This window comes from Crocodylus siamensis, chromosome 4 (assembly GCF_052110815.1).
Source record: "Crocodylus siamensis isolate JL-2025a chromosome 4, ASM5211081v1, whole genome shotgun sequence".
Lineage (NCBI taxonomy): Eukaryota > Metazoa > Chordata > Crocodylia > Crocodylidae > Crocodylus > Crocodylus siamensis.
The window spans coordinates 7380862-7669219 of record NC_143398.1 but is presented as its reverse complement, the minus strand read 5'-3'; the positions used below and the strand labels follow the sequence as shown (position 1 = coordinate 7669219).

The following is a 288358-nucleotide window of genomic DNA, read 5'->3' as shown; positions in this document are numbered from 1 at the left end:
GTGGGGGAAGGGGGGGGTTAAGTAGAGTGGCTTTTGGGAGCCACTCCAATTAAAACACCCACAGTGTCTTGTGTATTCAGCATCCTGCATTTCAAAATGTAAGTGTGGGTGCTTAAACTAAAGCTTGCTTAAAATGCCCTAGGCTAGGGACAGAGGTTACACATAAACTGGTCTAAGTGATTGGAAGCCAGTTCAAATCTGCAACACAATAGAAGTTCAATGCGCATAAACCGCTTTCAAAATGGCAGAAACCAGTTTAAAGATAAACCTGAACGGATGTAGTCTCAGACTTAACTGATTTAGTTTAAATCAGTTTACTGAACTTCTGTCCCAGATCCCCTTCAGATTCACGTTAATTTACAGTCCCTCAACATCCCAGGATGCTTTGCACCTCCCCTGCATACCTCACAGGGTGGCAGGCTAGCCTGGGCGAAAGATGTCTGCTCCAACCAAGGAGAAAGGCACGTTCTAGCACCCCCCAGCTTCTGGCCTGAGTCACGGCAGGCATGTGGCTGCATTTCTGGAATCAAGAGAGAAAGTTGATTCAATTGCTTAGTAGTTCAATCTACACAACTTAGAGTCCCAGGGTGGGCAAAATGCAGCCCGGGGGCTGGATGCGGCCCGCCCAGCCATTCTATTTAGAAAATTTATATTCATTTGCCCCTAGCTGCCTATCACGCAGCCCTCAATGGCTTGCCAAAACTTAGTACGTGGCCCTCCGCCCAAAATAACTGCCCACCCCTGGCTTAGGCTAACCTGTGAAGATTGAATTGATTCAGCCCCAGGATTTTTGACCATTTGTACTTAGCCCTACGGCGCCACTCTGGAAATGCTGCAAAGGCAATGGGAGGAAACGGGGTGGCGGGGGGAAGAGACAGACACACAATGCATATCAGCTTGGTGGCAAATGTGAAGCGCTGCAGAGTGTTTCATATGTACATCTGTCCATGCCCATACTCTACTCAGTATGCACTCATCATGTGCTATATCAGCCTCCATTAAGCTCCATACTGCCATAACTAAATTAACCAGTCAAAGCACCAGTATTAATGTAAAGTTACCTCAGATATCTAAAAAGATGCTGAAGTCACAGAATTGAATTCAGTACAGATATGCAAATACTTATCCAAAAGGAGTCTGAAGCATAACTAAAGCACAGCCCTGTGCTGAATGACTTTGCACATAAAATCAAAAAAAGAAGTAAAATCACATAAATCAAATTTGCTTCACGTACAATTAAGTAACCAACTTTCATAAATGGAAGTTTCTGAAAAGTAGTTTTTCAACCATCATAAACATTAGGCTCACATTCCTCACCAAAAATGGATTCCTTTTGTTTCTGAAGCAATGACAACATATTAACACTACCAAATTTCAAACTGAATATTAACTGTGCCCTGAAGACTTTATTTAAGTCATTAAATGCAAAGGTGAAGGCTTAATGCCTCTCACAGAATAAAAACAGGTTTACTATAATAGACTGAATGTATTTTTAATCTACTAACATGATTTTATCTAAAGCAGCTTATTAAATGTCCATTAAAGTGAGCAAAAAGACCTGCAATGACTTCAATGCTCAGTATAGCAATCAGCATTACATTCATAATCATCAATGAATGTAATCAGTCCTAAATTATCCTTATTTGCCTATTATTTTGTTACCATGATCAGACTCCTTCATGACAACAGGATAGCTATCAACCTAAGCAATGACTTGTAAACAGACGCCTTTTACTATTACAAGTCGAGCAAAGATGTGTAACTGTACAAACCCTCTTTTCCAGCTATTCATTGCTGATCGACTTCCACCCGGAGTCAGCATCCAATATCACTTAGACAGGAATCTCTTTAACATCAACCAGCTACATTTCAAATCCAGGATAACCAACAATTCCATTATTGATCCTCAAAATGCTGATGATTATATTGTATGTGCCCAAACATATGAAGAGCTCCAGCTCATTCCTGATTGCTTCTAAGAGACGTATGAAATGCTTGGACTCATGGTTAATCTCCCAAAAACCAAGACACTTTACCAACCCACCCCAAACCAACAAACTGCTCCTCCATACATTAAAGTTAGAAGATAGCTGTTAGAGAGAGCTGAGCATTTTCCCTACCTAGGTAGCCACCTTTCCCAAAAAGTAATCATAGACAACGATATTCAACACCAGATAAAACCCGTCAGTGCTGCCTTTGGACATCTTCAAAATCATGGTCTTCAATGTTCATGACATCAGGACCCACAAGCTTCTCATCTACCAGACTGCTGTTATCCCCACCCCGTTGTACAGATGTGAAATGTGGACAACATATCAGAAATACCTAAAAGTGTTGGAACATTACCATCAGTGATGTCTTCATAAAATCCTTCATATCAACTGGAAGGCCAGAAGAACAAACACCAGTGTTCTGACCCAAACAAATACACCAGTACTGACGCCACGCTTATACGGCACCAGCTCTGTTGAACAGAACACGTCATAAAGACGCCTGCTGTCCAACTCCACAATAGGTCCCGTTACTCCCAATTCACTGATAGTCACTGCCCTAGACGTGAGCAAAAGAAGAGACTCAAGGACACTCTGACAGCCAATCTGAAAAATGAAATATTAACATCAATACCTGGAAGACTCCAGCACTGAACTGTCCCCAGTGGCACAGTGCTACACTGCAGTGATCATTTTGAGTAAACTCATCTCACTATGGAGGTGGATATGTGAGAGGAACGGAAAACCTGTGACTAAACATCACCAAGATCTAATCCTTTCTCCTGGAACCATTTGCCATGTCTGCAGTTGAACCCCCGGCTCTTAGACCAGCCTCCTCAGCCATCTGCAGATTTCCCTGCTTAACAGAAGACCGTCATCCTCCTATCAAGAGACTAACAATCAATGACAATGGTGATGACCATTTGAGACATCAGCATAAGGACGACTACAAGCCAGCAGGTGTTGATTGGGATAGTGAATTTCTATAAGCATTTTAGAAAGCTGATCCATAAGAATACGATGTCAGTGGTTCAAAACTCACTTCAAGGTTTATACTAGCAGCAGACTGATACCCTGTAGAACTATACTACGATAACATCATCTGACAAAATGCATTCTCGATTTATGATGCCCAGCTACAAAGACATGGAACTATAGGAAAGAAAAGAGGAACTATATGAAAAAGATGACCTCCTTTAGCTCTCTTCGAGACCGCTGTGAGTGCTTTCTCGTTGTAACGGGACTGACTTACTATCTGAGTAGATCTAGTTTCCCGAGAACCACTTCAGATCTAAATCAAGAATGATAAACAGGACTTTGAAAGAATTTAAATATCTAGGTCACAAAATAATGCAGAATAATCCAGCTGAAGTAGTCACGCACCCTTTTGGGTGCCTAAATTCATTCTGAACCTACTTTGGCCACAAAAAATTACTAAATAACTGAGTTTAGGCTTCTACAAATATGAAGAAGCATCTCAATCTGACCACTAGGTCCCTAGCTCCCATCCAAGTTCAACCGTGATTAAAACAAGGAACAGGGACTATACCTAAACTCTGCCTAATTCCTCAGAGGAACTAATCCACTAGGCATCCTTTACAACCTACTTTAGATCATAGAGTTCAGCAAAAATGAAGGATCCACAATGGCTCAAAAACAGAAGAGTGAAGATGCATACTACCCTACTGCAGTGATTCTCAGCATTTTGACACAAACTACCCCTCATTAGACTCCAGGCACCTGCTGGAAGGCACCAGCTTTTAGCTTTCATTCTTTAATTGACTATGGAAAAATTATAAAGTAATTATTCTACTGCAGAAGAATTCAGAAAGACTGCAATAGGTTAAAATGTTTTTAACACTATGAATTCCTATATAAAATCTCTGGGGTTGTCTTGTAAATCATGTGTAAGCACCTGAACACCTAACAATACCAATACTGTGTGTCACCCTTAGACATATCTTGCAGCACCCCAAGGAACCTGACTTTACAAGCCTCTGGTTAGGGCATCTGTCTGGATGTAAGGAGGCCAGAGCTCTAGTCCTTGCTTCTAGAATTCTTTCTGTGTTTTAGTAAAGATGATTGCTAGATAAAATTAAGATAAGACCCCAGGAACCCAAGTCCTATTTAGGCACCCAGTTAACCCATCTGAATCTGACCCAAGATCCTGTGCCAAATTACATGCACTTCATTGACATCTGTCTAGCAGAAGTTAGGGCATACGACTTCTTAACTGAAAGCATTACCTCGGACTACCACAGACACTTGCCAGTCTAGTAGACCAATACCCAATTTGCCATTCTCCTTAATGATCCCGATCAAACATGCTACAGCAAAGTGGAGTCTTTCTGCTACAGAAATGTTCTGGGACAGGACTTTTTGATGAGGCATAGGTTTTGTAAGTCCTCTTCCACAAGACCTTTTCCTTTTATAAGACCTCTTCCAGAACTGCGTAGTTTTGTTGGGGAAAATAAGTGCCTTCAAATAGAACTAAGCTAAGTAAACTACTCTAATTTCTAATATAAATATATATATTATTCAGCGGTGGTCATCTTGGTGACCAAACCCTTGAGTTAATTCTTTATTCCCATAATATGTATTGACCATCTCTGGATATCATTCCGCACAAAATACTATCAACGCACCAGCATACCTTCTCAAACCAGCAATAATTTCTCTCTTTTTCAGTTGTGGTTGAAGAGTGCGACAAAAACAAACTCAACAATTTAAATCAGGTACTATAAATTAATAGACACGGCTTGAGCCCCATGGAATTACTTCTCTTGGTACTGGCATAATTCCACAAGATATCCATGCACTTTTCTAATATCATTTGTTCTGAGGCCATTAGAAGAGTCGCTTGACTGCCTGAATTGGAAAGTCTAATCGGATGATGAATTCAAGTAACTTTGCTTTCTTTCAACAAGCTATGCTACGCTAACACTCTCTAAGTTGTAAAGATTGATCCTGCTCTGACAAATGACAGCTTGATATGCTTTTACCATGGATTTATATCAGGTTTACAAAACACAGTTTTAGGCTGAAGATGGCTAAACAGAATAGTAAGCCAGTTTCCGGCCCTGACACTATCTCACGCTGTAAAACTGATCTCATGAGTAAGAATTCTGGATATGTGGCTAACCTAATGTAGAAATACTTGGTACTGAAATTATTTTTCAGTTATAAGCAAAAAACTAGGTTAACACTGAAAGAGCTACAGGATGCGTATTTCATAGTCATCACGAGCCAAATCCCTTTCTCTCCCCACTGTTCATTTGCAATCTCCAGTCTGCGATGAAGAGTCCATTCTGATAGACTTTCAATGACCAGTCTGAAAACTCATGACATTATGGGCACAACACAGTGAAAACCAACCTTTCACAAGAAACAGAGCTGAATCAATCAATCTTTCCAGCAGCTTTTTTAACAAATTATACAACTGTTCTTTTACCCTTCAACTCTTTGGAAAGAAAACGTCAAAATAAGTTTTAGGGGGTAGAATGAATTCTAATCCCTTGTACTCAACTGTTGTTTACTGAAATTAAAAGAGAGGGCATATCAGATGCTACACTACAGTTTCCAATGTTTTTACCAAATTGTTTTTCATTACACCAGTATAAATCCTGGAAACGCTACTGGCCTTGGAGATGTTTCAGAGTTACCAGCACAGCTGTATGTACAAAAACTCTCTCATCACTTACTACAAACTTTATAAGTATTTCCCCAACTCATCAAAATTCTTCAGTGGACCTGGGCATCCCTCTATATTGGAGAACCACTGGTTTAAAGAAAAGCAGGAGCAATGACCAAATCCCAACACTTTCTACTTCCATAAGAGTGCCCTCCCTCTCAGGAAGGACAGAGGCATGCTCCCTTTTTTCTTCTTTTCCTTCAACCAGATGAAGGAGATGAAATCCCACAAGGATAAGTGCAAAGTCCTGCACTTGGGACAGAATAATTGCATGAACAAACACAGACTGGGGAACAACTGGCTTGGCTGTCGTATGACAGATGACCCCAGCCAGGTGCTTGTCTACTCTCCTCTTAAAGACCCCCAAAGTAGGGGAGAGTACCACCTCCCTTGGAAGCCCATTCCAGATTTTTGCAAACTGCACTGTAAAGAAATTTTTCCTAACATCTAATTTAAATCTGCTCTCCATCACTTAATGGCCATTGTTCCTAGTAAACCCAAGGGGCGCCCTGGTAAACAGAGTATCCCCTATTTCTTGCTGCCCCCTCCTGATGAATTTGTAGACTGCTACAAGATCTCCTCTCAGCCTTCTTTTGCAGAGGCTGAAGGGATCCAGGTGCCTCAATCTCTCCTTATAGGTTCTTACCCACAGAAGTAGCCCTCCTCTGGACCCTCTCAAGGTTATCCACATCCCTCTTGAAGTATGGTGCGCAGAACTGGACGCAGTCCTCCAGCTGCGGTCTTAATAATGCCACATAAAGGGGAAGTATCACCTTCTTAGACCTGCTTGGGATGCACCTGCTATTCCATGAAAGAGTGAGGTTGACTTTGCTTAGCTTATCACTTCGTCCCACTGACGACTCATGTTCATTTTGGAGTCGACTATGACTCCAAGATGCCTTTCTGCTGCTGTGCTGCTGAGAAAGTCACCTCCCAGTCTGTAGGTGTGTTGGCGATTCTTTCTCCCTGGATGCAGCACTTTGCATTTATCTTTGTTAACCTGCATCCCATTCTGTTCAGCCCACATTTCCAACCTGTCCAAATCCACCTGAATCTGCTCCCTGCCCTCCAATGTGTTTATTTTTCCCCTTAATTTGGTATCACCTGTGAATTTGGACAGAGTGCTTTCCATGCCCTCATCCAAGTCCCTGATGGAGATATTGAAGAACTGAACCTTGAGAAACTCTACTGCCCACATTGGTCCAAGTCAAAAACAAAAATTGAACCTATTAAAAACCATGAGTTCATATCACTGTAGCAGCTTTAAAAATATGAGAGTGTGTTTTTTAACACACATCAAAAATATTCTGGAAAAGAGCTATTTTTGTTAAAAAATGAACAGCCTAACCTTTTGACAAAGGTAATTAAAGCATGAAACCAACTTAAATACATCCTGTAAGACATCCGAGAACTCTTCAAACAGTATCAGGAAGGTCAAGTTTGACAGGCATGAAAGCTCTGAAGTAAAAAGGACAAAGGGAGTGGGAAAATGTTTTTTAAAAAGCATGAAAATGAGCACAAGCCTTGATGTATAATAAATTACTGCAGGCCACTTTGAATACAGAGAACTAATGAAGTAGAGGGTGTTTTTTTGCAGTTTTTGTTTTAGTGAATACATTACCATTTTTTATCTTGGCCCCTGCTCCTGAAACAGCCTGCATCCTTCTGCATGACTTTCTCCTATATTAAATACCTTCTCAAATTTCACTTCCTTTAAGCTTTCCTTCAGTCACTAAACCCAGCTCTCACAGATTAACACTCATTGAATTATGATATACTCATATTTGTAAAGAAAATGTGAACCTGTAGCATAGCAATCACCAGTGCAAGCTTTAATTTCCCTGTTCCTTTATATCACGGTCTATCCACACCAGCTCTTACCAGCCCCACGATTTGTAATACATTTTTCATTTTCAGAGTACACATTTCTTAGGTCAAGGATTCAGACACATTATCTGTCTGCAAGGGCTTTGCAAACTAGTAGTGCTATATTGCAAGAGTCAGATTCTGCCTCCTTTTCATCAAGTTGCAACATCTTCCCCTAATAAGGTTAGGCAATGACTATTTATACCTACCTAGTTTATAAAGGTGCAGATCTACCCAGCAGTCTACTTAATTTCAGACTAACATGACAAACTAGGGCTATAAGAACATCTAAGAAAATATCTGCCTTATAAATTATTCTTAGCTGGATTATCTAGTACCAAAATCACAGGAAATTACTAGTTAAAATAGCAACTACTTGCATGTCTTGTCAAAGGAGCAAACGCACATTAGACTACAACATGTGACAAAAATCACATCAATCACCATACCAAATTGAGATTTTTATGTAGTCCAGTCTCCTGTCAGACAACAGACAGCATCAAATGCTTAAGCAGAAGCTGAAAAAACATTGTAATGAATTATTATGAAAAAACCTACACAAAGGGTACAGGTTTCTTCTTAATTACCATAAATACAGGATGGCACATGCCCCAAATCACTAGGGTGCTTCTGGTTCACTCACAGATGGTTCAAAATCAACAGAGCGCCAAACTTTGTAACAGGCAAGAATTTCGTCACTCCTTTTTACACTAATTTACTGTTCTGCATTGAAAAAAACAGGGTTACAAAAATACCTGAATCAACACATGAACTTTTGTTACACAATGTCCTAAAAACATTTAAATATCTGATATTTTTCAACTAGCTGGAAAACCGAGACAGAAAAAAGGTAAACAATCAGTTGCTCAATCCCATGGTCTGTGTGTCCTCCTAGTGATAGCTGTCTGAAATTGCAGCTTCCATGCTGTTCAAAGTCAATTCACTTCAACTTAACTACAAAACACTACCACTACTTTTGATTTAATTATACTTTGCTTATGGAAATGACAGCAACGGGACCCAGACCTGCACACCTTTGCTCATGGGAAGAACCACGGAAATTTCCAAACATTTAAAGTGCCTAATCCCCTTGTTTGCAAATTCTAACGCACTTCTTTTAAATTTAATGCATTCAACACTGGGGAGGAGTCCAAGCATCGTATTTTTAAATTTCAGCATTGTTGAAAGCAGGAGTGGGCACTTATTTGGGCCTGAGGGCCACACAGGGAGTTTTGATGAGCTGTCACGGGCCAGGTCAGCACTTCCCCCTGCTCCTCCGTCACCAACTCACCAAAACTTCCCTACAGGGGTTGGCGAGTGAGGAGCAGTGTCCAGGAGTGGGACAGGTATGATCTGCCCCCGGCACACCATGCCCTGTAGGGGGGCAGGGGGCATACGGGATGTGTGGAGGGGATGCACATGTGGGGCTAGGGGCTGCCGGGAGCCAGCCAAGGGTAAGGGAAGGGAGGGGTTGTTCAACTGCATGACTCCTGCTCAGAGCATGGAGCTTTAAACTCTGAAGGGTGTCCCACATACCCCCTTGCCAGACACCACCAGCAGTGTTACTGTCACCCTGAACGCTTCATAAAATTAAAAGCCGGAAAGGATCATTAGAGCATCTAGTACATCAGCCTGTATATCATAGGCCATTAATTTTTACTCAGGTACCGTAAATTAAACCTAAGTGTTTTAGATAAACTAATGAATGTCACTCCTGAAGCTGTGTTAAAGGCAGAGAACAGGAAAGATGATCTGGAACAAGCAATGCTCAAAGCATCAAAAACCTGATTATGCAAGATATGCCCAGGTGATCCCAGCAGGTGAATAATACCTTATCAAGGAGAGAGAGGCAGAAAAAAAAAAAAAAGATAGAATGAAGAAACAAAAAGGTCTCAGCCACTTTAACCCGGAGGAATTCCCTCCTGATCCCAATCTAGCAATCAACAGGACACTGAGCTTGTGGACCACATAAAGAGCTTGAGACTAAGCTTTCCTAGGGCCCTGTTTACATCCATAACCAATGTCTGATGCTTCAGTAAAAAGGCAAGAAACAGATTACATATAACCTAACCAATCATAAACTTTGAGGGAAAAATTCATTCTGACCCTAAGAAGTGACTAGATGAAGCCTGAAGCATGAGATTTGACTGCAATCATCGTCTTTAAAAGTATTGCAATTGTTAGGAGAAGGCTGAGGGCAATGCAGGTAACTTGTTATCCCCTTCCTTCCTAGGCCCTGGAGAAGAAAGGCAGATTCAAATGGTATTGTCTGCACCCCAGGCTAGCCACCTTTATAAGCTGGGGGCAGAACAACCAGGCCCCAGTCTGGCCCAGGCCAAGTAGCTTCAGTGGCTCATAAGCAGTAGGGGGCAGGGAAAGAGTTGCTTGCTCCCCCTGCCCCCCATTTTCCACCCCAGGGCTAAGCAACTGGGAGCTGCACCCACACCCCCACTGCTCCTCCCAACCCCGAGCTCCCCTGCTGGGGAGCGAGAGGCAGAAACAAGCAGCAGCAAGCAGCTGCCCAGCACTAGCAGGGTCACAGGGAGAGGCAAAGCCGTCCGGCTCAGCAGGCCAGACCACATAAGCCATACAAAGCTGAAGTGTGAGCTACGGGGATAAAAATCTGAAAGTTTACTCCTCCATGGACAAAGGTTAAGATTGAAGAAAGACCAATTAAAAAATATGCACAAGCTAGAGACAAACAATAAACTACCAGTAGTCTCATCATTAATAGACTGCTGCTGGCAATTTTCTTTACGTGTTCTACTAAAGCAGCCATCGCTGGCAGGACATCATCATGGATATGTCAAAAATTATTGTCTAACAACCATAAGACATTTTCACAAAAGTTTTCAAAAACATAACAGATGAACAAAACTAAAATTTGTTCATAAACTAGAAACTGTTTTTATTAATGCTTTTTTCCCCAAATTAGTCTTTCTGGAAGGCCTATCAAATCACCATGTATATTCCACGGTCATCAAATTTATGGCCAGACTGTACAGGGTATTGCTTACCAAATTCAGATTTGCCTGAAAACACCTCAAATTCTTATGTTTCTCATATATCCATTCACTTCTTCAAAAGCTGTTGCTTTACTTACACTGGCGAAAAAATTGCGATAGATTAGAAGGCAAAACATTATCTTTTAGCAGCTATGCTGGTTTAGGCCTATCATATTATGCTCTTCTAGATGTTTTATTATTAATGTTACTTATAGTTTCAATCATTAACCAAATAATGAACTAAACTTTAGTGATCTATAACTCCTAGGATCAACCTTCATACCTTCATGGTTTTTATATATAAATAAATGCACACACATATTATGTTGAAGCTATATCATGTTTTTTAAGCAGATCTAATAAATTACTGGGGCCTGACTCATGACTTTTGAATAGCTGGGACAGCTAATACTGCTTCTGTAAATCGAACGACATGCTAAAATAATCTCATTTACGAACTGTTCAATGCAATGGTGCTCAACCTTCCAGTCCCACAAACCAGTGGAGTGACATGGGTTTGCTCCATGAGCCGGACCCAGTGAGGGCTCAGTGCATAAGGTCAGTTTGAGGGTTCAATCTGATGCACTGGTATGGCTCCGTGTGCCAGATACGGCCTTGGAGCAACCCCAAAAGCCACAGAGCTCTGGAAGCCATGACAATTTAAGCTGCCACCACTCCCCCGCACCAAATCTCTGGACCCAAAAATTTGGGGAGCCCCTTGCATTAGATGACACGGCTCCATGAGCCAGGATTCTGTCCACAGGCTGGAAGTTGAGCACCACTGGTTTAGTGCCCACAGACATGTAAAGTAAAATTTCCCTGCAGTGCTTGGCCTGCAAATACAGCTTAGGTTCACTCTCATCTACCCTGCGTTACTGAAGTGATCTTGTCCTGCAGCAACAAAAGCAAAACCAAGATGGACAGACAGAGGCAAGAGGGAAAACAAAACAAAGCTGAGCTTTTCTAAGAAACACATTTTGAGCTTTACCACTTATGATGAGGTTTTCAGGAAATGGCTCATGCCGGAAGCCAGTGACCTCATAGTTCTTTATAAATATCACACAGTTGCAAAATGTAAGAGAACAATATTTCTTACCTCCACTATGCTGTAAAACTCATGCGTAACTAGGTTAACGCTACGCTACTTAATTCACTAGCTATCAAGATTCAAGTCTGAATAAAGTAATAAAATGTCTAGACATTTAGCATACATATCAGTAAAGCAGCACTAGTTGCGTCAGGCCCAGCACAAAAGCCAAAACACCAGTAAAATTCTTGATGGTAAAATTGTTTAAATTTTGAATTCGGAAGTGTATTGCTATATAGATTTGTAATTCCTAGCTTCTAAACCATTCGTTGCATGTCAATATACACAGAGCTCTACAGAAAATAATAAAGCACTCCAGGCCTTAAAGAGAACAAGGAGAATACAGACAAATGCTTGGTGCAGTATCTTGCAATTCCAACATACGACATCTTCTCATGACCTGGGAACAGATTTTCACATCAGGGAAAAGGGAACCACCCACTGTCTAGTTTTATTTATAGGTTTTCTCTCAGCTCCTATTCAATCCTGTCTGTCCCCCTGTGCCTACCTCCTCTGCCTCTTCCTTTTCATCACTACTTCCTTCTCTCTGAAGATAGAAAACAAATGGTAGTAGTAATGGGAGGGCCCAATTATTGTGCCAGATTCCATGAAATCCACAAAAATCACGATTTCATTTGGACCCTAGTAATAAGGCAACATATTTCTTCAACCGGTACAAAATGAACCAAAAAGGTTATGCAATTTTAAACATGGTTTTGTTAAATAATAAAGGCTATATACAAAAGTTTGCTATATAAAATAATTAAGACAGAATTTTCACAAGTTGCTTCAGTTTAAATTGAACTGGAAGATGAACCAAAATAGGCCTGCAACTCAGTTTACATGTTTCAGAAGGGCAAACTTAGATACAAAAGGACCTAGAGCTGGAAACTCAAAGATATGAATGTAGAGGAGATCTGGAATCCTTCAAGTCAAAGGTGCTTGAAATAAATATTCCAGATACTTTTTTTTGCAGGGAGGGGAAGAAACTCATACAAAAGGGTTGCAGAACTAAGAGTATGAAGAGCATGTTAAGAAAGATATTAGGAATAAGAGGGAAAGAATGGAACAAAGGACTAATCAGCAAAGAAAAGGTATGCCTTAGAAGTACTATAAGATAAAGAGAGAATTAATAAAAGAAAAGCTGAGTTAGGCCTGGAAAAGGATATTAAAACAAAAATCAAAGGTTCTTCATCCATATAAATAAAAAAAAAAATGAGGAAGAGGGGGCTGGGTAGAGATTAAACAAAATCTCTAGGAATGGCACAAAAAAAAAATAAATGAACACTTTGGCTCGGCTTTCAATAAAAACGTTGGTTTTGGACATGGGATCAAAGACAGTACGGTAACCAGGAATGAAGGTACAGAAAAAAGAAATTACCACAACTAAGGGGGAAGCAGAACTCAACAAGCTTAATGGATTTAAAACTGTAAAAAAACCTGATAATCTATCCCATAGTTCTAAAAGAACCGGCACATGAAACTAAACCTCAATTGACATTTTTAAAAGATCAATCAGGTTGAGATCGATTCATACACCTGAAGGTAAAAAAAAACAAAAAAAACAGAACCTAATAGGCCCACTGTATTTCAATATTATGCTAGATTTTAGAACAGATTTTGAATGAAAAAAATAAGTCAAAACATGGAAGTAAAAGGAACATGAGATACATCACAACACAGAGGGCACACCTACACATGCAGTTAATGTGCCTGAAAATTCAGGCTCATTAAAGCACTCCCCAGTGCATGTCTACACATGTACCCCCAGTGGGAGCAAACTGAACCCAACAGGGAGTAGCCCAGTCCAGGGCTGCTTCTGCCCCCTGCAGCAGCAGCCAGGAGGAGCTCCAGCTGCCCTGGGTGCCAACCATAGGCTACCAGGTGGCATGGGGGCTTAGCCTCAGCTCTGGAGGGCTGGGGGAGGGCGGAAGGTCAGGGGGCAGCTGTCCCGACCGGACAAGCAGCTGTCTCCCAGCCACGTGGAGATCGGGACCCATCCTTATCTCCACGTGGCTGGGAGAGCTGTCCCGGCTGCCAGGCAGCTGCCTCCCGACCATGTGGAGATCAGGACTCAGCCCAAGATCCACATGGCTGGGAAGCAGTGTCCCATCAAGCCGGGACAGCTGTCCCTGGCCCCAGTGGCCCGCTGCTGCCTAGGGTGACCAGGAGCAATTTGCTCCCACTCCATCTCTACAAGTGTGGTACAGCACATTAGTTAACACATCATTTTTCTAGTACCTGCATCTACAGGTGCTAGAAAATGGAGCATTAGACTAATATACTGAGCACTAATGGCTGTGCATGTGTAGATGGTGATGCTTTACTGCACATTAGATTAGACTAATGCTCAGTAAAGCATCTCGTGTAGACGCATCCAATTTTACCAAGGCTAGACTTTGCTAGACTAACCAGATATCTTTGGTAACTGATTTTTGAACAAAGAAATGAAGTCTCTCTCACCTATCAGGATTTCATTATCGCATACATCTTCCACGGGAAATTACTGGTTCAATTAGAGACAGTGGGGTTTAGTAAAATAACTCTGAGAGGTATAAGGAACAGATTAAAGGTGAGACAACAGTGGTCAGTGTTAAAAGAAGGATAAAGCTAATGGAAGATTAACAGTAGAGTTTCTCAAGAATCTGACTTGGAATCAGTGTTGTATTATATTTCATTAATAACCTTGACACAAAAAGTAGAAATGTGATCAAGTTTACTGATAAGACAAAGTTAGGAAGCAGTGTCAATACTTAAGAGGATCAGGATATACAGAAAAAACTAGATGGAAACATAATCGTACAAAGTTCAAGGTCACACACGATAAGAATTTCTGCTATGAGCCGCAGCTATTACATTGGAAATGAAAAAGAAAGAGAACAACCTGGCTGCACTAATCAATCACAAGATGACTACGAGCAACCCATGTGATACAGCCATGAAAAGGCAAACAAGATCTTCTGATTTACGAGAAGTATTTCCACAAGACACAGGAAAGCATTAATCCTTCTGTATGTAGCCCCAGTCAGACTCCATCTAAAAGGTAGTTTTGATCATCCATACTCAAGGAATATGATCTCAAAGTAGAACACATGCAAGGAGTAACTAGAGCGTCTCCCATGACATTCATACCAACCAGCAAAAGAAACACAACCTAGATCAGGGCTGCTCAACCCCCTAACCACAGACCATATTTGGCCCGTATAGCAAATATCCAGCCCACAGGACTCCCAACAGGTCCGGAAATTTGGCAGTCGAGAAGCCGTTGCAATTAACACTACCACCATCCCCCTGCTACCAAAATTTCAAGCTCTGCACAGTGGGATTACTCATTGCTGACACATAGCGGGTAAACATGCATCCCCTGAGATTGGCTGCACACCCAAGACTGGGGATATGATGCTTACCAGGGCAACAGTCGGGGTAACTAGAAATAATGGACAGAAGTTAAGAGACAGCAAATTCAGGCTAGACATCAGGAAAGAGTTCTTTACAGTGAGGGTCGCCAAAATATGGAATAGGCTTCCAAGGGAGGTGGCGTTGTCCCTTTCCTTGGAAATATTCAAAAGGAAATATTCATCTGGCCCCAGCGCTCTTTCCTGCCCAGGGCAGGGGGTCAGACTCGATGATCTAATAGGTCCCTTCTGACCCTAATAACTAGGAAACTATGAATTGTCACAGAATGGAATGAAATAGTGAGGCAATAATGCTACATTTGATCAGTACTGCATACGTAACAGTCTCGCAGCCTAACATGATCCTTCCGGCAGTGCGTGAGCACTAGAAACATACTCCAACCTGCTGAAATATGAAAGGGTGCATGTTTTGTTAGTGCCATGGTTCCCTATAAAACACAAATCTTTTGATTTCCCAATTTTGAAACGACACGTTTTATCAAGACCAACGAAACATGACTAGTTAAAGAATTTTAAATATGAATCAAATCGCTAACATGCCAATAAAATACAATGAATGATCAAACCATACCTCAGCTGAAGAGACATTTCTTTGTAGTGTTTACTTATGACCCCGACATGAAATCTGGAGTGACAACAGTATAATCTGCCATTTTAGTACATTCATTATCCCATCACACGGGGCACACATGTGGTACTGCTAAGTGTCTATGCTCCATTATATTAGGACACCTCAAACGATGACAAAAGATGCATACAAGAGAAGTTCAACTCCAAAAATTAGTTTTAATATAAGGAGAGGAACTGCTTCCCTTAACATCTGCATCAGTGTCAGTGAAACTTCACTGAAGTCCTGAATTATAATTGAATAATAGAAGGAATGGGTCCAATAATGTACAGGGTAGATAACCTAACAAGTATTTGAAATAGGGGGTTACATTTCAATAACGAACTAAACGTACCATATAATGACAATTTAATATGGCAGTTGGAATCCTTTAACCAAAAATAACCACAGTCACAAATGCATGAGAATGAATCATTAAAAAAGAAAAACAAAATATTTCCAGCATGTGAGCCAGATGACTGCTGGACCACATCATTTAATGGTAAAACACCTTCAAATGTTTTAAAATCTGTTCTTGTAAGTTCTTTAAAAGCCAACATTACCCTGGGCCAGCTCAGCCTAATGGCAGCACAATGAACCACCATGCAGGAGATTCAAGTTTGAGACTCCAGAGGATACTTTGCCTCTGCAAAAACACTGCAAGCAGCATTTCACTTTCTGAAGATAACTGGCAACTGTCTTCAAAAGCAACCAATGCCTCCTGTATCTCACACAGCCTGGAGCTAAGAAGAGTCTAGCAAATAAATGAACTCCGTAGAGCAGACAGTAGAGCCAAACACAGGTGTTTTGGGGGGTCTGAAGAGAAACAAATGGAATAACTGGAAAGACATGTAAATCTTGCCACCCTAATTAAGTTAGAGAAAGTCTCCTCAGCCCACCAGGAGAAAATGAATAGAAGAGACTCCCAAATGTAAACACTCTCCTCTTGTCCTCAGCCAACATGTTCATGAGCAGCTCACAAAATACAAACCACAACTCCCATAAATGTAACAGAGCTTCATACATGTTCTACACACATAAAAATAACGTTTCTCTGAAAGGTAAACACGGTCATTTTTTAATAATGATATCAAGCTTTGACAAATGCTCATTTAACCTGGTCTTCAACCCTTCCCACTTTCTCTTGGGAGCAAAATGCTATTGCAGAGTCCACACTGGAGTCAAACATTATTGAAAGCACCATCCAGCCCAGAGGTTCAGTAGAGATGCCTGGGCATGGAGATGGGTACTGTCCTTCAACCACCTTGACAGAGAAGGAATGCAGCGGCAGAATTTGACCCATCCTACAGAAAGGACAACTACCTTGTGCTACAGGAGAGATTTTTAAGGTGTGAACTACAATCTAATCCCTAAGGGAGACCCTAGAAAATCCTAAAATTTGTTTATTCTTTTTTAGAGGAGTCTCCACCCTCATCCTCATGCTTTTGAATAAAGAGCCTCCAAAACGGGGAACAGGCTCACAGTCTAATGCTAAGCCCCATCAGTGGCTGTGCTACATAAAGCACCATCAAGGAGCACCTGATGGCTTAAAATAGCATCTCCTAATGAAGACCTGCACAGAAGTAAAGGTGTTCACAAAAATACCCTGGTCCAAATTCTGCTCTGAGCTACACACTCTTCCCCCATTAACTTTGATGGCATCTACATAAGCATAGAAGTGTAGCTGGACTTTACAAAAAGAATAACAAAGCAGGTACCTCCATACCCCACAGAAAGATAACCTGATAAGCCGTTGTCTCTTTCCATCTGTAAAGACTGTAGAGTTTCTCTCAACTAAATAGGTAAATGTGTAAACCATACACGTACGCCTCAAGTCAGATCCCTTTCTATTTTGTTCCAGCATCCAAGTTTAAGGGTCCTCTGCACTCCAAATGCTTAGGCAGAGCTGCCGTGTCTGAATCTTACTCCATCTTTCTTTGGCACGTGCCTGTTCACAGAACTCTAATGACAATTCAACCATCAAATAATTCAAAAATTAAACCAGAGACACTTGGCTAAATGTGCATGGATGACGAGGCATGTTAGGTTTTGGCTACAAGGTACAAGATATATAGAGAAACTAGACAGTAGTCTAGTTCCTAGATCATAACTCATGAAAGACTGACTGCTTACATGCTACTGGCTCCCCCTTCGTGCTTCCATTTGTTGTTATCATCATCCAGGGTCTTCACTGTAAACAGCTGGAGCCCATGTATATGCCCATGGAAGCCATTGGAAATAAGAAAATAATTGACCTAGCCAGTGACACTGGGCACCACTGCTACCCCTGTGAGGAAGAGAAGAAACAGATGCTATCTTGGGAGCTGTTTTACCAATGCACTTGGAACTATAAAACCAGTAAAAATGGTTGTGGGGAAAAAGCAAGAACCTAGCCAGGCAATGTACAGTATGAGAGGAGGGCCAAGAGATTAGAAAACATGTATGGGACGGGGGGAAGGGCCCACCTGACAAAGAGCCACGTTGAGGAGAAAGAAAGAGAAGTGATACATGTCAGTGAGTTTTTGACCCAACATTTAAATGTATTTTTAATAAAAAGAGTTTTACGTGATAATGGAAATATTTCCGGGAGTGCCGATTCCCACCATAAGTGCATATAAAAAACAAGCCAACAAAACTACCATTCTCTTCCTGAACTGTTACACCCACACAATATTAGCTTTTAGCAGTACAGTCCTGTAACAGAGCTTCTGATTACATCCAGGAAAAGGCAATGGCACACAGAAGCAGCATGTAATAATACTTAAAAGATTCTTTAACAACTACTGTAAGATTTCATCCAATTCAAAATGCCACTGAGTTCTTTCCTAAAAGAAATTATAATATTTCAGAAGGATTTAAATCACCATTTGCCATTTGATATAATATTTTATTTGTGTTTGATTGGACTTAGATACTGTCCTAAGCCTTTCTGAGCACAGCAGGATAAAATTAAATAAATAAATAAATAAATACTTAAGTCAAATACAAACAACGTTTACCAGTACTATTTGAACACTTGCACTCTATTTATGCTTTGCCTAGTCCAGCTCACCTACACGCATGACCTTTTCTGGATGTTCCTAACCAAGGAAAGGTATGTAGTGAAATATGTTAATCTTCCTCTCCACAAACAACCTGAAAACACTGAACTTGGCATAATCACAAGATCCAGCTATGACCATAACAACAACAGCAACAACAACAACAACAGGACTCCTAGGTCATGGCCACACCTATTCCACAAACTTCCTGTGCAACCTCAGTTAAAGCACTGGAATTTCATGCTTCACTATCACCATCACAGAAAAAAAGAACAACAATTGCATCTACCTTGTGTGACTGGCTAATTAATATCTGTCATGCATTTAGAAACCCTTGGATGAAAGCAGTACAGAAAACAGAAGTATCACTGTTCTCTCCCCAAGCACAAGTGGTGAAAAGGTTGCAGAATGTGACCTACAGTTTTAGCATGCAGCAAAACCACAGCTCTTAATCAACCCTCCTACTCCCAATCAAAAGTCACTGCCCAATCCATTGAGGCACTATAACTGTGTACATCCCACAGCAAGGCCCACAGTGGCGAAAACGGCCACCATTTGCCACCCCCTGCCACCAAATACAGCAGCGGGCAAAGGGGAGGGGCAGGCACAGTCAGCATTTAGCTCCCAGAGTCCCAAAGCTGCGTCGGAGTACTGGCTCAGCAAAAGCCACCCTAATGGGCCACGGATTTCATGGTATATGTGCAGTGCAGCCAAAGAGGTGGAACGTTGCACCCCCAACTTGAACACATACATGGAAAAGACAGTCAAAGCAAAACCCTAAAAACACCAGATCACAAGCTCCACAATAAAGTTATACTGGTTCTGGAAAATGCAAGCAAGCTTCTTGTTCATTTCAGAAAGTGCAAAAGGAGCAGGTAGCAAACCTTTTTCTCCCCCTATTCTAAAAAAAACACATTTTCACAAAGACTCATTATGCTTCATGCTCTCTGTCTCATGTGATCTCACAGACATTTAAACCAGCTGGGCATTAGCAAGCCTCCAACCACATCCCAAACACTAGACAAAGATGCTCGGCTTCCAGAAGATGGCCAGTTTGGTGCTTAACCACCTAATCGTGGCCAGAGACAGAATTTCTATTTCATCTTATGAACCACCAAATTGCAGCTTGCAAACAACTCTGAACTATGTAACTGAAGTAGAGGAGCAATTCTATTATCTCCAGTCTCAAATGTTTCTGTGTTACAGGAACACGATTCCCCACCAAAGACATGCAGGCATCATTTTGTTCCTATAGTGGGGCACTTAAATACCCGAGAAAGTGGGAGTTACAGAATCACTTGTACCGGGCGATTTGTGCTCTGTTGCAAGCTGCCCAATGGTCATGCGCTAAGCAAAAAAGAATTCACCACCTTCCTTGTTCTGTGGATAAAAGTGATAACCAACTCAAGACTTTCACATATAATGGGTCAAAACAGGGTAATGTTTTCAAAGTAGATTTGCTATATATAAAAAAAGTCTTTCCTAGGGGCTGTGAGATTTTATCTTCTGCTTTACAAATGAACATTAGTAGAACTACTGCTAAAAGCTATTACAGCAATAATACATATACTACATTTTACTGTGTAGCACATACATAATGATGGTGTAGTTAGTCCATGCTGTAAATGAAAGACTGAAATATCAGAAAATGGGTACTTTTCACCTTTCAGAACGTCGTCATTGGTCATACTCCCCAGAAGACAACCTACATCATATAATATGGTCACATCATAACCTACAACCTACATCATATAATATGGAAAAGAATAAGTATGCATTTGGGCATCAAAAAGTCTTGCGTGTACCCTTGATGACACACTTCACTTCACCTTTCTATTCCTCTCATGTAATCCACTGTCCCATCCAATTTACAGGGCAAACCTTCAACTGAGTAAATGGTATTTACTCTGGCTGTCAATCTGTCCCGAAATATAACTATTTTTGTATAGCAACCTATATATGTGCACTCTTGGATTTATTTTTTTTAAGTGGGAATAGGGAGGCAGAAGAAAAGGGTGAACTAATTAAAATAATGAAAAACTTCCATATTTTTTTCCCTTTTCAGACCTTATTTAATAAAATGTGCTTATTTAATACTGACAAATGCAGTACATTCATACAGCTGTTCATAAAATTATGAATTATGCATAGTACCATAATTTAAACAACACATTTTGTATTTTAACTTTTTTATGTTTTAATAATAGCAAAGTCTTTTTGGTCTACTAAAAAAAAAACCTCGCAACAGCAGCTCTTCCCCATCTTTACCGAAAACGTTAATTTGTAAAATATATATTTAAATAAACAAAAATAGAAGTTGCTCTGAATTTCAAAGTCAAGAAAGACCAACTCTTCCTTTCCCCCCATATTTCTGTGTTTATAAAAAAATTTAGAAATGACTTCTCTACTGTCAATCTGTTTGTCTTCAGAGTTCATTTTCCTAATAAAAAGCACATATATAGGCAGCTGTATATAAATAGATCTTACATTATTGCCTAGTGCATCACCATTGATATTGTAACCCTCATTTCTACAGTTTGCAAGTGAGCAGGATTAAAGGTTTTCTTAATATTTTCAGGTGATACAGGCCCCAATTCTGCAAGTTCACATTGCAGCCTGGTGCCTGTTGAGGAGCTCATTAAAGGACTGGGGATATATAATATTTTCCATTCAAGAGCACAAAGCAGTTTACAAATATTCATGAATTAAATCTTGATACCACTGTAACCATGAAGTGCCAGAGCAGGAAGCGGATTCACAGAATGGTCAAGTCACAAACTGTGCCAACAGCAAAACTGGGAATCGCATCCAGCAGCCCCAATTCCCAGGCTCTTGTTATTGCTATTAGACAACAATGTCCCTTTACAGGCTGAACTGTGACAGCCTGGAAGAGGAGGAGAGGGCATGTTGCTGAGGTTGTTTATTAAAAGTCCTCACAAAACCTACAACCAAATTTCTATTTTTTTTTTTAATTTCAATGAAAACATTGCCAACCCCAACCATTCAAGCTTCTAGTTAGGCTCCAAAGAAATCATGAGACTGTCTTAGGATAAACAGTAGAGGAAGCTGTTTTTATTTGCCTTTAAGGCTTCACATTTTCAAGGCTTTTGATCCCATAGGGTTTTGTTGTTTTTTTTTTAGATAAAATATCCTACTTGGACATAATTGCACAACTCCAGAAATTCTCATTTTAAGGGGAAAAAAAGCCCCTCCAAACACTATAAAACTCACAATAAACTCAGAAGACTTGGCAATACAGTAACTCATACATAGCAGTACCAAAACTCTGTAAATTTTCATTGTTAAAGGTGAGAGAAAGACTGGAAACAAGACTTTCAACAGCAAATTTGATTTCTTACATTCTTTTAGTATGACCATGAAACAGGTCATAAACCAGACAGAATAAAATTCTAGTTCCACTTTTAATTGAAAAAGGTTTGATTATTTCCCACTACAAAACCAAAACATACTAGTAGTCTATTTTTCCCCTCGTTTTTGAGCTCTTCTAAACTACAAAAAATGTTTTTTTCAAACCAATAACACTGTGCAAGTCATTCATTACTAAAGTGAAACTTAGAGCATCTCTTACATAAGAGATAGACACTATTTACATAAAATGAGAAGAGAGCTGGCAAAATAACTCTCTTTTTCATAACCCTTTTTAATACGCATTGTATTTATCATCGTAACAGCTCCAAAGAACACAGTGTATGGTACACACTGTGCTTTGCTATGAACTAGAAGCCTAAAGTGGTAGTTTTTTTTCTAAGTTACAAAATGAAATATTTTTCCTCTTGCTGTCTAAGAAGATAAATGATCTCAGTAACAGTAAAGAATGCTAGGAAATGGGAACTAAAGGACACATTTAACAGTAAGAGCATCTCACCAACAAAAATGTAGAGGCGGCAATTTCCTCTTCCACCTAAGTTAATCAGTCTGCAGAGGCATCAGCATTACTACTATGCTGCATTCCTACCTTCCTTTCGCTCTGCTTAAATCTATAATAAATCAGTTCCCCTCTGTTAATAATGCAATTTAAGGTACATTTAGCGTTACCCATTTTCAGGGATGAAAGAAGACATCTACTGCTACGAAGCAAATCCACGACGCTGTTTAGGTGAATAAAAGACACCCGAGGGCATAATCTGTATTTATGTAATAACATAATTTGCAATAAAGCCACCTATTGCCTCCACAAAATCTCAGCTCTCTACACAACACTGACATCTGCCATGCCAATGCTCAAATCAATTCACCAACTCATTTCTAAACAATTCAAAATCATCTGTCTTGTTATGATAAGGCCCCGAGTCACTTCTTACTGACTTAGTTTTTACAGCGAGGCAACCCCACTCACTTCAAGAGAACAACATGTCATTCACAATGACATAAGGGAATTACAGCTCAGCCATGCAATATCCCATATACTGCCCTCGATACAATTACCTTGTGGGACTGAACCCTATGCTTATGAACTTGGTCCATAACCTGAATCATATCTAGCTCTTAATAAGCAATGTCATACTGGGCCACACCAATGGCCCATCTAGCCCTAGAGTCTGTCTCCGACAAGGGCAGAAATGGAAATAGGAGGGTACCGAACTGGATAACTCTATGGCCCCTACCACATTACACATACGACACAATACACTGGTGAACCGCATGACACATTTAGACCTGTGACACTGCAACGTGATTATCATGCAATAAACTGGCTTAATGATGCAATCCATTTAGACCAGCCACACATGCAAAGTAAAACAACCAGGCCACATGTGTGAAGTAATTAGCACACAATTAACTGGCGAATCCTGCAATAAATTTAGCTCATCCACTTGTGCAAAGCAATTGTCATACAATTAACTGGTTAATTGTGTGATATATTTAGACTGGCCACTTAGGCAAATCAATTATCGCAAAATTAATTGATGATTTGCACAATAAAATTTAGGTGCACCACCCATACAAAAACTGGCCACATGTGTCAAAAAATCATCACACAATTAACTGGTGAATCACATAACAAATTTAGACTGGCCATGGGTGCAAAGCAAAAATCATGCAATGAACTGGGTTAATTGTATAATAAATTTAGGCGGACCACACCTGCAAAGTAAGACCAGCCACACCTGCAAGTGATTATCAGACAATTAATTAGCTTAATAAAGGGATAAATTTAGAACAGCCACACCTGGAAAGCAATTATCAAACAATTAACTGGCAAATCCAAATAAATTTAAAAGTCCACACCTGCAAAGTAACTATCAACGCTCTAAAAATACCTGTCCAACCATAAAAAAAAAAAAAAGCCAACCAGCTACAAAACGAGTTCATGGAAATATGCAACCACTACAGAGCTGGTTTCTTCCCAGTTTTCACTTACATGTAGGCAGGGCCCTCCTGTCTCACCTCCCCAGTCTCTCCGGCATTACGACCGTACCCATCAGCATCCCAGTGTGTGCCCGGCTTCGGCTCTGGAGCTGCACCCCTCCATCAAGCCGTGATTTTCAGCCTTTTTTCATTTGCAGACCCCGCTGGAAATTTCAAATGGAGGTGCGGGCCCCGTCGGAAATTTCAACTAAAGGTGGGAGGTGCAGGCCCATTGGAAAGTTCAAATAAAAGCTACGAGGTGCAGACCCCACAGAAAAGTTCAAATAAAGGTGCTTCAAGTTGCAAGCACGGGTCTGCACGTACTGATGACTGATCGTCGCCATCTTTCCTGGACCCCCTCAGACCAAGTCGGCGGACCTGCATGGGTTCGTGGACCCAGCGGTGCCAACACTCAAGATCTTTGGGGCTGTTTTTAAAAGTCTATGTTTCAGGAATGTGAAAAACATAGCCTTTTCATATAATGATGATCTGTGCAATCTTCACTGAACTTCGGGAAGGTGAAAAGCACAGCTCTTAAGAGCTACGTTTTTCACGTTCCCAAAGCGCAGACTTGAAGAACCACCTCCAAAATCACCAACGCTGGCACCATGGCTGACCACAGGTTACCAGCCCCGCTCTGCCTCGCGCCGTTGCGCCTCCAACACACCCCAAGGGCCCAGCGGGCGCACGGCAGCACCCTGAGACGGGCTTTTTTTGCAGATTATGTCTCTTTTTTTTCACGGATTAAGTCTCTTTTTGGCAAGGGGGAGGAAAAAGATGGCTTTACAGGGCTGGGATGCAGGCGGGGCAGCTGCCCCCAAGTCCTCAGGGGCTGGAATGGAAATAAATGTGTTGGTGCTGGGAGCGGTTCAAGCCGGATTAGCCTGGCAGTGCCCCCTCCCGACATGCACCGGGGCCAGCCTTATGTAACGGCCCCAGCAGCCTCCCTGGCAGGGCAGGGCTGAGGGGAACAGCCGCCCCACCCCTTCCCCCCCGCGGGCGGTTGGTTCTTGGGGGCGGCGGTTGGGCGGGCCACGTGACATGACGTTAGCGCCCAGCCGGCGGCACGTGGCCGCGACCATAACAAACAGAAGGGGGCGGGGCCACGCGCCAGGCGGGGAGGGGCGGCGCGGAACAGCGCCGAGCGCGGATTGGCTGGCTGCGCGGCGGGGGCGGCGCCGGCCGCGACAGCGGTTGGTGCAGCGGGAGGCGGCGCCAATCGGGGCGGGGGGAAGCGGTGACGCGGAAGGGGAGGGGGGTTCCGCGTTGCTCCGGCAACCCCGCTGTTCCCTGCCCCCTTCCCTGAACACCCCGAGCCTGGCACCGCCCCCGCCTCTGCAACGCCCCCCCCCCGCCACCTGCCGGGTGCGCACCGCACACATGCACCGCAGCAACAACCCCCCGCCCTGTGCGTGCGGGGCCCAACCTGCCACACCCCCGCAACGCACGTCAACAGCGACACCCCGTGCGTGCGGGGTCCCCCAGCCCCGCACCCCTGTGCATCGGGATCCCCAATAACCCAGCCAGCCCCGCACCCCTATGCATGTGGGCCCCCCACACAGACACACTGGAACTTCGACTCCCCCAGCCCCACACCCCAGGGCATTGGGGCTCCCCCGAAACCCACTTCAGCATCACCCCCCTGCGCACGCAGGGTCCTCCTCAGCCCGACAACGCCCCCACCCCCCACACACACTTGAACTTCAACCCCCCCATGCATCAGGACACCCCTAAACTCAACCACGCCCCCCATAAAACACACTCAACATCACCCCCAGCCCATGCATGCAGCCCCCTGCACTTCCGCGTCGCCCCATCCCGTGCGTGCAGGGCCCCCTGAACCCAGCCACGTCCCCCCACGGCCACACTCGCACCCCCGTCCCGCGCCCGCAGGCTCCCCGCCCCGCCCCGCCCCTGCCCGCCGTGTGTCGCAGCTGTCATTTCGCAGCCCCGGGATCCCGGCCCGGCCCGCGCCCCGCGCCCCGGCCACCTACCCCGGGGCCGCCCCGCTCCCCGGCCCGGCCCGGCTCGGCGCCCCGGGGCAGCCCGGCGACGTGCGCATCCTCCCCGCAGGCCGGCGGCCCCGCGCGGGGGGGAGGGATGGATTTGGGATACGATGTTTTGCAGAAGCAGGGGAAAGGGAAAAAAAAAAAAAAAAAAAAGGAAAAGGAGGGCGCTCCACCCTCCCGCGAGCGGCGCGGCGGGGGGGCCGGGGCTTTGCAGTGTTTTTGCGACCCCCGGAGCGAGCCCCTCGCCGCGGGCGGGCGGCGGAGGATGAGCGGGAGAGGTGGGATCTGGGGCTGGAGCAACCCCCGCCTCCCCCGGCGCCTTTCCTCCTCCTCCGCCTCCTCCTCCGCTGTTTACCTCCAGTTTGAATTTTATCTGCGCAACATGAGCAGGAATGCGGACATGGAGGGGAAGCACGGGCGGCCGCCGCGGAGCAGCCATGTGGCAGCCGGCCACGCAGCCCAGCTCCCGGCCGCGCCGGCACGGCGCACTCCCCCCGGCCCGGCCCGGCCCGGCCGCGGCGCATCCCCCGCGGGGTCCGGGGCCGAGCCACCCAGCTGCGCTCGCGGGATGCCCGCTTTAGGACGTCCGCACGCCCCCCAAACCGCCCTCTGCCCCGGAGCAGCTCCCCAGCCCTATAAATAACTTACCTGCAGGCGCTCCCGGCAAATCCGCCAGCAAAGCAGGGCGGACCTTGCCCCCCACGCCCCCCTGCCCGCCGGGCGCAGGCAGGTGCAAGCCCATCCCGGCTGAGCTGGTTGCAAAAAAAAAAAAAAAGCAACAGAAGAAGAAAGTTCCTGCTCCCTAGCGCGGGGGGAGGGAGCTCCCGCACCCCCGGCCCCTCCGCGAGCCCCTCGCGCGGGCGGGCCGGGAGCCGCGCTCCGCAGCCGCGGCGCGAGCAGCCCTGGGCTCCCGCGACGCTTTTCTCGCTACAATGTTGTTTCATTATATCATGTCCATCATGTGACACCGAGAGGCCTCTCTATGGAAACTTAAAGGGGACTTTCACGTGACTGCAGCAACAGCCACAGCAACACCAGGACCGGCGGCGGCAGCAACACCAGCCCCGACCGCCCGGCGCGGCCCCGGAGGGGCTGGCAGCGGCCGGGGAGAAAGCAATGCCCGCATTGCAAAGGGAGGAAGAGCAGCGGCTCCTGATCATTAGGAAAGCCCCTGCACTGGAGACAGGACTGCGTGACGGTGCCTGCTTTCCCCCCTCAGCCTGCACCTCGAGCCACGCACTGCTGTAGCTCCTAATAAATGAATCCCGAATCACCTTGCCTTCTTGCGGCTTGCTCCGTCCTCCCGGGAGTCCCCAAGCTGCATCTGCCCTGGGCATTTGGTAGATGATCAGCCAGATTTCAATGCGGCTTTGAGCTCCTGCAGCTAGGCTGGGGCTTCAGTGCTGACACCACAGAAACTTGTTTGTGTCCCTAAAGCCAGGCACGCCGGGACCTGGAAGATCCCGGCGACGCCTCTGGGCCATTTTAAAGAGCAAGGTTCCTCGTGATGAAGAGCATCTTCTGAGCTGATGATATTTAAAAACTAGAGAGCCAGCTAAACCAGGAGAAACTCTGTGCCAGCAGATTGTGCAATGATAGGAGCTCTGCAGAGGCATTTGTGGCACGTTTGTATCTTGCTTGATACATAATATTTGGGGGGGGGAATAATATTGACAAATCTGCAAAATGGCTTAAAGTCCATCTATTTAACACGGGATTCTGCTGCCCCCACATCTGCTCTCCGGCTGCAGGCTGCGTGCTCCCCGGATCTGAAGGCGAGGGAGGCTGCCCGTAGGCCAGCCAGTTTGCAAGGGAGCATTTCTAAGGCTGCTGTTCTGACTTCGGTGCTGAAGCAGCCTTGCTGTGCCTGTGCCCCAGTGCTGGGGGATGGGCAGTGGATTTAAACAGCACTGGACCCACCAGATCCTTGCCACACGTTTCTGCACCGGGGGGCTTGGAGGAGCAGGGCTTCGCAGCACAAAAGGGGTGCAGAGGCCTGCATGAGCCCCCCGAATTCGGCCCCCACGACATCATGGGCCCAGGCTGAGTTTTAAATTAGCGCGCGCGTATGTAGGTCCGTGGGCTGCTTACAGTATTAACCTGCAGATGTGCAGGATGAATTGTGTGACCATTTCAACCCCAAATGACTGTAGGAAATAGTGAGTAAGCAGCACATAAATGAAGTCTCTTATGCCCTTAGCACATACTCAAAACTTTGAGGTGGCCTGCAGATTTCCAGGCAGTGACACATGCTTCTGTTTGCTGAATTTCAATGGATGACATAGATCCTGCACTTGTCGCAAGTAGCTGAGAATCTCTTCTCAAGTCATGTGGTGGTGGCTGAACAATACCCGCATACCCGCAGAAGTTTAGGGCTGGAAAGGGCCTCGTGAGATCCTGGGGGCCAGCCCCATCCAGACATGTGCAATGTAATTCTGAGTGACCGTGAAGCCCAACCTAATAACAGGTGCTCACAGACTTGGTATGGGTTGGGGGGGCTTCGTTTGCTTGCTGCAGAAACTGGGGAGCGGTGTTAACCGCTGCCTTCGTAATGTTTAGCGAAAGCGTGTTCTCAGCTGTAAGCAGCAGATTCTCTTCTCTTTTAGATGTCCTCTATTTTTCCCCCAAAGTTTCACCCTCTCCTACATGTTTGCTCATCTTTGGCTTCCACTCCAGTTTTCTCAGGCTGTCCCACACTCTTCTCAGCTTTGAGCTCCGATCTCTTCCAAGGTTTCCCTCTCCTCCTTTGCTCTGCTTTGCTTTGCTTTGCTCACCCTATTTATCTGCCTTCTGTTCCATACCTGGATCATTTTTAAAAGAGCAAGTGATTGGAGATGGGGGTTGCGAGACAAAATATTCTAGGAGCATTGCCAGAAACAATCTCTTTTAAGCTGCATCTGCTATTCTGCTGTGTCATGGGAAGAGAGGGACCTAGTCACAAGAACCAAGGGACATTTGAGGGTTGGGGAAAGAAACAGCAGCCTGGCAGAACCACTCGCCACAGCTCTGAGATCAGTGTCTGACAGAGCATCCGTAAGTGCCTCCAGCACTGGGTTTAGGACAGAAAGAGAAGGCACCGCTCCCGTTTTCGGCACTGCCAGTGAGATCTGCGTACGATGGCAGGAGCTGTGCAAGGAGTAGTGAAGCAGCAGCAGCAAATGACTCACAGCCTGGAAGACACATTGCCGCTTTATCTCACCCTATCAAGCCAAAGCTCTTTAGGTTACAGCTACGTGAAAAACAAAACACTGCATTTTGGTAAGAGGTTTTTTTTCACAAAACTTGTTTTGGATTCTTGCATTTAGGGGTTGGACCGAAGAAGAAGAGATGCTGCCTCACATCAAAAAATGTTGCTTGCTATAAAATCTTTGCAATCTTGGCACCTTCCTACTGAAGCCATTTCCTTCAGCTTGTGAAAAATACAAGATTTAAAAATGTCTCTCTGCTGCTCCTCCCCTCTCCAGTTTTTGGGGACAGAAGGAGCCCCAGACTATGCCATACTCTAAAGAAGGAAAGTTTTTAAAATAATTAAATCATACACATGAAGGAAATTTGGAAATTCCCACTTAAACGCACCCCTGGCAAAACATACCAACGGGTGAAGGACTTTCACCTGGCTTTAAAATGAATCCCAAACTGTGGTTTTAAAAAATGCTAAATATAATCTATTGCTATTGTGTTTTCTCAGCAGCTTCCTGTGGAACTGTATAAGCAGCGCCACCAGATTTGCGTTGTATCACCTGAATCTTTGGGCTGGATCCACACAGACAGACCCCTGCATCCGCCCAAAGGCCCATGTAAATTAACCGGGTCTCCAGCAAGCACACACTTTGACAGGGAACCAACATTGGGCCTGGGGCTTATGTGGCTCCACAAAGAAATAGCTAGAGGGAATCTAGCCAAATAAAGCCATTCTATAATTCCTAGCAATCAAGTTCACTTTTCAACATCAGAATCATAGAATCACAGAAAATGAGGGTTGGGAGGGATCTCTGGACATCACATCTAGTCCAACCCCCTGTTTCAAGCAGGACTAGCCCCAGCCAGGGTTTTGTTGAGCTGGGCGTTAAAAACCTCCAAGGATGGAGCTTCTGCCACCTCTCTGGGTAATCTGTTCTAGTGCTTCACCACCCTTTTAGTGACAAAGTTTTTCCACATATCCAGCTTCTTCCCTTGGTACAGGTTGAGCCTGTTGCTCCTTGTTCTGTCACCTGCCACCACTGAAGACAGTCCAGCTCCATCCTCTTTGCAACTCCCCTGCAGTGAGTTGAAGGCTGCTATTAAATTCCCCTTTTGTCTGATCTTCTGCAGACTAAATAAACCCAGTTCCCTCAGCCTTTCCTCAAATGTCACGTGCTCCAGCCCCCTCATCATTTTTGTTGCTCTCAGCTGGACTCTCTCCAACTTGTCCACATCCTTTCTGTAGCGGGGGCCCCAAAACTGGACACAGTACTCCAGATGTGGCCTCCTCAGTGCAGAATAGAGGGGAATAATTACTTCCCTTGATCTGCTGGCAAAGCTCTACTAATGCAGCCCAGGATGCCACTAGCCTTCTTGGCAACGAGGGCACACTGCTGGCTCATATTCAGCTTATTGTCCTCCATGACCCCCAGGTCCTTTTCTGCAGAGCTGCTGCCCAACCGCCAGCCTATACTGGTGCAAGGGGTTGTTCTGTCCTAAGTGCAGGACTTTGCACTTATCCTTGTCAAACCTCATGAGATTTCTTCTGGCTCAAACCTCCGATTTGTCTGGGTCACCCTGAATCCTAGTCCTACCCTCCAGCATATCTACTACACCCTCCAGCTTGGTGTCATCCACAGACTTGCTAAGGTTGCACTCCATCCCAACTTTCAGATTAATAAAGATGTCGAACAAAACCAGGCCCAGGACCAACGCCTGGGGCACTGCACTTGATCCTGGCTGCCAGCTAGACATTGAGCCATTGAGCCTGATACTCCAACCAGCTTTCTATCCACCTCACAGTCCATTGATCCAACCCATACTTTTTCAGCTTGCTTGCAAGAATGCTGTGGTAGACTGTATCAAAAGCCTTGCTAAAGTCAAGGTATATTATGTCCACTGCTTGCCGCTCACCCGCAGAGCCAGTTGTCTCATCATAGAAAGCAATCAGGTTGGTCAGGCATGACGTGCCCTTGGCCAGCTGTTCCTACTCACCTGCTTCTCCTCCAAGTGCTGAGAAATGGACTCTTTGAGGACCAGCTCCATGATTTTTCTGGTGACTAAAGTGAATCTGGTCTGTAGTTCCCTGGATCCTCTTTCTTCCATTTAGGCCTTATTTTTTTGTTTAACATTTGTTTAGCCTGGACAACGAAACTAAGCTTTGTTAGATTTGCTTCTCCTTCTGGTCTGTTTCTCTGTCTGGTTCCCAGGTACTAGCAAGGTGCAGTAAAATTTAGGTTTGTAGCACTGAAGTAAAATGCTCAATTGCAGAAAACCTGTTTGCAATACCATAGTGTTTTCCTTTTTTTTAATTCCATTCAATCTGTACTATTATTAATACTCTACTGTATAATTATCCAGACTGGCCCCAAAAGTACAACCAAACCGTGCGATTGATGCAATAGCTCAGGGCATTCAAAACGCTGGTTTCTAAAACACTGGCTGCTGGCAAGAAAAATAAGTAACGAAAACTTGTGTTGGCATGTAGAACAGTGTTTGTTGATCAGGTTTCTAAGGTGATGCAGCAGGAAATACTGAGCTGATGAAAAACGTCACAAAGCACAAAAATAAAATTTAGCAGCGAATCATCTACTGGTAAGGGAAAAATAATAGCTTAACTTTGTGGAAGAGCTTTGGTTCTCACTTTCAAAATGAATTGCACGTAGTTCCCAGCTGTGAGATTGTGAGTAACTTTAGGCAAGTGAGTGGTTCCCATCAATAAGTGTTTGTAGGAATGAGGCATATATCATTTAACAGGGGGAATTCTCCCCCCCACCCCCACCCCGGCACAAATTGCTGGGCTGTGGAGGCACTGTGCCTGGGATGGCAATGGGGCACAGTGCAGAAGGAGTGGCTGGAGGTGTCACCGCTTCGCGAAGGGAAAAGTCACCTATTTTTTTAAGGCCGTATTGAGAAGCCATTTCAAAACCAGTTTTCAGTAGGTAAAAAAATGATGTGACATCTGCCCTCAGCCACAAACCTCTGCCCACTGCCTGTACTGTGCTGGTGAACCTCCGTGCTGCTAGAGCCAGACCCCCTGCAGGATGCTGGCCAGGGGGAAAGCCGGGGGAAGGAGGGTGAGGAGTCTCCCTCGCTCCAGTCCCCCACTAGGCAGTGTCCAGGGCTCATGCCCCACTTACCCGCACGTCATTACATTACTCTGGGCTGGCTCGTATTTATACATGTAATGATGAGTCACTTATTAGATGGATGCTCCAGCAAGGTGATAATAGACTTACTTTCCCTGGATTCCCTAATAGAGCAGATTAGTGCAAAATTTCCTGAGTCATTTTCATTGTCTCTCCTGTGTCGTCAGCTAGGTCTGCTTCTTCTGTTGTTTGTATGCATCCTAAACCTGGCAACAGGTGAAAGGAAATTCTTTTTTCTAGGCAAGAACACATGATTATAACACTATAAAGTTGCCTGGGACATCATAGTGATCTGCAGGAGCAAATGCTGAAAATATTTAATTTTTTTTTCCCCTCTAGCTTCGATTTGATGGTGTCCCTTTAAAAAAAAAAGCCACAACTGGGTAGGGAGTTGTTTTTCAGTATTTCTTAAAGAAAGCAGAGCTTATAGCTCTGTGCTTTGTTAGTTTTGGCAGATTTGTATGTTTGATATGACAACAGGCAGAGTTTCCACGCTTCTGCCAAATATGGTCAATGTCTATATATTCAGCATTAAATATTCTTTACCCTCATTATGGTCTTAGCAATCCAGGATGGACAACCTAACTTTCCGGGGAACAGTTTCACAGCAACTGATACCACCGTGATGTGTCAAACAGATAACTAGTGTGTGAAACTACAGACTACAACAAAGATGTGTGCAAGCTTGGTAAACAATATAAACTGCATTTGCCATCCTCTCTCACATCCCATTTGTTCCTGCTGGCATCACAAATTGCATATGGTCAGCAAAACCATCGTATCTTAATGCAGCCTTGGAAACACAAAAGTATTCTGGCACTGCTGCTGCTAAGGCATTTGTTCTCCAGCGAGGTACTATACCCATGAACCTCTCCAGAATCAAAGCCATAGTTTTAATGCTAAGGCTGATTAAGGTATAAAATGAAAACTGGCCTCGACATCAAGGAGTCTGTTATTCATCATCATATGATTGTAGCATATAGACACCAACCCAGACTGTGATCCCATTGTGCGAGATATTGTACCTAGACTCAGAGACAGTCTCCACCCTGAGAAGTTTCCAATCTGAATAGACAACATAGACAAGATGGGCAGGGGAGGGTGGAGGACTAGCATATGCAAAGCACAAGTGTGAGCATTCGCACACATCATGCCAATGCCATGGATCTGGGAGAAAGGATACATGGGCTTGGGAGAGGGGAAGTGGACACAGATGGGGGAAAGGAAAGGAACCACACTGAAGAAGATAGGGGAGGAGGCAGAGAGGTGGGTGGTGGCAGGCTCAGTGAGACAACCGCGTAGGAGTACACAGTCAATCAGCACAGCAGGGAGAACGGGCCCGTGAAAAGCCAGGAAGAGAATCAGAAGACTTCATCAACACTTGCTCATCACCAGTCTGCCACTGCCTCTGAGCTTGTGTAGTGTTTCTGGTGGGCGCCTCCATGCAGTTTCTGTTGCTCCCAAACTCACATAGTTTGGGGTGAAAGAAGGGGAGCTCATGAACGTGGGTGCCCCCTACAACGCTGAAGCTTCCTGCAGTGTGGAGATACCCCATCTGGGTCTCATTCCTCCCTCTACCCGATATGTCTTGGCTGTACCTGCTGCAGCTGTTTCCAGGTTTGCTGTCAGCTAAGTCTCTGAGCAGAGTTGAACCACAGTTCAGCGCTCTGAATCTGGAGCAGGCCATGACTGGGTAGCGAAACTTGAAGCATTGCACACAATTCCCCCTTTCCTGCCTCTGGTTCCAAGGTGGGAATAATTTGTAGCCTTGTCATGGGTTAGATTTACCAACTGAGGCACCAGATACTTCACATCCGTCTGATAGCTTCCCACCCACCTTCCCTGCATCGTGCAGGTTGTATGAGCTGCAGCAGCCTCCGGTGTCCCACAGGTGTGGAGGCTCTACACACATTTGGTGCCAAATAAGGACCAGGCACAATCTGGCTTAGCAGAATTGGTCTTTGACCTAGCTTTGGACTAATGGCTCCTGAAACGGGGCCCCTACCACGTTACTAGAAGTGCAGGGGTGCTTGGTGCGTCCCCCCCATCCACCATGCCCTTGCATTTCCCCACCCTCCTTGCTCTCTCTTGGGTCTGCCGGGTCATCCCTTCCCTTTGAGGTGTCCTCCGACTACCTTGGATGTGGTTCACTTCCCCTTCAACATCCTTGCCCTTGTGCTCTCACCCCCTCTTCTTACACCCCTCCTCCCCCATGTTAAGTTGGTCAATGATGCTCATGTTTTCTGAGCGCTACTGCAGCTCAATCGGGCTAGGGACAGAAGTTACACATAAACCGATTTAAGTGATCCAAAACCGGTTTAAACCTGTAACAGAACAGAAACTTAATGCACATAAACCAATTTCAAAATGGCTGAAACTTGGATAAACCTGGCTGAATGTAGTATCAGACTTAACTGATTTAGGTCAAACTGGTTCATGAAACTTCTGTCCCAGACCCCTTCCTGGGTCAAGTTAAATCACAGTCCCTCAGCATCCCGGCATGTTTTGCAGCACTGGACTGTGCTGTCTGCTCCAGAGAGCAGGGCTGGCCCTCTCCCTCCGCTCCCTAGCTGATGAGGGGGGGCAAGCCTGACTGGGGATGCAGCCTGGTCTGCAGTGGGCACGACTGCCTTCCCAGGCAAACCCTGCCTGGGTTCTGGGGCCAGGGAGGAGGGTTAAACACCCCTTCCCCCACTCAAACTTAGTTCTGGCTGTGGCTGTGGACTACAAATCCCAGGGGACCTGGAAGCAGGAAGAGGAAGTGAAAAGGAACCCTGCAAAGTCCCGCTGTTGTGATTGTGGACAGCAATTCCCAGAGAGCTCAGGGACAGCAGGAAGAAGAAGCAGACACTCAGTCCATGCTGGCTACATGTCAGAGAGTCCCCCAGCTTCTGGCCTGAGCCACTGCAGTCATGTGGCTGCATTTTCTGAATCAAAGGTAAATGTCTATTCACTTCTGTTTCAATTTAATCGGTGCAGCTTCGACTAACCTGCAAAGACTGAATCAATTCAGCCTCGGGCCTTTTGACTGTCTGTACTTAGCCTTTGAAACTGGTTTGTGTCCAGTGAACTTCTGTTCTGTCACAGATTGAAACCAGTATCTGATTACTTAAATGTGTAACTTCTGTCTGTAACCTAGTAGGTTGAGGAGTTTGAAAAAGGATAGCCACCAAGTCCAAGTGCAGCCAGCCCCTGATGAGCCCAGGGTGGAAGTAGAGGAGTCAGGTGACCTGCACTACTCCTTATAAACTCAGGCCTCAGAGGCAGTCTGGCCATAGGAGTCCCGGCAGAAGGAGTTCCCGGCAGAGAGGCAGAGGAGCTAAACTCAGAGCCAGGGAGAAGTGGCTCCGGGAGGCAGCCAGGCGGACAAGACTGGCGATGTTGCATTGGGAACCAGGTAAGTTCCAGAACTTGTTTCTTCTTTCGGTTTTGGCTTAGAGAGTGCTGGCCCGGGGTGAGATGAACCTAAGGCAGAGCACTTTGGTTTTGAGTAGAGCTGACGCCCAGGATTGTGGGTGGTCCTCAACCTCATGGTCTGGACTGTTGTAGTAGGGGAGGTGGAGACTACAGAAAAGGGGGTGCTCATGAAGTACCTCAAACCTCCATGCAACTGGGATGTGATGCTTGAGAGTCTCCTCGCCCGGAGAGGCTTTCCCTCAACTTTATGTTCTATCAGGTCACGGCAGGCGAGAGTACAGACAGGGTAGAGCCCGTGGGCTAGTGGGAAGAAGTCCCAAAAAGTAGGTGCACCATGCCAACACCCTGAGCAGTTTACACTCCCTGCCTCTGTTTCCTCCCTGTAAAACAGGAATAATTTACCTACCTACCTACCAGGGCTGTGACAGGGTGGAGGAGTGCCTTATGGACTAACCGAATCGGAGATTTACAAGCTTTTTGTGAGTAACAGCTCATTTTGTCACCTGTTGGGAGGATTAGATAAGGTCTGCAAAGTACTTTGAAGCGGAAAGGTGTTGGCTCAGAACCAGCATGAGGACTGGCTGTTAGAGATGACTACAGATCTGGTATCGTATTTTATCTAGGGCTTCACCCTTGTCATAGAGCAAGGTTATGGGTCTTGTTTAGACACAGAACTCGGTTACTTCTGCTCCCACAGCAAAATCAGCTATCCCACAAACTAAAGAACAACCTGTTGGCTGTTTTGCCAGATGTAGTATCCATAGTCCTCACTCTAGTGTGCAGGGGGCTTTGGTACAGAAGCAGTGGACTCGGGCCAGGTCAACAGTGCTTCTAGGTACTGGGCTAAATGTTTCATATAAAGGAAGATGTGTATATAAAATCTGTACATGGGCAAACTCATGCAGAACCTGGCATTAAAGGCTTAATGACTGAAATTACTATAATGGGGTATGGGGTGGGGAGGGGGATAGCAACTTCACAGTTCCTCTAAATGCCATATAACCCCAGCACCCAGGGTAAGTTAACAGCAGGTGTCAATCTTAAAGATTTCCTCTCCTCACCCTCCATTTCCAGCTCCCAACATCAGCACTCACCATATCCTACTCTGCAGAGAGCTCCAGCATGCTCTGTTTGGGTGGTGTTACATTGTTCACAGAAGCCCATTGGAGCATACAGTCTAACTATTGGCAAAAATGCCTCCTTTTAATACAACATGCATTTCTGCAAAGTTGTCATTAACTTTGTGGCCCTTATAAATAAGGATATATTGAACCAAATCCAGCCCTTAAGCAAGTAGGCAGGAACATTAGCCTTATTTGTATCAGAGTTTACTTTGGTCCTCTTTTTTAGTGGACTAAAAGAATAGAATAATAATACTAAAATACTGGAAGGACTTGCTGTCTAATCTGCACTTAATGTGGCATCACCAGTATATTATTATTTATTATATGTTTATCTCTAAGGATGGGCTTGACGCTGTATAAAAATGTAAGCAACATGTCTCCATATGCCTACATTCAAGATATACACAGGATGGCCAGAAGGCACTGGCAATCCCAAAGAACAGAGGTGTAGAGACATGGGGGCGAAAGGGACCTCAAGAAGGCACGTAGTCTATCCAGTTGCATTGAGGCAGGTCTAAACTGTTGCTGATGGCTTGCAATTCCACTCCCTCCCCAGATAACTTTTTCCAGTGCCTAGCTATCCTTGTAGTTGGGACTTTTTTCCTAACATCTAACCTAAATCTCGTTAGTGACATTCTTTTTTCTTTTTCTGTCCCCAGTGGACATGGAAAACAATTGCTCATTGTTTTCTCTATAACAACCTTTACAGAATGGGGAGGGGGGAAATGGCCTCCAAGTCCTTTTTATTTTCTAGACCTAACAAACCATTTCTCTGAACTTTTCCTCAGAGGCCATGTTTTTTAAGTAGTTTCAGTACTCTCCATGGTGTCCTTTGGGCTCTCCCCACTTGTGTTATTGAGTTCTTAACCCGTGGGGCCCAAAGATGGACCCAGTTCTCCAGCTGCGGTCTCAGCAGCACCGAGCGGGGTACAGTAACTGCCTCCCATGTCATGAATACAGTGCCTCTGGTAATACGTTCCAGAATGGCATTTGCCTTTTTTACATGATTATGCCATTGACTCCTCTGCAATTTATGGTCCACTATAACCCCCAGATCTACTGCCAAGCAGCTGTGGTGGCTGTTCTTCATTTTAGATGAGTTCCTCCCATTTCCCCTTCCTAAATGTAGCACACATTGTACTTGCTTTTACTGAATTTTACCTTGATGATTTTGGACCATCTCTTCAAGATAACAAACTTCATATAACTGAAGGGAAGTTATAAAAAGGATGGAGATAAACTATTGTCTATGGCCAAGATGGATAGGATTAGGAGCAGGGTCTTAATTTGCAACAGGGGAAATGAAGGCTGACTATTAGGATGAATTTTCTCACTGGGAGGGTGTCTTAGATTTGAAACAGGCTTGTGGGATCTCAATCCTTGGGATATTTTAAGAGCAGGTTATACAGACATTTGACTGGGATGCTTTAGTCAGGAATGATCCTGCCTTGAGCAAGGGGTTGGACTAGATGACCTCATGCAGTCCTTTTCCACCTGATTCTTCCATGATGCTATGATCGGTCCAATTTATTATGATCACTTTTAAATTTCATTCTCCATAGTACTCGACTATTTCAGTTTGGTGTAAGCCAAACACTTTTATAAGTGTACTTGCAGGATCCTGAGGGAAGGAGGAGCAGAATAAAACCACTGGACTTCATAAAAGCAGACTTTAACAAAGCTAGTGAACTGACAGGCAGAATCCCATGGGAGACGCATCAAAAGGAAAAGAGTACTGGAGAGTTGGCTGTTCCTTAAAGAGACAGTTTTACGGCCACAACAGCATGCGATCTCTATGCAGCGGACAGATAGGAAGTGTAGCAAGGGACCTGCTGAGCTAAACCATGAGCCTCAATTACTAGAAACCTAAAAGGGACTCTCATGAAGAGAGGAAAGTTGGCCATATTACTAAGGTCAAGTGAAAGAGTACAGAACAAGCTGGCAGGGAGAAAAGTCATGAAGGCCAAGGCACAAACTGAAGTCCAACTAGCAAGGCGTATAAAAGGCAATGAAGAAATCAGCCTATAAATAAATAAGTAGGAGGCAGAGCAAGGAAAGTGAAAGTCTGTTACTGAATGGGAAGGGAAAGCAAATAATGGATGATGCAAAAAACCCCAAAGTGTTTAATGCCTCTGTTATTTCATTCTTTACAAAAAGAGCAACTATCAGCTGAAAGCACACTTAGCTCTAGGACGGAGGACTAGATATTCAGCTTAGAGTTGGGGCAGAACAGGTCAGAGATGATGTAGACAAACTGGATGTTTTTTAAATCGGCAGGGCCAGACAAGATGCAATTAAAGTACTCAAGAAATTTGCTGAGATAATTGCAGAGCCATTGGCTATGTGAGATGAGGTCGTAGAGGATTAGAAAAGGGCAAATATAGTGCTCATCTTAAAAAGAGAGAGAGAGAGATCCAGGGAATTGCAAATCAGTCGGTCTAACATTGGTATCTGGAAAGATACTGGTACACATAAGTAAGGAATCTATTTCTAAAGGCCCCTCTGGACATTCAGGCAAAGGCATGATAAGGATATGATGTATGATCCATTCACTTGCACCTCCTGCCACGCCACGTGTAATTGGGGCCCAGCATGAGATCCAGTCATGCCTTATTGCCAGTGCTGGGGGAGCCCGGGATCATGATTCTGGGCTCTTCCTGCACCAGCAAGTAGTAAGCTCCCCTGGCTGGGAGCCTCATCAGCTGATGTGGCCACGTGCTCAATGAATGGTGTGATAATAAACTTGCTGCTCTTTCTTATACTTTTTTATTTTTGTGGAATAACTTTGTGGCTTATCCCTTATTTTATCACACCATTGATTGAATGTGCAGCTGGGTCATAACTTAAGACACATAATTAATCAGTTAATCATGCCTTAAGTGTAACATGGAGATGGGGCCTAAGAGAGAGAATTATGCCTGACCAACCTGATTTCCTTCTATGGCAGGGTGGTGAGTTTTGTGCAGAGAGGGGGAGCAGTGGATGTGATACTCCTCAAATTGGGTAAGGCTTTTGACACCATCTCGCATGTTATCCTCACACGTGAAGTGCATAGCTATACTACTATAAAGTTGGTACATGTCTGAACATGGCTCTCTAATCAAAAAGTACTCATAAACACCTCAATGGAAAACTGGGAAGAATTATCCCTTGGGATCTGCAGGGTTCTATCCTGAATCTGGTACTGTTCAAAATCATCATTTAATAAGTTTATGGATATAATTCAGCGTTCCCTTCTTATATTGGTTGATAACACCAAACTGGAAAGGGTGACAAGCAATTTAGAGGACAAGGTTGGGAACCAAAGTAACATGGGTATATTAGGAAAATAGTCTGAAATAAATGGGATGAAATTCAGTAAGGACAAGTGCAAAATACTCTACTGGAGAGAGAGCACCTGCAAAAAAACAAACACAAGACTGAGACTGCATTGCTAAGCTGCAATACCACAGAAAAGGCCTGGTGTTATAGGGGATAGGAAGCCAAGCATGGATGTAGAATCGATCATCTACAATTGTTGTGAAAAAAAGGCTAATAAATTGGGATGTCTTAACATGCAAGTCATGGGAAGGAATTATTCCACTCTGTTTAACACTAGTAAAGCCTCACCTGCAGTACTGCATCCAGTTTTGGGCTCTGCACTTCAAGAAAGAAGTGGACAAAGTTGAGAGAATACAAAGGAGAACAAAAAAGCTTTATCAGACGTCCAGGAAAATGAGGAAAGGGGAATATTTTGGCTGGAGTTGAGAAGATTGAGAGGGAATTTAAAAACACTCTTCAAATGCAAAAAGGGTTGTTATACAGGATAGCAGTCAATTGCCTTCTACACTCATTGGGAACAGGACAAGAAATAATGGGCTTAAACTGGAACATGAGAGGTTTAAGTTAGATAATAGAAATAATTTCCTAACTATGAAGGTAACTAAGCTTGAGAACAGATAGCCTAGAGAGGTTGGGGGATCTATGCCACTGGGAGTGTTTTTGTTAAAGCACAAGTTAGACACATTTTTCTAGGATGGCTTAACCACAGATGATCCTGCCTCGAACGGGGGGGATTAGACTAGATGACCTCTTGAGGTCCCTTCCATCTAGTCTCTTATGATCCTATCTATCCCATTGCCCAAGTCATTATGGGAAATCTCTAATAGAATCAGATCATGGTGTAACAAAGTGCAAGGGCTCCTATTAGTTTAAGAGGAAAAGGGCAGCAAGGCAATACCTGCTGCCTGGTGCAGGCAGGGGAACAAAGGCCAGCTGCTAGAAAGCAAGCAGCCCAGAGGTAACGGGGGTAAGAGCTGTCAAGGGGAGAGTGGCTGTCTAGGAAGTAGGCCATACAGGGCTGAAGCCAAAATACAGCCTTGCAAGGGTCCAGGACCTGGTGGACTGAGTAGGCTAAAGCCAAGTGGCTCATGGGCTGAAGGCAGCAGCCCTGAAAGGGTCAGGAAACCAGTATAGGGCCAGAGGGGTTAGTGGGTTGAAGTAAAATAAGACCTGCAAAGCATAGGAGTAGCTATGGGGAAGGCTAGAGGCTGCCATTAGTGTCCTTAAGGTACGATTAGGACCTGGAGAGGCTATGACTGGTGCCCACAAGGCAAGATTAGTACCAGCAGAGCATTGGTGTTGCCAACTGGGCACAATAAGTGCCATTGGGGAACAGAAGAGTTTTTGTTCCTGGACTAGGAGTCCAGAGATGAGAGGACAGATGGGGAGCACCACCAGGATCACTCCAGGACTCTGGGATGGCCTCCAGATGTAAAATGACATTTGCGTCCAGGTGTGGTAGGTAAAATGGCGAGGGGGTACACCGAGAAGCTGGAGTGGGACGGGATGAGTGTGGTCACCATGGGGTACCACAGCCTCTGGGGCTGGCCTTGCTGCTCCAGGACATAACTCTGAAGGACTCCGCTTGAAATGTCCTCCCAGGTGGGCAGCAAATCGTGAACTAATGACTCTGAGTACACTTTCCTGTCAGTCATGGCTTATGATGACTTAATCTAGATAGTATTTCCCTAATTTGCTTATGAAAATGATGCCTGGAGCAGCATCAGAGAACCTACTAAAGTTCAGATGCATCACACCTACTACTTCCTCTTATCCCCTGGGCCAGTGCCACCATCAAAGAAATTAGATTGCCTTTACCAATATTGGTATTGACCAATCCCTATTGACTAGTTTTTTTATCTGCTCGGTATCCTGTAGATGCTTAATAATTTCTTACAGTATGTTTCTGATAATTGAACATGGGCAAAACTGTCTACAGTTTTCCCAGGATCTCTTTCTTTTTAACAACAGAAACTATATCTGCTTTTCTCTAGTCCCCTGGGAACTCACCAGTCCTTCCTGAGTTCACAAATATTACTGCTAACAGTTCACAGATTGCTTCCACTAGTTTTTGAAGTATTGTATTATAGGGTGAAGTTCACTAGGCCCTGCTGGCTTGAATACCTCTAACATATCCAAATAGTCTTTAACCTGGTTATATTCCCTATTCTGGCTTGTATCGCTACCACCTCCCTAACATGAATCATGCTCACTATCTGGTCACAATTTACCTCTCTTGTTAGGGCTAAAGGAAAGACTGAATATTTTCTATGCTCCCTTTGACTATTATGTAGCAAACTAATACCTTTCTTTGTCTTCTGCTTACTCATGATGTATTTATATTCCTTTTTTACATTGAGTTGTAGCTTAATTATTGCATCTTTAGCCTTTATTGATTCTTATCCCTCCCTATATGTGTGAACTATTCCTTTACATTCATCTTTAGATGCATACTTTTTTTGCATGGTCATGGTTTGGTTTTGATTTTTTTCAGATCTTTTCAGAGCTCCTGGTGAAGCCATATTTATTTATTTATTTATTCATTTATTTTTATACTTCCTGTCTTTCCCCCCTACTGGGTATTTTTGCCAATGGCCTTGAACATCTTTTGGTAAATGACATCTCTCCTAAACTCCATGTTCCCTTCGGAAGTCTTCCCGAGAGACCTCAATGACCAGTTCCCTAAGACTGTTGAAATCTACTTTTACAAGTCCATTGTCATTATTATTCTGCTGCTCCTTTCATAACCACCTTCACCGTAATTATATTCCATCTTCAGATTCGCAACAGTTTCTTCTCGGTTTGTCACAATCAGTCTAAAATGCATGGTTCCCCTTCCAGTAATTTCTTTCACCATGTGAAATAAATTTATCTTCTCGTTAAACAGTCAAAGTTATTCTATATCACTTTTTCCAGTAGATATACGGGTATCTGAAATCCCGTTTACTACCATGGGTGTCTTGTGTATGTTTTTGTTTATTGCTCAAAAAAGGCGTCATCCACTTCCTCCTTTTCATTAGGAAGTCTCGGGGGAAACCCCTTTAGAAACACCAGCTCTGTCTTTTCCTCATCTTATCACCTAGAGACATTCAACAAGCCCGCCTCTCATCTCTTCCTGGACTTCAAAGCAATTCTGTGCATCCCTGACAGACCATGCAACACCTCTTCCTTCTTTGCCCTGCCCATCCTTCCTGAACAAGCTATAACCTCTCTGTGCTGCTATTCCAGTCTTGCAATTCATCCCGTCAGCTTTTTCTGATGCCAATTAAGTGAAAGATTTGGTTATGTACTTAGACTTCTCTTCCTTTCTGTTGGGTGTTTTTTTTTTTCCCCCCCTCTCCATATTTCTGGCCTCTTGTGTATAGGCATCTCAAATGTTAGGCAGTTGGCCATATTATTTCTACTGTTGTTTCTGGTATGACTTGACTGCAATTCTCCAGTCCCTCCAAGTTCCTGCCCTTTGACCACGAGGATTTTGTTTTCCTTTTCACTGACATGTTCTTCTCTCAAACCAACCTACTAAGAGTAAGGAGGACTTTAAATAGGGTGGTGAATTGGCATCTTGGATGCTTTTCTCTTTCCTCAGCCGTCCTCTTTCATAGAAATAACTGCCAGTGGTGGAGGAAACCTAAAGCTCTTGTTACCATCTGGCATTCTCCTCTGGATAGCATCTGTCCCTGGCTGGATGGTTACCCTCCACCAAAAGGACTGAAGAGAACACCACTTGTGCTCCTGACTCCTTCCCCCCTTGCTCCTAAAACTGTATTTTTATATGCATTTTTATAGGTGGGGTTTTTTTTTGATTCATTCATTTTACTATTGGTTCTCTCCTTGTGTGGATTGCATAGGTGAATGCACTTCATTCTGGGCACCCCCGCAGTATAACATATACCAGCCACTCCAAAAAGAAGATTAAAAGTTTTGAGCACATTGTATAGGGAGACTGTCCCTCTAATCCTTGCCTTGTGAAGCACCCAGCACACAACTGGATTTTTTTGGACAAGACTTCTTTAGGTGACTTCTAAAGAAGTCAGATGACAAAACATAAGCAACACTGATCCTTGTAAGATATAGGACAGTAGTTGTCTTGCGTATAAGCGAGAAAAGAGATTTTGGTCATGCTGGGTTGTGAGTGACCAGATCTGGGGGTAAGGTGCCAACCAGGGTCTGATGGAGCAAGGAGAATCCAGAAACAAGCCAGATGAGAGATCCAGCAGGGATTAGAGTCAGAGAGCAAGCCGGGGGGGAACAGCAAAGCCGTCTACAGTCAGATTGGTCTGGGACAGAAGTCCCACAAACCAGTCTGACCTAAATTGGTTAAGTCTGATACTGTATGCAGTCAGATTTACCTTAAACCACCTTTGGCCATTTTGAAAGCAGTTTATGTGCACTGAACTTCTGCTCCATTACAGATTTAATAAACTGGTTTCTGATCACCTAAACTGGTTTATGTGCAACTTCTGGCCCTAGCCACTAAGTCTGCTGCCTAGACACTTCCTGTTCCTGTGCAGGGGTTTATATGGGGGAAAAAGAGGATCAGCTGATCCTAGGGTTGCCAACTCTGACTGAAGCTATTCCAGGAGATTCATTTTTATTTATTTTTTTATTCTTTATAATATCCTATTAAAATCTCCTGGATTGCTTTCAAGAGTCACTGGGACATTGATGCCAATTCTGGTAGACTCCCAGCCAATCTGGGAGGCGTGGCAGCCCTAGGTGATCCCAGCCACCCATAATAGTAACAGGGAGTATGAGGAGGGTTAGACCCTGCTTGAAGTTTCAGGCTAGTCTAGATCAGCCTGGTCTACCAGCTGTATGGTGGCAGACCAAGAGGAGTTGCTGTATTGACCAGGTGGAGGCCCCAGGTTTGAAGCTGTGGCCTGATGGGTATTATCCATTAATGACCAAGGTTTATTTGTGCTTATGACTTCATTAAACATGTGTATAGACTAGACTTGATTCTACAAGCCTCTGAACACTGTGACCCTATTGAACTTAAGAGCTTCTTGAACTTGGATGGGAATACTCATGACTTAATGCTTAACTCCTACTGGATGAGGGTCAAAGTGTTGAGCAACTTGCAGGATTGAGCCTCCAGAGAAGGCATGTTCATGCAGTGTGGTGTAAAAAATGTACATGGATGAGTTGGGGATGGTTGCATAGTTATGCTGTGCAACCAGGGTTGTCAACGCTCCATAAATTTACAGATGGTCTGTATTTAAAAAAAAAAAAAATCCTAATGTTGCTTATCTGCAAAATCCATAAAAAAAGTTTAATCCTCTAAAAAAAAAAAAAAAGAAGTCATGAGTTCATTTCAAGATTTGTCATCTGAATAAAGCTACATTCAAGCATCAATGCTGATCAGAGATAGCAGAGCAACATAACTTGGGATCTAAGTGGGTGTGCTGCCTGTCATCCTGCGGTGAACTGTCTGCCAGGGCTTTCTGGATCACTGGAGTCTCCATAGTTCCTTGTGGCCAGGAAGGAGCTGTGGGACTTGGCATGGGGAGAGGTGGTGCATGGGGCCCATGCTGAGATCGGGGAGTGAGGCTGGCAAAGGTAAGGCTGGGGGTCAGCATGGTGTGGGATGCAGTCAGGGGTATCAAGGTGTGGGTTGAGTAGAGAACTCCTAATGTGGGCAGAAGGATCTAAAAAACTTTGCTGCAGTTGCACAGAGCTGCCAACCTAAAAATGTTTTTTTTTTTTTGCTTATAGAAGAAATGTGTCAGTACAAAAGTTTGGTTGTCAGTAAAAAGTTTGGGGACTGTCAGTAAAAACAATTTCTTAGGCTGGTAACCCTGGGGTCAACCCAAGTGACCTAGCCAATAAAACTATCACACCATACTATTGCATGTTCTGCATATGGAAACACTTAAGAGTGTTTAGAAATAGTAGGACTAACTTTGACAAAAAAAGAATGACCCCAGTAAGTATGAGCTTGTTAGCCTTACTTTGTTCCCAAGCAAGATAACAGAAAGGCTCTTATGGGATGTAATCAACAAAGAATGAAAGGGTAGTGGTGAAATCAATACCACTGGACATTGTTTTATGGAAAACTGGTCTTGTCAAATTTGACTTTTTTTTTATGAACTCAAAGTTTGATTCATAAAGGTAGCTGTGTTGACATAATGTATTTAAACCTCTACAAGGCATTTGACATGGTCCAGCAGACAATTCTTATAAAAGTTAGCACTCCACAAAAATTACCCTAACTTAGATTAACAGCCGATAAGATCTCAACATGTAATTTTAAGTGGGAAACTAAGCATCCTAAATGGGTATTTCCAGCAAGGCCTCACACAGATTTTGTTCTAGGTTCATTGCTATTCATATCTTAATATTTCCTTGATCCGAAAGAAACTATAACATGTTGCTAATAAGGTTTGGAAGTGACAGAAAAAAAAATGGAGTGGGAAAAGATGGAGGCAGGCCAGTTGTCCAGAACAGATCTCTTGGGAAAGCGTACACTTTTTAACACAGCCTCTAGGACCAAACATACTTATCAGATGGGTAAAACAGATTAGATGACCAAGTGAATGGGAGTGAAGTGAGAATTATACCAAGCTCTGCAGTGACTCACGCTCAAAGGAGCCATCTACTTCTTTGCAGCAAAGTGAGGAGCTCAAGGAATGCTCCAAAAGGAAGAACTGGTTGGTTTTTTGTTTTTTGAAACCCAGGACCAGATTCCTGGAGACTGTCATAGGAAAGGGCACGTTACATTTTCCTCCACCAGTTAGTTCATACCCGTCAGTTCTAGAGAGATTCACAGAAACATGGGGCTGGAAGGGACCTTCAGAGGCCATCTAGTCCAGTCCCCTGCCTGAAGCAGGATCATCCTTATCCAAACCATCCCATACGGCCATAAGCTAAACCCTACATAAGACTACTGTCAACCCTGACACAACACAGACCCAGCACCTACACCTGCCACAGGTAAAGCAGGGGAACTACGGTAGCCAACGTCCTGCTTCTATGAAACGTTGTCCACACATGCTCAAGAGGTCCCAGGTAGAGGGCCACACCACAGCCTACAGAAAAAGGCAACCCCCCCACAGTCATTACCAATCTGACCAGGGGGTAAAATTCATTTCTGACCCCAAATATGGTGACCCCGAGTGGAGAGGGAGGGGCAGGACCCTGTAGGCAGGGAGCTCTGGCTTTGGTTCCAGCGGGAGCACTGGCACAGCACAAGCAAAGGAAGATGATGTTGCAGCTACCTTCCTCCACACGTCTTTTACTACTGCAAGATGAAGCTTTGCTGTGGCTGCAGCAGGCGCTATAGAAAATCAGCCCGTGACAGCTGCTGAAGGGAACGAACCCAAACAGCACACCCCTTTCCTTTTAGCCATGCATTATTTTTACCAAAATCAGAGCCAGCATTGGATCCATAGGCTCCTAAAGCAGAGGCCAAGTATGGGCCTATTCCTTCTCCCACCCACATTGAATGGCATGACGTAAATTAACTTACTAAGCTCCCAAGCACTTCCCCTGAAGCCCGCTCTGGCCTGCACTGCCCCTTTTTGATAGCCAGCAAAGCCCTAAACAGCCTATTCATATACCCCTGCTAGGCTTTGGTTCCTGTGTTTAAACCCAAGAAGAATCTGGCCCCTAGTGCTTTTCATGACGCAGAATAAACAGTTGGGAGGAGACTCGGCCTCAATGAGAAATGCTTTCCCATGATATGTTTTCATCTTGGCACATACACAGTTTATGATGAAAGGTTCCTAAAATAATTGTATTAGATGAGCTGTCTGCTCTCCATGAGCCGAAGCCAGCACAGCATGACATTTCAGAGATAAAATGTTGTGATGTTGTGGAGCACTCCCAGACCTACCCTGTCCTGCCTTCTCCTCTCTTGCCTGGAGGATTGGTAGTCTGTAAATGTGGAGCCAGACTCCCAAGGTACTTCCAAAATAATCATCTAGTACGTTCCAATTTTGGAAACCTCCAGGTATCTGCAAATCTATTTTTTCCCCCAGCAAATAAACTGACTTACAAGAAGCCACGTTAGAGATTCTTTCCCTCCCTGCAGTGAAAAATTAAGGTAAAAAGGTTTCCGGACTTTAGGGACGTTTCCAGTGGGAGATGATACTGCTCCATGTCCTTCAGAGAACTTGCTCCTGCCTGTAAGCACTACGGGGGATTATGCAATGTTAAACCAGATGAGGCCGGCATCAGCTTAGTTGCTGGACAGCTGAGCTGATCATCATATCCTGACAAGATGGATGGGTGACAGCAGCAGTTTCTTGGAATAGCATCCTAAGTGTGTTGCATTTCAGTTTTTCATTTCAGCTTTGACTCTTGCCTCTGCATTCCAGATGGGGAATTGGTTTACATTTTTAGATACCCAGGGCTTTTTTCCCCCCTTGCCAATAAAGAGACATTGACAGTTTGGACAAAGAATAAAATTGGGGGAGGGGGAGGGGAGAATAAACCCAACAACAACCATAACAGCAACCACCACCTTGGATTATTGAAACTTAGTTTACAAGGTGGAGGTAATGTTTCTTTCGCAAAGTGCTTTGCATTTTCAAAGATGACAAGAGAAGAGCTGAGTATTTTAAAAATAATGTGTTAACATTAGAATGACCTGTACCTTAATATTAGATACTATTACAATGATTAAATATGATATGTAGTCTATGAACTATGAATATAACTAATTCACTTGGGGATGGCTTCTGCCCTGTCCTGATGATAAATGCACCGGGTACATATTTGGGGGAAGGAGGGTGTGAGGGGCCTGCACTGCAATCCCGTCTCACCTGACCTCAGAGACTCAGAAGTGCAGGACTTGCTTTCTTTTTGTTCTCCTGAAGCTGCAGGAAGGAGTCGGCATCATGGCTCCATTCCCCCCACACAGCAGCCAGCCAAGCTGGCTGGCCTTGCTGGGGGAAGCCGTGATTACTAGAAACAAATGGGGCCTTTTATTGGTGCACTTGTTTCTGCAGCCTTCAAGCTTATTCTAGGTGCTTTGGGATTTGAAATTTTCAGAGCTGGTGCGGATAGTGAGAATTGATTATCCGACACCCTCAGATGGCTTGGGAAGTCTCAGCCTAGATGCCTATAACAACATGAGCCTTTGCCCCAAAGAGCTCAAGCTGACAACACAGAGGTGGGACTGCAGATAAAGGAATGGGATGGAGCAGGAAAAAGAAGATTCTCATTTGATTTTATTTCCTGTGAAGTGCAGAGTGTGACTCTCACTGCTTACATTATCATTTTATACCAGAACGGCACTCCTTGCTCCTTGTATGTTATATTCTAGCTGAGTTTGGTTTGCTTTCTCGTCGAACGCCAAGCAGTTCTCGCATCTTAGTGCAGCGGCCAGCAAAATGTGGGCCAGATGCGTCCTGCCAAGCCAGTCTATCCAGCCTGCGGGGCCCCTAAAAAATTTAGAAAATTAATATTTATATGCCCCTGGCTGCCTGTCATGCAGCCCTCAATGGCTTGCCAAAACTCAATAAGAGGCCCTCTGCCCGAAATAATTGCCTACCCCTGTTTAATGGACCATTGCAAGGCTGGAGGCTGATCCTGCTAACACTGACTGTCACCAGTATAGTACTTACTCCTGCAGTGGAGTCACTGGTCTTCCTCATGGCAGTCAGGACAACACCTGCTGCACCTGCCTGTCCTCTAGGATATTGCCCAATTTTAACGAGAAAGTTTGTTAGCAGCTCATCCTCTTCACAATTAACCGTCTCCAAAACACAGGGATATGCTATGCTGGTGGCTACTTGTTCGTTATCATTTTCCCAGCCCATTCTCACTTGATACCTTATAGGGTGTGCTAGTCCTGCTATACTGGCAACCCTAGCCAGTACCGTACCTAGACTCCTGGCAATCCTAGGCAAACTTTTAGTATCGGGCCCCCCTTTGCCAGAGATAGCGATAATAATAATCTGACAACAGAAATAAAATTACCATTTTTGGGCCCCCTTTCTGTCCAGGCCCCAGGGAGCCCCCCGGTTCGCCCATGCCTGTGTTTGGGTCTGACCCTAGCAAATTGCTGTAGTGGAGTATGTGCCTCCCGTGGCACAGCACAGCCCTGCAGACACTTGTTAGTTCTCCAGGGTCTTCCAATGACCTGACAAAGTCCAGAGCACCCATACTATGGCTCTTCTTCTAGAAACCCTGGTCTGTTGACCAAGTTCAGTCGGGAGCACCCACCTGCCCATCCAGCCTTAATAGCCGACTCCTGCTCCTTCCTCAGATCCTATGCCTGTGTACGGAGGGTGAGAGGCCCGGGCAGCTTTCCTGCTCCATGCTCTTGGGACAAACAAATCCCCAGTCCTCTTGTTGGGTGTCTTTCCTGAAAGCCCACTCCTTCTCTTTAGTCCTTAGCAGGTTTATGGCCTCACTTAGTAGGCAGATCCCTGCCGATGCATACCCTTAGGGCAGTGCTTATCAATCTTTTTAGATTCAAGGCACCTCTCAGGCTTCAGGCACCTTCAGAAAATGCTAGCTTTTCATTTGCACTCATTTTTTGACTACAGAATAATACTAGAGCAATTCTCCTGTTGCAAAGGACTCAGGAAGACCCCAGCAGGCAACACTATGGCTTCCTATTTGAAATCTCTGGGTTTATCTTGTGAATCTTGTTGTGAAACATTGCCTACATCGTGTGGCATCCCATGGCATCCCTGAAAAGATCTGAAGGCATCCCAAGATGCTACGGCCACAGCGTCCTGGTTGAGAATCACTGCCTTAGGGTAAATCCTCAGCTCGGTTGATAGCCATGCCTTCCTTCCAGGTATTCAGCCTCTTATCACCAGCTGTGGTAGATGGCTCCATTAGCCACAGCTGGGGAGGTACCAGCTCCACTCTTTAGCCCTTTAAAGGTCATCATACAGCGGAGTATGTGCAATCCATCCAACTGCTTAAGCAGAGATGCTGCTGACTTCGGCAAAAAAAGAGTTTGTTTGCTCATCTAGCTTAAACCAGCTCCCCAAACACAATGCACCAAGACATTTTCACTGCTATAATTGAGTCAAGACTAGGATTTTTTGCTGACATAACTTCAATGACAAAGCTTTTGAGTGCAGACCTAGCTTACGTCTGACAGCATCTCCTATTTTATGACAAGACAAGAGGCAGGTACAGGGCAAGTCTTTCGCTAGCCTCTGCTGCGGTGGTGAAGGCAGATGCAGAGAAAGCATTTATCTCCTCTGCAACATCCCTGTCCTCACTGATTGCTCCCTTTACTCTCTGATGGTCCAGCTCTCTTGCAGATTCCTGTTTCGGATATCTATAACAATTCTCGGCAATATTCTAGTGCCTCTTACTGCCTGCTCATCACATTTCTTCTTAGGTTTCCTAACATCCAGCTTACATTTTACCCGTCATAGCTTATGGCCTGCATTTCCTAATGGAACTAGTGATCTTGGGTGCCTCTATTACTCAGCATCCAGGCGCAACCTGATTTTCAAAGATCATTCATTTCTTTGGAAAATTTAGCATCATGTTTCTTTCAATTTGCTTACTAGTATTAGAATTCCATTAGGAAGGATACCTGCTTCCTTGAAGGATACCTGTAACAGGGGGCTTCTCTGGGCCAATTTGCCTTTGGCCCGCCCTCCTGTTTCTGGGCCAAGTGCCCACCCTTTTTTCCTGCCATGCCTTGTTGTTAATTAATTAATGCTCTTATTTAGGCGGGAGGCTGCCCATTTTTTGCCCCGATGCTATCTGCAGCTCTGTTGCTCCCCGACACTGCAGCCCAAGATTCGCAGATGGCATTTACAAATTCCTCTTTATGTTGGGGTCTCAGCTGCTGTGGGCTTACCCCTCCTCTCTCTAGTTAGGCCTGTCAGTCAAAAACCCACTAATCAGGGCTTGACTCCAAGGCTCTAGCTCTCAAAAACTCCCTTGGGCTCCTGGACCCTCTCTGGCGCTGGGGTCCCCGCACTGCAGTGCACCCCCAGCGAGGCCTCCTCCTTCCCCAATGGCCTCAGCCCAATCCGCCGGTAAGTAACATCCAACGCAAACCATAGGCTTCTATGGCCATATAATGGAAAAATCATAATAAAGAAATAAGAGAAGCAACATGCCTGCTTATTTTAGATGATCATGCTTCTGGTTCACAGTGTGGCTTATTCTTCCAAAAGAGGCTGCTGCTGTGGCGCCATGGTCATTGGGAGTCCCCCTCTCTGGCCTTCTCCACTCCCCTTTATAGGGGTCTGGCCTTCCCCTTCCTGTTACCTGACCGGTGGCAGGGCTTGAGCCTTAACCCCTTCTTGACCGGCCGGCCATCACTGGAAGGTCCTGGATTTAAAGGGACCACCCTGTTTCTTGGTAACAGGGCTAGGGTTCCCTGTTACAATACCTCAACATTTTACTATTTAACTGTGTGATGATTTTTCTTGTCTTTCTGCTTCTCTTTTTGCATATGGGTCTGATTGGCTTCCGTTACTGTTATAATTGCGCTGAGTCCAAGCATTTTAATTTCCTTACTGCTAGGGTCTAAGTAGCACCTGCTCTATATGCTAATCCCCATTTTCAAAGATTAAAGTCATACTGTCAAATGTTTTATATTACTTCTTTATATATTTTAATAGTTGTTTGTACCAGAAAATGTCTTGTGCAATCAAGCATTTAAATCAGGCTTTTTGCATTTGTCACAGTCAAGCTAAGTCAATGTAATAGGTTAAGTTGAAAAATCTATTCCTACAATTTGGATTTTCCTGGGTTTCTAAAAATAACACATAACAGAATAGCACCAAGTTCTGATATGGTGCAGTATACGAAATGGCTGAACCCACCAACAATAATTTTATTTTAACCCTTCTCTTCACTTTGAATAGAGGCACTGTGCTTGGATGAGTCCTTCAGATACCATGGTGGTGGGTGCAGTATGACAGCTAGAACAGAATAGACAATGGATAGTCTTCCTCCAAAAGGAATCAATGAAACTATAACGTTATACAATAAACCTTTATGGGAATAGGCTTATAAAACATAATAGTGATGAAACCCATAGGCTGCTCCAGAAGCTAAATAGGGTGCTATATACATTACTGTAAAAACCTGGAGAGTTAATTAATTAATTTCTATGTATTTTATAATCTCCTAAAAAAAAAGCTACGGGGAACTCTTAAAATGATCCCAAAATCCCATTTGAAAAAGATATAATTTTCGGTTAAATACTATAGGACTTGCCATTGCCAGATACACGGTTTTTAAATGCACCCTGTGAGCAAGTGAGGCTTCAGCAACAGAGATGACGTATACCCCAGATCCTCCCTCCCTGTCCTCTTCCCTGCCTGTGAGACCACATTCCCCTTCCTACTGCGTCGGGTAGCAGGATCCTTGTAGCTTCAGATACTATTGCTTGGATTTTGTTTGTAGTATTTTATCTTTGTAGCACTGGGGGGAAAAAAAACAGAAAGAAAAAGTTGCTTATTTTCTGGCTATTCTGGTTAATAAACCACATGTCTTTTTTCTCTTTGCATAAATGCCTGTTCTTAGATGTTCCATATCATGTCAGAAATGCTACTTGTTGGAACAAACAGAGATTTATTTATTGTGCTGAAAGAACTTTTTGTGCTCAGTGGCTCATTTGGAAACCTTATTACCAATTGATTTCTACTGTACCTATTATTGACTTGCCAGCAATATACTAAAGTAATACTGGGGCTGTGTCAGAAAAAAATTGTCGGCTTACACATAGTCTTTTTTGGGCACGGTTTACTCAATATTGTTTCCTTACTCAACTACTGCTCCAGTAAACGAAAACAGCCAGCCGTTGTCTGAAATGAAGAATAATTGGAAACATCATGCCTGTTCCTTTCAATGCAAGTAACAATTCATCCATTTAGGACTTCTCTAATGCGTCTGAACATTGAACTCCTAAAAGGCTGGTGTCCATTGTTTGGCTGGTAGTAATCGTTCATCTCCTTGCTACAAAAAACAGCAAAACAAGGTGAACGTAATAGTTAGGAGCTGACTTTCCATGCACAGAAGTCAGAAGGTTACAACTCTGTGCCTTTTACTAATGCTTGCTATTCAGAGTCCCGGAGCACCTTGGAAACGTTCATTAATGAAGCCTCACAACCACGCTTTATGAAGTCAATAGAGAAGGAACATAGGAATGGAAAGGAGCCACCTGGGCCATTGAATCCAGCCTTTGCAAGGTCCAGCCTTTGCAAACACAACACTACATCAAACCATCCCATTCAGCTACAAAGGCACAAAACCAGGGCCACCGAGAACACCTACAACACACCTCGAGCAAAACCTGTGGAGACGAGTGTCCTGCCACTGCAGTGACAGACAGATAATTGGTTAATACATGCTCGGAGGAGCCGAGAGACAACTGTGCCCCAGGCTATCAAGCAAGAAAAATCCCTGCTGTATCAAGGATGATTTCTGAGCACCCAAGGTACAACCTCTTAGTGCAACCTGACTTCCAAAGATCATCCATCTCTTTGGAAAACCTTTTTCAGTGGGAAGCCGGGGGAGGTGAAAGAGACCCTTCCAGGTGCAGCCTTACTAGGTGAGTGCAAGATGCATCAACAAGACTGCTCGGTAGAAACCCATTCCAGCAGCTTTAGCTCTTGCACTGGAAGTGCACATCTGGCCTCTCGTTGTCCCTGCAGGACTGGCACATCTAAACCAGGGGGCCTTCAGGTGCTAGGGTGTGACGCAGAATATAACATGATAAGGTCACACAACTGAAAGAGTTGGGACCAAGTTGCTGCCCAATGTGTCTGGAAATGCTTGGCAGGTCAGCTGTGTTTCTGTCACAAGAATCACGCTTACAAAACCCTGATGCCCCCCTTTGACTCAACTTTAAATACCTACCAAGCAAAACCCAAGTCTTTACCCAAGCAGCGCTTGGAAACACGAAGGCTGGAAACTCCAGGACGGCCACTAGAAACTTCAGTTTCGTTATCGGTTTTATGTGGGGAGATGCTCAGGCACTGCAGTGAGGGGTGGCAGGATGGCTGTCCCTAACCTGATAACTCTGTCCCCAGTGCAGAGGTATCGCTCGGAGGTAGCTGCTCCCTGCGTGGCTTAAGCCTGGACCACATTGATCTGTTATTAGCCTTTACCATGCAGCAGAAATACAGGAGATGGAAAAACAAAGCGATAATCATTTTAATGTCAGCTGTGCCTTTCAGGTACGGTTCTGAAAGCTCGGTACAAACACTGATTAATGTACCTCGGCACCTGCCCTGTGAGTCGAACATTATTGCTGTATCCTAATATAGATTAGGCACTGGGAGGACTTGGCTGGGGACATGAAGCAAACCAACAGCAAAGCCAGTAATAGCTCCTCGGGGTGAAATCCTGGCCCTGGGGAAATCAGCAGGAGTGCTACCAAAGGACCTCTTTATCTGTCTCCATGACCATCTTGGCTGCCCAAATGAAAGGAGAAAGATCTGGCCAGCCTGCAGGCCCTGCAAAGCTAACAGACCTCCTTGAGCTAAAGAACTGCTACTATCACTTTTTCCCCTCGGCCGTGCTCTGGGAGAGAGCCAGGGTCTAGCCCTGGTATCATCTTGGTCGCTCGAATGGAGGCAGAAGGATCCAGTTAACCTACAGACTCTACAAAGCCAGCAGGCCTCCCTGGGAGGGCACTGCCCAGAGGTAATGCTTAATGACTCCCTTTGGTGGTGACTGAGGTAAGGGTGGAGGGTCTTTCATTTACATTTTTGTTAGGGGTCTTTTGAATTCGCTGCCATGTTTGTTGGAGGAGGGGAAAAAGTTAGGTGTGTTTTTGGAGTGTGGTGACAGCCCCAGACCCTCTGTAGGGCAGATGTGTGGGTTTGGATGGAGGTGCTGGGGAAGGTGGAGGGATCTGTCTTGGGGGTGGGAGGGCAGGGGAGTGGCTGGGCAGGGCATGGGGGAAGTGGGAAGAGGATTCGTGCATCTGGACGGGAGTAGCGATTGGGAGGCATGGTTGGGACTGGCCAGAGAGTATGTCTGCAGGCTATTTATCAGTTTAAGGTGCTTTAAGCCTTTTGGATAGGGCAGGATATAACTCTAAAAAAGTCAGCAAAGTAAATAAATAAATAAAAGTTATATAAAGAACCCATAAGGCACTGCTATTTTGGACCTACCTTTTGGATCTCTTGAAAGAATTTTTGCACAGTAAATCCCTGATGTCCTAGGAGCATTTTTTGCCATCTCATGTGCCTGACAGATAGCTTCCTTTGAACCGTGTCACCAGCTGGCTTGTTGGATAGCAGGAAACTCCAAGTCACATGAGGAAATGGCAAAGTTATCTGGGAAGTCTGATAGGGTCCATGAGGAAGAGAGATAAATTGTCAGCAGAAAGAAATTGAAGGGGAGGTCCCCGCAACATCGCCTAGGTCAGATCAAATAACCCAACTAGTCTTCTATTATTTGCTATCAGAGTAGCACCAGTATCTGGCTGTAACTGGGAACCAGAATCTGTTTTTACTTGATGGCAGAGGAAGCAGCAGGGATATCCCCAGGAGGCGTGAGACTGCATATTATAGACTGGCTTCAGGGGAATAGGCATTCTGGGACTCAGGCTGCCAGTGCCAGCTCTGGCTCAAGCCCTGCCCTCTTCTGGTCGGGTTAGAATAGGGGCCAAAAGGGCCCACATAGCCTGAGAGAGTCAGAACTGAGACCAGCAGCATCTAGGAGGGACCCAATGGCCATAGGGTAGATGAGGGCTCAGGCTGGGACCTTGGGGCAGCCTCCCCATTTTTTGTTTTCTGTAATCTAATTATTCCATCCAAGGCATGGCAGGCGAGAGAGGGGAGGGTACCCAAGGGAGGGCGCCCAGGGAGCCAGAGAGGGGCAGGAGTTGTGCAGCCACCCGGAGGGTGTCAGAGCTGTCCCTGGGGCCCAAACCTGCTACACCCCCAAAGATTAGGGCTCCATCAGTCTGGGTGCTGCACAGACCCATAGTAAAGAGAGTTTGTGATCTAAATAGATCAGACAGCCAAATGGACAGGAAGGAGTGATTGCTGCCCTGGCCCATCTCCCTTATCCCTGCTTCTGTGACATCCAAATTGCTCAGATGGTGAATCAACATGGCCACTTGCCCAAAGCACATCTGCAGCACCAGAAAAAGTGAGCAGATGAAAGCAGGCCTGGGCAGGTGAAGAAGAAGGCCAGAAGGTCTAACAGAGCCTGAGTGGCCCCGGGGGCTAGTGTGATTAAAGCACTAGTGTTCCTACATTCAAAGGAGGAATGTTGCCAACATCACACCGCACCACTTGCGACTGCCCAGCTTAAACAACCAGATGCCACTTCTAGCCGGATTGGCTGGGGTATGGGTGCAGGAGGTCAGACTTTGGCACGAGTCTGGGGCAAAGCTCAAATTCATGCCTCTGCAGATATACTTCTGTTACTGCACCCCAGTAAGCCCAGGAGCCCCCTCCTGCATTCTGGAGTCAGGGCATCCATTCACTGTTTCATCCCAAATGTTACTACCACAGACAACACTTTCTCCTGGGGATGTCTAGACAGCTCACAAAGGATCCATGTTTGCAGTGGGGGAAACTGAGGCACACAGCAGCCAAGGGATATGTTCAAGATCACCAGGAATAGATCATCCCCCAGTCCCTACTCTGCAGCTACATGACCTCCCACCCCTCTCCCCCAGTTCAGGGCAGCAGCTCAAATCTGCCCATAAGGGCTGAGCACTGCCTGCTGATTCATATCACCCCTTCCAGAAGTACCTGGGTTCTCCTCTGCAGGGCTCTCATCCAAGTCCTAAGCAGACTGGGTCCCACTTAGTGTCCAAGCTGTGGTTCGGAGTCCAAGGCTGGCATATTTTGAATGCATTATCTCTCCCTTTGAAAATCCCAAGACAGGGTGAATCCCAGCAGGAGAGAGGCTTATTGAAGCGAGCCACTTTGAAGAGCATCTTTCCTCCTGATCAGCCCATGATCAAACTGGGGAGGCCGTAGCTACTCCCATTGTGCTGAGCAGCTACCAGGACTCCTTGAGCATCAGTAGCAAGGGACCCGAGGCAGCTCCCAGAGCCAAAGGAATCAGAGAAACAACAACTCAGTGAAAGCAAAGGCTGGAAACCCGAAAGTTCGCTGCTGGTGCAGCCGATGCCCTTGATCCTGACCGCAGCAACTGGACACGTTGCCAAGTACTTTCAAAACAGCTGCCGTCACTGAGATTTCTACAGCAGCAGCTGGCAAGGGAATTCGATGGGATTAAGGGAAACATTGTGGGCCTGCTGAACCCTCGGAGCCCAGGCCGATGGGAGGAAAACAGCAGAACCCTGGATTCGTGGATGAGCGAGAAGCAGTGAATAGGCAGGAACTGGCTGTCAGCAAGACAGCTGGAGCCACTCACATGAGTCACACAGAGTCGGGAGTCAGGTCCCTTGGAGAAGCGTGACCTAAGACCAGGAAATCAGCAGAGATCCTAAAGCACTTGAGCAGCTTCCAGGAAACCAGCACTGCTCAGTTGGCTCGGAGAAGGCATAAGGGGCTCTGTCTAGTTCATTCTGCTAACTCACAGCTCTGGGAAGAGGGCTTGGCACACTGGTCTGCTCTGGAAGAGATTCAGAGAAGCCAGAAAGGACCATTAGATCTGACCTCATATATCACAGGCCATTACTTTCTACCCTGTTACTTCCATATTAAGCCCAATAAATTATCTGTGGTAAAGCCTATCTTCCAGACAAGCAGCCAGGCCGTCAAGAGATGGAAAATCCATCACTTTCCTGGAGTGTTTGCTTCAGTAGTTAATTGTGGTCTCTGCTAAACATGGGTACCCTGTTTCCTACTTGAATTTCTTTGATCCCAGCTTTCAGCCGCTTGCTATCACTACAGCCTTCTCCATTAGATCCCAGGATCAGTCTCTTTACTGCTGTGTGCCGAGGAACAAACATCAGCTTAGCTTGACTCACCACCCCCTTGTCTATCATCCCAGGAATCGCAGTCATTCTTTTTGCCACAGGTTTTTGCAGTTTGGCGCCCTTTGCATTTGCTGTTTTTCAGAGTCTCAAGCAGGATGGGTTGGAATTTCATGAAAGCACCTACATCCACTTTCACAGCTATTAGGTGGAGTAGATTTACTGCTCTGCCACGCACTGTTTCTAGATGCATGGCGTTGCACAAACACATTGTGTGTGGATAGCCATACCAAATGGTCCAAAACACTGTGACTGCTCCTGTCCTCATCACTATTTACCCTTCTGCTGATCTTTGCATCGACCGTTGCTTAGATGAGGATTTCGTATTGATTTCCAAATCACTGGTAAAAATCCTGAATAGCATTGGTAGAGGCTCCCTGCCAAACTCCCCTAAAAAACACCTCCTTTTGATGATTCCCAGTTGAATAGTACTTTGAGATTCCTCAGGCAACTGCTTTTTCATTCATTTAACATGTATCTTCTTGATAGCATCGAGTGCTACACAAAATGTCTCGTGGCCCGAAGTCAAACACTTTCCACCTGCACAATTACCTTTGACACCCAAATCTGTGGCCTCCTCAAAGAGTGAAAACTCAAAGTTTGTTTCACAGTACCGTATCTCTTTTGCACTACCAGTCAGCATGGCTTTTCATAATCGTATAGTTGTCCTTTAATTCCTTATTCCTGCTAGGCTTTCCCTGGGATTGGTGTCAGGCTGACCAGTTTCTTCTTACCTTTTTTGAATGCAGTGGCAATATTCGCATTCTTCCATTCTTCTGAAATGTCCAGTATTCCCAGGTTTTTTCAGCATAAACCTCAGCAGGTTGGAAATCTCCTCAGCCAGCTCTTCAGAAACACTTGTGCATATGTTCAGGTATGCTGATTTAAAAAAAAAAGCATTTCTAACATATATAGTCTAGTCCTTTTGGCTTTAAAGGGGCAGAAAACACATCATCATCCTCACATGATACAAACACTCTGCCCTGTTTCCAGATAAAGAATAGAAATATTGATCAACCATTTCTGCCTGTTCTGCATCGTTCTTGGTAATGGTATCTATCTAGTAATGAGTCTATACCATTTCTGAAATTACTTTTGTTCTTATTAATTAATTAATATTCCTTGAAGCCCACGTCACTTTTTTCTTCGTCCTGACAACATGAGGTATTTTTCGGACACTGTTAGCTTTCCTTATCAATTTTCTGCACTTCGTATGATAGGAATATGTAACAAACGGAAAATGAGAAATAGATACTAACTGATATAAATTTGGTGTCTATTTGCAGCTTTCACTTTGCCAGGGAATGAGGATGTGCATTCATAGCCTCTGATGAAGCAAGCTGATGCATCTCTGATTTAGTGTACAAGGCACACATCTGCAACGTGCGTTTAGTCAAAGCTGTCCTCTTCCTTGAATTGTGGTTTCCTGGCTACCTAATACATTCGTCTTAAGTAATTTCCACTTTTCATTCATTTTTTTCATCTGAATGTTTCGTCCTAATTTTGCTCCTGATTTTCCTTAGCTCTGGGAGCCTGGCCCTTTTGGAGCGCTAAGGGCTAGATTCTAGTCTGCCTAGGCATCTAACTGGATTTAGGCATCCAAGTGTGATTATTTTTCATCTTGTCCGAGTCCTGAAAATTCATCGGCGCATCTTCTACACGTTAATTAATGCACTTTAGCTCGTGCACGTTAAATCTAGTACCTCCGTTGTGAAGTACCTGAAAAATGTACACTCGCCTATTTTAATGTGCATTAGCAAAAAAGCACGTGGGGGTTTTTTTGTGATGCTTTAAGGTGTATTAAAACAGGCTAATGCACATTAAAGTGCATGTGTAGACATGTCCAACCGTCATCTTACCCTGAAGACTGAGTCACAGAAAGCAACAAGGGGAACGAGAGCCCACTTACCTCTGGCATTAGCTTTTTTTGAATCTCAGCTGGGGTGGAGTAGAATCACCCGAAGGCACCTAAATCCACATTGCTACCTATTAAGTGGAATACAAAATACAGTCTGTCTCCCTATCCATATGTTACCGGTGCAGACAATTTTTTGCCAGCCCTTTCAGTATGGAACCGGGCCATGGCCTCTGGCCCGTAGAGGACCGTTCACTTCAGGCAAGTGATATATTCCGTGTTATCGGTTATAACGACATCCGAAATAGAGCTCCTCCATATCAGGTTCAATACCTTTCGCACCAGAGAACTACCATATATCCTTTTCCTTGGAAATGCTAATGGTGTGTCGCAGGGCGCTGGAGTGCTTGCTCCTAGAGAAGGACAGGTGTGGGTTGCTGGGGCAACCACTGAGGTCAGCTGACCAGGAGGGGGCAGGGCCTGGCCTATATAAACAGCCTAGGCTGAGGCCATAGGCAGTTCCCTTCTGGCAGCCAAGGAAGAGAGAGCTCTGCAGGAGTAGGAGCTAGATGGCCTGACCCGCTTCGGTTGAGGACTGGGGGAGCGAGCCCTGGTAGGGTTTTGAAGGGTGATTAGCCAGAGGGCTTAGAAGTTGTGTTTTAGCCAGTTTGGCATGGAGTTTATGTTGGAGCCTAGGAGTGGGAGTTTTCTGTTTTGTGGTTGCACCGGATGACGGGGTGAGGCTATAAGGGGTTGGAGGAGGCCTCATGGGAGCTCCCCAGTAGTGTGGGGGTTCCTGGCACCAGAGAGGGTGCTGCGTTTGGGGGGGTTGCATAGACCCCGGCCCCAGTGGGGCAGTGTCGTGCGGGGCGAGGAGCCCAGTGCGGGTGAGTGACCCGAGAAGGCGGGTCTGGGGGCCAGGCACGGCTACGGCCACCTGAGCCCCGATTGTGGGAGTTGCGAGTAGAGCCCCAGTGCGGGGCGTGGGCACGAGCAGAGCCCCAGGGAGGGCACACAGGAATAAGGAGCCCCGAGAGGGAGAGCATACAGGAATAAGGATCCCTGAGAGGGCGAGCATACAGGAATAAGGATCCCCGAGAGGGCGAGCATACAGGAATAAGGATCCCTGAGAGGGCGAGCATACAGGAATAACGAGCCCGGAGACGGCGAGCGTACAGGTAAGAGCCCCAGAGAGAGCGAGCATACAGGGAAGGGCCCCGGGAAGGGCGAGCATAGGGGTAGAAGCCCGGGGAGGGCGAGCACAGGAATAAGAGGCCCCGGAGGGGGCAAGTGTACGGGGAAAGGCCCCGGAGAGGGCTGCTAAGAGGAGACACTAGACTTAACAATGTCTGGGACAGCTGGGAGGCTTGGGGCATGGTATAAGGGGTGGTAGGAGCCACGCACAGCCCATAGGGCTGGGTGCACTAGATCGACCTACACGGGACAAAGGGCTGGGGGAAACAAGAGCACCATGCTCAAGAAGGTAAAAGGCAACCTCCCTTTTCAATATTTACCAGCAAGATGTGGCAGGCGAGATAACGAGGGTGCGTGGACACCCACTTGGCTCGGTAGGTGGTGCCAGGAGAGATCACGGCCGCTCCTGGGCCCCTGCCCTGTGACATGGTGATTTACTGTTGTTTGCATGATACCTCCCAACCTGAAATTTCTCTTCCCACACCTCGTGGGCAGATGCTGAAATAGGTACATCCTTTTGCTGTCTGTTTGGATCCAGCGATCTGTCGCAGCCCCCTGCCAATACCCACACCTAGGTCTTGTTAGCACATTGACTCATAGGTGTTCAAGTGTCTGTGGCTCTGGGTTATTAACAGCTCTGAAACAAGACACGGAGTCTCCTGCCCAGCTCTCTTACCTGCTCTGTGCTTTATAAGCAGGTTATAACTAGATCCGGTGAAGTTCCCACCATGCAGAGCAGCGCAGCAAGTGGTATTTCTCTTTTTATCCGGAGAATGTGCACCTTGCCAAGACAAGTAACATCTCGCTGGCAGCAGTCAACGTTATCAAACTCCTGTCCTGTCAGATCTCAGCAGAGAGAACGCATAAACCGTGCGTGCCACCCCCGTACTTGTCCACAGCCGCAGGACGAGTCGGCGTGTTGGTCCCATCTGGGAAGACTGGCGGCAGGCTGACCTTGGCGAGGCTGGACCTGTTCAGCCAGGATTGTGGAAAGGCCAAAACCAGGCGGGTGGATGGTAAAATTGGCAATGAAGAATCTGTCTGTGATTAAGACCCCTCCTGTTGTCATCATGTTCCCGCACTGCCCTGGTGCAGCGAGTTGGACAACAGGGTTCATCTCCATGACAAAATCGCAGCTGAGCTGAAGACGTCACATACAGCGGCAGACTGGCACAAGTCTTCTCTAAGAGTCGTGACCTCAGGAAGGACCTAGGATGATGCTACATTGCTCGCCACCAGCAGCCTTGGCTATGGGGTAGGAGGCAATGTTCTTCAGATGATGCACGTGGCTGAATATAACAGCACATCGGTGAGCTTTGTGCACGGCAGATAGCACTGCTGTGGTGTACTCTGAACCTGGATAGTACCCGTGACAAGGGAGAACATTTGGAGTGTGTGGGCGTATTCACTCCACGTCAAGCCAACTGTTTTACGGAGGAGGTTATTGTGCATTTGAACTTAGGAAGCTGGTCCCTTCCAGTTCATGGAAAATTGAAGTTTGATCTCCTGTCATGCAGAGGTAAACCATTTGCAGCTCAGTGTTTAGCTGCTGCCCCTTTGGGGTGTGATTCTGGGTAGCAGAAGCATTGCACAAGTGGAGTGTAATTGTCACTCTTACGGTTGTGCTCAGCTGCAGACAACACCAGCTTCAATGTTCACCTAGCTCGGCCATGTCAGCGGAGGAGGCAGGATGTAACAGGGCAAAGAATGAGCAGGCTTGGATATCCAGGCACCTCTTATCTCCTTTCTTGAACTTCTGTGAGCAAGTGGATGGAAGGGCATTGATCTAGAGGTCAGATAACGCAGGACACAGACCTGCAAAAAGTCCTTCCCCCGTTGTCTCCCCTGGGCACCCTACCCGCAGTCACAAAGGCACAATCCTGCAGCATCTATCGCCCTTCTGGATTGAACTCGAGGTCTTTTGACCAAAAGACCAGTAGATCAAACTGCGTCAAGGTTTAAGTGCAGCAAAATGGCTCCAGTCTTCAGGTTTGCCAACAGCCAATTTCAATATAAATAGTCAGCACCAGAGCTTGGTCACGGGTGTGGCGTCCACACTAGACCCGAACCTGGGGACCCTGGAGACAGAGGTCCCAGCTTGTCATTGCCAGGGCCTTGCTGTGCTGCTTTGGAGCAGAGGTGGGCAACGTAGCTGCATGTGGCACCAGTAGCCTCTGTGTCCGGCATGCCTCAAATCAGTGGGGGAGCAAAAAGCAGAAACAGGGGCTTGGAGCAGCACTCGGGGAGCATATTGATTTGTGGCAGAAAGGTTGGCACCACTGCCTTACAGCAGGGATTAGCACCACCCAGCCCATGGGCTGGATCCGGCCTGCGGAGCCCGAGGGCTTTGCCTGTGTCTGTGCCCGGGCAGCAAGAAGCTGTGCCTGCACCGCTTCCCATGGGCACCGCCCGCTCCCTGACTGCGATGTGGGCGCAGCTTCTAGCTGGTGGGGAGCTGTGTTGCAGCTGGGTGGTGGCGGGGAGGATGGGGTGGAGGCAAGTGGCTGCAGCAAGGACACAGCTTCCACCTGCCTGACCTAGGCACAGCCTCCCACGGGCTGGAAGCTGCTCCTTCGCTGCAGACAGGGCTCAAGGGGCTGAGAGGAGCGGTGGCTGTGCATGCACAACTCCTGGCTGCTCGCCTCTGTGTGGCTGCAGGCCCATGCTGCTGATGCCCTGCCCAAGCCACCTGGCCTATGTTAAAGGTGGCCGGCTGCTGAAACTTCACCTCCTTGTGCCTGTTTCTGTGAAGGAAACGATCATCATTCGCTCCTCGTCGTCAGGCAGCCTGAGGTTCTTGCATGACAGGGGCTCTGGAAATGCAACGCTTTCCTAGCAGAGAAAGAGGTGCCTTGAACTTGACGTCCGGTCTGGTCGAGATTTAAACATCAGGGCTCAAGCGATGTTCTCTATAATGGATAGCCCACAAAAGACATAAGTGGCTCCTCCAGTTCAGACTAGATGCCATAGGGAGAGAGCTTCTCTCGGTAACAAAGAATTAAAGTAAGATGCAGTCTGTAAATATCTGACCCAGATGCAAATTCCCAATCCAGGCTTTAAGATGCATAAAGATGCTCAGCATCTAGATATCTAGATCCTACCCCCCCCCCCACACTGTCGCAAGGCAGATCAGCCAGCTGCTGCTAATTGCATCATTGTGCACATGTCTCATGACAGCCCATGTAATAGCATTACTCTGCACTTTTCCGCAGCACCTGGCATGTGGCAATGTCAAAGCACTTTACTAGACAGTATTGAGCTTAATTGATTTACTGTGTGGTCAGAGTCATCATCTGGCTTTTTATAGACGGCAAAGCTGGAGCAATGGGGTCTGGATGCGATTTGCCCAGCGTCACTGGCGATTTGCTGAGCTAGGAATCAAAAGCGGGGGTTGGATTCTCCAAGCTATTGCACCCCTTTTGCATAATGGGCACAAAATGGTCTTCAAGTGGCTGAAAAAAGATCTGTCTAGGAGTCTCCCTCACTGGTTTCAGGGTGAAGGAGGCAATGCCGTCACTTGCTCCCCCAGCCCCAGCCCAGACAAGTTTAATGGGATGGATGGGGCATGTTGGTAGTTCAGCAGAGCTGAGCTTGGCTACGTTCAGTCCCCAGCCAGACCAAGGTCCCTGGGGCCCGTGTAACTTCTGCCAAGCCCACGTAGCTCTGGACCGAGGAAGTGTGACTGGTTCCCTATGCTCCCTGCTCGATGCTGCGTCCGAACGGGCTAGAAGAGAATCGAACCTGGAGTCCTGACCCCCGGCTCCTGTTCTGTCCTCTCGGCTCCTTCCCTTTCACCACAGAGGAAAGGAAACGAGTGCATTTTGCTCAGGAAGTGGTCAGGCTGAACAAATCCTCCCTGCCCATCCCTTGCATCATTTCATGTCCTGCAGGAGCCAGTGACCCCTGCTAAGTAGGCTGTCAGAAGAGCAGCAGCCTTTAATGCAGTAATTGGAAATTTCCATTCTTTGCTTGCAGGCTTGAAAAAAAATAAAAACTCTACACAAGAATCTAATATGCAAGGAAATCGCCAAGCTGTGCTAGGAAATTTCCATGATGGAAATTTTAAATGTATTCCCTAACTATAAAGTATTCAGGTTTGTGAGTCCTGTTGTTCTTTCATTTGTTATGTTTCCGAGGGCTTTTCTGCAACTGGCTTTAAAAAACATTCAGTCAGCGAGCATGGAAAGAGCACAGAAGGAAGAGAGAGCAGAGGAGGGTAATACACTCGGAGAAGGAGCGCACGGGGCTAAGAAGGCAGCTGGGTCTTCTATCCAAGTCGGAGATAACGGGGGTCTGTATCTCAGCCAACCAGTAGCTGTCAGGGCAGCAGCAACTCCCCAAGATCTGCCGATGGTGGCATCTTTGGAAGGATGTCGTTCACCCTGTTCAGGAGCCTGAGCAGTGAATCCGCCCTTGTCCGCTCATATACCTTGCAGACCACACAGAAAGCGGAGGGGTGGCCAACAGGGACCCAGACCACCTAATGTGCAACATGAGTCTTAGGTCTTAACTAGCAGCAGGCATCAAGAAACTGCATAATCTCCCAGTTGGCTTCCGCACGCCCACCACAATGTGGGCCATCATCGCGAAGCCGTGACCAATTTGGCGCACAGCTAGCTGACAGGAGATCTCTCCCTGCATCTGCTTCGCTGTGCCAGGTAGGGCCAGATGGGCTGCTCTTGTCTGCCTACAGCATCGTGACACGGGGAGCTGAAGATTTCAAAACAACAAAACCCTGCCAACACGTGTGGCTCTCCTCCTGGGAGGGCAATGACCTGCACGTGGCTCATGTTGCTTAAGCGCGCAGCTGGAAGGCTCCCGTGTGCGGCAGTGCTGGGGGCAGCGTATAAACCCCATTTCGAACAGAAAACAGTTGAAATGATAATCTCTTGCCTCCTGATTTTTGAAGTCAGTTTTGTATCCTGGGAGAACTCCCTTCTTGCCTATTTTCCGGGGATCAGTAGCCAGCTGTGAGCCGGCAGGCTGGGCAAGCTCACGTAGGAAAGGCCACGCTGCAGAGACGTCCTAACCCGAAGGCAAATTTGGAGAAAGACAAAGTTCAGATAGCATTTCACTTGGGTTTAAGAATTCCCCTGCCCTGTTTGCAGCCGAGATGTTGCAGCAGATTGTCAGCGTGTGAGAGCACGAGAGAGGAACCAACAAGAAGCCAAAGGGAAATGGAGTCGTGTCCGCACCCGTCGCCTAGCTGGAGACCAGTGCATAGAAATCAGAAAGCCTAGCCAGAAAAGAGCTAAATGGGACCTTCAGAGCCCTTCCAGCTGGAATAATCCACCACACAGATGGTGAATCATGGGCCTAGTCTCTCAAAGGTGCAGCTTGCTGAGTTGCAATTAGTCTTCCCCATCTGAAAAAGTCAGAGACCTGGAAGGTGGGCTCCAGTCCCTGGGAGAAGGAGGGTTTGGTCATTCCTGTGCCTGTTCAAAGACCAGCCATGACACCGTAACTGGTTCATTAAGGTGTCATGAAGATCTCGCTAATCCATTTTCCATATAAGACCCAGTCTTATAACCTGTTGAGTGCTTTGTCCATGAACAGTCCTATTTAAGCAGAATTAGTGAGTCAAAAGGTCAGGCAGGGTCAACAAGATGCTGGGTTCAGGACTCGGTGCCTAAGGAGGTAGGCAGTTTTGGCTAGGAAGACAGGTTAGCCCCTGACTTCAACAAGAGCAGGCTCGTAATGGCCAGTTGCCCTGTACTGACCATCTGTATCTACTGTTGGCTCCTGTCCTGGACTGCAAGCTGTTTGGGGCAGGGACCGTCTGGTTATATTGTGTTCCTATGCACAGCGCCTAGCACAGCGGGTCCTGGTCCATGCACGAGGTGCCTAGGCCCTCTGGGAAGGCAAACAACTGATTCTCTCCTGGTTTTGATTGCTCTGCAGGAAAGAGGCCTTGAAATGAGCCTTGCACGTGACTGGCCAGGTATAAGCTTAGTGGTTCTGCGGTTACAGGAGCACTCAGAGCAGAGGGTTCAGTTCTCTGTGTTCAGACTGTACCTGCAGAGGTTTTGGTTTCAGTTTCTCTCTACTCCAAATTCATCTGAAGACTCAGTTTCATGTGAACCCAGACAAACCTAAACTTTTTTCCGGACTGGGCGCTGCTAAACCAGAATGCAAACAATTCCCCAGTTTCCTGCATCTTTGTGTTGGGTTGAGTGGGGCACCTAAAGAGTCGTCATATGAGGCAAAAGCCACGGCGAGTTTTCTGGAGCTGTGCTGCATTGTTTCTGTGCCCAAGTATGATTTATATGGACAGACTCTTAGATCTTGCATGTAATCCAAGGGCTGGATGAATCGCAGGACTTAGAGCTGTGAAAGGCCTGTGGGAAAGATTTGGGCCAGCGATAACAGTTTTCTGCACATATACCTCCTCTTTAAGGAGTTTGCTGTGGGCACGTTTGTGTTTCATTCTACTAGTCCAGGGCAAGTTTAAGTAATGAAAACATTCCTGGAAAGTGAACATCAAACTGCATAAATATTCCAGAAACTGGTTTTGCATTTGGGGCTGGAAGTGCTTGTAGGCGCATTCATTCGGGGATGAGAAAACAATAGCACAGATAGCTGCAGCAAGTTGGCTAGAACTAGCCTAGCTAGCGAGAGGGGGATATGTGATCTACAAAGGTCTGGGTGATTAGTCCAAACCACTGAAAAAAATATTCTTCAGTGGTTTCGACTGATCACCCAGATATGTGGGAGCCGGAGGAAAAGCAAAGGCAATCTCGGACCCCTGCTGAACCAGGTGGGACAACTGACAACTGACGCCCAGGAAAAAGCCAACCTATTAAATGGGTACTTTGCATCAGTCTTTCATTAGTCCCATGGGACGCCCATGCCTACTATGGGACAGGGAGGTCTGGGTGGGGGAGATCCCCTGCCCTCCAAAAATGCAGACCTCGTGAAGGAACACCTTGAGAGGCTGGATACCTTCAAGTCAGCCGGCCCTGACAATCTGCACCCCAGGGTACTCAAGGAGCTGGCGAGCATCATAGCCCAGCCCCTGGCACCGATCCTTGAAAACTCCTGGCGCTCTGGTGCAGTGCCCGAAGACTGGAAGAAGGCCAATGTGGTGCCGATCTTCAAGAAAGGGTAGAAAGTGGATCCAGCTAACTATAGGCCCATCAGCCTGACCTCTATCCCTGTGAAGGTCTTAGAAAAGATTATTAGAGAGGCCATCCTTAATGGACTGGCCGACGCCAACATCCTGAGGGACAGCCAGCACGGGTTTGTTGCGGGTAGGTCTTGCTTGACCAATCTCATTTCCTTCTACGACCAGGTGACCTATCGCCTGGACAAGGGAGAAGAGATTGATGTCATATATCTTGACTTCAAAAAAGTCTTCCATCTGGTATCCCAGGATCACCTCTTGGCAAAACTGTCCAGTTGTGGCCTTGGGTCCACCACGATCCGCTGGCTGGGAAATTGGCTCCGTGGTCGGACCCAGAGGGTAGTAATAGATGGCAGTCACTCATCGTGGTGCCCTGTGACCAGTGGGGTCCCTCAAGGCTCTGTCCTGGGACCCATCCTGTTCAACATCTTCATCAATGATGTGGACGTTGGAGTCAGGAGCGGACTGGCCAAGTTCACCGATGACACCAAACTTTGGGGCAAAACATCCACACCAGAAGACAGGCAGGTGATCCCGGCTGACCTGGACAGGCTCAGCAAATGGTCGGGCAAGAACCTGATGGTGTTTAACACCGAACAATGCAAGATTCTCCACCTTGGGAGGAAAAACCTGCAGCACCCTTATAGGCTCGGCAGTGCTACGCTGGCTAGCGCTACGGAAGAAAGAGACTTGGGGGTCATCACTGACCACGAGATTAACATGAGCCTCCAATGCGATGCTGCGGCTAGTAAAGCGACCAAAACGCTGGCTTGCATCCATAGATGCTTCTCGAGCAAATCCCGGGACGTCATTCTCCCCTTGTACTCGGCCTTGGTGAGGCCGCAGTTGGAGTACTGCATCCAGTTTTGGGCTCCACAGTTCAAAAAGGATGCGGAGAAGCTTGAGAGAGTCCAGAGGAGAGCCACGCGCATGATCAGAGGTCAGGAAAACAGATCTTACGATGACAGGCTGAGAGCCATGGGGATCTTTAGCCTGGAAGAGTGCAGGCTCAGGGGTGATCTATAAGTTTATCAGGGGTGACCACCAGGATCTGGGGGAACATCTGTTCACCAGAGCGCCCCAAGGGATGACGAGTTCGAACGGTCACAAACTCCTGCAAGACCGTTTCAGGCTGGACATAAGGAAGAATTTCTTTACTGTCCGAGCCCCCAAGGTCTGGAACAGCCTGCCAGCGGAGGTGGTTCAAGCACCTACACTGAACACCTTCAAGAGAAATTTGGATGCTTATCCTGCTGGGATCCTGTGACCCCAGCTGACTTCCTGCCCCTCAGGCGGGGGGCTGGACTCGATGATCTCCTGAGGTCCCTTCCAGCCCTAATGTCTATGAAATCTATGAAAAAAAACTGCAGAAAAAAGAAAAACATTGAATCCAACAATTATAAACAAATGGTACAATGAGTAAACCCATGTGTCAAAGACCTCACTTCTTAACTTCCTTCACTTAACTCTGCTATTAACTAACTCTAGCCCTTTTTCCAGCAAGCCAAATATTGTGGTGAGCAAACTTGGTCTTGAGAAATTTGTTCAATGTGGTCTGAAAGGTAGGTTTTTATTCTTTTGTATTTAAATGATTAAAATACAAATTCTCAATCAAAGAAAACTGGTGATATTGGAAACCGTGAGTCATTGTCAGTTATCTACTATGGGAAATTCCTATAGCATTTTATAAGATGCATTAAAAAGGAAAGCCAAAAGGCAAAGAAAAATATTGAAACATACAGAAAAAACAGAATAGCTATAGCATTTTTTAAGAAGTATTAAAAAGGAAAAAAAGAAGAGAAAAAATATTGAAAAGTACAGAAGAGAGAAAATATTAATTAGTGGTCTGAGCTTGGGGTTGGGAATGTGGATATTTTAGGTTCTCTTCCTTTCTTGGACATTAGCCCCGGTTATTGCTTCAAGCAAGTTGTAAAACTTTAAGCACCAGTTTCCCAAGCAACAAAATTGGAATAATTGTACCGCTCTGCCTCCAAATATTTGAGTGCATCCAGTGCTGAGGATGAAGTATGCTGAAACCATTGAAACGAGACGCACAAACCAGCTTAGCGCTATTCAAAGTTTGTAGTATAGCAACTCCCAAATGGAGGTATGAAGGAGAACTGGTTTTAGCTCAGATTCACAATCCAAATGTAATTTCTACCCCATGCCACGAGTGCTTGTCTGACAAAAAGCACCAGCACTTGAACTACCCCATTTGCCCCCATTAACTCTTAAGTTACTCCATGAAACAGAGTGTTTTTGGGTAGGCGATAGGTGTGCCCTGGACAACTATAACTCAAGCAACAACAGGTCAGGAGAGTCAGACAGTGTTTGTAATAGTATTTTCTTCCTTCAAGCAGAGTTTACTACTGACCTGACCATCCTAAAAATATGTCTCTATTGACCAACAGGATGAACACTGTCAGCACGGTGGAGCGGTAGTGATACACCCCCGTGGTGGCTGGTTTTGCTGAGCAAATGCCAACGTCCAGCCGGGACGGGGATATTTCCCGTGTATGCAGTCGGATGATGGCCACCACTTTCTTTCAAATGGGCCACTGAAGAGCTTGTCAGATTGGTGGGTCACTGGCAAATCCGACTGGGGCCTGATTTGAACCGGCAACCTCGAGGAAGAAGGTCCTGTGTCCCGTTGCCAGCCCTCGCTGGAAAGGGGGCCCTCTCAGGGCTGTCATATTTGCTACAAAAGCTTCATTGTTGTTCCTCTCCAAGCAAACGTGGGTGTTATTAACATTCCCGCAGGTGTCGGGTCTCCGGCGGGTGTCGGGGCAGAATGGCCTACCTGTTTGCTGGCTGAGATAACAATCCCGACCTTTCAACAGAAGTGCCGAAGCGCTGGCTGGCAGCTACGGGGGCCGGTTTTGAGCTATGCAGGTTGTTACGCACATAGCTGCTGATGTGCTCCTTAGTGCAGGGTGAACTGGGAAATGCCTCCTGGTTTTTAAACCCTCTCAGGGAAATGAGCTCCCCTTGCATTCATGCTGGGCTCATTCACCGCTTCTCTATGGTGTTTAGGCCTATGGCAAACTCATGTCTTTTCTGAGGACTCGGGGATTCCTGGCTGAAGCAGCACCCTCTGGCACAGTAGCAGTTTACTTACAGGAAAGTAACCTCTTTCCCGTAAGAAAGAGGATATAGGGGAAAGTAACCATAAGGAAGAGGAAATAGGGGAAAGTAACCTCTTTCCCATAAGGAAAAGGATCTATATGACCAATGGAGATGCTCCATCCTCAAAGCCTTTTCAATCCCTGCAGCCACTGCAGTCCCAGTGAGGCAAGACCCCAACTTTTCAGGTCTGCTGTGCAGAAAAAGACTCTGACGATAGACCCTTCTGCTTCCCTGACGCATCTCATTGTAAGTCGTCTTTGTTCGTGCACCATCTCCATCGCCCTGGTGTCTGAGTGCATCTTGTCTGAGAGGGAGGAGGCCCTTAATAAACCAGGTCGGAGCATCCAGGCAGTCTGTGTCATGGGGCCATGCCAGCCGGGTTTGGGAGCCAATGAAGCATCTCGCAAATGGCTCAGGGTAGTGCTGTTAGCATCTGGATGGCGGAAAGCAAAGGAAGCACCAGGAGCAGCTGCCAGGGACTCAGCTGGAGAAATGCTTCCCTCCGCCTGAGCTTCAACCAGGATGCAGTGGCCCTGTGACCCAGGCGTGCAGCCCTCCAGAGGACTTATGCTCCAGGAGCCTGTCTGGGACTCTCAGCAAGGATGGGATGCAGGCCCAGTGACCTGGCTAAATTGCATCCAACTAAGTACTTACCCTCTGCCCAACCGTGCATCTATATCCCCTTTGATTGTGCTCACTGCTCATCTTGAGACACCGGGCAGCACCAAAGTGGCACAATACAAACTCCAGCTGGTAGCTACAACACACCCCAAGGAAACAAGGGCTCAAGTGTGATCTTCTTTTGCAGAAGGAGGCATTTAGCTACCTGCTCCGCTCATCGAGGCCACATTCCTGCTGCCAGCCAAGAAAAATCTGGCAACCACACAACAGCATCTCCTTAAGGCTGACTGCATTTTTCTTGCCAGGGTTTTCTTTTGCACTTCTGCGGGCAGAAGCTTTGCCCTTGTGCCATGCAGGACCAGACGTTGGCACGATCTGGTTAAAGGAGCATCTGCGCTTGCTGCCCAGAGAAAGGGCAGAGTCATATGAAGCACTTGGATTCATGCGGGAAGGGGAGGGTGTCACTTGGAGGTGCTGGATTAGTTTTTTTCTCTTCCCCGAGCTCTTCCTAGGATGATAAAACACAGTTTTGCTTCAGTGCTGAAAGCTGATCACATAACCTTCTTAATCTCCGAGATTATAGCATATTTAGATCTTGGAAGCAGAAAAGCTTTCGGTCAAAAAAAAAAAATCCCAAACTCCAAACCATCAAGGAAATTCCCTCAGTGGGTTATGTATGAAGACAAACAAGTTTTCCGTGTTTGCAGAGATTCAGCAAAGCTAACAATGGCATTATTTGTGTAAGGGGGGGTTTCCATATTTCAGGGAATCGCCTGGAAGCCGCTTGTCCTGCGTTTGCCAGCCCGAAGAGTCAAGAATCATGAGTCAGAGCTTAAAAATCATGAGATTTATGAAGAAAAACACATGTCGGAAGAGCAAACAAATGATCCTCTAGAGGATGCATTTTCAACGTTTCCCTCCACAAACACCTGGGAAGGGACGAGTTTCTTACAGAGTCGCATGCTTCCAGGAGCTGGTGCTTTTAAAGAGGCAAATCATTGTAAAACTCATAGTCGGGCCGTAACCATCGGCGACGTTGAGGCGATGAAAGACAAAGGGGCAATGCAAAGGGAAAATAGCTGGGTATTTAGTGAGCTGGTAAACAGGTAAGAGTTGGGTTGTTTGCAAGTCTCTCCATCTCTCAGCTTTCTCCACCTGGAAAACGAAGGTAGGGCCTGATCTCTGTTCCCTCATTGTCACGTACTCATTTTCATCCTCTCACCTACCATCAGCAACCCTCCCTCCGACCTGGACTTGTGATTTCCAGAGATCCTCAATGCCTTGAATCGGCCCGAAGGGGTCATTACAGAGCAATGCAATGGGTGCGCTGTCTCTGGCACGGCAGGGGTCCAGGCAGGGGCACCAGGCAAGGGTCACGTTGCTCCGAGAGCTTGGGGCCGGCTCTAGGCTCGAGTCGGAGGTCCTGCTGCATTGCTGGCAGACATCAGAGACAATTGCATCAACATGTTAGCAAAGGAGCCGTGACTATAAGAAACTTGGTTTCTCCTAAAGGAAGAGAAGAGATGATAGGAAGCCCCATCACATCTCAAGAGGGAAAAACCTCCTTGAAGGCCAGGCTCAGAGGCTGACGTCAAGAGGACAAGAGGCTGAGCAGGAAGGAAAAAAAAATTGGACAAAGGCAGAGGCCAAGAGAAAAAAAAGCAGGCAAAGACAGCAAGCGAGTTAAAGGTGGGAACGGTCGTGGAGCTAAAAATGCCCTCCAACCTACTTCGCTGGGCTTTGTCTACAGATGCAGCACGATGCTCATCAAACTAAATATTGCAGATGAGGTACTCCAGCTTCAGCTCAGAGCCCTGTCTGATCCCATTTGGGAGATGACCGTGTCCCATAAACGGAGACTCTGCCAGGAAAACATGAGCGAGCCAGTCTGCCCAAAGGGGAAGTGAATGGTGTCACCGCTGACGGGAACTTCACCTCGGTCCCTCTGAGTAAGTGCTGCGTGCCGACACTGCCATCGCTGCATCGTTACCTCAGCTTGCTACAGGCACTAATGAGATTGCTCCTGACATCGCGGAAGAGCTTGAAACAGCATTATAACGTGACCGGGCAGGCGCTAGGGACGTGCCACCGGGGCTGAGACTATTAGCCGAGTCCAGAAGTTTCCCAGTCCGGAGCAGAGGCAATAGGTCCGGAGCACCCGCTACTACCGCAGCGGTGTGTTTTCTGCCATGTCAGCAGCACTGGCTTTTTGCTTCACACGTACACATTTCTCCTCACAGTGGATCTGCCTCACTCCATTTTGAATGTTAAAACGAGAAGACAAATCAATTTTTCCCCCCACTTGCTACTATTAAGTCATGGTCATAGACTCATTGGGCTGGAAAGGACCATAGGAGTCAGAAGAGCAGGATGGTGGAACAAGTTGCCCAGGGAAGTTGGGGGATCACCTTCAACAGAGATGTTCAAGGAAAAGGTGACAAGGCATCACCCTGGGATGATTTTGGAATAGCGCATCCTGCATTAGTGCACAAGGTTGGGCTAGATGGCTCTGGCAATACTCTTCTCTATGCCGCCCAACCTCACCCCCAGGGCAGGTACCTCTCGGGCAGTGAATGAGGCAGAGGGGCTATGGAAAAATCAGTATGCATTCACCTATTAAAAGACCTCCACCGTAATGCATCCGCGCAACAGTGGGGTAAATGAAGGGTCCGCAGGCAACTTTCCTCCTGGCATGTCCCAACTTCTGAGCGTTTGACTTCACCACCTAAATAATGTTCTTTTCACATGGATTTTTGTGGGTATGTTCTTGTGCTTTTTTTCAGGAAAGAAAATTGAAAAACAAAAAGCCTTAGAAAAACTGTCCTCAGCAGTGTGGGAACCTTTCGATCCACGCACAGGCTCTGCCACTTGAGGCAACGATGCTGAAAGCAGTAGTCAGCTATGGAGCAGTACCGCAGGAGAAAGGGCAGGACACATCGCCAGTGGATTTCATAGGTATTTAAACACAGAAGGGGAATAGTGCGAGTCAGGAATCCTGGGAGAAACTCTAGTCTCTGGAAGGGAGATTTATCTAGTGGAAACAAATTATTTCTTCCCAACTATGACATTTCCTTCCTGTCTCTTCCCAGACTTGTGCTGTCTCCATGTCCCACTCTTGCTTTCTTGCAAGTCCCAGGCCCCATAATGATTAGTCAGACACTGAAGTCGCACAGCTGCATAGTGCCATTTAAGTGCATAGGATGAATATGTGTCTTTAGTCTCTTTGTGCATCAGTTTCCCATGTGCAAAGTGGAGCTAATAGCACTTCCATGCCTCTGAAGGCTGTTGTAAGTATTAATATGTTAAAAGATTATAATGCATTTAGATTATTATAGTAAGGGGGGCCATAAAAATGCCTAAAGTAAATGGTTCACAGTCAGATTAGAAGAGAAGTTCTTTCCTGAAGACAGAGATAGAAAAGACCTATCAGGTCATCTAGTCCATGTCCAGGATTGCTCTTATATAATACATCAGTACTCTGTCTTGTCTAGTTATAAACAGGCCAGGTCCCCATGTGCTATAAGTGTTTTCTTTTTTTTGTTTTATATCCATCATTTCCATTTCTCACCCACTTCCATTGTAAGGCCTCGTACCCAGTGTCACAGGCCTGAAGGGCCCGGCATCAGCTGCACCCGATATGTGCTTCTGCAGCACCAAGATGAGGCACCCCAAAAAGGTAACTAATGGGAAACTACCTGTGTGACAGGAAAACGTGTTTGATCACAGTTTACCCTGGCAGCAACTAGTTTTTCTATAATGCTAAAAGGTTGCTAAATTTAATGCAGATAAGCAGAAAAGCAGGATGGGCTTAACAGATGATGTGCACCAGCATGAATGGTTATACCGTAGGACCAGTGTTGGCTGTGTTCAGGTGAAGCTGAAATGTCTGCGGTGACTGAGCAGCACTGACTTGACTGTTGTAACACGAGGCCATCGTGAGGACGGTCCCGATGTTGGCCTGCCCACCTGCCTAGGGCAGTCTGCCCTGTCTTTCCTGCCACGACTTGATGTATTGAACTGGATGTTAAAATACAGGAGGCTGCCCATTTTAGTGCCCCAATGCCAAGGGCATTTATACACAGTTCCAGCCTCCCCTTATACTGTGTCCCATGCCTCACAGATGGCATCCAGATTGCCATCCTGGCTCCTAACTTTGGCCACACTCATTGGGCTCCCTGCCCCTCACTCACACGCAACTCCTTGCCACCGGGCTTCTTGCCTCTTACTAGCCTCCATGCCCCTTGCTAGGCTCCATGCCCTTTCCAGACTCTGGGCTTCTTGCCCCACTCTGGACCCCCTTGGTCCTGCTGCCCTCCTTGCCGGTTTACCCGCTAGGCTGTGGGGGCTGGGGCTGTAAGGCACCCCATACTCAGCTTTCACTAGGGAGGCAACATGGCATTTCTTGGGAACCACCCTGCCACAGGCAGCCCCACCACACCATCCTACCCCCGAAGGATTTTCCATTGTGTCCCAGGACCAGGATCTCTATCTTCCCCCTAGCTCCTGCCCTTGCCTCCAAGATGTCATAAGCAGCAGCTCCAGCCGGGGCGCGTCTTTCCAGCTGCTTGCAGCAAACTGCTGGCTCAGCCCTGACGGCATGGGTTAATCTGCAGGCTGCTCAGTCTCCTCCTCCAATCACAAGGCCCTCCTGCAATCATGTGACTGCCTCATCAGGCTGGCCCATGCCTGCCAGCTGCCCTGCGGCCTGTACTGGCACTTAAAGTGGCAGACACCAAAGGTGCACTGCCACACTGCATCTCCTCTCCAGACCTCCCAGCAGGCGGTAAGACACTTGCCAGTCTCGCTGTATGCTATAACCGTGACACTGAGCACTCTATGGTGATATCGCATTGTCCCGGGAAAAAGCGTTGTACCTTAACTGCTCCGAGAGCTCATTTTGGCCAAAGCTGCTTCCTCATAACTTCAGTAAAGAAGATGGCAGCACTGAGAGGATGCCATGATAATAGGGAATGATTAAGAACATGAGCTTTTGAGCATTGTCTGTGCATATTAGGTGTTTCCCAGAACCTGAGCTGCCTCTGACTGAGCAGTCGGCTTGTGTCACCATGGGCTTTCTCTCTTCCTCATTGCCTTGCTTTTTTAAACCTGCCTTCAAGTCAATTCAGCCACCGGCATGTTGGGTTTGCAGGCAGGGGAGGTGTGAGAGACGTGTACAATTGCAAAGATTTATACCGCTAAGGCAAATCCTAGCTCTGCTGACATTTAACAGACAAACAAATTTGACTTCAGTGGAGTCCAGCATTAACCCCATACATCCCTATAAATCTGTGTTAAAACAAGCCAGTCTGTTTTTATTTTTTTCTCCTTTCAGTTATGTTCTGACTCTCTTAAGAGCACAAAATGATCTGCATATAATGGCATCATAAGTGACATTTTATTCAACGCTTTAATGAGGGGTTGGGCTTGGGGGTTTTTGTGCCCCTGGGGATTTCTGAATTAGGAAGTCACATGATATATTTTCAAACACTATGCAACACACATCAAAAGCTGATGATGACTTTGCTGGATTGACTTCTGCAGAAGTTTCTTTGCTTTCACTTTTAAGGGCATCCTTTTCAGACTGACAGATGAAAGCCAACAGGAGACTTCAGCAGGTTTTCAGCCTTGAAGAATTCAAAAGTTCCTCACTGCTTTATCAGTGACTAGGAACATATTAACCTAGGATCGGCAAGAGCATAGACAGAGGCAACACTTTCATTTTGGTTGCCAAAGATTGCTTTTTATTCAGCCCTTGTCTTTGCACATATTTGTTCCAGTGTAAATATCTGGTTAGGCGTAGGTATGATCTTATGGCCTTCAACACTGTCTCTCACCCCATTCTCATTAAGAAACTGGGGGCTGTGGTGTCAACACCCACAATCAGATGTGTCGCCAACTGGCTGGAGGGCCGCACCCAGAGAGCGGTGGTGGACGGGTCATTGTCGACCTGGAAGGACGTGGGCAGTGGGGTCCCCCAGGGCTCGGTCCTCGGGCCCGCACTGCTCAACATCTTCATCAGTGACTTGGACGAGGGGGTGAAAAGCACCTGTTCAAATTTGCTGATGACACTGAGATGTGGGGGGATGTGGGCACGCTAGAAGGGAGGAATAGGCTGCAATCGGACCTAGACAGGTTACAGGGGTGGGTGGATGAGAACAGCATGGGATTCAACACCGACAAGTGCAAGGTGCTGCACCTGGGGAGGAACAACCGGCACCATACCTACAGGCTGGGGACTCCCTTTTCCTCAGTGCAGAGGTGGAAAAGGATCTTGGAGTCATCATTGATGCCAAGATGAACATGGGCCGGCAGTGTGGGGGTGCAGTCAGGAAGGCCAACCGCACCTTGGCATGCATCCACAGATGCATCTCAAGCAGGTCCAGGGAGGTGATCCTCCCCCTCTGTGCGGCACTGGTCAGGCCGCAGCTGGAGTACTGCGTCCAGGTCTGGGCGCCGCACTTCAGGAGGGATGTGGACAGCATGGAGAGGGTCCAGAGGAGGCCACTCGCATGACTGGGGGCAGCAGGGCAGGCCCTACGAGGAGAGGCGACGGGACCTGAACCTGTTCAGTCTCCAAAAAAGAAGGCTGAGGGGGATCTAGTGGCCTGTTACAAACTAGTCAGGGGGGATCAGCAGGCATTGGGGGAGTCCCTGTTCCCCCAAGCACTGCCAGGAGTGACCAGGAATAATAGTCACAAGCTGGCAGAGGGGAGATTTAGGTTAGATATCAGGAGGCGCGACTTCACGGTCAGGGTGGCTGGGGTCTGGAACCAGCTTCCAAGAGAAGTGGTGCAGGCTCCTACCCTGGGGGTGTTTAAGAGGAGGTTAGATGAACACCTTGCTGGGGTCGTTTGACCCCAGTACTCTTTCCTGCCACGGCAGAAAACTATGAACAATGAAACTATGAAACTATTATCCAAAATAGATATATTAGTGCTATGTACGCAGTGAGATATATATAGCTATATTGCATAAATGTGCCGTTTGCTGGGATAGCTATCCTCCTTGCTGTTGTAAGCAAATAAATGGACATTATGCCACTCTAGCTGTGTCCACATTGTACCATGCATAGAGTGGCCGAGTTAAAGCAGTGCAACGTGTGTGTGTAAGTGAGGCAAAGTAGTGTGTGACTTCACCCCAACCAGCTGTTTCAGGGGAACTGCCCACGTGCACGCTGTCAATGAGAGCTAACCTGAGAGACATCCACCTTCCTTCAGCACAAAAGAACCGAGGTATTGAACTGTAGCTTAACTTCCCGCATGGGGTAAGAGCCTGCACGCTGTAGTATTGAAGGAAAGCTTCACCCATTGCATGAATTGTTCACATGCCCTAGAGATCGCTTAAACATTTAGACCCCATCTATACTGGCTTTGCAGCTGATTTTAGAAGCTGTGCATGATTCACGCGGTCTAGCTGGCCAAATTCACAGAGTCAAGTCAGGGAGTGTTAGAAAAGGTGTGATCTCAGCTAGTGGTGAGCCTAAGCTACAAGGTTTGCTTTAACCCATTGTATAACATGGTTCACTTCAAACTAGCTGACTACACTGTGTGATCACCCCTTCCGATTCCCTTATGTTCAGCATCCATTCACTTGAAGGGATGAATGTTATCTAGGCTTTCTAGCTTTAACAGCATATTCTGTATGTGTTCATACAGCTCATTTTCAGGAGCACATTTTTGGTTGCACTTGTACTTTAAAACACCACTTGTTTTTCACAGAAACAAAGAGCTCGTTTCTCATGGCCATCCAGGCCCAGTCCTGAAGTCCTAAAACAGGGCGAGCTTTGACTGATAAGAGGCCACTCCTGATTCATCCACATGCTTGGCCGTGCTTTGAAAGAGATGCCCCGTGGTTTGCATGAGCAAATTCAACCAGGTATCAAACTAATGGCACTTTTGGTAATTAAAAGTGAACGAAAGTTTCAAAATGCAGATGACTCCTCACCATTTCTTGTGAGCTGCCTGATTGCTTCGTGCATTTGCCTCGGCTTCTACTATAACAATGAATCAGTCAGTTTTCCTGGGGTTTATAATTGGTCTTTTGTCAATTTGGGCGCTCTCCAATGTGTCCACATCTTTTCTGTAGCAGAGGACCCAAATCTGGAGTCCTGTGCCCAGTTTTGGGCCCCCTGCTACAGAAAGGATGTGAATAACCTGGAGAGAGTCCAACAGAGAAATGGTTCAAGGGCTGGAGAACGTGACTGGTGAGGACAGGCTGGGGGAACTGGGCTTATTATGAGGCGAGAAGACTAAGGGGGGATATAGTAACAGCCTTCAACAACCTGAAGCACGGCTCCAAGGATGGAGCTAACCTGTCCTCGCTGGTGGTAGATAACACAAGGAGCAATGCTCTCAAGTTGCAGCAAGGGAGAGTTAGGTTGGATATGAGGAAAAACTTTCCCACTAGGAGAGTAGTAAAGCGCCGCAACAGGCTGCCCAGAGCGGTGGTTGGTTCTCCATCCTTGGAGGTTTTTAAGGCCCAGCTAGACAAATCCCTGGCTGGGATGATGTAGTTGGGGCTGGTGCTGCTTTGAGCAGGGGGTTGGACTAGACGTGACCCCCTGAGGTCCCTTCCAGCCCCCATTTTCTATGATCTATGCATTTCAGGTTCTGACTCATGCACTGACCTACAGATGTAGTATCGGGATTGAAAACAGTGGCGACAAGTGCGTGTTTGCTGTAAAATTCTCTCCACCGTTGCATTTTTTAACAATTCATGGGAAGTATTTTATTAGTCCTGAATTTCTATAAAATCCTGTTTCTAAAACATAAACTTGGAATGGAGGCTGACTGGTCAGGGCCCACCTTTCCCTGGGCGTTCAACCACCAGAACTGATGTTTGGGATGAGGTGATGAAAATATGGAGACATGAAGCTAGTTATGCGTGATGGATGCTTTTTTCAAGCTTGCATAAGAGTTTAATTGTGGAGCTAAGAGTAAGTTAATGAAAAGGAGGGTGTCAGTGGAAAGCCCATCAGACTGGGGCTTGGGAGTTTATGCTTTTCACTGTTTTATGGGCTCTTTAAATGATGTTGAGTAAGACACTTACTTTCTCTTTGTCTCAGTTTCCACCTTCGACACAGGGATTGTGATATTTATTCAAAGCACCATGATGAGATCTACAGGTCAGCAGAAACACACTGTTATAGTTTCATAGTGCTTAGGGTCGGAAGGGACCTAAACAGATCATCAGGTCCGACCCCCTGCCCCGGGCAGGAACGAGTGCGGGGTCATAACACCCCAGCCAAATATCTGCCCAGCCAGTTGTAATAGTGTGCAGTGCTGTAATTAAAGCTGAAAAGTTGTGGCACCAAGTTCGTAACCCGTGGACAACGTGCAACCGCAGAGGCTGAAATCCTACGTGGCTGGTTCTCTTCATCATTCATACATCAATACTCCGGGTTCAGATGAAACCTGAAATGCCAAGCTATTGCCTACTCTCCATGAACATTACCTGGGTGTAGGGTTTGCTCCAGTGATTTTGGTCAAAAGAGGCCTATTCCTTCCCCCCTCCTACTCACTAGGGAGGTATTTGTGCCTGGCTAGTGCTGCAGGTAGGTCAAGTCTGAGCTTTCACAGACCTTTCCTTGGCAGGGCAGTCAGTGTCATAGGCAAAAGTGTGCAGAACCAGCGGCACTGCTGGGGAAGTGCTCAGTACCATTTGAATGCAGGGCGATACTACCGTCACCGCAGGAATGGAGAAATCACAGAGCTTCATGGGATCAGTCTTCCCCTCTGAAATGAATGGGAAGATTTGCTGTGTCCTGATGGAGTGCATTGGGGTTTGGGCTTTGGGTTGCTAAACTTGGGGTCATGCATTTGGCCATGATCTAATCCTAATAGCCCCCGTGCAGCTCTCATTGCCATCTGGGAGAGCTGAACGCATGCAGAAGTGAGCGCAATTTAGCCCTGGGTCCCCTGGGAGCACGCTGAGTAGAAGAGTGTGCTGTCAGCCCTGCCTCCCCTTGTCCGAATAAATGTAACCTGTACTCACTGCATGAGTCAGTCCGACGCTCGCTGCTTCTGTCTGTGGTGTCATCCCTGAACCTTTCCTCACCTGGAAACTTTGTACATTCCCCTGTTGTTAAAAAGCTCTGGGACTCAGACCTGTCCTAAGCACAAGGCACGGAAGGTATAATACGTTGGACTCTACATATGCGCCACATCTGAAGGTAAGCCATTAGAAATGCAGCCGCTCAGCTCAATGAAAGGAAATGCAGGCTTGGTGACTCTCTCTGTTATACAGCCTCCAGTAGTCCTTGCTCTTCTGTAGTCCATTTTCATGCATCATGTGCATGTATTTCTGTGCAAGACCCACAATGGATGAGGAGCCTCCCCAAAGAGCTTGCAATCTAAATAAAGCCTCTCATAGCACTTGCGCTAGCCCTAGCCAAGGATAAAGGTGTTTGCATGTGTACCTACCTATTTACTCACCTGCAATTTACCATGTAGGCATCTTTTTTTTTTTTAAAGTCTCAGTTTAAGAGCAGCTTGATCATTAAAGAGTGCAAGAGAGCTGTTCATAAAAGCAGGCTTGCACTCATGCAGAGCTTGCTACAGCTGAGTTGGAAACCAGGTTTATAATAGAGAGTGCGAATCGGGTTAATAATAATGGCAATCAATTAGTTAATGCCTGCAGAGCACTTTGAAGGGTATAAGCAGCATGTAAGTGCTATGGAGTTATTTCTCACTGTAATTCTCTGCTTTCGTCAGCATAATGCAGTTCCTTCATTGTGATCAACTATAAGGAACCTCGCCGTTTATTCACGCAGGAATTGGATTATTGCTTCGTGAAACAGGAGGGCAATGATACTATCACTCAAATACAGAGTAGAGACAACAACCTAATACACTTCGTCAAAAGAGCCCAGGAGAGCTCCCAAGTGGGATGTGGGAGCAGAGCCAGGATGGTGCTACATGGATGATCCTAGGTGCATGCCAGGGACAGGAAGGCTCTGCCATTGGGCACCTTTCACTTCCAAATCTCAGCGCGCTTCCCAGGAATGGGAAATGTTTCCCCCATCTTCCCGACGGGGAGAGCGAAGCACTGAGAAGCCCAGCGACACCGCCTGTACAAAGCCAAAGGCAGAGCTAAGAAGAGATGCCGGGGCTGCTCTGTGCCGTACCTGGTCGTATTGATGCCACGTGTTTCTGCCTGAGCAGTTTACAGCTGAGGCGGTTTCTGCATTTCACATTGGTCATTGCTAAAGCAAACCCCTTTTCTAGGAGGAGACAAAAACGAATGAATAGCGTAAGCCAGCCAGCCAACATGATCCCCCTGCCCATCTGATATTGGCTTTCCTGTGACCTTGGAGGGGAAAATACCTCCTCCGGAGCCACATTCGACCTCTGCAACATCCTCCTTTCCCCTTCCTGCCCCTTGCTCCTCTTTCCCCTCTTCACCTTCTCTGCAAAAGGCTCAGGGCCCACATTTCTCTTTGCCCAGCTTTCCAATGGGAGAAAGAAAATTTATCCTAACCCAGCTGTTTATCTCTGCTCCCACCGGGAGTGACCAGCCGGCAGGCAGCGGGGATTACTAAGATGCCCATCGTATGCTCACAGCCACCGCTGAATGCAAAGAGACAGCCAGGTCTAGCAGAAGCCATTGCTCGAGCAGCTGTGTCCCACTGAGAGATCACGCAGGGGACAAGGAAAGGAGTCTCATATTATTTATTGCGATTCTTTTTTAGCAATAGTGGATGATTTTAATGGAACTGCCAATAATTCAAGGATGTGCATTTGCAGCATTGGAAACCACCTGTGCAAAGCCTTGGTGTTTGACTCTGAATCATGAGGCCAGAAAGGACCTCGAGGATCATCCAGGCCAGCTCCCTGCACAATGCAGGACGTGCTGTTCCTAAGCCACCTCGGACAAGTGGCTCTCCAGCTTCATCTTGAGTTCCTCCATTGATGGAGAGCTCACTGCTGCCCCGGGCAGCTTGCTCCTGGTCCTGCTGTTCTGACACGAAGGACATTTTTTTCCTAAGATGTCATCAAAACCCGTCGTGCTGCACTTCAAATGCATTGCCTCGTGTCCTGCCCTCTGTAACGAGGAGGAGCAATTTTCAGCCCTTTCTTCATGCTTCAACTATTGGAAATCTGTTCTCGTGTCTTCCCTCAGCTCCCCTTTCTCCAGCCCAAACACACCTGGTTTCTCCATCCATTCCTTGAGCGGCACGCGTTTCATCTTTGCTCCTCTGTCACCTCCTCCCGGTTCATTCCAGCTTCCCTTTATCCTTGCCAAAATGCAGCATCCCAAATTGGACACAGTGCTCTAGCCAAGCCTAGCCAGGGCCGAGTAGAGCGGCATTATTTTCTCCTGGACAGTTTTTCTGTGAATGCCGTGCAAAATTGCTTTCATTGTTTTTTTTTAAATGAAATAGCTGAATCATGTTGAGTTCGTGATCCACCGTGACCGAGATCCCTCACAGCAATGCTATGGCCAGGCCCATTCTATGTTTCCCATTTTTTTGGTTCCCTGAAGGTCGGGCCCCACATTTCTCTTTGCTGAGCTTCATTGTGTTGTCCGCAGCCCAGTTCTCCAATCTGAGTTTCAATAACCCCATTCTCCAAAGTGTTTGCAGCCATTCCCAACTTTGTGGCGTGTGCAGATCTGATCAGGACGACCTTAATCCCTGCCTCCCAGTCATTAATAAAAATGTTAAGCAGCACAGGACCCAGAACAGACCCCTGTGAAACCCGACTTGAAAACTCCTGCCAGCCTGCCACTGACTCATTTAACAATTCCTCTTTGCTGGCAGTTATTCAACCCGTTACATATTCACTATTCACCGCTCCAGCTCGCTTCTGAGAATAACAGGAGTGCGTCAAAACCCCTCCTGAAGCCCAGGGATTGTGGTGGCGTATCCACTGTATTCTTCTTATCCACTAAACCACTTGCCCAGGCAAAGGAGGAAATCAGGCATGGTTCGTTCTTAACATAACAACATTAGTGGCTAGCGATCACCCCTTCCCTCTCTAGCTGTTTATAGATTTGATTATTTTATAATTAGCTCTGTAATTTCCCTGGTACTGACGTCAGGCTGACCAGTCCATAGTTCCCCGGAGACTCCTTTTTCCTCTTTCTAAACAAGGACGCTATGGCCCCTGGCAGACTTAACATTTGTCACATATGTACAAGGATCATATGACAAGTAGTAATATGCCAGCTGGCCACACATGAAAATTATCGCAGGGTATTTCCTCGGTATAAAGAAGTTGCTGCTCAACAAGCAACTTCACTGTGGCTGCTCCACCATTTTTATCCAGGGATAGACCGGTTTAATGTCCGGCACGTAATGATCTGGCATGCGACACACATATATAAAGTATGACAAACATAGCATCTGCCAGCAGCCTCTGTTAGCCCTGCTCCAGACCCCCCTGCAACCTTGCCTGTTGTCCAAGCATTTGCAAATGTAATGCTAGAGACTCTAGGTTTTCTTCTCAGCTCCTTCTTTAAGCACCCTTGGGTGAATGCTTTGGGATCCTGGCAACTTATGGTGGAGATGGGTCAGGATCAAGACAGCCTTGGCGAGATTCAGATCTATATCTAATGTCAGCCCATATGGTTGTAACAAGAAAGCCCCAAAATGGAGATGAATAACATCCCCCAGGGCTGTGAGCCTTTCAGATGTAACAGTCTGATCCTGGGTCAGGCTTGGAGACCTGCAAGGGTGACCCCAGAGACTGGAGGAACTGGTGCCAGTGACTCGCTCTCCATTGCTTATCGCTTTGAATCTTTGTAATCTGCTTATAAACGCTGTGGAGCTTGTGTTTAGGCCTGGCTGTGCTTGATACCATGCAGATGCATCAGGTCCAGTCCTTACCATGAGAAGAGCCCCAAAGAGATGATCATCTAAAGGAACAAGCCGGACAAAGGGAAGGGAAACTGGGTTCCGGCACAAGGTTGGGAGCGTCACGCTGCTGGAGGTGCCAAATCTGACGATAAAACCAAAGTCTTCACCACCTGAGCCCAGACTACCTCTGACAGAAGGAAATATGTTCGTCCCAACGTCCTGGTCCAGGTCCAGTTTAGAGGATTGCATGGTCTGTCTCCCAAGCTCCGTGTGCAGGCCACATTGGAGCCCTTCTTCATTGCTTGCCCAGCTCATTAGATAACGTCGTTGTGGACTGTTAATCAGCTGCAGTGCTCCACCCCAGAAGTGGCTGCTTCTGCAGCAGGAGAAGCGACTGCTGTATAAGAAGCGGGGTTCTTCAGGACAAAAAGCCCCACGTACGTCTGTGATGAGCAGGAGATACGTCCAAGCTAGTGACTAACCCACCCTGGGCTGCAAGATACCCGAAACCACATTGGGAGCTGGAGCGGCTGAACAAAAGTGGCCTGTGGCCTGGGAGAGGTCCAGGAATTGGGCTCCCTGCAACGTCAGCGCTGTCCACACTTCCAGCCCTCCCGCCGGTAGGCTTTGGCCACAGCCTCCGCACGGCTGGGCATTCGTGGGGGATGAGGGCCGCGGGGTGGGCAAGATGGGCCTGTTTCCTCCAGGGAGGAGCTGGGGGCCCAGCTCCTTGCACCCACCTCCCCCCTGTGAGGCCGGCCTCGGAGCTGCTCCCGCTCGCTGTGATCCCTCCCGCAGTCCTCCCTCCTCCCCTCGCCCTGCATCCAGGCTCAGCGCTGCCGGCAAAGTCCAGAGCATCCCTGGCCTCACAAGTCCCCTTTCACATCTCCACCGGCAAGGCTCCTTTGAACGAGATTTTCTATTTTCCATGCTAACCTTTGTCTGGTTGAGCCAGTGAGTCATCTTGCTCATTAGCTGAACTTTGAATATCTCTTTACCCGCTGGATCGCTTTCAGCCTTGTTCCCTGGCAGCAGAAGCGCCCGCCTCTCCTTTGGTCTGCTCTGGATCGCAGAGCCGCAGCCTGCCTCGCTGCCGCAGGAGCATCTGCCTCCAGCCGAGGGAAGGGGCCGAAACCAGCTGGGAGCAGGGACCATTTTGGCCTCGTGCTTGCCTTTCCATGTGGCCAGGCTCATTATTAGGACAAGGCGATCCGGGGGCATCTAAGGAGACCCAGATCCCGAGCAGGCAGCGGCGTACGCGCACAGCCACCCACTCGCTTGCTGATTGTTTTCATCCGTGTTTTCTGTGCTGCAAGCCTGTTTTCGTGCCAAGTGCTAATACTCAGGACTCGCTGGGCCAACTGAGAGCAGCCTGAGTCAAATTCTTCCTAAGTCCTCTCCAGTAGGACTAAGCTCCGGGTTTCTGTCCTTCTTCCGTGCACAGACCTCCCAGGCAGGGAGAGGGAAAGCTCGGCAGTCGAAAGCTGCCACGTGGCGGTGAGAGGAGGATTTTGCTCTCGCCGCTGAACTGACCATTTCGGGGGGGGAAATGGGCCAGGCATGAGAGGGGGTCAGAGATGAAAGGAGTACTTAGATCCTGCCTGGAGTGGCGTGGGTGACCCCGCTCTACTTTGAGAGTTGCCAGAGGGCCTGAGCCCTCTGCCACAGTGGGAATAATCACCCTGAAGAGAGAAATCCCAGGCTGCGTTAGCTCCCCGGCACCTGCTTCTCTATGCAGGGGCAAATCATTAACAAATATCCTGATTTCCCGTGCAATAATAGGAGCCTCTTCTCTCTGACCATCAGATCATTTCTAGGCCTGCACGCTGTTTCATTATGGAGGCTTGGCAGCTCTGATGGTCCTAAATTGTTGGGCATGTGACCGATAACATCTTTTGTCTTGGCATCTCACCACGCCTAAGTCTGCTTATGTTTCTTCCTGTAACTTGTGCCTCTCGTCTGTGTAATGCCAGAGGGCCCAGCCCTTAAAGGCACTGATTATTCATATCCACAGGGAAGTTAGTCAGTAAGCATGACTAAGACATCACTAAACTATTCTTAGCCTGCAGACTTCAGCATCAATTGTCTGGAGTGGCAATATTGATTGTCTTCAGGAGATTGTTGCTTGAGCTTTGCCATATTTTCAGCTTCCCAAGGCAAGATTGAAACCCCTCCAGTGCTTTGCTGGAGTTTCTTCGCTGCCCCTGTCCTGCCGGGGAGGTTGTTTCCTCGGGTGATATCCAATAGTCTCTGGTATCTCAAGAAAATTGCCAGAAATCCCTTCTCTTTGAGCCTCTAACCGTTGCATGTAACCAAGGGGAGATGGATGAGATGATGAAGCCGTTTCTGTTGCTAATCTCCTGTGTCCCGGGTCTCCCATTTTGCTTCATTTGCAACGCGGTCTTGTGGCACCATGCGCTCTGTCATGCAGAGTTTGGCCCCATCCTTGAAGTGCTGGGGTGGGTCCTGGCTCAGACAATGAATGTGGGCTTTTTTGCTCACCGGACCCTACAGACCTTTACTGGGTTTCCGAGATGAGAAAGATGATCTACTAAGGCTGGCAGAACGGAGAGGTTGACTGAACGAGCATCATTTAGTCTGGGCAAGAGAAGAGTGAGGGGGAGACTGATGGCAAGTCATCAGACCCCTGAAGGGCAGTTAGGGGGAGCTGGAGAGACTTTTCTTTGTGGCCATAGGGTATAGGACTAGGAACAAGGGCGTCGACAGAGGACATTTAGATTGGAGATTAGGAGGAGTTTGCCAGCTCTACGGGTGGTCAAGCATTGGGACAGGCTGCCTAGGAAAACTGCGGCATCTGCATCCCTGAACGGTTTCAAGAGGAGATTGGACGGACGCTCGCCCGGGATGGTTTAGTCAGGGCCGATCCTGCCTCGAAGCCTGGGGCTGGACTAGATCAATGGGGCCAGCCTTTTTGGCAGGCGTGCTGCAAATCGGCCCTGTGGCCTCCCTGAGTGCCACCCCAGGCCCTTTGTGTTGTCTGATCTGCTGCTCAGCTTTCTGCTCCCTGTCCTGTGCTCCCTCCCCAGGCTGCTGCTTTGCTTTTTGTTTCCGGTCTCCCCTGCCACTGTGCTGCCCATGCCCTCCACAATCAGCCAAGAACTCCAAAAAATTGGGGGGTGTCACTGAATTGTGGGACTGGAAGTGACCCCCTGGGTCATTCAGCCCTACGCTCAGCACAGAGTCAGGGTTCACAGCTCCTCTTTCATTTGGGGTCGAAGGAAATGTGTCCTTTGGGGTGGGGAATTTTTTGTTTTACCTTTTTTTTTTAATGCATCTGGTTAAACTGATTCCCCAAAGTGCCTAAATCAAGCAGATGCATTTGGCAGCCATGTAGGTCTGAGACAAAAAAAAATGCAAAACTCGAGGACTCTTGCTTCAGAGATGATACCTTTTTTTAGACCAGCTAAGAAATTACAAATTAAGCCAACTAAGAAATTGCAAAAAACAAAAAAACAAAAACCTTTTTCTGCAAGCTTTTTTGCAATTTCTTAGTTGGCCTAATAAAAGGTATCATCTCTGAACCAAGAGTCCTTGAGTTTTGCATGTCTTTAAATCAAGCTGACACAGTTTACAGTGAAAATAAAACACTTCAGCATCAGGCTTTTTTTCCCTTTTGTTCGTGTGATTCCTCCCCCCACCAGATGGGAGCGAATTGCCGAGTGTAGGCAAGATTCACAGTTTGCTTCAGCCATCCAGGACCTATGTTTTGCCGCATGCTAAAGTTTTTGCCCTGCTCCGCCAAGCCTTGCCCTCTTCCTACACAGCAGCCCCGTCAGCTTGGGCTTGACACCCAGTCATGTCACCCTGCACCCATGTCCCAGCTTAGCTCAGGCTATTGCCCCTGTAAGAGGCAGGAGAGGGCCGAGCATCCTCCTTCTAGGCAGCCTCTTGTTCAGCAGGTTGGTCTGTCGGATGCTGCTCGCCAGCAGCGACTGTGCTCCCGGCTTGGCTCGCCGCAGCGCACGGCCTGGTCTCTGTGTTGTGCCGTCCGTCCACCCTTATGCAAACCCCTGGTGCCCCACGGGGTGATCCCCTTGCCCCCCAACTTCACCTGCTTTCCCCATGACTTGGCCTCCCAGAGCCCTCTGCTGGCTAGATGATGAACTGGAGGCCTGCTCTTCCCAGAACAACTTGGGGCTCAGTCCTTTCCCTTGCACATCCACTGCGTGCGTGCGTGCATGTGTGCGTTCATATGTGTGTGCATGCGTATGTGTGTGCTCCCAGTAGCGTTTCATCTGCTCACCACGAAGGGTGAGCGCCACAGTGTGTACGTGTCCCGCTGTTTTTGCAATGCCACGCAAGTGCTTGCGGCAGCATCACAACACTGCCCATAGGGGTGGGAGCAGCTGCCAGGGATTTGCCTGGTGGGAGAGGGTGAAAACTAGCACGGCCAATGGCCATAATACCCCGGTGCCTCACACGGACCTCGCCTGCCTGGAAGTCGCTGGGACTTCTCTCTCTCCCTGCTGATTTCCTCCCCCAGCCCTGCCTCTGCCGAACAAGAGTGGACAGCCCAGATTTCTCCTCCCCTTTCTCTTCTTTCATTCTCAGCTTGTTTGACTTGTGACACTGAGCTTGCTCTGGAGGCCGAGGTACGGGAACGGGCCCAGCAGCAGTCTGCGTCCTTTTTGCACGCTTAAATAAGGCACAGGACATTACGCAGGAGTTTCCCATCACCTTCTGATCTCCTTCCCATGACTGCCCCAGAAAGCCACAGCACCACACCCCAACCACCCGACTGCCACAGGGAGCCCTTCGCATGCAACTGAAGGCCAACTTGGTGGGAAGGAGAGTCAGGTGATGCTCAGATGTTTCTTCAGACCTCCAGGGCAGTGAGAGGGAGGAGGGCAGTGAACATCTGATGTGCCGGAGAGGTTGATGAGCAAGGATTCCCCTGGACCGGACCTAGCGGATGCCCATGGAGCTGGCTGGCATTGCGGGAGGGGTCTCGAGGGAGTGGATGTCTGAGTCCAGAGCTCCTCTCTCCTGCCTCTTGCTGAATGGCCTGTGGGGCGGTCGTGGTGTGGTGTGGGCTTCTGTTCAGACGCATAGCACGAGGCCAGGCAGCCGAGAGCCATAGCGCATGCCTGCGTTGCACGCATGTCCCTCTGCATGCTTTTGCAATGCAACACGAGTGCTCGCAGCAGCATCACAACACTGCCCGTGGGGGTGGGGGTGGGGGCAGCAAGGCACGGCAGAAGTTTCTAGGCAGGCAATCTGTGCAGCAGAGCAAGCAGCTTCAAGGACAATCTCCTTTTGCATTTTCTAATGAAGTTCTTCATTTGGTGCTAAAAGACCAGGACCCTTCCTGTGAGTCTTTACCACTATCGCCTGACAAGGTCAAAAGTCACTTCTTTCCTAACCTAAAAATAAAAAATAAAATATTACAATAGGGGTTCAGGGCTCAATCTGGATACGCATGTTTTATTCCTCTAATTTACATTGCCTTTGGCCATGGTGTTATTTAGTTCTCTCCTGAACAGCTGTGGAGCATGGCTGTGCTCTGTGAAAAGCAGCTGCGCTTTCACCCCAGAGGTGGCTGCATTGCGGCAGCTGGCAAAGTTGAGTTGGTTGGAAGTGAAAGGGTCTGGTAAAATGTACAACACTGATGAATACAGTCATCGGACTACAGGGATTACCTGGCTTTTTCTGATGATATGGGGGTATGGGAAATCAGCTGTACAAAACCAGCAAATATTGAAGAATATGCCCAAGAGAAGGTAGTTATCCCATCTGATGAGGTCTGAAGAGCTAATTGGGGATGCACAAAGTGATCCAGAGAGCTTTCTAAGATGTCAGACCAACCTGATTGCCTTTTATGATCAGGTCACAAAAGCATTGGATGCAGGTGTCGTGGTGGATGTAGTCTTTCTGGACTTCAGCAAGGCCTTTGACACTGTCTCCCACTCCATCCTCTTTAAAAAACTAGGCGACTGTGGCATTGATGCCTACACAGTCAGATGGATTGCAGATTGGCTGAAGGGTCGTGCTCAGAGGGTGGTGGTGGACGGGTCATATTCGACCTGGGGGGAAGTGGGCAGCGGAGTCCCCCAGGGCTCGGTCCTTGGGCCTGCGCTGTTCAATTTCTTCATCAGCGATTTGGATGACGGGGTGAAAAGCAACCTGTTTAAATTCACTGATGATACCAAAATTTGGGGTGAGGTGAGCACGCTAGGTGGGAGGGAAAGATTGCAGCAAGATCTGGATAGGTTACAGGAGTGGGCTAACATAAACAGGATGCGTTTCAACACTGACAAGTGCAGGGTGCTGCACTTGGGCAGTAGAAACCAGCAGCACACTTACAGACTGGGAAACTCCCTTCTTGAGAGCACGGAGGCAGAAAGGGATCTTGGAGTCATTATTGACTCCAAGATGAACATGGGCCGACAATGCGAGGTTAGGGTTGGCAGGGCCAACCGCACCTTGTCGTGCATCCACAGGTGCATCTCGAGCAGGGCCAAGGAGGTGAATCTCCCCCTCTCGGCGATGCTGGTCAGGCCACAGCTGGAGTACTGCGTCCAGTTTTGTGCGCCCCACTTCAGGAGGGATGTGGGCAACATTGAGAGGGTCCAGAGGAGGGCCACCCGCATAATCCGGGGACTACAGGGCAGACCCTACAATGAAAGACTGCAGGACCTAAACCTGTTCAGCCTTCACAAGAGAAGGCTGAGGGGGGACCTGGTGACCATCTATAAACTCACTAGGGGGGACCAGAAGGGTTTAGGGGAGACCCAGTTTCCCCGAGCGCCTCCTGGCATGACAAGGAACAATGGACACAAATTATTGGAGAGGAGGTTTAGATTAGACATCCGCAAGAACTACTTCACCATCAGGGCGGCCAGGAGCTAGAACCAACTTCCAAGGGAAGTGGTGCTGGCTCCTACCCTGGGGGGCTTTAAGAGGAGGCTTGATGCCTACCTGGCTGGACTCATTTGAGTCCAGTTTTTTTTCTCTCCCGCCCAGGCCGGGGGTCGGACCTGAAGATCTACAAGGTCCCTTCGACCCGACGTCTGTGATTCTGTGATTCTATGAATAAAGAGGGCTGGGGCAGCAGGCAGGATAACTAGGAGCCCATAAAGAGTCCAGTATAATATGACCTTGAACAAAGCAAACAATTTTGAGGTTTTCAGGAAGTGAACTGGGATCCTTCGAATCGACTCACTGCTTCCCGTTCAGCAGCAATTGCCAGGACATTTGCATCATACAACGTTGCTCTGAGCAGAAGAAAAGCTGACAAATTGTGGCACAAACCAGAAAATGATTTAAACTCCTCCCAATTCACTGTCACGTCTGAGTGTCATCAAAACCCCAATTAACACTTCTTTCTAAGGAGGCTGTTCAGAAAGCATGCCTTACTTTTGAGCTCTCATCCACTCCATGGGCTGCCTGAAGACTCCAGCCCCATGCAGCTCGCTGCAGCTTAGCCTGTGTTGCGTCTTGGATTCACGTTCCAGTTCGCATGTGTGGGCTTCTCAAGCCCATCATCGTTCCTTTTCCAAGGAGGATTCTTTGACAGGCAGCAGCGAAGGATTTAATTAAAATCCAAATATTTTACATCAGCTGCATCCCCTCCATTGAGTCATTTTACTACAACAGCCCCCTGACTACTTCCCCACCCCAAATATTTCTGTCTGGTGAAAGAATATCCAGCAATCTGTCAATCCAGTTCTGGCCTCCCAGCAATTTTACACTGGGGTTAGCCATTGACATTAGCAAAATTCCTCCTTGTTCACACCAGTGTAGGTCGGATCTGAAGTAGGCCCTCGGTACTGTATTCTTCTCTCTTAATATCTGTCATTTTCTTTTCTTCAGAAATTAAATTTACGGGTCAGTCACTGGCAGGATTTCCATGTTCTCTCACATAACATGTGCCCCAAGTCACTCATACACACACACGCCCATGCACACGTGAGTGCATCTGCACACGCATCTGCTTATGCACATGCACACACACGTACACCTGCACACACATCTGCTTATGCACATGCACACACGCCTGTGCACACACACGTGCACCTGCACACGCATCTGTTTATGCACATGCACACACACCCATGCACACACACGTGCATCTGCACACGCATCTGCTTGTGCACATGCACACACTCCCATGCACACACACACGCACCTGCACACACATCTGTTTATGCACATGCACACACGCCCGTGCACACACACGTGCACCTGCACATGCTTCTGTTTATGCACATGCACACACGCCCGTGCACACACACGTGCACCTGCACACGCATGTTTGTGCACATGCACACACACCCATGCACACACACATGCACCTGCACACGCATCTGCTTGTGCACATGCACACACTCCCATGCACACACACATGCACCTGCACATGCATCTGCTTGTGTGCATGCACACACTCCCATGCACACACACATGCACCTGCACATGCATCTGTTTATGCACATGCACACACGCCCGTGCGCACACATGTGCACCTGCACACACATCTGCTTGTGCACATGTGCACACACACATGCACATGTACGTGCACCTTCATTTGGGAAGGCAAAATGAACAACGAAGACTTTTTCCAGAATCATGGCTGCATTTTGACCACAGAAGCAGAGCACGCTCTGCAGCATCAGCCAAAGCTGCCGTGTTCCCTCTTTCAAGCTTCTGCCAAGTTGGCATCAGCTTTTGTATGCTCAGTCAGCAGCTGCTGCCAATTCAGCAGCACCTCTGAGAGGGTTAACACCACAGCTCTGACCCTGAGCATGAAGTCCTCCCCTCCCTGCCCTGGGCCAGCAGGGAGAGAGACGGGGGCACCGGACAGCCGTGACAATCCAGCGCAGGAACTCACTTCCCCTCTTAAGACCTGGACTCCAGTTTTGGAGGGCTGATTTGTGTGGATAGGGTGCATGGGTATGTCAGTCAATGAAGTACCTTCCTCTGTCTTTTGCAAGCCAGTGTGGTGTCTTCCCTTCTCCTCTCTCCCAAGACCTTGGCGGTATGTGAATTTTCAAAGAGCGCTGTCAGCAGGTCAAGCAGCTATTGGGATCGATGGAAAACAAATGTCTTGGGATGCACATAACTCAGCTAGGTGGATTTGCGAAGGTTAACGCTAACCTCTTGCTTTCCTTGTATGAACGATGACTTGCAGTGGATCTTCCTTGCCTGCCTCCTTCTCGTGGAGGGCACAATTCGAAGCAGGACTCCGGCATCTCTGGTTTTGCAGTCGCCAGGACGTCTTGTCCTCTCCCCCTGCCCCTTCCTCCACTAACTTCTTCTCTCTGGGATGCATTTGCGAAAGCTCGTCTTATGTCCTTGGACCTTAGCTCACTTTGCTTCTCCTCTGCCCACTTTAACTGACTCAGGATGAATTTGCTTGATGGCCTCCGCCTATCCCCAGATCTTTGAGCAGCCTCCAGAGAGTCCCGATGTGCTGATTCGTATTCCCAGCACTGAGCTGGAGTCAGCTGCACCTTGAGGACAGGGGTGTTCGGGATGGCACAGACTTCTCGCACGCTCAGGGGCAAAGGTGTTGCTCCCCTTGCATCTCCGCCAGTAGCTTTTACTTAATCCCCCCCTGCTGCGCCCCACTTGCTTCCCTTCATCCTGGGAGCCCAGTCCTGGTTCTTCTGACCAAGCGACCGTCAGCTCCTCTATTGTTCTCAGGAGCAGAAGTGGGTTTCCAAAGAGCCATGGACTAGGTGACACCACAGGGCCAAATCCTGTCCTGAGACAGATGGATGCACTGGTGGGGGGAGCTGAGTGGAGAAAAGCGGGAGCTTAATGCGCTCATGAAGCGGCAGGACACGGGTCCTGCAGCTCTCGGGAGCTGGCTAAGGAGCAGAGCCTGCTGCCTGCACCCCCTGGTTCTTACGTTGGCATGTGTAGCATGCACTGACCCCATCAGACTGTTTCTGCCCCTGCCCGAGGGACATTATCCTCTGCGCCGAAGACCCGGCAGCCCCGCTCAGGCGATGCAGCCCTTACACGCTGTGACAGCTTGGGGTCCGTCTGGGCGTGATGCCCTCACAGTCCAGATGTAGGGGCCAGAGCGTGTCCCCGATGGCTGGGCTGGATGTACCAGATGGGGACAGGTGCTGGGGAGCTTTGCCACTCTGCGAATACACAGACGTTGCGGGGGTAAAGTGCCCCGTTGATAAAGGACCTTCAAGCTGCGTGAACCCCAGTGTTGGGGCCCTGGTGTGATGGGGATTAGCCAATATATCTTCAGTGAATACGCTGGCCGTGGCTATTCTGCATGCCATGCCGGGTGTTTGCATTGCAGCCAAATTGAACTGCAAAATGGGCGTGCGCTTTGATTTGAGGCTTTTCTGCTTCTCCAGCACTGAATGGGGAGCTGATTTTGCCTCCTGCTTTGAAAGCAGCTAACACATCTGGGAGTGATTGTGGCAGCATCTTTCCTAAGCATTGCATTATATGGACTAGGCTGACTACCTTACCGGTACAGACACTAGATTCACTCACTCAGGCGTTTCTGTGACCTCGTTGCTCTTTTATTTTCTTATGGCAGAGTAGACACCGGGATATTAAGCAGTAAGGAAGGGCCAGGGAGACTGGGAGACTGAGACTGGATGCTGAGCTACTGGTAAGTGACCTGAGCTTTCAGCTGCTGGAAGGTGGGCAGTCGCTGGGCGGACTCCCTGCTATGCACACCTCCAGGTATATTTTTTATAGAGGAAGAGGAGTGAGACCATCACTGAGATAACGACCAAAACAGCCAGTCACAAGAGCTCTGTGGCCTTGAGAGGTTTGTACACAGCTGGAGACTTATCCTCCAAACGCTCTGTAGAGAAACCACCGTGAGGTCAGTTTTGGCCCGGGTGGTTTTACTTACTTGGCAGGGGAGATGCTCTTCTTCTCAGCCCTGAATGAGGTGAGGGCCTGTCCCTTGCACTGCAGGCAGGCTGACTCCTGTGAGAGTCTACAAATGCCTCCAAATGCAAGGATCTCGGCTACACGATTTATGGGGATGGGGGATTGCTCTAGGGCTTTGCCTCTAGCTTGCTCTTTCAGCCTTTTGGCTAAGGGCAAGCAAAACTAGGGGGCATCCGAGCACCAAGGTCTCCGGGCTTGGGGTTTGCACACAGGATGCCTGCCTTGGATTTGGGAGCATCTGACGCCCCAGGCCGGAGCCTGGGAGGACGGATACTTGCCGGTGGTAGCGCCGCACGGCCTGGAACGATTGAGCTCTGCTCATTGCTAAAACTCAGGGTGGCAGCGCTGCCGCATTATTTTCAAGTCTATAAACGTTGCCTTTTTCTCCTCCACCGTGGCAAAGATAATCCTTTGTCCATACAGCGAGGGCATGTTGACATCCTACTCAACTCTCATCCCAGCTCTAGCAGTGGCTTTGCCCGCAGCCTTGAGCGAGGTGCTGAGCGTCTCTGAGCTCTGGTTCCTTATCAGCGCATCGGGGAAGATGACACGTCCGGTCCTAGCGAGGCACCGTGACAATGGCTTAGCGAGTCTAGCGCTCTCAGACGTCAATCCCCTCCGAAGCCCTTTCTCTTCAGCGTCACTTATCAAAGGGTTCAGGGTTATTATTTATTCAGCGGTGTTTATTTAGCGCAGAAAGCCTTGCTCGGTGCTGTTCAGCCCTGACGCTGCCTCTTCTCTAAGCACATCAGTCAGAGATCCTGACCCTGCCATTGGATCTGCATGGGCACATTACAGTTACACGTGGGCGCCAAGTCCTGAACGTGCAGATCCTGGTGCCAAACAAGGTGCAGGTAAGACAGATCCGACATATAAAACGCCAAGGTCTGGAGGCTGCTCCTACAGCAGCCAGCCGTGAAGCTCCCACCAACTTTCATGGTGCAGAGTCAGGGCCCATGCGGGAGGACTGCGAATGCCATTTCCAGCCGTACAGACCCACAGTGAGCAGGTGAGCGGGAAATGCAACGTATTTATTGGCTCTGTTGTCATGTTGAGGCTTTTGCAGCATTATCAGGGCTTGGAAGTATAACTGGAATTGTACAGACAGAAACATGGGCTTGATCCCCTTCCAGCTGCTTATCTCACATGTTATGTTGGGACTGAACATCCCTTTATTTTTCTCACTTCCAAAATAAACTTCCTTTTCTGCACTTGTGCACAGACTCACCATGGACAAGGCAAAGCTGGGCAGAGCGGCCCATCCAGCAGGCCGCCCCTCTGCCTTGCCCGTCTCTGGAAAACCGGAGGGAGTAACTCTATTGTGAAGAACAAACCGCAGCACGTTTGATGCTGCCCTGGCTTTGAATACTTATAAAGGAGCGGTGCTATTCATATTAGAACAGCCAATTAAAATTTAACCAGTGTTGTTTAAACCATGCTACAGCTAGGTTGGTTTTTTGGTTTGCTTTATTGTGTTTTGTTTGGTTTTGTTTTTAAAAAAGAGGCCAGGGTGCCTGAGAGTAACGTGTGTTTAATTGCAATAAGTGAGAAGCTGTGAACACCTTGACCATTTCAGGATTAGCAAAAACAGATCACAACTGCCCGTGTAAATATGCATTAGCCCTGCCGCGATCCAGCTCCTGATTGCATTGCTAAATGCAGTGCATTTCTTCCGTCTGCTAATTCCTTGGGCTTGGCTGGAGGATTTGATTTTTCTCCTTTAATGTGCGCGTTTGTTTATGTGTTCTCAAAACCTGATTTCCCAGCCCGTCTTCTGCTGCTCCGACTGTTGGCGAACTCTGTAAGTCAATCCAGAGCTCCCGTTCGGTCTTTGTCAGGTGTTTCTTCGGTTCATGCTGCCTGCTTAAATAGCTGGATTGTGTATAATTAGTTAAAGAGGTAGAGTGTTGTCTAAGTGCTAGGAAGTGTTACATAAGTGCAAGGCACAGCACATTGGGCCGCAGGAAAGGCTAATAGTATTTTGCACCAAAATAGCAATTTTCATCCTAAGTTATCAAAGTTCTTTACTAACAGTGCTTGAGGCTCTCAGCGCGGCTGCAAATTGGGTTATTATTTTAGTATGGCAATGACAACGGCTCATTTACAGCTGAGGAAAATGAGGCACAGAGCAGTTTAGTGATTTTTTTCCCCCCTGCTGTCACACACTGAGCAAGAAAACTACTGGGAATGTGAACTTAGGCATCCTGATCCCTGGCTGCCTTCTCTAAATGATGATGACTCCTATCCAGCTACTTGTCCACTGACATCCCCAGGTCCTTTTCTGCAGAGCTGCTGCCCAGCCAGGTGGTCCCGAGCCTGTCGCGGTGCATGGGCTTCTTCCATCCTAAGTGCAAGACAAGTGCAAAGTCAAGATGCCCCCTGGAAAATGCAAGCTCTTAGCTTTCATTTCTTTCTTGAATTCAGAAAAATACTAGAGCAATTACTCCATTGCAAAGAGCTCAAAAAGACCACAACAGGTCAGGGTGTTTGAGACACTCTGGATTCCTATTCAAAGTCTCAGGGTTTAGCTAGAGAATCGTGTGTGGGCATTTGCACACCTGACAGTGCTAATATTGTTTGTTTAAAGGATCTCATAGCACCCCCAGGTGTCCCAGCTCCCTACTGAGAATGACTACTCTAGTCTCGAGTCAGTGTGACCCCACTGAGGCAGTTTAACACATGCTACAATAGCAAGGCCATGCAACACCTCTTTCTTCCAGCTAGCAGGACCAGCAAAATCATTCTGGTTGCTGCAAAAGAAAAAGTGCCATCATAGTGCAGAGGGCAGAAATGCCTGGAAGGCGCCATCAGGTGACACTGATCTTGAGCCCCGGCCATTTGATTAGTTGAATTTAAAGCCAGAACAGGTCACCTGTGTATCACAGACCAGCAAACGTCACTGGTTTACCCTTGCACTGCGCCTGGTCGCTGGCTAAAACGTACCTTCCAAACGGAGATCCAGTCTTGATGTGAAGACATCGGGACAGAGAATCCATTGCTTCCCTTGGTCATTTGTTCCAATGTTTAATCACTCTCACTGCTAACAATTTGTTCTTAACTTGAATGTGTCTGGCTTCAGCTTCCACACTGGGTCTCTTAATGCGTCCTTTAATACGTGGTGTTTTCTCCTGTGACAGTAACTCGCACGCTGTAAGCAAGTCCTCTCTCAGTCTCCTTTTCGGCGAGTAGCGACTGAGCTCTCTCTGCTTCTCGCGGTAAGACATTGTCTCCAGCCCTCCAATCACTTCTGTGACTCTGCGTCCCCCCCGGTTTTGCAGCATCCGCCGGACAACCTGACTTCACCTGGTATTTGTAGCTTTAACAGCAATCGCTCCAAACACTGCAAACGATCCGTGTGCCAACTGGAGATGCGTTGCATTTGTGATAATTGGAGTCTCGGAGAGCCAGGCATTTTCTGAGTTATAACGAGAATCAGACCCTAATTACTGTGTCCCTTTCCCAGGCAGGCAGTGGCTTCAGCAACCAAAATTACCACAATCAACTCGTAGGCATGCTGGTACAAGAGACAGCCTTAACTGACAGCATTTTAGCTCCTTAACGAGGAGGCTTTCTTGACGTACACAGTTTGAGGGCCAGCTTTTGTTACATATTTATGCCATTCGGGAGGTGTAAAAGGATTGGATTCTGGCTATAACTCGCCACTGAAGAATTGCCCTGAGAGATGGGCTCTCCTCGCTGGTGAGAAGCCAAACGCTCTTCCCCCAACACACAGGGAGCGTGCCTTATGGGGGCTGTGGAGGAAGGTGAGTGCACTGGGGGTTCAGCATGGTTTGCATAAAATCCCTGGCATACATGAGAGCAGCCTCTATCAGGGCTGGACCGCTGCAGTATCAATGAGCCATCGCTGGTGCCTTGACAAGACAACTCGTCGCTCTCTTATGCTGAGCTGTGCCCGAATCCTGCCCGAAAGCTTGAGTGATTCATGGCTTTCCCTTGGCCATCCCTCTTCAGGAGGTGCGCTGGGATCTCGAGCCTGAATCTGCTATGAGCACGGGGGGACTAGACGAGATGTCCGCGTGGCGCTGGCAAAGGGAAGTCAGCACTTGCTTCTGAGTGCAAGGGCAACTCAAGAAGGATCCATCGAGCAGGTTGGCACCTGGCAAGCGTGTCCTGCTTGTGTGGCTGCCCATGACTTTGGCCTCTCCTAGGCACTAGAGTAATACGAGTGTAACACCCACCCACACACTTGGGTTTTTGGGAATGTGAGTTTTTTTTACGTGGGCAAGATGTGTTTTGGCCATCTGGGGATTTTTCAGGCCAACTAGTTGGGAGAGGAGTGGGACTGTGGTGCTCCCTGATGGACAAGGCCAGGGTGATGCCACGCAAAGGGATATAAGGCGAGGGAAGCTGGTTTGGGGGAGGAGAAGCCGCCAGGAGGTGCTGACGAGTGAAGTCTCCCCCAGGGGAGAAGGAGTTTGCAGATAGTGAAAAGGGAAGCTCTTGTAGTAGGGAGAGAGAAGGAGAATTGTCCCAGTGTCTAGGACCTCCTCGCTCCTCTTTTTCTTCTTTTTTTTCTTTTGAGGTTGTCAGGGATTCATACTGGGGGAAAGAGTATTGGTTCCTTTGGTTTGGGGGCCAGGAGTTAGGCCTGGCAATTTAAACAGGGTTGAAACCTGGGAGTTTCTAACCCTGCCAGTTTTGGGCCAGGGTTGAGAGCTGTGTCCCAAACTACCTGCAGCCCAAGCCTGGAGGGTGGACCTGGTCTTTCCTCTTTCATAGATTGCATAGATTTCATAGACATTTGGGCTGGAAGGGACCTCGGAGGATCATTGAGTCGAGCCCCCTGCCCCAGGAGCAGGCAGTCAGCAGGGATCATAGGATCCCAGCAAGATAAGCATCCGAGTGTCTCTTGAAGGCATTCAAAGTGGGTGCTTGAACCACCTCCGATGGCGGGCTGGTCCAGACCTTGGGGGCTCGGACAGTAAAGAAATTCTTCCTTATGTCCAGCCTGAAACGGTCCTGAAGGAGTTTGTGACTATTTGATCTTGTCATCCCTTGGGGCGCTCTGGTGAACAGTCGTTTCCCCAGGTCCTGGTGGTCACCCCAATAAGCTTACAGGTGGCCACCAGATCACCCCTGAGCCTGCGCTTTTCCAGGCTAAAGAGCCCCATGGCTCTCAGCCTGTTGTCCTAAGGTCTGTTTTTCTGCCCTCTGATCATGCACGTAGCTCTTCTCTGGACTCTCTCAAGCTTCTCCACATCCTTTTTGAATTGTGGAGCCCAAAACTGGATGCAGGACTCCAGTTGCGGCCTCACCAAGGCTGAGTACAAGGGGAGAATGATGTCCCGGGATTTACTTGAGAAGCATCTATGGATGCAAGCCAGCGTTTTGCTTGCTTTGCTAGCCGCAGCATCACACTGAAGGCTCAAGTTCATCTTGTGGTCAACCATGACCCCCAAGTCCCTTTCATCTGTAGTGCTAGCCAGCGTAGCACTGCTGAGCATAGAAGCATACTGCAGGTTTTTCCTCCCACGGTGGAGATCCTGGCATTTTTCAGTGTTAAACACCATCAGGTTCTCGTCCGCCCATTTCATGAGTCTGTCCAGATCCGCCTGGATCACCCTCCCGTCCTCAGGTGTGGATGTCCAGCCCAGAGTTTGGTGTCCTTGGCGAACTTGGCCAGTCCACTTCTGACACCGATGTCCACATCGTTGATGAAGATGTTGAACAGTATAGACCCTAGGACAGAGCCTCGTGGGACCCCCCTGGTGACCGTGCACCAAGACAATTGGCTCCCATTGAGCACCACCCCCTGGGTGCTACCGCAGAGCCAGTTCCCCAGCCAGCAGATCGTGGTGACGTCAAGGCCGCAGTTAGCCAGTTTAACCAAGAGGTGATTGTGGGGTACCAGATTGAAGGCTATTTTAAAGTCGAGGTATACGATGTCGATCTCTTCCGCCTTGTCCAGGTGATCGGTCACCTGGTTGTAAAAGGAAATGAGATTGCTCAAGCAAGACCTATCTGCAACAAACCCATGCTGGGTATCCCTCAGGATATTGCCTTCAGCTAATTTGTTAAGGATGGCCTCTTCGATAATCTTTTCCAAGACTTTTCCCAGGATAGAGGACAGGCTGATGGGCCTGTAGTTTGCTGGATCCACTTTCCTCCCTTTCTTGAAAATCAGCACCACATTGGCCCTTTTCCAATCATCGGGCACTGCACCAGAGCGCCAGGAGTTCTCCAAGATCCGTGCCAGGGGCTGGGCTGTGATGCTCGCCAGCTCCTTGAGTACCCTTGGGTGTAACCCGTCAGGGCCGGTTGACTTGAAGGTATCCAGCCTGTCGAGGTGATCCTTCACGAGGTCAGCTTCAATGGAGGGCAAGGGATCTCCCTCACGCGGGCCTCCCTGACCCATAGTGGGCAGAGCCACCCCATGGGGCTGATGGAAAACTGACACGAAGTACCTGTTTAGCAAGTTTGCTTTTTCCCAGGCATCAGTTGTCAGTTGTCCCATCAGGTTTAGCAGGGGTCCAATGTTGCCCTTGCTTTTCCTCCGGCTCCCACATATCTAACAAAGGACTTTTTATTTTCCTTGATATTTGTAGCTAGCTGGAGTTCAGTCACAGGCTTGACTTTCCTGGTTTGCTCTCTGCAAGTCTGGACTAATGCAGAGTATTATTCCTTGGTGGCGGTTCCAGTCCTCCATCCTTTGTAGGTCCTCCTTTTAAGATGCAGGAGGTCCGCTGGTTCCCTGGAGAGCCGGGGGGCTGCTGTGCCCTCCTGCTGCCTTTCCTCTGAGACGGGATGGATTTTGCTTGTGCATCCAGGATTGCTCCCTTGAGGAGCATCCACGCCTCCTGAACTCCCCTCTCCATTGGGTTGTGGCCCTTTAGGGCCTCTCTGACAAGCCTCCTTAGCTTGTCAAAGTCAGTTTTCCTGAAGTTGAGGACTTCTGTACAACTGACAGACTTGCCAGCTTTATGGCAGATGGTGAAGGTGATCAGTTCATGAGCACTGTCACCCAGCTTCCCTTCGATTGTTAGGTTGCCAACTAGGTCATCCCCTGTTGCCAGTACGAGGTCGAGCAGTGCTTTACCTCTGGTCGGCCCGTAGATTTCCTGCGTCAGATAGAGGTCGTCCACACGAGAGAAAGTTTTGCGACCACTCGGATTTGGCCGAGCGCTCCTCCCATGAGATATCTGGGTAGTTAAAGCCTCCCATGACAACCATACACTGGGATTGTGCGGCCTCAGCCAATTCCCTGGTGAACTCCTGGTCAAGGTCTTGACTCTGGGTAGGAGGTCTGTAGTAGACCCCCACCATAGTATCCCCTGTGCCATGTCCCCCATGGATTTTAACCCAGAGGGTCTCAAGTCGTCCACCGTGGGTGCCAATGTCGGCTTGCAGGGACGCATAGCTTTCCTTGACATAGAGAGCTACACCCCCGTCCCTTTTGTCCACTCGATCCCGCCTGTACAGGGTATAGCCATCTATACCCATGGGCCAGTCATGGGCGGAGTCCCACCAGGTCTCTGTCATCCCAATGACATTGTAGTTATTTGCATTTAGGAGGAGAACAAGTTCCTCCTGTTTATTCCCCAAGCTCCTGGCATTTGTGTATAGACACGCAAGTGTCCCCTTGGGGGCTCTTGCCTTGCTTACATTTTGTTCCAGGGCTGGGGCTGGGGTGGGATCCCTTAAGTGCCTTGGTCTGCTTGATTTGCAAGGGTCACTCGGTGGACCAGCAGTGGCAGTAGTCCCCCCATCCCCCAGTGGGCTTAGTTTAAAGCCCGCTGGAGCAGATCAGGCCATCTGGCTGAGAAGAGCCTCCTCCCCAGGGGAGAGAGGTGGAGGCCATCTCTTCCCAGCAGCTCGCTGCCTCTCTCCAAAGAGTGGGCTGTGATCATGGAAGCCAAAGCCTTCCCGGTGACACCAGCGCCGCTGTCTTTGGTTCACTGCGTGGATCCTCCTCTCCCTCCTCAGCCCATAGCCCGAGCCTGGGAGGATCGACGAGAACACCACCTGCGCCCCCAGACCCTTTAGCCCCGCTCCCAAATCCCTGAAGCACCTCATGACCCAGCTGGGAGCGCTCCAAGCCGGGTCATTGGTGCCCACATGGATGAGGAGCATGGGGTAGTGGTCTGTGGGCTGGAGGAGCTGTGGGATCTTCTCCGCAATGTCCCGGATGCGGGCTCCTGGGAAGCAGCAGACTAAGGGGTCGGGGCAGCAGATTGCCCCCTCAGTCCCCCTCAGGATGGGGTCTCCCATGACAAACACTTTGCGTTTGGTCTTGGGGAGAGCGGGGACGATAGCTACAGTGTCCTCTGTGTTGCCTGCGGGAGCTGGCAACTTCGCAGGCTCTGCCGGGGCTGCAAGAGGCTCACGCTTGTTGCAAAGCCCCAGCGGGGCAGGGGCCTTGATGCGGCGGGCCCTGGGGCTGGGCAGAAGGGGAGGTCCCCGAGTCCTCCCTTGCCCTGGAGGGAGACTGTGGTCTACCTGCCTCCCGGGGGAGAAGGGCCTGGCAGTAGGAGTCACGCCGCTGGTGGGCTGTCTATGGCTGGGACTGTCTACCCTGGGGGGCTCACAGGCAGGGCCTCGGGCCCTCCCGCTCGCCCTCCTGTGCGAACTCCCGCGCCGGGCTCAGGAGCACGTCTGTCTGCAAGGCTCCGGTCGCGCGGCTCCCCGGGGGCTGGCCGAAGTGGGAGCCGGGAGGCGGTGCGTGACCCTCCTCAATCCACTTATCCCACTCCCAGCTGGCTAGGTCCCTCCCTCCTTGGGCCCCGGCTTAGCTGCCGGCAGGCTGGGGCTTGTCGGGGGTCCTGGGCTCGCTGCTGGGGTCCCTGGGCTCCCGAGGGCACAGCGGGCTTACACCCACTCTTGTTTCTTCTGATGGTCCTTGGCTTTAGTCAAGCTGTGTGGTTGGGCTGGCTGTAGCTATTAATCAATCTGGCTCCTTCTGGAGTTTTTCTTGCAGTTTTATTTCACCAGGCCATATAATCCAGCCCAGAAGTTCGGGGCATGTGCATGCTGTCTAGAGCCGCAGTCATGCCCCACACACACATTCAGCCTCTCCGTGGGAGCAAAGATTGGCACGCTACTGGTCCTTCAAGAGCAATGAGGGGCCCCTTGCACCGCTGAAGGACCCACCCTCTCTAGCAGCTTCCCCTGGCTCAGCACAACCTATAAACTGTCTTATAATTAGCTGTGTTTTACATTGGGTTTGGTGTTTTCCTCTGTTTTCTGTAATAAATCTGTTTCATGTGTTGACACTGTTTGCGAGGACAGGGTTTTTTTTATTTATGCAGGACACCCTAGTTATTCATTAGTGTTTCCCAGGTGGTTTGTCTGGGGACTTGAGCCAAGGTAAAATATATTTAGATGCCAAAATTGAACCCGGGCCTTGTTTCTGCCTGGCAGAAGGGTTACACGAGCAACGACTTGGGGAAACCTGCTCTCAGCATCTCTGGCCTTCCCCAAACCTTGCACTTTGAGAGATGAGCTTAGATCTCAACTCTCCTAAGTCCCCCAGGGACAGTGACCAAGGGCTCAGGCCATAAAGCCAAGCTACTCTTACCAACCATGACACACTCCCTCTGCCAAATGGGAGCTGCTCACCTGCATGTATGGGCTGCTGAATCAAGGCCTTGGACAGGAAAACAAGAAACCTGGATCCACTGAAATATAATAAGTGATGTCAGCAAAATATGGTTTCCCTGGCATTTGGGCAGAGCAACAAAATGAGCACCCACTGTTTGCAAAAAGTGTGTGAGATCTTGGTGACCACAGGTGGTCAGGACCTCAGTGTAACATCCCACTTGACAAGTAGTCACTCCAGTAGCGCAGCATGGTTTTTTGGTATGTGTGGATCCATTTAACGCTTAGACTGATTTAAATGCGATTTTAAAGCTGGAACAGACAGACACACAAGCCTGTTAAACTGATTTACTGGTGCCTGGGATGGTTCAAAAGTATACCTGGGAAATCGGGTGCTCTTTTGAACCAGTTCACAATGCAGTGGGTCACTGTTATGTGTGGATACCATGTGTTTCCTGGCTCAAGTCTGGTTGGTCCTCCAGATATCCCACCCTGCATTGCTTCTCACTCCCTGCTGCCGCAACTGGAAACTCTGGTACATGGCCAGAACTCTACTGCTCCCACTTTCCCACTTTTTTGGCACTTTTTATCAATGAGCTCCCTTGCACTGCTTGGTTAATAAAAGCTATCTAAGAACCAGCTGTGTTCTCAATGCCTACTCAACTGCGCCCCTCATCGTGCCTCCCAACCCCTGGGAATCTACAAGCATGGGGGAAAGCTCTCTCCCTGCCCCGTGCACTGCAGGGGCTGGGCAAGCACAGGCTACTAAACTTTACTGAACTCATCTTCAGGAGAAAGGAAAGCAGAAAAGTCAACTCGCCGCCAACCAGCCACTGGTCACCCACTCGCTAGAGCCCCCAAAGCATGGGTGCAAGAACCCCCCATCATAACTGCAAGGCACAGTGGGCTGGGTGCACACTTCCCCCCTGCCCCGCTCTGGTGCTAGCCATCACAGTGTTTCACATACAATTGTAAATGGGTTCCCCATCAGTGACATTTGGGAATGGTTCACGTGTTACATGTTTCTGCCCCCTCTACTCCCATAGTGGGGCCCTGGACCAGAAATGAGTCAAAGAGAAGAGCACTGTAGATGTTCTTCCACATCATCTCTCAAACTCTCAGTTTGTTTGCTTCCTGTATTTCTAGACTCCCTCTAAAAGTTTTTCCGTCCTGCAACATCTCTCAGTTTAGTATTATCTTCACATTGAGCCAGTGTGCATTCCCCCTTCCAGATCATTAACAATACTCCTCAAACTGTATCTAAGATTGATCCTCATGATACTCCCAGTCTGGCATCTTGCTGTTCATAATCACTTGTACTTATGACTTGTACTTCACATCCAGGCTAACTCAAATTCATTTTTGCAGTGAAGTTTTGTGAGTCACCATATCAAACGTGTGGGTGTGTGACAAACTCTGCGTTTTCTCCATCCACTAATTTTGTAAATTGAGGTTAAAATGCCCCCCACCCTTGTCTCTCGTACAATTTGTTCTTTACCATCTCTTATGGTGTAATGCTCATGATTCCAGTAACCCTCTCAGTACGTACAGATGTATTTATTTTTCCCATTATTTTATGTAAGAACAAAGTTAGATTTATGGGACAGCACTTCCCAAGATCGTTCTTTGTTTCATTCTCTATCTCATCCCCAATTTCTCTGGACTCTACTCAGTTCTTCATGACTTACAAAAGAATTGCTATTGATTTCATTATTCTCGCTGAAATCTGGGATATGTCATCTGGTCCTCCTGATTTTTATCTGTTATATCAGAGGTGCTACATTCAGGATCCATGTCCTGCGGGGTGGCAGCAGTGGCAAGGGCTGGGTTATCAGTGAGGATGGCCCTTCAGCAGCAGTGGTGGCTGCTGGTTATGGGTCCCCTCTAAGTAGGTGCCTTGGGTTGGTGCCCTGGTCACCCACTACTTGTCCACGACTTGTTATACCATTGCATATTTTTCCTGGTGTTCCTCTACCTGTTTTGTATCACTAGCTACATACAAAAGAGCTTCGTTAGTTCTTCGTGGTACATATTCCATTTTTTTTATGGGCATCTTCATTGTTGGATTGGACATAGAGACACCTCAGGAGGGAGGGAGGCTGAGTGCTACCAGGGACTTGGGTATAATGACTTGCTTTGCAACATCATCACTGTGTGACCGCAGACATGTCATCTTGCCTCTCTGTGCCTCACCTCCCCAACCTGTATAATGGGGATCACAGTGCTTCCCTTCCTCACAGGGAGGCTGTGATAATAAATGCATTGAAAGATAGTGAGTGCCTTGCTTTGTGAGAGTGGAGCTACCTAGCTTCCAGCGAGGGGGTTGCGAGTAAGTGCTTCTGCCCAGCGCTGTCGAGTATGGTAAGGAAACAGCATAGACCTGCCGAGTCAGGCACAAACCTACTAAGGGGAGGCCCTCAGATAGACGTATTTGCTTTAGTGCCTCTCCTGCTGATAGCTTCCTAAATGCCCTTAGTCCTGGTAACCTCTTAGTAGTATTCATGACAGGCAGCACAGCAGAAGCAGGTGTTTAGGGGAGATTTAAGCAGACATGAGATCTGGGCTTTGTGAGGATGCTCAGGAAGGCTGCACCGTGTGTATAGGGCTGGCTGGAAGACCTGGTGAGTTAAGGGAAGTTGGCCAACAGGTGCACAAGACAGGGATTATAAATCTTTCCCACGTCACATCCTAAACTCCCCACTTTTTCCACCATCCTGCACCAATACATTTTCTTTGAAAACTGTAGTTTTCCTGTAACTCCCCCCCCGTTAGGTTTTGTCCCAGGGCCTTCATAAAGAAATGACCCCAGCCACAAGCGTGGGAAAAAGCGTCACCCAACTGGCAGGCACAGAATACATTGCACACTTAAAGTAAAACTGGATTGCATTGGCCTTTGCAGATTCAACAGAAAGTAACTTTAGATTCACACATGCAGATTCAATATATCTGCATATAGGACCAGCAGGGAGGAGCATGCATGCCTATGCAGTGAGTGGAAATGCATAACTCTTCTTTTCCCTTTCAGCATTGCTTCCCTGGATTTGAATCCCTTTCCTGAGTGCTGGGACCACATGCATGTCCAGGGTAAGCCCTCACATCTCTAAGCAAAACTATGTCAAGGAGGCAGGGCTGAAACTATTGCTCAGTTTTGTCTGGCTGTTGAAAATAGCAATACTGTGGTATCCACTGCCCCTGCCACTTCCTCATTGGGAAAATGTAGTGATTTCGCTGAGCTTATTCTGAAGGTAAGGATGACTGAGGTCTGCCTTGTACTAAACACTAGCCCCACCCCGCCCCACCCCGGGACATTTTAGTTTGATTCTGTCTCCATGTCTTTATGTCTGTTCATGTTGTAGAGTCTCTTCAAGTCTCTTCACATATAGCGAGAAACAAAATGACTTTGCACACTGGCATGGCCAACACGGCCAACAAATGCTGCCTTGCTGGCCGGCAAAGAATATATTATGGAAGCAAAGTAAAACTATAAATCAATTGCCAACAGCAGGTTTAATAATAAAAGTTCAGCGTTTGATTCTCATAAGCACATTCAGTTATTTCATAGTGCTGACGTCTGTCAACTTCACACGACGTGACCCCCTGTGCATCTTGAGCACACCCAATCTATGTCTTGACTTGGGCCAGGTTTATACCAATTTCATACAGCTCCCTACCAGCTCACAGCTTGTTGAAGACCTCGCTGCCTTTGCCACCTGTTCAGCTTTGTTATTTTCTTTCCTTTCGTGGCTCTGAGCAAGGAGTCATCTCCAGAATATGGTGTCTTCTCATGGTGAGGCTGTTCTGGAGGTCCAGGTGCTCCACAATTCAGCCCTTATCTCTTCTGTGTTGAAATTTGAAGTCCAGAACAGGCACCCTTACTCTCAGGGATTTTCTGCGAACCACAGCTCAGGTGACACCACAAACCTTATAGCACATAAACTGTAAAACGCTCCTGGCTCATGAGCTCCTGAGAGGCTTGCGTCTCCTGTCTCTAAGGAAGACTAACACCTTGACCCTGGCATAGGATCTAAAAGGCCAGAGACACAGGGGTCAGATGATGCATCATTGCAACTGAGAAATGCTTCTATGAGCTCCTGGTTGAATCTTTTTGATGAGCCTTATGTCAAGACCTAGTTGCTGATTCAAACACAGAATTAGTATCCTAAACAGGTAAGGATGCTATGACAGAGGAAAACCTAGTTATAGCACAACTTCAATGTTTTAAAAGTGTGGGAGCAGATAAGGAAAACAGGTGAGATAAAAGAGACCGTGCAGTCTGCAAAACCCTATATTTTGGCCATCAGGATCATATCAGCAAGTGCCTTAAGCTTATCTGTGTAACAAACGGCCCTGTCTCCATTAATAAAAGGATAGACAGATTTCAAAACCAACTCATAGCAAAGATTCACTCAAGCATTGGCAGGCAGCTCAGGATCCCACTGAAGCTATGTACTGAGAACAGATGTCACTTAGTGATTACGTGACCCTTCACCTCCCTAAAGGAGCAAAATGATCAAACCAATGAGTTATTTTTTCTAGATTGATGCCCAAACTTATACCACAGGCAGAAAAGAGTCAAAAACTGATAAGACTCATCAGTCACTAAATGTGGCATGCATGTTGGCTTTCTCTCCTGTCTGCTGTCTGCTTACGTTAACTTTGAACGCTGGTGATTCATTCTGTAGGTGGCCATTGAGGAGAACACTTACCTATACAAATATGGAAATGCGCTATTTTTATAAGATTAATCGCTGTTACAATGACAGAGAACCATATTCAGTCTATCAAGGAAGCTGCTCAGAGATCAAGTCAAATCAGTCCCGAGGCCACTGCGACCTACCAACCCTCCTGTACTCTGCCGTGTGTTTGGCTAGCTTTGCTCAGTCTGTCAACTGAAGCCTCATCCAGTCCTTAAAATTGGTTCCTCAGCTCGTCTTGGGTCTACCTTGTTTTCTCTTTCCCTCTACTGCACCCTGCATTACGGTGTTGGCCAGGGTGGCCTGCCTTCTCGTGATGTGTCCAAACCAGTGCAGCTCCCTTCATCGGCAGCCTCCAACAACGGTTCATAGGTTCTCATTTCTTAACTGATTGACTTCTTGACAGACTCATTGGTCCGGTGCTCAGCGTACGAGACATGCAGCAGTCTCCGAAAGCAGCGCATTTCAAGTGTCTCAGTTCTGTTCTCTAATTTCTTAGTAAGTGTCCATGCCTCGCACCCATGAAGCATCACAGAGATGACCACAGCATGCAGCAGATCCAACTTTACCTTCCATATCATATTGCTGCTTGTCCAGATTTTCTTCAGTTTTGTTAGTTGGCGGGTGGCAATGGCTATTGTGGTCTTGATTTCCTTTTCAGATGTCGAGTCTTCTGTGACGCTGGCTCCCAGATACTTAAAACTTATTCCTCTTTCTAGTTTTTTTGTTGTCAACCTTCACATCAACATTGTGACCCACACGGTCAAATGGGTCGCCAACTGGTTGGAGGGCCGCACCCAGAGAGCGGTGGTGGACGGGTCATTGTCGACCTGGAAGGACGTGGGCAGTGGGGTCCCGCAAGGCTCGGTCCTCGGGCCCGCACTGTTCAACATCTTCATCAGTGACTTGGATGAGGGGGTAGAAAGCACCCTGTTCAAGTTTGCTGATGACACTAAGATGTGGGGGGATGTGGGTGCACTAGAAGGGTGCAATAGGCTACAAGCTGACCTTGACAGGTTGCAACGGTGGGCGGATGAGAATAGGATGGGGTTTAACACTGATAAGTGCAAGGTGTTGCACATGGGGAGGAAGAACCGGCACCACACTTACAGGTTGGGGAACTCCCCTCTTGCCAGCACGGAGATGGAAAAGGATCTTGGAGTCGTCATTGACTCCACGATGAACATGGGCCGGCAGTGTGGGGAGGCAGTCAAGAAGGCCAACCGTACCCTGTCATGCATCCACAGATGCATCTCGAGCAGGTCCAGGGAGGTGATCCTCCCCCTCTATGCGGCACTGGTCAGGCCGCAGCTGGAGTACTGCGTCCAGTTCTGGGCGCCACACTTCAAGAGGGACGTGGACGATATGGAAAGAGTCCAGAGGAGGGCCACTCGTATGATCAGGGGTCAGCAGGGCAGGCCTTATGAGGAGAGGCTACGGGACCTGAACCTGTTTAGCCTCCACAAGAGAAGGTTAAGGGGGGACCTTGTGGCCTGCTACAAACTGGTCAGGGGGGATCAGCAGGTATTGGGGGAGTCCCTGTTCCCCCGTGCGCTGCCAGGAGTGACCAGGAATAACGGTCACAAGCTGGCGGAGGGTAGGTTTAGATTAGATATTAGGAGGCGCTACTTCACAGTCAGGGCGGCTAGGGCCTGGAACCAGCTTCCAGGGGAAGTGGTGCAGGCTCCTAGCCTGGGGATTTTTAAAAGGAAGTTAGATGAGCACCTTGCCGGGGTCATCTGACCCCGGTGCTCTTTCCTGCCAAGGCAGGGGGTCGGACTAGATGATCTACCTAGGTCCCTTCCGACTCTAGCTACTATGAAACTATTGCTGTCGGTGATCTCTGAGGCTGTCACGACTTGGCTTGTCTCAGCGCTTATTTCCCTTCTGTAGCTCTTAGCAGTTTTGTCTAGCATTTCTGTAAGTTCTTGAAGCTCTTCAGGTGTCCCTCCTATCCGACCGATGTCATCAGCAAAGCACAGGTTGCTAATCTTCTGCCCTCCAACTGATACAGTTCCTGTGAAATTCCCTAAGGCACCTGACATGATTTGCTCAAGGAAGAGGCTGAAAAGCATGGTGAGATCAGGCAACCTTGATGCACTTTTGTTGAAGCTGGAATCCATTCAGTGATGCTGTTGTCGACCAGCCTTGCACTACCTGCATTGCTGTAAAGTTCTTCTATTAGTCTATCAGGGAACTGCCGATGCTACGCTTCTTTATCGTGAGCCAAAGTGCTTTGTGCCACACTATCAAAGGCTTTCTTGAACTCTATGAAGTTATGGTGAAGTTCTTTTTTGTCATCATGGTACTTTTCACACAGTCCTTGGATGTTGAAGATTTGCTCTGTGGTACTTCTCCCTGCTCTGACTCCAGCTTGCTCTTCTGCCGGCACAGTCTCTACTTGAAGCTTGAGTCTGTTCAGGATTATTCTTAAAAGTACTTTGCTTGGATGGCTGATAAAACTGATGGTGCAGTATTTTGTGCATTGATGCAGTTTCCCCTTATTAGGAAGGGCAATGATGACTGACTTGGTCCACTGGGTTGGCCGAGTCCTCTCCCTCCATAACACATTGCAAATTTTGTGAAGCGTGCTTATGCTGTCACCTATCTGCAAGTGTTTTGAAGGTATGTTGTGTACCCCAGGTGCTTTCCCATCCTTCAGGCTACTAATGGTTTTTTCTGCTTCTTCTCTTGAGATGTCTGGGTCTCCCTCTTCAGTGCTTCCAGGTTCTCCTTTCTCTAGGTGGTCAAATACTTCAGGCCCCATTTGGATGTTGTAGTTTTAGAGCTCCTTTGCATGCTCTGCCCATCTCTTGTTATTGTGTTGTTTTCCATAAGCAGTTTTCCATTCTTGTCTCCTACTGCCATTGTTGTTGCTTGGTGCATTTTGTTTATCTTCTCAGACACCAGGTCATTCAATTTATAGTACAGGCAAGCTATACATGCATACGTATATAGTATACCTAAGGCCAGAGGTGGATCTAGAGGGGTGCAGGAGTATGATTGCACCTGCCTTTTAGACTATACCATGTGAGCAGCAGTCAAGGACTTTTTAAAGTCCCCAAAACAGGTAAGTATTGCCCCCTCCCTCCCTCTTCCTGCTCAATGGCATGTCACCTCCCCTTCTGTCCCATTCCTCCCTTCCCCGATTGTCGCTGCTTTCCCCAGCTGACCATGGGGCAGGGGGAGCTCCAGAGCTGTTCCTGCCCTGCAGCAGCCAGGCTGTGCAGGGACCTCGGCTCAGCCAGGGACAGCAGCAGCAGTGGGTGGGTTGCTCCTCCCTGCTCCCTGCCAGCCCAGGAGCTGGCTCAGGAAAGGGAAATGCACCTACTGGCACTGCCTCCGCTGCTTGTCCCTGGCTGAGCCCAGGTCTCCTGGAGCAAGGCAGGACTGGCTCTGGAGCTCCCCCCTCCTCCGGGTCAGCCTGGGACGGTGGGGACAACAGTGAGGGATGATGGAGAGAATGGGAGTGGAGGAGCGGTGCAGCAGAGGGGAAGAGAGAGGTACCTAAAGTCAGGGGTGGGCCTTACCTTATTCAGGGACTTAAAAAATAGTCCCTGGTTATGGCTTACATAGCATAGTGTGCCTATCTCAATGATGACGGGAAGCTGGAAGTGGGAGCGCAGCCACTCCTAAAGCACTGGTCACTGCTCCTACACCCGCTTTATAAAATCTTGGATATGCCCATACTTTGGACAGCAATTCTCAGTCAGGGTGCTGCAGCACCCAGGGTGTTGCCAGATCCTTTAAAGGTTGCTTCAAAGTGTGAGGCAATAAGCAGATAAGCTAAGCAGGTAAGTACAGGCTCAGGCTTGTTCCCGCCTGGCTGTTGTCTCACCCCCACTGCCCGCCCTCTCTGCAAGGAGGCAAGCACTGATATATATACATTCATTTTTTAAATTGGTGCTGAGTTTGCAAAAGGTATGGAGGGCTGCCTTGAATCCAAAAAGCTTGAGGACCACTGACCTTAGATATACTAGCATACCTTTGTACCCAACTGTCTTCAAGAGCTTCAAAGAAATCCAAAAATTTGCTCAGAGTGAAAGGAATTAGCTCAACCAAAACCTTTAGAAATGTCTGTGTTTAAGTTGCTGCTGTTAAATAGGTAAAATGGAAGTGTTGCTTGTCAAATGAAAAAATATTTAAATCATTATTCATAATTAGTTCTGCAGTGTGAGTTTAGTTTCAGTGAGTAGAAAACGTTTCTGGTACTAACAACTGTCTACCTCCTTGATGGCTCTGATTTGATCATTTATTTTCTTATGATTAGTCTATGTGCTCATTAAGGGAAACTTGTATAAGATAGTTATATCCTTTATATAGATGGAGACCTGTTATATTTGTTTCTTCACTTATAGTCCTAATATTCCTAACTATGGAGCCTTCTATCCTGTCTAAATAGAGGAAAGCTGCTGTTTCTATGCTTGCTCATGGATCCATTTCCCTCCGGCCCTGATTTAGCAATGCATGTGCTTAAAGTTATTAGAAGTCAACACAACTATGCCCGTGCTTAAAATAAGTACTTTGCTGGATCAGGGTCTGGCTGAATGATGACTCAAGCTAGGTAGCAGCTTTGAAGGACATGCATCTGGTCCCGAGTTTGCCCCAATTCACTTTATTTCATATTCAACACAATAAGCAAATATCATCATGCTTAAAAAAAACACTCTACCGGGAAAACAATATGGATATAAAGAGGGGTGACAGCAAGCTCAGTGCCAATTTGCCTTATTACTTCATCACTAATCAGTTGGAAAATGTCATGTGATAGTCGTTTGTAGTTGAGGACATAGGTGCTGAATTTTATTTTTGCTGGGAGGGGGCTAAGCTGATGCCCCCCCACCACCAGTGGCACAGCTGAAGCAGAGCACGTGGCAGGGTGGGGGTGAACACAGGCTGCCTACTGCAGGCTCAGGGCTCCCCGCCCTGCTGCCCTCCCCCTGGGAGCCCTGCACTGGCCGCACCACCGTGTTGAGGTGCCCCCTGCCCACCCGGCAGCAGTGAGGGGCACAACTCCACACCATCACCCCCACTGCTGTTGGGTGGGCAGCGGGTGCCCCACCAACTTGCATCTTCTCCTGTCCCATGCACAATTCTGGGGGGCATGTGCCCCCCCCCATTCAACCCTCCCCAGAAGTGCATGCAGCAGCAGGGAACTGGCCTCCCTTGCCCTCATGGATGACCTGCCTGTGGCTCTGTCCTTCTCCCTGCCCTGGCCATAGGCCCTGTGGACTGCCCTGGCTGGGCATCACCCTCAGGCCAAACCTCTGCCCCACTCCCTTCTTCATTGTGGGAGCCTCAATCTGCCCTGCCTCCCCTCCATAAACTAACCTCTAGGCAGCTGGGGGACCTGTATTCCTGGCCACGTGCCCATGCATGCACACACATGCACGTGGCACCCCCTGCATCCAGCTCCCCACAGCCTCTTGCAGGCTGGGACTCTGCCAGCCTGCAAAGGGAAACCCGCTATTTCCTGCATTTTTCAGTGGTGAATGAAAAACCCGGATCCCTGCACGATACTGGGAATCCGGGACAAATGCTGTCCCAGAGTCATGCAGCCCGGGACCAGGACTCGATGTTCCCATGTCGGGACTGACCTGCCCAATTAGTGACGGGTGGTCACCCTACCCTCTTCCCGGAGGAGGCCAGGCACGTACTCGGTGCTTATGGTTAAGGATGCCAGTTCTGGGAGAAAACAAGTGATGGAAACTTTATCCTGACTCCATTGTGGACAAAATTCACCTCTGTGCACTGAGCCAGAACAAGGCCCATCACCTCTTGTGCATTATTTGAAGTGCTTACGTGGGGCCTGAGCGCAGTGGATAGTCTGCCTGGCTGAGTCAGCTTGATAAATGAGAATGTCCTTCCCCCCGTTCTGTGTTTCCTACAAATCCTGCCAACACTTTTACCTCCTTACCATAAAACAGAAGCAGGCAGGAAATGAAGCAGTTTTATAGGACACCAGAAGAGCTCAGATTTCAGTTTACTGAGGATTCGCAGCTATGAAATAAGAGCAGGCATTAACCTGTCTACCTGGAAATACTATAACTAAGCAGCAGAGTTGAGAAGGTTTTCATTTTACTGAGACCCCCAGCAGGAAGAGCGCTGACACTGTGCATTGCCCTTTTTTATTCTCATATGTGGTTGATGGCAAAGACATTTTGCTGCCTTTGGAGATCAGACATCATCTTCCTCTACAGACAACTCAAAATAGAAAAATGGTCGGCAGCTTCCCCCTGGTACAGTGTCAATGCTTTTACTGATGTCCATGTATGTGAGCTAGCAGGGCTTCTTCCTCTGAACCAACTGCCTTAGCTCTGATGGAGGGCAGAAGTCCTGCTTGCCGGTCCCCAGCAGTGGGAATCCATTTGGGCAGGCAGCACCAGATCCTATTCCTCTGATTAGGTGCCTAAGTGACCTAGGGTGCACTTGTAAAGTCCTGCCTCACCCTACTTAAGTCCCTGAAAATCCATTAATGTGCAATATGTGTGGTCATGTCCTCCTTGTCCTCGCTGCTCTTTGTGACTTAGTCTTAAAGCTGAGATTCACAGATTCACACAAGTTTAGGGCCTGAAGGGACCTCGTGAGATCACCAGGTCCAGCCCCCCTGCTCAGGGCAGGAAAGACCGCTGGGGTCAAATAACCCCTGCAAGGTGTGCGTCCAGTCTCCTTTTGGAGATCTCCAGGGTAGGTGTCTGCGCCACCTTGGCTGGGAGTCTATTCCAGAGTCTGCTCACACGAACTGTGAAGAAGTTTTTTCCCTTTATCCAGCCTGAAACCTCCTTCTAGGAGTTTATGACCATTGCTCCTGGTTTTTCCCTGGGGCGCTTTGATGAATAGCTGACCCCTGATATATTTGTAAGCTACCACCAAATCCCCCCCGATGAGGATAGTGCCTGATGGAAAGAGATGCATTGTTTTGTTCAGGGACTCAAGCAGTGGGCGGAACAGGATCACAATAGCGCCTATGTCCACTTACGTGCCTACGAGGCAGAATAGGACCTGACCCTTTTACTTACCTTAGGTGCAATGGTCCTTCAAGATGATTGCCTGCGTGCATCTGCACTATTCAGGCTCCTTCCTCCCTCTGGTACTTCAGTCTAATAATAGATGCTGTGCTTAATGGAAGGAACAAAAGGGTAGCTGGGGCTGCTCCCCCTTGTCTACAGTCCTCAGGGGACACTGGAGGACAGCAAAGGCAAGCTATGTAGGCAGCTCCAACAGATGCTTCTCCCCAGAAACCTCAGTGCTTACGTGTCCGAGGCCTGGACATCGCTTTCCCGGTGCAGCCATTCAGGAGGTTGTTGCAGAGAAGCACAGTGAGTATCAGTAAGATATTGTGCTTGCGGAGGTCGGGCTGGGCTCTCTGTTGGAGCCAGCCCTGTGCACATGCATGCAGGGCGCAGGCCGAGGGGAAGTGATGGGCACTCGATGAAGGAAGAGGAGTCAGCTGCTGAGACGCAGCGGGCCAGTGCCAGGAAGGGCAGCTGTTGTGACCTCCCTGCTTGAACTCCCACTTGAACAGGAAATAGGAAGGATCTTGTGACACAGGTGGGAAGAGTCATCCTCTGACACACTGAAATGGTGTGCGGATCTACAATCGTGATGCCTGTCACCAGGACAGAAATAAAAGGCCTCAGGAGTGTGGGGTCAGTTGTCAGACAGCCCCAGCAGGGAAAAAAGTTCCTCCTCACCATCAATGAGAGTGGCAGAGCTGCAGGGCTAAGCTTGGCGGGTGCAGTGAGAGTTTCTTAGCGTAACGGGGAAAGCACCGATTGACCAGTAGTTTTCAGATTCAAGTGGGAAGGCTCCAGGGCGCTCCTTTCCAATTGAGCAGACAGGAGCACAAGCGAGAGAAAGCGCTGGTTGAAAAAGCACGCTCTTAAACACCATCGCTCCGAGTTGTTTAACTTCAAAGAAGCATGACTGAGATCTCATCTGTTATGATCAGGAGACAGAATTATTAGAAGTCCATCCACATGCAGCATCAGAGAAATCAGAGAGGTAAAATTCCTTTCATGTCAAGTCTGCTTCATTCCTTGTTGGATTAGAGTTGAATTAGTCTGCACTGTATTTGCAAGCGTGTTGTCTGCATCCAACAGCATCTCGACAGGAAGTTGGTGGAAGTCCCATTGCTTGGGGCATTTAAAATGATTTCAGTCTACTGCTGCTTACTATTTGGGACAGTAGTGCACAGAGGCATCACTTAGAATTATTATCCTGCTGTGCCGACTATTATATAGACACATATATGATCCTAGCCCTAAAGAGTCTGCCAGATTTCGTTATTAGGAAGAATTTCCCTGATACTCAGTTTAATTGTCTCTTTCCAAATTCCATCCCATGACTGGCAGTATTAACAATTCAATGTTTGTTAGCCGCTAACAATTCTTCACCCTCTTTCAGTGACTTACAGACAGTCAACAGACCTGATGATCAGCTGCCAGCAAACAAGAGGATGAGTACCATCACCAGAGGGATGACCTGAACAGCTGAAAGAATCAGACCAGATGCCAGTAATTCAGGCAGGCTCCTGTAGGAGCTCTTCTCATAAGACCCAGAAAGGTCCTCACTTCCTGAGATCCATGTTGGCCCACCTGATAATAGTCATGAGACGTAGCACTGCCTCTTTGAAGCATTTCCCAACTCACCCTAAATTCTCCTCCCTCCCTCCCTCCCTGTCAGGTGGGTGGCTAATTATTTACCTCTGTTTTTACCTTTTACCATTTTTTAAATGGGTTAGCTCAGGGACGAAAAGAAGGGACGGGGCAGATCCAAAGAAAATCTAAATCTGTGCCACAACTGTGATCCAAAACAGCTCTGCTCAGTGGCTGCCTGAACACGTAAGGCAACTTCCTTTTTGATGGGAAGATCCTTTGGACACCTGCAGTTTTGTTGTGGGGATGCCCAGAACAGTCCCTGTCTTAAAAACTTGGCTTTCGTCTCCCACCACAGACCCATTAAGCAGTGCACAAGCCCCCTACACACCTCCATCCAGTAAGTATGCTTCCAGCACACCTAACCTGATGAGAGCATTTGTAGGCATCTTTCTGTCCCGCGAGACAATATAGTTACTCCGGGTGAGACATCTGCTCGCTGAATGTGAAGCTGGAATGACCTTTCCAGGGTGCAAAAGCCTGGGCAGTGTATATGGAGACACCGAGCTGCCGACACACCAGTGTCCCTCACTCGGCCTTGCTGGTTTAGTCCAAAGGAAAGGCAGGTGCCGGTACAACCAAAGCCAGCTTGGCTGCAGGAGCGGCCGGAGCAAAGGAGATCATCCATTTGTCCGTCTATCAGGACTTTACTCCTAGGCTGGCTGCCAACCAGGGTTAAAGAGCTGTCATTTTATTTCAACTAATGTCATCACACCTACAGCATAACTCTTACACTACCAACTTACTTAATGTCATGTATAGAAATCTCTGGTGGAAAAAGCTGGCGATCAAATGGTTCGATTCTCTTGTCATCTCTTGATGCATTACATTAAGTGGCCGCTAGCTAAAGCAACTCCCCCAGAAATAACCCGGAGAGCATGGCCAGGGGCACCAATCCCTCAGATTGCAGCTGCATGTCTTAACCATTAGGCTACGGGGTCCTTTTCCTCCTTGCTTTCTCTCTCTCTGGCCCATGAGTTCTGTATTTCTGGCTTGCATTTAACCCTAGCTTCAATAGGAGGAGGTGAAGAGTGCCTCCCTCCCCAGCCTGTAACCTGGTGGCCATGGCATTCTCCTGTGTGGTGGTTTCAATCCCTTCAGGACGAGGATGGCTTAAACCCAGGTCTCCCACATCCCGTGGTTAAGAGCCAAGGTGTTTAACCATTGAGATCGTATATAAAAGGCAGGCATCACCTCTTTCTCTGGCAGCCGTGTCTTAAAAACGATGAGGCCTCCTCTGTCCTTTCAGTGAATACTTGTGCCTCCCCTTAGGAAGGGGTTCCTGGCTTAGGATCCCAATCAGAGGGTGCCTCTGTCTCAGAGAGAGGTGGGAACTCAGATACCCGCTGTACCTAAAGTTTCCTACCGGCTATTTCTAGGCAGGTCCCCGCCCAGTGCATGGGACTTTTGGACCTTCTTGCTGAGGTGCCTACCTCTGCCCAGGACCGTATGAGGAGCCTGGCACCTAGCTCTGGGGTTTGGATTCCACTCTGGAGCCCAGAAGCTCAACAGAAGATAGTGGTAGCATCTAATTTGGCAGCACCTCTGTCCTCCTTTGCCTCTAGCACTAAGGGTGTATGTCTATACTGCTTCTGCAATGCTCCTGAGAGCACCACTGAGAAGGCCACCCCTGCCGCTCACACCCAATGCTTCATGGGCAACCCCCAAAATAAGGCAGTGAAGCCATTCTCATGGCCCCCACTGCATCGCTGCTCTCGGACAGCGTTTTGGAGAGCTGTGGTGCAGGGCATCCTCAGGTTGGCTTTACTGTCTCATTTCTGTGTCTCCAACAGGGAGTGTCTGTAAACAGCGTGTCCAAAGCTATCCAGGGTGAAAGTGTCACTGCCAGGGTTAAGAGTCCCAGCATCGTGAACTTTCCACTTGAGAGGACATCATCTTATGTTTTGAAGTCTCCAAGGTTCAAAACCCTCTAGGACTGGAAACCTCAGACCAGAAACCAGACATCTGAGCTATGAAATTCCCCCCCAAACCTAGTGGTCAGGACTCCAGTGAAACCATGCATTCTGATGAAGTCAAAGCAGCTCCTGAAAGAGAGGAAGACGTTCTCAGATGAACTCATTTCAATGCACCAGAAAAGTATGTAATAGTAAATGCTTTAAAATAAAATGATGGCGGTAGGTCCAGTTTTCTCAAGCACTCTCGCCATGAAATGACTAAGTGTTCCATACAAATGTGTAATTATGGCACTATAGCAACCACTGAATTACCTCTTGTGTTTTACATCTGAGATATAGGACAGAACGTCTTCTTTGGGTAATTCACAATAAATAATCGCAACATACACTTGTACTTTCTGTTTAAAAGGAAAAGCATTTGAAGCAATTTATTGCAAAGGATGAGAAACCTACTGCGTGCGTGTTATGCAGGTTCAGTTTCTGCAGGCAGCCCCCACAGCTGTGTGCGCAGAGTGCAAGGAGAACAGACAACACCGATTATTTTGGTCCTTTTTGTTAGTACAGTTGGAAATACCTATTTTCAAGCCTGGTATTTTCATTTTGTCAGGGTAGTTCATGGCCACTTGAATACCCTAAAAGGCAGAATCCACTTCACTTTCACAGATTCACAGAAGTTTAGGGCTGGAAGGGACCTCGTGAGATCATACCCTCCATGTCCTGTTGCTTTATGGTTGCAGATTTGTGAATAGGGGCTGTGAATTGCTGTGATTTTTTTAAATACGAGGGTGTTTCAGAAACTAATGGCCAAATGGCTACCCACGCTCGATGTCTGTGACAAACAGGAAAGCTACACAGCAGCGGGGAACACTGATGGCAGCAGTGTCAAATGTACCCATTGTTTATAACTATGACGTTGTCCAGCAAATGACCACTGCACACAAAATGGCTTTATTTTGAAATTGCCATTGCTTTCTGAAACACGCTTGCATGCTTTCAGATCATAGGCATTTGGTGGGCTTTCACTTGGACTTCCCAGGGTATTGCCCTGTCCTTGCCTGCCAAACTGTCTTGGAAAAAAAGATGGATATGGGAGGCTGCCCTCTGCATACCAGAGCGAGCCTCAGGGTGCTTCACTCCTCACAACTCAACATGGGCCCCCAGTCTGGCCCAGTCTTTTAGCTCTGATTCGGAGTGGGGCTCTCCCTCTAGCCCCAGTTATCTGTCTCTTTCTCTCTCTCCCGAGGCCTGCAGTCTCTGCCGGTGACCAGTCCCTCTTGGGGTCTGCAGCCCTAAGCAGTCTTAAGCTGCCGATCTACGACGCCTTCCCTGGGCACCCACAGTGGCCCAGGGTACTGGCCACTCACATGCCTCTCAGCCATGCAAACTTCAGCATATAAACTACTAATCTTCATGGGACTCTCCACAAGACTGTTTCTCTCTTCGAGACTCAGGCCAGAAAGCCCTCTCCAGCCCAGGAGCCTGGTTTATACTCTGGGCATATGGCCTCTTGTCCTTTCCTTGGCCATGAGGGGTCTCACTGGCCCCATAGGCTGCCCTCTGCACCCTCCTGCAGCCATTTGGCTCTGCTGCAACTTTCTGTCCAGTTACAGGGGGTTAAAGGCCCCAGTTACCAAGGCCTCTTGAAAGCCCATTTCCTGGATTTGTCCATTGTAGGCATATCAATTTGCTTCCCCTACCTGAACTTCCACTCCATTTCCTAGTTTTAAGTTTAAGGTGAGCCAAGGAGGCAGAGGGAATTGTGTTATGTGAAATATAATGACCAAAAAGAGACAAAAATAACAATATTCAAGAAACCAACAATGCTCAAGAAACCAAGCCACTACTTTTCTGAAGAGCAAAGAGGAGCCTGGACCTCGCCAGCTGCAAAACACCGAGCAGCTTGAGTTTTGCTTGTGTCTAAAGGAGGACATCTCTTGACATTACAGCTCCGCCTCACGTTCTGGCTCGTGTCCTGCCTCGTGGGGAAGAATCTCAATCACCGCGACCATTTCCGCTTGGTTTTCTTTAAAGGTCTCCCATCTAACAGCTGACCAGCACTGTGGCTCTTGAGAATAAATGAGATCCGGCTGGATCCCCACCCAAGATGGTACAGCTCCAGGCCATGTGGTTGCTTGTATTCCTTTTTTTTTCCAGTCCATCGTTGCTTAGCTCTTGAATGTAGCTTGTTTGCATCCTGAACTGCGTCTACGTTACACATCCAGACGCCCACGCAGGTTTTATATGCGGAAACTCAAACCATGCACACCAGATGAGTGTTTATGTCACAGGCCAAAAAGTTTGTTTCAGGGCAGACACAAACAATTGTAAAGTTCCCCTGGCTTGCCTCAGCTTTCAGGCAGATTAAGGAAAGCAGGATTCGGTGGTTAGTGCTGTGTTCTCGTCTCCTTGGCAGACGGGACATCTCCTGCTGTTATTCTGGCCCTTTTGCCAGCTCTGAGACACGGAGAAAGTGGCCTTCCTACTTTCTGAAGTGTCCACGTCTTCCATTTGGGGATGCTGGACGCCCTGGAGCTTTCCACTTACCTCTGCCAACGAGTGCACAAGTTGGGGGTGCCAGCCCCGCAGCCACCTCAGACCCAGCAGGAATTGCTTTCAGGGAATAAGCAAGCTACCGAGTGATAAGAGTTGGGAAGAAACCTCTCCCATGAAGTGGTTGCTCCACGGTTGTCCTCTTCGGGGTTTCTTGCACTGTCCCTTCAAATATCCAGTACTAGCCACTGGTGCAGACAGCCTGCTGGCCTCCCATTCGGAGAGGGGCTCTCTCAATACACACAACAGGCACAGTGGGATGCCAATAAGTGTGTTTACTAAATAGACGATGCATAGGCCTAGCTATATATAGCTTCTATTACTGTGGCTGGGTTTTGGTGGCTTCTCAAACACACAACACAGTGGATTGCAGCTATACAACTTATAAACTATTTAAAGGAATGCTGCCCTATTCCAACACATTCACCCAACTCCTTCCCATCAGCGTAAAGGACATAAAAGGTTGCAAATGCAATATTATCTGAACAATTCTCACTAAACACAAAGCATGCTGCAAATCTAATCTAACTGCTTTGTTGCCAGGGAGGTTCAGTGTCAAAAATCAGGAAGTTTGGGACTGTGCTACCTACTCCATGAATCTCAAGAGCCTTCTGTGCTGTTGATGAATACAGATTTTCCAGTGCTGTCAGCACAGCCCATTTTGCCAGCCCTAGATTCAATAAATATGAAAGTAAGTTTGCTTAATGAGCAAGTTATGGCATTTTGCCCACTGAGGACTTGATCCAGCTGGTAACAGCTACGGCGCAAAGTAGATCCTCTGCCTTTTTTCATGCTCTGCAGCTCTAAAGGCTAATTGTAACATTTAAATTGTAGTGGGCATGCACTGCTTCATGAGATATGCTGTGATGCTCTCTCCTTGCAAGCAGGGCTGGTGCACGGGTTCTCCTATTTCACTCCACAGATTTCATATTCAGAGCTCTCGGGTTTTATTTGGCATCAGTAAGAGGTTCTCTTTCAGACTTGTTTCTAGCAAGACTCCAAATATGAGGTAGCGTCTCTTATTGAGGGTTTGGTAATATATTATTAGCAAGATTTCAGTAAACTTGTTGGGTAATTTGAAAAAAATAAGCAGTCAGGAATTCAGAATAGATAAATCGTAGATCCAGGAAGCCCACAAACTTACGGCAAATGATAAGAGAATTATGGACTGAATTTGTAGCTAATGTGCACCTGTTGGCTTGGAAATGAAGAGGTCTTTCGCTTTGAGACCATGAAAATGCTAAGCCTTTATAGCCCAGAAATCAGGCCCCTTGATAGTCACAACTGACTTCTGAAAAACTTTGCTGATCTTCTTTAGCCTTCAAAGATGCTGAGTGAATTGTTTCTCTACAGAATTTGTCCTTTTGTTGCTCCACTCTTGACTTGTTTTCCCAAAATAAAATTTAAAAGAACTAGATTCCTTCTGTTAACTTAATCTAGTCAAGCACCTTGGTGCCATGCCTGGACAGGCACGTTCACCTGATCTGCTACTCTCAGGAACCCTCTTTTTCTTTTGCTCCTCCACCTGCTAGGATATCATCTTTTTTACCTTACTAATGTCTGTGGAATTTAATTTATGAGGTTCAAGGTCCATTTTCTTCCCTGTTTACCTCACTGCATCTCATTGGGCCTGGCCTGAGCCATCTTTCTACTGTCTCCTCCTCTATGGCCCCAGGAGAAACAAACTGCTAACCCACCCCTGCCAGAAAAACCCTTTAAAGATTGTCCAACTTACTAGACCGTCCCACAACTACTCAATACTTACAAATTCTGGAGCCCAGATAATATGTCAACTAAAATGATGAAAACCAGCATGGTGGGCATCTGAAAATCCTTACGCGCACTCTTTCAACTTTTTCTCCACTACTGACGCTGCCTTGTGAGATGATTGAATGGGGCTTTTACCTCAGTCCAGAAAATAAGAGGATGCTTTCGATCCAAAAAGGCAAAGATGTATCTGTGTTACTAGCAACGGGAATAAATAACTCCGAAGCATCAGTGGCAGAGTGCTGTGCTACCTACGCAATGCAGGAGAGACAGGCTGGATCCTTTCCCGCATGTAGACTGCTGAGCATACCTTTGTGCCACAGCTGCTTTCAACAAACAGGAAGACAAACACCATAAACTGAAGAAAAAGAGGTATTTGCCCATTTTATGGACTTTTAAAAAAGCTTGTGACTCACTAGCACCCTAGGCTCAGCTTTTAATGGATGCCAAATGGAATTGTTGGTGAAACACATGGCACAATTAAATCTATGCACCAATCAATCGGCTGCAGGATAAAAATAAACCACATGCAAACAGATGCCTTCAAAGAATGAACAGGGGAATGAGAGAGGGATGCAGATTCACTCCCACCACAAATATTCATCAACTACTTGTGCATTTCTTTTCTCATGTCCTTGTGACAAGGCATTTAGTGGCATTCACAGATTTGTTGGAACCTGACAGGGCTGTGCCATGAGCATTTCTGCTGTGGCCTTCAAATGTGCAACCTCTGGGTTGTCAAACATGCGCCTTAGCACTCACGTGATTCCCAGCCCCCCTAACTACGCATGCCAGTCCAACAGGTCTCTCTAGGCAGTGACCTCACATAGGAAGAAAAGAAGGAAAGAAGAATACTACAAGATATTGATACTGACTGCAAAATATTAAGAGATAAAAGGGCTGTAGGTTAGCTGATGTAAATGGATCCAGGAAACATTTCCACTGATCTATATATAGATTTATCTATCTATTTATCTATCTATCTAGATCCATCTATCTACCTATCTATATATATATATATATAGATAGATAGATAGATCGATCGATAGATCAATAGATAGATAGATAGGTACATAGATGTACATATCTATATAGAGATAGATATATATAGAGAGATAGATAGGTACATAGATGTATATATCTATATAGAAAATAATCTATCTCTCTATCTATCTCTCTATATATCTTGCTATATATCAGTCGGGGATTTTGGAGCACAGGAAGGTAGAACCAGAAGGGACCACCTGTGTTGCTGAGTAAAGTACCCTGCAACGGCAGGCTACCGGGCACCTCTACGCATATGCTTGAATGCCCATTATCCTGTTTTAATGTGCATTAAAGTGTCACAAAAAACCCAGTGCCCTTTCTCTAATGCATGCTAAAATAAGCTAATGCATCTTTTTCTAATACAGGGACAGGCAATTATTTTGGGCAGAGGGCCGCTTACTGAGTTTGGGCAAGCCATTGAGGGCTGCATGACAGGCAGCCAGGGGCAGATAAATATTAACTTTCTAAATTTTTTAGGGGCCCCAGAAGCCAGGTAGAATGGCCTGGTGGGCTGCATCTGCCCATGGGCTGCATTTTGCCTGCCCCATTCTAGTACCTCACAATGCAGGTACTAAATTTAATGTACATTAGCAAAAGCACATTAATAAACGTGTACATGCCAGCTGTATAATAGACATTAGGTTTGGGTCACCAAGAACATCTAGGTCAGTCTCTCCTGCATGCCGGATGCTCTTAAGTACTCCCTAAAAACCAAAGACTTTAAAAGCTACACCACAGCATGCCAAAGGCAAAGAGCAGAGAACACAAAGAGCGTTACTTTGGGAATTTTTATCCGGAGGTTCCTGTATTAGAGGAAGGTAAAAAAAGCCCTCCAAAAGCTCCTTCTAAACCTAACCTGACCCCAATTTTTTTTTCCTGACCCCTAATTGGGCAATCTGTCTGACCCTGATGTAGGAGCAAGACTTGCCGGTCAGGCACAAGGTGTTTTGTGACACCTTCAAGTCCACAATGCAAGATTTCTCCCCATTTAACAGGCCTGATTTGTCAAGCAGACACCAGCAGGGTTATTTAAAATCAGGGATGCCAAACATATGTCCTGCAGGGCAGACCCAGGCCATGGGGCCGCTCTATCTTGTCCACCAGATTACCAACAGACCACTGGAAGGTGTGGGGTTGGCAGGGTCCTTTGGCCTTGGTGGACAAGGCGATCAGCAGCAGGAGGGTTAGTGAGGGCTGACAGCTTTGATTGCCCTACAGCTGCATTGCCTCTTGTCATTGAAATGGCCCTGCCGCCCTGACTGCCAGCTCCCGCCACTTGCCCCATTTTGGAGCTGCTGCCATTGCATGAAGTGCATGACCATGGCAGCTCTGTGACACAGGGGACGCAGTGCCACATGCCCTGCTGTCACCGCTGCTGCATGCTCCTGGTTGGAGCCAGAGCTGCTGCAGCTTCCTCATGCCCTGGGCTGCACCTGGCACAAGGAGTCCCCTAAGAGCCACATCTGGCTCCAGTCACAAGGTGAGTTCGACACCCCCGTTTTTAGCAGTTTTATGCTTGTTCTGAGATCCTAGGCTATAACTTCTAATGAGTCTGAACTGGAATAGGAGGCAAAATGTATGACATCATTAAATTCATGCTCATCAGCTTCAAGATAAGAACAGATGACATGCAAATGGATGACTTCAGAGAAGAAAAAGGCAGGAATTAAGCCATCTATCTGTTCTAAATGATCTAATTATGTATCAGTCTTATTCAGTTCATCTCAAAACCATTATGAGATGAGTGTGAGGTAAGCAGCTATTGTACTCAGATGACCTTGACACGCTGCTGCCCACACAGGTTCACTTTCAGAAAACCTGGCATTTTCTCACCCTCTATCTCTTTCGGTGTCTTGTCTACCCCACCTCTATGCTCCTAGCTCGCCTCATCTACCCTCCCCTCTATGCCCTGGCTGTTGCATCCACTTGGAATACATTGCAGCTTAAGGAGACTGGATGATCTAGTGAAGAGACTTTGGACTGGGGCTCAAGAGACTTGGCAAACATGCAAAACAGGCTTTCATAAGGATAAAGCACACTCCTGATTGTGAAATCCTTGGACACTGCAGTCATGAAGCCGTACAGATACCTACAGAGTATGGGTTTTTTTTGTTAATCCCAGGAGATATTCTGCACACCTAATTCTGTGCACTTTTTAGAAAAGTTGCAGATGACATTAAATAGAGAGCAAGTGCAGAGGGTGGGCAGGGCAGAGTAACAGCTCAAAGATGTTTTAGAAACATGTACAGTTGATCAGATAGTAAGGATAATAAGGTTATACTTGGCTTGGAAAAGGGTAAACTAATGTTTGGGGAGGGCAAATCTTTGAAATGCAGCTGGACATGGGAAAGCTGGAGGCAGTAATGGTGGAACATACGGTCAGGATTGGCAATGTCAGGACAGCAGGGTCATAAGCAAAACAGGCTGTGCCAGTGTGACTGCTTATGAATGGACATTGCATTAAAGAGAAGGGAAGCAAAACAATCTTTTGTGAAAGGCTGTGTGGTGTGACTGTACCTGACACAATGCACTCAATGCAGGGCAGTGTTTCCAGCCAGATACTGAAAACTGGAGAGAATGAAAGAAAAGCAGAGAAAAAGACCTAGAGGAAAACCTAGAGGAAAACATGACTTGAGCAAGGCTGGTGAAAACAGGAGTGGAAAGACAGAATTTGATAGAAGTGAGCAGAGGAAGGGCTGCGATCAGGAAAGGGAAACAGCAGACTGAATATCACCCTGCCAGGGAAATGCATCTGGCTGTAAATCCTTACGATCACTCTTTCAACTTTTTCTCCACTACTGATGCTGCCTTGTGAGATGATCGAATGGAGCTATTATCTCTGTCCGGAAAATAAGATGATGCTCTCAACCCAAAAAGGCAAAGATGTATCTGTGTTATTAGCAACAGGAGTAAATCACTCCGTAGACTCCCAAGGGAAGTGGTGGGAGTTCCCTTGTGTGCAACTCGTCAAAATGTAATTATTTACTTTTATTACTGTTGTGTCAAAAAGCCACAATCATGAGCCAGGGCCCCCAGATACATGCCCAAAGAGCGAAAACAGCTGGTTTTAAGCTGCAGTGCGGGGAAGAATGATGCACAGGCTAATGAGAAATGAAAAGGATGGTCTGCCTGGTCTTTCCATACGGCGCTTCCGAAAAGTGAGAGAAAGGGCATCAAGCTCCACAGCAGCAGTGAATCAGCAGTGGATGAGGAGGAGCAATCCTGGGGATGGGGAAGGCTCATTCAATGGTTTTACTTGTTCATCTGCTCCTTCCTGTCCTGGGCCGGGCAGGTCAGCTGGGCTTTTGGCTGACATGCAATCAGACCACAGAGCAGGGGCCAGGCCAGGTCCGAGCCAGGGTGTCCCTCTCAGGCTCTCCAAGGCAGACAGGATTTCCGCTCCATCCTTGTCCTGGCAACACCTGGATGCCACAATGAAGCGTCCGTGTCTAGCGAGGAGCATAGCTCAGTTGTGTGAGAAGTGAGGACCTTTGTGGGTGGTATCTTTTATTGGACCAGCTATGTGACTGCAAAAGGATCCTGTCCAACACCCCAGTTGAGAATCGCTGTGTTAAGTAGCAGTGGATAAAACAATTATCAGAAGAAAAGCCGCTGAGGCCAAAAACAGAGAACTGTTTTGATGCAAATCTTGGCGGAATCGGGCCTGGATTGAACTGGCCATCTGGTCTAGGATGTCGTGTCCAGCTGCCCGTTGTGCGCCTTTGGAGGGCGTCGGGTCCATTTCCCTGGAGCGCCGGCATGGTGCGGGCTGTGAACAGGACGCTCCTGTCGGTGCCTGTGTGTCTCCATCCTGTCCGTTTCTCTCGTAGGACTTTGCTCGGGCGCCTGGCATCTGCCTGGTTTACCCGGAGGTGTCAGGAGGGCACGTGGTGCGCTGCATCGTGTCTGGGGAAAGGCCGTGTGGTTGCAGCTCTGTCGCACGGGGCTGCCGTGGCCTGGGCCTCCGGAGCGGTCCCCTCCTGGCGCTGACCTGGCCCCACGCAATGGACCCGAGCAGCCCGGGCTGGAGGCGGACGATCCTGCCTCCAATTTGGGACTGGACTAGATGCCTCGGGAGCCCCATCGCTGCCCAGCGATAGGGGATTGCACCCAAAAACAGGTGCTGGCAGAGCTGGGCAGGCGGTGGGGGGGCAAATGCCCCGTCTGCCTGCGTGTGTGGGGAGGTTGGGGGGGTCTGTCCCTCGCATGGTCCTGCCTGCCTCGGTGTGTGTGGCGTGTGTTGGGGTGTCCATCCGAGGGTCCTGTCCTCTGTGCATGTGTGTGCGCTTGTGTGTTTGTTCGTGGCGAGTGTCTGCGGTGGGGGGGGGTGTCTGACTGTGTCGAGGGTGTGTGTGTGTGTGTGTGTGTCTGTGGGGGTGCCTGACTGTCGTGTGCGTGTGTGTGTCTGACTGTACTCTGTGTGTGTGACTGTTGTGTCTGTGTGTGTTTGTCTGTGGGGGATTGTGTGTGTGTGACTGTCCTGTCTGTCTGCGTGTGTCAACTTGTCCTACCCCCGCTTGTGTCGTGTCGTGTCGTGTCGTGTCGTGTCGTGTCGTGTGCGTGTGCGTGTGCGAGAGAGAGAGAGAGACTCCCCGGCCGCGGTCCCTTTAAGGCCCCCCTCCCCCCCCCCCCCGGCGCTGCGGCGCGGACAAGATGGCGGCGGCGGCGGCGGCGGCGGTGGGGGGGGGCCGGGTGCGGGGCGGCGGGCCGGGTGCTGTCCTACGCCCTGCACCGCTGGAGCAGCTTCTCCTCCACCTACCTGCCCGAGTGAGTGCGGACCCCCCGCCTCGCCCCGGCCTCGGCCTCGGCCTCGGCCCCGGCCCCGGCCCCGGCCCCTTCCTCCCGCCCCGCGCTCCCGGCAAGGCCTTGAGGCTGGTCCCGGCCCGCGCTCGGCCCCGGCCGCGGCTCTTACCCGATGTCTGGGGGGCCGTGATGTGCCGACTGGGGTAATGATGTCACGGCGGGGGTATTGATGTCACAGCAGTGACGTCACCACGACCCCAGCTCCAGCGGGGACTGGGCCTAGGTTGTGTTGTGTGGTGTGTGTGGTGCTGCGTGTGTGTTGTGTCGCGTTGCCGGGTCAACGGGCAGGAAAGCTCACGTGTGTGCGCTAGCCCCGGCATCCCTTCGCCCCCCTGCCGGGTCCGGGCCAGCCACAGTTGTCACCGGTCGACCTGTTTGCACCTGGGGACACATCAGCTCTCAAAGTTTGTTTTTTTTTTTTTTTTGGGGGGGGGGGGGTTCCACTTCAGAGGGAAACCAGATGGACACAGGCAAGACCTCAGATGCACCCTGGCGGGGCAGGCGGTTTCCTTTTAGTGACCGCTGGGTTGACCTTTCCTATGGTGTTTGCATGTCACCTTTGCGCTGCGCCTGTCACGGGACCGCGAAGGTGCTGCGGCACCCGGTTGGGACTCGCTGTCCTCAGCCACCCTGGTGAAGGATGGACACCCTCCCTCCACCCGTGCAGCAGTTCCCGATCTGTGGGACGGGCAGTGCCAGCAGGGTGCAGACAGCCTGTCAGTGCTGCCAGTTGACAGATTTATTATGACTATATGACAGCAATTTGTTGGTGGTCCTTAAGGCTGATCTGCAAAATTTGCTGGTGGTCCTTAAGGTTGTATCAATTTTAAATTGGCGGTGCACAGTCTGTCAGGGTTTCGGAACTGCTGCCCTAGTGTCTTTCCCAGCAAAGCGGCTCTGCCAGACCTTGAATCGTTCTTGCCCCATTTTTGGAAACTTCTTCAGTTTTTTACAGCGTTTAAGGGAAGAGGAAAAAATGCTGTAGTTCAGTATTGATCTCGTTGCTGCTGTGTGCAGAAGTAATAGCTTCTCTCTCCTGGACCATCCTGCTTTCCTGTCCAGAGAGCCCATTAGTCCTTTTTGCCTCAGCCTCTCATCAGCAGGGATCCTGGATTTCTCTGATTTTGTTTACAAAATAAATCCCCAATTTTCAGATTTAAAAAAAAAAAAAGTAACTCAAATCCACATTTTGGGGTGATTTTTAAAATGAGTCTCCATCGCCGTCTCCCACAAATGTGGATTTTGGGTTACTTTTTTTAATTGGAGAAAATCAGGATTCCTGCTTATCGGGACCTTGTGTTCAGTCGGTTATCCTGGAGGCTGGCCAGAGTCCTCCGGAGTCACTGCTTTCCAGGACACGGCCCACTTGTAAATGTGGGTGATGTTTGTAGATGTCTGACCTCTTGCTGACCGTATTAAAATGTGTGTTTCGTTGTGCTTTCTCTGTATTGGTGACCTGTTGTTTGAGCTATCTTTCATCTTGCTGACCTTTTGACAAAATTACTGCCGTAATATATGTATTTTCTTCCAGATCTTTGGTAAACACCTTGAAATCAGGTTTGGCTGAGTGATTCTTGTGTTAAGGAGCTGTCACTTTGCTTCCTACTAACTGCTTCCCTACTGCTGTGTTTTGAGAGAGCGCTTAAATATGAAACACATCTGGAAAAGGAAAGAGGAAGTCTTGTCCCTTTGCTCCGAGTTGATTTGTTTTGCCTCCCTTGAAGCAGACATGTAGGTAGAAGGACTCTTAATGTGGTCCTCTTGGTATGGAGATGATACTTATGGGATATTTACTATAGTTAAAAATGGGCTTGGTCTCCAGTATTGACAAAAGGAAAAAAAAAAAGTTTTCCTGAAATATTGCTGCAAACCATGGTTAAAACATGGTTCAGTTTTACCTGACTAGGAAAACTGAATTATTTGAATGTAGCTGGAAAATGTGCCGGTGTTAACAGCTGGAATCAATACAGTCTGCTGTTTCGCCAGGATTGACCTTGGGCCATGTCAGCTGCGAGCAGCTCAGTGCCTGCCACAGCTCTGTTGTTGCTAGAAAAATATTAGTAGGGACTAAGATTTTTTTTCCCCATCCTTTCTCCTTGAATTGTACTACCAAATAGTGCTTTAGATAATTGCCTCATGCGAACAAAAACACATTCCCTCTCTCATAGATTTCATAGACATTAAGGCTGGAAGGGATTTCCTAAGATCATCAAGTCCAGCCCCCTGCCCGAGGGGCAGGAAGTCAGCTAGAGTCAAAGGATCCCAGCAAGAAAAACGTCCAGACGTTTCTTGCAAGTGTCCAGAGGAGGTGCTTGCACCACCTCTGGGGGAAGTTTGTTCCAGGCTTTGGGGGCTTGGACAGTAAAGAAGTTTTTCCTTGCGTCTAGCCTAAAACAGTCTTGCAGTAGTTTGTGACCATTGGACCTTGTCATCCCCTGGGGTGCTCTGGTGAACAGGCGTTCCCCCAAATCCTGATGCACACTCCTGGTGGACTTATAGGCTGCCACCAAGTTGCCCTTGAGCCTGCACTTCTCCAGGCTGAAGTCCCATGGCTCGCAGCCTCTCTTCATAAGGCCTGTTCTCTTGCCCTCTGATCATGCACGTGACTCTCCTTTGGACTCTTTCAAGTTCTCCACCTCCTTCCTAAATTGTGGAGCCTGAAATTGGATGCAGTACTTCAGCTGCGGCCTCACCAAGGTCTAGTACAGTGGGAGGATGACATCCTGGGTCTTGCTTGAGATGCATTGGTAGGTGCAAGTCAGAGTTTTGTTCATTGTGCCAGCTGTGGTATTGTGTTGATGGCTCATGTTCATCTTGTGGTCAGTCATGACCCCCAAGCCTCCTCCGATTGTGCTGCTAGTGAGTGTAGCATTGTGGAGCCTATAAGTGTGATGCAGGTTTTTATTCCTGAGGTAGAGCATCTTGTGTTTCTCCATATTGACTGCCATCAGGTTTTTGTCTGCGCACCTTGCAAGCCTATTGAGATTGGCTTGGATCTCCCTGCTCCTTCTTCTCTCCATCCCCTCCCTGTCCCCTCACACTCAGATGCACTGGGTGAGGTCAGATTTACTAATGTATTGGCTATTCTTGAATCTGAGTTTTGACCCATTTTAAAAATGGTTTTAGCTGTAGTTGTATTGGTAGAGTACGTTCCAAACATTTCCCAGTCAGCTGCAGGTCCGTTCCTGTGTCTTAAACACTTCCTAAGTTTCTCAACAGTCAAATATAGCTAACAGTATTCAGGTCAGTGAACTTGTGGACAAGTTCAAACCATGTCCCGCACTGTTGACTTGGATCCATTTACAAGGCTACCTGGTGGTCTTCAGTTTCTTCACACTGGTGATAACATGGCCTGAAGACAGCTCAAACCATATGCTGAAAGAGCATACACTAAATAAAAAAAATGATAATTTTGCATAAAGTATCACAACTATCACTGCATTGTAATGGCCTTTGTTAGCACCAAGCTGAGTTTAGCATTAAGTTCTGAAAACTTACCTAAGGTGCAGTGATGATAACTTTATTAGACCAGTTAAGAAACTGCACAAAATTTTTTTTTCTTTTTTGCAATTTCTTAGTTGGTCTAATAAAAGGTATCATCTCTGAACCAAGAGTCCTAGAGTTTTGCATTTCTTGTTGTCTTAGACAACATGGCTACTAAGTACAACATCCCTAAGGTACAGTTGCACTTATGTGCATATAAACTGTAGAAAAGGACTGGTTTTGATTATGTTCATTTGATGTTGTCTACTACTAGGGTTGTCTTTCTAGCCTATAACAGCTTCAGCATCAAAGCTTAGTTGTCATTCTGTGGTTCTTAAGTTCTTGAGATCTATATCTATATCTATAGATATATCCAAAGTAAAAAGGTATATGCGAGGTAAAAGATGCCTTGGATTGGACTTTCATCTCTTGTTCCCTGGCCCAACATAAACTGGCATTACCAAGGAGTTGGCAGGTTCGAGCCCTGGGAACAAAGGACTTTCTCATATGCTAACATCCTTTAATTGAGTCTTTCATGCCTAAGATCTATTTTTCTGATAAAAATGGAAAATCCTCCCCTTAGAGGTTTCATGAAAGATATAAAGTGAAACCCAAGATTCACTTTGTAATAGAAAGCCCTCTGGTTAAAAAAGTTTATGCTGTACATCTCTGATTTAGTTTGTCTTTAACGATGCAAATCTACCCTGCTTTCTGCATCACATGGTGTGTGGTGTGTATAAAAATCCTTTCTCAAATATGAAAAAGGTATGTTTTCCAGAATTATACATTTGGACTGTACTGGTATTTGGAGACTCTAGTTAAAGGTCAAGCCCCATTAGAATAAGCACTACAAATAGCATTCAGTCTAGCTTCATGGCACCATACTACACGTGAATGGAACATAGGTCTGGAAGGACCATTGGGATTGAGTCATTTGCCTGCAGTTGCATGCCATATTATTTTAATAAACTAATCAAGCTAATCTAAAAACATATTTCGTGTCCCTACCATTTCTGTTGAAAGACTGGTCCACAACTTCACTTGTAAGATAATGAGAAACCTTTTAATTTCCATCCTAACCTGTTCCTAATCCGTTTTCCTGTTAGTTTTCGCAGAGACACTGTCACTTATTTTAGATAGGTCTTCCTTCTCTGTTTAGTCCTCAGTATATTTATTGAGAACAATTGCATCTCCTCTTGACTTGTATTTTGATGGGGCAAAAAACATGTTGGTCTCTTAAGGCAGGCTGTCTGCTCCTTTCATCTCGGTATCCCTTTTCTGTACTTGTTTTGGCTTGAATTCATTTTTTTTTTTTTTTTAACATAACCCAAATTGCACATGGCTCTGGTGATAAGACCTCTTCTGAGATGCTGTGTACAAGAGATGTGAATACTTCCCATTCTATACTAGAAATGTCTTGCTCGGTACCCCCTTGGGATTCGTGTACCTTTCTCATGGCTGTATCACATTGGCAGCTCAGGATCATCTTGTGATGGACTGGTGTGCTTGGGTCTTTCTCCTCCGGTTGTTTTCAGCTGATGAGCTCATGGCGGGGACTCGTATTAGCTGTCAACTGGGTGGCCTTGCATTTTTTGTTGTTATGATTTCTGTTCCATCTGTTTTTGAGGTCATACTGTTCTCTCTATTCATGAGACTTCCTTGTTGTGTATCATCAGCAGCAAATGTTCTCACTGAATACTTAATGAAAAAAAAATCAGTCCGGAGGCTAGGAGTTAAACTTCAGTAGTAATTGCTCTCGAGCCAGATTTTTAAATTCCCCTTTCAACACAAACCAGTTCTTATCTCCTGCTACTCGGCTTCTTGTGCTCTTCACAGTTCTTCCACTAATCCTCCAATCTTTAGTTCAACCGATTTCCGCTATGGCAACATATCAAATGCCTTAGTGAAGTTCAAATAGATTAGATCTACCAGGTTTTCTTTGTTTAATAAAACAACAGATTTTTCTAAAGAAAGATACCAGGTGAATCTGGTACAACCAAAGCTTGTTAAACCCATTACATTGCATTCTCTCTTCTCTTCCTTAAAAGAAGGTGGGATGAGGAAGAAAGCAGGATAATGCTGTATGAACAGAGGGTTTTTTAAAATTTTTCCAGTTAAAGATGAGTCTGGCAGTAGTCCTCTATCTAGCTGGTGTCTGCTACTGTCTTTTATTTTGCCCTTAAATATGGGTATGTTTACTTTCTTTTTCCCCCATGCTCTAATCAATGACAATATTTTACTCAAACCAGATGAGTGCTAAGAACCGGCTTTGATTGACTCTGGTTTGGCCAGATGACAGCATTCTGTATTTAGCTGTCCCATGTTGTGTTACTGCCACACTTTTCCAGCTGCTGTGTGCAAATAATGCAAGACTACTCGTTTTAGAGTCAGCATGAGGGTCTGTATCTTCCACTTGAAATAGTAGAAATAAAAAGAAGGAATTTGGAAGTATGTTTTGTTGGTAACAGTGCAGCTTTTGTCTGGTTCTAGATTCAGCCTTCAGTTAAAACTTGTTAATGGAAAATTTCTGTAACATTTTAAATTTTTGTGGTGCAGTTGCAGTTCATTGTTAATTAGGTGCAGGTTGATTTCTATTGGGACTTCAAGAGCAATGTTGTCATCAGATTGCAGTCTATCAGGACCATCTGAAAACACCTTCATTTATTAAACTTGAATGCTGCTGTGTTTAAAGAAAAGAAAAAAGGAATTCTCCTTGTGCGCAGTGCAAATTTCAGCATCCTGTATGATGATTTCTCTATGCCAACATCCAGCTGTGTTCCTGAATCTAGGAACTGTTGCTCAACTGGTGGTCACAAACCTTTAGACCAGGTATATAGTCTTAATTTTGTAGTAAGATGTGTAGTGTATTTGTCATTCGTATTTCTTAAGTTTCAAAGGCGCTTATCCTCTTAATTGCCTTCTTGAATAACTTTTCCAGCAACTCTTGTGGCCAGAGGCGAAGGGTCCACCTGAACTTAGAGGAGTCACCCTTAGGCTGGTATGGTTAGGGTACACCAATGTGCAAGGGATACCATATGGCCAGCGATGTACTCAACTTCAATGCCCCAGTCTAAATGGCCGGCTTTGGGCAGATGAACCAACTCATAGTGGCCCCGGTAGAAGATGTGGACACCCTCAGATTCATAGCGAGATGCCCTGCCTGCTTTATTGCTGTGCCTCTCATATCAAATGAGTGTTTTCTTTTTCCTGTGTCATACACAGATGACCACAGCCTTTGAGTTGTTTGCCGGTTCTGTGATCTTGCAGTCTATCAGTTCCCGTAGCTTGTTCTTCACGCTTTCTCCTAGACTTTCTGCTATATTTAACAGGGCACCTACAGCTTTGAAATCTGTCTCAAAGATTATATCCAGGGCCAAGAGCCTGAGTAGTTTATAAGGAAAATTTGATTTCTGTGCTGAAGATGTTAATTCAAAGTTTTAAATTGTAAGCTCAAGTCTTTTTACTGATTTATTGGATAATGAAGATGAGTAGAAATCACTTTGATGTGAGGTAGTTGCTGGAAACCTGCAACCAAGGTCTGCAAAAATCAGTGATGGTGACAAGTAATTGTAGTTTAAATGAGCAAGCAAAGCTGGATTTAAATATCATCCTTTTCAATTTTGTTTGCAACTTGTAAGAAAAAAAAATATTTTCAACAGTTACAGCCTTCACATGAAATGTGATTCTTTGGCTAACTAGGAATGTTATACTTAAATATTTAACCTACGCTTACTCAGATTCTTAATTTTTGACATTTTGTTATGTTAAGAAGTGGGGAATGAAAATAGTGAAAAAGCTGTCAAGCTGCTCTTGAGTCCAATTAAAATTCTTCTTAGCTTGTGTATTTTTTTTTGTTTTGTTTTTCTTTCCTTCTTTCCTGTTTCTTAAGAAAGCTAGAGTAAATGCTGGATGCAAGTTTGAAGCATTGCTTTTGTACTGAAAATGGATCTGGTAAGCAAAGGAAGTTTTTTGTAGTTGATGCCTCAAAACTACCAGTTTAAATTACCTTTCAGTATTTTAGACTTCAGTCTCTTCTAGTTTTTTATTCATGGATATGAAGAGGAGCTTCCTTGATTGTTCAGCTCCCGGTTATTTCTCAAACCAGAACGAACTAGCAGCTGAACTGACTAAACTGATGTGAAGAAAAGATTCAACTGAAATGTAAAGGGCAGGTTATGGCTGTGATAAACTAGCTTTAGGAACCAGCTGAGCTGATGGAGCAAAGGAGATCATCCACTTGTCCGTCTGTTGAGGATTCGCTCCTAGACTGGCTGCCGACCAGGGTTAGAGAGCCCAGTCTGCCCTATCGTGGAGTCGACTTCAGTTTCACAATTTTGGATTAAGCCAGCAAGGCCGAGAGGGGGACGTTGGTGTGTGGGCAGCTCATTGTTTCCATATACACTGCCCAGGCTTTTGTGCCCTGGAGAGGTCACTCCACCATCACTTTATTTTCAAGTGCGGATTATGTTAAGTGAGGTGATGCTCAGCGTAATTCTATTGTCTCGCGAGACATGGTTACCTACAACTAAAATTACCTTTTGACTCCAGACTCTGCTTCCAGGTGCTCTAGCCCAGCATTTCTCAACCTGTGGGTCACAACCCAAAAGTGGGTTGCAAGAATGTAAGGGTTGTGAACAAACTTTAAAAATGGATTGACAAACTTTAAAAAAAAGTTTTTTGTTTAAAAGGAAAAAAAACTTGGGGAAACCGTGGCTTGTCTGTTCCAGCCTCCAAGGGGTTGCTTGGGCCTCCCTGCCCTACACACCCACCCCCTGTCCTATACACTGGGGGGCTGGGGCCTGCGTGTGGGGGGCAGCAGATTGGGAGTGAGGGGCACTAGGTCAGGACTGGCCATCAATGTTTAAAAATGGGTCCTGGTACAAAAAAGGTTGAGAACCACCACTTTAGCCAGTGACTTCTCTTGGCTTATTTGGGTTTTTCTTACAAGAGCAGTAGCAAATGTATTTCACAAGATTTTTTTAAATTTAATTGATTATAGTTAAGTAGTGATTTCAAATTAAATATGCAATATGTTATTTAAAAATGATGTAATTTTAAACCCACTTTTATCCACCCTGTGCTGTATCATAATGCATGAGGGTGGCATTTCACTTGTTGGATCATCAGAATTTGTTCTGCTTTCCTGTGCCAATGGACAAACAGCATTCAGTAGTAGCATACTTGAATTTGGATAATCCAAATAAGCATGGGTTTCCTTTGTTTTACTTCTGAACAGCTTTTTCCAGCACTTAATTCTTATCTAAAATAAAAGGAATTTTGTTTTCTTGGAGTTCAATTGCTTGTTCCCAAACACATTCTTCAATCTTGGGGATATAGAGGCGCACACTGGCTATTCCTAAATAAGTTGGTTAGTAGTATTGAACAGTAGCTTTTAATATTAATTGTTTGCATGAGAAATGGCTACACAATTCTCACACTGAAAAATAAGGTGGGACTTGATCATGCTATCAGGTGCACAATCCAGCTTCAACCTTTTGGGGTTTTTTTGGATTCTAGCAAATCTTTGTCTCTTAACATTCTTCCCCATATTAACATCTGTTGAAAAGTGATGCTATCGCTTAGCCATTCAGTGCTCTTAATCTCAAATGACCCTTCTCCCCAGTTTCTTTACCCTTCAGGCAGTTCTTAAACTCAACGTTTCCTATTCAACGTAATAAAAACGTATTCTCATCACTTGGCTTTGGGATTTGGGAAATCTTGGTGAAGATTAAAATTGGAAACTTATTTCTAGCGTGCACATGTATCTATTTTTATTTTCCTATATATGAATATTTATGGCAATTTAGGATTGAAAAAATGAGCTCTTCCACCAGAACAGCTTGGGTAAATTGGAGAGGCCAGGAGGATTTTAATAATATTAGTAGGCCAGGCCAGTTGCTGCAGGGTCAGATGTGTGGCCATGGGGCCTGATCCCATGAGCTGGCCTGACTCTGCTGGTGTGACCCACAGGTTGGTTTGATCCCGGGAGCTAGCTGGACTCTGCATATGGGTCCATCTCCTCTGGCCTGCAGGGCTTCCCATGTGTTTGGAAATTTGGTGGTGGGGGCAAGGGGGAGAGATGCCAGATGCGGCCCTGGGGGCTGGAGTTTGAGCACCACTGCAGTAGGTCATCAAGAGAAGGTGTCATGGTGTAGGCAAATTCTTCATTTCTTTGTTTATTTTAACTGAGTGGTCATTTTCATAGGGTATTGGAGAGGGTAGGAAACCGTACTGCTTACTACTTAAGGTGTAGGTAGGGAGGAATTTGCTCTTGAGATGTATTGAATACTAGGTGGGAGTATCCAGTTGTGGCTGTTGAACAGGAGGATGTTGCTCTTGCAGGCTGCAAGTGCTGTGTCTGTGCCACATCTCAATCTGAGCTCTGTCTGGGATGGGTCCAGGACAACAGGACAGTGGTCTTGAACTATTTTGATCTCATCACTGTTCTGCCCCAGAGCCAACCTCCCTTCTGGTGTGCTTGCCAAATGTGATCCAGCAACCACTGAGCCAGGCACTGAATGGAAGCAGCAGGACCATGTTCACCCAGGTGCAACTCTTTGCTTATTAGTGCAGCCTCTGCTTAGCTAATTAGACTGTCCACAGCAATTTATTGCTTCCATTCTGGGGATAGGCTGAACAGTCTTAAGGGGTCTGGGGCTCTATTAATTTCATAGTGAGAGGCAGGATTTATTTCCTTGAAGAGTTTACAATTTATTTTGGGGGGACCCAGTAACCTTAGGGGTAGGTGTTGTTTGCATGTTGTGCCAGAAACACTATCAGGAGCCTAGACTATAGAAGAAGTTGGAGAGAACTGCTGGTTCTCGTGTTCATTTCAATGAATCGTCTAAAAAGCACCATGGGGGCCCGTGGAGTAACTGTCTTATCACTTCTTTTTGTGCTTAGTAAGGTGAAGCTTAAATCAAAGCAGTGCAAGTTCTCTTAAAAGCCAAAAAAGATAAGAACAAAATAATTCTTTGTGTTTAAAATTGGAAGCAGTCTACTTAAAAGGCTATAATGCTGTCTACTAACCTGTTCCTACCTTGTTCAAAGATTTATTTTCACTAAATTACAGTTCGACCTCATCATTAAATGTATCACTTAACAATTTATATTGCTTGATTTAATCTTCCATCTACTTGCTCATTGATTAGCCAAGGAAGACTAAACTAGATTTTCATCTGCCTTTGCTGTACCTGCTTGCCTTCACCAACAATGGTGACTTTCTGCACTTCTTAAAATGGGCTCCTTCAGGAAAACAAAGCAATTTCTTACAGAAATTACATCTTTTTAGTGTGGATTGCCATGATTTCCACTTTTTTGTGAAAAGTTGATTAAAATTCTTTTCAAGCTGAGCGCATGGCTGCAGAATCAGGGTGTTAGACTGTAAGCTTATTGAGGCAGAGATTTGTCTTGACTGTTTTCTTAAATGGGCTTACGCAATGGGACCTTTGTATGCTTCTGAAATGGAAATCGGTGTCAACTGCAAGGGATTTCAAAGGGAGGTGAATAAACCTTGCAGAAGAAGCTACTTGATTAAGTGCAGGGTCTGCTTGGAAGGAATAATTTAGACTAATCAAACGCTGCTGTGCTCCAAACAGACTGGAACCACACAGGACTGACCCAGGCATAATTGTCTTTAGCTCAATAACAGTAGCTGCTCAGTGCTAAGAAGTTGTCCAGAGAAGAAGTAGAGGGGGCAAAATGTGTTAAGTCATTAAAAAAAAATAGTAGGGTTGGTGTATAGTACCCATGATGGTCCAAGAAATGTATGAGAGGCAAGGATTTTTTGAGAGATGATTATTGGACCAGCTGTGTGGATAGGAGAACTGTTGGACAAGCTTTTAGACATTAAGTGTCCTTTCTCCATCTTTGGTTTCTCATGAGATGGGGTATGTGTCTTGTGAGGAGAGGCTGAGGGAAATGGGCTTATTTAGTCTGGAAAAGAGGAGACAGAGGGGATTTGATAGCAGCCCTTCAACTCCCTGCAGGGTGGTTGCAAAGAGGATGGAGCTGGACTGTTCTCAGTGGTGGCAGATGAACAAGGAGTGAAGGGCTCAAGTTGCAGCAAAGGAAGCTGAGGTTGGATGTTATGAAACACTTTTTCAATAGGAGGGTGGTGAAGCACTGGAACAGGTTACCTGGAGAGGTTATAGGATCTCTATCCTTGGAGGTTTTTAAGGCCCAGGTAGACAAACCCAGGTAGGTGGGGATGGTCCTGCTTTGAGCAGCAGGTTGGATTAGATGACTTCATGAGGTCCCTTCCAACCCTCATTTTCTGTGACTCTCTAAACTCCATATTCTAGGGCACAACTCCATTTGATTTATATGATGGGATACTTTCTATATGGTTATCCTGAAACCCACCCCAAAAGTAGGTATGCCACAGGGTGCTTGTGGAGTTTCACGTATAGTTGTTTTCCTTGGGTGCTTGAGGAAGGGCAGTTTGCCTGAAAACTTGTCCAATAGCTCTCCCAGCCATACAGCTGGTCCAGTTGTGATATCCCCAAAAAATCCTTGCCTTAAAGCAAAAAAAATAAAAAAAAATAAAAGGATCCTGTCACCTTCAGGGGTGTCCCTTAGCCTCTAAAGGCAGCATCCTTTGCTGGTTGACCACTGAGAACCAGCTGAGGTTTACTTTTGGGCCTGCTTTGTCCAGTCAGCCCCACCTATCTCCAGGCCTTACCAGTTCTAGCAGAGGAGTTTTTAACAGCCTGAAGAATCATGCTTTTGGCAGCATGTATAAAATGTAAAATTGGTCATCACCTGTGCAAGAGTGATGACCTTGGAACGGCCATTTGCTCTGAAATCCCACTTGCCACTGAGCATTAGTAAGATGCAAGGAAAAGTAAAAAGATTAGTAACGTAAGAGGAATCACAAAAACAGTGAGTGTGTGTTGAAAGAGAAACGCATGGAAAATAATCAGAAGAACTAGATTATGGTCGTCTCGCCCTGCACTTACTCCTTAATATGCAGTTTGTCCCTCTGGCCCCAAGTCATTCTGCAAGCAGCTTCTCTTGTGGTTTTCGGCTTTAGCCCGCTGGGGAGCTAAGTCATCCACAACCCGTGGATCCTTTGACAACCATTTGCCTCTCAAGGCATGCCACAGAGTACCTGACTGTATCCCTCCATCTATGTTCTTCTGTTCAGTTCTTGGAGAGCACGTGCTTATTATGCAGATAACTTCTTCCCCAGAAATGAGTCGGGTATCTTTACTGATCTGAATATTATATCAAGGAAATGTTTGCATCCTTTCAGACATGGAGACTAGTACTAATCCAACGTCTGTAACCGTCAGTTATTCCAAAGAGTTATAGTCCCTCACTTATTCTCTCCAGTAGTGATAAATACTAGTCTTCCATTAGTCTTCTTCCCAGCTAACCCTTCTTTCAGCATTGTATGGGGTGGGCCTCCACTGTCCTACACATCCACCTCCTTGGCTGAGCAATACGCGTAGTCACGTGAATTTCCACAATTTACTTTTCTTGGACAGCTGTTGCCTAGACTGGAGAGTTCAGTCCTGGTTGCCCCATTTAAAGAGAAAGCAGACACAGAGGAACTACAGAAGGTCCAAATGATTTTAAGGTCAAGGTTGCTGAATGAAGTTGAATGAAAAGGCAAAGAGAGGTATACAAAACTAAGGAGAGGCTCAGAGAAATTGCAGTTCCAGATAGTGTTGAAGAATAGAAAGCTTTAAAACTGATGATTATTCATTGCATAAAATGATATTTCTTTTTTGTCTGGAATTATCAATATATTGATAATGAACTTTATGGGTACATCCAGACAAGTGCGCAGGTGTGGTGTATGGCACCGTAAACCTCACGTGCTGCACATACAGGCATTCTCTGCACTGCTGATTTGCAGCACAGTGGGTTTTTTACAGTGGGAGATCCTGGTGTCAAAAAAGTCTGTGCCTGAATAGCACAGGACAGCACATGTGGCAGCAGCGTGTGCTGTCCGAAACTGGAGCCTGGCTGGCTGGAGCCACCTTTGAGCTGCCGGACAGGCTCCTCTACACGCTGGATTGCCACTGCTAGAGATGAGTGGGCTACTTAAATTCACTTGTGTGATCCAGTATGGCAGGTCCCAATTTAGTGTATTAGTCTGATGTTGTTTTCAAGGATAAGATCTTAAAGAACACCACTTATACACTGTGAAAATCTGATACTTTAAGGTATCAGTACCCTCTGGCTGTTTAGGAACCATATTAACCTGGTGGATTTACAGTCTGAATCCTAAAGAAGAATGTCCAGCTCCTGATCACTTAGAGACAGACGTTACGACGGGGTTGTGTGTGCCTGGTTCCAGGAATGCATGGTAAACTTGAGCTGGATATCTCTTTTTACAGTTCTCTGAGTGGGGAGAGTTAAGTGCTAATGAATTGGAAATGCCAAAGAAATGGGTATCTCAGAAGCCCTCTCTCTCATTCCTGGATTTTGGCATTTAAATTGACCCGTTGGGAATAGGTGCCTGGTTCACTCCTCAAAGGTAGCGGTTCTCAACCTTTCTAGACTGGAGGCACCTCTTGAAAATACCAGCTCTTAGCTTTTGTTTTTTTGGGTTTTTTTTGACTGTGGAGAAATAATAGAGCACTTCTAGTGTTGCAAAGAACTTGGAAAGACCACAACAGGTCAGAAATATTTCTGACACTGGATTCCTGTTTGACATCACTGAGTTTATTTTGTGATGCTTGTGTGTGTGCTCGTACACCCAACAGTGCTAATACTGCATGACACCTGTGAAAGGATCTCATGGCACCCCAGGGTGCTGCATTACCTTAGATGAGAATCTCTATGCAAAGACATGGCAGGAAAGTGGTGGTGCCCACACTTGATAGAATAGCTTTGTGGGCAGATGCTCTAACTATGAAGTGGGTGACCTGAGTTGAAACAAGCAGTTTCCATTTCCAGGAGAGTGACCTAACCATTGGGCTAGGCTAGGGGCAGCTTCTTCTGCCCTCTTTTAGACTCGTGCCATCTCCAGTCAAGCATGCAAGATGTGTGGGGCCAGAGAGGGAGCACTAATGTAGTCCAGTGGTGAGACATTTTAATTGAATTAATTTTAACTAGATTTTTTTGTTCCAGCTCCAGGACTATATACATTTTATGAAATGACACTTAAATGCAAATTGTGTGACCAGTTCCTGGATGGGAGGTGAAACCACAATCCAGCGTTTTCCTTTCCTCAATGTGTGTTTGTGTGCATCCTTATCACTAGCTTCCAGATGTATGCTTCTTGCTTACGGGTTTCCAAGTCACGTGAATCTTGATTGCACAGTGGAGCAGCTTCAGCAGGAGGTTGCTGCCATCGTAGCCTGCGCTTGGTCCAGCTTGGTGGTTAGGAGCACTTCCCTGGGAAGTGGGTGTTGTGGGTTTGAGCCCACTCTCGGGAGGACCTAGACTTTTTCATGTAGACCTTATAATTAAGAGGTTTCTGTGGCTGCTGGGTTTTGTCCTGAGCTTGGTGCTTTCTTTGTTAGGCTTGCTAAGATAATACCTAGCAAAAAGGGTTTTTTGGGGGGGAATAGGCATGGGGCCATTTGGGAGTCATGAGAGGTAGTGAGACGCTCTGCTCAGTGCAGAGGTTGGCTCTTCGGAGCATGCTTGGAAGTGGAACTGTGCCTGCAGTATAGCCGAGGAGCTATACGGGTGGAAACTGGAGTGCCTGTGAAATGGGGCAGGATGTCTGTGAGTTGTTCACTTGGATTGCAAATATCTGAATTCTGCCTAAGTTGCACTGTAGGTGCTCAAGTGTTTGTTTACATCTGGTCCTTATTGTTTCGTCTTTGTGTAAGCAAGCAAACTCATTTTCCTTGTAAAATAGCATAAGCAGTGCCTGCAGGGTCATATTTATATTGCAGCTAATAACCTACCTTCTAATTCTTAAATTCATCGTCTTTTTTGGAAGGTCAGTTTTAAGACTTGCATTTACATGACCGATTCTGTGGTTTCATCAGCTCTTTTTGAGTTTCAAGGTAAATACTGCATTTGGCTTTTTTCTTAAGCAGTAGTTACCTTGGATCCCAACATCTTAAACTGAATTTCTTTTACATGAAGCATTCCCTTTTAAATACACGCACAATACATACCCAAGGCTTTATTTAGCCAAAGTCTGCAACACAATAGGATCAGTTAGTGCTGAGCTTTAGCTTGTTGTGTATTCAAACCTAGTTGGCGGTGGTGGTGGGAGGGTACTGAAGATATTCAGCAATAAACTGTTAACATTAGGGACTTGATATTAGAGTCCATATTTGAAACTCAATATCTGTAACCTTTGAGGAGTTATTTCAAGGGTCAGCCAAACCGAAAGAACACAACACTGAACTTCAGCTGAAGTATTATGGTGTCTTGTAATAATTGCCAAAGTTGAGTTCCCTTAGCAAAAATTGTTACTATGGTAGGAAAGTCCTCTTAACTTTTTAAAAATTAAAGGGAGAGATTATACTGATGGTGGCTGAAATGCATGTTCCTCTGATCTCTTTTCCAGTCCCCCCCCCCCTTTTTTTTTTCGACCTTTCTCCCAAGACTAGATATTGGTTTTGCAGTGCTGCAAATCAGTATTGCATGGGGTTGGGCTGGGAAAAAACTGCAGTGTGTTAAGTGCAAATGACAGTTTTTCTGACTTAAAATAAAAGCTGTTTAGGCAACGCTTCCAAAGTACACATAAGTATACTATATATGCTCACAATATTTAAACATTGAATTTCCATGGGTACAGTTTAGCAGTAACTCTGTAGTAACCTCTCTTTACTAATTCATATAAAAAAAAAAAACATTTTTAAGGCCAGTTCGTGGATTAGAATAAATTGGTTCAAGTACAGAGAATTTACTGAATGGATTTGCTTTTTATGGCAAACTGGTATTAATAAATCTTAGTTTTAACACCTTCTAAACAGTGTGCTTGTCTCCCCTGGTAGGAATGCTTGTGTGGGGAGGAGAGTCTGCATCTTGTACTTCAGGGTTGGTATGTCCTGCTTACAGGAAAATAAGTAAGATTTTTTTTGAAGAGGATCCCTCTTTGAAAGAGATCCTCCCAGCTCCTCCTTACACTCCAGTCGCTTTCCCCCATAGTGTTATTTATTTATTTTTTCTTTTTCTTCAGCACCGGTTCTAAGATCTTGCCTACTGTCGAGATTAAGCTAACAGGCCTGTAATTGCTTGGGTGCAGTTAAGAAAAAAAAATAAACACTGCATTTGCTATCTTTCAGCCCTAGGGTACTAACCCTGGATTGACAGATGCTGTCTGTGAAGCTCTGTGGCTTCACCTGTATAGAAGCAACACTTTTCAGACCAGGTTTAGGTAAAATGACTCCTTTTCATGTTTCTACCAATAGTGGAAAAATTTAGTTTTTGCAACATGTTTACATGAGCAGTGGTACAGTATTGCAGCACTGGAACAAGTCAAAAATTGCTTCTTAATTTTAATACATTACCTTGTCCGATGGGTTTTATTTGACAGATACATGACAAGATATTCCAAAATCTAGCAAAGAATGACTGGGTATGCTAGCTGCTACCTGTTTCTCATTTGCTTTTTAACACCCAGAGATCCTTTCCATCTAGACAGACTGGAAATGTTCAGTTTGGATTATCATTATAGTGTCTCTGGACTTCTCAAATCGCTGTGTAGATCATGAATTCTTACAGTGGAGTTGTAAGAGCATGCAGGCAGACGGGCCTTGGATCAAAACCAAAACCAAAGATGCCTGGTTGCAATGGTGCTCTTCAAGTACCTTTCTTTTGTCCCATTTTTACTACAAACATCTTCATATCCTCATTCAGTTTTCTTTTTAAATTTGTCCCCCCACCACCAGTGCTGTGATAATGAAAGCAATGGTGGAGGGCAAGGGGCCTGCCCCCTGCCCTCCTCTGCTGCTTGCCCTCTTTTCCTGTCCTTCCTGTCCTCCCACAGGCCTGTGTTTTACCCTGCTGCCTGCCTACGTGTCCTCCTTGCCCTCTCCACCCCCGGGCTGGTATTCAAGTCTAAAATGAGGCCTTTTTTTCCTCCCCCATTATTTGGAAGGAAGGAACTCATCTTGAATTTCAGTAAATACACATTTGGGTCTGTGAGAAGACACAGTGAAGGCTATCTCTGGCAGTGCTGGAAACATCTTGGTAAATATATGAATGCAAGGGCCTTTATTTTGAGGAGCAAGTATTTTGTAACTACTGTAGCATTTTCTGCTTGTTCTGGTTTCTGTTGCTAAGTTGGAAATTGATCTATAAAGTTAATGGTTTGTTTTCACAAAAGCATTGCAAAACTGGGTCATACACAAGCTTATAAAGTTGAAGAAACGTAGTGTGTTGCTCATGTGCTATAAAGTGCAATTTGAATGCTGTTTTGGACTCAGTTGCAGCAGCCAGTACAGTGCCAGGTTACTGTTTAAAGGTTATTGCTGCAAACTGCTTTTCATGGAAGGCTTTAAAAGTTAATTGCTTCTATCTTACTCTTCCTGTATTTCTTTCCTCCCTTAGCTAAATAAGCTTTCATGTATGTGGGACATTCTGTCTTAGTTCATCTAATCTTGTTTTTTTCTGTTTTGTCATGAGGCTGCCCTCCTCTTTATGTCAAGGAGGTGCTGTGGAAATCATGAATGCTTTTATGTTGCCAAGAGTGATGTTCAGAATCATGACCTTGTTGTAGTCCTGGATGACTGAGCAGCAAGACTGGGGAGATAAAACTGGCTTTATGTAGTGTTTTCCAACTGGAGTTTGACATTCCCTGAATGCCAGCATTTTGGTAAGACTTGATAATCCTAGTTCAGTAGATTTTCTAATAGAAACTCCTTCTCATTTTGGGGATGAAGAAAGAGAAAATGTAAGTATCCCTGTGTGATCCAAGCACATCTTGTTGTGGTGAACAGTTTATGGCTTTGTTTTGATTTTAGTGTATCGTATATGTAATATAGCGCCATATATAATGACTCGTGTGTGCGCGCGTGCTCACATGATCATTACATATGGCTATATATTAGTGGAACACAATGTTTTACTGATTATATTTACAATTTTAAAGCAGTTTGGAAGCCTGCCAGTGGCTGAACCACTATAATAAAATAAATCCTGGGTACCTATAAATTTTGGGTGTATCACTGAAAACCAGAGCTCCCCCAGCCCCCTTCACTCATCAGGATGCTGGTCTAGGCCCCTTGCTCCCAACCTACCTCCCCCCCCCCCCGGTCTCTGCTGGTGCCCCCCATCCTCCCTCAGCGCTGCCGGAGGGAGATCCCAGCTGCCAGGGTTGTGGGGTCAGGGACCTGGGTCTGCAGTTCCCTGCCTCCTACAGCAGCACCTGAGCCCTGGTTGCTGCCCATGGGAGGTGGTGACTGCTGAGGCCCCAGTGCTCCCCTTCTGCTCCCCCCACAAGTGGCACAGCTGGAGTGGAGCCCCTGGGGTGGTGGATATGGGTTGCCTGTTGTGGGCTTGGGTTCCCTGCCCTGCTGCCCTCCTCCCTGGGGCCTCTATGGCCCAGCTGGTGGGACCTGATGCAGCAGGGCAGAGTAGGGCCAGGTGGGGAAGTTCCTTGATGCTGCCACAGTGAAGCACCCCCTGCCCACCCAGCAGCAGAGAGAGGCACAACTCCACACCACCATCCCCACTGCTGCTGGGTGGCCAGGGCATGCATTGCCATGATGGCGCTGGGCTCCCAGCAGCAGCAAGGAGCTTCCCCACCTGATCCCACTCTGCCATTTTGCTCTGGGTCGCACTTGCTGAGCTGCAGAGGCCCTTGGGGGAGGGTAGCAGGGCAGAGAGCCCCAAGTCTGCAGTGGGCAGCCTGCTTCTGCTCCCACCCTGTGCACAGATATGGGGGGCATGTGTCCTCCCTGGGACTGCGCGCAGCGGCAGGGAGCCAGCCCATCGTTGCCTCCCAGACGAGCCGCCTGTGGCTCTGTTCCTCTCCCAGCGGGGCCCTGCAGCCATGCCTCGGCTAGGCAGCAGCCCCAGCTCTAGCCCTGCCCAACTCCCTCCCTATGGGGGCCTCAATCCCAAACCTGCCCCCACCAGACTTACCTGGAGGAGCTGTTCTCCAGGCTGCCTGGCAGCCATGTGCATGTGCATATGCGTGCATGCATATGGTGCCCCTGCCCGACTGCCCTGCTTCTGCTCCCTCCAGCCTCTCTCAGGCTGGAATACTGCCAGCCTGCAGGGAACTCTTTGCAAAAATAGAGAATCTGCATGTTTCTCTGTTAAAATGACAAAAATCTGCATTGTTTTTCCTGTGGTTTTTTCCATTTTTCTTCAAGAAATGGAAAATCCAGCTTCTTGATATTGAGTGTGTGCGTGCACGTGCGCATACACACACCCCTATTATCTTAACAGGCCTAACGCACACAAAGCACCAAGTTCAGCACAAAACCCAGGAGCCATGGCATCGTCTTGTGTACAAGGTCTAAGTGAAGACTGAAGTTCCAGGTCCTCCTGAGCCAGAGTGGGTTCATAGCCCCATCACCCACTTCCCAGGAAAGTGCTCTTAGCACAGAGTCCAGCTTGGTGGTTATTATGGCAGCACCCTCCTATTGAAGCTGCTTCACTGTGCAAGATAGAGATATGTTAGCGCAAAAATAGCCCATAAGTGATTCTTTTTTTCTTTCACGTATTGGCTGTTCTTTAAAATCCAAGCAGAGGCAAAGCAAGGAGGAGAACAGGTAAAGACTATGGCATGGTCCTTAATCCTTTGTGAAATGTAGATCTAGGGTTTAACCTCTACGAGTATGAACTGGCTGACATGAAGATTAGTTCACCAGCCACCACAAAGTAAAATAATAATAATTAAAAAAAAAAAATTAGCAAAGAAAATACTTCAGCCCTGGTTTGCAAATCTCTATCTTTCTTCCTTAAAGTCTGTGGAAATAATTGTGCCTTGTAATGGGTCTTGAATGTTGATAGATTTTTGTACAAGTTCAGAAGCGACGTGTTTGGGGCTTTTAAAGACCGTACGCATTTAAGTTACCTTGTGTGCGTGCGTCTGTGTGTTTTAAATTTTACCAATCTTTTTAAGTAGATCACCTTTTGAATTAAAAAGCAGCCAAGGTTATACTGTGTGCCAGCCCCCCCCCACTCCCCATCCCCTGCTGTTTTTAGTCTGTGGGGGGGGGGAAGGAAGGGGAGCAGATTTAGTCACAGGGAGAAAAAATTATTGGGGTGTGCCCCCCCCAAAGGGAAAGGACCATGGAGGGGTGGGGTGGGGCAGATTGAGGCCCTAGTGGTGCGGGAGGGAGCGGGGCACTGGTAGGAGTAGGGGTTTGGGGGAGGGGGGGAGAGGGGAACAAGTCGAGTCCTGGGGGGCACCCTCCCCCCGCCAGGCCTCCATTTGTCTCCCCAGCCCCTGCTGCCTGTGCCCTGCTCCCTTCCTCACCACTGGGGCCTCAATCTGCCCCACCTCACAGAGGTGAGAGAGGGAGTAGTGTTGGAGCAGGGGCAGGCCCTGCACGGATGGTGTGTGGGACTGAGCTGCGACCAGCTCGTGCGGGGAGGGGGCACGGAGCCTGGGAGGGCATGGGGAGGGGGGGACGTGCCCCCGGATCTGCATGCTGTCTGGGTCGGCTGCCACTGCAGGCTGGGGCCGGGGTGGCTCTAGGCTTTTCCCGGGGGTCTCGCCTGAATTGCGCCGGAACCCGGTGCCTTTTTGTGCCTCAGGTCCCGGCTGCTCCGTGCACCGGACAAAATACACCATTGCCGGGCACTGCCACTGTCCCACTGCTGCTTTATTGCTCTGAGCTGCTGGTCCCGAGCTGGGGGAGGCCTGTGTCCGCTGGACAGCGCCTGGGATGGAGGTGGGACTAGAGCGGGGCAGCTGCCCAGGAGCTGCAGCTTGGGCCTGGTGGGGTGATTGCGGTCTGCAAGGGCTAGCCCAGACTTAGATAGACTGTCACGGACTCCATGATCGACTGGTCGATTGTGATCGACTGGTTGGTGATCACTGAATTAAGGGGTCTTTTGCTGACTCCAGCTTCTGCTATGCCAGGGAGAAAAGCGTGTTCTTTTCAAGATTGGCAATCCTCTGCTTTCTCAGGCCCCAGTTGTGCGTATATGTGGGCTTGGACCCTTGCTATGTGAAACAACTATCTTTATGCCTTGGCAGTTGTTTCTTGCCTTTGCATTCAAACATTGAAGAGACAGTATTCTTGGGGAGAGCGGTGCTAAAATGTAAATCTGCTTCCCTGCTTATTAGATGCAAAGCCCTTTCTCAGGTTTTTCTAACAGTGTCACAGTGTTTCATTTAAATTGTCAAATGAAAGCCTCAACCGAAATGATGGAGTAGAATACATGTTTCCATTTGTACATCCTTTATTTTGTAAAGGCTCCATCTCATTGGTGAATACAATCAATAAAATTAGCATTTATAGCAGACTTGGTCCAGCCTTTTGTTAGTTGGCAGGATATGCTAGAGCTATACATTTATTTTGGCAGTTATAGCTTTATATTTTAAAATTCTTAATTTCTCATTTTTTATTGTGATGTTGTTTTGTTTTTTTAATTTTTATTGGTGGGTGTGATAAACCATGGGGTGGGAGGGGAAGTTTGTCAAATAGCTGCATTAGAGCAGAATTGAGCCCACCCAGGTAGGTTTAGTGATTGATCCTGATGCGATGCATCCTCCTTTTCCCAGAGGATTGGAAAAGGGCCAATGTGGTCCCTATTTTCAAGAATGGGAGGAAGGAGGAACCAGGTAACTATAGGCTGGTTAGTCTCGCCTCTATCCTTGGCAAGACCTTTGAGAAAATTGTTAAGGATCACATTTGTGGGGCACCAGCGGGTAAAATGATGCTAAGGGGCAATCAGCATGGGCCCATAGCAGGCAGATCCTGTCTGACTAACCTGGTTTTATTTTACGACTGGGTCACAAAATGCTTGGATGAAGGAACAGAGGTAGATGTTATTTATTTGGATTTTAAAAAGGCCTTTGACACAGTGTCACACCCAGTTCTTATAAATAAACTAAACAGTTGCCATGTAGACTATTACACAGGCCGGTGGGTGGAAAATTGGCTTATGGGACGCACCCAAAGAGTGGTGGTGGACAGGTCGGTGTTTACCTGGAGAAATTTGGGCAACGGAGTCCCCCAGGGCTTTGTCCTGGGACTGGTATGATTCAATATCTTTGTTAGTGACTTGGATGAGGGAGTAGAAAGCACCCTGTTCAAGTTTCCTGATGACAACGAACTATGGATAGGTACACAAACTAGACAGCAGGGAGCGAATCCAGATTTGGACAGGCTGGGGGGAAATGGGCCGAACAGAATAAGATGCAGTTTAACAAGGATAAGTGTCATGTGTTGCACTGTGGAGGGAGCATCATCAACACTCCTAGAGCCGGGGGGGGACCACTCTAAGTATCACAACTGCGGAAAGGGATCTCAGAGTTGTAGTCGGCTGCAAAAATGAACATGAGTAATCCAATGTGATGAGGTAATAAGTAAAGCTAACCGCACCCTTTCTTGCATAAGTAGATGCACCACAAACAGGTTTAGGGAGGTGATATTTCCCCTCTGTGCAGCATTGGTCAGGCTGTAGCTGGAGTACTGTGTCCAGTTTTGGGCGCAGCACTTCAGGAGGGATGTGGATGGCCTGGAGAGGCTTCAGACGAGGGCCACTTATCTGGTTAAAGGCCTACAGAAAAAACTCTATGTGGACTGATTGGGAGACCTGAACCTCTTCAGCCTCTGCAAGAGGAGGCGGAGAGGTGATCTCGTGGCTGCCTACAAATTTATTGGGGGTGGGGGGCAGCAAGAAATAGGGGACATGATGTTTACCAGGGCATCTGTCAGGGTTACTAGAAATAATGGCCACAAATGGGAAGAGAGCAAATTCAGATTGGACACTAGAAACAAATTCTTTACAGTGAGGGTTGCCAAAATATGGAATAAGCTTCTAAGGGAGGTGGTGTGGTCTCCTTCCTTGGAGGCATTTAGGAAGAGATTGGACAGACACCTGGCTGGGGTCATCTGAACACAGCACTCTTTCCTGCCCGGGGCAGGGGGTTGGACTTGATCATCTAATAGGTCCCTTTCGACCCCAACATCTATGAAACTATTAAACTATGACATGTCTTAAAGTCAGGCTGGAGCATGACTCTGACTTTCATTTCATAGACATTAGGGGCTGGAAGGGACCTCATAAGTTCATTGGATCCAGCCCCCCTGCCATAGGTGGGAAGTTAGCTGTCATCAAGTGACCCCAGCAAGAAATATATCCACCTGTTTTTTTGAAAGAGTCCAGAGTAGGTGCTAGCACCACCTCTGGGGGGAGTTTGTTCCAGAGCCTGGACACACGCACTGTAAAGAACTGTTTTTCTTTTTTTTTTTTTTTCTTTCTAGTCTAAATCGGCCTTCCTGGAGTTTATGACCGTTAGACCTTGTTATCCCTTGGGGAGCTGTGTTGAACAGGTGTTCTCCCAGGTTCTGGTGTATCCCTCTTATGAAGTTGCAGGCTGCCACCAAGTCCCCCCCGAGCCTTCTCCAGACTGAAGAGTCCCAAGTCCCTCAGCCTCTCTTTGTATGGCTTGCCCTCCAGGCCTTGGTTCATACAAGTGGCTCTGCTCTGGACTCTCTTAAGCTTCTCCACATCTTTCCTGAAGTGGGGGACCCAATACTGGATGCAGTACTCCAGCTGTGGTCTCACCAGGGCTGAGTAAAGGGGGAGGATAACTTCCCTGGTTTTGCTCGAGATGCATTGGTTGATGCACGCCAGAGTTTGGTTAGCTTTGCCAGCCACAGCATGGTATTGGTGGCTCATATTCATCTTGTGATCAATCAAGACACCCTCCCCTCCCCCCCCGGTCCCTTTCGGTCGTGGTGCTAGCGAGCGTAGCACTGCCAAATCTGTAAGTATGTTGGGGGTTCTTCCTACCGAGGTGTAGCACCTTGCACTTATCTACATTGAAGACCATCAGGTTTTGGTTGGCCTGCCTTGAGAGCATGTCCAAGTTGGCCTGTATCCTTAGCCTGTCCTGCAGTGTGACCGTCCTCCCCCATAATTTGGCATTGTCTGCAAATTTGGCCAGTTCACATCTGACTCCCGAATCTAGATCATTGGTGAAGATGTTAAAGAATACCAGCCCAAGTACCGAGCCCTGAGGGACTCCACTGGTCACCCTGTGCCACGTTGATTTGCTTCCGTCAACTAGTGCTCTGTGGGTCTGACCCTGTAGCCAGTTGCCTAGCCATCAGACCGTGTGATGATCAAGACCACTGTTCCCCAGCTTAACCAGTTGCTTGTATCCAGTAACGTAGCTCTGGGCTTCCTCACACTCAGGATCAAGCCCATCATATATGACTAGGGTCCTTCTCAAATCTCCATTTTGTGGATTATGTGGAAATTGTGAAATCGGGTGTTCTGTGCAAAATCTGGGGGGGGGAACCAAACAACTAAAAAAACTCACTAAAAATAAAATTGTGGTTCTCCAGTGGAAGCCAGCAGTCCTCTCAGCCCCGCAGCCTGTGACAAAGGGGGCTGCAGGCACTAAGAGGAGCAGCCAGATGGCTCCCTACCTGCCCTGCTGCTCACCACTGATTGGCTGAGAGGGCTGCTTGTCATGCAGCCTTATCCCTCTCCATCAATCAGTGGCGTAGCGTGGGGTGGGGCCGTATGATGGTAACCCTCAGCCACTTGACGTTGAGGGGTGGGGCTGTATGATGGACAAACTTTTCCACCAATCAGCAGAGAGGGTGGGGCTACTAGGACCCCTCAACCAGTCAGGAGCATGGGAAGCACCAAGTTAAGCCCATGAAAATGGTGGCCAACCCCACGATCTGCCTGCGGAATTAGCTGGCTGCCACCTTGAGTTGGATACACCCCTATATATGACCTATTTGTGCCACAGTTCCAAAGTTAGTTGGTTGCCATTTGATTCTTAAGAAAGTAAAGTATGAGCTTGACCTCCAGGTTTAGGTTCAATATTGGGGGAAGCGTCTACATGAGATGCATACTGCAGAGTAGACTAATTAGCTCTGCAATAAACATTGTGTGGCTACAAGTGCAGGACTGTTAGGAAGGAGTAAACTAAAAAAATGCACAGCAGGACAGTACTTGTAAATACGGTACTGTCCTGCTTCAGAGCCTTTTACTTCACAGCACTGCACGTGCAGATGCTGCCGTGGCTGGCTGGAGCACACGGGTGCTTCAGTGCAGGGGCTGTCTGCTGCATCTTGTATCTCCTTCACTGGAGCACCCTTGTGTCCCAACCAGCACCTCCTCAGCATGTTGAGCTGGGTTGGAGCAGCCCCAGGTTGATCCCCTGGACCTTCTGCCATAGCTGCTCCAACTGGCCCAATGTACTGCAGTTCTGAGTGCATGTGTAAACGCAGCGCCTGGCAGCAGTAGACTCCGGTACAATAAGTGCTGGAGTTTGCTTCATATGAATTGCACGTGTAGACACACCCAGGAAGAACTTTCTCACGAGGAGGGTAGTAAAGCGTTGGAACAGGTCACCCAGAGAAGTGGTAGACTTTCCATCCCTGGAATTTTGTAAGGCCCAGCTAGACAAAGCCTTGGTTGGGATGATGTGGCTGGGGCTGGTCCTTGCCTTGAGCAGGGGGTTGGACTAGATGTGACCTCCTGAGGTCCCTTCCAACCCTCATTTTCTGTGATTCTGTGAAGGAAGATGGACACAAACCCCAACACCCTTGTTGCTGGAATAATCGTTAGCATTACCTGCCTTGAAATCAGTTTGCTTCAACTATTCCATTGATACCGTCTTTCATATGGTTTTTACCTCTTCCTGGTTTTTACACGTGTGAACTTCTGAGTAATATTTGATTCTTTTACCCGTATTTATTTTAGTCATTGCTGTCAAATGTGATCTTACTAATGCTGCTCAGGATGGAGATGTTCATTTTATATATTATATATGCTTGCATGTTTTATTACTGCTGCTATTTATTTGTGACAGAAGCTTTTTGAATTCCTTTCCTTATTGTAAGCGGAAGAAAACCAATTCTTGAATCGTTGCTGAAGTGGTGGGGAAAGTACTGTGAAGTCCTTAAGTCAGTTGGACAGTGAAATTTATGATTTCATATGGAGAAAAATAAGAATGGACTTGAGATGGATTCTTATTTTACCCCCTTGTGGGAGAAGTCCTCAATCAGCTCTGATGAGTAGGGAAGGTTACTAAGTGATGTTTAAAAAAAAAACAACAATGACAAAAAAAAGAATTTAGATAATTCAGTAAGTTTCTCCAGGGTATAAACTGCCATTTATCAGTAGCAGGTTACTTACTTCTCTAAGGAAAGGCTTCTTTGTCATAGCTAATATGGATAAATCAACTACCATTAATGTGCTGGCTTATTAAAAAAAAAAAAAAAAAAAAAAAGAATTATTGCACTACTAAAATTTTCCAGTGCTTAAATTGTGGGAAGGTGGCAGGTGCTGGCACTGTGCCTGTGAGGGCTGGGGCGGGGAGGCAGCAGCTGTTTGCAGCCTCCTGGCTGCAGCCGGCCTGGGTTCTGGTGTAGTTGCTGCCAGCCATGGTGCCCGGGTTGCTTGCAGCCTCCCAGCCACCTGCTGGGAGCAGCCTGGGCTCGTGGCTGGCAGCAGCTACCCAGAGCTAGAACCAGCTTCAGCTGGGAGTCTGCGGACAGTCCCAGCCCAGGCTCCAGCGCGTGCCGAGGAAAATGGCCTTGCGCGCCATGCTCAGCGCGTGTGCTGGGGGTTGCCAACCCCTGGTCTCTAACTTACTGCTTTCATTTACTTTTCCATAACACATTTGCTTAGTATACCTATGGGATTTCAGTGGCATCTGTCATCAGTTTGCCCCTAATATGAGTTACAAGTCAGGTTTTTGAACTTGTGCACTTCTTAGTGAATATTTTTAGCTGCTTTCTCCTGTTCTTTGTTTTTTAGCTTTTGTGAACTAGATTTCAACTAAGAGACATTTGCTTTACTTGCCTCCTGTAGCTGGCCTCCCTTTTATATTGTCTTATTCATTCGTTTGAATGTACTGAACAGTGTCATCTTTTAATTGCTGTAACCTGATCTTTGTCCTAGAGAAACAAACAAAATACTCTTCCAAAACAGCAATTTTTTTTTGTTTGGTTTTTTTTTTGGACTCGTTCAGTACTATTTGAGGTGGGGCACCTGACCATTTAATGGTGCCAACTTCAACAGGTCTTTCCCATTTCATCAAGGATTTAGACATTGTTAAATATAATCTCATATGCAAATGAGGGCATGAATAACATTCAATTTTTTTCTCCCAGGAAGCTGAAAGATTGAATTGATACAGAAAGTTTTATTCTGTATCTTCAGTGTTTTGGTCTTCTTTTTTTTTTTTTATCAGATCTGTTTCACTAAGGAACTGCTGTACCATTCAAGTATTTCTCCTCCAAACAAGAGAAATAGTTTAGAGGAACATAGTGGTTTTACTTTTGTTTGGGAGCATACACTGAGTCTGCAGTTGTTATAACCTAGCAGTTTTAAGCTAAAACTGTCCCTCCTTCTTGTTCTTTAATGGTGGTGGTGGGGAGGAATATGTTGTCAAATATTATGCATGACAGCTTTTTGTTTTAGCCGGAGAGAGAGGCTGCTGAATTCAGTTATATCCCCCTTATTGTCAGTCTACATGTTAATTAATGTGCCATAATTACGGCGCGTTATGTTTAGTATTAGTAATAACAGGTACTAACTTAACGCACCATAATTGGTGCTGCTGCACATTAGCTCAGATGAATGCTTTTTGTGTGATGCTTAATGCCCATTAGATTAATTTTACTGTGTATTAATACTAAAATTTAGCACGGTTTTTGCCAGCTATGCAAATGCGCAGTAGAATTTAATCTAGTGAGCATGGTCTCATGTAGGTGCACCCACTATGCATGATATTAGTCCAAAGCCAACACGCTCATGGCTTACCACATGGATAGGCAACCCCTGGCCTGGGTACCAGAGCGTGGCAAGTTGAAGTTGTAGCTGTTGTTGGCACTCTGCCTAAAAATGTTGCCAGCCCCTAACTTGCCGTATGGTTCATGGGGCTGGGCCCCAGCAGAGTCAAGAGCATTTTCAGCAATTGTGACCCCACCGCTGAGCACTGCTTAGTATGTGTGCACACTCCAGACTTACCCCCCACCCCTTCCCAAAAAAGTCTATGTGCTAACTAGTCCCAACCCCTGACTAGGGCAGGGTGTTCTTGTCATGAGTCCTGGGATCCCCCTAGGAATTTATGTGCAGATGAGGTCCTGTGTTACTTTATAAAGAGCCTGACTGGTGTGACCCCACCGATACCAGGGGTGGCAGAGGGATTCTGGGTGACCTGTTTAGGTCACTTGGTTGGTGATGTTTTCTGGACATTTAAGGCTGGTGAAGTAACAGGAATTATTGGAAATGGAAAAGAAAGGTGCAGTTCAGCTGTGGGAGTGAAGAGGAAGTTGAAATGTATTCAATGTAGTGGCTCACTATGACTTGAAAAAGAATCGGTGCTGAGGGGGACTAAGCACAATAGGCACTTCTATACATTTTATTCAGATGGGTTGAGCTAGTTTGTCTTTGTGGTTGGCTCCCATCGGTATGAACCATGTGTTTTATAGTCATGCCAGCTTTGGCTGCATTTAATTGATGTCATAGTTGATTTCCATTACAGAGCACATGCTGCATTTGGCTGCAGTTTTGTGATAGACAATGTATTTAATGAAGTTTCCTTATATGTGAATATGAGCTGAGGGGCTTTTTCTCCAGATGGTGGTGGTGGGGTGCGGGGGCAGACGGACCTCATCTTATGTTTGAGTAAATATGGTTTGTTCCTTGATCTGTCTTGATGTTTTTGGTTGTGAAACTTTCTTAGCTATATCTTGTATTAATTTCTTTTTAATCAGAAAACAAAGCATCAAGACAGTTGTTGCTTGAGGACTGATTTGTATACTGCTTCGAGCTATATAAAATTGTACTTTCTCTCATGAACGCTTACTTGCATGGATAGAAAGAGAAACCACCTTCAATAATGGGACTTCTGCTCTTTTAAGATATCATTCTTGTGTATCAGATTTCTGGCCCTGTAGGCTGGGTAGGTGGTACAGCATGGTCCATGGGCAGGATCCTGGGTATAGTGCTGGTTTGCCAGCTCAGCCTCTGGTATGGGATCTATTTGCCCAATGGCCTCGCCTATCATATTGGTCTAATGCCGTATATCGATTCCTCACCATGGGCTGGCATGATCTAGCACACAGGGCCACATCCAGCCTGCAAGGCTCCCCACGTGCCTAGACATTTAGCAGCAGGGAAGTGGAAAATAATGCTGCTCCTGTTTCTCTGCGGCCACATTTCCAGATGCGGGGAGCTTGCAGACTGGATGATGTAGCTCCGTTGACCGAATCTGACCAGAAGGCTGAGGTCCACTGTGTAATATGGATTAATGAATAGTTATGTGTCAGCTAATGAGCGTTCTTTGTTCTTTCTCTTACTTCTTCAGCTTCCCTCCTACCTGGGACCCCACATTAACTACACTGTCTTTGCTCTCATTTTTAAATCAGAACTCTGTCACTATAGAGTTAGGCCCAGTCCAGTTAAACCAAAGTTCATGCTGTTTTCTTTACAACAGTAAGATAGTGACCTTTCAGCTATTTGTTCTTTAACTCTCAAATCCATCCCTTCTGGTTAACCTTAAAGAGTGTGTCTACTCTACATGTGTGCTCTAGTGCGCATTAGACTATTTTACTGTGCATTAAAGCATCATGTAAATACTGCGACATTATGCTAAGGTGCAGTACAATAGTCTAATGCACATTAAGTGTCACTAAAAAAGCATGCAGATGTGCTACTGCACATTAGCACAGCCTAATGCGCCTTAATTTTAGGACCTGCCATTGGAGGTACTAAATTTTAATGCACATGTAGATGCACCCAAAGTTACTGCTCTATCTTACAGCTTTTGTTCACATCTGCCACAGCCAATACATTCTTTAGAGTCTTTTGTTTTCTTCTTTTGTCCTCCTTTTCTTTGCTTATGCTATCAAGGCTTTTACTTTCAGAAGCTTTAGTTTCTGTCTTTGGAAGATTGTCATGGGTATCTGCGACGAGGACTTCTGACCCAGGACTGGCCTCAGGGGGAAAAAGGTGCCCTTGGCAAACTTTTGCCCATTCCCCCCAGTTAAGAGTGCAGGCTGCAGTCCAGTAGGGAGGCAGGGCGGCATGGTGCGCCAGGCAGGGAGGTGGGCAGGAACCACTGTTTCTGAAGTTAGGGCAGGAAGGTTTTGGAGAAATTGCAGTTTGTGGCTCTTTTGTAACTAAATCTTTCTGTCAATGAAATTGATCATTTGATTTCTGGGTCTGTTATGAGGGCACAGTAGAGGGGATATATGCTGAGTGTCCATTGTTCATATGTTGGGAATTGGCCAAAATGTAGAATTTCGTTATTCAGCAGTTGTTTAAAATTTTTCCATGTTGTTTGCTTTTTAGAAATATTCTAGTGGACAAGCCTAATGATCAGTCCTCAAGGTGGTCTTCAGAAAGCAACTACCCTCCCCAGGTAAGATTTTTAACTTTGGCTAAGTATTCGGTGCTTTCGTAGTTTCCGGAGACAGGAAGTTTAAGCTCTGGTCCTTTAGGTATGAACTACTAATATTAACAAATGGGTTACTTGCTCAAATTTGTCAGCTGCAATAAGTCCTGGTGGCTTCCCAAAACGCTACTTCCTGTAGTTCTTCAATTTCTGCTTTTCTCAGGAGTCCTTTCCCTTATACCTGGTATTAGTGGTGGCGTATCCATGATGGTGCAGGGAATGTCTTCTTTTAGATTAAGATGTTGGATACATTTTTGGGCACTGCTCTTTTTCAGGTCATATAATTAAGGGAATTAAAAATTTATAGTCTGTTTTTCTTTTTCCTCCTGTTCTTTCTGTCCTTCTGGCAGCATATTGTTGTCTACCAGAAAGCACTCAGAAAGACCACACTAAGTCAGAATGTTTTTGACACTTTAGATTCCAATTCAAAATCTTTTGGGTTTATCACGTGAATTGTGTGTCGTGTTTGCTCAGTCGATAGTGCTAATATTGCATGGCACTTGAGTAGCATGGCACGCTGGTTGAAAATCACTCCTAGTCTTATTTGAGAGATTTTATGGTCACGACTATAGTTTCATAGATGTTGGGTTCGGAAGGGACCTATTAGATCATCGAGTACGACCCCCTGCCCTGGGCAGGAATGAGTGTTGGGGTCAGATGACCCTAGCCAGGTATCTGTCCAATCTCTTTTTAAACACCTCCAAGGAAGGAGACCACACCACCTCCCTTAGAAGCTTATTCCATATTTTGGCAACCCTGTAAAGAATTTGTTTCTAATGTCCAATCTGAATTTTGTTCTCTTCCCATTTTGTGGCCATTATTTCTAGTAACCCTGATAGATGCCCTGGTAAACATCATGTCCCCTATTTCTTGCTGCCCCCCCGCCCCAATAAATTTGTAGGCAGCCACGAGATCACCTCTCCACCTCCTCTTGGGAGACCTGAACCTCTTCAGCCTCCTCAATTGGTCCACATAGGGGTTTTCTGTAGGCCTTTTAACCAGACAAGTGGCCCTCGTCTGAAGTCTCTCCAGGCCATCCACATCCCTCCCGAAGTGCAGCGCCCAAAACTGGGCACAGTATTCCAGCTACAGCCTGACCAATGCCGCGCAGAGGGGAAGTATCACCTCCCTAAACCTGTTTGTGGTGCACCTACTTATGCAAGAAAGGGTGCGGTTAGCTTTACTTATTACCTCATCACACTGGATTAGTCATGTTCATTTTGGAGTTGACGACGACTCCGAGATCCCTTTCCGCGATCCCTTTCTGCGGTTGTGCTACTTAGAGTGGTCCCTCCCAGACTGTAGGAGTGTTGACTGTGTGTGTGTGTTGGACGACTATAAAGTCCCTTGAGTATAAGACTAGGGCTGTGTAATAGTAAGAAGTTTTATTTATTTATAAAATAGGTTAATAGTAAAATGTTTTAGATATCTATTTTATAAATAAATACAACTTCTTACTATTACACTGGCCTCGTTTTATACTTGAGGGACTTTACAGTCACGAATAGGTAGGTGGGTAGTTTGAAGTCCACTGTGTGTGTACATGGTGGACCTCAAAATATATAAATATAAATATTAATTATTTTTTTGCATCCAACTTGAATTCAGATGAGTGTTAGCATAAAGTTTAAGACCACAATGGCATTTTCCCCCTCTTTGCCTGCTAGTTCTCACAGTGGCAGTTCTTCTGCCCAAGTCGAGAGGAGGAGTTGCTAGAGAAACAGTGGGTGTACAGAGAATGATCGTACATGTTTGTTTTAATATAATTTAGTAAGCTGTACAGAAAAGACACCTCCTGTCCCCAGGTAGCCGCTAGGTAACTCCTTTTTAAATTTAGCCATGAAGTCAAAATCTGTCTCTTGTCTCTTTGGCTTTCTCTCTATGAGATCCGGATATCCTTCATGCAAAGTTGTCTTTCTGCAATTCTAGAAGGCAAAGAGGGAGGGCATGAAAGACTGAAGTGATTTTCAGCTTGTAACACAGAGGGTTTTTTATTATTCATTTTTTTTTTCTTCCGTTTTTAATACTTCTGCTTAAGTGGACAATTCTTGCCTCTCAAGATGACTTGAAGTGGATGTTGGCATGTTTTTACTTGGTGTGTCCTCTTAACTAGTTGGAATATTATTATAACGAAGATTAGTTTTGACTGATAACTAACTTTTTTAAAAAATGGAACCTTTATTAACTTCCACTAACCTTTTATATGTGGAAGTATTTCTTCTGAGGCTTAATTGAAAGCTAATTGTTTTTCTTTCCCCTTTTGGAAACAAGGATTTTCTGTGCGTTTTTTCTTTTGATGCCTAGTGTAGGAAATTGTCCTCTGGGGGTGAGGGAGGAGGCATTAGCAATCGGTTTGCCGGTATGCTCAATTCCGTGTGATTCACAAGATGTATAGTATATGTCCTATCGGCTTCAAATGGTGCATCTGAATCACAAATTCAATTTTTAGAAGAGGAATAATAACCTGCTATTTTGTGAAAGCAAGACAGATTGTGTTTGCCCACAGAAACTAACAAAGTAAACCTTATGTAGCTCAAAACCTTGTGTTGGTATTTATAAGATCAAATCATGTAAAATTTTGACTCTTGCTTAACACGTAGTATCTGTGGCTTTCCGAAGCTAATTGTGTTTATATACCTAATGTAACTGTCTTAATTTCTTATGGGCATTGCTCATGCATGTTCAACACATAAAGATTAAGTCTGAGGAAATAATGATTTCTCTGAGCTCTGGGAACTGAGAAACTTTGTGAGCCTGTAATTGTAAAGGCTAATACAATATGGACATATCCTGTTCTCCATCCATCAGCATCTATACTTCTTTTGGGGAATAAGTCTTTGGTCTACTGGAAAACTTCTGTTCACCTCCAAAGGATTCAAACTTTTACATTTATATATTACACATTTAACGTGGTCTTAAATAACTTTAGTAAGGTTACAGATGTGTTAAGCTATCTTTCTTTGAAATAGGGCAGAAGGCAGAGTAGGGTAGCACCTTAGAGATGAGCTGGATCTGAGATGTTAAGCTAACTTTTTATAGGCGATTAACTTATTTTGTCAGATGGTAGCATTTGACAAAATAAGTTGTTGGCTTTGAGAGCTCATGCTGCTGAATCATTCCCTGCTCTATCTTCTGCCATTAGTAAGGTTGTAAAGGAATGAGCTCAGAAATTAGGAAATGTGAGAATGAGGACTGTGCCATAATTGGCTTCCTTGTGTATGTGTATAATTGTCAAGTCTTGTATTATCACACACTTGCTTCTCTCCCATGCGTGTGCCTTTCTCCATTAGCTGTGTGAAAAGGCCATGAGGAAACCAGTGTTAATCTGCCTGGCAGAATGTAATAATGTGCAGTTAGAAAAAGGCACCGGGCCATCCAAGTAAAACAGAAGACATGCTCATTAATCAGGAACCCTCAATTCTGAGCCCTGAGTAAGGCTGATCCGATGTGATCTCCTATAAGGAGACCACCATAATGCATACGCACAACAATATTAAAGCGTTCCCCCTGCAACATTAAACTCTGCTGTATCATTTCCGAACTTTTGAGCGAGTGCATGACTAATGCTGCGATGGGTTGCTGGACTTGTATTTACTCATAAATGCGGATTTAGTAATGGCTTTACCTGGTGTTAAACATTCATTTCCTTCCTTTTTTCCTAGAAAGAAGAAATTATCCATAAGAATCCTTCTATACTAAACCCCCCAAAACAAAACAACCCCCCCCCGCCAAAAAAAACAAAACAAAAACCAACCAAACAAACCTACTGTGGCTGCTATATGCTGGGCCTGAGTAGAACAGGAAAAAAATTATAGATTTACAGAGTAGATGGAGGGTTCTTTTCAAGAAGTTGAAAGCAAAAGAAATTGAAAGTGGAAGTCTAAAAACTCAGCGTACAGGTAAAACATCTGAAATACTGTCCTGTGGATTATATGTAGTAAACGGGTTTCCAGCTATGTGGTTATGGTAGAGTTAAATGACTCGTGTGGCGTTGAGAGCCACGAGTTGAACATGAATGAGTGCCAGTGAAAGGAAATATGCATGACAGCTGTTTGTCCTGTTTGCGAAGCTAGATACCTTTCTTGATTCACTCTGGAAATAGAATGACCCAGAAATCGTATGTGCAATAATAAACCTGTTATGTAGTAGGCTGTTCAGGCAGAAGATGGCTTAGCCTCCCCTATTTTTATACTAGCTCTAAGTTTACAGAGGAAATGTAAGAAATCAAATTGATAGCATTGGAGACCCGACCTTTATTATAAAGAATTTTAATGGCTGTGGTTATCAGTCTGACTTGCCAGAATGTCTGCACAGTGATGCTAGTTCCTGTACATGATTCTGGGTATTAAGGTTTAAAATAAAGCAGGGGGTGTTTTGTTGTGGGGGTTTTGATTCAGTCTTTTATTACAAAAATAATCAGGTGGGTTTCTACACCTATAGCTGTAGCCCCTGACCTCCCAGATGTAGAAATAAAAGCCACTTTATGTGCATTATTTTGTACCCCACCCAACAAAATGCAGTCACCTCTGGGTTAACACAGGGCTGCTGTTTGAACAGCACTCAGTAAAGGCAAGAAAATTAGCACAGTGTGACAGTTTGTTAGTTTTGGAGGTACCGGTTTGGGGTATTAGGGTAAAAGTGTTCAATCATGTCATTATTGGTAGCTTTTATATTTGTTAAGTACATGAACTCTCAGTTTCAAAAGATGTTTGTGTCCCTGAGCATTCAAAACCAGTTTTGGTCTTCTGCCTTATCCCCGCTTTTTGTCTCCAAGATGAAGTGCAGAGTTAAAAACGGAAAAGGGTTGATCTAAACTGTAAAACCTAACTAGTAAAAGACAGCTGACAGTAAATTTTACCACCATCCACAAAAAAACCCAACAACCTAACAAAAAACAAACCCCAAAACATTTAGCACATGGTTATGGGCCAGACCTTCAAAAGAGGTCTGAGTGCAGCTCCCAACATCACACTTATAGCCTGATCAGCCTATAAAAAAATCAATGTAATAAGCTCTGAAGGTACTGCAGTAATATGTATGACTCTATTAAGCGCGCTCTCTCTCTCTCTCTCTCTCTCTCTTTCTCTCTTTTTTTTTTTTTCTCCTTTTCTGAATTTCAGTTTACTAGTGTGAAGAATGGTCCAGAGCTGCTGTCCTTTCAGGACTAATAATTTTTTCTGAACTCAGACTATGACACTAACACCCACGTTCAGGGTTTTGCATAATAGCTGCCAGTTGGTTTCCAAATACCATCTGTTTTTTTTTTTTTAGGGAACAAGCATTTAATATATACACAAACATTTGTAAACAAGATTTGGACTGGTTTTGAATAACTTCTATTTAATAAATCTATTGGGCATTCCGTCTATAGTTGTTTTTTATGCAGACTCCCCCCTTCTTTGGTATTATTATATAGCCTTCAGTAAAAGGGTTTTTCAGAACATATGGTTTTATGTTTGAGTGCAGGATTATCCAACTGACAGCCCCTGAAGGGGTAAAGGCCCTGGGCTCCTGGTCTGGGTGCTACTCCCCTCTTTGCTTTCTTGCTGCTGCTGCTGCCGCCAGAGTCCTCTAGCTTCTCCCTCCCTCCTCAAAACTTCTACAGCCTGCCACCACTCTGGGCAGTGGGGGAGCCCATGGGCGCAGGGGCTGGAGTGGCTGCACTTCACACTGCATCTGCGCATGGAGGGGGCCTATGCGATGCAGCATATCCGTGCAGTGGGGTGCAGGGTATGTCGGGGTCTGGTGCAAGGGTGGGGGTGCATGATGTGGCGGGTGGCAATGCAGCGCAGCAGGGATAGGGAGGTAAATGCCATTTAAAAAAAATCCGTTTAACCTCCTCCAATTGTATCGTTTAATTGGTTAACCAATAGCTCATACCTAGTTTAATGACCTCTGGCAGGAATGGCCCCAGCCTCTTATATCTTCACCATGTGCCTGGCAGTGTGCAGGCCCCAGGCTGCTGGCAACAAGCGTGGTCAAGCCAGTAGTCATACTGTGGAGCCGTGGCTTCTCCGTGTCCCCCCCAGGCAGGGGCTGGGGACCTCCTGGGGTTTGCCATGCCACTGAACTGGCCACCAGCCGCCAAGACCGTGTGGACCTGACTGCGTACCGGGGTCCCCACGGTAAGCATGCCACGTGCAGGCTTCCATGGGGAAGCCCTGAGAAGAGAAGGCTGATAGATGTCATCCTCAACTTTGAGGGACCTTTTGGGACCGGATCCTGCTGCCATAGGGAGGGAGCTGCCAGGCCCCCCACAGGGATGCGGCAGGGTCTTCCTGCCACAGGAGTGAAACTCCTGGCCATAGGGTGGTTCTGCCTGGGCACGGCGATGGGCTCCATGTTTCTCCTGCCATGCTTGTGCGGTCGTGGCCCACCATAGGACCAGGCATCTCATTGCTGCGGCAGAAAGGCCCCACCTGACTCCTGTGGGCGGCCCAGCATCTCCCTTCAATGGCAGCAGGACCCGGGCATGTGGTGGGGGTGAGGGGAAGCTGTGACTCTGCAGCCTGGCGGTGCATCCTAGTGGCTCAGGCATGCCCACTGCTTGCCAGGGGCCTGAGGCCCATGCAGTGTCAGGAGCACAGTGAGGGCAAGAGGGGCTGGGGCTGTTCTTGCTAGAGGTCACTGATGTTAAGTGGTGGAAATATAATTATTGTTTAACCATTTAACTATTTACATCCCTAACTGGGGGGGTGGGGCAGAGAGGTGGCAATTTGCATGATGTGTCTTGGAGCAGTGTATGCCCACGTGGTACGTGGTTGGGGAGCATGTGACCCCCAGCCACTCAGAAATTGGGCAGCCCCACTTCAGCACGTGCCAGTATGTCCTGTTTTCTTATGAAGTCTGCTTGCTTGGTGCCTACAGCATGACTTCACTGCATGGGTTTGTTTTACTTGGATCCTTTAGGGCTTGAGGAGTATGGCAGCTCTTTAGCTCTTTTGCAAACTCCTTGGGGAATCGCCACAGCAAAAGTATCTGTAAATCTTCTTAGCCAGCAGCCACTGCAGTCCAAAAAATGGCCAATTCAGTTTTCTGCTTTCAGTGACATTGGGAATCCGCAGCCTCTGTGCAAAGGGGGGGCAGAATCGAAACACCGGCTTTGTAGCAGGTGTGTGTCTAGCTTTTTCGGGGTTAGCCACTGAGTCCAGGCGTCTGTCTTGTGCTCTTCCATTTTACAGTGTTCCCCCTTTGAGGTTGGATGGCCTCTGCTCTCAGATGGTGAATGAATGCGTAGAAGCGGCAGGGCTGGTTTTGAAGTTGTGCAGAGGATGGCTATCTAAGCTATCTTGTAGCTTGTGTAGTCTGCACCTCTTGATGTGCAAGCCTTTCTAATTAAGTTGGTCTGTCTTCTACTGTGCACATATGCTGAATCCAGAGGATTCAGCTAAAATCTGTCTCCTTCCCATGGCTTTGTTTTTTATTTTAATGCCAAATCTAGATTCTTCACTGCAAGCTTGGGAGCTGAACTTTTGAATATGTGTGAAAGGTTTTATCTTAACCTTAGCATCAGGCTTGAAACCCTTTAAACTTCCTCAAGACAGTTTCAAATCCTAGTGAAGTTGATTCATCCCTTCACCTTTCCGAGGTAAAACTGTACAATAAGTAACTTTTGGCATTGGATCTTTGCAGAATCAAATTTAAGTTTTCTCTGTTGCTTAGGCACTGTAAAATCACATGGGACTTGGTGCTCTTGCACACAGCTTTCTACTTTTAGCTTGCCCTGTGCCACCTCCTTCAGCTTGCCCTCCATCCTTTCCATGCCTGAAGCAGTTAGTTTGCTTCAGTAGTGCTGTATCTGTAGTTGAAGGTGCTTAGGGATCTTTGACATGCAAATATACCAAATTTGCTTTTACTAGAAAGGGCTTTTATTGGAACCTGGCACTGAGAAGGCTTTGCAGAGAGCCCATAGTCTCTTGGGGGGGAAATGCCATGTCTTCAGCTTGCATCATGCCCAGGTTTTGCATATAACCCAGGTGCAATGGCTTGGTGCATTCTTTTATCCTTAATTACTAATTAACATCTTATGGCTTGACTTGGCGTATTGTTGTATTGCTTAATTGTTAAAATAGCTGAAAAATGCAAACTACAAGCTTTTTGTTTGTCTCCTCGGCATGCATTTCTCTTAGAGGCATTTATGCAGCATTTTTGTTGGCAAAAACCCTTACTTGACTTTTTTTTCTTTCTAAATTGGAATTGTGTATTGCAGTAACATCTAAAGGTCCTACCAGAATCCTGTTATGTTAAATGCTAGAAAATGCACAGTAAGAACCAGTCCCTGTCCTGAAAAGATTACAGTTGTTACCAAACAAACCAACCAGTTGATTAACCTGCTGTGATGTGACATTGGCTTGGTACAGGTATTAGGGAGTTGCAGCAAAAAGACAAGGCTGGATAGTGGTGAAGGATGAACCGTCTCTGGATGGGGTCATTCTAAATCAAGATTAAGGCATGTCTACAGGGCAGTTCTAGCAAGAACTAACATTGCAGCTACTTGTGCTGTACCTCCTTTGCAAATTGCCAAAAAGGCTGTTTTGAATCTACTTTAGGAAGCAGCTAGAAAACAACAAAATGTTGACCCCTTTCACGCTGTACATAGAGGGAGGTCTATACCCAGTAGGCAGTTGAAAGGAGTAGCTCACGCTCTGCAAGTCTCCCTGTAGCCTGGAAGCCCCCTTTCACTCCCCATAGATAATTAAATGACTGAGTCTTATTTGATGTATATAATATGCATTTGGTTCCCATGTTGTAAACCAAACTTTGCATGTTGTAGAAGATAACTTCCTTTGTCAAATCAGAGGTAAAGTGGTAGTCTTCAGGAGGAACTGCAAGTATGGCCCAGCCTGTCGCAGATGGGATTCAAATGCACTGCTAATGTGTGACTTGAAGCCGAACTAGAGCAGTCTTCTGGATGTGAAAAGACTCTCTTGGAGGGAACCTGTGTGGTTCAAGGGCTCTTCACCTAGATTAGGGTGGTTGGACCTGACTCTCTGTTTGGGTAGATTTCTTTAAAAGCAGTACTTCCTAATACTGCTGGGTTTTTTGGTTTTAACTGTGTTGGTCTAAGGACATGGTACGTCCTAATATGCATTCCAAGTTACCTTGGATATAAGTGGGAACAATATAATTTCGGGTGCCAAGTTAAATTGCTCTCCAGCTCTGATTTACCCTTTTTAAGGCTATAATGTTCTCCCTCCCCATATTCTCTAAAGCCTTTGCTTTAACACTTAGTCATTCTCACTTTTCTCCCCCCACCTTGTTTCTACAGTATTTGATACTGAAGCTTGAAAGACCTGCCATAGTCCAAAGTATCACATTTGGCAAATATGAGAAAACTCACGTTTGTAATTTAAAGAAGTTTAAAGTCTTCGGTGGGATGAATGAAGAAAATATGACAGACCTCTTATCCAGGTAAGAGATGCTTTCATCAAATATGTCAGTGTAAATCAGAGGCTAGACCAAAGCTAGACCAAAATGCACTTATTTTTCTTTGGTCCCAAATGGACTCACAGCTAACTGTGCAATAAAGCCTGCAAGTAGCTGCTCATGGGGTTCCAGGCCCTATGAAAATGACTGTAATAAGATAAAGGGCAGAGTATACATCCCAAAACTTGCTTCGGGAGACCTTCTGTACTTGCTGTACCCCCAAAGGATCTGTGAAGAGTGAACTCCTGGGAGCTTTGGAGGAGCTGGGAGCATGGTTTAAAATTCATCGTCTGAGATTTCTTTTTTCTGCCTGTTTTTAAGATGCAACCCACATTTGGTCTCCACTCATGGAAGGCTTTAGCGTAGCTCTGTAGCAGTATGAATAATAAATGTTTTAGTCTGCTTTGGTACAGAAGCACCATTACAACTGTACAGGTCTGAATTAGTTACCTGCTTTACTCTTTGATGGACAGATCAAAGGGCAGAATACAAAACTAAATTCTTTCTTTTGTTGTAATCTGTTTCTGTGGCCCAGTGATGCACGTTCAATGGAATATAGCCATTTGGCAATTTTAGGTTTTTATTTAGAGCTTCTGAATGCTCATTGAGATACGTTTTTGACAAGAAATGAGCAATCTCTTGCTTCATTTGAAAAGGACTCAGAAAAATGTTTAGGGTGTAGAGTGTAGCCAGTGTTGATTTGGAGGCTAGAAGGAAGAAGGCCCCTGGTGAGCATTGCTAATCTGTTGAATTGGTATATGTCTGTTGGCTCACTTTCTCAGTTACCCATCCCAGTGTGACAAATCTAGCGTAGATATCGTGCAAAACCATGCAGAGACTTGTAGCCTCTTGGGGGCTGGAAACCAAAGTAACTCTAGGTATGCCAATTTAGCAAATTTTAAATTGGTGCCACTTCAGTGCTAGAGTGGGGGGATTTGATGCAAGAGAAGTGATGAAATACTGTGTTTTCTTACATACCGCACACACCTTGTTTTGTGAAGGTAGAACACAGAAAAAGATTTTTCCAGACTCTTTCCTGTCGCAGCCTCGGCTCTCCATGGCTAAATGCTGACTGCATGCAGACGGGATAGAGTCCCATCGTTAGCATCATTCACCTTCCTACTGCAGTAGCATGGCTACGGATTTAACCTTTGTCACAGCTGCTGCCGAATTTGGCAGTGGCTGCAACAAGGGTTAAACCTGCAGCTGTGCAACTGTAGTAGGAGGATGAATTATGTTGATCATGGGACTCTACCCCACCCTTTGCATGCGTCTTGGAAGTGAGCAGAGCCCCCTGGAGCCGTTTTCAGCATCCCCATGCCTCCATTTTGTTGCAGAAATCATCTTCCCTGCTGAATACATACAGCCCAGTTTTGGAGGGCTATTTTTTTTTGGGTAGGGAGGAAGGTGCCTGTGGTATGCAAGTAAATACGGTACTTTACTATCTGCCAGTTCATCCAACTATGTTCAGATATTCAATTTTTAATGAAAAACATGTATTTTTTGGATGCTGTTGCCTTTTTTATACTTTGATAAAACTGGATTCAGTATATTTTAAAAACTGAAACCGAAAGGTAACAGTTGGCATCTTGCATAACACTTCATCTGAGGGTCAGCAAACCCAATTAATTCTTGTGAGGTAGTTGTAGCTCCGTCTTACAAAAGGGAAGGATGAGGTTGGTTGGTTGGTTTGTTTTAGGAGAAGTTAGCTGTCTGAGTCATGCAGCGAGTTGAGCACAGAGAAGCAGAATAGCTCTTCTAACTCAGATCTGTCCTCAGACAGTTAGACAATGCTGCGTCCAAGGGAGGTAAAATGGTGGCTAGTAATCCAGGCGTTGGTCCAGCATGCATACTTGCAATTCATAATAAAATGAGACGAGCATCACATGTCAGGCATGACCTAGATTTCGTTTACTAGCTAGTTCTAAAATACGAGGTAAGATTTAGTAACCTTATTTATTTTTTCCCACAGTGGCTTAAAGAATGATTATAACAAAGAAACATTCACCTTGAAGCATAAAATTGATGAACAGATGTTCCCCTGTCGATTCATTAAGATAGGTAAATGCATTTTTTCAGCATTCTGAGTAGAAAATAATCTCCTCTTATACTGGTGCCGGTCTTGGCACTTGTGGCTACGTTGTACTCAGGCAAAGTATCCAAAATAGCTGTTCCATTTCGTGATCTCTAGGCTGGTTAGACTGGAACACAGGGAAGCCCTGTTACCAGGGAATAATAGCGTGATATTTTAAATCCTATGGACTGAAAGCACAGTACAGTGAATTGAAGAAATGCAATTGTCTTAGCCAAGTAATATTGCTGGAGGAGCTATTTATGGTCACATAATAGGTTACTGTGCAAAGCTTTTAAAAACAAAACAATAAAAACCTCATATGCTGGTAAAAAGTTTCAGCACTGATTTGCCTTGGAGATTTAAAGAAAATGGTTAGCCTTGTTCCCAAAGCTAGCAGCACGGGTGCCAAACTGCATTGGCCTTTCTTGGCCCTTCCCCACCCCCTTCTCTTGCCTCTTTTGCCTTAACCACAACTATAAAGTAAGTACGTAAGGGCAAGGGGAGTTCAGTCCCCATGACGTACTGAGTCACTCTGGTGAGCCTGCCAAGAGGTTTGCCAGTTGTACTGTGGGTTTTTTCTTTTTCATTTTGGGGTGCGAGCATGAGTCAACTGGGAAGAAGACTTGAGTTGCTTCCTCCTTTCATGTAGCTGTACCCCACAACACACCAATTATCACACCACAACACTTGGCCACTGAGCTTGGCTGAACTTCATCTAATGATACGGAGGTTGAAGACTCCAGCTTTACTAACTTTGGGAGCTATCTAGTCCCTCCGGAGTAGTTGAAGAAATACTTGTTTGGTAGTAACTCTTCTTTGGTAGGAGAACTAGAAGAGATATTTCAGAAAAAATGAAGGAATGAGGCAGTTTTTTAATTTACAAAAGTTAAGCTTCCAAAGACAATTTTGGGTGTCTTATGTCCTGCAAGTAGAGTTCCTGCTCCTGTCTCGGCATGATGTGGCTGAGACTGTCTGGATGGAGCTTCTCTTGGAGTCCATTAGCAGCTTCTAACCCCCTCCAAGATGTCCCTGCACCAAGGGAAGTGAATGTTTTGAGAGGAGGGTGGGGAAAGGTGACAGTAACTCCTGTAAAAGTAGAAAATGTCTCATTTGTCATATTCTTTTACAATTTTTCTTGGCAATGCAATCTGCAAAACTTGAGTTTGAGATAGGTAAAGTAGCAGAAGAGTAAGTAAATAAAATAAGGTTGAACACCTTGGTAAAGCCGTTTTGGCCTTACGTGTGGTTAGACTTAACTATTTTAAGTTGCAGGACCCTGTTACCTTACTTCAGCCTGTGACTGGTTAGTGGATTTGGTAGCAAATACCTTTTAATAACCAAAAGGGGTAATATTTGCTTTTAAAAGTGTGTGTGTATGAACTGAAATATAAATACGATGTCCTAGTATTGTCATGTTATAAGACACGGTGGCATCTTTAGATGTGTTGGAACGATTTAGTGATGATTTATTGGGTCATGCTTATGTAGTTTTGCTATCAATTTGGAGGCTGTGATAGCCCAGTCACAAATGCACTAAGAGTGTCTACAAATTATCCAGAATGTGTGCATTTGCAGCTGCTTGTGTACTGGATGTATCCTTTTAGGGAGTGGCCATTTTGCATTTTTTAATATTTACCACCGTATGTGCTACACGGTGGTGTTAATAGCTATTGATATCAAACGTGAGAGTTTTTACTCTGGGCTGTCAGAGGATGCACTTGCACCTTGAGTTGTGTGGAGCAGTGCATTTGACAAAATTTAATTAAGATGAACAAAAGACTCTTCCAAATCTGTGTGTGGCGTGGGACCCTTGAATGGATGCAGTAGCTAGTATTCTGAATAGTAGAAAATGTTGACTCCAACAGTTTCAATATATCAACAAGGCTTTTCAAAGCAAGTTCAAGGCATCTCGTTCCATTTGAGATCTGTCATTCTCAGCCCCTATTTTCTGTAGTCTGCTGATGCTGAAGATCAAGGGCAAGATCCTGTTCCACCAAAGTGCCCATGTATGAACCTATTCCACCTGGATTGGGTCCCTGAAGAGCAGTGGATACACAAGGTGGATGGGTCCTCCTCCTTTTTTCATTTTTGTGTCTTAAGACTGTTATTCCCAAGTCATAAGGAAAGTAGGGGGAGGTTGGTGCCTTGGAGCCTGACTGGTTCCGGGGGGTGTGAGTTTGTAGGCCACAGCCTACCTTATTGGGTGCTGTGTTGTTCCCCCTTTTCCCCTGTTACAGTTAAGATGACGGTGTAATAAAAGTAGGTGCGTTAACTGGTTTTGGGGACTTGTGGGCTATTCCAATCCATTGCTGTCTAATGCATGGAGTAGGAACTAACCCCAGGTTTGAGACATTTTGCTACTTTGGCAACTTCAGATCAAAAATCGTTGAGCCGCATTTGAGCTATCTGCGTGCAGGGTGGATTATTTTGCCATTCAGAAAACTGCTTTTTTTTTAAAGATCTTTTTATGCTCAAATACACTTAGAGTTGGCTTTTACTTTTTTAAAATGGAAACTTGGATGTGCACATATACTGAATGTGTGCTTTGCTGTGGCTGAAAAAGCTGAACTTGAAAGGCTACAGCGGGCTCAGCAGCATTTTTGGGCAGAGTGCTAAAAACACTTGAAACCTCAACTTGTAAGATGTTGGCATGGCGGGAGAGCCATGAGTGGCCCAATCTTCATTGTAAAGGCAAAATGCCTTCCCATGCCATGCTCCGGCATGTGTGCTGGGGGTTGCCTGCCCCTGGGCTATAGGTATCCAAAATTATGCCTAGAGCATATGCCCTTACATATACAGCACTTAGGGTCTGATTTTACCTTTCTTTCCATTCTCCCTCCCTCAGCATTTGCGCAGAGTATGTTGAGCAGGTATAGCGTGATAGGGATATCCAGCCTCAAAACACTTGAAGTTGCTTTTTTTGATACTGAGCAGTGTATCTGGTCTTTAATCTTTCTGATTACTGCTCAACATCTCTTTTGCCCTGGTAATACTTTAAATTTAGCTCTTACTTAGTTCAGTGGTAAATATAATTGATGTCACTGTTACACCATTAATTCCAACTGGAAATGAGTGCACTATGGTGGTGTTGCATGGCTTCTGTAAGAAGAAAGTAGATCGTGCTTGTGCTGTTCTGATTTGAAGCTCAGTTTTGCATCCTCTTTATTCCTCCCATCCAAAGTCTGTGCCAGGAAAAACTTGTGCATCAACTGATTAATTCAAGGACTGATAGTGACTGGAAGGGCGTAGCTAGAAGTTATGTGAAGATTACCAATACTGCAATGGGATCCTCACAAATATCAAGTAAAGATCCTCTGTTTCTGCATTTCCCACATCAGCCTTTGCACTGTGTTTATTTTTGACATCTGTTCATTAGTTCTGATTTGAGATGGGGCTGTCATTTAAACTCCCTATTTTTAGTACTGTAATTTCTTGAAACTGATCTTCTGGTATGAATTTCTTAATGTTGCAATCTCCCTACCCAATCAAGCAGTTAAAAAATAAAAAATCCAAACTACTTGGATGAGGATGTGAAGCCTCAGTGTTTTGAGCACTGGTCTTCCCAGGGGGAATTTGGCTAGCACCTTGGGGTTGATGCTTTTATTCTGAAGAGTGCAATAGCAATACTTGCTGCAACTGGTGAGATGCAATTTATATCACAAAAAATGATGAAATTCTACCTTTGCTCACTAATGTGATGAATGGGACGGGAGTCCTCTTTCTCCGGTATGTCTACACCGTTCAGATAAGCACAGAAGAGGTGGTATATAGCACAGAGTCCTCTGTCTTAGCTCATACTTGTTAATGCGCTGAGTTCTGCGTACCTACAGCATTATGTTTTATGTGTATTGGATCTGCCTACAGACCTTTTGTTTTGGAGGTAGTACCTGAGATGCCTCAGATTTTATAACAAACGACTTTTTGTCACCTTGTTGCTTTTAATTTTTAAAGGAACATTTGTTAAAATTAGTCAAAATAGTTTAGGCCCTTAAGCAGTTTTGTTGTAGCTGTAAAACTAAGAAGCTCGAAAAATAAGAACATGGAATAAGGAAATAACCGGTGCAGTGCTTCACATGTCCTAAAGGGAAGTTTTTTGGGTCAATCCTTTTAAGCTTCCTCTATACTTGTGGGCTTGAGCATAGCATCATGGTTCACCTGCAGCTGCAGCAGTTCTCCAAATGAGGAGTACTAGTGAGAGAGATGGTTACCATTTGTTTGGGTTGTGATGGCCCAAGAAGTACCCTAAACACTCTGTCCGATGACATTATACCTTGGGTGTTAGAAATGGGGTAGAAGAGAAGAGTAGTCTTATTCTGGGCCTTTTAAAGTAACGGCTTGTCCTTGGTGGTAAGCAAAAGAGGAAATAAAATTAACCAAATAAAACCGTATTGGTTTCATTGGTTAGAATATTGTATTCGGTGGTTTTAAAACTAGGAAAGGATGCAACTTACTCCCTGCGGTTTCCAACCTGATGCAGCAAATCCTGGAATACAAAATATCCAGTCTAACATCCTGCCCCTTAGCCAACAAACATTTCACTCCAGTGACGGATTTAGAAATAAAGGAGACCGCTGCCATAATCAAGTACTGCCCGTACTCTGCAGATATAACTCAGATCCGTGTCAGGATGTTGCCATTTGAGCTATTGTAGTTCGTTTCCACCAGTCTGAACTGTTTAAGTCTGTGGGAGCATCTTTCATTCAAAGATTTTGCTGCCTTGGGGTGTAGGCAGGCATAATGATTATATTGATATCACAGGCTACTGATTTGGGCTATTACCATGCGACTTATGCCTATGTGGTTCTGTAGCAAACGTAGCAAAACCACTGCAAAACCGTTGACCCTTCTTTTTTGGGGGTCAGGGTTTAGGATGATTTAGCAAGTATGCACTACTACAGCAACACAGAGGTAGCAGCTGCTGTATGCTTAAAACAAACATTGCCCCCACCCCCTTTTAAGTAAACTGTATCTGCATCCACTCTTCCCAGTGCTAACTGTTTTCAGTAGCAGTTTAAGGATATGTATCTGGTAGAATTTCTGAACTTAAATAAAAGCAATAACCTAAAGCTTGTATATAAAGAGTTTGTTTTTATTTTTCCTAAAACTAAAATGCATTACCTTAAATTAGGTTTATAGGTCTGAAAAATAAGGCATCGAATGCTTGACGCTTTATCTTTTTCTCTCTTTCTCTTCCTCCCCCCTACCCTTGCCCCTTCCCTCCCATCCTCCTCCAGTTCCACTCTTATCATGGGGGCCTAGCTTCAATTTTAGCATCTGGTATGTTGAACTCAATGGTATTGATGATCCAGATGTGGTCCAGCCCTGTCTCAACTGGTACAGCAAGGTAGGTCTGCATTTCAGAATAATATTTGCTTGAATGTCAGGTGCCATTGTCAAACTGTGCACCATTGCTTTTCTGTTCCTTGGGTATCTGCTAGGGAATCATGGGGGATTGGAGGCGGGAATTTGGAGAAACACAAATTAATTCGTTTTAAAACTGTCTGTCTTAGTTTTTTAATGACTTTTTATTGTGAACAGCTCTGAGTTAGAGAGCTGAAGCTGCAGTTCTTAAATAATGCTGCCCCCCCCACCCTCCCATTGAGTGATATGTTTATCCTAAGTACAGTTTTTCCAGGGCTTTGTAGATCATCTTTAATTGAATAGATGTTTACATCTAAGCAGGTCGAGTCCAATGTTGTGTTTGTCCTTCACAAGTAAACTTTTCCTTACTGTATATTGTGGCATTTGCATGCTGTATAGCCGGAGGGAGATTTCTTGAGCACTTGGGCAGATGCTGTTATATTGCAAATGTTTGGAAAATGTCTGTGTCTGTGCACATGTGTTTGCAAGCTCCTTCAAAATAACTATTAACAGTCCAAGTTAAAATCTATGGAACTTCCCCTCCCAGCTGCTCCCTTTCTTTTTAGTAGGCTTTGAAAAGACCATGCTGCAATCACTACCTGCTTAGTTCAGCCGTAAACCACGCTGCTCTCTTGGACTGCAAATGGCATTTCAGATCTTATTTTGCCTGACAGACTTTTTTTCCCTTGTCAGCTCAAAAAGAACATTTTGCCTCCAAAGTATGATCTTATTTGGCCTAGGGAGATGCATGGCTCTCTTGCTGTGGGAGAGAATAGCTTGAGGTGCTCCTAAAATCTGATTGCCCACTTCTGGGCAAGTGCCCTTACTACCAGGCCATGGGGGTAAGCTGTGGTGCGAGTTGCCTTCACCCCTCCTCTTGGAGCTGGGCCACTGGCTGAAAATAATGGGTCCCAAAGGGGAATGAGCAAGGACGAGCCTCTCCGAAGCCCAGTAAGGAAGGAGGAAGGGAGCCCTGGGTTCGGGCCTGGTCTGAATGCTGTCTGTGGATTTATCAAACGACTCTTATTAATGCAAAATGCATAATCAGCATTGGGAGTAGGGGCCCGAATCTTTTGTCTAAGCACTTGAGGATTTAGGATGACTCATGTTTTCCAGAATGGAACCAAATCACACCCAAATGTAAATGGAGTTGACCCATCCAGGTGGTTCTGGATCACTTGTGAGCAAGAAGAAGATGTAGCCCAAATCTAATTGCCTGGGATTTTTCCAGGTCAAAGTGGAGATGCATGAGGAATCTAGTTTTGGAAACGGTTTATGGCTGCTGTGTGTTGTGCAAAAGGATTATACTTGGTAATTAAGGGCATTTTTACACGTGTTGTGGGATGTGGCGCCGGCCCTTTTTAATTAGCAAGCCGCACTAATTAAAGGTGTGCGTATGTCATGTGTATCAGTGTTGCTGTGCTGAAAAAATGATGGGGCGCTTTGAACAAGAGCTCATCAAACATGTTTTATTTCAGAGCACCCCACCACCATTTTTTCAGCACAGAAACGTGGGGCGACATTGATACGTGTGACGTGGAAGGCGGCCGGAGCGCAGCAGTGCTCCAGCAGACTTGGTTAATTGAATCTGCTCCAATGCAATGGATTTCCAGCGCGTTGGAGCAGGCCCTGCACGTCTGTGTAAGAGCCCTTAAATGCCCCAAAGCTGCTTAAATCGCACTTGTGTATCTCGGCCCCAGATCCTGTTCCACCTCTTAAGTTTTCATCTTTTAAAAAAAAAAAATTAAAAAATGCCTTCCTAAAATTCCTTGTCCAGTCAAATTCCAGTTTCCTCTAGCCCAGTGTTGTAGGTAACAGATTTCAGTAAGGAAGGTTGTGGCACTTTTTCATTTGAAACCCAGGGATGCCTACAGGTGTGTTTCCCATAGTTCGAGCCAGTTGTCACATTTGACCAACAACTGATTAAAGATTAAAACTCCCTAGATTTTGGACCTCTTCAGCTGAACTGGCTTACTCATCAACCATCCCCAGTGCCACACTGGAGACTTCCAGGCCTTTTGCAAAACAGCTTCCAACATGGGAGACAAGTAATCCCCTTTTTTATATGTATATCACGGATTCTGCAGGGCTGTAGATTGGAGCTGAAAGTGCACCAAAAAATAGCAAATGGCAAAAACAGCACTGCTAGCGGCAGCTGAAAGAGTCTGCAGTACAACTCATTAAGTGGCTGCCATGGTTAAAATGCAGCCTACCCCTGGCTACTGGGTGGGAGGAGAGGCGTTGTTGAAAGAATAACCTCAGAGCACTTACTGACCTTGCTCTGATGGACGTGTGGCTCCTGTTCTTGTTCATGGGCTTGCTAGTGAATAGCAGAACACTTTCAGATTTAAGGCAACCCCCCCCAATAATTAGATTCTATATGTAGAAAATGTATAAATTTGTTATAATTTTCCATGTATAGATTCAAATTATTGGAAGGTTGCCTTTAAATTTGTCGTGGCCCGCCCCCCCCCCCCCCCCCCCCCAAGGCTGGGGGCCAGGCGGTGTGGCTTCTGGGTTTGGGTGTGTGGGGGAGGGGCAGTCTGACTCCCACCCTTTTCCCCTTATCTTGCCCCCTATCCACCCCCGCCACCACCCACCACTGTACCTGTGCCTCTTGGCACCTTGCCTGCCCCATGCCTGTCCTTCTTCAGTGCCTATGCCTTCCCGCCCCCCCCACTTACTGGGGTGAGGAGCCCCATCTTGGAGTTGAATAAATACAGTACTTATTTGAAGTAGACTGTATATTTGACATCATTCTTTTTTGTTAAATATTAAGAAATTAAGGGAAACCAAATCTACCACTGTTGATTGTTGCCCGTTTGAGCCCGGCTATGCATAATTAGTGCTGTTTTAAAGTACTTGGGAGTTATGGTAGGTGCTATCCAAAGAAGGGTGGGGATGCAGTCTTTGCACAGAAGAATCTTGCAGTCTCAGGAGGCAAGCATTGTATTACAGATTGCAGGCAATGAGATGCTTAATATACTCCTGGATTTTGGCAACACGAACTTTACTGTGCTGCATTTTCTTTTTTTAAACAAAAAATTTGTTCTTGGGCACATTGCTTTTGTAAATACAAGCAAACAAAATTAGCATCCAACGTTCCCATTAGACTGTGAGCCAAATCTAACAAAATCATTAATTTATTCAATGGAGACTTAGTTTCATGACTAAAGTAAGAAAGCTTAATGCACTGCAGTCTAGTCTTTATTACAGGTAGGCGGCCGTCCTTTCATTTGCTGCTGTTTGCATTGAGTGGTTTGAACCTTAAAGCCAGGCAGCTTTTACTGTGGTACTAAGCATATTTACTTAAAAATTTTAAATGGCATGCTAGCTGTTCAAAATCATGCCCCTCTTTTCATTTGCATATCCAGCGATACTGTGAAACTCTGCCCTTTGCTGTCTTGGCAAACTCTTTTGTCATTCTGACATTTTTATTGGCTCAAGTCCTTGCTTTCTCTTCCAGTTAGCAAAATGCCTGTCACCGAATTTAATACTCCCAGCTTATTAAAAATATCTAATGTCACTGTCCCTTCCAAGTTTCCAAAATGTTTGTCAAAATTTATCTGACTCTAGGCGTTTTGAAGGAAATGATATTTATGTATAGTTAAACCAATGTTTGCTCCTAAAAATAGGCTTATTTTAAACATCATCTCCTTTTACCTGTGTTTAAAAGAAACAGAAACGCTGGTGTATAATCATGGTCATGAAAAAAAATCTTCCCAATCCAGTTCGATCAAAGTGGGCAACGTATGTTAATGCTAAAGAATTATGGTTGTTTTTTTAAAGAGCCTATGAGATTTAGGAGCGTAACTTGAAGCTCAAGTTCTGCTTACTTTTAGCTCCTAGAAAATCCCTAACATCCGTCCCCTCTAATCTTTTTATCAAATTCATTATTATTTATTACTTTGTTTTTGAGCCTTCTAACTCTCGGTGAGACTCGGACATGTCCAGACCATGGTGTCATAAGCCTGCACAATCTGATAAGAGGTGGGCAGCGTTGATATACCTGAGAGATGAGACACAAAGTTGATATTTGAGGCGTAGTGGGATAGTTTTGGCATGTGCATTAGGAACTGCTGATATATTTACACAAGACAGCTGAGGGTTTGAGGTTGTGAATTGTCATTCTTTCTGTATCCACTTCCAAGTGGTGGTGGCTGGTGGTTGTTCCCTGCGTATGCTCCTGTTTTCATACTCCTTCCTTATGCTCCTAGAGAAGCAGTGACCCACTTACTATTCTAAAGTACCTTGTTACATAATTTGATCGTATGACACTTACATAACATTTGAGCAAAGGCTTTTTCCTGGCTGCTTTCTATGTTTTATGCAGACTTGTGCAAAGAGGCAAAATGTATCGATAACAATGTTGGAGATTTGGTACTGTCACACTGTTATCGCCTCTTGTGTATTTTCATCAAACGAAATGCTGTTAACTAGCAGAAAACTCATAACATGAAATAGTAGGTGCCAGGGAAGTTTGTAGTTTCAGTGGGCGAACCCTGTAAACAGAATGAAGAATTTAACGTCTGCAGTGTAAGCAAAGGAAAAAAAATCTACCCTTCTCATAGGTTTTCTTGTGTTCCAGTAGTACCGTGAACAGGAAGCCATTCGCCTTTGTCTAAAGCACTTTCGTCAGCACAACTACACCGAGGCTTTTGAATCGCTGCAGAAGAAAACCAAGATTGCACTGGAACACCCTATGTTGACAGATCTGCATGACAAACTAGTGCTGAAGGGAGACTTTGATGCTTGTGAAGAACTGATAGAAAAAGCAGTCAATGGTAGGTGAAGCAAGGAGGTATGCTGGCTTGAATCCTGCTGAAATATCAATGTTCCCTTTTGGATATTAAAATGATGCATAATAATATTCAGCAAGTAGCTGTTAAATATTTAAAGTGCATTGCCTTATCAACCTTTTTGTTTTAAATGTAAGTGTGCTCTACATGAGGAAGGTTAAAGTTGTCAACCTTGACATCTTCCTTATTACCATTGCTTTGGGGAACCTCAGAGGTGTACAAAATGCTTCACTAGGTTTCTGATCCAAAAAGCCGACATGGCAAAGTCAAATGTAATGCTCAGGGAACACCATAGAGAAGATGAGGTGTATTAGGAAAGTACTAAGACAAGACTTCAGTAAGATTATGCAATTATCCAAAAATTGTATGTTATCCATGGCTTTTGTTTTAAATTCACTTTTAAAATAGTGTGCCCCCCCACGCCATGTGTCTTACTCCAAAAAAAAAAAAAAAAAGGTTGGCAAAGAGATACTATGTGACTCTTATTCCCATGGATCCTGATTTTCCATTTCCTGTGGAAAAATATGGAAAAACATGGATTTTCTTCTTTAAAGCGGAAAATCCTTTTAAAGAAGAAAAACCTTGTAGGCTTCCACTTGCAGTCTGGAGAGTTCCAGCCTGCAAAGGGCTGCCTGGGGCTGGGGGAGCAGGAGGAGGGTGATCGGAAGCAGGGGCACCATGTGCATCTGCTTGCACACACATCCATGTGGCTGGCAATAGAGCCAGGCAGCATGGTGGAGAGCAGCTCCCAAAACTCACTGCAGGTAAGTCCTGTGGGCCGGGGGGGGGCATAGATGATGCTGGGGGGAGATTGAGGTGGTGGTAGTGGCTTGCGCTGTGCCCGCACAGTGAGGGAGGGAGTGGGGCAGGGCTGATAGCTAGGGTTGGGGTACTGCCCAGCCCGGGCAGTGTCCTGGGTCCAGGCTTGGAGCAGGTTGTAATGCAGGACCAGGCGGGGGAGTGGGATGGAGCCATGGGCAGCTTGTCCAAGATGGAGGTGGGGAGGGGATGAGATGGGGACATGGCTCCACATTGCTGCATGTACTTGAGGGGAGAGATTGGGCCCATAGGTGACATACCAGCGGGTTATGAGGGGGCATTAACTGCCCCCCCCCCCAAATTTCTGCACCCAGAGCGAAGCAGTCTGTCTGATGCAAGACTGACTTGAGGGGAACGCCTCTAGACCTCAGGTTGGGGAGGACTGGGTTAGAGAGCTTCTGGAGGGGCTGGACATGTTCAAGTCAGCGGGTCCAGATGCTCTCCACCCCAGGGTTATTGCAGGGCCCTTGGGAAACTCTTTGAGAAGATCCTCAAGGAGCACATCTGTGATGGGCCGGCTTCACGGATAATGCTCAAGGGCAACCAGCATGGTTTCATTAGGGGCAGGTCATGTCAGACCAACCTGATTGCCTTTTATGATCAGGCCACAAAGGCAATGGAAGCAGGTGTCGCCATGGACGTAGTCTTTCTAGACTTCAGCAAGGCCTTTGACACTGTCTCGCACCCCATACTCTTTAAAAAAACTAGGCGACTGTGGCATTGATGCCTACACAGTCAGATGGATTGCAGATTGGCTGAAGGGTCGTACTCAGAGGGTAGTGGTGGACGGGTCATATTCGACCTGGGGGGAAGTGGGCAGCGGAGTCCCCCAGGGCTCGGTTCTTGGGCCTGCGCTGTTCAATTTCTTCATCAGCGATTTGGATGACGGGGTGAAAAGCAACCTGTTTAAAGTCACTGATGATAGCAAAATTTGGGGTGAGGTGAGTGCGCTAGTAGGGAGGGAAAGATTACAGCAAGATCTGGATAGGTTACAGGAGTGGGCTAACATAAACAGGATGCGTTTCAATACTGAAAAGTGCAGGGTGCTGCACTTGGGCAGTAGTAACCAGCAGCACGCTTATAGAATGGGAAAATCCCTTCTTGAGAGCACGGAGGCAGAAAGGGATCTTGGAGTCATTATTGACTCCAAGATGAACATGGGCCGACAATGCGAGGTTAGGGTTGGCAGGGCTAACCGGACCTTGTCGTGAATCCACAGGTGCATCTCTAGCAGGGCCAAGGAGGTGAATACCCCCTCTCGGCGACGCTGGTCAGGCCACAGCTGGAGTACTGCGTCCAGTTCTGTGCGCCCCACTTCAGGAGGAAGTGGACGACGTCGAAAGGGTCCAGAGGAGGGCCACACATGATCCGGGGACTACAGGGCAGACCCTACAATGAAAGACTGCGGGACCTAAACCTGTTCGGTCTTCACAAGAGAAGGCTGAGGGGGGACCTGGTGACTGTCTATAAACTCAGTAGGGGGGACCAGAAGGGTTTGGGGGGACACTGTTTCCCCGAGCGCCCCCTGGCATAACAAGGAATAATGGACACAAGTTGTTGGAGAGGAGGTTTAGATTGGACATCCGCAAGAACTACTTCACATTTAGGGTGGCCGGGAGCTGGAACCAACTTTGAAGGGAAGAGGCTTGATGCCTACCTGGCTGGACTCATTTGAGTCCAGTTTTTGTCCCATCCAGGCGGGGGGTCGGACTTGAAGATCTACAAGGTCCCTTCCAACCCTACTTCTATGATTCTATGATGCACTGGCCCTGGGCAGGAGCTGCCTCCGCAGCCCAATGGGTGGACCCGGTGCAGGAGGGAGCACTGCATTGCCATGGCTGCCAAGGTGAGACACCCCCTACCTACCTGGCAGCATCAGCGGGGCACAAGTCCACACTGCTGCGGTGCATCACTTTGGTGTTCATGGCAGTGTGGCACTCCTGGTGATGGTGGCGGTGGTGGCAGCACTGCACCTTCCTGCCCTGCTCTGCGCCCTCACACCAGGTCCCACCCATTGGGCCCAAGGCCTGCTGGTCTGGCCAGGCTGCAACCCCGTGCCTCACTATGAGTGCAGAAATCTGGGGGTGTGCATGATGTCCCGTGCCTACCTGTGCATTGTATGCCCACACCCCCTCTGCCCCACGCTGGGGGGTTGGAGCCTGGGGGCAGGGGACATCAGGTTGGGAGTGAGGGGCAACAACAGGGCTAAGGGGCTGCAGTTTGGGAGTGAGGGGCACCAGCAGGCATAGCGGGGGATGAGGGTTGGGAGTGAGGGGCAAAGGCAGGGCCAGGGTACTGGCATGTCAGGGCTGCTCAGCTCCACAAAATAGTGGGGAGGGACAATTGCTAGTGAGCAAAGGGGGCAGTGGGGGCTCTGATCTTTCCATCCATAAAACTAAAATCAAATGCCAAAATATATAGGTATTTATAATTGATTTAATTATGATTGAGGGGCACTGGTAAGCTTCCAAATTGCTTTAAAATTGTAAATATATCAATAACACATTGTGTTCAACTGGTACCTATGTATATAGGTACCAGTTGAACACAATGTGTCATGTGAAATGCCACACACATATACACAAGTAATTGTGGAAAAACTTGTATTTTTGGGAGTTTCAATCAACAAGTTTTAGATCTTTTATCAGAGGAAACCAGGATCCTCGCTTATTACGCAGTACAGTAAAAGCTTTATCTGGCACCCATGGGGAATGGAGGGTGCTGGATAACCGAGTGGCCTGAACAGGTGTCTTTGCCTGTTTGGGCCACTGCCTCTCCTGCCATGTCTGGGGTGTCGCTGCCCCTCCTGCTGCATCACTGTCCCTCCCATGGGCCCCAAGGGACAGGGAGTGGGGACCCACTCAAGCTGTTATGTCCCGTGGGGGCTCTGCAAAACTAAGTGCCGTGGTGGGCACTTCCGGTTTCACTTTTCCCTTACAAGCTGGCATGCCAGTTAACAGAGCTTGCCAGCTTGTAAGGTGCTGGAGAACTCAGCTTTTCCTGTAAATAGGCTGGGTCAGGGAGTCCAACCTTTGATCTACTGCTTTTAGGTTCAGCTCTTTTAATCTGATGTGCCCTGTTCACACTTCAACATTTTACTGTTCTGCTTCCCTCTAAACCTGCTTTGTTGCAGCCTGTTAAATAGTGCTTAGAAGCATCTCTGTTCAAGAGATGAGTCTTAATTGCTGCCATGGTTTTCACTTCGAAAAGCAGGAGGAAAATTGGCAAAAAACAACCAGAGTAAAAGAACCTGGATCCCATGTCAAACTAGTTAACAAATCACTGTTTTTCTATCCTAGTTTAAAAAACAAATGAATTGTGGTGAATAATTTAGCTCACCCAGCACCATCACTTTACATGTAAGGTTTACATTGGCTCCTGACTTCTGCTGCTACAGAGTATCTTGAACAATTGCTTGCTTGCTTCAATAAAATGTGCATTGTAATGTGCCTAAAATTTCTACCCCTGTAGCTCTTGGACCCGGTAAGAACTAGAAAGTTGATTGGTTAAGCAATACTGGCATTCCCTGCTAACATGGAGGCACATTATGCAAGCAAAGGCATTTTTGCTTGTGTAACTTGTATTAGGGCTCTGGATGAAATAAGCCATGGTGGTGTTTCTGAATGGATGCCAAGACTTCTGTTAATATAGAAATATTGCCAAAAACACGCATACCTGACACATGGTCTTGCAAAAATTTATGCTGTTAACCTGACACCTGCAGCTCTAAGCATTGTTCTTGTCCCAGCATATTGTAAATGCAGAAATAAGCAGTTCTTCCCACAATAAGTTAATTGGTGAATAACTTACATTTCTTACTTGGATGCCCTAAGTTTGTCACTGATTCTGAAGAAGGAAGGATGATTATCTGCACATGCACAGCTGCATTTGTAATGAGCTGCCTTTGCCAAACTTCAGTTAGTGAGGACTTGGGTAACTTATTAGGCAGCATCAGGCAAACTGGGTGACTCTCCTGCTTATCCTCTACTGATCCCTTTTCTGTTGATTTGAACACACAATTGAATTCCTTTGCTGGTCTCCCTTATTTTCCTTCATGCTGGGCTAAACAGGAGGGCTGTGGAAGTACTCTCAATACTTCCGAGGTAGGGAAGTAGTTGAAACCCCTGATACAGAGACACTATGTTGCTTTCCTGTGATCACACAAGAAGTCTATGTACATCTGGTTTCCAAAGGTCCAGGTTAGCATCTGAACAACTGGATCTTCCTCTTTGTTAGGCTTGAAGGTAAAATGTATGTTCGTTCTGGCCTGAACCCAACCCTACACTTCATGTTTGCCAACACTGTTTGTTTATGATGCTCCTTCGTTCTTTAAATGTTCTTCTGTTTAGTATTCTCTGTAATGCCCTTCTTTCATACTGTGTTGTCTGAGATAGTTTCCTGTCCACCCATGGTTCTCAAACTATTCAGACTTGAGGCCCTTCTCAGTAGACACAAGGCACCCTTTGGCATATGCCAGCTCTTAATTTTCACTTGTGTTTTGACTATGAAAAAATAAAAGTTGCAAAGAACTCAAAGACCGCAACAGGTCATAATGCTTTTGATACTGTGGATTCCTATTTGAAAACTTTGGGTTTATCTTGTGAATTATGTTTATGAACTTAACAGTGCTGATATTGTGTGGTAGCCTTGAAAGGATCTTAAGGCACCCTAGGGTGCCGTGGCATCCTGGTTGAGAGTGACTGACTGCTGTATACCAAGCACCCTCCCTCTTCTCTAACCCTCTCCTTAACACTTTGTGAAACAATCCTCTGATACTTCACCTGGAGGACTTGAGATTTTTCTTTCTGAACCTTGTTCTGTATATTGTATTTTTCAGATTAAAAAATCTGCTACAAATCTTTGGGGTACTTTTAATGTGTGCTTGCAGCACTGCAAATACAGCCAGTTAAAGATAAATTTACAAATGCCCAATTTGCAAACCCTTAAATTCAAAGCCTTTCAGAGACTGAACTGTTCTGCCATGGTAGACACCTGAGCACAAGAACAGCTGACCTTGCATTGGTCTTAAGTTCAAACTTTAAAGGAGCATGCAGAGGGGTGCAGTGAGCTTCACTGGGATGAATCATAGATGTAATTCAGTAGAAAAATTGTATTAGTGATTTAAACATAAAATGCTAGATTTAAATCCCATTCTGCATTCCTGTTTCTGGATGTTGCCATAGCATTCGACATGGAGAAAGCCAGGTGGATGAGAATGAATATCAGTGATGTTAGCTGCTTTTTGCAGTCCTTATGAGCACTGGTGTCTTTCTGTTCCCGTCACCAGATTTTTTTTTCTGAGAACGTTATAGCTGACAGCCCTGCGTTCCCACAGACTCTTCTGACTTCTGTGTGCCTTGCGCTCAGAAAATGGGCAAATTTAAAACTCTGGCAGTTGTCCGGCTCCCTTAAAAAAATAAAAATAAAAGGCTCCCTAAATCTTGACTGGTTTGCAGGCATAGCCCAAATACACAGGGGTGGCCAGTTTGAGTCCCTGGGGTGGGGGCAGAGCAGGGTGCAGGATGTGCTGAACACGGTAGGCCAGGGAAGACAGGGACCGGATGCACAGCGGGCCTGGGCCCGTTCCTCCCATCTCCCGCACTGCTGCCGGGTTGGCTTGGCCCGCTGGTCCCCGCTGTCCCTCCCGCCAGCGAGGAGTGGGGAAGCGGGCCTGGACCCCAACCAGCAGGAGCAGGCCCGGACGGGAGGTCTATCCCTGCCTCCTCTCCACATGTCATTCTTGATGGGCAGTCGGTTCGTATTCCTACAGAAAGCAAGCAGAGTCCAGGTTTTAAATGGACCTGTATGAGACTGCTGTGAAACACTGCTGCTTGAAGACAAACAGTCCACGTTTGTGTGATCTGCAAGCTCCAGACGCATTGTTCTGGTTACATTTAGTGACGTGCTTCATCTGGCCGGCGTCACGTTGATATCTGACATCTGGTCATCCATTGACAAATCATCCTCAAAGTCACTAGCCAGAAACGTAGTTGAGCTGCTCATAACGCTTGGTGCTTGCCAGGCTTATGGCGTGCAAGAAGGGAACAACCAGGTCTCTGCCTGGAAGTTTTTAGGGTAAAATTGAGCCACGCTTCAGGGTACAGACCTTGGAGTAGCAGGAGCGGTCGTTTTGTATTTCTTGGAACAAAAGTGTCAGAGGGACATTTTTCTAGCAGTGCTAGCTGGACTCCAGGGCATGTGAGGTAGAGCAAGATCATGAGGGCCTGCGTGGGGGAACACCTTTATTTATGGGTATATAAAATGGAGATGCGTTTGCAAACTCAGCGCCTGCCAGTACTGGGACTCACTGGCTAAGAACAAAGATCAGTGAAAGAAATGGATTCACCCTTGGGGTGGAGTAGAAACTCATGGGTTTCTTTCTCTTCTTCACTCCGAAGTCTTGGAAAATCTTCAGTAACGCCACAGCCACTTGAATTGTGGTTTGGGGTTGCTGTTCACCTCTGACTTTGGAGAAATTGTTATATTAGCTTATTTTAAAAGGTGTTTTTGCAGCTATTGGTGCTGCCAGCTTTCTCCCTCATTTAAAAAAGAAAATCTGCAGGGACTGAAGGGTAAACTTGCTGCCCCAGAGAAGACATTGCTTAATGTTAGCAAGAAAATAGGTAGGCATCTGTACAGGGATGAGGGTTGGGTTTTTAAAAGGAAACAAATTATATACAGGATTCTGTTTTTTCTAGCTGTAGAAGCCATATAATATGAACAAGTTGAAAACCATTCTAAGTTGAAAACCATTCTAATTTACCATGTAATTACTTCCCTCAGATCCTGCATAAATCCTTTGTGTTTAAACTTTAATTGGCTGCCAAACGAGTTAATTTTATGTTGCTGATCAATAGCTTCTCTCTAGAAGTTGCTTGTTTATCGCCTCCAATGCATCTCAAAGTGGTGTGAAGGAGTTTATGTACCTTTGTTTGCTGAAAATATTCTGCAGTTGCATTTGAAGAAGGTAAAGGTGCATTTTGATCCATGTGAAATAGATTTCTTGGCCAATGAAAAAGTTCCCTTTAAATCTAGTATGCACTTCTTAAAAACTTTGAAAATGTTCCAGACTGTTAATGTTTCATTGGAAACAGCTGACCAAAACCTAATCTGGCCTAGATCTGATCTTTCTCTGTGGCTGTGCAGCGCACTGTTTATTTGGATGTGCTTGAACTTTGCCATCCGGACCAAGAGCGTAAGCAGTGCACTGGGGTAGACCTGGTGCAAGGTCCACCCAGGATCCTCCCCCCTTTTCCCTTGGGTCCAGCAACCAACAATTCAGCTTCCAAAATCAAGCCATTACCGCTTTATAGTATAAGGAGAACAAACATGGAACTGCTCCCAGCTGAAAGAAACATTTCTGGGAATTGAGCTGGAATATTTCCAAACCAATGTCCCGTGGAAGAAAAGAAGCATTCTTAAAAGAAGCTGAAGGCGCAGTAGGGGAGAAGTGTCATGTCTTGACAAGTGCAGCCTGTGGGTGTTGAGTATGAGAGAGAGTTTAAGCTACTCTTTTCAGGTCATATATGGTGTAATTCATCCTCTTTGTCTATTTGTGTCTATTGGCTGCCATAGGGATAAGAGTTGTTGTTTAGCTGCCTTCCTGAAGACCAAACTTTGTAATGTTTTCAGAAAGATTGGATCTTATGAGTGTTTGGCTAGAGAAATCTGTCTGATTTTTCTGTTGATATGGAATTTCTTACCAACTTCAAACAATGTGATGGATATTGCGCATATATGTCTGAATCCAAATTGATACTTGGTTTTAAAGCTAAAAATGACCAGTATGGGTCTTCATTCCAGTCACATATTCTTCTCCTTTTTTTTTTTTCTCTTCCCAACCAAAAGGGAAAAAGGCCAACAAGAGAACGCTCAGACAAACACCTGAGAAGATAGTTGAGAAATAACTCCTGTGAACTTTCCTACTAACCAAAACCAGTACTGGAAATGATTTTTATCCTAGCTCTGAGCTGTAAACTGAGGCCCCTGTGTAACTTGGTGGCTCTCAACCAGGGTGCCATGGTACCGTGGGGTGCCTCGAGACTCTTCCAAGGGTGCCGCAGGGTGCCACATGATGTTATTACTGAGGTGGGCAAACATGACATGAGATGAAACCAGAGGGTGCCTATAGACATGCAGGGAGGCTGCTCTGATGCACTGTAATTACAACGCGTCAGAGCAGGCTCGATTTAATCGAGTTTGCTAGAGCATGTTAATTAGCGCCCTCCAGCAGCCTCTATCTCATGTATCTGTCTCCCCACGCTTCAAAATGGCAATGGCGGCGAGAGCACTTTTAACTAAAGCTCATTTGATGAGCTTTAATTAAAAGTGCCCCTGTAACATTTTTTGAAGCGTGGGGACACTAGTACACGAGACACAATGGGCGCTTTTAATTAGGGCGGCTCTTGGAGTTGCTCTAAATAAAGCATGTCCCCTACTCCTGGAGCATATGTGAAAGTGCCCAGGGATTTTTAAATAGAGATTCACTGTTTTAAAAAAAAAAAAAAAAAAAAGACCTTCTGTGGTCTTTTTGAGTTCTTTGCAGCAGTAATATTTTTTCTTTGCAGCAGTAAATGGGTCAAAAGTAAGAGCTAGCATTTTCTGAGGGGTGCCTCGAGTTTAGTGGGGTATGCCTTCAGCTGAATGAGGGATGCCTAGAGCCTGAAGAGGTTGAATACCACTGGTTTAAATAAACACGACCCTCCCCTGTCCCCAGCACATGCACATGCACCTTGTGTAATCATTGTATAGTTAGGGATTCACACATGTGCTATCCAGATGTAGCCATTTATAAGTGGCTTAAAAATGCATGTGCAACCTTTAATTTGAGCAATTTCCAACATAGGAGCATTAAGTTTTGGTGTCTCCACACCTGGAGAGTCCTGTCTTGGTCCTATTTATTATTATTATTATTATTATTATTATTCCAGCCCCCAAAAGCCCAAGTCTTTGACCAGAATGCTGTTGCACTAGGCACTGTACAAATACAGAAAAAACAGCCCCTGTCCCAAAAAGCTTACAGCCTATGACAGATGCAGATGGATGGGAAACATAAGGCGGCAATGAGATGCTATTGATATACGTGATGAACAGTGGTTTCAGTACAACACATCAGGTCTGTGAACATGGCAGAGTAAAAGGTTTTTAAGGAGGGAACTGAAGGACAGCAGCAAAGTACCCTTTGCAGATGTATTGGAAACTCATATCAAGCCTATGAAAAGTATGGAAAACATTCTACTTTATGGAGGGACTGATCAGAGGTAGGAGCTGGGCTCTTAATGAATGATTGAAAATGTGCGCAAACTTAGAAAGTGTAGGTAGCCGCTTACAATCTGGCCAGGGAGCTGGGGTCAGTACTGCTTACAGAAAAGAGGATCTACCAGCAACCTGATAAGTTTTCATCCCTTTTCCTTTTGTAATTAACTCTTTTTGAAGAATTTCATGGCTATTTTTGCTCTTCCTGTTTTTGTTTAAATGCTGGAAGATGGAAAAACGAAACATTAGATCAGAGTGTTTTGTCCTTTTTGTTAGCTGGAACTCTAGAGATACTGTCTGACCTAGTTTCATTGCAACTTGTACTAAATGACTAATTTTATAACTGTGGTCAGCTTCCTTTTTCTTGCTTAAATAATGGAAATAGGAACCCATTTTTAATTTAAGCATGGCACACCAGAGGTTTATAGATCATTGGTGCCAGGCAGAAGATGCTGCCTTTTTCTGCGATCCTCAGTGCACAAGCTAAATCTATTCCAACACGGAGGAAAGGCAGCAAGAAGGCACAGCAGCCCCCCCGGCTCTCCAGAGACCTAGCGGACCTGCTGTGGCTAAAAAGGAAAGCCTACAAAGGATGGAGGACGGGTTTCACCTCCAAGGAGGATTACTCCGTGCTGGTCCGGTCCTGCAGGGACCAAACCAGGAAAGCCAAGGCTGCAACTGAACTCCAACTAGCTTCAGGCATCAAGGACAGCAAAAAGTCCTTTTTCAGATATGTGGGGAGCCGGAGGAAAAGCAAGGGCAATGTTGGACCCCTGCTAAACCAGATGGGGCAACTGACAACTGACGCCTAGGAAAAAGCCATCTAAAAAGGTATATCTAATTGATCTGTCTCTGGCACCGTTATTTAGTTTTAGAGATGCAGAGGATACATCTGTCTTCTGTTTAATAGCTGCTAATAGAGGCATCATCCGTGACTTCGTCTAGTCCCTTTTTGAACCTGGCTATGCCCTCTGCCTCTACAGACCCCTGTGGTAATAAGCTCCACAGGTTAACTTTATGTGCCACTTCTAAAAAGTACTTTTTCTTGTTGATCTTAAACCCATCTCCTACTTATTCCACCCCTAATTCTAATATTCTGGGAGCTGGTGAACAACAGTTTCCTGTTCACTTGGTCCACATCCTTCATGATTTTTATAGACTTCTGTCATGTCCCTCTTGGCTTCTCCTTTCTGAACTCAAGAGACCTAGCATTTTTAGTCTCCATATTAAATGGGTATTTTGCGTCAGTCTTTCATCAGTCACACGGGATGCCCATGCCTGCTATGGGACAGGGAAATCTGGGTGAGGGGGATCCCCTACCCTCCATCAATGCTGACCTTGTGAAGGAACACCTTGAGAAGCTGGATACCTTCACGTCAGCTGGCCCTGACAATCTGCACCCCAGGGTACTCAAGGAGCTGGCGAGTGTCATAGCCCAGCCCCTGGCACGGGTCTTTGAAAACTCCTGGCGCTCTGGTGCAGTGCCCGAAGACTGGAAGAAGGCCAGTATAGTGCCGATCTTCAAGAAAGGGAGGAGAGTGGATCCGGCTAACTACAGGCCCATTAGCCTGACTTCTATCCTGGGGAAGATCTTAGAAAAGTTAATTAAGGAGGCCATCCTTGAGGGACTGGCCCAGGCTAACATCCTAAGGGATAGCCAGCACGGGTTTGTTGCGGGTAGGTCTTGTTTGACCAATCTCATTTCCTTCTACGACCAGGTGACCTATCACCTGGACAAGGGAGAAGAGATTAATGTCATATATATTGACTTCAAAAAAGCTTTTGATCTGGTATCCCATGATCACCTCTTGGCCAAACTGGCCAGTTGTGGCCTTGGGTCCACCACGATCCGCTGGCTGGGAAATTGGCTCCGTGGTCGGACCCAGAGGGTTGTGATTGATGGCAGTCACTCATCGTGGTGCCCTGTGACCAGTGGGGTCCCTCAGGGCTCTGTGCTGGGACCCATACTGTTCAACATCTTCATTAACGATGTGGACATTGGAGTCAGGAGTGGACTGGCTAAGTTTGCCGATGACACCAAACTTTGGGGCAAAGCATCCACGCCAGAATACAGGCAGGTGATCCAGGCTGACCTGGACAAGCTCAGCAAATGGGCGGACAAGAACCTGATGGTGTTTAACACCGATAAATGCAAGGTTCTCCACCTTGGGAGGAAAAACCTGCAGCATCCTTATAGGCTCGGCAGTGCTACGTTGGTTAGCACTACAGAAGAAAAAGACTTGGGGGTCATCATTGACCACAAGATGAACATGAGCCTGCAATGTGATGCTGCGGCTAGTAAAGCGACCAAAATGCTGGCATGCATCCATAGATGCTTCTCGAGCAAATCTCGGGACATCATTCTCCCCTTGTACTCGGCCTTGGTGAGGCCACAGCTGGAGTACTGCGTCCAGTTTTGGGCTCCACAATTCAAAAAGGATGTGGAGAAGCTTGAGAGAGTCCAGAGGAGAGCCACGCGCATGATCAGAGGTCAGGAAAACAGATCTTACGATGACAGGCTGGGAGCCACGGGACTCTTTAGCCTGGAAAAGCGCAGGCTCGGGGGTGATCTGATGGCCACCTATAAGTTTATCAGGGGTGACCACCAGGATCTGGGGGAACGTCTGTTCACCAGAGCGCCCCAAGGGATGACGAGGTCGAACGGTCACAAACTCCTGCAAGACCGTTTCAGGCTGGACATAAGGAAGAATTTCTTTACTGTCCGAGCCCCCAAGGTCTGGAGCAGTCTGCCAGCGGAGGTGGTTCAAGCACCTACATTGAACACCTTCAAGAGCAAATTGGATGCTTATCTTGCTGGGATCCTATGACCCCAGCTGACTTCCTGCCCTTTGGGCAGGGGGCTGGACTCGATCTCCTGAGGTCCCTTCCAGCCCTAATGTCTATGAAATCTATTCTGGGGGGGCGTGGATTAAGTGGCTGTTTACTCTTCATTCTGGTTAGGATGCAGAGCGAGGTAAGGTATGTTATAAAAATATGCTAGTGAGGTAACTGATGTGCAGAAAGTGATCATTTTGAAAACTGCATCGGGAGAGCAGGTAGGAGAGAGACAGATGAAATTGCCTACTTCTAAAAGCTATCTGTAATGTAATGGGAGCACAAATCTTACAAAAATCAACAGGCTGCTTTTGTGTTTGCAGATGGTCTGTTCAATCAGTACATCAGTCAGCAAGAATACAAGCCGCGCTGGGGTCAGATCATCCCCAAAAGTACCAAAGGTAAGACTCTTAATGGGACACTTCTTTTAAAATCATCCAAGCATTAGTAGTGCTGCCATATTACTTTGTGGATTTTCGTAAGGGAATGATGCAGCAAAGGAGGATATTGGATGGTTTTGATCATGCTTTTTACAGGAGTCAGTATTGTAGCAGGGTGAAAAGGAAATTGCATCTGCATTTTTTCTCAGATAGTGAAATGTAAGTGAATCTCCAATTCATTAAGGAACCTTTCACAAAAAAACAATAGCTGTAAGCTCAAACATTAGACAGGTCCATTTTAAAACAAGCGAGCCATAGGTTAATAACTGTTGGGTATGATTGGAGTTGAAACATGGTACAAATTAAATGTAAAGTGATGCTGATAATGGGAAACAACATGGAAATTAAGCTTGTGAATATATTTGTCTTGGCACAAATGGAGGTAATATTAGAAATATCCAGAATAACTCAAATTTTGGTGGCCATCGTTAGACTGTAGAAGTTATTGTTAAAAAGTTCCCAGCACCTTTTACCATTAAAAGACAACTGTTAACAAACTCTGCTATGCAGTACACTGCCATAGCCACCTCCCAGGACAACCATCCTGTATGTAACACCAAGTACAATGGGTTAGCTAAATAAGCACACGGACAAAACCTACTCCTGCAAATAAAATTTAAGGGTTTCTTTGACACCAGTTCCCCGATGAGGCCGAGGAGCTAGATCTTCTGCCCCAGTCTGTAATACTTGAGCAGCTGAGTGACTGGAGAACTCCTTTAAATGGGAAGGTAGGATTCCATTTGCACAAGAGAAAGTCAAGGCAGTGTAAAAGAAGCAAAATTGACTTTTTCTTTCTTTTGCCTGTCATGACATGGGGTGTTGGTTAGTATGATTGGTGGAGGGAAGGGGGCACTGTCTTTCCTGGATGGATTTGGGCTGTGCCAGCTGATGTGGCTGGAGCCACCTCTTGAAACTGCTCTTCATCCTGTCAGGGGTTGAATAAGCAGCTACCCCTTCTTCAGTTAGAGAAGGATGCAAAGGCTGCTGTTAGCTTAGCTGCTTGGGGATGTTTCAGTTACTGTTTTAAAGTTTTCTCTTGCAAGATTCTCAGATAGTACCAGTGCCGAGCATTGTATTCGCTCCCTCTACCCACGTCACTGCCTTGTGTCTGGCAGATAAAGCAGTTGAACGAACTGTTGTCTGGGTTGTCTTGAGCAAAACATGCTGTTTCTTTGTGTCATTCCTGGGCATGGCATGAATGGTTAAAGAACTCTGGGCTGTTCTTAAATGACGTTACTTCCCCCTAGTGCTTAGGCTGTACAAGCGGGTAGATGGCTTCGCTTTGAAATCATGTGTAGGTTAAAACTTTTTGCTTTGCTTTTGAAATAAGGTGATGGAGAAGACAGCAGACCAGGAATGAGGGGCGGTCATCAGATGGTCATCGATGTTCAGACAGGTGAGCAGCCGTGGTCCTTTAAGAAAAATCAGGTGCATTTTCTCCTGGAGCTTATATGTAGCTAAGCTGCCATTATCTTAACAGAATAATACAAACTAACGTGTGTCCCTTCATATACCACGTCTTGCGTCTATTGGTCTTTGGACAACACTGCTTTCCTTAGAGTTAGACTTGGGTATTCTGTTTTTTGTATGGGGAGGGTCTTTGCCGGCTAACCCTCCCCTAGTTTTCAGCATGCTTGCTGTGATGTTATGCATACATGATTTCTTCCTCTGACAAGTTGTTTGGTTTGGAGTAGGAGGCCTTAAGAGCACTCATTTTCCCTACGTACTATAAAATCGAAGGCTTGGAAATGGTATCAGCGTATGTCGTCAGAGTACTGTTGCTCTCGAATTCCTAGAGCGTTCAGTACACAGTAGAGCATCCAAAGCAGACGGCTGAGTATCTTGAACCCGAATGAATTTTTCCTCACCCTCAATTCTGTTCCTTGCCAGGAGCCCCACTTCTTTAGGAGCTGCGGACTCCAGTCCATTGAAAGTACATGGATAAATGAACCTACTTATTCCAAAACACTGCATCAAATGGTGAAAGAGAATGAATCTCAGGTGTAAATGTACAGTACGCAGTATTTACTTTCTGCTTCTGGTTTACAGTTTGAGCTCCACTGTAAATACTCTGCCTGATTTGAAACTCCATTTTGAACTTCAAGGTTGCCCTTAAAGCCAAATGCATAAAGACAAGCTAACACAGCTGCCTACACCAGTAGCTCAGTGTGATTGCCAGACTGCCATAGTAGTTCTGCTTAAATTGGATCCCTGCTCGCTGTGATTCCCTGAATTTCATCAGAACCCTTGGAGCCAAAATGAGTTGAAAGTAGTCTAACAGTTGGATGCTTGTTCTGATTATTTTGGGCATGCATTTGAGTCGGATGCAATGCACTTAAGCAGGCTGAAGCAATTCCATAAAAGCTGTACAATTATGGACCCACTGGCATATTGTTTTCAATCAAATTGTGCCTTGTGCTGTGGCTGAAGGCTTCTTTCCTAAATGACCATTTGACTAAGTGGTGCAGTCTATCCTGTTCAACTCCAGAGAACATATGGCCTACATCAAGACAAAAGTATGAGAAGCAAACCTAAGCAAGAGGGTCAGTTTTGTGACAGTACTGGATTTTCTTACTATCTTTAGATGTTCTGTCTGCTGATACTATTCACGTTTATTGTTTGCTTATATTGTAACCCTAATGCTTCCCTTGCTAACATAGATTGTGGAAGGTGACCTGCACGCTGAAGTGGAGGAAAGAACATAATATATTTACTTTATTCAGTGAGCCTCTTTTTATAGTTGTCTGGCTTGAAAGGCAGGGGGAAAAAAACCTTTTGACACTTCTTTAATGTCCCATAAGAACATAAGAAGTGCCGTACTGGGTCAGACTAACGGTCCATCTAACTCGGTATCCATTCTATCAGTGGCAGGAGTAGATGCTTTAGAAGGAGATCCCTGAACTGGGTATATCTAATTGATCTGTCTCTGGCACCATTATTTAGTTTTAGAGATGCAGAGGATACATTTGTCTTCTGTTTAATAGCTGCTAATAGAGGCATCATCCGTGACTTCGTCTAGTCCCTTTTTGAACCTGGCTATGCCCTCTGCCTCTACAGACCCCTGTGGTAATAAGCTCCACAGGTTAACTTTATGTGCCGCATCTAAAAAGTACTTTTTCTTGTTGATCTTAAACCCATCTCCTACTTATTCCACCCCTAATTCTAATATTCTGGGAGCTGGTGAACAACAGTTTCCTGTTCACTTGGTCCACATCCTTCATGATTTTTATAGACTTCTGTCATGTCCCTCTTGGCTTCTCCTTTCTGAACTCAAGAGACCTAGCATTTTTAGTCTCCTTGTATGGCAGCTGTTCCATACCCCTGTTTTTTTTACCTTTTTTTTTTTTTGGTTGCCCCTCACTGTCCCTTTTTTAATTTCACTGCATCCTTTCCGAGGTGCAGAGACCAGAACTGCACACAGCATTCAAGATGTGGGTGCACCATGGGTTTGTATAGTGGCATGACTTCAGTTTTGTTTTCAGTTCCCTTCTTAATAATGCCCAACATTTTTGGTTGCTGCTGCACATTGAGCTGATATTTTTAGAGAACTGCCTGCAGTGACTCCAAGGTCTTTTTCCTGAGTCATAAGAGCTAGTTCAGAACCCAGCATTGTGTACCTATAATTGAGGTTATTTTTCTCATGCGTGTTATCTTGCACGTGTTGACATTTGAAGTTCATGTGCTATTTTTTGCTTTTTACTTGCGTACTTTCCACAGCTCCTTTCCATCAGTTTCGGATTTGACTATCTGGAGTAATTTAGTATCATCTCCAGACTAGGAAATGATACTGTACATACTGATTTCCAGGCGGTTGATAAACAAAGGTGAACAAAACTGGGGCCAGCACAGATCCCTGCAGGACCCCTCTTTTGACCTCCCTCCATCCTGAGTAGAGGCCATTTAGGCCTCCCCCTTGCTTCCTATCTTGTTCAGGGACTGCCTCAGAGGAAGTACAAGGGAGTCAGATGCTCTTGGAGAGGCCAAGTCTTAGGAAGAGCCTTGCAAATAAAATAGTCTTACTGGAGCTTGTTTACAGTGAAAGCTGTAAAATGCACCCTAGTGGTCATAGAACAGAGCTATTAAGATGGATTTTTATTTTTACCGGCATTACTTGGAAATAAGAGGGTTATGTCAATGTGGAGGCTAAGTGTTTTAAATCTGCATTGCTAATATCATGAGTTCTCTTCTGCCTGTTCTTTTAGCACCCGGGACTTTGAGGCAAGGTGCCCCCTGAGCCTTTGGCATATGACGGGGCCATCCAACTTCTGTGTGGCACAGGCTGCATGACCCTCAGGCCATGCTAGTGGGGGGTCATAGACCCTGCTGCTCTGCATGCCCAGGGGTCCTCCCCTCTCTTCTTGTGCCTCCCTACTGCACTCTGCATCCCTGTGCTGCTGCTGCCCACGTTGTCCTCTGCACCGCGTGCCTGGGTGCATCCCCCCACTGCACTGTGTGCCCCTATGCTACTTGTTGCACTGTCCTGTCTGCTGCACCGTGCACTCGGGTCCCCTGATTGACCCTTAGCTCCCTGCCTGCAAGCATCCCTGCCATACCACGCTATTCGGGCATCCCAGGCTGTGAGCTTCTCTGGCATTGAAGGCTGTGTGCCACACTGCATCGCTCGGCTCCCTGGGCCAGGGTTGGGAGGGGGAGCTTGGAGACTCCAGTTGCGGCTGCACTGTGAGCAATGGAGGAAGCAGCAGCCTGGGGGCATCAGATTAATCCCTTGTTAGCCATGGATGGCCCTTGCGCTGCTAATTGGACAGTCGTGGTCTTATGACTGCTGTTTTTAGATGAGGTAGTGAAGAGTTTCTGGTTGCTTAAACTGACTTGCTAAAAATTCATATAATTTGTCTGGGTAGACTGGCTGAATTAGTTTCTCCTAGGAAAGTGACTTTTTTGGTCACCGAGGGTAACTTTGGATCCTGTCTGCAGCCCTCGAGGAGGTTCCTGCTGGAGACTGCTTGAGACGCTGAACGCAGCTTTGCTTGGACCCATAAAATCTGTGTATCTTGGGCGGTTGGTGTCTGGCTTTTAATAATTCTGGTGTTTCTGGTACAGGCGTACCTCAGAGATATCGTGGGTTCGGTTCCAGACCACCGCAATAAAACGAATATCGCAATAAAGCGAGTCACACGAATTTTTTGGTTTCCCAGTGCATATAAAAGCTATGTTTACCCTATACTGTTATAGTCTATTAAGTGTGCAATAGCATTATGTCTAAAAAACAATGTACATACCTTAATTAAAAAATACTTTATTGCTAAAAAATGCTAACCATCATCTGAGCCGAATGGCGCCAATGGAAAAATGGCGCCGATAGACTTGCTCGACACAGGGTTGCCACAAACCTTAAATTTGTAAAAGCACAATATCTGCGAAGCGCAATAAAGTGAAGTGCAATAAAACGAGGTATCCCTGTATTTTATTTGGCAGATGACCAGGCCATGAAGGCTTCTGATACTCTTTGTATTTTAAAAGGCACTCCTTCTGTTAGTGGCTGTTCAACTTCCCTTTGCAAATGGGTACCATTTAACGAGGCTACAGGAATCTGGCCAGCCTTGGTCTTCGGGAAGTATTTTACAAACTGAAACTAGTCTCCCTGTGCAGCTTCCAGCAAGACTCATGCTAATAGAAAAAGGGGGCAAAAAAGCAACCCATACTCCTCCATGACTTAATGAAGGATAATTTTCATGTTTTTAAGGATGGAGGGGAACATTTTTACTTGGCACCTTTCAGATGAGTTAAGTGCTTTTTGAATGCGGGCATTATCCTGTAATCTCTACTTTGGAGTTTATATGCAACAAAGTGACTCTGTCACCAATAAATTTGTGCTGGGAATAAACCCTGATTCTTGAATGCCAAGTCCCTCCTTAACTGCTCCAGCTGTGTGTGTGGTGTGGCTCAAATAGGATTATTTTCTTCCTTAGCCTCAAGTTAAATGAGTTTCCAAGACCCAAAGGAAATTCCCTTGTCCACAGACATAAAAGTATGTAACTGTGTTGGATGCTTGCAGTGTTGCTTCTCTCCTTCCTGTCATGCTGGACAGGCCAATGCTACCTTTTCCCATCTTTTTCTGAAAATAATTGACTTTTTAGGGGGATGGGTTGAAAAGGCATTTGCATATTAACAAGCAGAAGCGTGTGTTTTTAAATTTTTGGATGTTTCCTTTCCCACTGAAGGAATTAAAGTAATGGTAAAATGGTTTTAAATCAACAGGTTAGACTGTTCTTATGATAAAATGGCGTTGATTCTCTTTTGGTGAAATGGCGCTTTCTTTATATTTTTGGAAACTTCATAACTTCATGCACATGTTGGAGATGATGGAAGAGATTGGCATCTTAATGCCATGTCTCAAGGATGTAGACTGATATGCCCAGTGCCAAAAATATTATGATCATCACATGGGCACCATAGGGTTTTTTTTCCATCTTAAGATACTTGAGACATTAGGTGGGGGTAATTTTTCTTCAGGACCCAAAGATGCCTACAGTAGTTCATTGTTGTTATGTCTACAGCAAAATATGCATATTTATAAACCAAGTCATGCCTGGCAAATCTGGCTCTTTTTGTGCACACAGTTTAAAACAAATTTATATTATGAAGGGAACTTTCCTTTCTGTTTTTTCTTCGAGGTATTTTCTTTAAATGGGGCACAGGAGGGTTTTCTGTACCTTTTTAGGGGAGGACAAGGAAATACGAAAAAACACCTTGACTGGGCAAGTGCTCTGTGTAGCTCTCAAGTAGAGCTACGGTTCCTCCTTTATATACGTAGATTCTGGCAAAATACCCAAGTGGTTCAGTGCTGCCTTCCCAGCTGAGCAAAACTGCAAGCAGCAGAGTCATTGCTGTGATGCATTTTGGAAGAAGCTAGAGACACTTATTGTTGGTATGTTGAATAAAATCATTTTGACGATGCTTTGCCAGAGCTTTTATGGAACAAGCAGGAGGCAGGTTTTACCTAGCGAAGACTTTAAAGGAACAACTGCTTCTATTTTAACAATAATGTGATGCATTTTGGTGACACTGTTTGCAGTTGTCTGGTTAAGAGTTGAGCTTTTTGTGCTTAAAGCTGGATTAAATAACTTTAGGGGGGGAAAAATTGTTGCAGGTATGGGGAGAATAGCTATAGCATTTGCTTTTGAGTACAGAATGAGTTTCTGTATTTAAAACTAAATCTGTTAATGATGGAAGCTAATTTCAAAGGTCATTCCTTTAAGACACTTAGCACCCCGTGTTAGTCTCTCTTCCCCAACTGATCCAAATGATGTCGCACCCAGAGACATCCAGTGTAGCTAACTCACTAAAATCTAATAATTTACACTACATTTGTTATTATTAACTTTCACTATATAAGTGAGCTTCTCCACTAGAGTCATGAATATTCTGTGTCACAAAATTCAGCCTGTCCTTTTTCCAAGACGGATGCCGTTTCCCAGTGTCTTTATGACTGTAAAGCAAAACTGTCCTTCCAGAAGACCCACCACTTTGCACGTGTAAAATTGCCTGTCTTCTCACTATGTGTGGGTAGCTGTTGGAAGCGAGGCAGCCAGAGGAGAGGGTGCTGAATTAGCAGATAATGAGAATAAGACTGCAATAACCATTAGAGCAGAGATGGATTCAGAGCAGCCTTTGCATGTGGACAGTGTGGGAGAGGTTGGGGCAGGGATGTCTTGGATTCAGACAAAAGTTGAGGGAGGGTGCTAGCAGGGTAGTGCCAAGTTTGGGGTCAGGACACTGTTAGCAGGTAGGAGGCTTGTGCTGCAGATGGGAAGGATTTTGCTCCTTTTACCCATAAAAAGGTCTTTCTCGGAGATGTGTGCTTAAAGAAAGCTGAAAGCGAGACATGAGCCTACTGGGTTGGAGAGGGGAGGCAGAAAGATGACTTGCAGTATATTGTCAAAGGCATTGGGAGAAGGGCTACGTGTGCATCACTTGATAGCTGCTGTAAACCAAATCTACTGTAACTTTAAATATTTGAAGCCATTCTCTCACTGTCCAGTATGTAGACTGGGTAGCTTTATTAGCCCATAATATTGAAAAGCTGATAGGCATATTGAGGTAATTAGAAAAAAACACTTCATTGCTGTTTTATGAGGCATGAATAAACCTGGTGATTAACTCTTCAGTTCAGTGGAATCTAGCTAATTCAAACTGTCTGAGACCCCTGTATTGTGGTTCTTATGTACTAATGAGTGACAAACATAATGATGATGCAAAGGTAGTTTATTATGGTGCTTTTGACAAGCTTTTGCTTGATCTGTATTTCATGATAAATATACTGTTGTGTATTAAATGTAAGGGTAGAATTTTTCAGAGTGTGTAAGACCCATTGAGTCAATGGAATTTAAGCTTAACCATGAGGCAGAGAACAGTTTTACCCAGTCTTACTAGTAAGAGATCTACTTGCAGCAGAGCCTGTTTATCACTTGGGGAGCAAACAGGCTTAACACTTGAACCATTTCAAGGATGTCACTTGTTTGGAACCAGTTCACAACTGTCCTGGTTTAGCAGTTTCCATGTGTGTGCTGCCAAGGGGTCTAAGAAGAGCAGTCACGTTTTTAGACATTGCGGCGCTGTCAAACTGCCCCCAAGGGGTGGTAGGGATTACCCAGCCCAGCATGCCTCCCAGTGGCGAGTGCCTCGGTTTTCCCCCATGTTTCTTAAGCCGTGGAGGATGCCAGGGAAGACCGAGAAATCAACTGCACCCAATTGTAATGTTCTGATCCCTCTTCTCTAACATTGGGCATCTTTACACGTGCGCCAGAGGGCAGGGCTTTAATTAGAACAGCTCTTGGGAGCCACTAATTAAAGCACTCGCAGTGTCTCGTGTATTCAGTATCTTGCACTTCAAAACAGCAGGTTGCTTTAACTAAAATCCATTCAACCAGCTTTAGTTAAAGCATTCCCACCAACATTTTGAAGTGCGGGGACTCTGAACGCTTGAGACACCAAGGCTGATGGTGCATGTTAATTAGCATGCTCCAGCCGACTGGATTAACCGAGTCTGCTCTAACGCACTGTGATTACAGCATGTTGGAGCAAGCGTCCCGCATGTCTACAGGCATCCATTGAGTTCAGTAAAGCCTCTTCTTGTGCTTTACCAAAGTGTTGGTGGGTGGGTAGATGGGAGGGAGGGGGGAAGCAGATGCCTAGATCCCTGCTTCTGGGTTCCCAAGACTGGGTGCGCTCCGGCTGTTGGAGCTTTCTTGACTTTTAAAGGGTACTTTTCTCCCAAGCTACTCCTCGGCTTACTGCAATTCCTAGAAGCATACCAGGGTTTGGTGCATCGCAGCCTGGTTTGGGGTGGGAGGAGAGGTGGTTGGGTGGGTAGAGGGGATACTCCTGCATCTGGGGTTCTGGGTTTTTGGGGTGCAGCCTGCCTAACTTCTCCATGTCGGTTGCCAAGAATAGAATGAAAGTTACCAGCGGCTTGGGGAAAAGTGCTGCTTAGAAGTGGCAGAGACCACAGGCAGATCCCCCGGAGCGCAGAAGCAGGGGTGCCCCCTGCACCCACCTAGCTTCCCCCAGCTTAAATCAACCGGGAAGCCTTGGAGTGGGTCAAGTTCAGGCAATATAGATTGGGGCAGTAGAGTTCTGGCTATATACCAAAGTAGACAATTGCTGTCCAAGGTTATGGGGGAGGATGGGGAGGGTAAGAGGGAGTGAGGAGTGATGCAGTGTGGGATGCCTAGAAGGAGTGATCAGATGCTGTTTACAGAAAGCTTGATGCCCGCACATGACACTGAACCAATTCAAGGAGGACAGTTTCAGAATAATACCTGATTATCCAAGTATAATATATTATCCAAGTATATGTGTAATATGTATACACACAAGTACATACATACACGCACGTGCACACATGCATATAAATATGTGAAATATTTCAAAAGATTTAACCCATTCTAAATTGGCTTGTACATCTAGATGCTTGCAGTTTAAACAGCATTTAAAATGTGTTACGTCCATCTCTGCCCTCTGAGGTGCACCCTCCGTAGTGCCATGGAAAATGGCTGCACAGCATAATCCTACAACTGCACACCTTCTTGAGCTGAAGTACGACCGATTTGATGATCAACTTCAAAGTGTTGTTACTTCTAACCGAACGTAACTCTTCTCGCATGTAACTGGTCAAATTACTTGGTACTGTAGTTGCTTCTTGATTGGTGGCTAGGTTTTGTATTGTATTTGTAGAATAGCCTCAAGTCAAGTCAGTCCCAAGGCCACTGCAGCTGTTGGGGCATCTTAGATGCTGTAACGACCCTGGTTGAGTTGCTTTGCAGTCATTGGTGATTCTTCTGGCAGAGCGACCTGGAGGCACCCATCACCTCTTCAGGTATGTTGGCCGTTGAATCACAGGGAGCTCATCTGCCCTTTGACAGGTCTTGTTTTTAGTGTCCACATACTATCCTCCCCAGGCAAGTCCAGGTAGTCTTCGACAAGCCAACCATGGAATAGGTTGTACTGGCTTACATGGTGCCCGGTAGCAGATCAAGAGAGGCTTGGCCTGACATTAGCCTAACAGAACAGCCTAGCAGCTGAAAACGCCAACTCTTCCTCATTCTCCACTCTGAGAGAGTGCAGCAGAGAAGATGGCCTTCACTGCAAGGAGAGAGGCTGGTTCTGGTTATGACTGCAGCTGGAGTGATTAGAGATGACTAATTTATTATGTACTCTTCTGCAGAAGTGAAATTTGGAGAATAGAGGGCAGTATATGTTTCTAGGCAGAGGGTAGTGCAGACCTAGTAGTCCATCAGCTTCTCTTACTCTTAGGAAAGAAAAGGGCCTTTGGGGAGGGCAGTAGTCCCAAGAGCAAGGAAAGAAAGAGGGACCAGCAGTGCCTCAGGGACTGCATTTTGGCCAGGAAAAGTAACTTTCAAAGTATTTGTGAGTGAACTCTTGCCAAAATATTTGATCTGAAATTTGGATATGGCAAGAGTAGATAAAGTTAAGATGCTGTCATCCAGACTTGGGGTCAGATAAAGGCTTTGGGTGGATGCACTTGCTAAATGCTTTTGAATGGCAGGAGGGATTCTGATCTCCCTCTTGATTACCCAAGGAAGAAGGGAAGGGGGAGCAGCTGGAGTGATGCAGCCTTAACTTTCATTGTGGTGCATACTTCACAAATAAGTAGGAGGAGACTCTTCTTGTGCCCAAGAGTCTACAGCAGCGAGTCTCAACCAGGATGCTGTGGTACCCTGCAGTGCCTTGAGATCCTTTCAAGGTGGCATGGGATGCCATGTACTGTTAGGCGTGCTAACATGATTCCCAAGATAAACCCAGAGATTTCTGCTAGGAATCTGTAGTGTCAAAAGCATAAAGACCACCACAAAGACCATTTCTGCTGTAAGAATAAATGATCCCATATTCATTTACACACGAGAAAAAATTGCAGCTAACCCGCAGGCTTGTTTTCTCTTTAGTTCCTTGACTTGTGTGTGTTGAGGTGGTGCTTAGGACCACTGTAATCATGGACCTGGGACCCTTTTCTACTACATAAGTATGGAGTAAAATGGTGGCTGCTGCCCCAGAGGCTTTACGGTCTGAAATGAGGACCTGAAGGTGTGAACCTTGCTGCAGAATTAATATCGTTAATAATAATTTGCCTCAGCTTTGGGAGAAGAGTTGCAAATACTGCCAGAACCCCATTAAGAAACTCTGAATGTTTTGGCAGCAGGGAAATTTATTAAGAAATACGGATGTCCTTCCAGAAAAGTATAATTTTTGCACTGTAATATACTTATTCACAGGCAAGCCCATAAATAACCATACACAATAAAATATGTTGAGTTTGATTTTTGTCCATCAGCCAAAAAGACTGATGGATGAGGAAGAGGAAGGTTCGTCATCCCAGAGTAGATAATGATGGAGTCTTTAATCTCTGGCCTGGAAAAAAGTTGCGTAGTAAGATGAAAAGTGAATTGGGCGCATTCTTTTTTAATATTTCTCTCACCATTAATGTGTAAGCACCGAGATGCTTCAGGTTAGCATTTTCTTGCATGATATTTCACTAGTTTAACAATTTTCCACATTATTTCATTTTACCAGCTTTCTTTAGGTAGATGAAAGGTCTAGTTTTCATCAGATTCATTCAAGTTTGCTATTAAACTTCATCTAGGGCAACAAAACCTTCACAGGCAGGCATGACATTTTGGCAGAGGCCCAATAGGATACGTGGTTTGTGCCAAATCTTTTATTTTCTTCAGCTATCAATGAAGCTGTTGTGGTAATGTGGGTTTTGTGAGCTGTGAGAATCTGTGTGCACAAAGGGACCTGCTCTTTGCAGGGAACATTGGGAGCACTGAGCCCAAGAGGAAGGGTAATTAAAGTTAATGAACCAGGGTAACCTTTCCTTGGTGATGGCCACCAGTGCCACTGTAGATAAGGGTCAATAGCTGTTTCCATGTTATGTCCCACTTTAACTGCTTTAATTGGTTTCAGAGTAAAAGTTGACAGGCAGCTGTAAAAATGTATCTAGTTATATGATAGAAAAGTCCTTAAGGGAAGATGTGAAAATCCTTGGAAGTCATTTTGACCATCCTACTTTTTTGGAAAGCTTAATTTTGAAAAATGTAGTTGAACCTGCAGATCCTAGTTCATTGCATCAGTCCTTCCTCCCTTGCTTTTGACCAGCACTCAGCGGTGTTAGCTGTTTGTATGATGGGTGCAGAGAAAGGAAATGTGTTACCTCTCAAGATACTAGTACTTGGGGAAAATAACGTGAAACTATTAGTCAATTTAAAACTAAAAAGGATGTTTTTTTGTTTGTTTGTTTCTTTTTACATGGGATGTTGTTACCTTGTGAAACTCACTGACACATGATGCGGTGGCTCATTGCTTAACCCAGTTTAAAAGGGTATTGGACCTAAGGGGATTGGGCATATATTTGGAGGAAAGGTCCCACATGACAGACGGGTGCAGCTTGGGAATCTGAACTTCCTAAACCTCCTATTGCTGAAGGCTGTAGTGGGAGAGGAGCAGGGGATGTACTGTTTTTGCCTGCCCCGTTGCATCCGTGCTCTGCCACTGTGCAAGATTGGATACTGTACTACGTGGGCCTGTGGTCTGACCCCATAAGTGACAATTCTTCTGATGGGGAAACCCTTTAAAGCCCCCACCTTGGTCATTAATTGTCTGGGAAGGTCATAAGCACTGTTTTTTCCATGCTTATTAAAGCAGGATCTTGGAGTACTTTTAAACTCACTTTAAGGGAAGCATATTTATTTCCCCAAAGGTGGACTAAACAGGAGAGGTTTCAACTGCGTCAGAAGTTTGGCAGAGCCTGGTATAGCACCTAGCTCAGGGGTGGGTGGCCATTATTTGGGCCCATGGCCCACAAAGGGAGTTTTGCTGAGCTGTTGTGGGCCAAGCCAGCATCTCCCTCTCCCCGCCAGTGCAACAACTCAGGAAAATGCTGTATGTGGCATGCAGCCACGGGCAGGCGGGGAGTGGTGTTTGGGAGCGAGATGGAGATAGGTGGGCAAAGCCAAGATCATGGGGTAATGACAGCACGAGGCCAGGGCAGAGCCACGATCTGTTGCCTGCATGGGCCAGGTTCTGCAGGCAGGGGTGTGCTCATTGTGGCTCTGCCCTGGCCCTGTGCTGTCACCACCCCAGGATCCATGGGCCAGACAAAAACCTCTTGGCGGCCTGGATCCAGCCTGTGGATCATGTTTTACCCACCCCTGATAGCTGGGGTGACATCTCGCCCAGCACACAATCTTAACATCTTACTGGATAAGCAGTGCTGAGGCCTGGCACCCTCAAGTGTGTTAATGTGTTGGACTTTTGTTTTTCCGGTAGCATGAATTACAGTATCATGGGTTCAGTCCTCCTTAAATGTGTATTTGGCAGGGAGCAGTACATGAAAATGGGGCTGGGGAACATTGTGACTCGACTAAATGACCTTGTAAAGTTCCTTCAGTCCTGCTTTTCTATGATCCTGTGCATGTACAAAAATGAGAATGGCCTGGGAAACTGGATTTATATGTGAGGCTGCATCAAGCTTGAAGTGCTCCGAAAAGCAAAATTAAATAAATCTCCCTTTTGAGTTGCTCTTTCCATGTGCTGGCAATGAGAGCAGTCTGTTCAAAAGAGAACTTTACATTTTCTTGCTGGCCTTGTGTTTGTGGTTTTTGGTGGGGGTTTTTTTTTTTTTTTTTTTAATCATTCTCTTTTTTTCTTTGTTGATATAGAGACTGTTTATTTGTTCGGTGGCTGGGATGGGACTCAGGACCTGGCTGACTTCTGGGCATACAGCGTGAAGGAAAATCAGTGGACTTGTATCTCTAGAGATACTGAAAAGGAGGTAAGTTCCACGATCATTCCTTGTGTATAACGTGATCTGTTATACTCGCACTATTTGGCAAGTTTCTGAAAGGCTTCAGCATCACTGGAACATCATTCATAAAGAGCTTACCAGTTTAGCATTAAATGTCATCTGGTTAAAAGAGATAACTGCTTGCAATCCCAAAAATTTTTTAGTGAGGTTTTTATTTGAATCATCATCTTCAGCCTGTTTTGCTCAACAGTTGTATGAAGCCTTTGGCATGGCTAGTAGAAATCTAGATCAATAGACCTGTACCTTTTTTTTTTTTTTTTTTTTTTTAAGGCCCAAGAGACTATTAGTTCATTTTGTCTATGTCACAGGTCATTGAAACTTCAAGTTACCCCTGTATTGAGCCCAGTACCTTGTTAGCTTAAAACATGTCTTCTAGAAAGGCATCTTGTTGTGATTTGAAGGCTTGGAGAGGAAGGACCCTCTTGGTAATTGTACTAGCTATTACCCTGGCTAGGGGAAAAAGCTTGTCTGGTTTCAGCTCGTTGGTTGTTGTACTATTCTCTGCTAGATTAAACAGCTTCTTAGTAGATGGTGCATTTTCCTTTTGAAGGTACTTTAATACTTGAATAGAACTACCTTGCTAGCCTTTTGATAAGCTGTAAATGGCTTGAGCTTTGTTGTCTTCTGCATAAGTGGATTTTATTTCCTAGCCATCAGATCTTTTTGTGGCCCTTCTTTTATCCCCCCCCCCGCCAACATCTTTTAGTTTTTCACTGTACAAGGTACAGAAGGGCAACCAAAATGATCAGCAGCTTGGAGCAGTTGCCATACCAAGAGAGCCTAAAAGGGCTAGAGGCTGTGTGGGGGGATACGATAGAGGTCTATAAAATCATGAAGGGTGTGGACCAAGTAAGCAGGGTACTGTTGTTCACCAAGTCCCAGAATATTAGAGCTAGGGGGCTCTACGCTGAACGTAGTAAGTGACAGGTTCAAGACTAACAAGAGAGAGTACTTCTTTTTTGCAATTCTTAATTAATTTGTGGAATTCATTGACACAGGAGGTGGTGGAGGAAGGTTAGCATACCCGGGTTCAGAAAAGGGCTAGATGGACTGTAAGTCTGATCCAGCACAGCACTTGTATTCTAATGGATGCCGAAACTGGGTGCAGTGTTTCAGGATCGCTCTCTCTTGAGAGCTGCTCTTAATGTCTCAAAAGATAGGAGGTAGTTACAACTGCAGCCTTCTGCCAGCAGACCCACCATACCCTCCAGGGCAGACAAGACCATGCATCTGGTTTGTGCTTGCAGTAGACCCTGCTCCTGCTTCCCTACCTGGCTGAGTGCCCGCAGAGCAGAAGGAGCCTGGATGAGGTACAAGGGGAAATCACTGGCTGGAACAGCAGCTTTCACATCTCCTTTCTTCTCTTATTTCATTATACCTGTTCCCTCAGCAGGGGTGATGGGAAAAGGCACTAGGAAGTGACATAAGCCATCTCTGGGTTGAGAAATCCTGGGAAGCACCTATGAAGGGGAACTGGAGGAAAGGCAAGGGCGATGGCTGGGTACTGCAAAAGTGAAGGAGATGGACAGCAAAGAGTATCTTGGGGAAGAACAAAGGGCCCTCGAACAAGAGGAGAAACAGTGGGGTAATTTTTTAGAAAAAGGCTGAAGGAGCATAAGGAGAACTTGACACAGGAGAGTCTCAAGCTTTGAAGAGAGAGGTTGGAGGTGTTGGAGCTTGTGGGAAATGGTCTGAGAAGAGTTTGGACAAGGTAGGAGGAAACGTGGAACATGGGAAGGTCCTTAACATAATTTAAGTTTTTATTGCTGGGCGATTGCTGAAGAAGAGCGTTTGCAGAGGTTTAATAAAGTACACACCCATGTAACAAACTGGCTTTTATACTCATAAACAAGTATTGTCTGTCTGTCTAATGAATTCTGGGCAAACCTGATGAGATAGGAAAAGGTCAGAATCGCATCTCAGTAAGTAAACTCAAAAACAGACTCCAGATGTTCCTGTGAAAGGAACATCAAATGTTCATAAACAAGTTGCTAAAAGGAAATGTCTGACATGGAGTTGTTGAAAATATTCAAATAGGTTCCAAGAGAACTTGTTTTCCTTTCATATTGGAGCATGCAAGTTCTCTTTCTGTCTCTCTAATGCTTATTTGGCACAGGTTTTCAGTACCCCCTGAATAATTAAACTGTTTAGCTAAAACGAGAGCAAAATACAATTATTGTCCTGAATTAATGTAACCTTAAGTGTTAGATTTAAAAAAAACAATAACAACCAGTTTTAGGACAAAGATGTAACATTAGAAGGAAGATGATAGTGTCACCTATATTTAGGCTGCCTGGCCCTTTCTATTATAGATTTATTCTTGCAACCCTTTTAAAAACTGTCTTGCTTCTGGCTTTTTTTCCTGGGTTGAGAAATACTAGGAGGCAGCTGCGAAGGGGAAATTCCTCCACTGAGACCTCAGTCGAAGGAAATGCCTTTTTGTCCTAATAAATTCCGTTTGGGTTTAACTCAGCATTTTGAGCTTCTGAATCACAATTTCTCTTCTGCAGCTTCTGTTGTCAGCAAAAGGTTGGTAGCCTGCCAGAATAACTGGATACTAACAATCTAAAAAGTTGGGCTCACAACGTGGCAACAGCTGCAGAAGCAGATGATACTTTGCTGAAAACTGGGTGCAAGCACTCTGGCTGCTGCCAGAGCAACTGGAGCACGGTGTGAGGTGGGCTGGACTTTTTTCCATTTCCCACCTTGGTTTTAGTGTGTGGTACCAGTGACGCCCCTGCCGTCTGTTAGGGCTCTACCTGGATTTAACAACCATTTGTTCTTGCTCTTGTGCCCCTACTCGTAACCATCTTTTTTGCATTATAATATGATACAACAAGCGTAGTGCCAAAGAAAGCATGGTCAGATCCATAAATGTCAAGAACCTTTGTTTTGGATGCTGTTGAACTAGGTTAAGCCTTTAGAGGCAGTGCTGTATCAATGGGCAAGACTTGGTAACGATGCAGTAATTTTAATGGGAAGTTGGTGTCTGAATCCTGTAAGTGACTTTGAAAAACATAGAGCCTGTGTTGTTACGGTCTGTCCTCCAGTCTGTTAGATTCATAGATTGTGACCTCGGCAGATCATTGGGCCCAGCAGGAAAGACAACTGGGGTCAAGTGACCCCAGCAAGGTGACCATCCGGTCTGCTCTTGAAGATCTCCATGGTAAGCAATTGTACCTCCTAGATGTCAGGGTTAACTGAGAGGGCTTTTTGTGGTCTCTTGTTTTGTCATCAGTTGGAAGCAACATGCCTTGGTGGTGTTTGCTTAGAAACAAGGGCTGTAAAGTATTGTTCAAGTGCAGATTTTTCTTGGAAGAGGTAACATGCTAACTTAGTAGAAATATTCACAGGAGAACTTGAGCCCATCAGGTGGTCATATGAAAGGCTTCTTTTTCTTGTAAGCTGATAGTTTTCAAAAGTGTTTGAATTTCTTGGAAATCGCAAAGCCTCTAAATTGGGTCAGAACTGTAGAGATTTGAGAGCTCAACCCTAGTAAGTAAATTGGCACCCTGAGTAGAAGGATGATTTGCCCTTGTATTATGGTTCATAAAATTTGTATTACAGAAGCTCCTTGAGACCCCATTTGTGATCGGGGATCAGCTGTGCTATGGGCTAAATGAACATGGAGTCCTACACCTTATTCATATCTGAGAGAGAGAATGGGCGAAAGAAAAGAAATACAGCATGATGTCTGTCTCCAGGAGCTACTGTCACCCCCGTTCCGCTTCCTGCAGGGAGCCCTGCTCCCTTCAGGGGTCTCATGACCCACCCAGAATCTCCCCAGTTTGTTCCTTTGGGTAGTCGTCTCCCTCTGCCATGGTCTTGGGGTGCCCTGCCACCCCCTGAGATCTTTTTAAGCATGCCACAGGGTGCAAGAATATAAGCCTTGTAAGAAATAAATTGGTTTTTGAAATGGGGTACCACTAAATTTAGAAAAGCTGTGGAGGGTGTTTGGATCTGAAAGGGTTGTGAGCCAGGGGTGCTTGTGTGCATGCTGATGTCATGAAGTACACACACCAAAAATTTCCCTTTGTGTGGCTTAATGGCCTCACACATTGCACGTAGGCAAGTTTTGTGAGTTTTAAATGAGTTTGCATCATTGCAACTTGGAACGTTGCAGCCACTAGTCAGCTCACCCCCTGGCCATGGGAGGGGCAAGCAGGCTTTGCCAAAAAAAGGGATCAGGCCCTTCACCATTTCTGCTGTAAGGCAGGCTCCTGTAGGTGGCAGGAGCCTGCTTTAAAGCAGAAGCGGTGGGGGGGCCCAGTCCTTTCTGTTGTGGAGCCTCCTCACCTGCCCTGGGGCTGCGGGGAGCAAGCTGCCAGCAGGCCGAACAGTCCCTGAGCTGTGAGGGCACCCCCTGGTCCTTCCCTGCGGTAGTGGCATCCTTCGGGGCTGGGTGGGCAGGCTGCTAGCTGGGTGAGTGCTGCCCGGGCTCGTAGGCACCTGGTGCAACTTCCCGGGAGCCTGCCCAGGCTTCCAGCACCTTGCGCACCATCCCTGCTGCCTCGCGGGCAAGTCGCCCTGTTCCCAGGTGTTCTGCCGGCCGCAGGTGCGTGCTGAAGGCACAAGCAGCGAGGGGCCCGATCCTTTTCTTCGGCGGAGCCTGCCTGCTTCTCCCATGGCTGGCAGGTGAGCTGACAGATTAATGGCACATATTAATGACCCGCCGGCCATGGGAGAGGCAGGCAGGCCCTGCCAAAACAAACAAACAAGAAAGGATCGGACCCCTTGCCACTTCTTCCTTTGGCAGGCACCCGTGGCCACCAGGACAATGCCATGTATATACGGTGGTAGAAAAACAAAACCCACCATTTCAATTCAAAGCTCAGCATTTCTATTAGGGGGCATAGAATGCAACCCAAGGAGTAAACCCCTGTCACGTGAACAAGCACCCCAGTGTTTTAAGATCCTGGGGCATATGCCTAACTTGCAGCATGTGAATAAACATAAAAGCTGCAGGGGTAGCTCTTTTTAATAAGGTGTCTCGAAGTTGCATGGACACTTTTCTTTCTAGGCGTACAAATAATTGGACCATAATTATGTAAGGCAGAAGGCAGGCCGGGTGGTACCTTAAAGAGTCCCTTGTACAGACGAGCATAAGCTTTTGTAGACTGCAGCCTGCACTGTCAGGAGGCTGTAGCCGGCAAAAGGTTAAGTCTTTTTGAATGATTTAATCTTAAGGTACCAGCCTAACACAACTGACTACTCTCTACTATTATTATTCTGGAAGTAAGGTGGCTTCTGTGCTGTTGAACCAAATACCTCTGTCGTTATGAAAGATCCTTTGTTTTCCTAGGCGTGATGCAGGCATGTAGAATTACTGCCTCAAAGATGTTACAGAGTAAACCTTGATCTGGCAAGTTCCTCTTTCCTTTGGGTGTCTGTGTGCATAAGTAGATGTGTATGCCTCCTCAGGTACTACTCTGATCCTAGCAGCACCTGTACATTGTGCGTGCACCTGCCTCTCCTTGTGCTCTGCGTCGGGGACATAGACAACAGTGGGTTTCCTCTCTTCCCTTAATTCTTCTCAACCACCTTAGCTTGAGGGTGAGCTTTTATAGTCTGATTCGGCCCACATTTGGCCTTTAGCTGCTCTCAGCACCCACTTTCTTCACTTTGTTTCTTGTTTTGGAGCTTCTTTGGTCAAATGCCAAGTGTTTTTCTTATATACTACTTCAGAGTGTTTCAGTCGGTCCCCCCCCCCCTTAAATGCTAGGGCTTGATTTCCAAATAGCTTGGCATCTGACTGCTCCCATTTAGGCATCTGAAAATGCCATTTTGGGAGCTCTTGGGTGTTGAGCACTCTTGAAAATTTGGCCCTTATGAACAATAAAAATAGACTTTAAAAAATAAGCTGTGTTTTTGTTCTGACTTAAAATGTTAAAGTTATTCCCCTTTCCACTTCTCTTAATGCTTTTTCTGTATTTAGCATGTAATATTCCTCCAAAACTCATCCCTGCCACTCCACATCCAGTGTGGGGCCTTATTCCCCAACGTGTGGCCCCCTGCCTTGTCTCATCTGGCCATGACAGATGTACAGGAAGGCAGCAGCAGTCATACCTAAACACCTCAGTTGGAAGATGTCTGTGTTAGACAGCAAAAACAGCTTTGCGGAGGAAAGACTACTTAAGTACATAGGGGCATTATGCACCATGCTCTGAAGACTGCTGAACGTCGGCATTGCTGGATTTTGAGTGGGAGCCGGGGTTGCTAGTCTTGCAAGAGTATAAGTGCTTAGGGCTCTGGCCCTATTCTCAAGTAGTATAGAAGGCACTCGGTAACATAGGTTGTTGTAGGCTAAATTAAGGGTCACTTTTGTCTATCTGTTTTATACGTGCTACCATGACAGTAAACTGACCCTGGCCCTGCAGTGTCTAGCAAAGACTGCTGTTTTGGCCCTGTCTTATTAAAATTAATGTTCTGTGACGTCTCATTAGGACGTGTAATCTTATTTTACTTTGACCTTGTAGGAAGCTTGTTTATAAGCAGTTCTCTAAGGCATGAGGCAGTATACTAAAGCAGGGCTGTCCAGCTTGTAAGCAGCCAGGGGATGGTTGTCTTATTAGTTGCACTAGTGGAGGCCACATGCCCAGGGGCCACACCAGTAGGAGTCGGGGGCTGTGTGCTGTACTGTTGCCCCTGCCACCATTGCATTATGTGCCTCCATATTGTCCCCCCCCCCCCCGGCTGCACTGCATGCCCATGTGGCCTCAGATCCCTGTGCCTCAGACCAGAAGTGGGTAGTAATGTTTTTCAGACCAAAAAACCCCTGCTTCTTGCTTAACAGAAAGGAGTAGTTAGTCTGCTTTTAATTTCAGCTGGATGATGTAGGAGTCGTAGAAGACACACAAATAGAAGATTGTGTAGAAGCAAACTTGCTGTTAATCCCAATCTGGTGAAATGGGAGAAGCGTGCGTAGTAGGAAGACGGATACTAAGGCAACTTGGTCAGCTAATGTACCTTCAATTTAAAATAGTCCCATTTGGATGTCCTATGACCTTTTTGGAAGGAATTGGGTGGATTTTTATACTGAAACATTTATACTCAGTTTGGTTGCAGATACTGCTTGAAAGAGCACCGGGTTGCTCCCTCCCCTTCCGTGTGGCATTTGGGTTTTGAAAAAACGCTCTACTAAGCCTAAACAATATGTGATCCATGAATGCTCCAAGGCAGGCATGAAATCTAGTTTAGACCTCATGGTGGGGCCAAGAGGATTGCACTTCATGTTGGGAATAAGGATATCTTGAGGTTCTTGTCCTTACCTTGCTGCATTGCCCCACCAGCAAGGATCCGGAAAAGGACCTGGGAATTGCAGGGGACTGTAAAATGAATAATATGTCAATCTCTAATTGGCCTTGGCAGCTACGAACTGATTCATCAGGCATCTGACTAGACCTACGTGTGCACCACCATCCAGAGGATCGATGGTTGCCTACAACCTGAATGTGAGCCAACAGTGTGCTCAGTCATCCTTTCCCCACCTCCTGCCCTTCCCTCCTTCCAAAAAAAACCCCCAAACCACACAAAATAACCCCAAACTGAGAGAGCCAAAAAAATCCAGTAGCATTAGCATATTAGGCTTTATTAATAAAGAACATCACTTGCATGTCAAAGTAAATGGCTGTCCAGAAGAGTGTGCAGATTTTTAAGGATTGATTTGATGTCTAACACTTACCCAAGGCTCTTCATGCTATATCCTAATTAAGTATACAATAAAGGTAATTAAAATAAATGTCAACAGCAATAAGTTCAACAGGAACTTGGCTAACTTGCCCAGTTACCTGTGCCCATTGTCATTCCAGTTACGTGCTGTCTGCATTCGCTAAAGGGGCTCTCAGTCGGGTGACCTTTGTACCACGTCTAACAAGGTGCCAAATTTGAAGCATTTTGACCAGGCGGGGCCCTCGCAAAGAATGCCCTACAAGGTCCCTGTTCATAATAGCAGGACTCTGCTGCATGCTGCTGTGGTAGTATGGCATGAGTGGTAAACTGGTGCCAGTTCAATTAGGGTTTCATATGTCCTAGGTGGCACCCTTTAAACAGAGAGCAGTCGGCAGCTCTGTAAATACTACAACAGTGGTCATATTTGCTTCCAGCGAGATGCCTCACGCGGAGCTACTGTTCTGCATTTTCAGTCTCTGAATTCTTGTACAGTGTAGCTGTGTGGAAAGTATACTGCGGTATGCTAATCCTGTGTTAACAAAAGCACGGGGAACAGGAGCAAGGTCTGCGTCTGAGTGACAAGGTTGTGGTTTAGGGATGATTTTAGATTCGCCCCTCACGCATACATATACAATTGTCCTGACAGTACATATCACAGCAGTGACACCTACCAGTATCTTGTCGTCTGCATATGAAATTTCAACACTTAACTAAATGGCCAAGTCACCCCTATCAGTCAAATGCTCCAGCCTACTTTTCCAACCCACTGTCATCACTTCGGTTTCATCTTAGCTTAGGCTGCTTTGCTTCTCTCCAAGCTCCAGTTTCAACTAGGCACTGACGTGCATGCTGAAGTGATGACCACATTTCCTAGCATGTCCTGCAGGGGCCCCACATTACCCGGTACCTTCTTTTTGCCTCCTATGCATTTTAAAAAAGGACTTCTTGTTGTCCTTGATCCAGGAGGCTAGTCCCAGTCCCATCTCCGCCTCGGCCTCCCTTGCATCCCCTAGCAACCACAGTATAGTCCTCCCTGGGGATGCCCCCCCCTGCCATTGGCCTTCCTTTTAGCTAGGAGACGTTCCCGGATGCTTTTGGTGAGCCATGGGGGCTTTTGCGCCCTGCTGCCCCCTTTGATTTGTGTTGGGATTACCTCCCTTTGGGCTTGGAGGATCGTCTCCTTAAGGAGCGACCACTCTCCTTGGACACCCGGCTCCCCTCCCCTCCGGGACCTCGGTGCGTCCCCGACTATTCTCCTTAGCTCATTGAAGTCCGCCCTCCTGAAATCCAGGGCTGCTGCCTTGCTGCGGGCCTTTGCCACCTTGTGCTGGATGGTAAATCCCAGCAGGGGATGATCGCGGTCGCCCAGGTGGTCGAGCACCTGCAGCCCCCTCACCAGGTCATCTCCCGTGGCCAGCACCAGGTCCAACAAGGCATCTCCCCTGGTGGGGCTGTGCACCTCCTGGGTTAGATGGAGGTCCCATATCTCGACTAGGAACCTACGTGAGCAGTCAGACCTGGCTGCCTGCTCCTCCCAGCAGATGTCTGGGAAGTTCAGGTCCCCCATGATGACCACGTCCTTCGACCTAACTACCTCCGTGACCTGACATGAGAACTCCTGGTGGAGCTCTTCCCCGTGGTTGGGAGGTCTGTAGTAGACCCCACCGTTAAGTCCCTTTCCCCTCGACTGCCTTGTCTTCTAACCCAGAGCACTTCAGAGTGCCCCTCCTCTGACCCCGTGCTACTTGATGAGGATGTGTATTCCTCTTTGATGTAGAGCGCCAGACCTCTGCCTTTCCTCCCTGTCCCGTCCCTCCTGTACAGCCGGTAGCCCTTGATATTCACCACCAGTCATGCGTTGGGTCCCACCACATTTCTGTGAGCCCCACTAAGTCCGGGTTGGTGTCAGCTAGCAGGAGGGTAAGTTCCTCCTGCTTGTTTCCCATACTACAAGTGTTTGTGTAGAGGCATGTGAGACCTCCTGTGGATGTGTGCACTGGCCCCCTGCTCTCAGCATTGCCCTGGCCCCTGTTGCTTCTCTGTGTATATGTGCTGCTCGTCGGTCTAGGCTGGGCTGTACTTGTGGGTGTTGCTTGGTTTAGCGGGCCAAGGCTTCCTCCGCCCTCGTCTTCCCCTTCCCCCAATGAGCCTAGTTTAAAGCCTGCCAGAGGAGATCCACCAACCTAGAAGAAAACACATGCTTACCTTTAGGAGAATGGTGGAGCCCATCCCACCCGAGCATGTCTCTTGTTGTGATGTGCGGTTTGTTGTCGAGGAAACCAAAGCTGGCCTCGAGACACCATTCCCGAGGCTGCAACTTGGTCTCTGCGATGCACGTCATGTGCCGTCTTCCACGTCCGCTCACTGGTAGGACACAAGAAAAAACCACCTGTGCGCCTATGTCCTTCAGCGCGCCCCCCAGAGTGTGGTAGTCCGCCATCAGGTGATCAGTCAGAAACACTGTGTGATCAAGCGGGTCTATAGGTAGCTGACTAGATATAATGCCAACATGGGTACAGATATCAGGGAAAGTATTGATCAGCGTGGTGTTGTTGCCAAGGCCAGGCCTATTTTCAAATCAACAAGGGCTATAATGATCAAAGACTTTTGGATATCATGGCAGTTGTCTCAACCTCTTTGGCAGCCTTCTCCAAAAGGGATGCGGTTAAGTTGGTAGAGGAATGAATGTTTTTTCCAATTAGAAGGAAAAATAATCTGTTCTGTGTCTGGACAAAATAAAGACCTTTTAGAAATTGTCGAGGGAGGAGGAAGAGGGGGAGAGACACTCTCCCCCTTTGCCTCTCCATGCCAGAATATTTATTTGCATCACAGTAGCACCTTGGAGTCCTAGTCAGGTACCCAGAAGCCTATTTGCTAGGCCCTGCATGGACAGTGAATAATCCAGTTAGGGCATTTGTTTGGGATGGGAAACCTGGGTTTAAGGAGTGCTGCCTTTCTGGCATGTTGCACCCGAGCCCTGACCTCCAGGCTTCTCTTTGACCCCCGTCTGGTTTTAGCCAGTAATCACATGTGAAGCTAGATATATTTTCGTAATATCTCACCTAAACTGCTGGGTTTCTACAAAAAGCATAGGTTTTGATACATTCATGTCTTCCAGAAAAAAATGTTTTTTGGGAAATTCCCAACAGCTCTAACACTGGCTGATTAATTGGCAAGATCAGGAGGTCGCGATTTATGGTTCATGGATCATCAGGCCTGGCTGTCAGCAGCATTTTAGCAGAAGTGACACTTTTTGCTTCGTGGGGACTCTGTGCTATTAGGTGGTGGCCATGTCTCGTAGGTGCAGCAATTCAACACCAGGGGGAAGCAGTAGCAGCAGTGGCCGGATTGGAGGCACTGGTTTGCCTTGGACTGAACCGATTATCTTGGCCCTTTGCTGACTCTTGAACAAGCTTGCTAGCATCAAGCAAGGTACCCGAGCAAAGGCTATGCTGTGATTTCCATCTAAGAATTGGGCATTCTGGTCTCGGAGGTGTTTGATATTCAAGTGAGAGACTCGGTACTTTCCCAGTGGAAGCGGGGAATATTTTTAGTGCGTGTGTACCGCGGTGACGTAGGTATTTAACTAACCTGGAACAATCCCGCAGTGCCCCCTGGAGGACAGAAGAGAAGGCCTTGGTAACATTTATTTACCTCCTAGTCGCTGTAATGCTGTCATTTGTCGGAGCCTATTAATAATTGAATGGTCAAAAGGGAAAGACAAAAGAATAACTTGAATGTACATATGAAAAAAGACTAAAAAAGATTGTGTTGTATGTGGTACTAGCTTTTTTTTCCCCCTCAATTGTTTCCTTTGCTTTTTCTCCCCGTCATCAAGCCAAGCAGATAAACAAATCAACTGCATGCTAAAAGCGGCCTCTGAATTTAATCTTGTTCCTGCATGTCTGAGTCAGATGCCCAGAAAGGACTTTAGCAATGACTAAACCTATTTTGCTGCATAGGAAGGTACTTGTAAGTAGATTAACTAGAGCAAAAATACCGTATTTGCCATCTGAATGAAAGATCTCTCCATCCTCACCTCCTCACTTGTGTCTAGACATCAGTGGTCATTTATCAGCAAAAAATAATTGTATACCAATATCCTGAAATGTGTTTTAAAAAAAACAAACCCTCTTCCCCTGCCCCTTCCACCAAACTCTCGGCTTTTTGTGGAAAATAACAAGGAAGGATTCTTTCTGATTGCATACTTGGAGCAAATCCTAAATGGCACAACTTTTCAGCCAGACCAATTGAACATAATCAGAGATTTGACGTAATGTACTTCCACATCAGTTCAAAAGCACATCTTCTAATTTCCATATTCCTACTGCTGTGTAGCTCCTCTTTATACCTTGATCACACTTTAAAATGGCTGCAATGCTATTATTTCAAGTTTGTTTTTTATAATGAAAATAGGATAGGTATGGGTTGTGCGCATTCATGTTGCATGCTCACATATGCTGATCTATTTGTGGCATGTTTACAGAGTTGATAGCAATCAGGGCAGACTTCGGAGTTGAGATGCACCTTTGCCTTGCATTGCTGTTAAACCATGAAAGACATTAAATTTTCCTGATTTTTACCATTGCAATATGTCTGTGTTCCTCTGTATGAGTGTGGAGGGTGACTTCCGGATCTTTCAGGTGGCCGTTAGTGAGATGGGAGTACTTTTTTTACTTCATTCTTCAGCAGTTATCCAACATCCAGTTTAAGTTATCGTTTGGGGATAATAGGCTTAAAGGAAGCACTTTATATTACTATGAAAAAGCAGTAGCTTCTTTTTTCTTCTACTAGGGCTCTGTATTGGGCTCCGAGGGGCCTAATGTGCCTTCTGAGATGAGTTTGTATGGTGGGACCTCTTGGCATAACCGACAGAGTTTGACCTGCAGTAAAATCCTTTGTGATCAGAAATGTTGCCTTGAACGAATCTGGGATTGTATTACCATTATGGGGAGAAATGTGCTCATTTTTGTCTTGGTTTAGTACATTAAGCACTGACAACTTCTAAATTTAGAAAAGCAGGATACATTTGGAAAAGGGTGGCATCATCGCAAATAATATGCTCTCATCTCTCCCTTTCCTAAGGGCCTATCTGTGGATGACTATCTCTTCAGTCTCCAGGAAAATGTAAATAGAGCATGCCTTAAATTTGCTGGAATATGCACAGTTGCAGGAGAATGGGACCAGTGAATCTTTGCAGTTGGGTGTAAAGCAGGAAGAAAGCAGCTTGCATGACAGCTTGACTTTGGAAATGGAGGCAGAAGAAATTGTAGGGGGGGGGTGTTTGTTTTTGTTTTGTTTTTTTTTTAATGTCCTCATCCTTTTAAATGTCCTAGCTTGCTTTTGGACAACATCATTTACGTCATAACACATAATTTTTGAACTTTATACTGGAGACTGTGTCCACATTCCTTTCGGTCTTCTAAGGCACCAAGAAGGGAGAAGTCGTCAGCTGTTCTTTGTTTTTATTCCCCCTGACTTTTGAACAATGTCCAGACTTGCTTCAGAGCTTTCTCATCTGGTTCAATAAGCATGCAACACACTATTTTTTTTTTTTCTTTCTTCGAACTAAAACCTCTTTATTTTCAAAATGTCTTTGACCCAAGGTAGCCAAGATGCCAAATCTTGGAAAAGGGGGAATTGGCTACTCTCTACTTCATTATTGTATATCTCTTTCAGCGTGAGCATTTTATTTAAAACATGCAAAGTAAACACAAATTTGTTGTGTTTTTTAGTGGAGCATGCCAAGACTGCATGTTGCTAAGGTGGTGCATAGTAACCCTTTAATCGTTTGAGCAGACCCAAAACTCGATGAGTTGAATTATGATCGTTTCTAGTTTGTTATAGGAGCTGATTAGGTATTTGAGAGGCAATGCCCTTTTTGGCAGTGTGCTATAAAGTGTGTTCTGGTTTTCTTTTCATAAGACATCTTGACTGTGGTGTGCAAGGGCGGGGGGTGGATTGGAAAAATGATTGCTTGCAAACACAGGAGATTGATAGCTTGTGAAGCCTCTTCTAGCCCCCTGTCCTTTGGATGCTGGCATGTGCATTTTTTGAAAATGCTTCCTAGGTTAGTCCTTAAAAAGCATGGTTAATTTTATGAAGTGGATTAGCCCAGTCAGTAGTTTTTCATAAAATACCATGCATTTTCTTGGCATTGCACAGTTGGGGATTGTGGACATGTTTTGGATTTTGTCACCAGCATCTGGTGTTGGTTGCTACTGGAGACGTAAGGGATGCATATGTGATAAACTTGCTGTCCCTGGTGGCTTTGCCCTTAGGCATACTGCATTCCTCTGGGTGGACTGCCTCCTGGACTAGAAGCAGTATAGTTATGTGCATGGCACCACTGAGCAGCTAATTAGCTTGGGGCAGGCTAATGAGCACAGCTGAGCATCCATGCTTATTAGCCTGCCCAGACAGTTGTGCAGGCATAATGACACTGCACCTAGTTTAGGAAGCCTGCTGAGGGGTGCAGTAACCTTGACAGATCAGTAGACCCTATGATAGACTGGTAGGCCTGTGCATATAAAGTGCTTGAGCACCTTGTTACCACAGCGTGTCAGTGACTCCCTCTGTATTACTGTTTATTCTCCTGACTAGCCGGGTACATAGGGATGTGCCCTTATCTGTAAAATGGGGATGGGAATTTAGGCATAAAAGACCAACTTACAACATGTATAACCATGGACAGAAGATTAGAATGGAAACCTGATCTCTTGATACCTGGACTTGCTTTTGCCCTAGTCACTGGATAATGCTGTTAGTTTTATTTCAACTCTAATTCAGCAGAACTTTCCATATCATCAATAAAATGTACGGCACAGTTAGTAACGGCTCTATCTTCTCTCTGGACTAAGAGCAGGACCCCAACTCTTCCCATTTGTTTAATCTGAAGATGCATCTTGATAGTCTTGCTTTCCCTAAACCTTTCATATTCTTTACTTAAAGGTACTGGAAGATATTTAACCCTTCAAAATGCAGATGGGATCAAACAAATGGATAGAAAACTGGCTGGAGCATCAGGCTCAAAGGGTAGTAATCAATGGTTTGAAGTCTAGTTGGCAGCCGGTATGAATTGGAGTGCCCCGGGGTCGTTCCTGGGGCTGGTGTTGTTCAATATCTTCATCAGTGGCCTGGAAGATGGGATGGAGTACATCCTTGGGAAGTCTGCAGATTACACCAAGCTGGTGGGAGTAATAGATATGCTGGAGGGCAGGATTCAGTGACCTAGACAAATTGGAGGAGTGAGCCAAGAGGCATCTTATGAGGTTCAACAAGGGCAAGAGCAAAGTCCTGCACTTAGGACGGAGCAGTCCCATGCACTGGTGCAGGCTGAGGCTGACTGGCTAAGCAGCAACTCTGTAGAAAAGGACCTAGGGCTGATAGTGGACAGTAAGTTAAATATAAGCCAGCGGTGTGCCCTTGTTGCCAAGAAGGCTAATGGCATACTGGGTTGCATTGGTAGGAGTGTTGCCAGTAGGTCAAGGGAAGTAATTAACCCCCTCTATGCAGCACTGATGAGGCCACATCTGGAGTATTGTGTGCAGTTTTGGGCCCCCCATTCCATAAAAGATGTGGACAAATTGGAGAGAGTCCAGCGGTCAGGGGGCTGAGGCGCATGAAGAGAGGCTGAGGGAACTGGGCTTATTTAGTCTGGAGAAGAGGAGACTGAGAGGGGATTAGATAGCAACCTTCAACTCCATGCAGGGGTGTTAGATATCAGAAATAATTTTCTCACCAGGAGGGTAGTAAAGCACTGGAACAGGTTACCCAGAGAGGTGGTGGTATCTCCATCCTTGGAGATATTTAAGGCCCAGCTAGACAAAGCCTTAGCTGGGATGATCTAGTTGGGGCTGGTCCTGCTTTGAGCAGGGCATTGGACTAGATGTGACCTCCTGAGGTCCCGTCCAACCTGAATTTTCTATGATTTTAAGTGATTGATTTGCTCACTGAAGAGCATCCCCTTGAGAGAAATATTTACTTCTCTCCTTTTGTTGACCTTGCAGAGCCAGTGCAGGTCTAGAGGAGGATGATAACTTGTATTTTGTTTCATACTTAATGAACAGAATTGCTGACTAAACTCCAGTTGCAGAATTTTTCTTTGGAAGAACACGGATAGACCTGTCAATTTATGTTAATAGCCACAGTTGAATGACATGATACATTAATTTAGAACAAGGCTTTTCTTTTGGAGCCCAGTATGAATTTACAGAGCTAAAATAGCACAACCCCCAAGTTGAGCAAACTTATATCTAGAGTTAAATATGTCAAATACTGGAAGTCTCTGAAGCCATTTCTGGGATTACTTGAGGCAAGGTTAGACTAAAACTGAAGACCTTGAGAGGAAAATACCTGCATAAAATTTAAAAAAATTATCTCAAGCTTATGATCACATTTACTTTAAGCTTGTTTCAGAATGTATTATGTTGTTTCCATATTCCAGTCTTGGCATATTGGATGGCTCAAGACAGCGCTAGGTGCTACTTTGACAGTTGACATAGCTGAGTCTTTAAGTGTTTACAGTTGAATATGACTTTTCATTTCCACCTAGGAGAAATTTTACAATCTTTGATTTCTCCAGTGCCTGAGGAAAGTTGTGTGTGCCCGAAAGCTTGCAAATAAAGCCTTTTAAAAAAAAAAAATCATCTAATTGTTCTAATAAAAGATATCACTTCTACCAGGAGTTCTGATTCCTACAGTCTAATATCTTTAAGCTTTTCAGTAAAGCTGACCGCAGATCTGACGTACCCATTTTAACTGAAGTTCTCAAGGGGTGACTTCCTGACTTCTTGAATTGGACAAAGCACTGGATAATGTCCCAGTGCACCCATATGCACTATCCCATGCAAGATGGACCTTATAAAAGTCAATATGTAATCCATTGAGTCAGGTATGTAGTGTTTGATGTCTGCAGTTACCAGACATTTTGCAGAATAACTGGCAAAAGTCTCGCTGTAAGGCTTTTAAGAGACCTCTTGTATGCATTTAGGAAATTTCAGTAAAGGCTGTAATGAGAACAGGGTGCTTCAAGAATTAGGTTTTTGTTAGAGTGCACTTATCTAAAGGGCAAATGTTCACCAGAGATTCACGGTCTGACCATAGATTATCCTTGGTGTCCTTTCCGACCCTATGGTCCCATGATTGCAGAATAATTGCTTCTTTCTTCTGCCAGTGTATCAGCATAAAAAGTAGGGCTGTGCGAAGCTTTGGTCCCTGATTTGATTCAGCTTGATTCGGTGGTCAAATCTCCAAATCTAAATGGAATCAGAGGACTCTTTAATCTCTCCAAATCGATTCAGCAATTTGGACATAGAAACAGCTTTAAATGTTTTTTCTACATACCTCTAGGTAGCAGGCGGCTTGTGAATGCTGCGGTGCTGGGGTGCATGGAGCATCCCACAGAAGCACGGGGGGGCTCCCCAGTGTGCTTGGCAGCTGACCCAGAAGTGGACCAGAAGCACTTCCAGACCACTTCTGGGTCCACCGGGGAGCACACTGGGGACCCTTTCCATGCTCTGGCTCGGCAACTGGTGCCTCCTGGGTTTGGGGGGGACACCCGAGGTCCCCCCACAGCTGACCGCCAAGCGGGGGTGGGGGTGGCCCGTGCACTCCCCAGTGGACCTGGAAGTGGACCAGAAGTACTTCCAGTTCACTTCTGGGCTTGCCTTCGAGCACATGGAGGGCACCCCCTGCACTCCTGTGGGATGCTCCATATGCCCCAGCATTGCAGAGCTCACAAACTGCCTGGTACCTCGATGTATGTAGAAAAAACATTAAAAGCTCTGTCTATGGAAGAATTGCTGATTCTCTGAATCGGCATCGAATCTTCAGATTTGGGTTCAGCCGAATCGAATCGCTGTCCCCGATTCTGGCCGAAGCCGAATCCAAACCAAATAGGGCCTGCTTCGCACACCCCTAGTAAAAAGGAGCTCTGATACTTCTATTTGAGGATTTACATGTATGCATTTTGAAGATGGAATAAAAAATCAGTTCCTTCATTTAAACCAGTTAAAGAATGATTCTTTCCAGTCAAGGTACTGGAATTGGTGTGGTTTGGACCAGAGTCCATGGCTGAGACTCGGGTGGGTTTTCCATGCTTACGCTGTTTTGAAATTGTGTCGTCAGTGATTGAAGAAACCATGTTGTTCCTTCTCTTTGCAAACCCTTATTTCCCTGGTTCAGAGAGAAAGGACTGGTCAAAAGGAAAAGCAGATTGCCTGCCTTGTGAATGGGAGGTTAGCCTAGTCACACTATTTACTTGGAGATCTTGTTTTTCTCTAGTTTGTACACCAGAAGTCATATGAAAATTGAGGGAGTTTCCAAGCCAGCATTTGTTGTCAGTTCTGAATGTTTGTAGGCTGAATGTCACTAGATGTTAACTTCTGTGGCATCTAGTCAAAACTGTGATTGGAGTATTTCATAGCTGTCTCTACTACACTAATCAACCTGTTCATTTGGAGCTGCCACTAACAAAGCTAGCAATACACTTGTGCTAACTCTTTTGCAAGAGAATTGATTTAAAAACCAAGGCAAGGAGGAGAGAAGTTCAGTAAAAACACATTTTACATGTAGAAGTAGACAAGGTTCTTTAGGTAAATCCAATATCTTTTATCAGACCAACTCAGAAACGCTAATAAAAGATATTGGATTTACCCCATGTCTGCATATGTCCTTAGATCAACACGGCTACAACCTTCACGCCTTTTACATGTAAAGCCAATTAAAAAATATCAAATAGTAGTCCATTTTTAGTATTGCTTCATGTTTTCTGTTCCTCTTATTTTCCTTGTTTCATCCGCAAGGGTGTGATGCCTTGTATCTTCCCTAAGTTGGAGGCTGTGATGAATAAAAATCAGTTGAAACTTTTCTCACACGTATTCTTCCAGTCAAATTAGTTTCACGAGCGTGGTGTAGAGGGCTTAGGATGAAGCTTTCCGTTCTCCCATTGATGCAAGGGGAAGTCTTTGTCGGTGGTGCATGCCAGTGCAAGCTAGCCCATCAGCGTGAGCATCTGGTATTTAGCCTGTTCTCAGTGTAGCAATTTTGATCTCTATTCCAGAAGGGCTGTATCTTCAGCGGCAGCTAATTGTCCACGTAACCTTGACTCCTGGAATATCGGGCCAGTCAAGCCCTGGAAAATTTTTGTTCCATGGCCATTTAACCACACTTGGTCTCTTCCATTGCTGCTTACAAGGAAAGGCAGATCCGCTGCAGTTGCTTTTTCTCACTTGTTGCTTAATAAATAAGGGGTCGAATTCTTTCAACACGTCCGGAATCGACCAACTCTTCCCATTTGAATTCAGTAAGTCGCTCTCCATGAGAAACTGCTCTAGTGCTTTCTTTGTCGGGACAACAGGCCTGCCATTGTAGCTGCGCGAAGTAGACTTCTTTGGATGAACGTTCTCAACTGCCCACAGGCTCTTTATTCATTTGATCACATGTTGCTGAAAGCGTCTTACTCGTTTTTTGTCCGCAGTCTCTGTATGTGTCTCTCCTCATAAATGGACCTTGTGTTTCTTGCACTGAAGCATGCTAATATTAAAAATGATGCGTGCGGACGAATTTTTAGTAGCCTTCAGGCAAGTGCAGGTTTAGTGCTTTCCACTGTCTTTGATTTCAAAACTATGTACATCATTGCTTAAAGCCATCTTAAAGGAGCTTTTTTCCTCATTAGCAAATATTTGCAAACGAACAGATTGGAAGCTTCGATTGAGTTCGTCGTAGCTTTATTTAGCTGCAGGTAACGCTTTTGTACACACGATTTGGCTCTTGGAGAATACTAATATTAAAAAACCTAAAGCCTCCGCTAGCTGGGAGAAGGAGACGGGAATGGTCTTAAGCTAGAAAAAAGTGGTCCAAGGTAGGGAAACGCCTCTTCTACAAAATGACAAGGTCACGGTTGAAACGTTGGAAGGGACAGTTTGCATTGTGCCTCCTTTCTGAATAGATAAAAAGAGGAATCGGAGCTCTCAGTTAATCCCCTTTTACTTGTAAGCCTAAAAATAGCCTGAGACGTGTTCGAGCACTGAATACTTTAGTCCTTTGTATTGCATTTGAATGATTAGAATAAAATAGTTTGGTGGGGGGTACACGTATGTGTACGTGGTTGTAGTGCTCAGAAGACAACTCCTTTAGTCTTAGAACAAGTGGTAAGAAATTAATACGTATGGTGTTAAGGGGATCATTTCCATTTGTGCTTTCAAGCAAAACATAATTTGAAAGGAAAGCTATCTTATAGCCAAGGCCCTGATCTGGAAATAAGAAAAGCTCAATGCAATTTCTTGCTCTGCTGCAGACTTTGTGCAAGCGGGTAAATCGTAGAAACTCTCTGTGCCCGTGTCAAAATCTGTGAAAGCTTCCTCAGCTATGACTGCTTAGACTGCAAAAAGCTTTGGGGGGGTCAGATGTTTTTGCTAGGATCACTGTATTATTTGTGTCTCTATAATAATTGTATTCAGCATCTCAATGAAATTTGTGTAGGCCAAATCTTTTAGAGTACCGTATTAATCTGAACTAGATTGATTTAGTCTTTATGAGCAGCCTTTATTGTAAAAGCAAAAAATGGCACTTGAATAAAATAACTGGCCTTGCAAGTTATTTTCAGGCCAGTGACGCACTGAGTGGAAGAGCCATAAAGCACCAATTTCAAATGCAGGCCAATCTTAACAGTCTACCTAAATAACCTCTTTGCCAAGGCAGATGTTCTGCTGTTTCCTTGCCAGAGAGCATCCATAAGTGTCACAGCTGTTTATTCCAGAGATGGCCTTTTTCTCCGTGTGCTGGCATGACCTCCTTGTCCGTGGTTGAGGACACCCTTTTATTGAGCATAAAAACTTAGTATTTTCCGTGGAAGCGCCACCCCTTCTGTTCCAGTTCAGCTGTTCTTGAAGCCACTGTTATCAGTTTGTTCAGAAAACAAGTCTCAGTTCTTTTCCCCTCCTTTCTCTCTCATCTTCCTCAAATGAACATGGGGGAAGAAGGAGGAAAAAGGTTCATAGGATTGAAATATAGCCAGAGCAGGGGTGTGACAAGGGCATTTTCCTTTGACAAGGAGGCAGTGAACCCTACTGCCTTTCAGGGCTCAAGCAGATGCTGCATTGGAGACATCATTAACCAACTGATCACATCTTAAAGTGTAAACTAGCCACACTCTGGGGCTTAATGGAACAACAGACAGGAAACCAGCTACAAAGTTACTGCACAGTATGTGTAATAACTTTGTGGCTGGTTTCCGTCGTGCCTTAAATTAAATGCGTGACAGGGACCACCCTTGGGCATGAGTCCTGGAGTAGACCCAATAGGCTAATCCAGGGCAGGATTGGGACCACTCCAGCGTTCCAGCCTCCTCGCTATCTGGACCTGCCATGGACTGGTGAGGACAGCACTGGGCTTTAAGTTGTGGAGCGGTCCCTGCCAGTCAAGAAACCTCCTTCTGTGGTCCTGATCCTGCCAGGGATCAGCCGATTGGGACTGCTCTGGGTCTGGAACCCCTGGGGGTGGTTCTGATCTGCTGTCTGGAGGGTTGAGCCCCAAGGCAGTTGCTGCTGCTGCCAGTCTCTCTCAAGCCCCAGAGTGGCTCTGATCAACTGACTGTCACCTGGACTGTGACCACTTAGGGGTTCTAGTCCCCAGGTCGTTCCAATTTGCTTTTAGCTGAAAGGGGGTGCTCAGGGATTCAAATCTCAGGGGCTTGAGGCCTGACATGGTCCTGATCTGCCAACAGTCAGTTGATCTAGGGACCACATCGGGGCTCAGACCAGCCCCTTGGATCTCTGGAGGTGACGTCAGGTGCCCAACTTGCAACTGCAGGGAGAGCCTGGGACCAACAGTATGGTGCAAATGGCATCTGGTCACTGATCCCATAGTCACGCTTTATATGATTGCATGGGGCATGGCAGGAGGTGTGATCGCGAATCGCATCCCATCCTTCCTTCTAGTGAACGTGTCAGGGGCCCCAGGGCTGTGTTGCAAAGAAGTTCTTTGTAATTCTGTCACTTAAAAAAAAAAAAAAAAAAAAAAAATGGATTTTATCTTAGTGCATATTAGTGACTTTAGGCTACTTAAGCCCCTGCTACATGTTACATATATGGTGCAGTTAACATGGAATAAATAAATTTAGACTGGCTACAAGTGCAAAGTAATTATCATACCATTAACTGGCTAATTGTGCAGTAAATTTATACCAGCTACATTTGAAAATTATCACATGATAAAAAGAATGGTCCAGCTATAAAAAGAGCCAACCGGCTATAAAGTTAGTGCTTGAAAATGTAACAACTCTATACCTGGTTTCCATCCAGCTTTAATTTGTATGTGTAGCAGGGTTTTCTGTATGTCCATAATTCCCAGAAGGTTGCTGTTCATAATTCAGACACAGTAGTGTACCACTTAAAAATAAATAAATAAATAAGTAGGCAGTTTGGTGCAATTCCTGCAATTTAGAGTTTCATAAAATTAAATTCTATCATGCTAACTTTGTTTGACACAAAGAACTTGAATTCTTGAATCTGAATACAGCAGTGTTAAACTCTTGGTTCAGAAAAGGCTTTCCGTTTTGTGTTCACTTATTCCTCTCTAAAAGGCTGAGACAGGTTCATTTTGTGCTCTTCAACATTTCACCAGTAGTTTTAGGAGTATTTCTTGATACAAACTTGTAGAATATAGATTTATGTTTGAGATTTTTAGGAAAGAAATTTTAACGTACTAGTGGGCCCAGTCAGCCATAAGCTTGTTATATCGGTGTCATAGAGCACTGAATAATAACTCCTAATTGTCCTGCATGAAATACTAGAGTAGAGGTGAAAGAGTAGATACTGGGGTAGAGGTAGGTGCTACAGTAGACATGAATAGCTTCTATAGCTGCAGAACTTCTAAGGAGGGAAAATTTACATGCCAAAATATCTGCTCTCGACTTGCATTTTTTGCAGAAGCAAATTTTTATTTTTGTTGGAGGATGTATTTATTTTATCTAAATGGAAGGGATAGTTTCTTTTTTTCACCTCCAAGTCTGGTACAAGATGTGGTCACTTACACAGATGCCTGGAGATTATTAGAAAGCACAGAACAGTAGGGTTGTGTAGTCATTCTCTGCAGGGTTATAATGGTGTATTAGATAGTCTTCCATCATAACTGTTTATAGGTTAGCTTGCATGAACTTGCACCTTGAATGTGCCAGCTACTGTCGTTTTAATTAAATTCCATATAATCTGAAAAGCGGTTCTAAGGAAGCAGCTTTCAGCTTTTTCTAAGTAAACTGTTGAAAAGACTGGAGATCGTAAGCCTTGTGGAAAGATCTATTATTAGATTATCATGTCTAAAGCAAAATGGATCCTCGCAGTATAAAAATAGCACGCGTTGCATGGCAGAGCATTCTGCTAGGGGCAAATACAATAATTTACGTACTGTTTAAAACCAACTTCAATTAAAAGTCAAAAGATATACACTAGTTGCTAAGTACTCTAGTTATCCTGACTCAGCAAACCAATATATCTATGATGACAACGAAAAATGTATTGTTCACTCTGGTTTTTTTCCTCCACTTTTTTTTTTTAAATAGAATGGTCCCAGTGCCAGATCTTGTCACAAGATGTGCATCGATATTCAGCGAAGGCAGATATACACACTGGGACGTTATCTGGATTCCTCTGTGAGGAACAGTAAATCTCTGAAAAGTGACTTCTACCGCTATGACATCGATACGAACATTTGGATGTTACTTAGCGAAGACACGGCAGCGGATGGAGGACCCAAGCTCGTGTTTGATCATCAGGTTAGTTTCACGTACATAAATTTAGGGTTTCACGTACATAAATTTAGGGCAGTTGCTTACATACGGTGACTGCTACTTTTTCAGGCTTTGTATTGCATTCTTGACCACAGCCCACTGAAGGACATGCTGGCATCAGGTAATGCGACTGACAGCTCCTTATCAGGAATTCTTGTCTCCTAAAAGTTCTGTGTTGCAACAAAGGAACCATAAACCCTATCATATACATTTTTTTTTGCAGTTTTTGTTTCTCCATTTTAAGATACTAACCAGGCACCAGTGTTTAGGGGAACTGATCTTGCTGAACTGATGCCCAGTGTTGTCTAGTCGGTGGGAAATAATTGCTCTTGTTACTGAGGTCACACAACCCTGTGCAGCATAATTGGTGCTGAATGTTACGATGCACAGAGGTATTGCAAAAAACCCCCAAAACTTGAAAGGACTTAAATAGTTTCTGTAACTATGTGGTCTACCTCGGTATATTTTGGAGATGTTAGAACTAGGTGCCAGTTTTTCTTGAAAATCGCACAGGTCAGAATTGAAATGCAGAACGAATGTTTTGATGCTTTTATGTTAGACTGTTTTGCAGTTGGGTACTTAAGAAATAATCTTCCAAACTTGACTATCTTGGGTTTAAGAAACAAGAAGCGCTATGCATTTTTCAAGGACAAAACTCCCCCTTTTGAGCTGTACCACCTGACTCTGCAGTGTGTAACCAGCAGTATTCTCAGAGCTATGCTATAGAAGCAATTTAAGATGCTTGCAGGTACCATCCTCCCCGTGTCTGGCAGTTTTCTGGTTGCCACACGAGTCTGCAGGTGTGCTAAACTGGGTACGTGTTCCTGCTGACAATAATCCTGGCATACAGTTTTGTTTGAAAAGGAGAATGAATAAAATCCACACGAGAGATGCTGTCGGAAAGGAGAAATTATTCAGTGCTAACCTTGGTACTCTTATCCATTTCCCCTGAAAATGTCACCCCCTCAAGACTTCATTATATAAGAAATGTCCTTTTCAGTTCATCCACCAAGCTGCAACCCTCCCGGTAACTTGCAGTACACATTTGTTTTTCATCAACGTATGCACTAGTTTTTGCTAAGTAACTGTGTAAACTTACTTCAGAAAGACCACCTGTCTTTCCCTGCATCTCACTCTTTCCTGCTGCTTTGTAATTTCCTTGGTGGTTGCTTCATGACCAGAATAAGCTCTTGGAAATACAAGACCACAGTACATTATTTGTACTGTTGGGCACCTTTTGAGTGCTGTAAATTAGCTGCTTGAATTTTTCAGACTTCAGGGATTAACTGTAACTATTTCAAGATTGCAGTAGTAGCTAGAAGCCTCAACCAGGTCATGTCCCATTCTGTTGTAGAAATAATAGGGATGAAACCAGCAAACAGATGAAGGGTTGAACATGGGGCAACGAATCTTGCTTTGCAATAGAATAGCTGTGCATGCGGTTCTTGGCTAATCGGCAGTAATCTCGATCCCCTTCCTTAGCTGTTGTCCGATGGCAGCATTCCTTCTCCAGCACGTCAGGGGTTGTTGCCAACACAAGAGTAAGCAAAGAAGCCATTGACATTACTTTTTCTTGCTTTTACCAAATTACTCCAACCCCATTGAGTATTTTGAATTGGCTAAAGCGTGGCCTGGGGTTGGCCCTGTTCTTTTATGAAAATGGAGCAACTAAAGATGTGAAGCAGTGGTGTCGCTTTACGTGGGCATCCAACCCAGCTGTAAAGTTGGGGCCTATAGCTTCAGGGGCCTGCCTCTGACCAGTGCAGGACAGCTATATTCTCCTTCTCCATTTTCTGTAGATTAGGGATGGAAAAGATGCACTGTTTAACTGGATGCCTCCTTGAGTTAAGGGTCTCTTATTGACTGATATTCGGTCTTAATATATTCATAATGAAAATGCCTCCTAATTCAGTGGAGCATCTCTTGCTTCTTACAGATGTGTATGGATTCTGAAAAACACATGATCTACACATTTGGTGGTCGAATTTTGACGTGTAATGGGAGCGTAGACGACAGCAGAGCCAGCGAACCCCAGTTCAGTGGATTGTTTGCTTTTGACTGTCAGTGTCAGACGTGGAAACTTCTCAGAGAGGATTCCTGTAATGCTGGCCCGGAGGACATCCAGTCCAGGATAGGACACTGTATGTTATTCCATTCGGTAAGTGTGCCCTTAGCATTTAAAGAGAAATAAGATACAAGTCAGCTGTGCTCATTTATACACTGACGCACTCTAGAAGAATTGCGGTATTAAATCATGCATTTCGGCTATATTTTTATTGATTTAAGTTCACCTTGTTCTTTCTTTCTTTATTTTCAATTGTTGTTAGTGAAACTGTTTATGGTGGTATGTTGTGCTGTTAAACAGCTATTGTATGGTAACCCTATTGGGGTGAGATGCTGGACGTCAGTCTACTCTAGTCTGAAGAAGCTTTTATTACCCCCCCAACCCCAAACCAAAAATTAATTTTCATACTGTGCCCTTTTTCAGTGATGTATACTACTAATATGGCAAGTTACTAAGATGGTTAACTGTAGTAGTTAACATATTTGCAAACGTATCAAGTGAATAAGAGCCTCATTTTTCAGAGTTAGTTAGTAACCAACAGCTACCATTGTTCTTTAGCAGCTTCAAGTAATAAGCAGTACTAGGAAATTTGGCTTGAATGTAATCCCATTGTTTTTGAAAATCTGGTCTCGGTTATGAATTACTGAGCACGTAAAAAAAAAAATTATCTGCAAATAAATGTTCAGCTGTAGCTTTACTGAGGAAGAGGTTCAATCCATGAAATATGGGTAGCTCAGAATAGTTGGTGTGGCATATCTGTTCTGCACTAGCTTCCCACCTGGGTGCACATGCCATACAGAGTGCCTTTGTGTAGGTTAGGTTATTCTTTGGAAGCAGCATGGAGCGGTGCTTGCAATGCAAAATAAGTAAGCTCCCATAGGGAATTAAAGTGTAAGGGTACTTCTGCACTAAATCAATGGCCTTGCCACTCTGTAATTGCATGCCCCTGCTCTTGACAAGTCCTAAGTTTGGTGAAAATATGAACTTCAGGTTTGAAAGAGATTGCTTTATATACCAGTGGTTCTTAACCATTTTAGATTCAAAGCGCCCCTTGGAACATGTCAGCTCTTAGTTTTTCACTTGTGCTTTTTGACTACAGAAAAATAATAGAGCAGTTCTGCTGTTGCAAAGCCCTCAAAAGACCACAACAAATCGGAATGGTTTTGACACTATGGATTCCTGTTTGAAATTTCTGGGTTTATGTTGTGAATTGTGTGTAGTTGTGGCACATGTAATGGTGCTTATATTGTGTGGCACCCTGAAAAGGGTCTCATGACACCCCAGGGTGTTCTGGCATCCTGGTTGAGAGCATATGTATGCTTTGTACCCATTACCTGGTCTCAGGTTTAACATGCAGACAGCAAAACCACAGTCAAACTAATGCTGCCGACTGAAAATGGATAACTAATTGTTAAACCCAAGTGGTATTTCTAAAGCTTTTCAAAGATTTTTTTTCTTAGGGTTTTTTTTTGGTTTTGTTTTTGTGTTAATTGTGCACTGAGTCCCAGAAAGTATTGCTAGGTAACGCTCACAAAACACCCACATCAGTACCTGAACACTTACATACTTAAGTAAGTGCTCACATTTCTAAAGTTAAATGTAAAATCATATGTTTTCACAAGTGCATCATGGAAATTTAAGCTCTTTGCTGCTTAAATTATATTGAAAGAAGTAGAAACAGTCTGCCTACTCAAGGATTTTCCATTGGGTAACTTGAAAGAAATAACTTAACTGGCTACTTGGCTAGTCATTTGTGTCATCTTCTGTAATGAATACACTTGTATCTGCGTTATTTGTCTTATGATCTAGTTCTTGTTTTGCGTGTTTTAGTGAAGTTATCTTGTTTGACTTCAGCCGCTTACCCTGAAAATGCCTGTCGTAAGCCCAGAATTGACGTTGCTGTTTAACTAGTTCATAATAGTTAAATATGGGAAAGTTTTACTGGATTGCTCACTAAAATAACCCAAAGTATACAAACTCTGTGTGTGTGTGTGTGTGTGTGTGTGTGTGTAACCTTGAAGTTGAAGGATTTATTAGTCCAATAGGTCTGAAAGTGTATCATTCTTGAGAACAAATTCTCCACCCAATTAAACTTATATTGTGAATCTTAAGGCAGGAATCAGAAATCTCTTAAGTTCAGTTTAATTCTGTTTTGTACATAACCAAACCTCAGAATAGTCAAACTGATCTAAATTCTTTCTCTCGGAAATGTGCTCAGCTTATTGCTAATTTTGCTGATTCAATGTTGTTTTGTTTCTGGAGATTTTCACTGAGAGCCGTTTAGTTAAAGTGTTGTTTTCTTAAACACAGTACAAAAGTCATGCAGTTTATTTCCTTCCTCTTTAGAAAAATCGCTGTTTATATGTATTTGGCGGCCAGAGATCGAAGACTTACTTGAATGATTTCTTCAGTTATGATGTAGACAGCGACCATGTGGACATCATATCAGATGGCACTAAGAAGGATTCTGGGATGGGTAAGAATTAATTCATACATCTTTTTTTTTCCTTCTCTCTTTCTCTGTCTCCCCATCCTTTTCCCCGCCCCCCCCCCCCGTGGATTAAATGAAAGTATGTATCAGTAGATAAGACCCCTGGCAGCAGCTGTGCTACTATTGGAGCACAGTGGCTCATTAGAAATAATGGCATCCCAAATGAAGCTTGCATTCTGCCTGTTCTGTATTCATTAATGAGATAAATTGCTGACTTGGTTCTCTAGGGGTTGTTTAACAACTTTCACTAGCACTTTATTTTTATATGAACCACAACTTGTATTAGATTTTGCTGTTTACAAGAGTTTTAGTGTCCGTCCCACTCTGTGACTTGCATTTGAAGCTTACAAAGGAGAGAACAGGAAGTTTTGAGCTGGCCCTGGGAATGAATGGGAAGCAGTAGAATTGTCCAAGCATCAAATGGTGATTTGATAGTTTTCTTCGTACTGAAAGGCAGGTGCTAGATGCATTAGGATGTGGAGGAGACCCCAGCAAGGAACTTGTAATCACCAGTACAGAAGGAAGTGAAGACTTGTTTCAGGATTTCTGCAGAAGCAAAACTGAGGCAATGACTTTTATGTACAATTACATGTTAGACTCAAAGTAATTGCCATTCTTGGGGCCTATCCAGTGCCTGTTGTTGATAGAAAAGCTACCAAGTCCAGTGGGAATTTTGCATTAGTCCCATTCAACCTTATTAGTATCTCTTACGGAGACTTCATGTTAAGCTGTTAGCATTCCTCCTGCCTTTAATTTTGGCAGAGAAATCCAGCAGTTCAGGGTACAATTGAATGTACCATGTGGCTTTATACAGCATCACGCAGCACTGGTTAAAAGACCCATTCTGGAACTTCAAAAATGCCATGTTCACAGGTGCCTTTGAAAATACCAACAAGTGATCTTAGCACAACCATAAAGAACTGATTACAATGCATCTTATTGTAGCTTCACACTTTTTCCTGCAGAGTGTAATTATAAAGCTGAGGGCATGTAATTTCCCTTTTCTCAAAGAGGGCAATTTTTTGCATATGTGCCATATGTTACAAATAATAGAAACAGTTTTATCTTCCTTGCTGGGAAAGAGGGATCATAATTTCCTAGTTCATTTGCCATTCAGTTATCAAGTACCTTATCACTTTCAGTCCTCTGTGGTCCTGCACTGGACCACTTCTTAAGTATATTTATTTCATATGTACATTATTCATTTTGTCATCTCCTTTCTTACCAATCTTAAAACAAGTCATGATGTTTAAAATACAGCTTTCCCTCTTGATCTTGATTTTCAGGCCAAACTTCTAGAGACATTTATTTTAGGTGTTCCCAGTATGTTTGTGGCTAGGTCTCTATTGATGGTCAGAAGTTGCTGTTTGTTCATCATTTTTAAGTTTAAATCTTCCAGGTAAAGGATAAAAGATAATTATACACCACCCCCGCACCCCCAAAATCAAGTTTACTTCTGATTCCCCTGTGGAAAAGCCAGGTGCATTATGTTCACAAACTTATTTATTGCGGTACCCCCTTGGAGTCTGGATTAAAAAAAAAAAGACATGTCCAAAATAAGTAGCATCCCTTTTATTGGCTGGCTAACACGCTGCTGTCTGGTTATTGAGAACTTCAGTTCTAAAGCCAAACACTTGAATATGATGCTGGGGGCACGTGGGTCTTTGTTGTCAAATACAGAGTAAGCAGGCTAGTTTTATGACATAGAGGACGCTGAGCCACACTTCTGGCCAATGGGATTAAACGTATGTTGCACTTAAACAAATGAGAGCATGAGGATTACCCCCTTTCTTTCTTTTCTCCTTCCTTTATCCCTCTTAATACTGAATAGCTGACTTGTGTAAATGACTATTAGAAATCGTTCATCCACTTTATGGTTCTCCTGCGCCCGAGAGAGTAAATAAACAGCGTAGAACATTTTCCTTGTTTGTGAAAGGAAATGGTAAAATTTATTAGTTTTTGCAAGAACAGAACAGAAGCCTGTTGTGTTCAAAACCACAAAAGCTGTCAAAGTTACTTTCGGTCAAAGAAAGCAAGTCTTGCGTTGGACTCCTTTTGGGACTGTTTTGTAACGGGGCACTGTTTTGATAAAAATTATTTTGCAAGTGATTAGTTCCCATGTTGTAAATGATATTGGGGGTGGGGGGGAGATCAGGTTTTTGGTGCCTGTTTTAAAAAAATCATTTCTTTAAGGTGCTCTGTTTTCAGTTTGTTCCTTGTGTGCATTTGTAGGATCAAATCCAAAAGTGTCTCAGTTCAGCGCTCATTTTAGCCCAGTGTACGAGGACACCTTTTTTATTTTACTTAAAATAGTCATAAAAAGTGTGTGCGTGTGGGGGAGGCGGGGGTAGAGATGGAGTTCAAAATCTGGTTATTAAGTTTCAATTGAAGTCCTGTTCTATTTAGGATAACAGAATGATCTTTGAAATGTGGCAAAGCAATTAAATGTGGATGTATTTATGTGCAGAGAACAGCTTTGAAAGAATTTGCTTTCAGCACTCTTATTTGCTCTGTGCAGATGATGGATTTATAACGTCTGTTGTTCAGCACCTTCTGGGTTCGCTGATCCTTGAAATCCCATTTCCTGTGTTCAGCCGATATAAAAGATATAGGCAGGGCTGGCAGCATTTGCTGTCAAGGCTGCCCATTGCTTCTCCGACCTGGTTTTCAGTTGTTTATAAACTTTGCTAAATTTAAACAGTTGCAATGACGTTTTCTCCACCAGGTGTCTAAGTTGGGCTGAATTTTATTTTGGCAAAATTTCTGTCCAAATATTTCAGCTGTTCCTAAGGAACATTTTTTCCCTATGGGGAAAATTTGTTTGTCGGGATTTAAACAGAAATCTGGCATCTTTTCTTTTTTTTTTTTTCCTCTGAGAAGCACTACTACTGCACCTATAGTTTAGAGCAAGGACCTTGACACATGAATATTGTATATTAGGGATCTGCCTTTTGCCATTCCCATGAAAAGCTTTGCCATTCCCAAGTAAGTTTGACTGATGTGCTGCCTTTGAAAAATGAGCTATCACCTGCTTAGTGGAGCCTCCACCAGTTTGAAGAGTCCATCCTAACTGAAGCACGATTGATGCTCTCTGCTCCCAGCTGTGTGTTAACCTCCCTAACAGAGGGGATGAGCACGTCACCTCCCGCTCAGCAGAAATGAGACTGGACCTTCTCTGCAATGGCTTCTCCTGGTGGAGTGGAGTTTGGCTCCCTACTTTTGCTTCTTGGGCCTATTTCTCCTCCCATGCTTATGATCTTCCTGGTGCTGGCAATAAGACCCAGAAGGAGGAAGCAGTCTAATTCAGATCAGCCAGAAATGGGACCCGAGTACTGGGGGAGTGGGGAAAAAGTTGATTGTGACAAATATTTGAGACCTCAGTATTTGAAATGGTTGCATTTGTTAGAGGGTTAGAGGTTGGAAGCTGAGACTTTGGGAGCCAGTAAGGCAAGTGAGCAAGGGATTTAGATGCTTTATGGTTTGGTCTAGAGGGAGGTTTAATGAGGAGAAGGAAATGGGAAACACTGGGAACAAAGGGTAGAAAGGGCAGGGCCCTGGGGACTGGGTGAGCAAGGAGAATGGGATGAGATGTGGGAAGAGGCAGGGACTTAGACTGTCAAACTAAAGAGAATGAGACTGGGATGAAGAAACTGGCCTGGGACAGGAGGAAACTATTAGGTTCAAGCTTTAGGGGGTGAGAATAGGCAGAAATCTGTGCCTACTAGAACAGCGTTTCTCAATTCGTGGTTCACAACCCAAAAGTGGGTCAGAAGAATATACGAAAGGCTCATGAACATCCTTTAAACATAGTTTCTCCTTTAAAAGAGAAAAATATGGGAAACCATGGGTTTTTCCTTGCAGGAGGGCAGACTTCCAGCCTGCAAGGGGCTGCTTGGGGTCCCCCATGGCACGCACACGCACACGCACACACGCGCACACACACACGCGCGCGCGCGCGCACACACACACACACACACACACACACCCCCCCCTCTGCCTTGCACACTGGGGAGCTGGAGGCAGGGGGCAGCAAGTTGGGAGTGAGGGTCACTGGCAGGGCCAAGGGGCTGTTTTCTGCTTCCACTATTTACTGGGTCAGGACTGGCCATTAATGTTTACAAATGGATCCAGGTACAAAAAATGTTGAGAACTGCTGTACAAGAGTACATTTTCTACTAGTAAGTTTGCACTGTACCTAACAGCATCTATTGAAAGACAGTAGATCCAGTGTTTTTCTGCAGATCAGGTAATCTTCATTGTTAAATGAAAAGATGTGGGTGGTGTCTCTTTTTCTGTCAGATTAAGTAGGACCATGGTTCTTGAACTGTGGTGTGCAGTTTATGTGGCCATGGTAAGTAGTTGGTTGATTTGTATTCAGCACCACCATCAAATAAAAGTTGTGGTATGAGGCATACATCCGTCTGGATCTTGCCTGCAGTCTGGACTCATGATCCAAGTGCTGCTCTTTGTCTCATCCCGTCCCCTCAAGGACACACAGGGGAGTATATTTTTTTAGCATCAGTTATCCCATTGTCTTGAGCCATTCTCACCTCAATGAACTACCAGTAACATGTAATACATCTCTTGTCAGCTCTGGATACAAATTCACATACTCAGCTGCATACTATCAACCAGACTTCATAGACTATGCACAGCAAGGTGGATAAAAATCAACGTTTTTTTAAAAATAAAGATAGATAAAGATGACAAATAAAAAAAAATACAATTAAATAAAAAATCTGATTTAAATAAAAAAATCCAATTTATCCACTATATATATAAATAAATATAAAATAGTTAAAAGTTCAAAAATACATATGCTTGTTTTGTTAAAATAATTGTATGTTTGTTGTTGCAGACAACTATCTAAAATCTCTGAGCTTCCTGTTGTAGTTAAATAAAACAATTTAAGTGGCAGCATTCAGTTTTCTGATGTAGCTGCAACATTAATCTGAAAATATCAAAATAAATCTTTGCTTTAAAATGTATAGGGTATACCTTTTAAAAACAAAACTACAGCTATCTCCGAGTTGCAAAGAATATGTATTAAAGTTATACCAAACAAAGATGTCTTTGCTGCTTTGGAGAAACCACGTCCTGAATGGGTACAGGTCCTCAAAGAGATGGACTGAGAGAGGGAATCCAGAGATGCTTGGCTCAAATTTATATTGGCTATAACAGTGCCTCTGGGTTGATTCTAACCTCAGAGAGAGCGCACCAGACTGAAATCAAAGAAATTGTCAGCAGTTGCTCTAGCAGACTGCATAATCCAGAGTCTGAAAAAAAAATCTATTAAAGTTGCAAATAAAACTTGGCGTGAGCGGCTTCAGCATTGATAATTCTACAGGTTACTTAGTACAGGAAACAGGCCTGGTTGTCTCAGCTCTAATGCAAAGGTCTGGCACTCGACTCTGATACCAAACAGCAACTTTCATAAATGGAGCAAAATCAGAGTTGCAAGGATGATGCAAGACCATCCCTCCAAATGGCATTTGGAGGAGGACTCCAGATGCCATCTCCTTCTGACAAAGCTTAAAACTTTGTACAGTTCCCAAACTGGGGCTTTTGGGGCAGTCATTTGGCATTGGGCCTGGCAGTAAAGTCTTGCTGCTGCCCTTGGTTGTGACCCCAGCACCAGCAGCCAAGGTTTTTGAGGCTCTGAATTGCATCTCAGCAAAAGAAATGGAGGTGGTGTTTGTATTGAAGTGACGACTACCACCAGCAGGGTCATATCACCATATGAGGAAGAATATAACCTCCTTATTCTCAGGGGCATCTAGTAGAGGTTTAAATCTCCTAGCCTCAGAGTGCTTCTCTGAGGAGGAGCTGGTAGGCTATCTATTCTGAGCAAGGGGTCAGGTCAACTGTATCCCATAGCCTGTTCATGAGTATTACTGATGCAGCATGGCCAAGGAAATGCAACTTAGAGCAGGGCCTACCTACAACAAGAGGAGGTCCTGTTTCTCCAGCACAGGGTGCCTTGGGGTCCTTTCAGGGGTGCTGCAGTATGCCACACAGTGTTAGCTTCTAGATGGCTCACACCCGAGTTTGCAATATCTAGTACTATTTTTCATCCATATTTGGCATTCCTGCAGCAGATAGACTGGATGTGCCTGGTTAAGTACCATGGACAGAGGCTGCCTAGAGAAGTCCGGGAAAGCCTTTAGACAGAACAAGAAGACATCAAGCAGGAAAACTTATCATAGAAAAAGTTCTTGGTATGAACAACCTAACACAGCCTGCTCCCCTGCAGGTTATAGTTCTGAAAGGCCTCTACTGCTTGAAGTATCTAACATCATGTCATTTCATTTAGTTACCTTAGTCTACCTCATGGTCTATGTGCAGTTGTGTTTCCTCAAAGAAACCTGTGCCTGCTTCAGACTTCAACGTTTTCATCTTGAAACTCATAGGATCAAATTATTCAGTTTGATTAGTTATTTTTGGCTATAACTAGCCTTCCCAAAGGCCAGGCCGTTTGATACCCTGTGTTTTTTACATCAGCAGCTGGCCAGCATACCTCTCCCTCCCAAACATCAAGGTTCGTTTCATTTAGAGTTCAAACAGTATGCTAATCCAGTTTCTGAGAACTGCAAATAGCAATGTGGAGTAATCAACTGACTTTTATTAATCAGTGTACTGTATATTGGAATGGAGTGCCACAGGAGCTGTTTGCAACTGCTATCTTATTCCACTCCTGAGGGTCGCCTACATTGGTTTCCATACTGACATGTAATAGGGTCATTAATTGTAACTCTTCAGTAACTGATTGTTCGAGAGGGTGACAGCTTGACCCACCTTTCATTGACATCAAGAAGTGAGTGAGCAAAGAGAGGTTTTTGGCCTTTGCCCTTCAGACCCCTGGATGGGAGCCCAGGGTATATTATCTACGTGTAGGGACTAATAGACTTTCATTGTCCAAAGCATTTCAAACTTCTGTTTGAAGCACTTTTGCACCTCTGTTTGAATTCAAACTGCTTATAACCAGTGAGTAGGTAACCATGCTGTATTTTCTTCTCCAGGGCTCTGTATCTACTGGCACTCAAAAACCTCTATGAGGTTTCTATGGCCCCCTTTACACATGCAGGTAAAGGTGTGATGAGATCTAGTGTGTGATCCACGCAGTCGTGCCTCCTGCTCTACCACACATGCATAGCAGGGGGCACGATTGTGGGAGTGTGCATTAAATCCCATTCTGCCTTATTGCTGGTGCATCAGGGAGCCTGATTGCAGGCTCCCTCTGCACCAGCAAGAAGCAAGCTTCCACAGCTGGGAGCCCCATGTACCCCAGTTGAGGGTCTTCCAGCTGCAGTGGCACCCCATGCACCTCTGGGGTTGCAGGACTGCAGCTGAGAAGATCTCCCAGACTCGGGGGTGCATGAAACCTCTGGGGCTAGAGGATCACTGCTGCAGTGATCTCCTCACCCGAGAGTTGCAAGGAAACCCCTGGGGCTGGAGGATTGCTGCAGGGGCCATTCCCTTGCCTCGGGTACGTGAGGCATCCCTGAGCCCTAGGGATCATGGCAGCCACCATCCTCAGGAGTGCAGAAAACCTGGACCCTGTGGATTACGGCTGCCATAGTCCCTAGGGCTCAGGGGTTTTACACTGGGGATCTTGTACCCCTGTGGCTGGGAGCCCCGTTGGGGAGACCCTGCTACATGTGCATCTTACAGCTTAATAGCTGTGAGCTATAAATACAAAGTTAAACCTTGAAAACGTGTACTATCTTTATAGCTGAGTGGAGCTTGTTATTGTGTGATAGCTACTTTGCACATATAGCCGGTCTCCAGGTAATTGCACAGTTAACCAGTTAATTGCACAATACCTGTAACGTGTAGGGGGCGGTGGTCTACAAATAAGAGCCTGGATATAATCTTCAAGGTGTGTTTTTTGTTTTTTTGTTTTATTCTCTGAAAACCAGCTCTATGTAAATGCAATGTCTTGGGGGCTTGGTGGATCACAGACTCGACTTGAGTCAGAAAGTTCGTTCCATTGCAGAAAAGATGAATGCAGCTTGGGGCTGTATCGACTGGAGTATGAGGTGTGAAACATGGGAGGTGATCATTCCACTCTAATCTGCACTGGTCAGGCATAATTTAGAGATTTTGAGAGAATAAAGCATGTTCTAGAAAAGGTGATTAAGAGGGATAAAACAGCAATCTTTAAATGCAGGGCAGCCATAAAAAAGAAGGAAAAGACCGAGGTTTTGTTGTCTTTTGTAGCGGGGAGACACAAACCTCTTCCTTGGGTCTCTTGAGTGTATTTTAACAACTACCTCTTGTCCTTGCAATGACATGGTGTTGGCAGTGCCCTTCTCCTCCTGCTTTAGCTGTGGAAAGTTACATTGTTCTTGATGTTTTGGGGCTTTGTGTGTAGTAGTTATGCAGGAAGGTGTGTTCAATTTAAGAATAAATTAGACAGGCACTTGTCCAGGATGGTTTAGACAGGGATAACTCTGCCTTGAACGGGGGGTTGGACTAGATGTGACCCCCTGCACAGGAACTCCATACCTCACCTGAAAGTAGAGCCACGTTTTCTTTCTTGGGCTTTGCCACCAGTAAGATTTTGCACATGGAAACACCCTGGGTCAGATTTTATGTCCTGGTTGTGTATCCTTCAAACTGTCTGGGAGGCTCAGAGGGGATTTAAATTGGCTGGAATAGGTTATCTGCAGCAAATTCTCAATCAGGGTGAAACCATTGGTCTTGACTCTGATGTTAACTGGTTTCTCGCCACATATAGAGGAGGGGAAAAGCTGGGAGAAGGAAAGCAATGCAAGCATTTTATCCATATTTGCCCTACCTATCCTCTAAATTAGAACAGCTACATTCTTCCTTTAGGCTGAGTGTTTCTTGATGCAAGAGAGCACCTAATATGGGATCAGTCACTATTCTTACACATGAAGTCCTGCTCAAAAAGTTCAGAGATGGATCCCAACGAAGCACTTGTACTCAGTGTAAGGGTTTAGTATATTTATGTGATATTTACTTTATTTTTTTAATCAGGCCTCAAGCATCTTTCAGAAGCTCATTTCCCTTTAATTTGTGATTTAAATTTCATTACCATAAATACTTTTATTGCATGTGCTGCATTTGTTGGTAATGGAGGTTTTGTACTTTCCATAGGAAGTGTTTTAGTTTTTATACATATAAGTAGCTTCCATAAATCCTTTGCCTTATTAAGGATTATGAAAACATTTGACCAGCATCTTCAAAGTTAGATTTTCATGGTTGAAATATTACTCTTCCGAGTTACTTTAACTTAATTCCACTACTGTCTTCTGTTTTGATTGTTTTCAGAAACTTGCTCAGTATGTCAAAGCTGAAACTTTTGCTTCCCAAATTGTGTTGGAATTGCTGTTTTAGGATCCCAGAATGTGTTTCTCTGTAAAAAGTTGAATATAAGCTTGTGTTTGGAAAAAAAAGTATACCACTTTACCTACAGTTCCTGAAGAGGCTTGATTGTATCGGTACCACTTGTGTATATAGTCTAGATTTGAATCTTTAGTTCTGTAGTTACCGGCTTCACTTCCTACCATCTGTTAAAATGCTAATTGTAGCTGTAGCCTTTCTGCAGTCTTGAGGGATTTCCTCTATTTTGAATATTCTGTCAAAAGGCAGTTGATTTACACTTGAGAATTATAAAATGAATGTAATCTGTTTTTAATTATTATTCTAGGTATCCTGGAATTTTGCCATGCCCTTAATGCCTTTGTTCTTTAGTTCTGCCAATCAGCTTTGTATTTTCTTTGAAGACAGGCCATTTTGTAAAAGCAGATATTTTTTTCTCCCCCTGTACACAGTAAAATACTTTTAGATTCAAGTCTAGGCTGAAGGTAAAACTTGGGTGTTGTGCAACAACATTTAAAAACAGGAGTAAGTCCAAGTATTCTATTAATCAGGGATGGCAGTCTTCTGTTGTTTTTTGTGATCAGGGTTTGTTTATATTACTACAAAATTAAGTAATCGTGACTGCTTTTAATCAAGAGAAAAATCTTAAGTAATCTTAAGCAAAAAATACCTTGAAATTTTTCTTCAGCTAACCTGTAAGTCAGGGCTCTAAAACTTACAGCCTGTGGGCCAGACTTGGTCTGCAGAGACCTGCTACTTGGTCCCCAGTGCTGCCCCTAGGTCTGATCTAGACTCCCACGGGGCCCAGTCTGTGCCCATAGTGTGGGGCTGATCTGCTGGTTGAATCTAGCATACAGGCCCCCTTCCCCTCCTGCTCCCCCAGCATACCTGATCCAATAACCACTCCAGCCAGTCTGGGACCCACGTGTGCCATATGGAGCAGATGCTGGGGCAGCTGGGCTGGGTGCCACATGTGGTGCAGGGTCAGGTCTGCTGGGGGGAGCAGAAGGGGGAAAAGGATGGGGTCCATTGACCCAGTCCAGCCAGTGGACTAGCCCTACACCATTCATCCAGCCCAAGGGACCAGATGACTTTGACACTCCTGTTCTCACTCCGTTTCACTGATTGACCTCATCTTGCTAAAAAAAAAAAAAAAAAAAAAAAGCCCTACACATTTCAGGTGTGTGAACAATGATGTGTCTATCATACATCATTGCGCTATAATACTGTCTGCCCACCGTGAATAATGGATATCGGTGCACTGATGAATGCTATTCCTGCTGTTCTTGTTTGGGACGGCCCTATTGAGGAAACACAAGTCTGGGGGAATGAGCTGAATTGCGTTCCAATGTCCAGGGCCAATTTTCCCTCCCCTGCAAGGCAGAAAATAATAAGGCTGCACAGATGACTAGAAACTGGTCAGTAAAATTTTTTTAGTAAAAATCCACATACCAGAAACAGCTCAAATGGACTTTCATGGCAGCTGATGAAATGTAGGCCTAGAAAAAATGTGGGTCTCTGAGCCGACAGCTGCTGTGGGCAGGCATGTCCTATTCCTTTCATAAACTGATCAAACTCCCTCTTAAAAGCAGTTAGCGGCAGAAGGAGCAAAAAGCTGATTTGAGGGCTGCTCAGAACCGTGCTGCTTTGATGGTTGGAAACCTTTTGATTTCCAGCCTAAACTGACTCTCTCAGGGACTTTATACCTGTTTTTATTTTTGTGTCAGTTCCATCTTTTGGCTTCAATATCTTCCCTGTCCTGAGGTCCTGGCAGATGTTTAATTAAAGCGGTGAAGGAATCTGAACCATGGTTCTAACAATTATGCTCCCTGCCGTGTGACACGAGCATTGCAGGAGCTGCAGTTGTGGGGTTGGGAATATCACCACATTGCTGGTGCACAGGGAGCCCAAAATCATGATCCCAGGCTCTCCCTGTACCGCATTGCTCCTGGCCTGTGGCTGGGAGTGCCGGTCGTCTGATCAAGGCTTCCAGCTGTGGGAGCACGTCAGAGCCAAGGGCTACATGTGCTTCCACAGCTGGGAGCCCTGATCAGCTGACTAGGCTCCCACCCGTGGGAGCACATGCAAGCCTTTGGGGCTGGCCACATGTTCAGCTTATGGCATGATGGGAAATGGCCACAAAGTTATTACAGAAAAAACGTGTAACAATTTGTGGCTTATTCCCTCTTTTATCACTCCATTCATTGAATCAACATGTGGCTAGGTTACTACTAAAGACATGATTTAATTGGGTAGTCAAATCTGAAGTATAACATCTAACAGGATCCTGACTGTCGCCCTCTCTGGCGTAAAAGGATAAAGGAAAGGCAAAGGGTGAGGTTGGGGGGACACTAGACCAGGGGTGTCGTCTCTTCTGGCCCCACAGGATGCATGAGTGGCATGGGGCTAGCCCGCGGGCCACAGCAGGCTCACAGACCACAGCATGCATGATGCGGTGGTCTGCAACCCATGGTGCTTGTCGCAGCCCCCTGGCTGCACTCCACCACATGCAGCGCCAGCCCCAGCTGGTCAAGGCCCAGTGCTGCATGCGGCATCTAGGTCCCAGACTGGCTGAAGCATGTGCCACATGGGGCACAGTCTGGATGAGGGGGCACCACATGCACATGCTTGGGCCTGACTGTACCATATGCGGTGCCTTTTCCAGCTGGTCCAGGATCCCTGCTGTGGGCGCGTGCCATACCCCATGTGGGTCTGATCAGACCCAGGGGCAGCCCTGGAGGCCACCTGGCAGGGCTCTGCAGGCTGGATCTGGCCAGGTGGCCACATGTTTGACACCCCTGGACTAGACTAATCAAAGAATTGCAGCCACTTGCACTGCGCACTCTGAAAGTGTTTACAGGAAGAATCTGAATAGTACGTGAAAATCCTAAAACCGAGCTAGGCGTTTTACATGTGGCTTGTGTTTACAGCTTGAGACTAGTGTATGAGGTTTCTGGAAACCAGTTTTTACAGAGAACAGGACATTCCATAAGTTATAATTACTTTATGAAAACAAACCAGCTTGTAAAATGTTTTTCTTTGTATTGTTTCATAGCAATATACAGTGGTTGTTAGCCCAGGGCTTCTCTCCCAATTGAAGATCAAGCCTGTGTTTGCAATGCCTTAGTTGTTTGGATGGAAAGACTTTGCAAAATGCAAGTTTTGAGATTTCTCCTGCCAAACAACTTGGTTGAGCGCCAGGAACCTTTACCAGCCTTTGTAAAGTGACCCGAAAAAAGAAAAATGAGACAATCAGTAAACAAAGATCACGTGCTAGTTACAAACACATTTTGAAAAGTTGGTTGCCTAGAGAAACAGGAAATGAGAATTATGCAACAAACAATTAAGGGTGCCAAAAGGCTAAGTTGATGACGCTCTTTCGGGGAATTACGATGAAACCTGCCGGAATCTTCAGTATTTCAACATGTTCCTCTTCACCTTCAGGCTTAGAGCTGACTTGATTATTTTTGCTACAGCTTTCTGATGGTACAAAAAGGGCAGCTGCTTCAAAATATCCTTACCATGGGGGAAATAGCATTAGGCTGTGAATGACGGGATCTTGAGTTCAAATCTTTTCTTTCTCCTGTTTTTTTAGCTCTCATAGTTGAGAGGGAACTTTTGGAATTGGAGTCCTCATTTTACAGGTAAAGTGACAAAATCACTTGTCACTTCTGGGAGTCCCTCCTGGCAGAACCGAGTTTTATCCGCTTACATTTCCAAGGTAGTACACTTCCAGTGGGAAGACCGCTGCACCAATGCCAGCAGTCTGTCTGCAGCTGACATAACCAGCATTGAGGCAAAGGTCGTGAAACATCAGCTCCACTGGACTGGCCACTGTGCTCAGATGACTGACACTGGTCTCCCGAAGCAAGTCCTCTTTTCTCAATTCAGTCATGGTAAGAGGGCCTGCAGAAGGCAGGCCACCCTGAAAGCATACCTTAAGAAGGGTGGCATCAGCCTTACAAACTGGGAAGTGCTGGCTGGTAACAGGCCTCAATGGCGCTGCGCCATACATCAAGCTACAGGCTACTTCGAAGAGAACCATCTTGCTCAGGAAGCCATGAAACAGCAGAGGAGGAAAGAAGGCATACAATGTCCTGGTCAACAGCTGGAACGTGGGGTGGAATCGGGGTGATTCCAAGGGAAAAGAGACCAAATCATCTATAGACGAAGCCCAGAAGGGAGGGACCCCAAGATTCGGATCAACGCCAGGAAAGGGCAGATCTGTTTGGTGCTTGCTCAGTGAGTTAAAGGAACAGGCCTCTTTGCAGGTCTGAAATTCAAATAGACTTCACAGACATTAGATGCTAGGGGCTGGAAGGGACCTTGTGAGATCGAGTCCAGCCCCCCTGCCATAGGCAGGAAGCCTGCTGGGGTCAAATGATCCCAGCAAGATAAATACCCAAACACCTTTTGAATGAATCCAGGATGAAATCTGGAGATGAAAAGGATCCTGATGGGGGCAGTGAAAAATCGACTAGTTTGCCCTTAATGGTCAGACAATTGACCCTCCAAGTGCCTTTTGGAAAGGGCTGAGGATTACTGTGCTGGCCTAGGGAAGATGTGGAGCTGGAAGTGATGGTTGGGGGTAGGGGTGGGGAGTATCGAAGAGAGCAATAGCCAGATTGGCAATGCAGCTAATAAAAGAACTGTGCCTGTTTTAGCTAGAAGAAATGGGGATCAGACAGATAGAGATTTTTGTTTTGTAGGCCAAGAAGACTGGTTAGCGGAATGAAAGAAATGGAATTACTGTTGTAGATCAGGACATTGGATATTACAGGGGTATTAGTAACATGGCAGAATAGCAGCCATGTTTGGAATAAAGCCATTGAAAGATATGTACTATTTGGGAAAGATAAATAAAAGTAAAGGTGTTAGGGTTGTAGTATTACACTGTTGTGGTACGATAAAGAAATAACAGTGTAACTTAAACTGGTTTGGAATAAAATCACTCTGAAGAACAATTGTGAAAAGATTATTATTAGAGTACATCTACAGGTCTGCTACAGCCCCTGCCGTGGTCTGATTTAGGTATGGATACAGATCTGTAGTGCTATGGAGAAATATTGCCAGGAGTTGTCATAGTGGGAGACTTTTTAGCTTCACAGATACAGGTTGGAAAACAAATGTACTAATAATAGTAGGGCCCAGGTAGTCTTGGATGTGACAGCTGACAGATCTTTTCACCAAACAGTAACTAAGTGAACAGAAGGTGATGCTATTTTAGACCTCGTTTTGGGTAAGTAATGAGGAAGCTGTAGAAGAGCTCTCGATTTGACTGGTTTGGGGCTCTTTTCAGTTTTAAGTTAAAGGACAAATAACATTACCCTTCTCAAAAAAGGGTAACATTACCCTTCATTACCCTTAATAACCCAAATAACATTACCCAAATAATATTACCCTTCTCAAAAAAGGGTTTGTTGCGGGTAGGCCTTGCCTGACCAATCTCATTTCCTTCTATGACCAAGTGATGCATCACCTGGACAAAAGGGAAGAGGTTGATATCATCTATTTTTTAAAAGCCTTTGACCTGGTGTCCCATGATGTCCTTGTGAAAAAATTGGGCAATCGAACAAAACTCTGGCTTGCATCTACTGATGCATCTTGAGCAAGACCCAGGATGTCATCCTCCCACTGTACTCAGCCTTGGTGAGACCACAGCTGGAGTACTGCATCCAGTTCTGGGCTTCACAATTTAGGAAGGACATGGAGAAGTTTGAAAGAGTCCAGAGGAGAGCCATGCGTATGATCGGAGGGCAAGAGAACAGGCTTTATGAAGAGAGGCTGTGAGCCATGGGACTTCAGCCTGGAGAAGCGCAGCCTCAGGGGTGACCTAGTGGCAGCCTATAAGTCCACCAGGAGTGTGCATCAGGATCTGGGGGAATGCCTGTTCACCAGAGCACCCCAGGGGATAACAAGGTCCAGTGGTCACAAACTCCTGCAAGACTGTTTTAGGCTGGGCATAAGGAAAAACTTTTTTACTGTCTGAGCTCCGAAGGTCTGGAACAAATTCCCCCCAGAGGTGGTACAAGCACCTACGGGACACTTTTAAGAAATATGTGGATGCTTATCTTGCTGGGATCCTTTGACCTGAGCTGACTTCCTGCTCCTTGGGCAAGTGGCTGGACCCGATATTCTTACGAGGTCCCTTCCAGCCCTAATGTCTCTGAAACCTATGGAGGAAAAAAAAAAATCTAGAAACGAATGGAACTAACTAGTGGCAAGCTAGGGATAGATCCACTGAACTTTGTGTCGCCCATGGTCAAACAAGTTAGTTGAAGTTAAATGGAGCCTGGGGGCTTTAATATGGAAACGGCTACAATCTCCAAACACTATCCAGAATTTACATTTGAAGCAAGGGAGCAAACCACATAGGGGAAAGGTTCCCGACCTTACTGCATAAACATTCTCCTTGCTGGGAGAGGGCAAGCAAGGGCAAAAGCTGGTTTTCAACAACAACTGCGGTGTTTTAGAGGTCAAACTATGGGGAAACCAATGAACAGCGCTACTTAAGTTAGTCCTTGCAAAAGAAAGTAAAAGAAATGGTAGAAGCCAACGAGGTGAAAAGAAGTAGGAACAAAATGGGACTAAAATCCAATATGGTGGCAGCAAACTTAAAATTGATCTAGGTTTAGACTCAAAGCTAGTAGAGTGCCCCCAGTTTTCAGTAGGGGAAATGTTAATTAAGAGTAGAAAGGTAGGTCTGTTAATGGGGAGCAAGTGTATGGAGGAGGCTATCACATCCAGGGTCAAAACAGACCTGAGTTCAATTTAGTGAGTGGAGGAGGGCCATCTAAATCCTGTTCCTGAATATTTGGAAGAACACATATGGGAGATGAATATTGGGGGTTTTAGATCAATTAACATTTGTTTTTATTTAGGGAAGGAAGGGGAGTGAGGGATGTGATCCAGGCTGCTACAGACCCAGTAGTATGATCTCAGTAGCTTGTAGGGCTTTGAGGTAGGCTGTACCAGACTAAACCAGGTATCTCTTTCTAAGAGAACTGGGGGCACTTTTACACATGCTCTGACACTTTCTGAGTAAGGCATTTTGGAGCAAGTCCACCGGAGCGTTGCATGCTGCACTGTCTCATGTATTTGGTGTCCCTATGTTTCAAAATGGCAGCAGGGGCTCCTTAACTAAAGCTGGTTGAACAAGCTTTAGTTAAAGCACGCCCCGCTGCCATTTTGAAACACGGGACACTGAATACACAAGACGCTTTGGGCATTTTAATTGGAGCGGCTCTCAACAGTCACTCTAAAATGTCTATTTGCCCCCGTGGAGCACAGACACCCTGGGGTATTAAGAGCAGAGAAGTGCAATTAGATTTAATCTACCTAAACTTCTGTAAAAAAATATGTGCAATAGTATTCACCTGGGGAGTTAAGATGGAGATTAGTAGAGGAATTGTAAAGTGGATAAGGAACTGGTGGTTGGTTGTGTTGAAAAGGGGCTGATGTGCAGTAGCTCCCCTAAAAGCATCTTCCTTCCCAGCTCCAAACCGCTCCAGGAAGCATAACCGGCAGACCCAAACCCCAGTCCTAATCTAGGAAAGCACGAGACCTTTTTTAATTTACTTCCTCTTTATTTCTTTTTACCCTTTGTAAAATTTATTTTCATTTTAGCTTTCAGTGGTTCACTTCATTTCACTGCCGTTCCCCAACCCCCATTTTTTTTTCTAACTCCCTCCTATTTCATTACCTGCCCCCATCCCATTAACTGTCTGCCTCCTGGCTTCATGCTTTTGTTTCACCACCTCACACTTCCCTTTCCCCCACCTCCACGCACACCTTGGGCAGGGAGAAAAGCCTGTCATGGCTCACCAGCCCTGTAGTGGTAGCTCCTGGGCAGGCCCCGCTCACCTGCCCTCTAGTGCCAAGTTACAGCTGTGAACGTCGGGGACAGTCAGAGACGGTTTTTAGCCTCAAGGTGCGACTGCTCCAACCTCGAGCCAGCAGGAAGACTGATCAACATTTGTGCAGCTCAAAGTGTGATGTGTAACAAGGCCAAAGGTTGGAAGGCATCAATGCAAGAGGATCTGTGTGTTTGTTGTTTTGGGGTGTTTTTTTACAGTATTGAGGATTGTTCTTGTGGGTTAGAGTAATAAAAAAGTGCAATTCAGTAGTGTAGAGTACGAGATGATGAAACTGAGGCTTAATAACAAGAATTTCTGTTAAGTCGGAGCCCATCACTTGGCAGCAACAAGAAGAGATTTGCATGCATGATTTGGTCCCAGGTTGACTTTGAGTTTCCAGTTCTATGACAAATAGGATTGTGGCTCTAGGATCTCATCGGGCAAGATATTCCCTGTAAAGACAGGCTGGAGTTATGTGCCTGGCACAAGGGAAGGCCTCTGGTCACCTATAATCGGGAAATACAAATGCATGCTGAACTGGGGCAAAGGCAGGCGACCTACAAAGAGGCTCTGTATTCCCCAGCTGGTGTTTTAGGAGAAGAGACTAAAAGTTTGTTTCCTTTAGCCTGGGAAATGGAGGGGAAGAGCAGCTGCGAGTGCCTGCTGCGGATATGTCGGGACCTAGGTTCCAGTCTATGTGCGTCTGGGGAAGAACGGACTTCCTCCTCGTGTTTGTGTCACGGGTGGCAAGTCATATAACAGCTTTCTAGCGGTGGCTGTTAGTTACTGTCCCCAGTGTGTTTAGTACTGCGTGCTATCTTCAGGGACTAAAACATGTTTGCTTTTTAACAGGCAGATGTTAAACTAGAGGACACTGTTAATATGTTTACAATTTATAATCTGAAAACATCCCCTTTATATCTTTGCTTCGTGCTTTTCTAGATTTCTGGCTTCTGGTTCGCAGTTATTCATACTGTATGTGGCTTTTGTCTCTTAATGTCAAGTGTATTCTTATTTATAGTTACTAACCAAATCAATTAATTGGAAGTTTTATATAAAAATGTGATTGTCGCCAACGTTGTGCTGTGCTGGATGCCGACATACCTAATACTAGTATGCATTGCAGCCAGGCTGCTGCTGAATGCTTCAAATCCATTTAATATTGCACTGATTTAGACTGATAAACTACTGGTACCAGAGCAGGTTTTAAGTTATGGTGACTTGCAAAAGGGAGGTGAGTTGTATAGACTGAACATCATTCTAAGTATGTGCATGGTGTTGTATAGGCACAGGGTCTTCTAAACTGCAAGGCTGGCATTTATTTGGCAGGAATTGCTTAATTTTACCCTATACAAAATGTGGGTATTCACTGGTCTTGCTCATTTTGGTACTTCAAGATTTTCTTATTTCGAAATGTGAACCTATCTTCCTTGGTTTGATCGTTCTGGCTTGTGCCAAATACAGCAGAAATCTTTCATTTGAAGGGAAGGAATCTCATACTTGTTCATACATGTATCACTCATCTATGGTTGCTACTAATTAGTTTACATTTTATCAGTCCACTTACTGGATGCAGAGATCTGCAGTGAGACTGCAAATTTATTTCTTTGGTACCAGGTATGTGCATGGTGTTGTATAGGGTAAAAATAAGCAATTCCTGCCAAATAAATGCCAGCCTTGCAGTTTAGAAGACCCTGTGCCTTGCAAGCACTGTTTTCAGGTTCCTTGTATATACACGTTCATATGCTACCTTAACTTTTTTCTTTCTTTTGCATCATCCTTTGTATTCTTAGAACGCAATGTTTTTATTTTTTCTTGCTAGTTCCAATGACGGGTTTTACTCAGCGAGCTACAATTGATCCAGAACTGAATGAAATCCATGTGTTGTCTGGGCTCAGTAAGGACAAGGAGAAACGGGAAGAGAATGTTAGGAACTCTTTCTGGATTTATGATATTGTGAGGAACAGTTGGTGAGTACATTAAAGTCCTCTATGAAAGTGTGGTGTAGCTGTCAGTCAATAGGGAAGCTATTCCATTGTGTTTTTATAGGATACACATTTGTTGTCTGCACTTAAGTACTTTGGAGAATTTTATCTTGCATTTGACAAATACTTTAATTAACTATTTATCTACTGAACAAAGGTGATAACCAAGTCTATGAAACAAACATACATATGGCATAAGTTCTGGAAGTGCCTTCTGGGAGTGTGGATGGACAGGCTCAGTCTGTACAGTTTGAGATTGGGGCCTAAGTATCTTTAAGAGCTTTCTCTTGAACAGCTAGAAGGTTTTCCTATCAGTGCTAGCAATGAAGGTTAGATATGTAGGACAGAAGCAATTTATGGGGAAGTGAAATGATTGATCCCCTTCCCAGCACACAATATAAGTTTGTGTTTTTTAAAATGACCTCCCTCATCCATACAACACTGGCACTGCTTGCTCTGTCTGTAGTTAATGATTATCAGTGGCAGATTATTTGACTATTACCCTGTATTTCAGGTCTTGTGTTTATAAGAATGATCAAGCAGCAAAAGATAACCCAAGTAAAAGCCTCCAGGAAGAGGAGCCCTGCCCAAGGTTTGCCCATCAGCTGGTATACGATGAGCTGCACAAGGTATGGATGTTAACTTCTGTGCTAGATTTCAGTCCTGTAATGGTTCCGGCTAAGTCTGAAGGTCTACTTAAAAAAGAAAAAAAATCTGATCCTATGTTTCTGAGATAAAACAGAGGCTGATGTTATGAGGTAGTGCAGTATGCACGGCTTCATCTAGAAAGGATTCTGTTGCTAAAGACAGTGAATAAACTTGTATGTTAAATTGATTTATCGTGAAGCAGCTTGATATCTTGTTCCTTTAATAGGCATTATAGATCTAAGGTAGGTGGCAAAAGTGGAGCTGATGGGCAGAAATGAAGCAGACAGTATTGCTGTGAGGTTGGCTCATCGCCATTCTTAAAAGCAAAGCCTGAAGAGACTAAGGCCTTGCAGGCAGTGCTCTGTCTTGATCTACTTGGATTATAGAGGATAGTGCATACTGGTTTTTCAGAGCAATTGCTTATTAAAAATGTGGGTGGTTTCAGTCCCTTTCTTGTAACATACCTATCCTGTGGCCATTGTGGTCCTTAGCTAAACAACTTTAAGAACCTTAATTTGGGTGCCCAAACCTTTAAATGGGAAATCTGAATTTTTTACTGCAGGAAGAACTCACATTCTCTCTGGAAAAACTACATTTAAGCTTGTGCCTTAAATGCTCCTACAGAGTAGACAAGTGGTAAGGTAGCAGTATCTGGTGCAGTCACTGAAATGTCGCAGACTACACCAGGATCATGAATTCTCCAAGGGACCACTGTGGGGGCTGGACCGTGGCTGTTAACATCAATTCAGTCCATCTGAAGAGCTCTTCTCTATGACCGCGTCTAAAGTTGTATCTTTTTAGAAGTCTTTCAGTGACTTTTTGTGGGCTTCCCTGATATAAATGAGGAGTCTCCTATATAGAACCTAAAATAGTGCATTTTGAGAGGATATGTCCAAGATATGGAGAAGGACGGCTTGTTACTTTTTTAATTTAAATTTCAGCATTTTAAGATCCCTCTCTGGAATATTGGGAATTCAGCCGTTCAGAGTTTGCAGGGGCAAGGGTGTTTTTTGAAAATAACGCAGTAAACAGGAAAACAAGTAATATTTTATATGTCCATTGTCCTCGGATTTTGAATTTGCTTTGAGACCCCAGTATTGGGTTTAAAGGAAACGTTTTGAAGTTAGTGTGAAAGATTTTCAATAAAATGGCTATATTTTTTTCAATACTTGCCTCTAGTCTGGGCAAAAATGAGCTTTGAATGGAGGCGTGTTCATACTTGTCACTAGGACTTTTGTTGTATTATGGGACAATAAATATAAGTCTGTTGTTCAGAGGCCATTTGAGTGGGTCTCTCAAGACACCTGGGTCAAATCGGGAGAAGCTAGGGCCTAAGAGGCCTCTGTAGACCCATTCTTATTTGTAGAAGTAGCTTCTGCCACCTTTGCCCCAAGAGCCATCTGCTGAACGGGGGCCAGCCAGCCAGCAGTCCACCTTTTTCATCTTTAGCTTCTATACTTGCTTGATTGCTGGGGATCTGTTCTCCATGAGAAGAACTTGACTCCCGCAAACTTAAATAGAGGGTTGTTCATGTTACCAGAGTAGGACCATGATGCTTTTCCAGGGGTGAGGGCCCCTAGAATATTTTCTGCTGGAACAGGACACGTTGGAGGTCTGAGTAGTGCTTTTTAAAGTTGTTAATCTGTCAGGATGAATAAAGCAGTTGTGGATTGGGGCACTGGGGTGTTGGCCGAAGAATTGTTTAATTGCAGCTTTCTTTGCATACAACATTTTGTGCCTCCAAGAAGGTTGAAGCAGTTACCACGTACTTCCAAGATCAGGGCCATAGGCGGAGGTGTACAGTACTTATGCCATAATTTGACTCTTTCACACCCTGGTGTTTTGCCTTCGGGAGATGATTTTCTGCTACACCATTAGGGTTTTCAGGATTAAATTGCCATCTGTTCTGAGTGACTGGTCACTTCACCATCTAATTCATCTCATGTTGGTCTTTCTGACCAGTAGGGCCTGAAGAATCTAATAAGTAAGATTTTTGTTTGGTGGGAAAATACAGTACTGCTTTGAATATCTTAGTTCTGTCCTGCCAATATTACATACATTTTGAGGGACTGTCGTGCTAATTTATGTGGCTTTTTTTTTCCCCAGCAGGAAGTTGGCTTTGAGAACATGCAATATTGTGATAGTTCAGAGGCGTTATCACTATGCTAAAACCATGAGCAGCTTGAAGAAAAACTCTTATATCAGTTTGGCTGATCTTTACACTAGTAATACAAAGAACAGAACTGTGTATAGTTGAATACGTCTCAAGAGATAATGGCTTACTAAACTTACAGTCAGTGTATAACATGAGCAAAATCAATTCTTTGAATTGCTTCTTGTTTATATAGGTTCATTATTTGTTTGGAGGGAACCCTGGCAAGTCCTGCTCTCCAAAGATGAGGTTAGATGACTTCTGGTCTCTGAAGCTCTGTCGGCCTTCAAAGGAATACCTGCTGAGACACTGCAAATACCTCATACGGAAACACAGGTATAGGAGAACAGGAGGCTCTTTGGAAACAAGTCATTGCAAACCTTGGGCTTTGCTACATCTATTAGGAGAGTTTGACCATAGTCTTCACTATTTTTATGAAGATTTGCCATTATCCTGGACATGTAATAGGTCATAAGTTTCCCAGTAATCTTCCACTTGTGCCTTGTTTTAGTGTACAATTTTGTATGCTTCCTGGAGCATTTAGATTGAAAACATCTAGCTATTTATTTTTAAATAAATTAAATTGGTGTTCTGGTAAGGATGGGCAAATCCACTACTTGATTAATAGACAAGGACTGGAAGTTCCTTACTTGCAAATGAATGCATAAAAGCATAGGAGCTTCCAGCTGCTGGGTCAGGCCATAGGTCCATCCAGCCAAGTGTCCTGGCTCATAGTAGCAAAATGTGGGTGCCGAGAGGGAGGGTGTTTAATGCCTACTGCTGGATCTTTTCTCCATGAATACACTCCATTGCTTTTTGAAGCACTTGTTGTCTTAGCCACCAAAAAAAGTTTGGTCATTCTTCTCTCTCAGGGCCTCATGAATCTTGCCTTGTATTGCATAGTGGAATAGCTTCAGCAGGAGGGTTGAAGAGTGCCCCCCTCCCAGCCTGCCCTTCAGGTCTGAGTGGTGTGGATTTGTGCCCTCTCAAACTGTGTAGGGCAAAGGACTTGGATCTCCTGCTTTCTGGGCACATGCTGTACTAGCTAAGTTGGCATGTGCTTCGTAGGTACGTGCTCTAATGCCTAAGAGGGCATCAGCACTGTTGAAGGAAGTGGCCACAATTTCGTCTTGAGGTGTTACCTGATCTGTCAGTATGGTAGGAGAATGACGTATTCTGCCTAGCTCCTGAACCGTGATCTGGGAGGCACCTAGAAAATGTTCAGCAGGTGCCTAGTGAGTTTACTCACGTTTAGGGCTAGAGGGGGAGGTTGCACCTCTTCTGGACTGGGGGCCCTCCGATCTTCTGAAGTCCTGCTTTAGGTACCTATTGTTAGGGGCCACTGTAGTTCAGACTTCAGGGGGTTTCAGGGGAAGGCTTGAAATGTAGTGTTTCCCCTGAAGCCCTGGAAAACAGATATGGCTGGAAATGACCTGAAACTGGGGGAGGGGGAGAGCAGGGAAAAAGGTTAAAAAGAGAGAAAAAACCCAGCCTCCCCTTCCCCCAAAAACAACTCCCCTCCCAAAACCTTAACTGAACCATCATGGAGAAGAGAGGCAGTAGGGCCCTGGAAACACTGTGAAAGCCCCACATGTTTCCAGGAGCAACCTAGTGTAGGTTGAGCCTCTGTTGGGGCTCAGCCAATCAGGTTGTTTGCTTCCCCACTTTGGCGGAGAGTTTAAAAGCCCTGCCCAGAGCGGAGCAGGTAAGTACCTTCCTGCCCTAGGGGCTGCAGGCACAAGCATGCTGGGTGTTTGTCCCCACAGCCAGGCATAGGGTGCAGGGTGCTCCCCACTGCAGGGGCTTCCCCCCACCCTGCATGACTCTCCCAAGACCTGCTGCTGTCTGGGAGGGAGAGGAACTTCCCCTTCCTCTGTCTGCACGGCAGGTTCCCTTAGCCAGCCAGAGGCATGGGAGAGTCCGCCCTGAGAAACACCTGACATTGGTTCCAGCGAGCCTGCAGGGAGCCCACTTCTCCCCCTGCCGGAGCCTAAATTATGATGCTCCCTGCCTATTGCACATGGTCTTTAGTCCCACATGACATTTAAAAAAAAAGGGAAAAAAGTCAGCACTGCACACAATCAGTTTTAAGTGACTCTAAAAGCAATTACAAAAGGGGATCAAGAGGTTACTAGAGAGGTCCAGCTGAGATCTGTTCCTGATCCATTCTCTTCAACATTTTCATCTCTGGAGAAAGTCATTGGTGCTTGTATTTAACACCTACCAATTTGACAAACATTGGAGGTGCATAATGGAGCAATAATATAAACATAGCTTGATTTATTTAAAATGGACTAATCTAAGTAATCCAACCAAAAGCATGGTCATATCTAGGTGTGCTATTCTCAGTGACTTTGTGTGCTGAATCAGGAATGAATATCTTTCTAAAAAACATGAGGCAAGGATTTTGTATGACATCTTTTATTTGACCAGCTATGCAGTTGAGAGCTGTTAGACAAGCGTTGAGGCTTCAAGTACGCCCTCCTTTTTAAAAGGTGTTGCATAGCTCAACAGAAGTTATGCTCTTTAGTGCATACATTAACTGGGTGAGGTTGTACTACCCGTTTTATGCAGCGGATCAGATTAGATGGGAACACAGGACTGGAAAAGACCTTCCCAATGGTAGTCCAGCTACTCATATCACAAACCCATTCATAAATGTATCAGACTATTTTAAAATTAGCTATTTGCTTGCTCCTGTTATGATTGCAAGGCTGCCCTAGAACTTCTGTTTCTTAGTTATAGCCTTCTAATTGCGAATTTAAACTTATTCATGGCCTGTTCATTCCCACTTGTGTTCTTGTGCCAGTATTATTTTTAGCTTTTTGTGGCTTTTCACCCTCTCCAGCACTTACTGAGACTTAATCATAGCCCCACTCAGGCTTTGTTTCTAGGTTAAGCAGGTCACTCTTTTAGCTTCCTGTCATAAAGGTAGGCTCTTCATTCCTCCCAGTCACTCTAGCAACCCTTCAAATTTGAATTTATTCCAGCTCTCGGTTTGAGGTCTCACAAGTACTTTGTGTAATGGTATTAAAAGCCCTCTCCCTCCCCTGGAAGGTCTTTGCAGATGCAGTCCTCTTTCATGGCTGGATTCCATTGGTGCCCTTGTCGTTGAGAGCTGACATGCATCAAGGTCTTGCTACTTTTCATGTCCAACTAAAATACCCCTAGTTTATAGCAGATAGTCTTACCAGTCCATAAGTGCATGGCTACACGTTTGAATTTCCTTCTGGCTTTAAATCTTCATCTGATATGGAACAGCGACTTGCTTGGGGGAACCTGCACTTTGAAGTGTGAGCAAGAGAAAATGGCAATAAGGAGAATCGGAAATGTTTAAAGAACCATTCTGCTTGCTGTGCATATCAAACAAGGCACTAGTTGTACAACAGGAGTCCTCCCCCCTCCCCAAGCTGATTTTCCAACAGTTCAATTTTGTAGTACAGAAAGGAGTATTTCTGTGCCCCAAACTGGGCTAATGCCGTGAATAGCAACCCCCTCCTTCCCTCTCCCCAACAAGAAAACAACCAAAAACAAAACCCCATGAATATCTATTGAGTTAACTGGTGGTAGGAATTAGTTCACACCACTGCTGCTGTTCAGCTAGGAACTTGTTAATGTTTAGAACAAGGCAGTGGTGATGGATTCTGCTGTAAACCCTATGAAGGATATTCGAAAGTGAGCTAGAAAATTCCTGGACTCAACTGAATCATCTTTAGAAAGACCCTAAAATTATAAATCCTGCGTGTTCACTGGCTGTTCTCCTTGTTGTTGTTGTTATCTGTCTTGGATGAATGCCTTAAATTAGACGTGGTTCTGCTTTTCAGTCTGAGATTCTCTAATTCCTTCTCCTCTGGGGCAACAATGTGAAAACAGGATTTTCAGGATCCTGTCGGTGGTTGTTTAGGGAGGATTGTTGAATGCCTCTTTTGACGGTTATGTTTTGAGTTCTGAGAGGGTGTTGTCACCTTCAGCCACACACTAGAGGGGAAAAAATAGTTATCATATTTATGCTCGAGTCTAGGGCAGCTGATGTTTGAAGGCTTACAAGTTGTCCAAACTAGGTTACCTGCTGCTTTGCTGTAAACTGACTCAGGCCCCCTCTCCATGTTACATGCGTCACACTGTTACTGGGTGACTTGTGCAATTCATTTAGACTGGCTACGCATGCAAATTAACTCTCTCTCCATAAAGTTATTGCTGGAAAATGTGTAATGACTTCATAGCTGGTTGCTATCCAGCTTTAATTTGCACATGTAGCAGGGTCTGCCCTTATAGTTGGGACTCCCAGTCTCAGGGATGCACCGTGCACAGCCGGACCAGGGAGCCCTGCACCTGCCTCAGTCCTGTAGCTGTGGGCGCTGGGTCTTGGCAGCGCCACCGGAGGGCACTCTGGGTGGTGTGCTGGGACCCAGAGTTCACAACTGCAGCACTCTGAGTCCTGGCGGCTGGGGGGCGGTGCCACGGCTGCAAGTCCCATTACCTACAGGACTGCTGGTGCAGAGGAAGCCTGGGATGGCAATAAGGCACAGCAGGATCTGATGCTGGATCCAGCAGTCGCGCTTCCTGCCGTGCATCAGCAGCAGCAGCAATCCCTTACAGTCGAAGATAATCGTTTTCCATGATAGTCTTAACCAGGGGCGGGCAATTATTTTGGCTAGAGGGCCACTTCACGAATTTTGGTGAGCCATCAAGGGCCAAATGGGTAGCCCTACCCCTTGACAGTTGCCCTGCCCCCTGTTTGCCATCTCGTGGCCAGAAGTCCCTCCCTTTGCCCCCGGAAGAGTTCTTTTTGGAAGAGGGTAGCATGGCCTTGAACTGGAAGTTGCACTCTGTCACATGGTCTGTGTTGGGGTAGGCGATGTTTTCTGGCCGGAGTGCTGAAAAGCCCACAATGTCTACCTTGTAGGGTGCTGGAGTGCCGGCATGCCAAAAAAACAAAACTGGGCCAGGGAGTACATGGCAGGACGCACTGCATATTAATATAGTTAATAATCATAAAAGTTTCTTTTTTGGTGGTAAACACCAGGTTTTATAAAAATTCTAAACCTGGTGACAATAAATAAAACTTCATAGAGGGGGGAGGAAGGGGGTGGCATCGTGGGTAGGCTAGCCAGGCCCTTGGGAAGGTGGCAGCCAGAGGAGGGGGCAGGGCCGGAAGGGGAATGGGGGCTGCCCCAGAGCTGTGCAGACTCGGGCCAAAGCTGGGCCCCCAGTGGCACCCAATGTGGAGCCGGGCCTGGCCCACACAGCTCCATGGGATGGGGCACAGCTGCCCTACTTGCAAGAGGATGCCGCCTGGTAGAGGCAAGACACTGGGTTTGGGGGGCTCCTGGCCATGGCAGGAGTCTCCAAGGCTCTGGGAACAGCTGCACAAAGCCACGCACTTACCTCTGCCAGCCTGGCCTGTCCAGTCCCAAGTGGCACATGGCTCAGCAGGTGCTGACTTGGCCGGGCCCCTCACATCCCAAGCAACACCCAGGGAAGCAGTGGCAGGGTCAGCTTTGCTGCATGCTGCTTGGGACAGAACGGGCATGGCCGGGTCAGCATCGGCGAGCAGAAGCCGCAGCTGAGCCACGTGCCACTTCCTCGCGTGTTCTTCGACACAGGCTCAGCCATGGCTTTGCCCCTGTGGTGCCAACCAGGCTAGACCCAGCCCATCCCGACCTGTCCCGAGCGGTGCGGGGAAGGGGCATGTGGCTCCGCTGGTTCAGCCACTGCTTCTCCTTGCCGGTCCGACCCAGCCTGCCCCATCCCGAGCGGCACGCGGCAAAGCCGGCCCAGCTGCTGCTTCCCCATGTGCCGCTCGGGACAGCGGGGCCTGGCCGGGGGGTCACTGGCAAAGAGAAGCAGTGGCTGAGCTGCGTGCCTCTTGGGGCTGGCTGGGACAGGTCAGCGGAAGTAAGGGAGGGCACGGCTGAGCTGCGTGCCGCTCCGGCTGGGCCAGGCTGGTGCTGAGCAGCACTTGGCTCAGCTGGCTAAGCCTCCTCTTCTTGCCGATGCCGACTCGGCCAGGCCTGTCCCATTCCAACCTGTCCTGAGCGGCATGCAGCAAAGCTGGGAAACACTTCCTCCATTTGGGGCAGTCCCTTGAGAGAGCTTGGCAGGACCTGGACTGCCCCCACAGGACAGGTACAGCCATGCATGTGTGGTATGGCAGGAAGCACGATTTGTGTGGATCATGCATCAGATCCTATCCCACCTTTACATGCATGTCCAGAAGGGCTCTAAAAGCCCATAGCTGCAGTCTCCAGTTACCTTGCAGCCTCTTTTTATCTTTGCTCCCAACCTGTGTAAGCTTTATCAGGCTGGGCTGGTAGCTCTATTTTTGTTAATCCTGTTTATTGTTGGTGGGGGGGTGGGGAATATTCTGTAGTAGTCACATGAAAGTAGGGCAGTAAGGATGGGGTGGGGAGGCATTCACCCAATAAAAATACCAGTTTTGCTGTTGGCATTGCACTATTGGGCATGGCTATGTTTTATTTAGAGGTAGCGTCAGGCTCCGTTACTGGGAGATGGCTATATATAGGGACTGGAACCACCCCTTGTACAAATGTTTTCAAAATGTTTGTGTTGTGCAGCCAAAGTTTCAGCACCACTTCTTACTAAAAACGTATTTCCTAATGACACAGAGAAAGTCCTGTTCATGTTTGTAGACACTGGGGCACACTAAAGTGTGTGCACTTGTTTGTACGTAGTACAGCCCGCTGTCTGATGCGGGTTTTGCTGCAAGTCGAGCTGGTATGTAGACATCACTTGTGTCAGGTAAATCTGGTGCTGTCAAGAGGACCACAGTCCATCTCCCAGTCTTATCATCTGCTAGTTTTCTTCCAGATCCTTGGCCACATAACTCTTCTAAAAACACGTGGAAACACTTTAATGTCAGGAGATAATTGAAGGCACTGTGGATTGATTTAAATCACAGCATTTACATTAACAAGCAAGTCACCATGATTTAAAACGTGAACGATTAATTTTATTTTGCAGTATATTTTCTATTCATCTCAAGAAGCTGGCTTTCTCATTGTGTCAAACACAAAAAACATGTGAACTTGCAACTAAATTCAGGGCCTTACACTAAACTGAGCATTTTTTTTGCTAGCCAGAAAGGTACACTTTTGCTCTTTACATTAGTTAAGCGCTTATATGGTTTAGTCCTTGTTTATTCAGACTGTTAATTTTATGGTTAAAAAAAAAAGGAAACATATTTTTTTTTTCACTGGATTAATGAATTTTGCTATATAGTTAGATGCTGGACAAACTTCTGGGCAGTAAACACTCTTCATTTGATCTGGAAAAGAAGCAGCTACCAAGTTCAAGGTAGAACAGGCGCCTTCCTTTAATCATGTGGATTTCCCTACTTGAAAGGAACCACTAAATCCATAACTTACTGAACGCAGAAAACCTGCAAGCTTTATAAAGACATTAGTTTTGTGATGCATTTTGTAACTTGCCTCGTGTTTCCCCTTCTCTTAACTTTTTTTTTGCTTTGTAGGTGGTAACTGCCCAATTTACCATCAACTAATCAAACTCATTAACATGTTCAGGTCCAAGAGCGAGAGTTGTTCTGACTTGTTTGGAAACGAAGGAATTAAAATGCCAGATGTCACGCATTTTCCATATTTCAGGGGTGTAGGTTGTAGCCGCACTGGTCTAAGGACATAGGCAGACAAGGATCTTTGGGTAAATCCGGTATCTTTTATTAGACCAACTCAAATAGTTGGGAAAAAATTCTTCTTTGCAAGCTCTTGGGTACAGACCCCCTTCCTCCAGCTGAGGAAGCATTTGCGGTCCGTCTGTGCTCTTCCTGGAAGGAAGAAAATTCCTGAATGTCAGTCAAGCTTCTGGGCAAAAGCTAGAAATAAAGATTCTGGGTGAATCTTACTTAATCTGAATTAAATTCTTAATTTTGGCTCTTGCCCAGAAGCTTCTGAAATCAAGAATTAAGCCAGAAATCGCTTCCAGCAATACAGGTTGATCCAGTGGAAGAGAGAGCCTCACCTCACAAGTCTTGCCTCTCCCATCTTCGCTACAATTTTGGTCCCCATGACTGTTTAGCTTGGGATTTTTAGAACTGGTATATTTCATTTGAATTCTCTCTTTTCAAAGAAAAAAAAAAAGGAAACAATTTCCTTCTCTTTCAATTCCCATTGCTGTCTCACCTTTGAGTGAACTTCTTGGCTGGAACCAGTCAAACGGAAATGGGGGAGATCTTTCGGCATCTGTAGAAGAGTTGACTGCTGCTATCAAGCACTGGTTTAGCACTTGGAACGAGAACTTGTTTTACCAGTGACTCCGTGAATTCAGTGGCCCCTATGGTGAAAACTTCAGAAGGAAATATTTACTGCTGGAATATTTTAAAAGATTATAGCAAGTTTTGACATTATACATTTTGCCATAGTTTCAAGTTTAAATAGCTGCCTTTGTTTGTTTTGTTTTTTTTTAAAAAAGGATGTACATAAATCTATTTGAATTCTTCCTAGTCAAAGGAGTCACTTTAAACAAAGACTTAGGAAACTTTCTAGCATAGCACGATAGTAGGAGTAAGGTCCAGGCAGCTGTATTAGGTAAATACCAAATTGCACTTGTTTGAGTAATCTGCTCTGACTCCATGTTGAGAGTCTTTAAACTCAGGAATATTGGCATGTGTGTAATCACTGCCACCTGCTGTGGACTGTCTGATCCTCTTCGGTGCGGATCACTTGAAGAATGAAACCTTGTTTGCTATTAATGCTGTGATGTTGTCTCTTAATTTTAGAAAGCCCTTTGTTTTTTGGGTTTTTTTTTTTTTTTTTTGAAGCGGAGTGCCCCAAGTTTGTTCTTTCCTGTGATTTCCATAGTGAGCATGGTAGACAATAACTCTTAATACTTGGGATGCAGAAAAAAACTAGTTGTTTCCTGTGTAGTTCATTTATTTGTCTGAGAACAGTTGTTTTGGAGCTACGTCGCAGTGTACAAAATTGGAGTGGGTCTTTTTTTTACATTTGGACTGGAAGGGACCTCGGAAGATCGAGTCCAGCCCCCATCCCCGGGGCAGGCAGTCAGCCGGGGTCATAGGATCCCAGCAAGATAAGCATCCAATTTGCTCTTGAAGGTGTTCAGTGTAGGTGCTTGAACCACCTCCTGGTGTTGAGTTTAGGTGCTTGAGCCACCTCCGATGGCAGGCTGTTCTGGACCTTGGGGGCTTGGACGGTAAAGAAATTCTTCCTTATGTCCAGCCCGAAACGGTCTCACAGTAGTTTATGACTGTTTGACCTTGTCATCCCTTGGGGCTCTCTGGTGAACAGTCGTTCCCCCAGATCCTGGTGGTCACCCCTGATAAACTTATAGGTGGCCATCAGATCACCCCTGAGCCTGCGCTTTTCCAGGCTAAAGAGTCCATGGCTCTCAGCCTGTCATCGTAAGGTCCGTTTTCCTGACCTCTGATCATGCGCGTGGCTCTCCTCTGGACTCTCTCAAGCTTCTCCACATCCTTTCTGAATTGTGGAGCCCAAAACCGAATGCAGTACTCCAGCTGCGGCCTCACCAAGGCCAAGTACAAGGGGAGAATGACGTCCCAGGATTTGCTTGAAAAGCATCTATGGATGCAAGCCAGCGTTTTGGTCTCTTTAGTAGCCGCAGCATCTCATTGCAGGCTCATGTTCATCTTGTGGTAAGTGATGACCCCCAAGTCTCTTTCTTCCGTAGCGCTAGCCAGCGTAGCACTGCCGAGCCTATAAGGAAGCTGCAGGTTTTTTTTCCCAAGGTGGAGAGCCTTTTATTTTTCGGTGTTAAACACCATGAGGTTCTCATCCACCCATTTGCTGAGCCTCTCCAGGTCAGCCTGGATCACCCGCCTATCTTCTGGTGTGGATGCTTTGCCCCAAAGTTTGGTGTCATCAGCGAACTTGGCCAGTCCGCTCCTGACTCCAATGTCCACATCATTGATGAAAATGTTGAACAATATGGGTCCAAAGACAGTTTAGGGGACCCCACTGGTCACAGGACACCACGATGAGTGACTGCCATCAATTACTGCCCCATGGGTCTGACCACGGAGCCAATTTCCCAGCCAGCAGTTCATGGTGGACCCAAGGCCACAATTGACCAGTTTTGCCAAGAGGTGATCATGGGATACCAGATCGAAGGCTGTTTTGAAGTCAGGATATATGACATCACTCTCTTCTTCCTTGTCCAGGTGATAGGTCACTTGGTCGTAGAAGGAAATGAGATTGGTCAAGCAAGACCTACCTGCAACAAACCCATACTGGCTGTTCATTAGGATGTTGGCGTCTGCCAGTCCATTATCCTAGCTAGGTCCATTCACCTAGCTTGAAGTGAAAACGAATCCTTTCTGTGATCTGAGGAGTCTGTGTAATACGTAGAATCGGTCCTCAAAGCCGGACTGACTGATCTGAATCTATTCACTTGTCTTTGGGCGGACGAACTTGCAGTTGTGGGTTTAGTTATTCTCTTTAATCATTGATGGTTCCTGAAGACGACATTTCAAGAGCTTGCAGCCTGTGGGTGTCGAAGGCGTGCCTATGGAGCAACATCACCTGGCCCCCAGTGCTAGCCTTGGCAAGAGTCCATGGCTTCTGCTTCAGTCAATCCGGGATTGTGCCATCTGCTCTGGCCAGTCTGGGACAAGAGCCATACCATTCACACCTGCTTTGGCTGGTCTGGCATGTACACGGCACCTGCTCCAGCCAGTCTGCAGCAGGTGCTGTGTGCAGACCAGGCGTGATACCGGTGCAGTCTTGGACCAGCCAGACCAGAACAGTCACTGGTTTTGGTATGCAGGAGGAAAGGGGAGTATCTGTGGGCCCCGTCTGTCCTGTAGGGTCAACCCTGAGCCATTCACCCACCACACATGGCCACATGAGTTTGACACCCATGTTGTAGCCCTCTGCTTTTATCCCTGGAGGAATAAGATGACACAAGGGGGAAAAAAAGTTTTTGAAAGAGGCAAGATGAGTTCTCCTTCTGTTTCTAGCCTGCTAGTAGGCAGAGACGACTTCTGCTCTTTAGGCTAGGGTGCCAAAAAATCTTCGGTGTTTGACGTACATTGTACAAGTGCCCTGGGCAAGTCATTTTAAGACTCAGTGCCTCAGTTTATCTATCTGTAAAATGGAGAAACTGCAAATTTACAACTCATGTCCCTGACCGTTTGCAAAATACTTTGCACTAGTATAACTTCAGTGCATCACAAAGTCGTTTGTTCCCTTTGCTAACAGAAATTAGTGCCTGGCATTATTTCCCCTGCCCTTCCCCTTTCAACTATTCTAAGGTTGAACTCTGCTCTTAGGCTCAGACGCTTAACAGACAGGGACCGAGCTGTCTTTAAAGAAATGTATGGAAGGATTAGGTGCTCATTTATCATTTTCCACTTTGCAGGTTTGAAGAAAAGGCCCAAACTGACCCACTCAGCGCACTGAAATATCTACAGAACGACTTGTATGTAACAGTGGATCATTCGGACCCTGAGGAAACAAAAGAGGTAATAGTGAAAACTTCCTCCTCCTCTTTTTTTTTTTTTTTTTTTTTTTTTTGGAAACAGGGCGAGTAAAAGGTCAAGTGGAACTTTTACAACTTCTGCTTCCCTTAATGCCGTTTAAACAAAACTTGGAATAATGGTTTGAAGTATCTTTTGAGAACTGCTTTATCATGGTTGTACTACTACAGATATTTGTCGTTTAAAAAAGAAAAAAAATCACGCCATGTGAAAGATTTTGTTTTGATATCTATAATAGTCCAGGCTAATGGCACGGGCCTGTAGTTGTGCTGCGTACTCTGAATAGGCATCTTTCATAGCAGCTTCTAGTTTGTTGGCATTTAAATAGTTCCAAAGTTTAAAAAAAAAAAATTAAATTCTTCTCCAAAACATAGATTGATTTCAGCAGGTTGTGTGTATATCCGTTGTCCGCTGAGGCTTAAAGCCCACGTGTTTTTATGGCCTTAGACTGTTTTGTTTCAGTGTGCAGTCTTTGATAAGTTTTAGGAATTTGTTTCCGCTTCCTGTTTTGTTCCCTAGCACAACACACATCATCCTATAAAAGGAGTTGAGGAAGTTGAGTTGTCTGAGATGATTTACAGAGCTTTTGAGATATCAGATACATTTTTGGATTGTTTGCTATTGGAATTTATACCTAGCACTTTACACCTTCAGAGTTATATTGGTATTTTTTTTTGTATCAAATGCTGCATACCAGCTTTAACCCTCCTCACCCTAGCTGGATAGAGACAGGAAACTGAGACAGTGATCTTGATTGCCTACTCGCGCTGTGCGAGTCAGGAGTAACTCTTCTGACATGATTGGATAGGTACTGTTATAAATCAGGGTTGACAAGTGGCTCAGCGACTAAATGCCTTGCCCATATTACCGAAGTCATTGTCAAAGCTGCAGGTATACTGGGCGCCTGCATCAGGCTCCTTAGTTTGCTTGTTAGCTTGTATCATTGCTTTAAAGAGATATTGTCCAAGGGCCTAAATAGGTGTTAACACTTTGATATCCAAGATACTGATGTAAACTGTTACAATTATGCATGCATGATTCCTGTGGGTATAGCAAAAGCTTTCCAACTTTTTGACCCTACGTGAAGCAGGGTTATATTAGTTAGGGTAGTTCAGCAAACTTAAATTTGCTACAGGACCATGCAGATGTGAGAGTTAGCTTATAACAGCTGGCTCCCTAGCCATCCCCTTTTAAAGCAGCTAAAATGTACATTTATTAATAATAGCCCCTAAGAAGTTTTGATTCTATAAGGCTTTTTCCTTGAAGGACACACACAGTATCATGTTATGATTATAGGGTTTCAGGATCTCACAGTAGCAGTAGTTTATTTGCTTTGGGATCTTGGCCATGATTACGTGTGTTGGGTTTTATCGCGGGTTGTAGTTGAACGTCGATAACTTTGCTGATGTGGGCTGTGTAGCCAAAATGCAGTCATATAAACTTCTACATTGTGAACTTCAGACTAAGATGGCCCTATCTTCCACAGCTTTCTTGCTGCTTGGCATGTGAGACAAGAGTTTTCCACTACTGTTTTTCAAACCAGGCAGTAGCTGTTGTTTTACCTTCTGTATAGTTTGTCAAGGATCCTACAGTATCCACAGGTACACAGTAAACAAATGGTTTTCAATCAGTCTGCCTGTCTAGGATGAGAGCTGACTTGATTTGTGCTGCGATCTGAACCCATGATTTCAGGGGAGGGCTTTAAGCAATGCATAGGATGCCCAAGCATTCTCTCTGGCTTTCCGAGGAGACCAGCATTGATTTCATTACACACAGTTTGCTACAGTAAAGGCACCATAACAGTGAACACTGTCTTTTGTGAGAGCTTCCAGCCCTCTCTATTTGTCATTTGTTGCATAAGCTGTCAGGCAGACCTCACAGAGTGAATGAATGTAATCTGCGGCATTTCTCTTTGACTAATGCCTGTTAAAATTCTCTGACCTCTTTCCTACTCATTTCTCTATGCCGGATCAACACTTCCTGTTCAGCAGCAGAATTGCAGCTCTGCTCTAATAAACTCCTGAAATCCTTTAGGAACTGCTGCCTTTTCAACCTTGTTGTGTTCAGATAGCTGTAGTTTGCACAGCTTTTTATAGTGCCAGCGAAATTGCTTCATGCCATGTACTGCCCTGGTACTGACTGGGTATATTTCCATTTGACGTCAGCTTCCTTTCCAGTTACTGATCTCTGAGTCTGCTTCTGGCTCTCAGATCCAGACGTCGTCTTCACATGGGGTGTTTTCCTGCTCCTCAAAGCTCTGACTCAGTCTTGAGGGTTCAGTTTAAAATTGCAGGCAACAGTTTCAGTGCGTCTCCCAGCACAGACACCTGCATGCTCCCTGGTTCCATTTATAAGGATGATACAATTTTAGGTGATATTAAGGGTAGTGCATCCCTCTGCTCTATACCATGCATGCCTGGCAGCTGCTGTGTGTGGCATGTGATCTCTGGGCACTGAGTAAAGGGAGGTGGGGAGCCAGGCTTCATGGCAGGATGCTGCTGTGAGAGGACGTGTTAGGGGTCACTGCCAAGAGCCAGGTTAACAGAACCAGCCTGATGATTTGTACCCAAAAACTTGCAAAGAAGAATTTTTCCAACTATCTAATAAAAGATATTGGATTTCCCTAAAAAACCTTGTCTGCCTATGTTCTTAGACCAACACAGATCAGTGATGCTTGGGGAAGCAGGGCTTACTTTACAGCCTGTTTTCCAGGGAAGTTTGCAGCACCCCCCCCCCCCAAGTAGGAGTAATTGGTTTCTCTCGAGAGCTCTCAAAACCATCAGCCGTCTCTGCTTCCATTCCCCATCATCCTGTGTTGCTTGGAGACGGCACTTGCTGCGCACAGTTTGGCAGAGCAGAAAGCTGCGTCAGTTCATCCCCGATAGATCGCGGTAGGATTTGGGGCCAGTCGTGTTTGTGCCAACCCAGCAAGCTGTGGTTTTACAAGGGCTGCTGGGGGAGAGTGGTGCAAGGTGAAAATCTGCACAGGAGGATTGCACAATAGGCAGAGTAATGGCATTATTTTTAACTGTGCTTCATGCAAGTCTCTTCAGCTGTTAGTGCTCAGTACCAAAGAAAACAGACAAACTGTTCTCAAGAAACTTACTTTGGCTCTGACTTAATCTGTTTAACGTACCATGAACGAGGGATCGCAAAGCACCCTGAGCTATTTTATCCTCTTCTGTAAATTTAAACCAAGTTTATTTGGTTAGTCCCTAATTCTTTAAACTAGTTTTAATGGTTTTTTAATGGGATTTGCAGAACTCGGGGGGGGGGGAAGGGGCGGCCTCTTGCAAGTCTTGGTCCTCTTGTCTCTCACCAGTGTGGCAGCTTTTAGATGATGTTGGAGGAAATGTGTCTTTATTGACTTGGAAGCATAACTGTTCTGGTGCTTACTGTCCTGGGACAGTATACGAGGAGTCTAGAAGGTCTCCCTGGCAAATGGGCATCCGTCAGTGTTTTTTGTAGGACGTTCATGACCCAGCATATCAGAGACTGGAATTTGCTCTTGTTGCTTTAAGAAGTATATATGCCTATGCCATTTTAACAGCATGAATACATGCTTTGCTCATATATGTACTCAAATACAAGATGACCCCCCCCCCCCAGTAATTGGATTCTGTATATGGACTATGTATACATTTGTTATAATTTTCCAGGTATAGAATCTAATTTATTGGAGGTTTGCCTTGAATTTGTCTCCCTCCCACTACTACAGTAGAGAAAATAAATTGGGGGGGGGCAGGGAGAGGCTTCTTTGTCGTCCCCCGCCCCCAATTTCTTCCCTCTGCAGCCCTTTCTTTCCCTTCTGCTGGACTTTGCTCTCTCTCTAAGCATATGAAAACAAAGAGCAGAACTGAACACACCGACCTTGAAATAACCATGCCTATTGTAATTTGCATATAGGCAAGCTATTACGGTTGCCCACAGATTAGGGATGTAAAATCAGTTAAAGGATTAATCGGCCAATATAGTGATAACCGATTAGCTTACCAGTTGTCCTGTAGATCAGGGTGGGTGCAGTCTGGCAGGGAAGTGGGGAAGGGAAGCCACGCAAGGCCCCAGCAGGAATTGGAAGGCAACAGGGCAGCCAGGAGGGAGGGAAGAGCAAGCAGGTGGGGGCAGGGGAGAGAGAAGAGGACCAGTACATATAGGGTAAGCGGAAAACAGCAAGCTGCCTTATGACTCATCAATTAAGCAATTAGCTGGTGCTTCACAGGGGCTTCCTCCCTTCCAGCCCAGAGCTTCATGTGGACTGTATTTGTCTTCCAGGCTTGCCTTCTCCCTAGCTCCCCACAGTCAAAGGGCCCCTGGGAGCTAGGAGCAGTTCCCAGCAGCAGCTGAGTTGCTGTGTTATGGGTTAATTGTTTAACCAGTATAATTAGAGGAGGTTAAATTAATATTTTAAAACAATATTTACATGCCTACCATAGACCGATGCAGACAAGATTCGATGGATAAATCCGATATTTAACTCAAATAGCTGGAAAAATTCTTTTTTGCAAGCTTTCAGGTATAAATACCCAGCAAAAAGGAATTTTTCCATCCATTTGAGTTGGTCTAATAAAAGATATCGTATTTATTGTAAAAGCCTTGTCTGCCTATGTCCTTAGACCAACATGGCTACAACTTGTACCCCTGTACCAGAAACCTTGTTCATCCAGAATTGATGCATTTTACCTTTTTGAAACTGCTGCAAGTTTTAGCCCACTTCAGGGAAGGCAAGGCCACACTAATCACATGTGACAGGCTGAGAGAGGAGGCCAGCAGTGGGATTCTGGGTGAACTTGAAGCCCTGTGTTTGATGTTTCCCAGACATCTAAAGCTGGTGAAAAAATAGGAATGATTGGAAGTGGGAAAGAAAGGCTCAGCACAGCTATGGAAGTGAAGAGGAAATTGAAATGTATTTGGTGTAGTGGCTCACCATGACCTGACGAAGAGTTGGCACTGAAGGAGGCTGAGCACTATGGGCACTACCATGTCTTATTCAGACAGGTGGAACTAATGTGTTCTTGTCACAGGTTCGTATATGTTTGTGCATTGTGCACCGTTCTAATATATTAAAGTCTGTCTGTCTGTCTGTCTGTCTGTCACAGTCTTGGAACACTCTGGTTACTGAAACAACCAATCATAGTGCTCCAAGAGTGTTACGGACAGGAGGTGGCAGCATGGCAGGGCGCTGCCATGATGGTGGGGACAGAGTGAGGGGGGCAAGTCTTGCCCCCCCCCTTCCCTACCCAGAGTTTCATAGTTTGTAGGGTAGGAAGGGGCCCGAGCAGATCATCAAGTCCGACCCCCTGCCATGGCAGGAAAGAGTACTGGGGTCAAACGACCCCAGCAAGGTGATTGTCAAGCCTCCTCTTAAAGACCCCCAGGGTAGGAGCCAGCACCACTTCGCTTGGAAGTTGGTTCCAGATCATAGCCGCCCTGACGGTGAAGTCGCGCCTCCTGATGTCTAGTCTGAAACTACCTTCTGCCAGCTTGTGACCGTTATTTCTAGTCATTCCTGGTCATGCTCGGGGGAACAGGGACTCCCCCAACGCCTGCTGGTCCCCCCTGACTAGTCTGTAACAGCCCACTAGATCCCCCTCAGCCTTCTCTTGTGGAGGCTGAACAGGTTCAGGTCCCGTTGCCTCTCCTCGTAGGGCCTGCCTGCTGCCCTGCCCTGCCCTGCTGTCCCCAGATCATGCGGGTGGCCCTCTGGACGCTCTCTATGTTGTCCACATCCCTCTTGAAGTGCGGTGCCCAGAACTGGACGCAGTATTATCTCCTTGGACCTGCTCGAGATGCATCTGTGGATACATGACAAGGTGCGGTTGGCCTTCCTGATCGCATCCCCGCACTGCCGGCCCATGTTCGTCTTGGCATCAGTGATGATTCCCAGATCCTTTTCTGCCTCTGCACTGAGGAGAAGGGAGTTCCCCAGCCTGTAGGTATGGTGCTGGCTCTTCCTCCCCAGGTGTAGCACCTTGCACTTGTCAGTGTTGAATCCCATCCTGTTCCTACCCCTGTAACCTGTCTAGGTCCGATTGCAGCCTATTCTTCCCTTCTACCATGCACATCCCCCCACATCTTAGTGTCATCAGCAAATTTGAGTAGGGTGCTTTTTACCCCCTCGTCCAAGTCGCTGATGAAGATGTTGAGCAGTGCGGGCCCAAGGACCGAGCCCTGCGGGACCCCACTGCCCACATCCCTCCGGGTCGAACATGACCCATCCACCACCGCTCTCTGGGTGCGGCCCTCCAGCCAGGTGCTGACACATCTGACTGTGTGGGTATCGACACCACAGTCCCCCAGTTTCTTAATGAGAAGGGGGTGAGACATGGTGTCAAAGGCTTTCCGAAAGTCCAGGAAGACGATGTCCACTGCTACCCCTACGTCTAAAGGATTTGGTGACCTGGTCGTAGACGCCACCAGGTTGGTCTGACAGGACCTGCCACTAATGAACCCACAGGTGCCAGGATAACTCTCTCCAAAAGCTTGCCCAGGATCGAGGTAAGTCTAACTGGCCTATAGTTCCCTGGGTCCTCCTTCCTCCCCTTTTTGAAGATGGGAACGACACTGGCCTTCTTCTAGTCCTCCGGCACCACACCAGAGCACCACGGGTGCTCGTACAGCCATGCCAGGGGTCCTGCAGTGACCGCAGCCAATTCCCTCAGCACCCGGGGGTGGAGATTGTCCAGACCAGCTGATTTAAATACATGCAGTCCCTCCAGACATTCCCTGACTAGATCCTCCTTGACCCTTGGCCTGGGTGCGCCTCCCCTGGGGCCTGAGGGGGGCCCGGTGGGGGGCTGATCAGGAAAATGGAGGCAAAGAAGTCATTAAATAGGTTAGCTAGTGGAGGTGGCTGTGGCGCAGGGTGCTGGCAGACGGGAATGGAGGGGACGTCGGGGCAAGTCTCACCGCCCTGCTCCTGGGAGGCGGGGGCGGGGGGCAGGGTAGAGTTACTAACCTTCCCCACCCCTGTCATTCTTCACTGGCAATTCACTAGTGTGTTTATAGTCATGCTGAATTTTGCCTGCATTTAATCAGCATCATAGTTGGTTTCCATTACTGATCACATGCTGCTTTTGGCAGTAATTTAATGAAAGACCGAGTGTATCTGGGAGGGGCTTTTTTTCCCCCATGCTGGGGGCGGGGAGTGCTGGGAAATAACCATTTGAGTAAATATGGTATATCCTGAAACAGAAACTGAAAGTCCCCAGCATGGTAAAAATAACAACTAAATATGAGCTTTTATACGACACTATTGGAAGAAAAACCTAACATTATTAACAGTGATCACATGTAAAACTGCAGCGGCATCATGTCCTTGAGCTGTAGCTACTACGCTTAGAGCATCGTAGCTCCTGAAAGGTTAATGGAAGGCTAGAGCAAATGCAAAGGACAGAAAAATACCTACTGATGAATGGAGGCCAGACGCCATCAAGTGCAAGAACTCAAGTGGCAATGCATAGTAACTCTGTAAATAGGTTTGAGCTAGAAGTATAAATTCCAGGTAAGTTAGTCTCAGAAGAGAGGAGGAAGAGGAGCAGTAGTCTAGAATCTTTTTAGGCTCGAGGCACCCCTTGAAAAATGCCAGCTCTTGGCTTTCACTCAGGCTCTGACTACAGAAAAACCGTAGAACAATTCTTTTGCTGTAGAGAACTTGGGAAGCCCACAATGGGTCTGAATGTTTTTAACGCTGTGAATTCCCGTTTGAAATCTGTGCTCTTATCTTGTTCGTCATGTTTGTACACCTAACGCTGCTAACGTTGCGTGGCAGCCCTGAAAAGATCTCCAGGCATCTTGGTTGAGAATCGGTAGTGTAGGGAAACTTTCCTGTGGGACTTACAGGGGTGTGTTGAATTGCAGGGTAAATGGAGGTACTGCCCACAACACTTGCCTTGCATTTTGTAGGGGCTTCTGATTTTGAGTTGCTAATAATTATGCCAAACTTCAGATCTTTTAGCCCTTAGCATACCACCGGAAGGGATCATAGGATAATAGGTCCTGCTCAGGACAGGATCATCCCTGCCTAAATCATCCCAGCCACATGTCTGTCTGGCCTGCTCTTAAAAATTTCCAAGGATGTAAATTCCCTAGGCTCATCAGGGATTTGCCTAAGACTTCATCTTTTGGAAAACTTCAGTCAGAGCAGTGCAGTTATTTCTGAGGCCAAGGCTAGGGTAAACCATCACATGAACACATTAAATTCAGATTGCCCTTGGTTTGGAAATCTCTAGCTCCTACATGTGCTAGAGCAGGGGTGGCCAGTCTGTAGCACAAGTGCCATGGGCAGCTTCTGCATGGCACATAGAGAAGAGGACAGGCAGCAAAGCAGCAGATGGGAGAGGAAGCAAAAAGTGAAGCAGCAAATTGGGCAGAGAGCCCAGGGCAAAAGCTAGAGCAGCAGATTGGGTTGGGGAGCAGAAAGCAGAGCAGCAGAGTTGGGCAGGGGGCAGGAGTGGACGTCAGGGGAGGGTGTGGGGCTATTTCGGCCCCTACTGCTTTGGAGCAAGGAACCAACATTTGACAGGGCCGTTGCCGTTGTCAGGGACATGCCTTTTTTTTTTTTTCTCTCCTCATGAAAATCTGCCCAAATTTGGTCAAGAAGCATTTGAAAACACAATCAGTTTGCACATGTGCAGACTTCTGAGATTCTCCATGCTACAAGCCAAGGATCTGTCTTGGCTGTGAACGTTTGCTGGAGCCTCCTCACCCCGCCCTCCCAATCCCTCCATATGTGACTTGACCATTTATACGCCATCTCTGCAAAGCAACGAAGCGTGTCCTTTCAGTCCCGAGCTGCAAGCCAGAGCTTGACTTTCCCAGTATTGGTGGCTCCAGGCCCAGGGCCCTTGTTGGCTCATGGTCCTCTGCTGGCAAGGTGGGGAGAGCTGTATGTTTCAAATGCAGAGAAGACAAAGACCAGGTGAAAGAGAGACAGGGATAGACTGGGACTGGATTGTATGAGTGAAGGGGAGAGTCCCAGGGGAGGAGACTGGGGCAGTAGCTGGAAGTCGTTTGGCTGGGATGGGAAATGCTGATATTCAGTGAGACGTTGGGGGTCCAGAGGTTGAGACTCTCCAGACTAAGAGATTGTATTAGGATCAAAATTAGTGGGGGAAAAGGGTGGTGGCACAGGGGAGATGACTAAGCATGGGGTGGCAAGGCAGTGGAACTGGGACAGAGTCAGGACTGGGGCAGGGCTTGGTTGGAGAGGGAGACTTGCAACTGGGGGTCTCGAAAGAGCAGGGGAAAGAGACTGATTGCAGGATGATTGAGACCTGAGGAACTGGGGCTGATGGGGGACAGTTTGCTGGAGAAGGGAAGGTAGAGTGGGGCTGCTATACAAGGAGACTCGACAGTAAGTGTGGGAAAGAGGAGAGAGATCGAGGTGGGTGCAGGGCCTGGCTGGATGAGGAGACAGATGAGGAAGCCAGAGGTGTGGAGACCGGAGACAGGTAGGCAGTGAGAAGGGGACTGGGAAAGATGGGGCAGAGGTGGACCAGAAGAGGTCAAGTCTTCGAGGAAGAGGAAGGATGCTGCTAGGACACGCTGCTTTCTGGAGTCAGGAACGGACCTCAGGGCTCCTGGGCCTCAGTCTTCCTCTGCTCTCCAGAAATGACTGCCCCGCCCCCCCCCCGGCAAAGTGTCCTTTCATGCCCTTCTGCTACAAGCCTCATAGAGGGCCACAGCCCAGTATTGTATCAGTTACTCTGTTAACTCGAGTGGCAGACGCATTAAGCGCTAAATTTCTAATAATTGCACTTTCTATTGGCCAAGAAACATGAGGCAGTGGCTGCTTTTAGCTGCTAGCCACCATTCAAAGAATCTGGATGTGAAAGTGGGCGTTATTAGTCTTTAAGACGGCTGGAACTTTTTTAAAAACCCACTTGCATTTCCCCTTGTGAATCTCAGTTTTCCCACTTGAGATTTTTAACAAACTCCCAAATGCTTGGGTTGCGGAGACCACCCCAAAGTTTATCTCCATTGGCAAGCTGCTTGGTTGAATAGTCCCAGAGACTTGTATGCCACGTTCATACCTCCAGTGGGGTCACTGCAAGACGTGATGAGGCAGTTTGATGGAGATGACCATGGCCTTTTCCTGTGACGTGCCGCCTTTGTGGATAAGTAGAATCTGAGCTCTTGCAATATTCACACCAAACTTGCTTAAATGCATTTAAATGCCAAGGAAAAAGCAAGCAGCTGATGACCCATCTGAAATTGTGTCCTGTTACACTGGCAGGGAATGTAATTGCAAAATCCTGCACGACTGCCCCTATTAATTAAGAGAACCGGTGTTTCATACATCTAAATGACAACAGCACTAAGTAAACCCAGTCCAGGGCACCTTTAATGTTATTTGAGGTTTTAAGAAAGTATTGTGCATCTCCTGTAAGCAGTGGGGTAACTCTGGTTTCTTTTTCTTCACAGTTTCAGCTTCTTGCTTCAGCATTGTTCAAATCTGGCTCAGATTTCACTACTCTTGGTGAGTATTATAATGAACCTGAGAAATGAATTGTGCTAGCCGCTTACTGCATTTAGGTTAATTATTGTTGCGTTTCTGCTTCTGCAGTTGAAGTCAAGTATTTATAGGCCACATCCAAGTGGTAGGTCTCTTAATCTCTACGTGTACGAAGCACTGTTAGATACTGTAGAAGGAATGTTTCTGATCACCACTGCTCACTGCCTCAAGCCCGCTTTGAAAAACATCAGTCACCAGTGGTTTTAAATGCACGTCTCCGTGGATCATTTTTCAGCTCCTGTAACATCAGATGCTATCCTGTTTATCCAGATTTGCAGAAGCCTTGCTCAAAATAATGTAACTCATGTCACTTTGGAATCCAGCAACATGGTTACGAGTCTGTTTGCTGTGAGCATTGTTGAATGCCTCGAGAACAGTTTGGTTCAGTCTGTTCTTTGTAACACTGGCTCTTTGGGCAGGATGTCAAGAATGAGGAAAACAATAGTGTGTACTTCCGGAAAGAGGCACTCTGAACCAAACCCGTAAGATAAAAACCTCTTGAAGCCAGACGTTCATTTTTCCCCGTTTTGATGCTACAACATAAAAAGATGAATTGGCCTCTATACCACAGTGATGCTCAGAAATGATCCCCTCTAATATTTTTCTAGTAACTGTGCCACAGAATGAAGTATTCTTCTAAAGAGGATGTGTTTGACACGTGAAAGAACCAACATATGGCATCTTAGCAAATCGTTTTCCTTTTTGTGCTTTTTTTATCTTTTTTTCAAACAAAATATTTCAGTTTTAAAGTCTCTTCATTGTCCATTAAGACTGTTTAGATGCCCTCTGACTTGTTAATTGGGTAACACTGTATTCCAGTATCCTTCATTAAATAGTTAAGAAAAAACCATATTTATTCACATACTACATGCACCTTCTCCTAAAAAATAAGCCTTCCAAAATTGAGGAGTGTCTTAAGCAAGGAAGCTGAATATTCTGCCCCAAACAGAATCGGAGAGCAGCTGTAAGATGGCTGTTGCTTCTTTTCATTTTCTTCTCTCCAGCAGCTTTGTGGAGGGAAGGGTGAAGTCCAGCAGGAGCAGAGCCAGGGGGGTTGCAGTTGTGTGGGCATGTCCCACACAACTGATTTGATCTCCGCTTCATCCAAAGTCTAAATCCATCTGTCCAGCAGCCGTGGCATTTCTATTCCGACAGTGCTGATGGAGACAATTGCCTTCATTGCTCATTATAATCTACCTGGTTCCTGCTCTTCACTCCACGGATTTTAATGACCCTTTCTCCTGTTGAATGGTCTTGATGTTCCACTAATCAAGCTGTCCTTTTGCTCTCTGTTAGCTACTCATGGTCTCTTCCATTTAACAGTCGTGCAGAAAGTGTTTAGCTCTTTTCAAAACCCTAGATCTGCGCATACAGACCAGTCTTCAGCAGCAATGGGTAATTGAGGAATGGAACAGGATCATGATAGTGTGACATTTTGGGTGTGGGCTGAGCCCTGATGAATGGAGCAGTGGTTGGGGAATCATTTTGGTTACAACTGGATGCAAGGATATGCACCTTTTTTTTTTAAAAGGAAAAAAGAGGATTAAGGACTACAAATTCTAATGTGTATACCAGGGGGGCATTTTTGTGCTTGGTTTATGTAATCTTTAAAATTAACTGTCTTGTTCCCCCCCACCCCCTCTTTCTTTCCTTCCCCAGGATTTTCAGACGTTGACCATACATACGCGCAAAGAACTCAGCTCTTTGATACACTAGTAAATTTCTTTCCTGACAACATGACGCCTCCTAAGGGCAACCTGGTAGACCTCATCACACTGTAGCAGAGCAATCACTGGACACATGGAAAAGGAAAAAGCATCCATTTTCAGTATTTTAATTTTTTTACTGCATTGATGGACTGCTGGGCTGAAGTAATATAGCAACCCCTGGGTCTTTGAAAGGGGCTTTCTATTTGTTTCAGTGAATCCCTGAGGTTTTCCCTTGTTGGATTAGGCTAATAAAATGTAACTGATCTACTTCCAACTAAATATATTTATTTTTTTTTTTCTGACTTTGACTTTCAAGAGTTAGCAAATGGAAAGAGAAGAAGAAGAAAAATCAGTCATGCAGTCATCCTCTTCGCTTGTAAAGGAAAACATGGAAATTTTACAGGCTCTTTGCAGCTCACTACAGTTGGTTTCACTTTGGGTTTCTTGGCTCTTTTGCCCCTGCTTATTGTAACTAGTCCCAACATCTTGCTTTGCCCTACTAGCTTCATTCGCCACAATTGTGTAACTTGGCCGCAGGATGCTGGTGTATGTTAAGGTAATGTCCGTCTTTCCTGACTTGCGTTTTGTAATTGCAGTGTACCATGTGAAGAGGAAACATATGTTACAATGTTGCCATCCTTTTTTATAGTTTGAGAAACCGATTGATGCTCGTGTGTAATTTGGATTGGATATAAAGCGTGAACAAAAATATTTAGTTGGTGCTGCTGTAAAAGCCTGGCTTCCGTTCTCCGAAGCTGCCTATTTAGAGCTGGTAGTCAAGTCTGAACCTCAGAGAAACCTTTAGAGAGTGAGGGCAGGAGGTGCCTGCAGAAGCCTGTTTCAGGGGTAGTTTTATGTCTGTATCTCTCCTGTGATGCGCTGAGGAGAAACTTTTGCAGGTTCCTTTTCGAGTTCTGCAGAATCGGGTCTTCCATATCCTCTGTGCACAGGCTGAAAATCTGCAGCCCTCTGTTTCGGGCACCCCGCTTTCTGAGGCAGATGATATCTAGATTTACAAACCTGTTAGCTCACCGCATAGATTTGTGAGTGTGTAACTCAGCGAGGCTTGTTCCAACCGCTTGTCTTTGTCCTATGTAGCACAGCTCATTCAACTTTTAAATGCATCTTCAACCTATCGTTTAAATGCAGGGGAAGAGAGTTTTTTTTTTTTTTTTTTTTTGGCAGAAACAATTCCATTAAAAATAAGCTGATACATATGTATGGGAAGTTGGACTTTATTTCCTCCCTTGCAGAAAACATCCTTTAGGGCTAAAGATCTGGTGCCACACAAGGTCAGTAGTGTGTGGTGAAGGACACATGTGCCTAGCACTAGCAAATACTAGAGTGCCAGCAAGCACGTAGAATAAATGGGGTGTTGAAAGTTATATGAAGACCGCACAGCTTCATGTCTAGAGAGCCAAAACTTCACAGGGCAGGATACTTGCATTCCCTACGGCTGACTACTGTTGAACTCGCCAGAAGTCTTGTGTGTGTGCAAGAGATGGATTGGACTCTTTAAATAAAAAGAAACGATAATGAAGTATATTTTTTTCAAAGCTCTAGTGTCTGTGTGCTTTCATTCAAATCAGTTCTCCC

The 288358-nt window shown here is 45.8% G+C and overlaps 1 protein-coding gene across 2 annotated transcripts; it reads left to right on the top strand.

Annotated features, from left to right (window-relative positions):
* Nucleotides 1-163593: 163593 nt before the first annotated feature.
* On the top strand, nucleotides 163594-287943 carry MKLN1 (muskelin 1). 2 transcript variants are annotated; one of them, XM_090041556.1, is made up of 17 exons: nucleotides 163594-163663; nucleotides 172965-173107; nucleotides 175095-175183; nucleotides 180431-180540; nucleotides 185149-185341; nucleotides 198589-198666; nucleotides 200036-200101; nucleotides 212904-213016; nucleotides 236277-236489; nucleotides 238441-238662; nucleotides 240916-241045; nucleotides 260087-260234; nucleotides 260764-260878; nucleotides 263246-263385; nucleotides 274423-274525; nucleotides 284963-285017; nucleotides 286713-287943. In XM_090041556.1, the coding sequence occupies exons 2-17, from the start codon at nucleotides 173073-173075 to the stop codon at nucleotides 286832-286834; spliced, it is 1932 nt and encodes a 643-aa protein (XP_089897682.1). In that variant the 5' UTR covers nucleotides 163594-163663; nucleotides 172965-173072; the 3' UTR covers nucleotides 286835-287943. The 2 variants fall into 2 exon arrangements, with proteins under 2 accessions (XP_089897682.1, XP_089897683.1); XM_090041557.1 differs by lacking the exons at nucleotides 163594-163663; nucleotides 172965-173107; nucleotides 175095-175183 and having other exon boundaries at nucleotides 185146-185341.
* Nucleotides 287944-288358: the final 415 nt, after the last annotated feature.

What these genes read in the sequence shown, in the direction of transcription:
- MKLN1 (XM_090041556.1), top strand. Translation starts at nt 173,073, where the DNA reads ATGAATGAAGAAAATATGACAGACCTCTTATCCAG. An exon ending in CTAGAGATACTGAAAAGGAG is followed by an intron (nt 213,017 to 236,276) that starts GTAAGTTCCACG and finishes TTTTTTAAATAG; the next exon opens with AATGGTCCCAGTGCCAGATC. An exon ending in TACCTCATACGGAAACACAG is followed by an intron (nt 263,386 to 274,422) that starts GTATAGGAGAAC and finishes TCCACTTTGCAG; the next exon opens with GTTTGAAGAAAAGGCCCAAA.